At 38.0% G+C, this 288358-nt stretch overlaps 2 protein-coding genes across 6 annotated transcripts; both read left to right on the top strand.

Annotated features, from left to right (window-relative positions):
* The first annotated feature begins 20691 nt into the window (after nucleotides 1-20691).
* Nucleotides 20692-66018, top strand: GPR156 (G protein-coupled receptor 156). The gene is made up of 9 exons (XM_016200150.2): nucleotides 20692-20993; nucleotides 21178-21314; nucleotides 43974-44109; nucleotides 44366-44476; nucleotides 49170-49295; nucleotides 50291-50386; nucleotides 53643-53879; nucleotides 60081-60239; nucleotides 64647-66018. The coding sequence occupies exons 1-9, from the start codon at nucleotides 20898-20900 to the stop codon at nucleotides 65985-65987; spliced, it is 2439 nt and encodes an 812-aa protein (XP_016055636.2). The 5' UTR covers nucleotides 20692-20897; the 3' UTR covers nucleotides 65988-66018.
* Nucleotides 66019-111990: 45972 nt separating this feature from the next.
* GSK3B (glycogen synthase kinase 3 beta) lies at nucleotides 111991-285705 on the top strand. Of its 5 annotated transcripts, none has more exons than XM_016199903.2 (13): nucleotides 111991-112646; nucleotides 140160-140210; nucleotides 166477-166670; nucleotides 192469-192552; nucleotides 215017-215127; nucleotides 221455-221585; nucleotides 225078-225184; nucleotides 227772-227869; nucleotides 246027-246122; nucleotides 254598-254636; nucleotides 257572-257758; nucleotides 268395-268493; nucleotides 280218-285705. In XM_016199903.2, exons 1-13 carry the CDS (start codon nucleotides 112559-112561, stop codon nucleotides 280283-280285), a joined length of 1353 nt encoding a protein of 450 aa, XP_016055389.1. In that variant the 5' UTR covers nucleotides 111991-112558; the 3' UTR covers nucleotides 280286-285705. The 5 variants fall into 5 exon arrangements, with proteins under 5 accessions (XP_016055389.1, XP_016055392.1, XP_016055391.1 ...); XM_016199906.2 differs by lacking the exon at nucleotides 280218-285705 and adding an exon at nucleotides 272596-272711; XM_016199905.2 differs by lacking the exon at nucleotides 140160-140210 and having other exon boundaries at nucleotides 111992-112646.
* The last annotated feature ends 2653 nt before the right edge of the window (nucleotides 285706-288358 follow it).

The raw sequence follows: 288358 nt of genomic DNA, 5'->3' as shown, positions 1-288358 counted from the left end.
GTTAATTTCCTCAAAGGTAGAGGTTCCTTTTGAGTTGAGTTCTGAAGGAGGTGTGGCTCTTTGACTGGCGGCGTAGTGTGGAAGGGCATTTCCTGAAAGACAGAGTAACTTGAGCAGACATTTAAGTCATAGTCAAAATGCTGGTGTGGCTTGAATCAGGTGCAGAGGTGGGGAGGGTCATGGCAGGGCAGGTTAGGTTTGCAGTGAGAGATAAAGCAGGAGAGTTGCAGGCCAGCTTGTCAAGGACACGAGTGTGTGAACTTTAGTCTGTTTGTTGTAGGGAACCATGTAACTTTTGACCAGAGATTGGGTCAGATTTTGGGCAATTCTTGGGAGGTGCATCCAACTCAGGCAAGGCCTTGAGGTCTGTTTATGTCCAAGGCACTTTCAGAATATTCTCCTGTGTCCAGCCTAGTCTGGAAACGTTGTGCAGTCTACTCTAAAGGAAGTAAACAAGAGGAGGGCCATATTCATTCAATGTACTCCTGGGATTGACCAGAAACTGATCTTATCAGCCACCGTCTTGTACCCCACGACAACATATGTGACTCAGAATGCTGCAAGTCAGACTGAATTCATAGGCAGTGTGCTGCCTCCTCTAATCTCTTTCATGGCCACTTTGCCTCAGTGGAGGGAGTTTAGAGGGTCTAAGTATTCCTCTATCACCTGAACCCAAATCTGGGTCAGTATACTTTAGACATGGGTTGCTAAACAGCAGGACTAAGAGATAAGGCTGGCAGATCATCCCTGCAGAACTCAGACCTATTTTGACCAGGTTACTGGGCAGTGATTAAAGAAGGTTAAGTTCATGCAGATTGATAACCCATAGGTCACCTTCCACAGCCACCTTCCACATATGTTCTCCTTTCAGATTGTAGGTTCCTATTCAAAAGTGGCCCCAGGATATTTATTTTTTAACTCAAAATGAGAAGAGGGAGGATGTGGGAGGGGTGTTAAGCCTGTCAGTCATCTGTACTTCATGAAGTTTGTAATATGGAGGAGAACATCGTAGAAGTGGTGGCTCAGGGGAAGTCAGTCTTCAGTGCTGCAGTGAGGAGCTTTGCGTGTGTATAGATTATCCAGAAGGCTCTGGAGTTCTGATGGGGAGAAGGGATTTCTAGGTGTGAGGAGAGGAAAGGGCATGGAAGGGCCTCTACGAGAAACTTCATGATTCTGCCCATGGCTTTGCTAGTTGGAATTACTCTCTTGCTGCCATGGCACCTATTCCATACTGGCAGTGGGCACCCAGGAAAGAATGCTCTGGGCCTCCCCATTGCCATCTGTCCAGGCTGGAATGTCAGACTATCTGTCAACACTGGCAGCTCTCCATCTTGATTGTCCAGGGTACCTGGGGAGACCTGGAGAAGACAGAAGTGAATGCCTTAACTAGGGAAATAGTAAGGGCCTGAAGGTGTGGTGTAGATTGAAGGTGTGGTGAAGGCCTGAAGTGTTGGTCTGGCAAGACTCCAGACCGGCATGGTCCTTCTTGGTTCTAATCTAAGATATTCCTTATTTTCTGTTTGAAGTGGATTCTCCCAGGGGCCACATTAGCCGTAGCATTTCCTCCGAACAGGTGAACAGAGTGCATGCTTCATTGAATGCCTTTTCCAAAGGGACACTTCGATGATTCTGTGATTGTGTCAAGGCTGAGGATGGCTGTCTGCTTTTGGATGTTGTTAAGATAAATCCAGAAGATCAAGTAAAGAGGAAATAGAAAAAACAATAAATAGCATGAGACAGGAAAAGGCAGAAAGTAGTGACCTACTGGGATCCTAGGTACCCATTTATCTGCAAGTGCAAAACTGGATGAAAGAAGAGCAAATAACCACCCATGGGAATCTTTACCTGCAAATATTGCTGACTCCCAAGGCAGCTGTGAGGAGAAAAGAAGGGCTGAGACATAAGGCTACTGTCACTGTCAGTCTGAGGAATATTAACACAGGCTTGACACAGCAGAACATGCAGCCACACCAGAGCCATGCAGATAACAGCAGTAATATGCTGTACAAACCTTTTTCTTCCACACATTTTTTCATATTCATTCGTAATACTAAGTATACATGAGACACTCATCTGTACTTGCAAAGCTACACAAATACAGACCTACTTAAAAAGATAAGTATATGCCCTGGCTGGGTGACTGTTAGAGCGTCGTCCCATACACCAAAATGTCGTGGGTTTGATTCCTGTCAGGGCACATACGCAGGCTGTGGTACGATCCCCATGCACCTGGGAGGCAACCGATCAATACCTCTCTCTCACATCGATGTTTCTCTCTCTCTCTCTCAAATCAATAAGAAAAAAAAAAGGGAAGTATAAAGATAAGAAGGAGATATTTCAAAACATTAACAGCAGTGGGATTAGATGATAAATGATTACCCTTCTTTATTAAACTAATCCATATTTTCCATGATTGCAATAGCAAACATTTCTGTGGTAACCAAGAAAACATTAAGTAAAACATCTATTCAAGAGGTTAAGTAGGGATATAGGAGACACGTGGGTCGTGGAGAGTAGTACAGGAAGAAAAAGGAGATGTTGGAAGATGAATGAATGATCAAAAATGTAAATTCTTCACAAGATCCTAGTTTCTGCATATTATTTTTTATATTAAAACCTACTTATTTTTATTGAATTTATTGGTGTAACTTTGGTTAATAAAATTTTATAGGTTTCAGATATACAATTCTATAATACATCATCTGTATTCACTTGGGTTCACCATCCCAAGTCAAGTCTTCTTCCATCACCATTTCTTCCCCCTTTACCCTCTTCTACCTCCCCACACCCCCTTTTCCCTCTGGTAATCACTGCCGTGTTGTCTGTGTCTATGAGTTTGGGTGTTTTTTTTTCCTTGGCTTAATCCCTTCACCTTTTTCACCTAGTCCCCCAACCTCTCTCCCCTCTGACAATTGTCAGTCTGTTCTCTGTGTCTATGAGTCTGTTTCTGTTTTGTTGGTTAATTTTGTTCATTAGATTCCACATATAAGTGAAATCATATGGTACTTCTCTTTCTCTGACTGGCTTATTTCACTTAGCGTAATACTCTCCAGGTCCACCCATGCTACCTCAAAAGGTAACTTTTCCTTCTTTTTATGGGAGAGTAGTATTCCATTGTGTAAATGTCCCACAGCTTTTTTATCCACTCATCTACTGATGGGCACTTGGGGTGTTTCCAGATCTTAGCTATTGTAAATGACACTGTAATGAACACTGGGGTGAATATGTTCTTGAATTAGTATTTCAGGTTTCTTCGGATATATTCCCAGAAGTGGAATTGCTGGGTCATAAGGCAGTTCCGTTTTTATTTTGTGAGGTAACTCCATACTGCTTTCCACAGTGGCTGCCCCAGTCTGCACTCCCACCAGCAGTGCATGAGGTTCCCTTTTCTTCGCATCCTTGCCAACACTTCTTGTTTGTTGGTTTGTTGATGATAGCTAATCTGATAGGTGTGAGGTGATACCTCCTTGGGGTTTCAATTTGCATTTCTCTGATGATTAATGACGTTGAGCACCTTTTCATATGTCTTTTGGCCATCTGGATGTTCTCTTTGGAGAGGTGTCTGTCTATTCATGTTTTTTGCTCATTTTTTAATTGGATTGTTTGTTTTTTTGCTGTTGAGTTTTCTACGTTCTTTATAAATTTTGGATAATAACCCCTTAACAGATGTATCATTGGCAAATAGGTTGTCTTTTCGTTCTATTGATGGCTCCTTTTGCTGTGCAAAACCTTTTTAGTTTGATGTAGTTGTATTGTTTATTTTATTTTTTTTGTTTGCCTGAGGAGATATATCAGATAAAATATTGCCACGAGAAATGTCCAAGATTTTATTGCCTGTTTTCTTCTAGGATTTTTATGTTTTCGAATCTAACATTTACGTTTTTAATCCATTTTTAGTTTATTCTTGTGTAGGTTAATGGAGCAGAATAGAGAGCCCAGAAATAAACCCACAGCTTAATGGTCAAGTAATATTTGACAAAGGAGGTGAGAACATACAGTGGGGTAAAGGTAGTCTATGCAATAAATGGTGTTGGGAAAATTAGACAGATAGTTTGTGCATATTATTTTTATTATTATTGAATATCATATATCTGTTGCCCTCCAGAAGATCTGGAAACTTTTATAAGCACAAAACCAATTTGAAAAACTGAGCCAAGTAAGTGTCACACCTCCAAGACTTTAATGCCTTCCTGTGGACAACAACTGGAGCGCCCACAGCCGGCTTCCAGTGGTCCTCCAAGTGGTCCTCCAGGAATCTTCCACCAAAGTGCTCACACAAAACACTTCAAACCTGCGGAGCAGCATCTTTTCCACAGAGTTTAACGTTTATGCCTGCAGCAGCTGAGCCTGCCTTGCGCATGTCATCTCTGAAGCACACAGAACAGGAGCCAACAAAGGCCGTCAGTAGTTGGAGCAGTGGGATTTTCCCAGACAAAAGCCTCTTCTAGTCTCATCTGCCGGCTACTCACTGGCTCAGGAGGCCCCTTGGGAAGCTCTGTGGCTGAGGCTTTGGAGAGGCAAGTGTAGTTTCATTTCACAACCACCAACCTTTTCCTGAGGCACTGTCAAGTCTGTGCTTTAATTGGCTTCTGACCTCTCTCCCAGAGCAGAAGTTGCTATTTACCTCTACCCACCAGGATGAATTTAAAGCAAATGTCAGAGAACCGCACACCCCACTGAACTCTGGGGTCTGGCATTACTTGTAACGTTAGTTGTAATTATTAGAGTTTCAAATCCTTTTTGTAGCTTACATTTATTACATTTTTAAATTATAAAAATAATACACACTCATCGTAGCAAGTCTAAAGAAAAATGTCACTAATCTCAACTTCCTGTCCCTTCCATCTTCTTGACAAAACCACTATTAAAAGTTCAGTGTGAATTCCTTCACTCCTTTTCTATGTTCAAAGACACATATGTAGTTATTTTCTATTTCACATGTAGATGGGGTCATATAATACCAATTACTCTATCATTTGTTTCATTTGATATATTATGTACATCATTCTAGATATATACTTATAATTAATTCAATTTATTATTTTTAATAGCTACCAAATATTCCTTTGTAGGAGTTCCGTAATTTCCCTCATTATTTCTGTATTGGTAGATATTCCAGGTTTCCTTCTGATTTTTTTAGAACTACGAATCATGCCACCATAAACATTCTACATTCATCCTCACACTTTGGTTTTTATTTTCATAGGAAGATTTCCAAAATTAGCATTTCTGCTACTCACAAAGGGAATACTCCAACTTTAATTCTCACTGTGGGTCCCCCCAGCAGTTGTCTCCCCCTCTGCTTTGGCCCTTCTCTCCCCCCCTGCGCTGCCTTTCTCCAGGGGAGCCTGCTATTTAGGCAGGAGAGCCCTGCGGTGAGAACTCATCCTCGCCAAGCCTGGATTATATCAGCTCAGTGGGGAACGGGGCCTGCATATCTCGGTTGCATTGTGTCTTTATTGCTTCTGGTTGGCCAGACTGTTTACAGTTCCCCTTGCTCATTTATTCCATGCTGTGGAATTATACATGGTCTTCATCTGTAGCAGGAGCAGTGTGATCATTGCAGGGGCTGGTTGGGGAGGGTCGGGGAGATAGGCTGTGACAGTGCTCTTTCTCACAATGCCGTATCTGCTATGTATTTCCTTATGCCCTTTCTTTAACAGTTGGGTTGAGAAAAATTCTTCAATTCCATCTCAGTGTTCTCCTTGTATTTTGAGGGATTTGGGATTTGGGGACTTTTATGAGTATATAGTCAATCAACTACAACTGATTACTTGACATGAGAATAATTAGTTGAGAAGGTAGGGGTCTTGGCGCTTAAGGATCAGTGCCAAGCAACAGATGGGAACATTTTTAAACAAATGATTTTAACAAACCTGGTATTAGGAGTGAGCTTCCCAGGACTACTTGGCTTTCATTTTTAGTTTTGCTCTTGTTGGAATGTAAAACTTCAGCCTCGTCCACCAGGCTAGAGAGGAGTGGGACTCGCCAGCACTCCAGGGCTGCAGAACATATTAGAGAAGCCTTAAGGGAAGCTGGTGAGTACAAACAAGTGAAATATAAACAGTGAACTGACAAAATAGCAAGAAGTAAATGAGATTTTAAAATCCTCAGCTGAAGGCTGCTGTGTGACCAGTGGGCCTGTGAGCTCATGGGCATTTTATGGAAATCTGTGGTCTCTCAGCCACATTAGAAACGCCATTGTGAGTCTGTTCAGAATGCAGACATTAGCTAAGCAGAGAGAAAGAAATTATGAAGTCCTGTGGCAGACATTTTGCCATTGTTTTCTATAACACATGCTGCAATTTTTACTTGGTAGCTGTGAAACGGATTTCTATGTCCTAGATTGAGAACTGAAGGAAGAAAATAAAACCAGAATAGAAGTTATTGCAATTAATTTCTAAGGAGAAACTATAGTTTGCACATGTGTAAATGTGCAGAATAAGCAGTAACTTTTGTGTTAATACACACTTTTACATAAACTTTTAATTTTCAAATATGCACTGACCAGTAGTAATGATAGTAACCAGTCCCTATAATAGGTTTCTCTTATAACTGAGGGATTCTATAATGTATCTTCATTGGTGTCACAGTTAATAGTAAGGATACTTCTGCCACACTGTTTGCACTATCATTTGTGTCTGTAGATTAAAGATTATCTTTAAAGAGCTTAGTTTGTCAGTAAAAACATTTTAAGATTAAATATATTACAAGACATTAAGCATCTGCTTCTGTCTATAATGGACTACCCATTACTACCTATAATAGCAGTCCCTTACATTTTAAAAAATCTATTTGAAGACATCAAAGACCTACTAAGACAGTTAGGACTTGAGAGCTAAGATCTCAGAAAGAACAGAAACTCGAGTGTCCCACGTTCTAGGTTACTTTTTCCCTTGAGACAGTTAGTTACCATCTTTTAAATAGCACCTAGGAGAAGCTAAGAATCCAAGCAAAAAGCAGTTGCTAAGAGTCAGAAAAACAGAGCAGAACATTATGATAAGGTGTGTGTGTGGGGGGGGGGGGGGCGTGAAGAATTCATGGGTACTAAATGAGCCAGGACATGAGAGGCCATGATCGCGGAAAGAAAGGAGGCACAGAAAAATCAGCCCAATAATCTGAGCAATTTTCCTTCCAAGTCATTCACTAATTTATAAGTGGCACAGATCAAGACGTGAAAAAGCCGAACAGAAAGCGGGTGCTAAATAGCCAAGAAGCTAATCAGAGCTAATTACAATCTTACTGTGATGGAGAGATAGAAATTAGAGTGTAGGTCCACCAAGGTGAAAAGGGCTGAAAAACACTGTGATGGTTAATTTTAGGTGTTAACTTGAGCGCACCATAGGATGCCCAGATATCTGGTTGAACACTATTTGAGCATGTTTCTGTGAGGCTGTTTCTGGAAGAGATTAGCATTTGAATTGGTGAGCTGAGTATAGCAGTTGGCCTTCCCCAACATGGGCATGATCCAATCTGTTGAGGACCTGAATAGAACAAAAAGGCAGTGGAAGGTTGGAATTTCTCTGCCTAACTGTTGAGCTGGGACATTGATTTTTTTTCCTGTCCTTAGGGCTCTTGGTCCTTAGGCCTTCAGACTCGGACCTGCATCTACACCATCAGCTGTTTGATTGTCAGGCCTTTGAACTACACCATCATTTTCTTGGGCCTGCAGCTTGCAGATGGCACATCATGGGACTTCTCAGCATCCAGAATTACATGAGCCAAAACCTTATAATAAATTTATTTACATAAAAAGTATTGGCCCCCTTTGTCTGGAGGATCCTGACTAATAAAGACACCCTAAGCTTTCATTTGGGACTCTGGAAGGACTATGCCTGAAGAGTTAGCTCAGAAATAGACCTGGTCTTATAAAATATTGAAATCCATTCTCTAATCAGATCAGTGACTGATTGGATTAAAGTAATCTGTTTTTATTCTAATACCCTAGCAGAAGTTAAAGAACATATTCATTGGAGAAGAGAAAATGATCCAGAGCCTTTATGTTTTTAACACATGGTTTCTGATATTCAGTGAAGCAAGAGAAAAGTAGGAATACTGGGATACAGTTTCCAGAACATGGTGCAAAAAGAGATAACTCAGACTTCCTGAGTTGAGAAGACAGCTTCATGTCTAGAGAGATCAAGGGGGCTGGAGTTTGTAGGACAGAGTCCTGGGGAGGAGAGAGCTGCACCAGGCATGGTGACTACATGAGAAAATATGTAAGATTTTTCTTATTATTTAAATCTCTTTTAAATATAATTGACAGTTTAAAGAAAAATGAAAACATGTATTGTGGGCTTTATAACATAGATAAAAGGAAATGGGCAGTGATAAACAGTACAAAGGCTAGGAGTGGAGACATGCAAGTATATTGTAAGAAGGTTCTTATGCTACATGTGAAGTTGTATGAAATCACTTGGGGGTAAACTGTGATAACTTAAAGATGTATCTATAAACATGAAAATAACACAACTAAGGATAGCCAGTAAGCCAACAAAAAGATAAAATGGAATCATAAAAATACTTAATTCACCTAAGAGAAGACAGAAAAGAAAGGAAAAGGAAAAATTAAGAGATGAGATAAAATTTTTTTAAAAGCCATATAATACATTTAAACATAAATATACCAATAACTACTTTAGATGTAAATGATCTCAACACCTTAACTGAAAGGCAGAAATTGCCAGTTAGGATTTTTAAAAAGCAAATTCAACTATCTACTATGTAAAAGGAACACACATTACATATTAAGATACGAAATAAATAAATAGGGTATTTCCCAGCCAGGTGGCTCAGTTGGTTGGAGCATCATCCCATGCACCAAAAAGGTTGCAGGTTCGATTCACAGTCAGGGCACATACCTGGGTTGTAGGTTCAATCCCTAGTCAGGGTTCAACCCCCTGTCTCTCACATTGATGATTCTCTCTCCCTCTCTCTCTCTGTTTTTCCTCCACCCCTTACTCTGTCTCTAAAATCAATAAACATACCGTCAGGTGAGGATTTTTAAAAAAGATACAAATTAGATTAAAAGAAGGATGGAAAAGATTTATCATGCTAACACTGGTAATCAAAATATAGCTGAGTAGCAATATCAGATAAAGTAGATTGCAGAGCAAAGAATATTACCATGGATACAGAAGATAATAATGATAAAGTAGTCAACTTATCAGAAAGATAAAACAGTATTAAACATATGTGCACCTAATAACAAAACTTAAAAATACATGAAGTAGAAATGATATAACTTCAGGGAGAAATAGATAAATCCATAATTGTAGTCCAAAATTTTATTAGATTTTTCTCAATAATGAATATAAGAATATAGAAGAGGGAACCAACCCATCAATTCTCTTGACCTCATTGATTTTTAGAGAGCACTATCTCTGTCAGCAGCAAAATATGCATTCCTTTTTATTGCACATGGAGCATTTATTAAGACCATTTTCTGAGCCATAGAACAATTCTCAATACATTTAAAAGGATTTAAGTCATACAAAAAATGTTCTTGACTACAATAGAATTAATGAAGAAATCAATAACAGAAATCTTCAAATATTTGGAATCTAAACTATGTACTTCAAAATAGCTCATGAGTCAAGGATGAAATCAAAAGGGAAATGAGAAATTATTTTGGCCTGAATGAAAATGAAAAGTCATGTATCAAAAACAGTATGCAGGTGGAAATGTATAATGCTAAGGGTTTATGAGAAAAGAAGTCTCAAATCAATATCCTCATCTTCCATCCTAAGAAACTAGAAAAAAGAACAAATGAGACCCAAAATAAACAGAAGACAGGAGTACTGAATCTAGTCTTCAATGTGATGGCGTTTGGGAGGCAGGGCCTTTGGGAGGTAATAGGTCATAAGGGTAAAGCCCTCATTAATGGGGCTAGTGCCCTTATAAGAAGAGCTTGGTAGCACTTTCCATTATGTGAGCACACAACAAGAAGTCAGCCATCTGCAAACTGGAAGAGGGCTCGCACCAGAACTCAACCGTGCTGGTACCATGATCTTGCACTTCCAGCCTCCAGAACTGTGAGAAATAAATTAATTTTTTTATAACCTACCCAGTCTATGGCATTTTGTTATAGCAACTGAGCTCACTAAGACAATGGCTCACAGGATTCAATATTAACATGTCAGTTCTTCCCTAATTGATCTATAGATTCAATGCAATCTCAAAATCCCAGGTGACCATCTAGTAGAAATTGATAACCTCATTCTATAATTCATGGGAAAATGTGTAGTATCTAGAATAGCCAAAACAACTTTTTAAAAAAGGAACAATGTTAGGGGACTATCAATACCTATTCATTATTTTGAATGGAAGAGTGATTTTACAGGTGTATACATATGTTAAAACTTACCATATTGACACTTTAAATATATGCAGGTTATTGTATGTGATTTATACCTCAATAGAGCTGTTTTTAAAAAGCTAATAGATAGGAAAAGGAGAGTAAAAAATACAGGAAAAGGTATATAGAACAGTTTGGAAAAATAAAACAAATAGTAACATACTAATTTTTAACTCGTTTATATCAGTAATTATCTTAATAAAGATACCATTCCAATTAAAAACACCATTGAGCTAAAAATAAACATTAAAAATGATTATTAAAATATTTTTATGCTCTGAAAATCCCTTTATTTTTATTTTTAAATGTTTTTAATTAAAACAAATTTTTTAATTATAGTTTACATTCAATATTATTTTGTATTAGTTTCAGGTGTACAGCATATGAGCTCAACAGTCATATACCTTACAAGGTGTGCCCCTAATGTTTCCAGTACCCAACTGGCACTGGAAACTACCAACTGGGTTTATTTCTGGGCTCTTTATTCTGTTCCATTGATCTGTATGTCTGTTTTTATGCCAGCACTATGCTGTTTTGATTACTATGGCCTTGTAGTATAGTTTGATATCAGGTATGTGATACCTCCAACTTTGTTGTTCTTTCTCATGATTGCTGTGGCTATTCAGGGTCTTTTGTGGTTCCATGTAAGTTTTTGGATTATTTGTTCTAGTTCTGTGAAATACATCATTGGTATCTTGATAGGAATTGAGTTGAATCTATAGATTGCTTTTGGTAGTATGAACATTTTAGCAATGTTAATTCTTCCTATCCATCAGCACGGTATATGATTCCATTTATTTGTATCTTTTTCAATTTCTTTCTTCAGTGTCATAATTTTCTGAGTACAGGACTTCTACCTCCTCAGTTAAATTTATTTCTAGGTATTTTTATTGATGCAATTTTAAATGGGATTGTTTTCTTAGTTTCTCTTTCTGATACTTCATTATTGGTGTATAAAAATGCAACCAATTTCTGGATATTTGTTTTGTATCCTGCTACTTTACTGATTTCATTTACCAGTTGTTTTTTTTATGGAATCTTTAGGTTTCTCTACATACAATATCATGTCATCTACAAGTAATGACAGTTTTACTTTTTTTTTTTTTTTTTACAATTTGGATGCCTTTTATTTCTTTTTGTTTGATTGCTATGGCTAAGACTTTCAGTACTATGTTGAATAAGAGTGGTGAAAATGGACATCTTTATCTTATGCTTTTAGTTTATCCCCATTGAGAATGATGTTAGCTGTGTGTTTATTATATGTGGACCTTATTATCTCCAGATATGTTCCCTCTAGTCCCACTTTTCTGCAAGTTTTTATTATAAATGGGTGCTGGATTTTGTAAATGCTTTTTCTGCATCTATTGATATGATCATATGATTTTTATTCTTCATTTGTTTATGTGATGTATCACATTAATTGATTTGCAGATATTGTACCAACTTTGTATCCCCGTAATAAATCCCACTTGATTATGGTGTATAATCTTTTAAATGTATTGCTGAATTCTGTTTGCTAATATTTTGTTGAGAATTTTTGCATTTATGTTTATCAGGGATATTGGCCTATAATCTTTCTTTGTAGTGTCTTTATCTGGTTTTGGAATTAGGATAATGCTGGCCTCATAAACTGAACTTGGGAGTCTTCCCTTCTCTTGAATGTTTTAGAATAGTTTGAGAAGGATGGGTGTTAGTTCTTCTTTAAAGATTTGGTAAAATTCCTCAGTGAAGCCAGCCAGCCCAGGACTTCTGTTTATTAGATGTTTTTTGATTACCTCTTCCATTTCATTAGTTGTAATAAGAGGGTGCCTTGGAGAGAATCCCTGATGATTTTCGCAGCCAGATATCATTTGGGCACCTCCTCCCAGCTCTGGTGCTTTGGGCCCTAGAGTCCTATGTGGAGCTGAGACCCTTTGCTCCTCAGGGGGAACCTTTGCAGCTGAAATATCCCTCCAGATTTTCAGCCACAGCCCATGGGAGTGGGGCCAGCCCTTTTTGCATCTCCACCCTCCCTACCAGTCTCAGTGTGGCTTCTTCTGTAAATCCTTGGTTATAAGACTTCTGTGCAGCTAGTTTTCAGTTGCTTATTCAGGTTGATTGTTCTATATTTTAGTTGTAATTCCAGTTTGGTCCTGGAAGGAGGTGAGTGTAACTTTCACTTACTCTGCTGCCATCTTGGATCTCTCTGCAAAAATGATTATTAAAATCTTCTAATTGGTAACAGAGTTTGTCATAGCCTTTATCTTCTTAGTTTACCATTCTTTATTAATGGGTAGCCGTGAAGAAATATTTTATTTAAGAGAACAATATAAAGAAAAAATTAACTAAAAATATTTAATTCCCTGGCTTAAGCTGAGTTGTGGTTTGAAATGAGCCTCTTCACTTGGGATTGGGGTTTATAGGGAGTCATCTATGGGTGGCCTGTGATTACCCCCTCTCATTTTCGTATGTAAAATATTACATATTTGTATGTGTTTTTCAGGAGAGGATCTATAACTTTCATCAGTATCTCATGTCCAAGAAAACTCGTATGAATCATGGTTTGAAGAATGAAAAAGTTGAGTGGTTTTAAGTGTTTAATTTCTCAATAATGCTTCTCTGAAATTAATTTCTAATGGATGATTCAAATGACTTGGCCTATCAGTGCCTGTATGAGTCTCATCAGGGCAGCTTGTAGTAACAAGTATTCCAGGTGCTTGTGTGGCTTAAACTTTGATGAAAGCCCTCTATTTCCTTTAGCTGAACTGGGGTTCTCACGATATGATTCCCAGGTCAGCAGCTGCAGCATCACCTGGGAACTTACTAGAAATGCAATTTCTCATGCCCCACTGAATCAGAACTCTGGAGGTGGGGGTCGCCAATCGGTGTGTTTTAAGGAGTTTTCCAGGAGATTCAAATGTGCACTAAAGTTTGATAGCCACTGTGTTAAACTATACTTCCTATTCTGTACCCCTTGCTTTCAGAGCAAGTTTAATACAGTTTGTTAAGGAAGTGGCTGCTGCATGAACAGTCTAATGTTGATAGCTGGTATTTTTCATCTTTATCCTTAAAGAGCCTGAATTACTCTCACACAAGTGTCTTGGGTTGCACAGCAACAGTGAGCAATTGTTTAGAGAAATCCTAAGTCCAAATAAAATTGGAACTTAGAGACACAACATGTAAGTTCACTTACAAAACTTCTGACCAGAAGGCTTTTCAGAGATGAGCCCCAGTAATTCCAAGGGCCTTGAATCTCTCTTCCTTTGAGGAGTAGAACATTCAGTCTCCTGAACAGATGGACCCTCAGGAACTAAGTTTTATTTACCTTTTTCCAGCTGTGTGGCACTCTCACAAATGTCCTTTAAAGGCTTTCTCAGTATCACTATAGATCCATTTGCAAGAGGATATTAATGAATTCACTCAGCCTATGTTCTGAGTACCCCACAGGACAGAGGTCTCAGCCGTAGCAGCATAAAACTTGAGCTGTCCAAACCAGCCTCTCAAACCTCCAAATGATCATTTTCTCTGGTGCTTCTGGTGCTTGATTTGTTGTGATACCTTACTGTTTCACTGAGTAATAGCATAGAGCTCTTCACAGCAGTTCTCATCAAAGGAGGGCAGCCAAGTGGAATTCATTTTTGGCTCTTAATAGTTTTCAAAAGAGAATTTTATTGCATATTAATGAGGACTAATTGACATTTGTGACTGTTTTTTATGGAAATCACGGACATATAATTTGCATAATAGTGCCTAAGTGCTTTTCAGTAACAATGCAACTCTGGGAAGTTGGTAAGGGTTTTGGTATGTTGCTGTTTGGGTTTTTTTAATTCCCAACTCCAGTCCCTGGCAGTAGTGTGGAATACTAACAGGTCTCTAAGATACGTCCATAAGGCAGTAGTAAGTGACAGTCCAGTTTGTGTGATTATGTCAGCTTATACCTGAGAGTACAGAGAGTCAGCAAAACACAGCAGGGTAGGGCTCAGAAAGCAAGAGATGCTCTCACTGTATCAGAGGGAGATGTTCCAGCCCTTCAATCAAACCCCCTGTTTCTCCTGAGTTATAGGAGTATCTAGATGGTCCTGAAGATCATTCCTAGGAGTCTAAGACTCCTATTCTGTTTTCTGAATGTCTCTGAGTCCACTTCAACAAATAGGTATTGATCACCTACTTCGTATCAGGCACTGTGCCAGGTACTAGAGCAAGACCATGTTGGCTTGTTCCCTGCTGCATCTGTAGCTCTTAGCATAGTGACTAGCACATAATAGTTGATCAATCAATACTTATTGAATTAATGAACATTGTCTCTACCATCGGGGATCTATAATTCATTATTCTCGCAAAATCTGAGTTTGAATGTGGTATAAAGAACGTTGTTCTTCATGTTGGAAGATACATTAATGATTCAAAGCTTAGGATTCTGTTAGGAAATTTAAAGAAACAAGATGGATAACCTCAGTTTTGTGCCCCAAGTCTTATGTACAGATGACCCTTCTATAGCACAGAAATGAAAGAAGCTGTGACTTGTTGACGATCTAGTATATGTAGGTTATATTTGCATACATCCTATACATCATATGATTTAATCACAAACAAAACTTATGAGATGTGGGTAGTATTATCCTCATTTCATTGAGGAGGCACCTAAGAAATGAAGTTAAGTAACTAACCAGAGCCACAGAAAATGATGGTGCTGAGACTTAAATTCAGCCTTAGTTTTGTCCATTGCAGTGCCACTCATTACACCCGGTGGTCCTAGGATATTTGAAGTGAAGCCAAATCCCAAGTACTGGGATGGAGGGTTGAGTTAGCCCTATATTCAGGATGTGCCCTGTATTCAGTTGACCTACTGCCTATAGTAAAATTATTATTTACAACACTGTTTCCCAGATTCCAATATGGATTGGGGGAACCAATCCAATAGCCAGTCTGATTCAGTATAATTCTACCAAGCAACCAGAAAAGCTTAAACACTGCATAGCAAAGGGAGAAGCCAGGTTCAGTAGAAGGAAAGTTACAAAGTAATATGAAGCTAAGAGGTTGTGTACAGCCTTGTTGAGCAAAAATGTTCTCCAGATTGTGGGAAGATTACTGACTGTGTGCGGGGAGGCTGGGGAAGGGGGAGGCTTTGGAACATAGAGATTAGGAAAGAATGGAGATATAGTTCAAGAATTCATTCAAAGCCCAAAGATCCCAAAGCTTTGTTTTCTTCGAGATCCATGTAAGACTAAGGGAATGCATGAAGTCCGCTCTTCTTGCCTCCACCCCTGCCAAGGACAACAAGTGATTCCACTGTGCTTCTAAAATTCCCGGAGAGGGATGTTTGGAGCAGCCACCTCTCCTCCTCTGCTCTTCCCTTTGGCGAATCGAGAATCCCTGCAGGAGCCCTGCTTCAGGGTCTTTGAGATGGTTATTTAGAAACCATGGGAAGTGTGTGGAAACCTTAATTAGAGGCACTTCAGAGGCTTTAAAAGGGAACTTTTATCATCTCCCCCTCTTTTATAAGGTAAATCTGAGGTTCTGAGAAGCAGATTAATTCACTCCACTTTACATTGTTGGGGAGAAAACATACAAGTTCCAAAACTTAAACTCTCCCAAGAGAATATTCTTTCCTCTTCCGCTATGTTCCTTGTCTCCCTTGGGCCTCCTCACAGGCTTCTCGCCAAGCCCTCGGCTGTTACCCCTGGGACCCTGCCTGCGTTCCCACGCCCAGCCTCTGCCCCACCTGTCCCCAATGTGTGAAAGGCCAACAGTAACTTCCTTTAAGGTCCTTTAATGAAGTATAGGAAGAGCACTGAACTTGGGAGACCACAGTTCTGGTCCCACACTCACTGTGTGATCCTGAGTCTCTCAACCTGTGGGGCTGTTTTCTGATCCATAAAATGAAGAGATTGGACTTTATGATATTTGAGGTTTCTGCCGGCTCCACCATATCTGTAACGTCACCTGCTTTCTCTGGCCAAACTAGCATTTCCTAGATGTGCAATACTTTCCCGCCCTAATCTCACACCCGTGCTCTCTTAGAAAGTATTTACAACTGTGGGCCACCTTCTGTACTGACAATCTATGTGGCAGGTGGTCTTAGGGAGGCTGAATCCTCTCTGCCCTGCTTGCATCTGCTTGCTGCCCCCATGAAAAGCAGTGTATGCTCAGGGAATAGAAGTGAATTTACTATTAGTATAAGTGACCCATATTCAGGATGTTTGTAAATTTGCTACCAGAACATAACACAGTGCATTCAAAGGTAATTAAAAATGCATTTTACATTCCCTGCTGTTTATAATTATCCGTGTATCTGCTGCCTACATTAGCAAAGTTAACAGAGAGCTAATACCTCAGACAATATTGATGCCAGAAGGAAACTTAGTGAACATCTAGTATGACGGTATTGGTGGTGGTGGTTTGAATAGATACTTCTGATGTATTTGCATGTGGTTCTGTCTTATCTTTCTTAGTGGGTGGCCTGAGGTTGAGGTACTTCAAATAATGTATCTATTTGCTCACATTGTATGGAAACATCCTTATTATTCCAATTGTCCTCCTTTCTCCTGCTTTTAATATAAAATATGTAGTGGGGTGAAAAATAAAGAGGTGAGAAAATCATAACAAAGGAAAAATAGTCATAGGATAATAAAATGAGTCAGAGATGCCTAACACTGCATGGTAGCTATAAGTGAGCCACATATTTGATTCCAAACTTCCCAGAAAGCAAAAAAGAGACAAACAGGCCATGCATGAAATAAAAATGTTCCAGAAAAAAAAGTAAACGTTTCCCGACATTTAAGAGGAAGTGAAATTATACCATGTGTCCTCATGAAGGAGCCACTAAGTCAGTGTTGTAGATCACACCCTCAACAATAGCCTGTCAATACCTACAATGCTAAATTCATTCATTCAGTCAATAGGCATTTATTTAGTGCCTACTATGTGCTAGGTATGTTTCTGATGCTGAGATTATCCTGTCATTGGCTAGTGGGAGCCAGTTGACACCTGTATCACTTTGACATGACTGTAATCTCTGATACCTTTTTATTTTCTCATATGAAAAGATGTGGCAGGTTCATATTATATATTTCCATCTCCATAAATTATCCATTTTACTAAAGAAAACTGATTCCTTTTAGTGAAAAGTGGTTTTAAAGACCACAATCTGGGCACTTGAAATGTTTAGTTACTGGGTTATAATTAGTTCCAAGCCTCAGTTAACAGACTGGAAAATATGAATGTTTTAGAAAAAAAATTCTGAGTTCATACTGATACTTCTCATTGAAATTAAACATTGAAATTTATTTATTTGTTTGTTTGTTTATTTATTTATTTTATATGTGTATCTCTTTTCTCTTACTTTGAAAATCTTAGTTCCCAGTGACATAAATATAATTACTTATTTGCTTTATCTAATAGATACTTGTCTGTGTATGTGTATACGTGTGTATCCATCTATATAAAATAGGAGCAATACTCACTTAATGCAGTTTAAGATTTCTTTGCAGGTTATTTTTGTCCTTAGGATGTATAATCAAGTTAGTTACTTAAAATAATTCTTCTCCATGTGGTTATTCCATCAACTTGATATAGTTTGGTTGATTTATTTCAATTCATTTTTATTTTTTGAAGATGGACTTTCTCCTTTTTGATTTAATTTTTAATTAAAATATTTACATGGTTTCAGAGTCAAAACTATAAACATTGAGAGGCCTCCTTGTCCCCTGTTTCCTCCCCCTTCTTCCTTTCCTCCTTTAGAGACTTTGTGTTTGTGTGTGGGAGGGAGAAGGGGCTTTTGGAGGGGTGGATCTTTTTCTTTGTGCCTTAGATTCTTTATGTTGTGGTCAGATGCCTCACCACTACCCTCAGACACACTGCTCCCCACTCACTTTCCCAATTACTTCACACTGTTGAAATCATTCAGCTCTATCCTCTCAATTACTGAGCCATTCACTGTTTCACCAACTCCTCGTGTGTGGATCTCTGTGAGTGTGTGCAGACACTGGAGTCAAATGTCTGTCCCTGGGAGAGCCCAGTACTATGGTGTGTAAAGTCTCTACACTGGATATCCATGGACTGAAGGGGAGCCTGGAATTCAAAGTTCCATGTCAGTTTTCAAGGAGACCTTTGCAATGTACTCAGAAATTTAGCCCCCAGAGAGTTTATGTTCAGACCGACAACCCCATCGTATTCACAGAATCTTCCAAAGATAATTTGGATTTAAGATTGTCAGCCTTCTAGGACCCACAGTGTTGACCAGGATTTCTCAACCTTAGCATTATTGATATTTGGTGCCAGATAATTCTTTGTTCTTTGAACCATCTTGTGAATTGAAGGATGTTAAGGCCTCTACCTACTAGATGTCAGTAGCATCCTCCTGTCAGTTTTGACAACCACATTGGCCAATGTCCTCCTGGGGTGTAAAATCACTCCAGTTGAAAACTACTGGTATACATAGACTATTGTGTACCACACTCGAGAGAACACATAGTAATGAAGCTCTAGGAACTAAACATGAAAAAAACCACCAGGCCATTTGGTGTCTTCTTGGGAGAAGTCAGTCCAGAGTGTCTGCCCCATGTAGAGTGTATGCTGGGAGGACACTGATTTTGGAATGTAAACTCCCGGATTCAAGTCCTGCCTCTACAGATTTGGAGCAAGGTTCTCCACTTCTCTGCTCTTAAGTTTTCTTATTTGAAAATGAGGGATTGGTGTAGTTTACTTCACATGACACTGTTGTAGTGAGAACAAAATGAGGTTCTATACCCCCCCACACACACACACTGATGTATACTCTAATCTGATTTAAGGATACACAAACATGGACTTGAGAATAGTTCAAATATAAGCATACTTATTTGCCAGTATGATTAAGAGGGAAATGTAGGGAAAATACACCTTCCAATCCATCATGTCTTATAGGCCTCCCAGTGGCTTACAATATTGCTCTTAGGATGGAAGGCACAATAGGAGATGTCTAACTTTAAATAGAGGGAAAAGAATAAAAAAGGTCTTTTCAGCAATTTCAACTAGATTATGATGCAAATAGTCATGTTTTTATGTTTACTTATTAATTTTGCATTCAGTAATCTGACTAGGCTGCACAAGAATGTAAATGTCTTGACAGGAGATAGTGGCTGGTAGTTCTCTTGGGGTTTCATTATAATGAACCTGGTAAATAATTCAGGACCATCTGAGAGGCCAGTAAATGGGCAGCACCTGGTGCTGTATTGTCCACGCCTAAGCACGCAGAATCCAAAGATGGCATTCTACACCTGTCACTATTGTTCTGCTGAAATAATAATTGACACTTTTCCTCTTCCAATTTTTCTTCACAGTAAGAGAAAGCTGTGTTAAGCTGTTTCAAAACCACAAAGCAGAAGTGGTATCCTCTTATAAATTTCCACTGGTAAAATTTCAAATCTGTTTTCTGTATTAAGGGATAGATTCCTTTAAAGAATTAGGCACCTGTCTACCTTTTCTTCCGGGGCTAATTTGAGCCTTTCTGCATTTCTACTTTTGTTCTGCAAGGTGGAGCTCCTCTTTATCCCAGTATTCATATTGTGAGCATCTTCTGAGAGAAATAACGCCGTCCTCTATCTAGTTGCTCACTCTGTGGGCATTCCTAGAGTCCTCAGTTTCTCTTCCGTAACCCGGGTAGCCTAGCCCACTTCTAGCTGTCTAACAGTTTAAAAACAAACAAAAAACTATTGGCAACGGGCTTACGTATTCTCCTGTGACCCCAGCTGGGTGGACATAGAAAGTCCTCCACTCCCTGAGAGAGCAGGAGGCAGACAGTGCCTACAGGCCGCCTCCCAGGGTCAGGCAGAGCTTAAGCCATGAGTTGCATGGAAGGATCTTGGAAGGGCAGGGGATTTCCCAGTAGGGAAAAAAGGAAAAATGCCTCACATGTCTGAACTACAGTTTTTATAGAGCTGGGCCATAAAAAGGATCTGAAGAGAGTCTGTAGGGCTTTGTTTCTGCAAAGCTTTATATCTGATTGTCAGAGGTGCTTTGTCTTTTGTTTTTAAATTACTGCTTATTAAAGAGGTTTAGAATTTATTTAAGTATATATTCTATTTTAGAACTTTGTTATATATAAGAAAGTATATAACTATATAATAAAAACATAACTGTATGATTAAAATATAAAATATTTTAAACCTCTAATAAACCATTTACACATACATATACGTATAATTTGTTTGTTAACAGGTTTAATTGCTTTCCTTTCCTTGGAGACCTGGTGAGAGTACTTGGAGCAGTGACTGCCACCTGGTGGTAGCCAGAATCATCACGTCGTGGTTCCTGAGGTGCCCGCTCCTGACTGACATGGTACGCTGCACCAGGCCACCAGGAGAGCCTGGAGGTGGTTGATGAAGGAGCTTGGTGAAATAACCCTTCGCTTCCACCTGAATGGGTTGTTCATCACAGATTTTGAGCTAGGGGCCAGCTCTAAAATGGTGCCTCTGAAGAAAAGATTTGAGATGCTGTTATGTTTTCATCAAAGATCTGCTGGTTCCCTACCAGCGGGTAACCAAGACTGAATACGTGCACACGAAGAGGGGCATGTGATGACATGGAGCCTGAAATAAACTGCTCTGACTTGTGTGACAGTTTGCCTGGCCAGGAGCTGGATCGGAGACCCATTCATGAACTCTGCAAGACGACTATTGTAAGTAAGCAGCCATGGGGTGTCAGGGCTGCTCAGAAATACATGTTGTTTGGTGGGGGGAGGCGTGGAGGAGGAAGTGTTCATGAAGGACACGTATTTCCAGGCTTTGGTGATGACCGGGCAGTTCACGTTTGAGCTATAGAAGACCTTCGTCCCTAACAGCTTCTCTTTATTCTGTTTTCAGACCTCTTCCCACCACAGCAGTAAGACCATTTCTTCATTATCTCCTGCCCTCTTGGGTATAGTTTGGACTTTTCTCAGCTGTGGACTTCTTCTGATAGTCTTCTTTCTTGGCTTCACAATTCGCTGCAGAAAGAACAGGTAAGAGCCCCACGCCTAGTTTCTCATCTCCCATAGCCTGCGTCATGAAACCCAGAGTGTTAGTACCATTTTGGCACGCTAAGCTGCCAGCTGGTATCAGTAGATCTTGGCTCCTACTGTGGCATTAAGCTGTGTGAGAAGTTCCCCCCCCCAAATGGTCCAGGCTTTGCCGTAGAATTCCCTCTTGAGAAGGAGAAAGATCTAGCTCAGTGTTGTGCCACCTACGATAAAGATGCCCCGCCCCCCCAAAGAACATGAAGATTCTCTCCACATAAAGGATACAACCCTTCTAAGAAGGTGTATTTATATTAAAAACAGAGAGCATGTAGAGAAATCTTCCAAAGCAACACTAAAACTCATGGCAGCACAATTGGAACCAATCTGGGTGAGCTAAGGTTTTTGCAAAAATAGTGAAGGCCTACTACCTGGCTGTTCTGCTAGACAGTTCTGACTGGTTGGAAGATCACTGGCTCATCGGGGTAAGTCTCTGTGGCTCGCAGGGCTGGCAAAAGAAGCAAATGATGACCTTCTTCTGAAGGGACTTGCAGAATCTTGCTTCCCTGCTATTCGATCCTTCCCTCAGGGACCATTCCATCTCTTCCACTCCGGCACTCCTTACCCTCATCCTTCCCCAGCCGTCCCATGCGGCCTCCAGCCCCCTCTCCCAGCCCCACAGCTGCCTTTTTCCTGGGTGGAGCCCACATCAGATTTCAACGGCTCCCTCAGAGAAGCAAAACTTGCCTGGCCCCACCCCAGCCTTATGCTTAGTGGTGATCGAGTGTATTGTGCTCCATTGCCTTGTTTTGGCACTCAGATAAGGATCAGTCAGTTGAATTTGCCTAGCAGGCATTTTGGGGGTGCCATTGGCCATTTGAGGCATGGAGGACATAGAATTGTTAAGTAGCAGTGGTTTGATCTGCTGGGTCAACCTCAACATGGCAGCGATATGTGGCACTCTGTCCTGAGTATACCCCTAATACTGTTCCAGCCACTTTCATTCTGTTCCTCAAGTACACGAAACTTACTCCCATCTCAAGGCCTTTGACTTACTGCTCCCTACTCTTCCCACAGTCTTCTCCAGATCTTTCCATGACTAGTTACTTCTCATCCCACAGGTCCTGGCTCAAATGTCGCCTCTTCAGAGAAGCCTTCTCTGATCATCTTACCTAAAGTAACCTCTCTACCCAGTGACCACCCAGCCCCCACATCTCATTCCATATCCCATCACTGTTTTATTTTCTGATATTACCATATTTATTGATTTACCTTTTTATTGTCTGTATCCTTTAGCAGAATATAAACACTATGAACACAGAGGCCTTGTCTGTTGTCCTCACTACTGTCTCCAACATTTAGAACAGACTCTGGAATATAATAGGTGCTTAGTAAATATGTTTTCAGTGATCCTGGAAGGAAGGAGATTTTAATTCCAGTGGAGGCTGCTGCCAAGAAAATGACTAGGAAAACCACACATTTCAAGGCTAGAGAGCTATGAAGTAGTCTATTTAGCTATAACACATTTCTATAATGCAAATTAATACCTGATTGGTAAATAAGAGAATAATACTATTGGTTCATATGTAACTTTTTCCCCAGAAAATCAATGGTTTAAAGAATTAAGAGGCAAGCTTTCTTGCAGTTAAAGAAGGAAGCATTAAGCTAAGAATGCTAGGGCACTTCCTTCCCTTACAACAAATAGCAGCTGGTTTAATGGCTTCAAGAACTGGTGTCCTTCGTACATGAAGCTCTCTGGTGAAGCTGTAGGAATAGATGAAAAAACAGAACAGACATTTCCCTTGTGTTTAAAAAGAATTGATTGTTGAAGAAAGCTCAGATCCAGAGCAGATTTTGATGATAATGTTATTTATGGGAGGCACGTACCCTTGAGGACCTACATCTTGCAGATTTAAGGCTGCAGAAATCAACTAAGATCCTGGGTACAAATGATAGTGGAAATTTACTGAGTGCTAGTTCTTTAATAGGGATAATTATTATTTTTATTAGTGTTCCGGTTACAAAGTTAAATGTGTTTCAAGTGTTATGGCCCCACACTATTTTTCCCAAAACACATTATTTTTATACATGATTTTGTAGAATGCAAGGCTTTTAAATCATTTATATATCCTGTTAAAACAGGAGCACTTGTAAACAGTGTTGTAGTAAAGCAACTATATTTGCTGCCTGTTTTGCTTGCAGTGGGAGCATGACTAGGCATGAAGAATAAAGCAGTAAGAGTCACTCTAAATAAAAACACATTTTGTCATTAAGCAGCTTACAAGGTCAGATAAAGAAAGATAAGATAGCCCAGTTTCAAAAGTGCTTTCTTAAATAATAAAATTTGTTCAAAGGTGCACCATCACGATTAGATGCTTCATTTCATTACAGTTCTGTGGTCTCTAAATTTGTGATTGTGTGTGTATGCACACGCACACACACGTGCCCACGCACGTGGCAGAGAAAAGGAAAATATTGTAATAAAATAAAATAGTAATGTTCGAGTTCAGTTGCAGATATTGCATTCTTGATAAAATTTTTAAATGTAACCACAATAAAGAGAAATATTAAAAAAAGAAAAAGAAGAGAAATTTAAATGTAGTCTGCAAGAGAAAATCAGTAAAGGGCTAAATGGAGAAAATGAACGTGTCCCCCATCCAGGGGTTAATGGGGCTCTTTTATACAATGTTTGGAGAAGAAAACTGTAAATTGTTTTGAAAGAATTTATGTTGGCTATAGATAACGGGGAGCAGAAAAAGTTAGGAGGGAGTAGCTCTGAGATGGGTGAACAGTCCGTAAGGAAAGAGTACTTGATGCTTTGGGGTTGGATGTGGGCAGCAGCCGGGAAAGTTCATGCATAAGCTGCATGTGGCAGCGCCTGATGGTCTCCTCTTTCTAGATAATCACTGAGATAGCTTCCTGGATGCTGATTCAAAGTTTCAATATACATTCAGGAATGGGAGCAGCCTTTTGTTGCTTTCAGACCCATGGCTGTTAGCTGATTAACCTCTCTTGTCTCTTCCTCTCATCCTCCAGTCTGCTGTAACTTAATTTGGGGCATCTCAGAATTTTTCTCTTGGCAGAGATATACACCAAATGGCTTAGAATGTTAAAGATAATGTTAAAATAAAGATGTAAAGCTATGAAACTCTCATCTACTCACAGTGAGAGTGCACACTGGTACAACCACTTTGAAAAATAATTTGGCATGTCTTCTAAAATAACACATATACCTTGTGAGGCAGCAAATCCACTTCTAAGTTATACCCAGGAGAAGTGTATGCACATTTACACCAAGAGTTGTAGAAAGAATAATCACAGTAGCATTATTTGTAATCATCTCAAATGCCCTCCAGCAGTAGAAGGAATAAGTAAATCATGGTGTAGTCTTACAATGGAATACTATACAGCAATGAAAACAAGCAAGTTACAGTTACATCCAGAAACAGGGAAGGATCTCACAAAAGTCAAATTAAAAAGACAGCCACTAAAGAACATGTACTATATGATTTTCCTTATATAAAGTTCAAAACCAGGCATAACTAAAGTATTGTGTTAAAAGTCAAGAGAGTGGTTTACCTTTAGAGAGGAAGGAAAAAAGGGTAATAATTATGAGTGGAGATTCTGAGGGGCTGTAATGTTTCCTTTCTTGACTCAGATGATAGTTATGTCGATACCTTCTTTGTGATAATTCATTGAGCTAAATATTTATATTTGTGCACTAAAGAATACCTTCCCTAGCCAAGGTTATTTTTTTAAAAAGTCAACCTGTCAGGGATCTACAATTATAGGGGTCATGGAAAGGAACTGGCAGTGTCTTCAGTGGACTGTTGAACATGAAGACAGCGTCAACTTCCAAATACCTTCTTTACGTAATATCAAATGTCCACATGTGTTCAACTGTTTCACCCCAATAGACTTTCTTACTTTGATCAAATTACTGCATCAAGATTTATTCTTAAATTTCCTGTTCCCTTTGCTTTCATAAATGTAGCTGAGCATCAGAATTTTACTTAATTTGGATGCTAACCGCATTAGACAGTAACCTGACATTAACCAGTTTTTGATCCCATTGTACGCCTTCTTTCATCTCCATCCCACTAAAGAGCTTGCTTTTGGGGAGGTAGGTGTCAGATAGTAAACATTTCTCAGGCATTTTGAATTTTGCCATTATCAGTGGTGAAAGATACCATCCTGTGTGTGTGTGTGTGTGTGTGTGTGTGTGTGTGTGTGTGTGCGCGCTGAGAGGCCATGGTGATCAGGATGCTAATCTATGCACAGTGACCTTTGTTTCTATCTGACCGAGCAGATGTAGGAATTAATCATTGTCATTCCTGGATGCTGTGGCTGCAGCTGTCTCCCACTGCCTTTTTGCCCCTGATAGATTTATTTGTGCATTTGGTTTGCTGAAAAACATGCCTCGGCACAGAAAAACTGGCAAATTAGGGAAGCTTATCTGTGAATATCATTTTGTAGAAACGTATTTTTTTCTGCACATCTGTACCTATATGTTCTGAACTCTTTAAAAGGAGAAGAAAAAGAGAAAAGGAAAACAAGCTGGTAATATTGCTTATGTAACATCTAAATCATTATTTCCCATCCTGAGAAATTGCACATTGGACCAGTGAGTATCCTGGGTTGCAAAGAGCTTTCTTCTAAACTCTATACCCTTCTTCTTTTTGTAACCTCTACCCCTCCCCCAAACTTCCGATTATCAGTTTAGCCCCACTCCCAGAATCTGGGCATACTTTGGTTCTAGGCACAAGAAAATAAGTGTTCTAAACTAAAACTAAGTTAATTTTATAGCAGACCTCACCACAACCTTCAGATCATAACTAACACTTTCTGAAACCCAAGCATCCCCATTTCATAGATATCCCTGCAGCCTCAGCAAATCCAGCCCCTGGTGACAGTGATACCAGCCTGGATGGAAATCAAAGCCACACCCCTTAGGATGTTGGGAGTCAGCTCCAAAATCCAGTATAAATTTCCTGGGCCTGGTTTATCCATTTTCATTTCCCTCCCTCACTCTATCAGGTCAGCATGCCCTGGGGCAGAGGCTAAGGCGGAGCAGCCAGTGCCTATTCAGAGTCCGTCCCTTCCTTCCCGGCCGCACTGCCTGCCAGGACCCCAGGCGGTGCCTGTAGATGTCCACGCTCGCCTGGGCCTTTCCGGTACCACCCCTCACTCCCTGGCACCTCTGCTAATTTTCCCCACTCCCTGACCCTGCTTGATTCTCACTCACAGTTTACTCCTTTGTTGACTCTTCCTGCATTTTTCCTCCTCAGAACGATCTCCTGGTTTTAAACACCCTTGTATACTCAATCCCTGTATTACCACTGCTTGTCCATACTTGCCTGCTCCCAGCCTCTGGTTTATGTGTCTTAATTTTATGAGCCTGCCTAGACTCCTGGATTCAAACTCTTTTGGCCTTACCTCTTCAGCCACCGTCTGAGCCCCAACTCTGACAGTCTTCCTGTTTCTGATAGTTCTGCCAAGCACCTTATTAGGAAAAGACAGGTTAGTTCCCTGATGTGAACCTTAGCGATTGGGCCCATCTCCCAGAAAGGGAAGCAAGCAAACCACGTGTCCATTTGACAGATGAATGGATAAATAATAGGTGTTTTACATCCAATGGAATATAATCCAGCCCCCAAAAGATAGGAGGTTCGGTTGCATCCTGCAGCATGGGTGAACCTTGAGGACATTATGTTAAGTGAAATAAGCCAGCCACAAAAAGGCAAATACTGAATGAATCCACTTACATAAAGTATCTATCATAGTCAGGGGCACTGACCTGCTTTTCCCTCAGATTGTCAAATTTTAAAATGACAACAGCCAACACAACAATAGTCATCTGGTGTGAATGAATCAAAATTATATCTTTTTTTTTGTCAGATCAGCAAAAGATATATTTTGTGGTATACTGCAGAATTTTAGTAATTAGTTTATGTGTGCCATGAGAGGAAAAAGGCTGAAAATCACTGCTATATTTTGTTATCTACATGATCTCTTAGGAGATAATGATCATCCTTAAATCACTATCTGTTTTGTGAAGTTGTTACTTTCTTTTTCTTTTTTTAATGAATTTAATGAAGTGAATGAATTTAATGAAGTGACATTGGTTAATAAAATTATATAGGTTTCAGGTGTACAGCTCTATAATCCATCGTTTGTATATTGTGTTGAGTATACACTACCCCAAGTCACATCTCCTTCCACTACCATGTATCCCCCTTTTACCCTCTGGTAATCACCGTGCTGTTATCTATGTCTATGAGTTTTTTTGCGGGGGGCCGTTTGTTTGTTTTTGCTTAATTCTTTGTTACTTTATTTTTCATGTCCTAAATAGCTGAACTATTAAGTGATATCCCCCCTTTCAAGTATTCCAGAATTTCATTCTACCATACTCAAGATCTCTTAATGATTCAATAGGTTTCTATCACATCCCATTGACCTTCCTCTTTCCGGGCTACATAATGGTCTGTCTTCATTAAAGAAAGACCCTGACATTCTAGTTTTCCTGCTCTAGAATTTACATTCTTTCTATAACCAAAGCCAGATGTTTCATCTAGCACACTATGAAACTTTATCCCGGACTTTAGAGTCTCAGAAGAAAAGGGAGGAGGTGGCCTAGTTCTGTGTAAGACATACAACAAACAACAGTGAAACAGAAAGGTTATTGGCAAAGGGAGTCTTTCTCAAATCTCCATGGATAAACCATTTTCAGACACAAAGGATAACAATAGGAACATACTTATTCTTTTTTTTCCTTTTGAGATATAATTCACATACCTTGAAATTAACCTTTTTAGAGTATAAAACTCAGTAGTTTTTAGTATATTCACAAAGTTGGACAATCATCTGCACTGTCTAATTCCAGAACGTTTTATTACCCCAAAAAGAAACCTCATACTCATTTGCAGTCTCTCCCCATTTCTCCTTCCCCTCAGCCTCTGGCAACTACTATTCTACTTTCTGTCTCTATAGATTTGCCTAATCTGGTCAATACACATAAATGGAATCATAAAAACATGTGGCCCTTTGTGTCTGGCTTCTTTCATGTAGCACAATGTTAGCATAATGATTACAGGGTTCAGCCATGTTGTAGCGCAAAGCAGTAGTACTTCATTTCTTTTTATTGATGAATAATGTTCTGTTGTATGCATATTCCACATTTTGTTTTTCCACTCATCAGTTGATAGATGTTTGGTTGTTTCCACTTTTTGACTATTAAAAATAATATGCTGCTACGAACATTCATGTGCAAGTTTTTGTGTGGTCATGTGTTTTTCTTTATCTTGTGTATATACGTAGGAGTGGAATTGTTAGGTCATATGGTGACTCTGTACTTACATAAGTGCTGATCTATTTTCTAAAGCAATTGTACCTTTTTACAGTCTCACCTGCAGTGTATGAGGGTTCCAGTTTCTCCACATCATTGTCAACACTTGTTATCGTCTGTCTCTTATTTTAGCCAACAGAGTGGTTTTGTGGTTTTGATTTCACTCGAATCATTGTGATTCTGATTTACATTTCCCTGGTGGCTAAAAATGTTTACATCTTTTCACATACTTACTGGCCATTTGTATATGTTCTTTGGAGAAATGTCTATTCAAATCCTTTGACGATTTTTTAAAGTAGATTATTTATCTCAGGAATATACCTAAACCAGTGATTGCTCAGATTTGGTTCATATTAAAATCTTCTAGTAAGTTTTTTAAAATCTTGATACCCAGGCTTCACTCTAAACCAGTTAAAGTAGAATATCTGGGGGTAGTACAGTACAGCTTTTTTTTTTTTTAACTCTGAATGCAGGTGATTCCAGTGTTTAAAAACAAGTGTTCTAGACTAGATGATGAAGCTGATGATACCAATCTAGAAACATTAAAGATTTAGAAACTTAGAAATCATGCCAGGTATTAAAAATTGAACTAAATGTGAATTGTAAAAAGCCTGATCAGTTCAAGGGGTAGAGGTGCACTTTTTAATAAGAATGTTTAATTGGATAAACTTCCCCATAACAGGAAGTTTCAAACTGCTTACAGTTAGAGAAAATGTCCTGGCTGTGGTTCTTGCCTAGTGACTAAGGGTTGGTCTTAGGAGGTAACTATGGGTGAGCCAGTAAATGTGAGTAATCATGATACAGTTGAATCCCAGAAAATTTATCTCAATTATTCAGTGTTCAAAAGGAAACTGGCAAAATGTGAATATTGACAAGGAAAAAATTGAAAGGTAGGCATAGGAAGATTGGAGACACAGTAGAGGGGAAAGGACATCTCTCAAAGAATGTAAAAAGCTCCCCAGGGGAGAGCAGGGAACCCACAGTATTTGTTGGGTTAGGTACAAAATAGGAAAAAGGACTTTGAGAAGCAACTTTAAAGAGAGTTTAGAACACATAAAGGGATTATTTAAATCTATTAAAAGGAAAATGCTAGAATAACAGTGGGATCATTTGCTGGAAATAATGGGCACAAAGAATGCTCAGAGGCCAAAAGACAATAAACCTAAAGTAATTATGTGCCTCTGAATTTATTGAGAAAGATACCAGAGTGATAACCACAGTCAAATTTCCCCGTATGGTTAGATCAGTAGTTGTTGATCAAATAGTTTTTTGTGTTTTGCGTATTTTGAGTCAGGTAGACAAACTAACACTGACTAACCACTAGAACCTGTTGGCATTCTTTTTGAGACATTTGAAGGCCTCTGGAAAAAATGTGTCTCTTGGTCATGCCTCTCCCTGAAGCTGTTGCCCCAGTCCTCTGGCTCCTACCAACACCGAGTGTCCTAAAAGAAGGACCTTCACTGGCCCTTTCCACTTCCTGGTCTCTGATTCCTTCTTCAACCCATGCCCTGATTCCACTGAAATGACCCTTTCCAAAGTCATTAAGTCAACTGATCTTTTTAACCTCCATCCTGTTTAGCCTCTAGCCATACAATACTTAACCATCCTCTCTGTTCCTCCTTTCTGAAACCTTCTCATTTCCCTACTTTACCGTACACAAGTTTACCGTTTTTTTTTCAAACACAGATGTGGTTTTTTCAACATAGACTTCTACTGCCTACACAATATCTTTTGTAGTCTAATCTTCATCTACAATTTCTGCTTATTCCCTTTGAATTAAGTTGTCCTCTCATCATACAAGGTAAAGGCCATTCCTCAGGCATGCCATGTACTTGTATCACCATGCCTTTGTTCCCACTCTTTCTAGTTTTACCTCTCTATTTCTTACCAGCTGCTTTCACTGGCTCCCAAACTCCACTTACCCATGTAATGTTGATATCACCCTGGGGTCCAGTCTTGATTCACTTCTTACACTATACCCCTCACCTGGCCGTAATCCCTCCTGCGACCTATCCCCAAGCCCTGCCTCTTTAAAATCCCATTTCCTAACTTCATCGTTGATATTGTCAGATGGATGTTCCTCAGTCGATTCAGATTCAGTGACCAAAACCCAGACTCATACCATACCCTAATCTTTCTCTGCTTCCGTATCTTTCCTATCTCAGTTAATAGCACTATCATCCGTCTATTCCTCATTTGGGATTCTTTTGTCTCCCTACACATTCAGTTAGTCACCAAGCCTTAGATATTAAACCTCTGAAATATCTCCCAAATCTGTCTCCTATTGTCCATCTCCATTGCCAAAGTGTAGCCCTGATCTACTTTTCATCTGAACATTTGCAGCCTTTCCTATTTACCATTTCCAATTTAGCTACTGCCCTCTTGCCAGCATTTTTTTTTTTTTTCCAAACACAGATGTGGTTTTTTCAACATAGACTTCTACTGCCTACACAATATCTTTTGTAGTCTGATCTTCACCTACAATTTCTGCTTATCCCCTTTGAATTAAGTTGTGCTCTCATCATATAAGGTAAAGGTCATTCCTCAGGCATGCCATGTACTTGTATCACCATGCCTTTGTTCTCACTCTTTCTTGTTTCAGGGCTTTTCTCGTTTTTCATCTGACAAACTCATTCATCCTTTAAAACAAACTCTTATTCATCAAAATATGGTCCCTGGACCAGCAGCATCAATATCACCTGGGAACTTGGTAGAAATACAAATTCTTGGAACCCTACCTTAGACCCTACTGAATCTGAAACTTGGGGATGATGGCCAGATCTGTATTTTAACAAGCTCTTTAGGTGATTCTTACCAATTCTGAAATTTAAGCACCACTGTCCTAAGGCACTGTTTTTTTATCAATGTCCATAGCACTTGGCATATACCTATGTTACTTACTACATACTTACCTATATAAGTATAATAAATGTAATTATATTTAATCATATTTAACTATTCACTTACTATTTTCCTCTGCTACATATTGAGTCCTCAATGTCAAATACAATATTTTTGCATATTTCCTAGCACCTGCACAGTGCCTGGCACATAGGAGATGCTTGATAAGAATTTGGAGCCTAAAACATACTCTAGTTCCCTCAAGGATCTGGTCCAATCAAAGTGCATACAAACACACAGAGCTGATATTCAAATGATGTCCAAGGTTTTTACTCCTAAAGACTGACATACATGTGCTACACAAGCCAAAAGCACACATCCTGACAATACCAAGTGTCAGCAAGGATGCAGAGAAACTGGATCTCTCATACATTGCTGGCAGTATGTGAAATGTTACTGCTGCCATGAACAGTTTAGCAGATTGGTACAAAAGTCCAAAATACACTCATTGGCCTAGCTGGTGTGGCTCAGTTGGTTGAGCATCCCATCCCATGCACCGAGAGGTTGCTGGTTCAATTCCTTGTCATGGCACATGCCCAGGTTGAGCCTTGATGCCCAGTAGGGAGCGTGCAGGAAGCAGCCAATCAATGTTTCTCTCTTTCTCATCGATACTTCTCTCTCTCTCTCTCTCCCCCTTCCTCTCTCTTAAAATCAATAAAAACATATTTTAAAAATAATACACTCATGTAATTCAGCAATCACATTCATGGGTATTTGCCCTAGAGAAATGAAAGCTATGTTTACATAAATACCTGAACACAAATGCAGCAGCTTTATTTGTAAAATCAAAAACTAGAAACAACCTAAACCTCCTTCAACAGGTGAATGGATAACAAGCTGTGGTACATCCATACAATGGAATACTACCCAACAATAAAAAGGAACAAGCTTTTAATACATGCAACAACTTGGATTAATCTCAAGGGCATTGCTAAGTGGAAAGAAAAAAGTCAATCTCAACTGGTTACACACTGTATGGTTCTATTTATATTGAATTCTCAAGAGATGAATTTATAGTGATGAAGACTAGCTTAGAAGTTGCCAGGGGTTACAATTGGGGGAAAGGTGTGATTATAAAAGAGTTGTTTGAGGGAGGTCTTGTTTTGTTTGCGTGATGAAACAACTCAGTATCCTGATTATGGTGGTAGTTACATTAATCTATACATGTGATAAGTTTCATAGAACTACACACACACATGCGCACACACATAGAGTACATATAAAAACTGGTGAAAATTTAAGAGGGCCTATAGTTGAGTTAATAGTGTTGTGGCAGTGTCAATTTCCTGGTTTGATAATGTGCTCTAGTTATGTAAGATGTTATCTTTGGAGAAAGCTGGGTGAAGTGTACACAGAAATTCTCTTTTCTGTTTTGCAACCTCTTGGGAGCTTTAAATAATTTCAAAATAAAAGTTTTCAGAGAAAAAGAAAGCACAGGGAGAGGTAGATTAGAAAGCACTACTTGACATACTGCTAAAATGGGGCCCAGGAGGCGGAGGCGAGCTCCCTGCCCCGTGGAGGCAGGAAAGAAGGAGAGAGGAGTAGAGATTCCTGCCTTGGAGACCATTTGGTAAAACTCAGCCCAGGACTGTTAGCCTCTCCATTCCCACTGCTCCTCCTGCTCGCCCGGGGAGAAGAGGGAGGTGAACGCCTCTCCTCAATAGGCCCAAGTGGGGAAACGAAGAGGGGGACAGGGGTCATTCTTAACAGCGTTCACAAAAGGTTGAGTGTGTGAACAGAGAAAGATTAAATGGCACAAGCACTCGGGCTCTGGAATCAAACTCTACCTCAAATCCCAGCTCCTGCATTTACTAGTCGGGTGACTTGATCCCTCTATTGAGCTTTGCCAAATTGCATTTCCCTATTTAAAAACAGGGGGAATGAGCCCTATCCGGTTGCTCAGTGGTTAGAGCATCGGCCCTCGGACTGAAGGGCCCCGGGTTTGATTCCTGATCAAGGGCAGATACCTCGGTTGCAGGCTCGATCCCTGCCTGCGGGAGGCAACCAATTGATGTGTCTCTCTCGCATCGATGTTTCTCTTTATTTCTCTCTTCCTTCCACTCTCTCTGAAAAGCAATGGAAAAAAAAATACCCTCAGGTGAGGAGAAAAATATAAAATAAAAATAAAAATAAGGGTAATGACACTACTTTTCTCAGAATGCCATGAAGACTGCATTAGATAGTATATATAGAGCACCTAGAAACTGCCTATCACATATTAAATACATAATCAATGCTGCCTACTCTTTTTAATATCATTAATATCACTACCAATATTCTAAGAAATAGAAAAAAACAGTCACAATCATCTGTAATATGTAATTTTTTGATGACTCAAAAGTATCTCAGAGAACTCTTAAAATGTCTTTTTATGTTTTATAAAATCAAGCTTTAAATGACAATGATATATAAAGTTAAATGTGTATGTTTAAAAAAAATGTTTCAGGTTCCATCAGTATCTGAACTCTCCATAAAATCTGCACTTAGTTTCTACATGTGTAAATATCAATAATTTAACTTAAAATTGATAGTTGTTACTTCGTATAACAGGCCTCTTACATGCTTTCACTGAAGATACGTATCTCTAACCTTTATAGCACTCAGGAGATAAATATTATTTTCCACATTTTGAGGTGAAAAGACTGCCTCAGCCTGTTTAGGCAGGTCGCCGGCCATACGCAGCCAGTAAGTGTAGTCAGTCTGATTACAGAGCCCATGCTTTTCCCGCTACATCATCTTGCCTCAGTGTGAATCCATGAAAGCTGCTTAAACACGCAGAGAGAGATTGTCTAACAGTCATTCCTTTCACATCAGATTATAGGACAGAACATACAACTCCTATCACAGCCCAGGGCAGACATTGCCAGGCCATTGCTGGGTCCAAAACTTGGAGCCACTAGACAGTGATGGAAACCAAGAGCCCAAAGCCGACTGTAGCAAGAATTTATTCTGAGGTTCTAGCCAGTAGGTAAAGCCAGGAGTCAGAAAGGGAACCCTGCCAAGGTCCGTGGTTCAGGCCAGCAATCAGAATCGGAAGGGGCAGGCAAACCCAGCAGAAGGAGCTCCAGGGTACTCAGGACTTTCTCTCTGTCTCCTTGATGATAAATGCCAGCTAAATGGAGCCTTTGAGGAGGCTCAGTTGAGAGGACAGGTGAAAACCCTTGGCCTACCAGCCGGGAAGTCCCCTCGCAGATGTTCTTTGATCAGGTGGATGGACACTGGGTCCCAGGTGGCTGGGGTAAACTAGGGGGGAACTGAGAGAACACTGGAGGGAACTAGGAGTCAGGACATCTGGATTACAATGGCTGTAAAACTGTATGCAAGTTCCTGGTTTAAGCTACGTTCCTTAGGACCCTAAGACTCAAGTCATGTCCTAGGCAATTCGTGGGGGCAGAGTGGTGGGGAGCAAGCAGGCCCTTCCTTTCTGGCAGCCTCCCTTTTATCTCTTCTAAGTACTGGACCTCTAAGAGCTCTTCCAAGTCTAATGACCTATCCAGGATAGCAAACATTTAATAAGTTTCCACTAGGTTCAGGGCCCTGTAGGAGGTGCTGATGGGGACACAGCCATGTAAAACCCAGTTCCCACATCAGGAATTCCCAGATTCTAGCACCATGGGGAATGATTCCACCTAAGTTGTTCAGGATTCTTCTCAAATTCACCAAGGCCTGAAGTTCTCCTGCCACAAACCTGAGGAAGAGAAAGAATGGAAGAAGGAAGGGAACCTCCCCAGTGCGGCAGGCGAAGCTTTGGTGCTTCAAAGAGATGAATCTACAGAACAACAGTGCCTGGTTCACAGCAGACTCCCTGTGAGCGGGTGTTTCATGTGGCCGACTGTGCTTGTGCTCTGTGCTCCACTTAAAATCAGGGCATCTGCTCTACCCTTCGGGAAGTGCGACAGGTCTCCTGTGGGGAACTAACTGCCCAAGGCCTTCCCCGCAGCTAAGGGAGACAGGAAGTCGAAACCACTGCTTTATAAATGACAGCGCTGCTCACACTCTCGGTCTGAGTTTATATGAGAAAAGCGGATCTTTTTGTTTCTAATGTTTTTCCTCCAGCATTTAAAAACACAATTAAAATACATTACAATTGCATGACACAGAACGAAAATACATTTGGAAGCTAATTTTTTATAAGATTGATGTGGAGTGGGGCCATAATACTCCCAATTAAAGCCATACGAGCTCCTCTCTACTAAGGGTACCATTTGGGGGTTTTTCCCCTCTCCTCATCAGCTGATTTCGAATCAGTAAGCTTCTTCACTGCTGTCCTAGCTGGAGCTGGTGTAATGAAGTAATGGCATTTGTTACTATATCTAAATTTCCACATTTCAGCTTTAAAAATATTTGCAAGAATGCATTTTTAAATTGGTCCTTGGGTCTGTTCATAGTCCAGGAGAGCTATGTATTCTGAAATTTGTACACTGGAAGTTTATATTCACATATAAACATCTATAATAAACAGATATTCACATACATAGGTTTTGTTAAATAGCCCAGTGAACACTGAGAAAACAACTACTTATATTATATTAAAATTTTGTTCTACTTAAAAGATGAAAAGACAGAATAAGAAAATTGTCTTTGCCAAGAAAGGGTTAGATACCAGGGAGGTAGTATCCTAATGAGCTGAGGACAGAAATTAGATCTCGTGTGCTTTGAAACCTCTAGTTGTTCTTACCTTGACCAGCAGATATTTAGGAATTGCTAAATTAATGTTTGGCATAGGAAGATTATTAAAAAGACTGTAACTTATAAAACATGGAGACACTGAGGTCATCTGCTAAATGATAATTTGAGGGGAGGATATTTAGCAAGTTTTGTTTTGTTCTTAATAGCTAAATATTTTGCTCAACTGATAACCGATTGATTGGGAAATAATCCTAATGCATTTCTGGTAACTAGGTCAGCCTGTTGTTCCTGCTTAAAGTAGAGAAGCAGAAATGGAAATAAGCCAGTAACAGGGAAAAGAAATTTGCCTCTGGAGTAAGCTAAAGGAAGAGCTGGAAGGGACCTTAGGCTTCATCAGGTCCAACCACTGCTAACCATTTAGCTGCTGCGCAGGCAGAATGTCTTTGTTCTTTCCCTTCCTTTCCAGCTTTAGCAATTGGAGGCCTGAACTGACAGAATAGTAAGTAGGGAGCTCTCTCTCTCTTCATGTAAACCGAATCTACACCAGTACTTACGACTATGGGAAAGCAGGTGAATTTAGAGAGGCTGGGCCCAGCCAGGACAAGAGGCGGGGCTGAATGGTTTAACTCTTTAAAAAAACATAATTTATTGGCTGCAAAAATGTAAAGAGAAAGCATGCTTCCTAACCAAGCTGCAAGCAGCAAATCAATCCAAGATCAGCACATTTTCTGAAGCCATGAGATGGGATGCGGTTGTTAACCTCTGAGCAGATGTAAGCTGAGAGTCTAATCTGTGTGGTTGTGAAGATGAGGCCTCATCCATCACTTGCTCGACAAGGGCTGTCCTCATATCACTGGGCCTGCATGGCCCTCGACACATGATGTAAGAGACACATTGGACAAAAGCATTGCCTGGGGGAATTCTCCAGGAAGAGTTCAGCCAATAGAAAGGAATCTTTCAAGTGGCCTGATTTCATTGGAGACGAGTAAATACATATGTGGGTGTACATATGTGAATACACCCCCTCTCCAAGATGCTGCACTTTCCTAGAAACAAAGAGGATGGGAGAGCAGAAGTTCCACAAGCATGACGACCCTTTCTCTCATTTATTATTAGACCCTTCAGCATCATGCTGACTGGGAAGCAAAGGAGGGGCTCACCCAGATAAAGAGGCTTTTCAGTGAGGGTTTGGAGTAGGAGGATTTGCCAAGTGGTGAAAACCCAGTGTCTTTGGAAGGCCACGGAACTCAGAGCCTCCAAAATATCTCTGGCCTTTTTGTGTTCAGTAATGCCAGGGAGTTCTCAGCCATTCCAGGAGGGACCAAAGAGATCCCCCTGAAACTCCTACCAGTACCCCTCTTGCCTTAACACGGAAGCACTGAACCAGCTCTTGACTCTCCCTCCGACTATCAGGGATCTCTGCCGCCTTTCAGCCATTAGCCATCCAACAGAGAGCATTGCCAAGGAAAAATCAGATTAAGGAAGAAGATAAAGAAAGGAAGGATCAGCCTTCCACATCCATTAATGAATTCATTTATTCACTAACTAATGGTTATGGAATGCTTGCCATTTTCCAGACTGTGCTGAGGACTGAGATACACATTGATAAGAAACAGCCTGGATTTTAAGGAGTAGAAACTGTCCAGTGGGACAAACATAAAAAGCTGGGAGAATAACATGACAATTGTATTGATGCTCATATACCCTGGGTGTCATAAGAACGTAGAGGAGGGCACCAAACCTAGACTGGGGGCATCAACCAGACAGATAGGTGCTCTTATTTTTTTGAATTCAATGAGGTGAGTCACTTACAAAGAAAATGTTAAGAAATGCCTCAGAGAAAAAAATAAAAAGATTGGTAGCACAGAGAATTTGGCTGATTGATGTTGGAAGCCCTCGATTTTGGTGGCAGCGATCTGCAAGGTTGTATAATTTTCTCCCACACTCAGCTGCCTGGAGGTAAAAGCAGACACTGTAATTTTGATGATAGTTTTGAGGGACAGATGCAGCAAAAGGGTTTGTTTGCAGCCTGAACTGGGTGTTATTTAGAGAGCAGTTCAGATGACCAACCAGAGGCTAGAAATTGGGCAGAGAAAGGAAGAGAGGCTGATAGACTGTGAAAAAGCAAAAGAACCCAGGAACCGGAGGCCTGGAGGCTGTCAGTGAGCAAGGGTGTCAGAAGGAAGCAAATGAGGGGCCTGGGAGACGGAGGTGCTTTCATTCTTCATCAAGCGTTTACTGAGCGTCTTCAGCATTCGAGGCAGAGCTCTAGCCCTCCAGTATATCACGAACAGTTCTAATCAGGAGAAGACCATAAACAACGACAATAAAAAAATATGTAAGTTATGTAATACATTAGAAGTTAATAAGTACTGTGGTGAGGTGGGGATGGAGAGACTAGGACAAGATCAGAAGGATCTGGAATTCTGGGGGGAGGGTGTGATTTTAAATGGGTTGTCATCGTAGCTCTAGGTGCGAGGGTAACGTTGGAAGGAAAACACAAAGGGCGAGAGGGAATAAAGTGTTCCGATGTGTGGATTAAATAGTCCAGGCAGGGGGAATAGCCACTTGAAAGCCCTGAAGTGTGTGAGTGCCTGGAATTCCCAGGAACAATAAGGAGGCCTGTGTGGGGCGCAGTGGGCAGGGGACAGAGTAGGAAATGAGCTAGAGAGATAATGGGGAACAAATGTGCAAGCCTTGCAGACCCAGCGAAGAGGAGCGAGGTGGCGCGCCACTGCAGGGCTTTGAGCAGAGACGTGACATGATCTGATTTGCCTTCGCTCTCACTGCTGTGTTGAAAACAGACATAGGGGAGGCCCCATGGAGAACCAGGGAGACCAGTTAGGAGGCTGTTGCAATCATCCAAACGGCAGATGCAAAGTAAGCCTCTGGTCAGGGAGGTGGCAGCAGAGGCCGTGAGCAGTAGTTGGATCCTGGGCGTATTTCAGGGATGGAGCCGATAGGATTTCATGACGGATTGCATATGGGTGGTGAGCAAGAGTCAGGAATGACTCCAAGATTTCTGGTCCAAGCAGATAGAAAGATGGAGTTGCCATTTTCTAAAGTGGTGTAGAATTTGAGAGGAACAGGTTGAGGAGGAAAACTAGGAGTTAAAAGTTATATGCACCCCTATTCTCATTGAAGCATTATTTACAATAGTCAAGATATGGAAGCAGCCCAAGTGCCATCAGTAGACAAGTGAATAAAAAAGTTGTGATACATATATACAATGGAATATTACTCGGCCACAAAAATAATGAAATCTTACCATTTGTGACAACATGGATGGACCTAGAGGGTATTATGCTAAGTGAAATAAGTCAGATAGAGACATACAAATACCATATGATTTCACGTATATGTGAACCTAAAGAACAAAATAAATGAGCAAACAAAACAGAAACAGAATCATAGATGCAGAGACCAGACTGATGGTTGCCAGGGGGAGGTGGTTGGGGAGCTGGGTGAAAAAGGTAAAAGGATTAAGAAATACAGGTTGGTAGCTACAAAATAGTCACAGGGATGTAAAATACAGCATAAGGAATATAGTTAATAATATTATAGTAACTATGAATGGTACCAAATGGGTACTTGGAATTATTGGAGGATCACTTTGTAAATTATATAATTGTCTAACCACTATGCTGTACACCTGAAACTAATATAAAATAACATTGAATGCCAACTGTAATTGAAAAATAAAATTAAAAAAAGACTAGGAGTTAAGTTTTGGATGGATTATGATTAGAGAGTGGGATATTGATGTTTAAAATTTCTGAAGTGGTACCATTCTGAATAATAATAAGACCCAGGGTATGACCCTGGAGATGAGTATCTGAAAGTGGAATAAAGTGAAGTCATTGTGATTAAATGATACAGAACTCTGGAGGCTGAAAGGTTAATGAAATCTCCTAGGATGGTGGCCCAGGCAGGAGAGGGAAGGAGCAGGACAAGGCTGCTGTTGCTGTTATGAAACGAAGTTTTCATATAAATGGCTAGAAGTGACACAACTATTAGTTTGCAGTGTACAGAATTTGAATTGGATTCAGATTTTGAACCTAATAGATTAGAAATAAGCAAGATAGAAAAATGATCACATTTGCTGAAACACACCAGACAACATTACGGTAAAGCTGTTTGGAACAGATCCAGATGACATAGATGTATAATCCTTCTGTAGCACAGATCAAAAACAATGGATTGAAAAAGAAATTCAATAAATCTTCACGATATATTCATTATTTTATTACAATTTTTTTGGAAAAACATTCATATTTGGTTTTAAGTATGTTTAAAACTCAATGATACCATTTATATCAACTCATGTAGCATTTTTAGAAAGCATGGCCGTGTGACATCTTCGGGAAGTTTTCTAGTAGCCACAGCAAGCCAAGAAGTGCCCTCTGCCCCATTGGCAGGCTGTGCTTCCAAACTCAGCCTTACCCATTGTTAAAAAGAAACAATAGCGTGACCAGTCAGTCCTCCATAACTCTAAATATAATAAACCTCCAAGTTCAGAAACCAATATTTGATAAAAATTTTTAAGACATCATACCTATAAGCTGGTGGGTGTCACTTATGCATCTGAATTTATTATAGACTATTGAGACAGTAATCCAGGTTCATACAAGTTCTGCAGATGCAGATGGATAAGTTTCTCTTATGTACTGAGAAGTTACTTGAGAATAAAAAAATCAAGAAAGTTCTTGCCTTATATTGCCAATCAGTAAATGAAGGGAAAAAATGATGAGATCACTATGTGATCCTTTCAAACAAAACAAAACAAAAAACTCACCTTGTTTTTGACTGCCGGTAACCCAGTCCAAGCTTTTATCTTCTTTGTAAACTCAACACAAGTAACCTAGATGTGACTTGCTCTTCATAATTAAGTATATAATATTTAAATCTTCTTGTTTTGTGGAAATTATGGGTTTGTGCTTGATTAAAACATTCAGCAAATGTAGTTTCATCTTTTAGTTTAATAGAAAAATATAAAAGACATTGCTGGTTGAATTCCTATCAAAGTAGCAAAGACATTCCCCAGACATACATAATTCACCTGCTGAATGGGAGATGATTCACTTTTCAGTGACTTCACAGGTGTTAACTTGGTCAAACAAAATAGGTAAATCATCCTGCATGCATTTTTTTTCTGGGACAAGTTTCCAGTAAAATTGTTTTACTGTGAAGTATCCATATACAAGTCCATATCATGTCCCTTTGAAAAATGAATATGCACCAACTTCTGAGATGTGAAGACTATGTCATATATATTTTGTCAAAAATAACTAAATTGAGTTCCTCCTAACTAAATCAGGAGGGAGGAGTTTTAAATCTGGATTCATGCAGTACTGAATTACATGAAAGGAGATCTGATTGAACAGTGGTAGTTCACATAAAATGGGTCCAGAGAAGAATGAAGAAAGAAATCTACCCATCAGTGATCTAGACAACACAGATGTGTGGCTGTGAAGCCCAGGCTGTTGCTGAGTGAGGTCACCATCAGATATTTATTTCTCATGCCCAGGAGTTTGCGGGTGGCCATGGGGAAGAATGGCCTCGGTTACTGGTCTTGCAGAAGCCCACCCAGTTCTAGTAGCATCACTGCCCAAGCTTCTGACTGCACCAAGTGGCCCGTCCCAGGTCAGTGGTGCTCTCCTCTCTGAACCAGTGTCAGCACTGGTCTCTTGAATGAATTACTCTTCTTAACAAATGCTTTGTGGAGCTGCTGGTTAGCATTGTTTTCATTTCAGTAGTCAATATTCACCATATAATTCCCTTTCTTATGGGAAGAGATAAAGAAACTAGGGAAGATTACTCTCTGTGAGTCCACAGTTTGAAGACGTGATGACTGAGGATGTTAGGGCTGGATCTTAAATTTGGATACAGGAGACTTAAGGCAAACAATAGACAAATGTTCTTTATACATGTAACACTCTTGTTAAGTGATGAGAGTGGTATTTTAAGAAAATAAGTCTGAAAGTAATGTACAGGAAGTATTAGGACAGGGGAAAACGGGTGTTACAGAGAGCTAAAGGTTACACTAAAAGTCTAAAAATTAATATTTTTTGCATGACCTTAGGGTTTTCAAAGAGTTTTGGCACTCGCCTCTCTTGATCTTTGCAATAACCTGTGGGGTGAACCTGAAAGATGATATTATCTTCATTTCACCCATGAGGAAACAGGATCCTAGGAGTAGTTAAATGACTTGCCCTAGTCACACAGCTATGAGGAACAGAGCCAGGATTCCCATTTGTCACACCTGCCTCCAGTTCTATTGCTCCTAATGTAGTTGTATCTTAGATCAACGTGGTAGCAGGAATGGAGAGGGAAGGACAACTCAGAAAGATTTTGAAGTAGCAGGAGAAAGCAGTTGGCCATTGATTGGGTATAGATGATACACAAACAGGAGAAGGAAATGTGATTCCTAGGTTTCTAAAGCCTGGAAGGTGGTAAGATTAATAATATCATCAACTAATATTGGCAGCATTGTTGCTTGCTAGGTGCCAGGTCCTATGCCACACACTTCACCCTATTGCCTCATCGACTCCTCACATCTTGGAGGGGAAGGAGTATTATTACCCCCATTTTATAACTGGAATACCTGAAAGTTGTTTTTACTTTTAGGGGGGAAAAATATAAAGGTTTTTGCTCCAAGACAAGGGAAAGTTCAACAGGACTCTGGTTTATGGTGACTATACTTGGGGCCTGCATCAGGGGCAGTTCTTTGGTGTCCTTTCAGGTGTGGACATAATTATGCTACCAGCTACAAAGTAATCAAGCTGGGCCAGTGGTGGTCATACTGTTTGCAAATCCAGCACTAGCAAACTGTTTAATGCCTCCTAGATATTTTGCTGCCCTTAAAACAGGCTGCACTAAGCAGATGTCTTTGCCTTGGCTCTGGACTTTTAAGGTGGTCAGCCAGGTAATCCAGATATATAGATAACAATGCCCAGTTATTATCAAAAGTAAGAATATAACTAAGTATAATTATCATAGGACTCAGTATAAATATTGCATTTATGTAAAATACTATTTAGACTAAAATTCTTAAATACAATTATACATTCCTCCTTAACTGTTCGTAGTTACCTTTACTTCTTAATTGTTATCCGTAACAAAAACAAACAAAAAAACAGCTTAGGCCTCGTTTTCCCCTAAGGTTAACAATGCACACATTTCTACCTTGTCCTGAGCCTCTGCTGGCACCCAGGGTTTGTCCAAGACCGTGACAGTCCATCCTGCCCTCTAATCTTTGTATTGCTCCGTAACCTAATTTAAAACCCCTCGAGAGGAGACCCCTTGCCATATTTCCTGCTTTCAGTCCTGCATCTTCTTTCTCTCCTGTGGGGTAGAGACAGAAAAACAGTTTACTTATCAAATAAAGTAATAGGGTATGAAAAATTCCCAAACCTCTTTTCCAAATAGCGATTTACTTACAGCTCATTTCTAAAGACTCCTAACTGCATCTCCTTAGGCATCTGCCTGCTAGTTATTTATTCACTGGGCTGCATACAGCAGTCTCTTAGCAACCATCAACGTTATGGGAGACTCCTCTTTTAGAAGTTGACCTTCTCTTAAAAGGCTTGGAGTTCTACAAGCAAGACAAGCCAGAATTTAGTTCCCTTTGAAAATAAATTTAAATAAATCAACAATATTTTACAGGCCTATAAAGTGGTTTCTCCCCAGTGGCCCTTCATTCTGAGGCTGATGCAGCTGGTGGGGAAGCTGTGTCCACCCCCAGGGAAGGGGTCATGACTGTAGCTGCCTTTTTTCCTGACTCCCTCTAGGATTGTGAAGATGTCCAGTCCCAATCTGAACATTGTGACCTTGCTGGGCAGTTGTCTGACTTACAGTAGCGCTTACCTCTTTGGGATTCAAGGTCAAGATGCTTCAGTGGGAAGCTCAATGGAAACTCTCATTCAGGTAGGTGAAGTCTTCACTTTTGTTTTAAATATAATGCCAAAGTTTTGATAATTTTTTAATCAGCTTCCTCCTATGGGTGGTGGTTACCTATGTCCTTGGTGTGGGCACTTTCAGAGGCGATCCCTGGACTGCTTAGTCAACGAGGTCCACTTTCAGTGCCAAGCCCTCTCTGGCCTGAGGCTTTGCAGGTCAGAATGTGTGGAGAATGACAGTTGTTCCTTTCATGCCTTTTGCTTCTGTCCCTTTCCACCCGTAGGTAAGACTGTCCATGCTGTGCATTGGGACCTCCCTTGTGTTTGGACCCATTCTGGGGAAGAGCTGGCGACTCTACAAGGTGTTTACCCAGAGGGTCCCGGACAAGAGAGTGGTGAGTGGGCAGCAAGTCCATAGTGCTTGACTGCAGACGGCTGCTTCACTATTGATTAAAAGCTAGAGAAGCTTTGAGAGATTACTGAGTCTGGCCCTTTTACAATAGTCTGAAGTTCCCGCTCCTCACTTCAAACTTGGAGTCGTGTGGCCTCCTAAGTCCCCAAGCCTAGAAGGCTGTGTGTCACTGCTATTGGAGAGATAGGTGTGTGGACATAGGTTCTGCTTCATATGCACCCAAGGCCCTGGTACTGCTCTGGGGATGTGAGGTGGCCTATAGGTGGCACCAGCGTGAGGTGCCCAGAGAGACTGTTGCTTGGCACAGGTGTGAGCTGAAAACAGAGGGAGGGTGAGTACAGAGAAGCTCTAGCAAGTGTAAGCAGTTGTTTCCCTCAGTGGAGCCCAGTTCTTTTCCATGTAGGAGGCCACTCTCTGCACCAAGGATGGGCCTGGAGCAGTGAACAAGGGAGAGGACACCCCTTCAGCAGATAGAATCAACCCTAGAAGCTATGTGGCAGCAGGTCACCTACATGTTCCTGTTATCAGATGTCATCCTAACCACATCCCCCCACTTTTTTAGCTTCCCTGATGGAGCTGCCCAAACCTCAAAGCTTGATCATGAAACTTTGTCTATAGACTCTGCCCAAATCCAATGTATTTCTCAATGAGCTCCTCTGGAATGGTGCTTTTTATTTTGAGGGAGCTTTTTTTAGTTATTGAATAATGGTGAACATTTATCAAAAGCTCAGCTGTGAGTACCCATGCATATGAAAAACATTGCCTAAAAGGACAAGAAGTTTATCCATCTCTCTAGAATTCTGATTCTTTTTTTAAAAAAATAGCTTTATTGAGGCATAGCTGATAAGCAATGAACTGCACATATTCAAATTGTATGATTTCATGTTTTGACGTGTGTGTACATTCATTAAATATGGTGTATAATCCACACCAAAAAACTTCCTCATACACCTTTATCTCCCTCTCCTGTCCGATCCTTACATCCCCTGTCCCTGTCCCCCAGGCAACCATTGATCTGCTTCCTGTCACTATAGATGAGTTTGCACATCCCAGAATTTTATATAAATGGAATAATACAGTCTGTACTTTTTTTGGTCTGTCTTCTTTTACTTGGAGTAATTATTTTGAAGTTCACCCATGTGTGGTGTGCCTCAGTGGTTCTTTCCTTGTCATTGCTGAGTAGTATTCCATGTGTAGACACGCTTCAGCTTGTTTCTCCATTCACCTGTTGATGGGTGTTTGGGTTTGTTTCCAGTCAGGGCTATTAAAAATAAAACTGCTATGAATATTCATGTACAAGTCTTTACGTAGACATATGCTTTCATTTCTCTTGGATAAAAAACCCAAGAGTAGAACGGTTGGGTCGCGTGGTGGGTGTATGTCTAACTTTTAAGAAATTGCCTGTTTTCCAAGGTGATTGTACCATATTACATTCTCACCGGCAGAGCCTCAGGGTCCCTTTCCTCTACATCCTCTCCAACATTTGACTTAGCCAGCCTTTTTTATTTTAGCCACTCTAATGGGTGTGTGTAATAGTCTCTCGCTGATGATTTAATTTGCATTTCCCTACTTCGATGTTGAGCATCTTTACACATGTATACAGGGTGGGACAAAAGTAGGTTTACAGTTGTTTATGTGGAAAATAACACAGTAATTAATCAATAATAATACAAGAATAAGCTCTGTGAAACACATTCAACTGTAAAACTGCTTTTGCCCCACCCTGTATATCTTCTTTGGTGAAGTCTCTTCTCATGTCTCACACTTAAATTTTGTTGTTTGTTTTTCTTATTATTAAGTTTTGAGAGTTCCTTTTTAAAAATTCAGGATACAAGTCCTTTATCAGATACGTGATTTGCAAAGATTTTCTTCCAGTTTGTGGCTTCTCTTTTTATTTGCTGAAGAGTGTCTTTCAAAAAGAAGATGTTTCTAATTTTGATGAAGTTCAATTTATCTAATTTTTTTAATTGATCAAATTTTTGGTATCAGATCTAAGAAATTTTTGCCTAACCCAAGGCCCCAAGATTTTCTCCTGTGTTTACTTTTAGTAGTTTTTACAGTTAAGCCTATGATCCATGTTTTAGTTAATTTTGAAATATGGCGTACTGCATGGACCAGTGTTCACTTTTTTACATATGGATATGCAATTGTTCCAGAAACATTTGTTGAAAAGACTGTCCTTTCCTCACTGAATTATCTTTGTATATTTGTTGAAAATCAGTTGTCCGTAGATGCATAGATCTATTTCTGAATTTTACTCTGTTTCATTGATGTAGTTTATTTTGATACAAATACCATATTATCTTGGTTACTGTAGCTTTATATTAAGTCTTGAATTGGGGAATGTTAGTTCTTCAACTGCGTTTTTCTTTTTCAATGTTGTTTTTGCTATTCTAGGTGCTTTGGGTTTTCATAGGGATTTTCGAATCAGTTTGCAAATTTCTGCAAAAATCCTCCTGGGATTTTGATTGAGATTGTGTTGAATTTATAGATCAAACTGTAGAGAATCAACTTCTTAACAATGTTGTGTCTTTTAACCCATGAACACAGTATATTTCTCCATTTTTTTAGGCATTCTTTAATTTTTGTCAGCAATTTTTTTTTTGTACTTTTATTGGAAATCTTTCACATCTTTTATTAGATTTATTTCTAAGTATTTTATATTTTTGTGCTACTGTATGTGTTATTGCTTTTTATTTGCCTTTCCAATTTTTTATTGCTAATATATAGAAATACAATTGGTTTTTGTATGCTGATCTCATTTACTGCAAACCTTACTAACTTACTTAGTAATTCTAGTAGCTTTTCAAATAGACTCTATCAGATTTTCTATGTGGATTATCATATCATCTGTGAGTAAAGACAGTTTCTGTCCAATCTCTTGTAGATGGCACTGGCTAGAAACAAGAGTACAGTGTTCAATAGAAGTGCTGAGTGCAGACATTCTTGATTTGTTCTTTATTTTATGGGGAAGGCATTCAGTTTTTCAAAACTAAGTAAGATGTTAGCTGTAATCTCATTGTAGATGCCCTTTCTTTAGCTGAGGAAGCTCCTCTATTTCTATTTTCCTGAGAGTTTTTATAAAGAATTGATGTCTTTGTAAAGAATTGATGGTTTTCGTAAAATGCATTTTCTGTGTTTGTTGGCATGATTATGTTTTTTTCTTTTTTAGTTGTTCAAATGGTGGATTACATTAAATTATTTTAGGATTGCAAACCAACCTTGAATTCCCGAGACAAGCTCCACTTGGTCATGATGTATTATCCTCTTCTTATATTGTTAAATTAATTTTGTTTATAATGTGTGCATTAATGTTTATAAGGGATATTGCTCTGTAATTTTCTTTTCTTGTAAAATCTTCCTCTGACTTTGGTATCAGGGTAATGCCAGCCTTATAGGATGAACTGGGAAGTATTCCCTCCTCTTCAGTTTCTGGAAGAGTTTGTGTATAATTGGCATTCACCTAGTGTAAGTACTTTACAGTAGTAGGCTTCTATTTCTCCCTGTCTCAATCTTTGTGTTATTGTTTTTACTTTTACATATGTTATAAGCTCCACACAATTATTTTTTTGTTTAAAATTAGTTATCTTTTAAAGATATTTTTAAAATAAAAACCAATCACTTATTTTTCCATGAAGTTAACATTTCCAGAGCTCTTAACCTCCTTGTATGGGTATTCTGATATTATTCTCTTTTTTCTTGAAGGATATCTAACATCCTCATGCAAGTGTACTAGTGCTAAATTTTTTCACCTTTTGTTTATCTGAAAAAGTCTTTATTCCACCTTTGTTTTGGAAAGATGTTTTTTGCTGGACGTAGAATTCTAGGTTGAGGTTTTCTTTTTTACTTTTAGTACTTGAAAGATTTTTCTCCATTGTCTTCTCACTTGGCCTTGTATCTGATGAGATATCTGATGTCTTCCTTGTCTTTGTTTCTCTCTGCATAATGTATCTTCGTTTGCTGGCTGCTTTAACGATTTACTCTGTATTACTGGTTTTGAACAGCTTGATTAAGCAATCGATTTGTTTTTATCTTATAAACACCATGACTCATGTACTGGTTGAACTTTCTTTTTTCCATTGGTTGACAAAAACTAAGATCCACATTTCTGCCCCAATTCATGAATGTTATGTAATCTACTCACCTGAACCTTCATCATAATTCTCTTTATTTTCTCTTTTCCTTAATGTTTTTCAATTTTTCATTCTGTTGCAGGGTATATGTTTTCTTAATTTTATTTTTTAGTGACAAAAGTAACACTTTTTAAAAATTCAGTGATTCATACAAGTATAAAAAGTGTTAGCACCACCCTCAGCTCTCAATCCCACCCACCAGGTTAATGGTGGTTAATAGTTTTATGCGAAAACTCCCACATCTCTCTATCTGCTCATATATACATATCTAGAAATAATAGAGTATTTATTTTATAAAACCCTTGAATATTTTGTGGAAAAAGGCAGGATATGGAAAATATAAACAAATAGAAATGTTTAATGGTGCTTATGATATGGACACAGAAATCGTTGTAAATATTTATTATCTGTTTTACATTTGATGGCTGGATTTGAAGCTTTTGGGGAGAGCTAACCCTGGAGTCTATAGTTCAGAATATGTAGGACACTCTAGCCTGTATAGCCAGTGAGATAGGGAAAGTTATAACCTTGACTCTTTTTCAGATAATCAAAGACCTGCAGCTACTGGGGCTGGTGGCAGCCTTGGTGATAGCTGATGTGATCCTGCTCATGACGTGGGTATTGACGGACCCCATCCAATGCCTCCAGATTCTCGGAGTCAGTATGACGGTGAGGGGCCCAATCCCTGAAAATCCACTTCCTGAACTGGAGCGTCTGGCTTCTGTGGGCACACCGGGGTCATTCTCCCAGGAGCACTCACTGGGTGGGCATCCTCACAAGAAGAAGATAAGTGACCCGAAGAAGAGGGAGAGTCGTGAGCTGTGGTTGCTGTGAATCCCTTGTCCCTTGTCTGCAAGATGTGCTACCGCTCCGACTGCTCCTCCTGCCCCAGGTGTCCTCCCCCTGCACCCACTGAGATGTCAGCACACCGGCATCTGCCTGGCAGCTATCTCTGCTCCCACATTACCAATAATGAGAACTTTGAGCAACAGGAGGTTACCTGGTCCCCCAATTCTTGGGAGGTAAAAGTAGTATTTTGAGGTCGTCTTTGGAGTCAGTCAAACCTGGAGCAAATCCCAGCTCTACCACTTTGTAGCCATGTGACCCTGGGAAAGTCATTTAACCTCTCTAAGTCTCTATTTCCTCATATGTCAAATGGAGACAGTAATACTACCTGTTTCTCAGGGCTTTGGTGACAAGTAAAAGAATGCAGGTAAAGAACTCACCTGTGTCTGGTACATAGTGTTCAATTAATAGGAAATACTATGTCTCCAGCCTCACAAGGGGCTGAGGAATACAGTGGAATCTTGGCATGGCAGATTTAATATTTAAAGTTTCAACTGTTAACAAATAGCAAGGCCATCATGTGAAATAATTTGTAGTTTTGCTGATGAATGTGAATCATTGTGGTGACAAAACATACAACAGAGGGTAAGCCCTGCTGCCACCAAGCATCCACATGTCAGCCCAACTTTATCATCTTTTCCTCCAATTAATACCACTTTCATTTACCCAGTGGCGTCAACTAAATTTGATAGCTTTTACACATTAAGGGGGAAAATATATGCTGTAGAGGGGTTCATGCTCCAGGACCTTCACAGGGACCTGCTGTGTGTTCCTGGTCACTGTGGCTGCGCTCGGTCCTGACTCTGTGTCCCTCCTAGGTGGCAGGGAGAGAAGTGGCCTGCTCGCTGACCAGCACGCACTTCTGTGCTTCCCGGTACTCTGATGTCTGGATTGCCCTTGTTTTGGGATGCAAGGTTGGTAACCACATCTCCTTGGGAGACAGTCTGTCTCTCACCAACAAAATGGATATACATGAAGAAGGAATTAGCGAGGTGGTTCCTGCAAAGAATCTTGAAATCATGGCGACCTCGGTTGATACATAAATCTCAAAGCCATGACTCTTATTACTTTTCTATTTTTTTAGGGGGTCACTTTTTCAACTGTTTGGACTCCCTCATTTTGTTCTCCCCAGGTCATGTGGAATTCACCCACTGTGTTTCCCATGTCTTGGCCTGGTGTTTTAAACTGATTTGGCAGTGTCAGTGTTCTTCCCAGACCCCTGCAAGGGAGATTGTGTCAAGGTATCTGCTGCATTCACCCACCTACCTCTCTCATTCTGGTTGGGAGCAGGGCTGGCCCTAAGGCAGATGACAACATCCACAGTGTCCTCTGAGTGACTGCAGCTGCCTCAGGTGTCTCCCGCCCTGAATCTCCCATCATTAGACTCATTTGTCTCTGTTAGATGGCGAAAGTAGGATACTATTTCCAGAGGGTACAGGATACCTACATGGGGCACTAAGGGACCAACTGTCCTGTTGGCTGGTTTTCTGGTTTTCAGCTTGGAGGGACAGAGGATCTGGCTCTGGGGAGCATAGGGCAGGCCCGTTTCAATGAACAGGGCAAGCCCCGTGTGCCAGGAGGCTGCCTGTCGATTATCAGGGCAGAAAGGCCTGATTGACTGATTGCTGGCCAGAGTAGGAGTCTTTCTAGAAATACGTGGTCTCCAAAGGTAAACTTTATTTATGTATTTATTTATTCATTCATTCATTCATTTATCTTCATTGTTGAAAGTATTACAGATGCCCTCTTTTCCCCCCGTTGGCTCCCTCTTCCCCATTCCTGTCCGCACCCCTGCTGCCTCATCCAAAAGTAAACTTTCAAGTGGTTGCTTCAGAGAAACTGGCCTAGGGATGGGCAGGGCTGGCACACGGAAATGTTGCTTTTTAATTATGTGCATATATTACTTTGATTGACGTATTTTAAAAAGAAAACACTAGGAAGTGAACAGCTCTTCTCTAGTTTCTTGCTAATGAGCTTTCAGAATATGACAGAGCAGGGTTTGAATTCTGACGCAGCCCCTTCCTAGCTGACCCTGAGCCTCATTTAACCTCTCTGAGCCTTGGGTCCCTTACATAAAATGGGGGTGATGATAATACCCACTCAACCATTTTGAGTTGCAAAGGAGCTAATGCATCCTAAGAGTTTTCAACCACTCCTGGCCCATAGTGAGAGCTCAGTAAATGTTAGTTATTATTTTTAATCTGCTGCTGTGCCCCTAGACAGTTCTGAAAAATAGCCGCTCTCAAGCCCCTGGAGGAGAGCCCCTGGAGGAGAGCATGTCCCCCCCAGCACAGACGCCGCACGTCCCCCACAGCAACTCACTTTGACACTCAACTTGATGTATTTTCCCCATTGCCTTTTATATAACCCCATTTCTATTTTGTTTCACTGTAATATCTTTCTGAAGGGCAAAGAAAGAAAAGGGGGAGAGAGTGCTGAGCATCAGGAAACTGACTGAGCCAGACCCCAGGGGCTCCCTGGTCAATGAGCAGTCCCCGAGGAAGTCCCAAACCTCCACTTAAAGTCCCAGGAGCCCCCACCTGAGCCTGTCAACTGCCCACTACCCCACACTTCCCAGCAGTGAAGGTCAATGACATACGAATATATGAGATTCACTCAAGCACAAATCATGGATGTATAGGGGCGCATTAATACTAGTTCCCATCGGACAAGGATTTTAATGGAATTGAAATGTTTTAATAGAATCAGATTTCAACATTTCAAAATCACAGAGTTAATTTCATTCACCTTTGATTAGATTATTAATAATACAACTCTGCCAAATGCCTCCTGATGGCATCAGTTACCCAAAAGTCAGGCCCCTCTGGCCTCCTGACTGGTGTATCTTCTAACCATTGAAGGTCCCAGGATAACACCTCAGGCCCCACTGGACACTGGGGGCACCCAGAAGGCATCTTTGCCATGCTGACTCCTTCGCTCTAGGCAGTTAGTCCTCCCAAAAATTATCATTAGGGCCGTACCTACAGGTGGAGCTGGTCAGGTAGTGGGATTTGGGAGTCACTGGCTGGTGCCCTGCTGATACCTGACCCGATATTCATTGTTAGTCTCCCTCTGAATCTCCATCATTCCCACCCCACCTCATCCCCCGTGGCGTCTTCATATGCAGTTATAAAACGGACACTTGTGTCTTGTCTTCAATCTCCCTACCAGACCGAGCTCCTTGAAAGGCAGGACCGTGACTTACTTATTTGTAGCACTTGTTCTTGCCCTACACCTGGCATGACACTTTGCATATAGTCAGGGGAACTTATGTTGAATCTATATGTTATTGATTAGAGCTTTGATTTCTGTTTAATGCAGCTCCTTCCAGAGAGGCAGTGAGTCGTTTTCTGTAGTACAAATGAGAAACCTGAGAGCAGGTTTATACTCATGGGAAAGAGGAAAGAACAGGGCCCTGGGTTTCTGGTGGTGGGGGCCGGGAACGTCACAAAGGGGGCGAAGGGTATGGATGGAGCCTTTGCTGCCTGCCCCTCAGTCTCGTCTAAGTCCCAGCCCGCCTTTGTTCTCCTGTTTCCACTCTTCATCTCCCATAAACGCCCACTGGCACAGAGCCTCTGCCAGCCTGTAGGGATCCTTTGTATAAATTAGAAAACGGCATCCCTTCTAGACAGATGCAGTCTTGCAGGTGCAGAGCTTGGCAAGCAGATGGTGCCTTTGGGAAAATTAGAAAAAAAAAGCCCCTTCCTCAGGGCACTGCCCCTGCCACGGCACATGGCTTGACAACAGACCACAGGGCTATTTCAGCTTCCACGTGGCCCTCAGCTCCACACAGTGCAAAACCACATAGTGGACGTGGCAGCCCTCCCCACCAGCAGCACGATGCGCCCCCTGCCCTTCTAGTGCCCGCAGCCCCTTCTGTAGGGCTCCTGCCCACCTGTGCCACCCTGTCCTGTGCCTTATCTCAGCAGAGTCCTGTCTTGCTGACCTCTGATAAACCAATCCTCAGTGCAGGAGAGGAAAACATTTATTAAGTACCTACTAGGTCTAAGGGGCTGCCCTAAGGGTCCTCTCATGCCCGAGTAAATCCCTACAGCAACCTTTTAAGGTGGGTATTAGTACCCTTATTTTAAATGGCCCCAGCCCTCCTGCTCTTGGACCTGCAGATTGTTCTTCCACTTCCCTGAGCCTCGGGTTCTCCCCCACCTCCAGGGCCTGCTGCTGCTGTATGGTGCCTACCTGGCTGGCCTCACCGACCACGTCAGCTCTCCTCCCGTGAATCAGTCTTTAACCATCATGGTGGGGGTCAACCTTGTGGTGCTGGCTGCCGGGCTGCTTTTTGTGGTCACCAGATACTTGCACTCCTGGCCCAACCTGGTCTTTGGCCTCACATCCGGAGGAATCTTTGTTTGCACAACCACCATCAACTGCTTCATCTTCGTTCCCCAGGTAGGCTCCGGGGAGAGCTGGGCAGGGCCGGCCCTCCGGAGGGAGGGTTGGCTGGGCCCGATGCACTGCTCGCTGTGTTTTCTATCGAGACTTTTGGAGTCAGAAGGAAGGCGGGTTCCTGATGAGCTCGCTCCTTCTGTTCTTCCCTCCTCGCTCTCCTGAAGGAAGACAGCTCTGCTCCCGGTCGGCAAGGAGGGCAGCCAGGGTGGTTGAGAGTGGTGGCCACCCGTTTCCACCCCTGGCAGCTGGCTCGCAGACCTGCTTTTCCACCCATCCTCCAGTCTGCTCATCCTTCCCCCATCCCTTCCTCATCTTGATAACGTCGTTCTTTCACTAGCCTGGGCGTGAGGAGGCTTTCTTTCCTTCTATCTTCCCTCCCTTCCCTCCCCTCCCTTCCCCTTCCCCTTCCCCTTCCCCTTCCCCTTCCCCTTCCCCTTCCCCTTCCCCTTCCCCTTCCCCTTCCCCTTCCCCTTCCCCTTCCCCTCCCCCTTCCCTTCCCCCTCTTCTCCCCCTCCCCCTTCCCCTCTCTTCCCCTCCCTTCCCCTCCCTTCCCCTCCCTTCCCTCCTTCCCTCCTTCCCTCCTTCCGTTCTTTCGTTCTTTTTCTTTCATCTGTCTTTCTGTCTTTCTAAGATTGCAGATTCATTGGGGAAAACTCATTTGGAACTTTATGCAATTTCAAATGCTTTTCCTTTATTTTTATTAGAGGAAAATGTAAAGCATTCCTCTTCTTTTTACAATAAGGAGAAATAAAAACTTGTTTCATATTATGGGGATTAAAGAAAAAAATCAAAGGAGGGAGGAAGATAGAAGCAGAAATGTCCAGACAGCGAAGAGGAAAAAGGGATCTGGAGGGAAGGGCAAAGGAATCCATAGGCTCTGGAAGGAAAGTGATATGAAATCATTCGTGTTGGGCCCGAGGGTACCACGGAGCCACATACATCTGAGTTAATGAACTTGGCATTGGGCACTTTGCCTGTTTCCCTTCTAGTTCCCTTTTTCTTCCCCAAGGCCTCGCTCACCCCACTGCCGCCTCAGCATCCCATTCTGGTTCCCGTTGCCGCTTCTGGTTGACTATGAATGGCTCGGCCATGAGGCCACTGACCGACAAAGTGGCCAGTGGAGGGCTCCAGGGTGTTTATAAAAGGAAGAGTGGACTTTGGGGCATGATGGTGTGACACAGGCATAGGCTTTTTATTCTTCTTTCTTTTCATAAAGTCTCATGAAAATACTCAAAAGAATAAGCAAGTATGGAAATACCTGTAGCAGCACGGAAAACCAGGGGTGGGTATCACCTCTATGCCAGAGGCTAGAGGGAATTTTGCTGAATCTTAATGTTATGAGAACTGAATTTAAGGAAGCCATTGAGAGCTGAGTCTTATTTGTCCGGAATGTAGCAGAAAAGCGTTATGAAAAACAAGGGCTGATCCTCTCTGGGCGGTGGGGAAAAGGGACTGGGGAGGGGCCTTTTGGGAAGCCCTGCCTTTAGGCCCCGCGGCTGGCATTGTTGTTGGTAACCCGCCCACCCATTGCCAAACCCTTTCCTCCTTGCTGACCCCCACTATATAGTCTGAAAGAGCTAAACACTCGCTTTTCCAGCCTCCTTTACAGCTCAGGGTGCCCATGTGACACAGTTTTGAACACTAAAGGTTTCTGGGAGGCTTCTGGGAAAGTTTTTGCTTTGCTGAAAAAGCTGTGGGTGTGGCTGGCTTCACCTCTTCTCCCTTCTTTCTACCTCGAATGTTTGTTATGCCTGGAGCTATGGAAGCCATGTTGTGACCATGAGGGAAAAGCCAAGGGAGTGTATTTACTAAACAAGGAAACTATAGCTCTTCCCATGTAGGACTATAAATCCAGGGGGAAAGGACCTATGAAGAGATTCTGCAGTTCATAAGAAGAGGGGCACAAATTTCCGGAGATTTGGACAAGCTTCCTTCATCTGAAGGAAAACAGAAGTTTTTAGAAGACAGCAAATTTGTCTTGTCCATAGGATTTAAAGAATATTGCCTCTCTTCAACCAAAGCAAACCACCATGAGAAGGACATAATCTTAGATCCTGAAATATTAAATTCAGATGAAGAACATTGTGTTAAATTCAAAACCCCAGTAGAAACCCTGAATAGGCCACCGGGCATGGCAAAATATACTGAATCGGTGAACTAGTTTAAGGAAACAGAACATAAGGAGACAGGTAAAAACTGAGAGACTAAATAAGAAAATATGGAGAACAGATCTAGGGATACAACTTAGAGCTAATAGGAATCTCTGGAAGATAAAAATAATTTGGGACAGAAGTAATCACTGAGGAACTACTGGAGGGAAGCCTCCCTGACCTAAAACAAGGCCTGCATCTGAAAGGTGAGTGCATCAACAGCCTCCAGGACACAGCTCTGCTTCTATCTCCTCTCTGAACACCCGCGCCTGTTCCTTTTGTATCCTCAGCCTCAGACACAAGACTTCCACTCTCTTTGGTGTTTGAAACCTCAACACTGAGGACAGTAGTTATATCTAGATACACTCCCATCTACACAGGCAGAAAAATGCAGGATGAAGTTGAGCTTGAGATCTGACTTCCAGGTTTGAACTAAGCGACAAGCACACGGTTTGTTAAAGTGAGGGTGGAGGTGGGATTATTATGGGATACAGGAACAGGAGGATGGCCAGTGTTGGCCCTTCCCTTGCCTTCTCCCTGGTTCCCATTTTTCCTCCCAGCTGTTTTGAGCCCCTTTCTTATACTCTGTCTTTCCTCTTCTGTTTTCTCTCTCATGCCTTCTCTCCTCTTGAACTGACCATGATCCAAAACTTAAAAATATATATATTTTATAGTCTGTAGTATTTTAAGTTTAGGAAGTAAATTCTTTTTAAAAAATCTAAAAGTAACCATAGGGCTTATCTGTTGTTTTGTGTGCCTTTTAACTGACTTCCCCTCTGGCTCAGTGGCCTTTGGTAAAAGAAAGTCTCCCAGTGAGAGCTGCACTGTGTATTTCCAGGACAGAAAAACAGCTGAGCAAATTTGGAAAAGTATCAGAGGAGAGCTACGTGGGGAGGGAAGAGAGCAAGGAGAGGGTACTTCCTTCTTGCCCTGAGCCTTCAGCCTGGACTGCGTGGGAGGGGTTTATGAAAACAAAGGCACAGATACCTCAGGAGCACTTAGGTTGCGCTAGAGAGCTGAGTGAAATAGCTGAAGGAGCAAGTGGACCAAAGAGCATTCTACACAGGCCCTCAGGAAATGCCTGAGTGTTTATGCCAAACACTGAGGTCATCCCCAGCAATGAGCAAGCCTCTGCTTTTGTTGATAAGCTGCCTGTGAGCCATCTCGACACTGTACACCTTCTCCCCCCCCCCCCCAACCTCTGAGAGGCAGATGGATCCTGAGATAGGGCATTGTTTTCTCCTCTAACCCCCCAAAGTGTTTCATCTGCTTCTCCATGTAAGTACTTAGGACTTTGTACTCTACCTTAGAGTTATCTGCATATGTCTCAGTGCCCCTACTAGCGAGGTGAGCTCTTTAAAGGAATAGTTTCTTCATTTATTCATCCATTCCTTTATTAACTGCTAGGAACATGCAGTTCAACGCATGGCCCCATCTCTGGGTGTAGTTGGGAGCAGGTGTGAAAGGAATTATGATACATGTTTTAAGTGTTTGGGGAAGGCATGTTACATGATGCTGAGGAATGGGCGCCAGAGCCTGTCTGGGAACTCCATGATACCTTCTCAGAAAATGGGCCCAGTCTTGAAGGAGAAGCCAGGGTCCACTGAGGAGGGCGGTGGGTGGCATTCAGGTGGGGGAACATCATAACAAGAGGTAGAGAGATGTGAGAGAGAACAGGCTATCTTTGGAGCACCACAAATCTTTGCACTTTTTGAAGCACAAATCGAAGGAAGGTGAGAGTGGCAGAAGGTTAAAAGGTGAACTTCTCAAGGCCCTAGTGTATCCTGTTAACTACTTGAGATTTAATTCCATTGTATTAGTTTCCTGTGGTTGCTGTAACAAATTAACACAAATTTAGTGGCTTAAGACAATTCAAATGTATTGTCTTCTAGTTCTGGAATTCAGAAATCTGAAATGGGTCTTATTTAGCTAAAATCAAGGTGCCAGTAGGTCTGTGTTACTTCTGGAAGCTCATGGGGAGAATCCATTTCCATTCCTTTCTCAGCTTCCAGAGTCCACCTGCATTCTTCGATTCATGCCTTCTTCCTCTCTCTTTAGAGCCAACAGTGTGACATCTTCAAATCTCTCTTTCTGACCTCTATTTCCATTGTTACTTCTCTTTTTCTGACTCTGACCCCCCTGCCTGCCTCTCATAAGGACTCATGATTACATTGGCCCCACCTATATAATCCAGAATAACCTCCCCACCTCAAAATCTTTAACTTGAGCACATTTACGGAATCCCTTTTGCCACGTAAGGTAACATATTCACAAGTTCCAGGGCTTGGGAGGGGAACATCTTTCAGGGGCCATTGTTTAGCCTACCACCCCTACATAGCCCAGAGGCTGTAAAACCAAGAATGTACCTGTCCTTCTGGAAGAAGGGTCATGGAGAGGTCCTGAAATTGTGACCTGAGGGTCATTTATTGCTATATTTCAGAAACCCCAAAGAGTCAAGTCTGAAGGACCAGGATCTTCACAAGCTGGGAACTAAGGGGGGCAGGGCTTTCATCATGGGGTACCCTGGCTCCACCTGGCCAGCTTAGGGTGAGACAGGTGGAAAGCCCTGGAAATGCCCTTACACCAAGGCTGAACAGTTCCTCTAACAGCCCTGCAGCAAGGGCTTGGCCTGAGTGTGCTGGGAGAGAGAGAGGGAAAGCTGTACTGCTAAGGAAATAAGGGGGGCTGGTACCATGATGCTGCTAGGGTCAATACTAGGAGAATAGCACTAGGCATCTGCTCCATCCCTTCAGGACCATAGAGCAAGCCTGTGGTGCCAGGATCCAGTAACTCCCGAGTAGGGTGATGAGCTGATGGCACCCTAGGCTTCTGAGAAGGGCACCTGAGGGGGAGGTTCCTGACCTGGCCCAGCACAGATCACAGACTCCTGATATCATGACAGGCTCATGCTGAGTCAGCAGAGGACCCAAGAGGACTTAGGTGAGCTGTGGTATTGAAATTGAGGGAAGGGTTTAGAATCCTATCTGATCTTTATCAAATTGGACTTAGTAAATGTTTGATGAGTGAGCAAAGAAGTCCCAGGCTCCCCATGAGGCCCCCCATAGTCACCAGTATCATTTCTAAGGTGCCAGAGTGCCCAGCGTACATCACTAACTAGACTCTCAGTGAAGAGGATTCCTAAGGGAAAAACAGAAGCCTCCAGCACCATGGCCTCTCCTGGCATCCGAGTCACTGGTGTTTGCCAGGTAGAGACAGTGTCCTGAGGGCTCAGGAGGACAGCCGCTATCTGTGAATGTTCCATGCTCACTTCCATCCCTGTTAAAGTAAACCAGCCCATGCTTCCACAGGTTGTTTCTTAAAACCAGTTTCTCCCGAAAAACTGTCCTTAGGACCCCACAGTAAACAGTCTCTGCCTTCGGCAGCTGTGTTGAGGTCGTGGCTGTGGCACAGTGCCCCGGTTACAGCTGTGGCCCTGCTGCTAACCTGCTGCCTGGGCCTAGATCAGTCATGCTCCTTTTGAGCCTTCCCTCATTTGTCTAGGAAAAAAGAGAGTCATTTTTATTGCCATTTGTTGCCATTTGTGGTTTTCTATCTGAGCCTTGATTATTGATTTGGGTTTAGAAGTCCTCCAGCGGGGAACTGGGTTTGCAGTCGCTGTAAGCGCACCATTACTCAACAAATGAGGATAATTAAGAACAGCTACGTATAACTAGAAACAGTTTCACTTGAAACATACAGAGATGCTTAACCCTGTTATAGCTCATAAACTCCGGCTTTAGAATGTGGCCCTGGGAGTGTACTCCAATCTGGTCGTCTTTGACCAGGTCGGCAATGGGTGGGGCAAGCTGAGAGTGTGCTATTTCATCTACCTGTCGTCTTCCTTTGGCATTTTAAAAACTATATAACCTTGACATTCTCTGTACCTTCTGTCATTACTGTCCATGAGCTTGAGAGTAGAGCACATTCCAAAGAGACGATAGTTTGTGCATTTGCATATCACCGTCATTCCTTGGTGTTTTGGAGAACGGGTGAGAGAATGTGTTTCTGGGTGTGTAATTAAATAAATAACATGTGTTCTTTTATTTAACAGCTGAAGCAGTGGAAGGCATTTGAAGAGGAAAACCAAACAATTAGATGCATGGCCAAATATTTCAGCACTCCCAGCAAAGGCTGCCATACCCAGTATGGTGAGGAACAGAACTGCCACGCCAGAGGAGAGAAAACCTCCATGGAAAGACTCCTCACAGAAGTAAGTGGGACCCCTGCCTGGCAGAGTCTCTATAAAGAACTCCAGTCACATACCAGTGGCCCCAGATGTCGCATTGCTAATGTTCTTGCCTCTCCTCCATCCCCTCCTCCACTTTCCCTGGCAGCAGACAAAACCTCGACATTTCCTCAGTGACCCTCCCATTGCTGACCCTCACCCACTTTATTCGTTCACGGAATAGATGTGTGCCAGGCATTGTGCTAATTGCTGATGAATAAAATACAGTCCCTACCCTCATGGCGTTCTCAGTCCAAGGGAGGAAATAGATCTTGATCAAGAGAATAATGAAGGAAAAAATCAGGGTGGTAAGTCAGAATAGTGGGTAGTAAGGGCAAGGGAACCTGGTTTAGAGTTGTCAGACAAGACTCTCTGAGCTGAGAGCTGAAGGTTCAAGCTTGCCAGAAGAGAGTGCGGGGAAAAGCATTCCAGGCCAGGGGAACATCATTGGAAAGGCCCCGAGTTGTAGTAGATGATAGCTGCTTCTGTATGATACATTCTTTCCTTACATAGAGCAATTTCCTTCATGTACAAGATCTTATGGGGCCCCTACTGTATTTTCAGCTTCTAACTAGAGATCTCAGTCATGCCACCAACCCAGAGAGTCAATAAGCGTCTATAGATGGGGAGGAAGGCTGAATAGGGCCTCCGAATTCATAGTAGCACCAACAGGGGACCAGGTAGCCCCCAGCCCTTCCTTCTTCTGTACTTAAGCCGGAGTTGGCACCTCTCCCAGAACTGGGCACGGAGGTGTGGACTAGCAGAAAGCACATGGAGAGGCTTGAGGCTTCACTGCCTCAGAAAGGAGGCATGGGGCCCAGAAGAATTAGTCAGTACTTTCTCACACTAAATTATATTCCATGTTTTCTTCAGTACAGTACATACCTGAGTAGCTGCTATTTGGGAAATGGTATTTTTCTGTAATTAGATTGACACGTGGGTATCAGGAGTTCCTGTGTGAGAGATGGTGAGATGGGAACCTCAGAAACACAGCCAGCGAGGGGATGAACCTCCCCTGCACCCGTCTGTGCCCCTCTGGTCTCCCACACCATACCCTCAGTCTGGACCCTTTTAAAAAATCCGAGTAATACTTCTCTATTTCTGTACTATTTATGAAGCATTCAGGGCCTTTTGCAAAGCCAGATTTCTCCCCACCTGGCAAGGGAGTAGCATTGCCTTTGATACTCTGTGAAGTCTTCAAAGAAGCATTTTTTTTTTTATTTTTTTTTAAAGCTCCACAGAAGGCCAGAAACTTGGCGAGAACAGCCAGGATGGTTTTCATTCACAATCAGCTAATGTTGGAACAGCCAAGTGGCCTGACTGCTTAGCCTGATGGTAATTTATGACGTGCTGTTTGTACCTCTGCCACACTAACTGCCCTGTTTCCCACGCAGTGACTGTGTCTGCTCTGTCCAAAAAGGATGCCTTGAGCCTGCAGAGGAAGGGCCCTAATGGGGAGCAGATGCACAGGCAGTAAAAAGCTGGCCTCCCCCCAACACCTTACCCCTGGTACATCTTTCCCAGAAAAGGCCTGAGACCAGCAGCCGCCCCAGGGCGCTTCGCAGGCCGAGAGAGGTCCCAGGACCTAAACGCCCAGCCCTGGCGTTGCCTGGCGGACAAACACGGTGTCTCTTCTCGACATGTGCACAAATCCTGACTCCAGCTCCCCTCCCAGGCAGCCCCTCTGCCGCCCTTCCCTTGTCTTCCTCGTACCTTCCCAGGGTCTGGGAAGCCCACTCTCTCACTCTCGCCCCCTTCGCCCCTGTGGCCAGGGCTTCCCCGGGGCCGTTCGAGGTGGCGCCGTCACTGACCTTCCAGGCCGTGTGAAGGCCAACAGGGAGAACCTTCCCAGAACTTGAAGCACCTCCCTTCCACACTCGGAGGCTGAGGAAACCCAGTTATTTTCCTTCTTTGAGCCATAGCAGCAAGAGGGCGATTGCATGTCTCCTTATGGCCTGTACCTTGTGAAACGCACCTGTGGATATTTTGCCTCCCCAGATGCACCAAAATAATAATTAATAAGCTCATTTCGACGCAGCTGCCATGGTAGGTCGGTGGCAGTGGCTCACACCACGCCTCTAATTAGTATGCAGCCGTGGTGAAAACAGAGTCCCACTTTTGTCTCTGAAAGAAGAGAAACTTGCTGTTTAGACTGACATTTCTAAATCCATCGCCAGCCAGTTTCAGACATTCGGCCTGCTGGGGGAAGGGGATTCTTCCCAACTCAGCACGGATCCTCTTTTATACGCTCCAAGGAACTTTCGGGCAAGGGCAAGGCACAAAAAGACAGCACTCGGGGTCGACTTGCCGGGCTGACTGGTTGTCCGCAGTTGGTGGCCTCCTCCTAACTCTGTGAGGCAGTAGAGGCCCCCTGAGGCCACCCGAACCCCCCTTCCTGAGGAGGGGTTGCCGAGGGGGAAGAGGGCAGGGGCCCCTCCTGTGCAACCGGCACAGTCACCACTATGAGATGCTCGAGAGCTGCCTGGCGCCACCCGGGTGTCGTGAGGAGCCTGAGTGCCTGTCTCCCAGTTACTCACCCTCTGCTCCCCGAGCCCTCGAGTCACCTACACTCCCCGGCAGCGCCCAGCCCTTGCCACTCTGCGGGCGAGGAAGGAGAGGACGCAGGTCCCTTCCGCTTATTCAGCAGTTGCTCACTGGCCTGGGGCTCTCCTGATGACAAAAGAAGTAGATTAAACCAGGACGAAACTGGGAGTCCCAGTATCAGAGAAATCACCTTCCTGTTTATAAATAGGGAGCAGCAGGTCTGCCGTGGGGTTGCTGCCAGGGACGGTTGCTGGACTGGTTTACTTAAAGTACTGCTTTCTGAAAGCATCACTCCTGGGCAACTCTCCCATCTCAACTTGAGAAGGCACCACAGGTTTGGTCCATAGGTATCAAGTGTCCTAAAGAAGGGAATCAGCCTTTTATTTCTAGAGGGTAATAAATGGATGTCCAGATGCCCATCCTTGGCTTCTAAAGAGGGTGGCAATAAAGAGTCAGCACTTTGGTGTTCGGGCAAGCAGCTCCTGGAACACAATGCTTGTGTTGTAACCTTCCCCAAACCCTTGACCCTGGCTGTCTACCCCAAGACCATCAGTTCCCCATGATGATCTCTTCCCTGCTCCACTGCTTTTTATCATCAGAAATTTCAGAAGGTGGACATAAGGTCTGAGTTAGAGAGTCAGCTGCTGTTACTGCCAGAGGATGCTCGGGGCACACCCACAGCCGGTTCTCTTCCCCCTACTCCATGCCCACAATCTATCTCAGTTAGTACAGGCACACCCCTGCAGCTCGCACCTGCCAGGCTTCTGGGCACAGCCTGTTTATCAACTAAAAGCTATGCAACAGGTGGGCAGCTCAGTAGCAGAACTGCCCCAGCCTCATTCATCTTCTGGGCTCCATTCTAGATCTACTGAATCAAACTATCAGAGACTTAGGCCCAACAATCCTATTTGAAAAAAAAGAGAGAGCCCGTCCGGGCATGGCTCGGCGGTTGTGTGTCGACCTAGGATCCAGGCAATCAGGGTTTGATTCCCAGTCAGGGCACATGCCCGGGTTGCAGGCTCTATCAATGACCCTCTCATCATTGATGTTTTTATCTCTCTCTCTCTCCCTCTCCTTTCCTCTCTCTGAAATCAATAAAGATATATTTTTTTAAAAAAAAGAAAGGAGGAAAAAATTCTCCAATAATTCTGATGCCTGCACTTCTTTAGGAGAACACCAATAACTGATAGTGCCACATGGCAGCTTTCACCTTCCACCCTGAGGTTCAGCCAAGGGAGGAGATAACATCTCATTGGCCCCTGCTGGCTCTAGTCTTACCTCTTTGGCCCAGGAATCTCCACCCTTCTCTCTGCTTTTCCATTTTCTAGTCTGTTTAGCAAAAGGAAAAATACTTGTTTCCCCATTCAGTAATCCCCTTGAGATGTGCCTCAAATTCGTCTGTGTCTTGCAAAGGTGTCATAAACCCAGAGCTGGGCCTTATTCAGACTTGTGTCCTGCAGAACGACCTGGCAGTCTCGGTTCTGAGAAGTGTGTGCAGCAGCCAGCAGCCGGCAGCCAGCAGCCCGCAAGCTGTGTCTACTCCAACCTCCCATCTCACAGACAGTGCCACAGAGTGGGGGCCGAAGGGGGAGATTAAGATCACACAACGATAAATCGTAGTTAACCTTTATTGAGCACCATGTGTCAGTCATTGTACTAAGCACCGTGTGTGCATCTGATTTTTTCACTTTGTGGAGGTATCTCCCCAGAGCCTAAGATCACTAGCTAATACACAGAGCAACTGGGATTTAAACCAAGTCTTCTGGAGCCACATTTTCTCCACCATGGGAGACAGTGCGAAAACCCTCAGAGGCATCTTTCATTGATGGTTTTGTTTTTGTCTTACAGAAAAATGCTGTGATTGAAAGCTTGCAGGAACAAGTCAACAACGCCAAAGAGAAGCTAGTGAGGCTTATGTCAGCTGAGTGTACCTATGACCCCCCAGAGTGGGCTGGCCTCCCTGCCTCTTCCCACAGCAAGGACTGCCAGGCTGCAGCCCCTGTGCACGGCCTAGCAACTCCAAGGCATTCCAAATGCCTCTCTAACCCTCCGAATGACACCAGTGCGGCTGCCCAGGACTCCCAGAGCACCTCAGTGCTCTCCTCAAGTGCACAGAGCCTCGAGGGGCCTGGGAAGGACACTGGCTCTTCCCCGGGGCAGAAGGAGGTGTCTGACTTGAAAGACTCTTCTGATCATTTAAACTTGGGCTGCAGCCAGAAGCAACAGGCTGAGCAAAGCCAGGGGACAGAAAGAAAAGATCAGGTACCTACGGCCCTCCACTGGAGTCTCATACCAGGTGAAGAAGGCTCTGTTCCCCAGAGACAGGGGCAGCTGGAGAACTCAGGGGAGCCCCAAAAGCAGCTGTCAAGGGTCAATTCAGTGATCAGAGAGAAGCTTCAAGAAGTCCTACAAGATCTGGGCCTGGGCACTGAGGCTCCTGTCACCTCTTCCCTGTCTTGTCCCCAGCAGCCCTGGAAGAGCAGTGCTGCCCACAGCCCCCAGAAGATGCCTCTCTCCAAGGAGCTGGGCTTCAGCCCATACATGGTGAGGAGAAGGCGGGCAGTGCAGCGGGCTCGCTCACACTTTCCAGGCTCTGTACCCTCCTATGTGGGGCATCGGGCAAATAGGATTATATCTGGTGCAAAAAGTGGGTTAAATGTGCAGAACAGGGACAGCCTCTGCTTGGACCCTCAAACTGCTGATTCCAATGAACCCTCTTCCAAGAAGCCTTCAGGACTCCCAGATCCTCAAGGCAAGCCAGGCACCCTGGAGGACAGCAAACAACGCCAGGCAGAGCCCCAGGGGGCTGGAAGGAGCCCTGCAGCCTTCCCTCACCAGCCTGCTGACTCTGGCCGGGCACAGTGTCCCGCTGGCCACCGCCTATCCAGAGCCTCACCAGATCTGCCTGAGCAGAGACAGCTGCAGTCCTCGGGGTCCCCAGGCTGTCCCTCCCTTTCTTCTCCATGCAACTACCTTGATACTGAGTCCAGCAGCTCAGACGAGTTTTTCTGCCACTGCCACCGGCCCTACTGTGAAATCTGCTTCCAGAGTTCCTCTGATTCCAGTGACAGTGGCTCATCAGACACTGACCCTGAGCATGCTGGGGGGCTGGCTTCCTGGGAAAAGCTGTGGGCCCGCTCAAAGCCTATCGTGAACTTCAAAGATGACCTGAAACCCACACTGGTGTAAAACTAAGCAGGGCAGGTCTGGATAGAGAAGTTGGTCCAGGACAAGCTGTACCAAGGCCCACAGGAGGAAGGGCAGTTCTGGCCTTTGGGGAACACACCCTCACCCTGCGTTTGACCAGTCCTTACCATGATTCACTTATGCTCAGCTGAGTCCTATGTTACCTTGAGCACTTCTTGGGTATTGCCTGTCTTGTTACTACCTCACAGCATCCTGGTACAAGACTCCAATTGAGTATCATAAAAGATACTCTTTGGATAAAAGGTGCTAAATGAGCACAGAAGCTTTCCTGTCCCGGTCAGCCTTTTACAAAGCTGTTAATATATACCAGATGGATGGGTGGTGGACAGATGGAGAGGTGGGAGGAAAATATCTGCAGAACCAGAGTTGTGGACTATGACCCATCAAACTGGCCTTTTGGTGGCAGACCTGCTACAAAAATGAGTTTCCTACATGCTTCGTGTCCCACGCTTGTCAGGGAGCTCAATCTTGTTTCTGCAAAAGGTTATAAACAGCACCACTCCTGAGTTCCAGCTTCTGGCCAGACTCAGCCCATGGCCACCTCTACGGCACTGTTTGTTCATGTCTTTCTACCATTATGGCACCTCACTGTCATCCCTGAGACAGTCCGTTCTCTATGCGGCCACAGCCTACCCAGACCTCTCTGCCAAGCTCGGATGGCACCTGATGCCCAGACTTTCTTCTGGTGCCGTGGTCCTTCCCTTTGACTCTGCCCATGGTGTCGGTTTGGACTAGGGGGAAGACCACACTGGCAATCTCTTTTGGGGTAGAGGAGGCCTTGTTGGTCAGGAAGTGCTTTGGGTGCCATTGGGGTTACATGACCACCAATGGATACATAAACCTGGAAATACAAACTGGGGAAATAGAAAGGAAGAAATGGGGAAAAAGGCAGGGAAGGAAACAGGTTTTGAAAATATACCTTGAGTCTGGCACAGTACTTGACAATATCAAATTTCAGTAATTCCTTATGATAACCCTGGGAAGTAGACACTCTCGTTCTCATTTTTACAGATAGGGGATATGAGGCTTGGAGAACCGAGGCCACTTTCACAACTTCACACTGCTGGAGAGTGGCTGATGTAGGACTTGCTCACAGCTCATGGGACTCCAAGTTAGTAGATTCTCCTGGGGATATATCTCTTGACTCATACTTCTGGGAGTGGCAAACAGCCAGGCAGTAAAGTAAGGGTAGTGTAGGAAAGTTGAGATGTTCTCACCCTGGAGTCCAGGACACCCGCCCCAAGATAACAAAACTGGATTCCTCACCTTGGGAAGTAGCCCACACTGCCTCGGGGGCCCGCCTGCAGCTCCCAAGGGAGGCAGGGGGTTGGTGAAGGATGAGTGCCAGGAGGTCGTCTCCTGCCAGAGCCACAGGGAGAGCACAGATGGGTCCACTTTGCTTGTCACTGAGCTGGTTGTTTAGAGGCCGTCCTCTGCCCATCCATGTGTGTGTACATGTTCATGCGCAGGAATCTGAACCTCATTAGATCTGCCTGGGGGCGGGGGGGGGGGGGGCCTTGGCTCTAAATATCTCACAGAAGATTTATCATGGACTCACAGGGGCTGCTGACACTCATGAATCTCCAGAAACTGCATTGGGAGGCCCTTCTAGTAGCACAGCTTCTTCTGTCATCTACTTTTACATACAAATGTCATAATTTATTCTGTGTGTGGGTTTGTAGTGTCTGCTTACGCTGTTTGTTTGCTTTCCAAGTGATACCTTAATAAAAGAGATATTACTCTCAAGGCAAGTCTCTTCAGAAATTGTGGTCTCAGGCTGGGGAGTAGAAGCACAGAGTGCACACGCAGCCACCAGAGTTGCCCTTGGTTACCCTGGGTTTCAAGTGCATCTTCTGCCGAACTTCACTTATAACAGAAACACCTGCCCCAGTGGACAGAGGAAACTCTGGAGACCCTGGACTCTTCCCACCCACAGTTCCCTGTGGTTGGGCCTCACCTCCTTCCCTCCCAGTGTGGTGTCACCACTAGCAGCCTACTGCTCATGACTGTGGACTGTGCAGGCTCTAACCCTGGCCATCCTTCTACCTTTCGCACTCTCTCTGCTCCTATATCCTCAGTCTCGCCATCCTAGCCTTTCTGCATCTCCATTCCTCTTCTATCTAGAATTCTTCCTCTTTTTGTGCACCTCGTGAATTACTCATCCTTCAGGGCTCAGGTGGAGCACATATTCTCTCTTCAGCCTTTCTTGAATACCCACAAATAAAATTGACTGACCCCACGGTTAAATAAGAAAGGATGTTTGGGGACCCCTGTTTCAAACTCAGTTATGTAGAGGCTTCTATTATCCGTTTTACCTGGAGTGACTTTGTAACCCTCGATAGACTTAGTTAGAAAAATGGAGAATATATCCCCAATTTTCTCTAACTTTGGTTCAAAAACTATGTTCCAAACACCACAACTGCCTGCCCCAAATACTGTTTCCAGTCCATTATTTACTCCTGCACCACCCCACCCCTACTCCTCACCAGCTCTTTCCCTAGATTTTTTACCCAAGACCAGCTAAGTCAGTGATGAAATTCTCAAAGGGAGGGGTGTGCAGTGGCTTTTGACATGCTCTTGATTGTTATGCTCTTGAAGAAAGGGCAGTAACTTGTACAAAGGAGCCATGGAGAAGTAAACATCACCCCTGCTTCTGTCATCTGGGCTGCACATGTCTGGTTGGCCCTAAGGCCTTGCATGGAGCCAGGCGTGATTCTGACCCAAGCATATGTTGCCTTGCTGATTGAAATCTTGGGGTTGGAAGTGTCCATCCTTGATAGGGCAAGTGGGTCCCTATCTCCTGGCCTGTGTCCAAACTGTCTTTCCCTGAGGGATCAACTTGGCCTTCCTGGAGTTCATAGAGGAGGGGGGAAAAGTATCCAGATGTGGGAGGCATGCTTTTAAAGAACCATACTACTTCTACTATGGTAAATGAAGAGTCAATGCAAGTGCCACAAAATCTCTTCTGTGTCTGTGTTTATTTTATTTAAATAAAATAAACAGGTTTTAAGGTCCTGAAAGCATGAAGTGTGTCTTCTGCATTTTTGTATCCTCTAAAGTAGACATCAGAGAACGTTGCACATAGGATAAACCTAATAAATGCTTGATGGATGGATTTCTGAGCAGATAAATGGATGAAACAAAGGGAGACAAAAAACCTGTTCTGGAGCTAGCAAAGCAGCAGAAAGGGAGGCAGAGCCATTCAGTTTCACTGCCTGCCAATGAGTTAAGAGCAAGAAAAAACATCACCCAGAAGTAACTGAACCCTGAAAATGATGGTATTTGAAGTCTCTTAGGGAGAGGAGGGGCAGGATGATGGAGTTAATGGGAGAGAAACAAAGTTACTGTGATACAGGTTTTTTCTTAAGATGCTTTCCTCACAGGCTTGTAACTAACAAGCAGTATTAGCAGGTAGACAGTCTATTCACTTTTATCACTGTCACCTTCCTGAGTCCCCTTTCTTAAAGCCCTAATCAACGCAGTTCCTGTTCCCTCTGGCTGCTGCACTTTTCCCAGTAACATCATCTGGGCTTTGTTATGAGAGGTCTAATGCAGAGATGACATTTATGGGGCTCGAGGCAGAAGAGAAGCTACTGTTGTCCTCAGACTTTGCTCTTCCTCACCTCTGGTACCTACTCTGATCTCTCTCCCCAAATGTTCCTGATCTTAGTACCCCCAGCCAAACTGCATTTGAATAAGGGAATACCTTGGGATGTTCAGTTCCCTACTGAGGTCACAAGAGACAGGAAATGCCCATGTCATGGGGATGTATAACCTGATTGAGCTTGACAAGATCTGTGTCAATGTCTCCCAGCTCTTTTCATTCTTTGACTTGCCTTTGGATGTTTAATACACTACAAGGACACATAGGTTCAGAGAATAAGTGCTTGGGAGAGGCCCTGGAAAGGTCTTTGGGTAACTAAGAGAAAAGCAAAAGGACAGGTAAAAAGAAGGGAAGGGAGACAAGAAGTCCAAAGAATGGAGAGAGGTGAGGGAAATGTGGCGAAGGAAGAGGCAAAGAGACATCCTGCTTAGCTCTGTCAGTGGACAGATGGTGGCAATTACCTCTTTTGTAAATGAATGTGCTGGCTCTGGTTTTGACTTGAGAGAAAGTAAGGCTCTTTCTTCAATATGCATGTGACTGTAGGTTAATTTCTCAACTTTCCACACTCAGTTGTGAGCTGCTTGAGCCTACAACTTGTTATAATTACCTTAGTGTCCCCAGCACTGTGCCAGGCCCATGGTTGACGTTCAGCAGATGTTTGTTAAAAGAAATAAACCAAGAAAAGAAGAGTGGCCTACCTAGAATTGTCTCAAGAGGGGCCTTAGCGAGGCAACTCATAATAATGGAAGTCACCTGGGAAGCAGGGCTTAGGTACCTCATCACGGCCAGCAGTGTTGTGGATACACACCTATGTTTAAATCCTTTGTGATAATACCTAAGCCCTTCATCAAAAGAAGGCATTTTAGATGTGCTCTCTTCTCCACTCATTTTTGTACAATAATTTTCTACCCCCACTGAAATGCCTGGGCTTAAAATCACCTTCTTCAGGTTGCATAACCTCTTTACAGCTGGCTTAGTTTCCCCAGCTGTAAACTGGGACAACACCACCTACCTCATAAGGATGCTATGAGGGTTAAGTGAATTAATACTTGTACAGTGGTATGAACTATGCCTGACACATAGTAAACATGATGTAATTGTTTATCTTAGGAAGTTGTCTGAGAAACACAGATTTATATTTAAAATCCTCTTTATGTTTTCTTACCTTATACCAAAATCCCCCTTCTTTGTCTTCAACTTATTCCCGAGGGAAGGGCCTTCTAAATAGATCTGGGAAAATGAGGATTGGTTCAACCCACTTCTTGGGCAACAGAATTTTCTCCCTGAACCCCTTCTAAGGTCTGGTTTGCTTACTGTAGGGGACACACCCACCTGCAAGACTCAAATATTAGGGCTGGCCTAGAAGGAAAGGCGCAGTTGAAAAGTCAGGAAATCTGATATTTTTAGAGTGGAGCCAAGATAATTAATTTCCTTTATAGAACCATTATATGCTTTGCAATAGAAAAAATACATGAGATAACTACTAGGTGCCACTTAATACTTATCTCATTTAATACTTATAACCACTCCACAAAGTGGTGGTTATTTCAGTTTTACAGATGAGGAAACTGTAACAGAGAGAGGTTAGGTAACTTGCCTGTGATCACATAACTAGTTAGAGACAGATCCAGAGTTTGAACTGAAATCTGACTTGATTCCAAAGCCCTTTTTGGACTCCCCAATGCTGGTTCCAGATCATGTGCTACAGGCGTGCTACCAGGAGACAGAAAGAATTTCAACCCAGCAGGGCAGGGGCCCAGGCTGAGGTTTTCTTAGGACACCAGGGTTTCCTTAGGAAAAGCAAGCTGGTCTGGTTCTGTAAGCCTATTGCAAAACCCTCTACTGCTGAGTCATTGACCAGCTTCCTAGAAGCTGGAAGGGAGCTTTCTAACGCTACCTGATTACTCCCACCCCCTTCAGGAAGTTCAATGCCAAATACATGTGATACCGAAAACAAGCAAGTACCTTTTAAAAAGAATACGGTCAGTCCCCCAAGTTAAAAGTTTTTCTCAAGTATTGTGCCCTTTAAATGGCACAAAAACATGATGCTGGGCAAGGGTCGCAGACGATCCCATCAGGACTAAAAACAGACCACAGATCTTCTGCTGAGATCAGGGGAAGATCATAGAATCTCTTCAACTCAAGTCTCTACTTTGCTGAAAGCCCTTCATTGCTCCCACTTTCTGCAGGATGAAATCTCACCTTGGTTTGGGGTTCAAGGCCCTCCATTTGGAACTCTGCCCTCTCCATTCTCAACTTACCTAAAACTCTTCACCTTATTCCTGCCAGATGGGTTTACTGTCTGTTACCAGAGCATACCTGGTCCACCTCAGGCTTGGGGAGGAACAAACTTTCCTCTGCCTTCAAGGTTCTTCTGGCTGGTCTAATAATCAAATAGACATGAGACAGATGAGCCAGAGAAAAATAACCAAATTTAATACATGCATATGTGTGGGAACCCCACATACATGAGAGAGTCAGAGAGCCCACCTACAGGAGAGCTAGAGACAGTAGAGGCATCTTGAGCTAGGGAATGAGGCAATGCACCTTGGAGCCTTCAAAGGGTCATTGCAGGATGATACAAAAAGAATAAACATTTTGTAAATGGAAGTTTACCCTGCCCTATGGACAGGTCAAAAGAAGTTACCTCTGATAATAGTGTTTTATGGGCAAGGCCACTAATTCAAGTTCCTCTCGGTAGTGAAAGGGAGGGGCAGAAATTCCCCTTGAGCCTGCAGCTAAAGTTGCCTTTAGTTCAAAGTAATCTGCATACCACTGAGGCACATCTTGGGGTGGCCTGTTCTGAAGCCCCACAGGCTCTACACTTTTGCTCACGCCAGCCCCTCTCTCCCTCAGTTAACCACCCTGCCTGGAGTGACCTCTTTCCTCTTACCATTTCCAACTGGCTTCAGGATTTATTAGCCAATAAATCATACACTCCTGAAATGGGCCCCTGATAACAATTTTATTGTTGTTTTGGTTGTTCCATAAATCCTTTGTTGTTAACTTTTCACATGTTTTTGTTGTTGCTGTTGTTTGGTTTTGCTCCTCCAACTAGATTACCAGAGACTGGAGGGCAAAAGCCAGGATTCTCACTGCATTTTTCCTTTGTCATTGCATTTTCACAATATCTGACACTGCTTGATGCCTCGTAGATCTTACCTTGCTGACAGGTCACGAGCACACACGTGTTTCCGTGTCCAAATGTCGTTGACTTGTCGCGGGATAACTCGTGTCTGCACTTCACTGCTCAGCACTTATTTCGGCTGTCCCTAGTTTTTCTCTTCCTTATGTGTGCCAAATAACGATTCACCATTCAGATTATCAGGAAAATAAAAAGATCGTGTTTTACAAAAAATAGTAACCAGCGGGGGGAAAAAATCCCACTAGGGTGTGTAAGGTATGTTCTTCTAAGGAAAAGCGTAGTGAAACACAATACCTATGTAAAACTTGTTTTGTACCATTGCATGTAGACACATGTTATGTAATATATCACACTCAAGAAAATATTTTAAATAATAAAATACAAAAAGAATAAAGAAAATATTTTAAAATATTACAATAAATGCGACATATTTAATTTTGACATATGGTAATATAAATATGATATGACAAAAATAAAGTACATTTAAATGTATTCAGATGCTTTCATTTAATATTCAAGTGCAGAAAAGTAGCCAGCCACACGGGCAAGTTCTGGCTCGAAATAGCAGGTCAGCAAGGTGTTTAATCAACATTGCTAGGTTTATTTTGAAGACTGGCCAACTCTCTACCTTTCTGTTTGTACCAAGAGTATCTTGAATAAATAAAAAGGAATTTGGCAGTATTTTTCTTTCAGGCTATACTTGAAGTTTAGCATTTCAAAGGATCTCAGCTGTCTCATTAGTTGAGAGTCCACTATATGCCAAACATTAAGACAGGGCCCTGCAGATAATGCTGGAAGAAATTAAGCAAACAGGACACAAATAGTAAGTCCCTGAAACTCTGGACCTAATTCCCCCAACATCCTCAGAACAAACAAACAAAAACCAGCAATGACAAAACCTGCTTCTCCGGATGGTTCCTGTCTATGAACCCCTACAGGAAGCTGAAAGGTCCTGAAAAGAGAAAAACCAAGTTAGTTCTGCTGCTATTGCTACTTCTCCCACCATAAAATATAGTAGAGAACTGGAAACAGGATCTCATCTGTCAACACATTCTTCTGATGTCACAAGTAGGCACTTTTACACTCGGGAAAAGGAGGCCATACCGGTGGAATGTGGCCAGATGTCCTATTTCCAGCAGTTATCCCCATCACTCCCGAACCACAGGAGACTCCACTGGGCCAGAGCGGCCGGAGTTTTGCAGCCAGAAGCCACTGCTGTCGATCCACATCATAAAACAATGACTTCCCTCTGAAGCCCTGCCTGCAGGTTCCAGGACATCCCAGATTAAGGTAGAATTTGTTTTTGTTGTTGTTTTTTACGATTTCAAAGAGAGGAAGGGAGGGAGAGAGAGAGAAAGAGAGAGAGAGAGAGAGAGAGAGAGAAAAATCAATGATGAGAAAGAGTCACTGATCAGCTGCCTCTTGCACGCTCCCCACTGGGGATGGAACCTGCAACCTGGGCATGTGCCCTGACTGGGAATTGAACCATGACCTCCTGGCTCATAGGTCGACACTCAAGCACTGAGCCAAGCCGGCTGGGCAAGGTAGGATTTGTTTTAAAGTTTCCTACATGAAGCCAGAGTTGAGAACCCTTGGGCTTTGGCTCTGACCTCCTGGGAGCCACAATGAATCTTCTGTCTTCTGTCCATTATCTCCATCCCCATGATTTGCCCAACCCCTGGCCTGGAGCAATCCTACTCCTTCCTAAGCATAGGCCCCCAGGTATTAGGGAAGGCAAATGGATTATGAACATTCTGTATCTTACTATACTCTCTCCTGTTCCCTTGTTTCATCTCAAGTGTAGGTTTTTCCTCCTGCATGAGCCTTTCCTACACATCCTCAGCCCCTGTGCCTTCCCTCTGTAGCAGTTATGAACTAAAGCCTGTCCAGCACACACTCACACACTACCTCGTAGTGGAATGCAGCCCCTCAAGTGGGCATGTTTTCTCTCTCCTGAAGTCACAAATTCCAAAGAGCCATTCTTTGAACATTTTTATGTTCTGAAGGGATGAGCATGGAATGCTGTGCACCTAATAGAAATAAGAGATGCTTAAATATTGAATGGCCCAGCCAGTGTGGTTCAGTGGTTGAGCATTGACCCGTGAACCTGGAGGTCATGGTTCAATTCCCAGTCAGGGCACATGCCTAGGTTGCAAGTTCGATCCTCAGAAGAGGATGTGCAAGAGGCGGCCAGTCAGTGATTCTCCCTCATCATTGATGTTTGTATCTCTCTCTCTCTATCTTCCTCTCTCTGAAATCAATAAAAACATTTTTAAAAGATATAAATATATATATATAATGGAGAGAGAAAGGAAAGGGAACAAGGGAGGAAAAAATTCTTACTCAACAAGTGTTTATTGTACATCTAACATGAAGCTAGTGGAGAAATAGTGAAATAGTAAACAAAAGATAAAATAATCCCCCAGACTGTGGTAAGTACAAATGAAAATAAATAAATCAGAGTAAAGAGATGGGGAATGAATAAATAAATAAATAAATAAATAAATAGTCAAATACCTAGCACATGCAAACTATGCAAACACTTTTAAAATAATTTTTTAGGCCCTGGCCAAATGACTTGATGAGTTAGAGTGTCATCCTGATATGCCAAGGTTGTGGGTTCAATCCCCAGTCAGGGCACAAACAAGAGTCAACCAATTAATGCATAAATAAGTGGAACAACAAATAAGATCTCTCTGCCCCCCTAAAAAAAATCAATAAATCAAGAAAATTTATTTAAAATAATTTTTTATTTTTTAATTACAATTGGCATACAATATTATATTCATTTCAGGTATATAACAGTGATTAGACATTTATGTAACTTATGAAGTGATCACCTCAATAAGTGTAGTACCCATCTGACACCATACATATTTTTTACAGTGTTATTGATTATATTACCTATCCTGTACTTTATATCCTCATGATTCTTTTTACAGCTGGCAGTTTGCACACCTTTATCACTTCCCATTTTTCACCTATGCCCCCAAATTCCCTCCCATCTGGCAACTATCAAAATGTTCTCTGTACCTATGAACTTGTTTCTCTTTTGTTTGTTTTTTAGATTCCATATATAAGTGAAATCATATGGTATTTCTCTTTGTCTATCTTATTTCACTTAGCACAATACCTTCTAGGTCCATCCATGTTGTTGAAGATGGCAAGATTTTTTTTTTTTTTTTATGGCTGAGCAAATACTCCATTGTATATATGTACTACCTCTTCTTTATCCATTCCTCTATGAATGGATACTTAGGTTGCTTCCATATCTTCACTATTATAAATAATGCTGCAATGAACATAGGAATGCTTTTCTTTTCATATTAGTGTTTTTGGTTTCTTTGGGTAAACACCCAAAGTGGAATTGCTGGGTTCTTCTTTGTCTCTTGTTATAACCTTTGTTTTAAAGTCTATTTTGTCTAATATAATATTGATACCCCAGCATATTTTCATTTGCTTTAAATATCTTTTTACATTCCTTTACTTTCAGATCTGGAGTGGGTCTCTTGTAGGCAGCATATGTATGGATTTTTTAAATTATTATTCATTCAACCACCACTCAGTTGTAAACTCCTTGAGGGCAGGAATTCTGTTGTTGTTCACACCTATCTCTCAAGACACAAGGCCCACACCTGGTCCATGGAAAAGATTAAATTCACTTTTGTTAAAGAAAACTCAAGGTAAAGGGTAACACTGTTTAACCCAGGAAATAAAGAAAGCTTGCTAGCCTGCAGCAATTCCTGGAACTCTCTGAGTCAAAGGAAATTATGTTTCCATGACACAGAATCTGTCTCTGGATTTCTTAACTAGGGGTATTTGCATGATGAGAGGAGACTTGTTTCTGAATAGTCATTGCTCTTCTCCTGTCGAATCAATGGCTTCTGCTCCAGAATTATCTCTACAGCAACTAAATGAGTCATAGAGAGGTTTGGCTCTCTGGAGGAGAACAAACAGCAGGAAAGAGGGTAAGAATCTTAAGATAGAGACCCCTTACTAGGATGTACAGGAGAAAAGGAGAGCCCATAGCTCAGCCTCTCAGTTACCAAGTGCAATAGAAACAACAAAATAGATTTTAACCAAGTGTCTCCCCACCTTCAGGATATGCTGGTACTTCTCTTCCAGCTGCTCAGTAAAGGTCTCCAAAGCCCCACACCAATTGGGCCCCTTGCCCTCTGTCCCTGGACCAATTGTGAGAAGCTCAACACCCAACAACACAAAAATAAAACACCATGGGTATGGAGAAATGGGCTATTACCACCATCCTGCCTGACTTTTGTTGACTCATTGAGGTCTACTGTGTGCTTGCATTGTCCCCTAGTATCACAATTCAGCCACCACCAGTTTTCTGAATGGGGATATTCCATAAGTGAAGACATGCTTCCCATGTCTTCTTTCATCACTAAAAACATTGAATGAAGGTCTCAGCAAGGCTTTGTCACAGTGGTAGCATTTGTAAGATCTATTTGTTCAAATAATCAATATGGTTAGGCAGGAAATAATTTTCATGCTTTCTCTTCTACCAACTGGCAGCCTGCATCAGGTATCTAGTACTCCAGGTTGGACGCCAAGAAAAATCTTAAGAAAGTCTTTTGAAAGAAAATCCACAAAGCTAAGGCATGTGAACCAGAACTCCAGACAATAATGAAGAGAGAAAAGAACCTTTTTTGCACACTGCTGTGAAGAGGCTGCTGAAGAGCCACAGTGCTGTTGAAAATGGTAAAAAGCAATTAAGGTCTGTTAGCAGTGCTCTGAGGGAAAGATACAGAGATGGCCAAGACCAAGTCCTTGAACTACAGCTTCCCAAGGGAGCTCTGGGGCGAGGACTCTTGCAGCAAATACACACAGCTTCTGATTACAAGATTGTGACCTTCACTTTAGGAAGTTGGAGTGGACCATGTAAGGGCTGGGAGGAATTTGTTTGCCCCTTTGACCTAATGCTGAGATAAGTATTTCTCAAATGCAGAAGATATTTTCAGAGAATGGCAAAACTTCTGAGACTTTTTTAAAATTTGACTTTTTCTTATAATAATATAAAAATAATTCTTAGCTTGTTCTCAATTATCTAGATGATTGTTTTAGAATGCTCCATGAAATTTCAGTACCTAAGGTTGTGTTTGTGAATATTTTCACAACAAATAAAGCACAAATGATGTTAAGGCCTGCTGTATAAGTGAGGATTTTGAAATGGTTCGAATGTAAAAGGTAGTGGGAGAATTGAATCATTACATGGCAGATGGTAAATACGGAAGGTTGTATTGTCTAAAATAGGCTCAGCAATATTCCTGGTTCTACATGCTCTTCCAGAACCTTGTCACTATCTCACCAAGAGGTAGAGTCTATATTTCTTTCCCTTCAACCACAGTGGGCCTTTGCAACTGCTTCTACAAATAGAATGTGGTAGAAGTGAAGCCCCGTGACTTCTCAAGCTGGGTCAGAAAAAAGAGCTTCCTCCTGGCTCTCTCTCTGAACACTTGCCCTTGGAACATAGCTCTATGTAATGAGAAAGCTCAGGTCCCATGAAGAAGCCACATATAGGTATTCTGGCTGGGAGACCCAGATAAGGTCTCAGTCAGTAGCCAATGTCAACTGCCAGACATGTGAGTGAGCAAGCTTTTAAATCAGGGGTGGGCATATTTTGATCGGTGGTCCAAATATCACTTATCGGCTGATTTTATAAATAAAGTTGTATTGGAGTAGGACCATGCCCATTTATTTTTCTGTGACTTTTTTTGCACTACAATGGCCAGTTTTAGTAGTTTCGACAGAAATCATGTGGTCTACAAAGGCAAAAATAATTTACTAACAGGCCTTTTACAGAAAAAGCTTACTGACCTACACATTAGATGATTTCAGCCCCCCGTCTTCAAGCCACCCCAGTTAAGTCCTAGTGGAGCAGAAGCAAGCTGTCCCCACCAAGCCCTGCCCAAATCACAGATTTATGAGCAAATTAAATGTTAATATTTTAAGCCACTAATTTGGGGATGGCTTGTTTCACAGCAATAGATCACTGGAACAGTTTTATAAGCACCCTGGATTCAATAGGGCCTGGCTACAGGGCATAATTTCACATCCAGATTCTATTGATGGGAGCTTGTCTTCGTATGTATCAACTCCTAACGGTTCATTAGCAGCAAGAATAATAGGTAATTATAATAAAGCATTTTTCTGTTCCCAACTCTAATAAGAATTAGATTAGATGCTTCCTTCAATTCAGATTTCAACAACACTAATCTTATCTTCAAGAAAAAATAATTTTGCATTATTTTCTGGTAATACTTCATTGATATTGGCCTTCAAGAATTGTTCGCTGGCATTCTCATGGTTAAGTGTGTGGTCTTGTTATCATGTACTATCTAACCAAGCTTCGATGTTACAAGTGACATTTTCTATAAGTTACTTATGCAAACTGTTATTCTCTGCGTTAAAATGATTCAAGTCAAAAGGCAGGCAAAAATGAAATATATAACTAGAACCTAAACTCTTTCAATTATTAAACAACTGAGGATTTGTTTTAGCAAAATATCTCTCACATTAAATTTAATTATATAGGATTTTGTAGCTTTTTAAGTTTAGTTTGATAATTTATTTTTTAAATTGTCTAATCTGTAAATAGATCTGTAACAAAGGGTTCTATACCAACTTTTACACATATGTGCGTATGCAACATCAGAATAGCCAGTAGAATGAATCTGTACTATATAATTTTTTTCCTTTAAAAGACACAAAAGGACAAATATTGCATGAGTCCACTTCTGTGAAGTACCTAGAATAGTCAAATACATAGAGACAGAAAGTAGAATAGTGTTCCCAGGTTGAAGCATACAACAGACTGACGTATTTCAGAGGGAAAGTGGGGGTTGGGGGTTTGGGGGAAGAGATTAACCAATGAGCTTACATGCACATATGCACAGCCCAGGACAGACAATAGTGCGAGGAAGGCCCGGGGAGGGGGCGGAGTGGGCTGCAGGAGGTCAATAGGGAGAAAAAAGGACACCTGTAATACTTTCAACAACAAAGATAAATTTTTTAAAAAGAATAGTGTTACCAGGGGTTGGAGGAAAGGGGAGTGGCGAGTTATTATGTAACGGGTACAGAGTTTCAGTGTGGGACAATGGAAAGTTCTGGAGATGGATCGTGGTGATGGTTGCACAATAGTATGAATGCATTTACTGCCACTGAATTTTTTGCATTTTAAAATGGTTAAAAGAGTAGATTTTGTTATTTATATTTTACCAAATAAAAAGAGAGAGAGAACTGTGCCTTTCCCAAATATGAGAACTCGGTGCCCAAGCTAAAATCAGCTGAGGGTCTTTCCCCTCAGGCCTAGATGCTTAACCTGGAGGGACTCAGGAGCTTTGTCCTTAACATATCCTCATTGAGGTTTGTTCCCACCAGAGAAGAACTCCTCCTTCTAGAAGAGGGGGATCTTTGAGCAACACAGGAGACCAAAGTAACTTCCAACAAAAAGTGGGGAGGCAAGGCAGAGGAAATGGGTAATTAGAAGGGAGATCTGAGGGTAGGCATTGAAAGGAAATGACTGAACACCTACTAGGGGCCAGACTCTGTGCTTTAGATCTTTATTTCCTTTAAATCCTCACAATAACACTGTTTTTAATCTCCACTGTCTAGAGGAGGAGACTGAGTCCAGCGAGGTGCGCTAACTTATCTGACTTTTGCACAGCTCATGAGAAGCCATGATGAGAACTGGGTCTGTCTATTGGCCAACCTTTGATCCCAGCTCCTGCACCTCCCTGGTGTGCCCACTCTTACCTCATTCTGATCTTCACCTGCTCTGGAATGGCTCCGCCTTCTCATCTGAAAATACCTTTTTCACAGTCTCAACGGAGTCCTTAGGCTCTCTCTGAGAAATGTAAAAAATTGGCAAATAGTAAGAGACCCTGGAGAAGCAGAGTACAGCAGGAAAACAGTAAAACAGACACCCCCCCTCCCCTCCCCGGCACCAGAAGAAGGCCTTGCCAGGGCACTGCATAGTGCCCAAGGAGCCACCGCACACCATTCAGGACGTGCTGACATGGGACTTCTTTCTTTAGAGGGTTTTGTTTAGCATGCTGGTGCACCTAGGAAGAAAGCCCTCTGTAAGAAAGCTAAACATGTTAAACACTCTTCATAGCCAAACAGCACCACAGCCCTGTCTAGTCACAGTGTTTGAAAATAGCTCTAAAAATAATATCATGAGCAGCTTCTATTTGCCCCTTCCCAGGAGAAGGTAAACAAGTAAAATCAAAGGCAGCTGCTGCTCCCGCTGTGTCTTCCTGCATTTGTTTCTCCTCTCAGGGACAGCCCGCTCCCCACCCCACCCAGCCCTGCTCTTCCTGCTCCCCACGGTTCCTCCAACAGTTCCTCTCCTCTATCAAACTAGACACAGGGGCAGCATCAATCACTGACATTTTTTGACTAATTATTTACACTTTAGTATGAATTAATTTTTTGTGTAATACTGCCCATTTGACATTTTCATAGTTGGATCAATATTCTCCAGTGACCAAACTAAGGGGCTAGGACCTGGAAGAAGACAGTGGAGGTTATACTGAATGACTTGTAGAGGCCACGATGACTCCATACCTGAAGAGACTGTAGATGCCTGAAATGGGGCTCATACTTGTGGGTTTGGGCCACTAGATGGCAATTACGCCCCTTTCAATGTTGCAGCGGACCCTAGACAACAGGCTTGTCCCCAGAGCACTGTGGTCTGACTTTGGTGTCTTTCTGGTGCAAAGATCTTTGAGAAGCTCATAAGTACCCCCTTTCGTTATAACAATCAACTCTTTCTTACCCTCCTTTAACTTTTCTAGAAATACTTATAAAATCACTCAGATAAATCTTAAAAGTGAGAAGAGAAAACCCTCATAGCTCAGTGGAAGCTCCATCTGACTAAATATTCATCTAATTTTAAGCAAGAGCCTTTGCTCCCCCTTTCAGCCACCCTCCTACATTGTGTGCTTTGGAAAACCTTGGTCCCGGGGACTCCTCTTTGGAGCTGCTCTCTCTTCCCAGCCTTTTCCTTGAGGAAACCTGTCAGGACACCGGTTTAGACTACCTCTCATGCCTTCTTCTCCACCTAGAGAAGTCCTAGCTCCCATGCCTCTGTTCTGTGAAGCTTTTTCTAAGTTCTTTCCCAAACCTTAGCCCCATCTTCTCACCCGGCATGTTCAAAGCAGGTATTTGTCATCAGACTGCTGTAAAGTTAACACATCGTTCCATTGTTATTTGTCCATGTGTGGCTTCCTCACTAGACAAGAAGTGTCTAGAGAGCACGAATAAAGGTTTTCTTTGTTTATTTCTGATTCCCTAGAGTGCCCAGCCCAGCGAGCTGCCAACTACCACATGGACAGTGGGTAGAGATAAAAAAGAACCCTATTAACTTTTCTGAAAATCCCAGCAGTCCAGAACTAACCATCATCCAGTCCCTGAATAATTTCCCATCATCTCTTCCGCCCTGTCCTAGAGCCGAAAGAGCTGAATCACAGTATCACAAGGTGGGTGGGTGAGAAATGGGTGTGTTTAGGTGAGTATTTGAGGGGAGTGTATGTGGAGTGAGGTAAAAATAGTGACATCTGTCTGGGTTCTTCTAGGACACTAACCAGTTCTGTTATCTCTGCTTGCTCACAAAGAAATGTCATCTTTCTGGGAGAAGATTACAAAGGCCAAGTTGATGAAAGCCATTCTTATTTGTCTTAAAGGTGACTTCCTTTTTAGCTGCAAGAAAGTTAGTCCATAGAAGGACATAATTTGGAATTATGTCCTGGAATGTTTTCCATCTGCCCTGCTTCCTTCAGAGTCTTGCCATTTAAAATGTCGCCCTCTGACCAGCTGTATTAACATCACCTGGGAACTTACTACAAATGAAGAATCTCAGTCCCACCCAGATCTGCTGAATCAGAACCTACATTTTCACAAAATCTCCAGGTGATTCACACACACATTAAAGTGTGAGAAAACTCATCTACAGCATCCCTTGAGGCCAAGTATTTCATAGTGGGTGTGGTGTCTCTGTAAACTCTGGGGTGCTCTGTCTAGTTCCAAAAAGTTGGGGTTACGGTGGGATTAATCAAATTCTGCATGCTTTAGGTGTTTAACAGAAAGCCACTTATTTGGCAGTGTTAGGGCATTCAACAGCCCTGGCACTTCTTCCAGATATTGGAGTTAACCATAAAGTCCCAACTGGCAGGAACCTGGACCCCAGACCAAAGTCTCTATCAGGCTTTCAAATGATCCCTCAACGTTAACTAGGCTGTGATACCTATGGTCGTCTGGAGTAGTGTATAGACCAAGTAAAGACAAAATGAAGGGTTTCTCATAGGCTCTGAGGAACCACTGCAGTCAGGTGAGATTTTCTCAGTAACTACATCAGATAAGTCTGAGAACTAGCAAGACACTTAGGGTGGGACTGAGGGAATCATGTAACCTGTGGAGGGCTACAGCCTGAGCTTAATTAAATGATATTCACAAAGTCTGAAGAGGCTGCTGACTAAACCACAGTAAACCCCAGAAATTCTCCACAGAGCAGTAGGCCCAGCAAGGATGACCTAGACCTGACCTCAACCACGCTCTGCTTTCTGTAATTGGGGCAGGGTACTGTGTGTATATAGATTTGTATGTATATACATATATATTTGTTTGTATGTGTATATATTATATATAAATATACACACATATTGTGTGTGTATGTATACACACACACACACACACGTATATATAGTTTTATGGTAACAGTTTAATAACATTTTTATATTTTAATATTTCATAATTTCATGGTAACAGTTTAATAACTATATGCATTTGTTATTAAACTGTTACCACAAAAATTACCCATAATTCTTTCACCTAAATACAGCTATTTTTATCTCTCTATGGTTCCTGTGTGCCCTAAAGTGACAAATAAACACATCTGAATATAACTCATGTTGTTGTCTCCGGCCACACCTGTCTGAAGTAAAATAAAGTCACAGTAATAGTAAAACTGGCATTTCTCTGGCTATGTTGTCACCTTCAATTCTGGGAAATCTGACGACTCTTAGATTCCACCCAACTATTTCTGGGAGTCCCTAAACAGAGGTGGGGATGAGGGTGGTCTCCTGTGCTTTCCCAAGCAAGGGTTGTTCAGCACAAAGTCATCTCTACCACCCCTCCACTCCCTCCCTGCTCCGGAAGCTTCATCTTCATCATCTGCATGTCTCTATATCCAAACTATAACTATATCCAAACTGTATATCCAAACTGTAACTCCTTCCCCAACATTTCCACCCCTCAGGTAACTGCTGAAGCTTCTAGGTCCATTATAGATTTAGTCATCTCAAAGTTGCTCCCTTTCCCTTTATCCCTGTAGGAAGGCTCTCATTGTCTACAAGCCTCTGGTTCTTCAACATGAACCCTGTGTCTTGGGCTGATGGGTAGACTGAATTAATGATGAGGTGCTGCACTTGAAATCAGGCAGCGAGACCACTCCCAGGCAGACCCACAGTGATGGGTAATTGCCAGTGTTACCTGTAGAGGTAGCACCCCTATCCAGAGAGCCCATTAGGACTCCGGCGATGGATGGTGGTGGTAATGTGGGAGAGAATCTTAAAATTGCTTCAATGGATTAGTTAAAGTTTACAATATCCAGTTTTAATGATTAGGGGTAACAAATGGTGATGCACCTCACAACCTGACATCACCAGTCAGAACAGGAAAGCTGGATTTTTTTTGCTGTAGGAATTCAAAGGATTGACTCAACCGGGCTGAGAGAAGTCTTCCTATAGAACGTGAGATACGGGTAGGAAGAGCTGGTCACCACCTTTGAGGTAGAGAAGATGGTATGAACATAGGCATAGACAAGCACAAGATTGTTCAGTGACCCACTGGCCTTAACTACAGGTTCACATGGTAACAGCGGGAGATGCAGCTGTAGATTCAGGGCTGCCACACTGAAGAGAAATCTTAATGCCTGGCCAGGAGGCTGTATTTTTCCTAAAATCACAGAGAGATATCAAAAGGTTTTGTGCATGTAAATGACATAAAGAAATTAGCAATTTAGAGAAAATCGTTCTGGTGCTTGTATTTAGGAAAAATACAAAAGAAAATGTCAAATATAAACACTAATGTATTTAATTGTACCAGGTCTTTGGAACTTTTTTGAATCTTACTCTAAATTGCTTGTGTAAATATAGTTGCTAATTCTAGTAAAATGTATCATTGAGTACATATTATTCTTGACATTATAAAAAATTCTATTTTTGATGGCACAGAAATATAACTGAGTGGAGAAGTACTCTTTGTTACTCTACTAGCCATGCTTGTAAGAAGCTTAAAACGCCAGACTAGATCTAAGTTACTAGAGTATTAGACTATATCTAATTTACTACATCTAATTTACCTGTTGCTACATAGAAGAAATAGCTTTCAGTGAGAATAAATTTATCAAAAAGATAGAAAAAATGGCAGGTACTTTGAATTAAACTTTTGGTTAGAAAACCAGAAAATGTGGGTTGTATGTTTCAAATGTGAAAGGTACATACATTTAGATAATTTCCTGGAAACTGTTTTTTTCCTCAGATGTGTCTCATATCTGCACATCCATTTTTCCTATTTAAAAAAATAGTGATCTTCCTTAAAGTACTTACATTCATGTTAAGCTTTTTGTTTGGTTTAGAATGGGTTGGGGTTTTTTTGTTTTGTTTTGCTGTATTACTTCTTTAAAATAGTATAAGAATAAAGGAAAATTTTTATTTTTATTTTGACTTTCTAAATTTGGAGAACTTCCTACCTATGACTCTTGATGGGACCAGATCTTGCCTCCCACTATAGAAGCTGGAAGTTCAGATTCCCATTTCTCAACTCCTCTGTCCTTGGGCATGGGAAAATGTCCTAAGCCCGGCCAATCTGATGTGAACTCCCCGGACTTTGAAGCAGGGGTTATTGTCACAAAGCAGCAAGTATCCATTTTGGTGAAGGTAGAAAAGCTTCCAGGTCAGCAGCAGTGATATCCAGCATTTAAGGCTGGGCAGCACTGTGAGCCGTGGTGACCAGGGGTTAATGGCAGCAATGGCAGTGTCCTCACCAGACTGGTTCCTGGTACAGTTTGGGGCTCACTGGTTACTTCGCCTTCCTTCCAACCTGCTTTAGCAGACTGCCAGGTGTTTGTGTGAGTTCCCAATATCCTTTCAATAAGTTCCTCTTCCACTGAAGTCAGCCTTGGTCAGCTTCTATTGCTTGCAAGAACCTTGGCTGATACGACAAATTCATTGTTTAAATTCAAAAATATACAGAGACAAGGAAAACATCACTGATAATCTCTTTTATGGGACTACTATCCTTTAACTTCTTATTTATATAGTAGCCTTTCAGAATTTGTCTTATACATCTGTATACAGCAAGTCCTCAAATAAAGTCATTTTGTTCAACATTGTTTTGTTATAATGTTGATGAGATGCTGCAGGAACTTAACAATTAGCCTATGATAAAATTGGTTTTGGTATACATCACTTTCTGCAGTTCCAAGAGCCTGTCGACAACAGTGACAACTTACTGTTCATGAAAACATAGCGTGCGTGTGTGCGCGCATGCACACACACACAAATGGTTATTTAGGATGTTTTTGGATGCAAGTAATAGAAAATGCAACACAAATTGTTTATAACATATCTGCTGTTCTTGGCATCCTGTCCTTTAACCTTATCTAGGCCTTATAGACCAAAGAGTACAGGCTGACCACCTAGCCAACCTCAATGAGTCTACCAACATCATTTCATAGAGCCAAGAGGTCCTGGACTCTACTAACCAGAGAAACTGCCAGCTGTAGGCACCAGCAGCTGCCTACAAAGTTGCAGGCTTTGTGAACCAGGAGAGGCCCACCCAAAGGTCCTGAGGACCTGTAAATGACTCTGCCATGGCGAACACTTCCTCGACCACATCATCTGGATCCATGGCACCCACCGATTCTCTTCCCTGGTCTCTTTGCAACCCTGCCTGCTCAGCTCTAAGTTTCCCTTGGATTTTTCCTATGCTTGTCTTCTCTTGGGCCTGACATATTCTATGGTTGTCTTGAATTCCAGCCCTGAACCATCTTTAATTCCACCCTCTTCTCGTGGGCTTTCCTACCTTTAATTGCTCCACTGCCTTACCTCAGCCAGTTCCTGATCTGTGATTTGGAGGTTTGGGTCTCAGTGCTGGATCCAGGTCAGGATCCTTGGTCCCTGAGCCTGGTGCCAACAACTAGGCCAAAGTGCCATTTCTCCTTGTACCAATGAGTAGCCTATAGTTCTGGCAAGCCTGAAAGGAAAGTAGCAAAAAAAATAAATAAATAAAAATCATCCAAATCTATATCAACAGAGACAATCTGGGAAGATTATAGGCCAATTTTTGTTTTCCTCTTGCAGTTGTCTTCGCTAAAAATTTACATTTGTTAAACAATGTAATAACCGTGAGTAAATGTAATCCATTGACAACTAAATGGAGTTTGTCTGTATTAATAAATCTGTATGAGTATAATGATTTTTAAAGTATATTCTAAACCCAACTGAACATTTATTTTTCCTTTTAAGGGTTGACATGAATTGCTCTAATCAGTATAGGAAGGATTAAAAAAAACCTGAAAGGTTGAAACATCTACCAGTTATTGGGTGCTACTAACTGCAGAAAGGACCCCTTTGTTCTAGCTTTTAGAGGGCCTTAATGAGTCTAAATAAGCACCGGCATCACCCCTATTCACAGACTGAGATCCCTTGGGTTTGGGTTGGGGAACTAAAGGGAGACGGGAGAGGGGTGCAGAATAAGCAACATCTAATGTCCATCTAAACCTGCATTTTACCACAAGCTGCAGTGGACTCTCCTCTCCACAGCATACTCAGATGTCCCTGAGATCTGGGGAGATGGGAACGGGAAGGAGGATGTCACATACACGCCCAAAGAGCTGAGGTTCAGAACACAGGGAAGAAGAGCTGCCAAGAGTGAGATGCAAATGAGATGGTGGAAACCAGAACTGGAGCCACGTGACTGTATGACAATATGAGCTTCCCGACCCTGCTCTCCCAGGATGGCAGAGGTCGTGCTGCCGGCTCAGATTGCAGTGGGTGAGGGGCCAGGTATTTCTGAAGTCCTGAAAGACAAAGTCACCTCTGCCGACATCTGGGTTCAGGTATCGAGTATTTCACCTCTGACAACCTACTTTACTTTCTCAAGAACTGGTCATTACCTCTACCTCTATTTTGCTGCTCCGCAGGGAGTTACCTACCCAACAGAGAAAAACACAATTAACAAACTTACTTCTAAAGAACTGACTTCTTGAGCACTTTTCATTGGTCATCAGGGGCTCACTGACACTAATGTCAAACAATGTTACCTAAGAAATCTGCATATTTAAGTTGTACAGTTTCCTTAAGCATGTCCATCTGCCTGTGACATCCAAAGAGACAGAAAAAATAGGATAAAGTATGTACATCTGACAACACAGGAGTGGATGAGAAAGCAGTCGTCTATTTAGCAAGTGTGTCCTACGTAATAAATGAATGAATGGGTGGGTGAGTGAATGGGTGAGTGAATAAACCCGCCCTCCTGAAAATCCTTTCCAAGAATAGAACATGTTTCTTTTAAAAAGTGTTCCCTTCTTTTCCTAACTGAGAAAAATCTGCTGACCTGGTCTGATCTGCTCTTCAAATCCTGGTCACATCAATTTGCATTTAAATTATTTACCCAGATCTTCTCATTGGTCCTGAGTCAAATGCTGAGGAGAGGAGTTCTGCTCTCAGCTGGATTTAATATAGGAGTCATAGAACCTTTCTTCTTGATTATTTCCTGGGTCCCAGCCTGCCCCAGCACGCTCAGCTGTAGGCCTAGATACTCCTAATCTACATGAGTAAGGTGACCCTGTTCCTGAGCTGATCTTGACCAATGCTGGAGCCTAGACCTGTCAGCTGGTGGGGCCTAGACACAATCTTGTCATTTGCTGTGAGTCTCAGGTGAACCTTAGCAACCCAAGCGTCACGATGCTACTGCATACCCCAATATGCTATGTTCATCCATCTGTATTTGACCTCCTTCCGCTTTCCCAGAGTTCTGTCTTGAATTATGATCCATTTGGCCAGAGCCCCAACTCTTTACCTGGATCCTAGCAGCACTGTTCCATTCCCCACTGCATCTCTAAACTCAGGCTGGGCAGGGATTTGAAAAAAAGAAAACTTTGAAGCATATGATCCTGTCCCTTCCTGATGTTAAGTGCAAGCATTGCCTGGAAACAGTTCCCATTCTACAGAGTGACTTCCCTTAAGTATCAACATGGAAGTGAGCCAACAGTCTTAAAACGATATCCCTGTTTATCTAGGCAGATGGGGTGTAAGTGGGGTTAATATCAATCTAGTGGACAAGGCAAGGCAGCAGACAGTGACATTCAAAGTCAGGTAGTTGCCTTCTGTAGGAGAAGCTTAGTTTGAGACCATCTGTTCATCCCTGGCAGGTATGATGGCTGGGTCTTAACTCTGGGCCTCAAAAATAGATAAAAGCTAGACCTTACTTAATTGGGCTGGGTTCAAGGGAGATCCCCAGTTCTAGTAGGCTAACAGCTGGCCAAACAGAGAAACACAAGTGAGTGCATGCTTCAATAGACTAGTTCCACGCAGGGTAGGGGAGAAGAGGGCAGAGCTTTTCACACTGTGGGTCTCAATGAACTAGTAACTTTGAAATCAGTTTAGGGGGGTTCTGCAAGCATTTTTAAATGAAGTAAAATCTATAGAATAGAAAAGAACTTAAAGTATCACAGCACAGTGACTATAGTAAAGAGAAGTACATTTCTTGAAAATTATTCTTCAGTTCCATGAGCTTGTGCAGGCACTAATTATCTCTGAGATGAAATTTGAGAAACAAGGGGAACTGGGGATGAAGAGGGAGATTTATTTTCATTTTCAGTTTGAAGTTTTTAACCAAATACAGAAGATGAAAATGGAAGCAATAGAGAAATATTTGCAATAAATATATGAACAAAAGCTGAATACTCAAAGTAAGTAAATCTTACAAGAAAACCACAATTGCACAAAGATAGGCCTCTTGTTTATTACAGCATTGTTTGTGACAGCAAGATATTGAGAAAAAATGTCTCTTAATGAGAAAGGAAATGGTTCATACTGCTTTGAACAACTACACAGTTGTTAGAAAAGAATGAGGAGGGTCTATATATACCTGCCTAAAATGATATCTAAGCTGTATCTTTCAATTAGAAAGGAAGTTTCAGAATGATAGGGATGTCATAATATCAGCTTTGTGCAAATGAGAATTTACTTATTCAATAAACACTTATTGAGCTTTTACTAAGTGCTGGACACTATTTTAACTATCGGAAATCTAACAAACAATAAAATAGACAACACTCCCGACTCTGTGAGTCTTACATTTTAATGGCGGAGACTGAAAATAAACAAAATAAGTTTTCTAGTATAGAGGTGAAATGTACAATAGAGAAAAATAAATCAGGGAAGGAGAGTAGAGAGTGCTGGGCAATGAAGCTCACAATTTTAAATAGGGTCATAAGGAACACCTCCCGCAGAAGGTGACGTTTGAGCATACTTGAAGGAGGAGGAGGAACAAGCTATTTGGATACTGGGAGGAGAGCTTTCCAGGCAGAGGGAACAGCAAACCAGTGGCTCAGAGGAAGGAGTATGCCTGGGTTGTTCAAGGAACACCAGAGGTCAGTGTGGCTGGAACAGGATGAGCATTGCTTTGATAAACTGAAAAATATACATATATACACATGTAATAAATACTTAGACTCTATGGGTAAGTGGACAATGGCTCTGACTAAAAAGTCCACATGAAAAGAAATATAACCTAAAACCAATATTTAGAGCATCTATGTAGCTTCTCTAATGCACAAAATCAAATATTCACGTCAGGCATTCTTTCCAACATGTTCCCTTGTCACACACCTGCCGTAGGGTATTGGAAGTGCCTGTGTCCTGGACCAGTCTGTGAGCTTGGCAGTGTAAGAACCGTTTCTGTGTCTGCTGTGTTTGCCCTTTTATCTCTGGAGTCTAGCACTGTTCTCGGCACTCATGGGCACTCAAGATGGCTCGCTGTTCATCAAACTCCAGGAACAGTTTTAAGCACTTAATTCATCTAATTTTCACAGTGTGCCTTTATGGTAGGTGCCATTATTGTTGCCGTTTTAAACACAGAGTACTGAGGCAGAAAGAAAGGAAGTAACTTACTGGGAGTCATATGTCAGCAAGAATTTGAATCCAGGATGTCCGGTGCCAGAGTCCTTGACTTAAACCATTACGATGCTTTTTAATAAATATGCTCAATAAATCCTTGCGGTATGAGATAAAACTTTATATTTACCAGATTAATTAAAATAAAAGGAATAAAACCCCTCTTTATGCTGAAGAGGCTAAGGGAAAACAGGCAGACTGGCCCATTCCTCAGAACACAGTGACTTAGAATCTTCCTGTAGAGCAGTCAGTCTATACAAGCAAAAGTATTAAATCTGCTTATCTCTTTGATGTACAGCTTCTTTTATTAATGCATAAGGAAATAGTTTAAAACAATAAAAAAAGTTGTTTGAATAATGATATTTATATCTGCACCATTTATAATAGGAAAAAACAGGCACAAACCGAATGTCCTGATTTGAGGACTGGGTTTTGCAAAATATAAGGTAAAACAATGTTAGCATATAAATATTAAAATGAAAACCGAGGGATCCACAGCTGACAGCTAGGCCTCAGGGTCTTGCTCTCAGCGGAAGCCGTGTGGCATGTTCGACTTCCAAGGTGTGTTCGAAAACCGAGGCATTTCCTTCCGTGTTTAAGGCAATTATAAACCAAAATGTTGGTCAACGGAGATGCTCAAACCGAGGTACCACTCTCTGTGTGTGTGTGTGTGTGTGTGTGTGTGTGTGTGAAGACTTAAAAAGAGTTGTATGCTTGCCTTGGAGACTGGGGTAGGGGAATAGGGGAAAGCTGGGAATTAACTCTTAATTCATAAGCTGTCTGGAGGGAGAGGGACCACCGAGAAAGGGCGCTAGCAGTCACTAAATCAGTAGATTGCAAGCCCCGGTGATCATGCTTGAGCTGTGTCTCTCCCTTTGTCTCTCTTCCTTTCTGGCTACACTGCACTAGGTTCGGTACCTTGTGTCTTTGTCCTGGACTGTTGTAACAGCCTCCTAAATGTAAGGCCTTGGGCTAGGTTTTCAAAATCAACCTGTAGAAGTCAAGGCAGGAGCCGTGTGAGCAGGCAGCACAAACCAGCAGGCAGCCGAGGCAGTGGGGAGGAGGCCGGTGAGCTGACAGTTAGAGAAGCGTGAGGCAGTAGTGTGACGTGGGCCTCAACCAACTGCCATCGTGGCCACGCTGTAAGACCCAGACCAAGAGAGGTGATCTGGTCTCTTTAGTGGGAGGGTATCACAAAGTTGGCCTTCCGTTCTTGCAACAACACATTAAAAGAAATAGAGACAAAATGGAGTTTAGATGAGAAAGGATCCTGAATAGTGAAGGGCCCCAAAGTTATGTCCCATGAGAAACTGTTGACCAACAGGAAATATTTAACTTGGAGAACATACAAGGGGGATAGTATAGTTGTCTTCATATATGTAAAAGACTATCTTGTGGGGATCCCCTAAGAATTTTATAAATGTGAGAGTTGTCTTGAGATGGAATACATTCACTTCAACAAACACCTACTGTATGTCGTCGATTCTGTGCTAGGCGCTGAGGATACATGACAGGCGGCACGACCCTTATCCTCATGGAACTTGAGTTCTAGTCTGACTGACCGGCAATAAGCAAATAAACAAATACATAAATGAGTAATTTCAGAAAGTGATGAGCTCAGCTGCTTAGGAGATAATAATGTATCTAGGATTATGTGAGCCTAGCTTTGATGTCCACTTGGCAGGGAGGTTTTAGAAGAGATTTAGGCATCGGATGGGTTATTGGATTAGATGACCTTAGGGAACCCTTCAATTCCAGGATTTTATGATTCTGCCTTTCTACTGTCATCTACCAAATTAGGACTTCCTCACAGACACACAAAGGCTTAGAAACCCCATACTCCTTGCTATTCCAGGAACAAGCCTGCACTGAGGTTAGTGAGTCAACAGTGACTCAGGGTATTTGCCTATGTGGTTCCTTTGCCTGGAATGCCTTTCTCTCACTTCTCTGCCTCTCAGAATCCTTCTTGTCCATCAAGAGTCAACTCCAAGATAAATTTTTAAATCAAGGTTTCTGGATACCACTGAAGTGCGTTGTTTCCCCCACCTGGGCCCAGTGGCATAGCTTGTAGCACTCTTAAAGCACTTACTGTATTTCACATGTATTGGAGTTCATTGTTTCTCTCTTTGCTTCCCTACCAGCCTCTGATTTTCTTGAGAACAGGGACCATATTTTCCTTTCTTTCATAATGCTCTGTAGTGCAAATCTCCTTGTCATTGCTTTGCACCCAGAAGATATTCAACAAATAGAGCAATGTGACCCCAGGCAATACATTCACTCATTATTATCTGTAGTGAATTAGACATGAGCACTGCTTGAAGTAGGAAAAAGAATAACTTACTGGTTTAATGAAGAACTTTCTCTCCCAATCTCTACTCCTATCCTCTTTAAGTAGCCATGTGGCCCTAGGCATATTGCCTAAAGTCTTCATGCTTCAGTTTCTTCATCTATGCAATGGCAATAATAATAGTACCTACTTCATAAGATTGTTGCAATCCATGTCAGGTGCCTAGGTCAATACCTACCCATCATTAGCCCTCACTAAATATTAGCTATTATTATTATTATTAATTAGGCATTCCTGCCCTTTAAGCCTTGATGGCTTAAAGGTATGGTATCAGGGTATGAGAAGGCAAAAATTTTTGAAGACAAATTGGAATGGATCAAGACTCGCCCAAAGGCAAGCAAAAAGGATTTTCAATCTATGTTTGGAGCAAGAAAAAAAAATCAGGAAGGGAAAGCCCTCGGCCCCTTGCTCTTTAAGAAATGGTGTATTGTCAATAAAGAATTGAAAGGAAGCAGAGTTACTTTGATCTCATGAGAGGGGATAGTGTTCACTGCAGAGGTTATACTAAACAGAGAGAAGAAACTGAAGTCCTGAGAGGAGGAGATCATAAAATTACATCTTGCTGCTTATCTTGAGTCTTGGGCTTAAATGAACTATATACCAAGGGACTGATGGCCTAATATTGATCTTTATATCATTAGTACATTATATTTACATATAATATAAATGTTAAAAGTAATATTATATTACATGTAATATAAATATTACTCTTCAGTTACAAAGAGTTCTCATTTCAATAGTCAATGAATTCAATTTAACGAACAATTATTGGTCTTTTGCTTATGCAAAGTGCAATAACTTTTCCCCATTCAAATGGAATGACAGGACCTCTAAAGCCTTACCTAAATAATACAGATCAAGCACATCCTGTTTCTCACCCTGGGTGATGGAGGGCTCTTGGTACATCTCTGCCATGTGCCAGGGGAAAGGGAAGCTATAGAAGAAATGAAGCACCTTCCTGGAAAGTCAGTTACTTGAGGATTTGTGTGTGTGTGCACATGTGTGTATGGAAGGGAGTGCAAGTTTGTATTAACACAAAAAACATTTTCCATTTTGTGGGGCAGAGGCCAAAGTCTGATCCTTTGATCTTTGTTATGAGCAGCTCCTAGTGCAAAAAGAGGAATTATTATTATTTTTTTTTTACTGGTAAAGTCTGAAAAGTACTAAATCTAAATTTATATACTTAGACTAATGCACCTACTTGTTGACATATTAAAGCTTCATTAATTCAGGCTTCATTTTTTTGGAATTTTTAATCATCGGAATAAGTACTATAGTCTATGTGTATGTAAAAGTGATGATGAGAGATATTTTTTAAGTTCCATGGTGATGATTTAAATACCAAAGGAAACATAAAAACACTCTCAAATATTTTATAAGGAATGATTTCTCTTCAAATACTTAATACACAAATAACTATTCTTATCTACTCATCGAAGCAGATGTGGAAAGTTGATCAGTTCCATTTTGAATTACATTATGTATTTGAACATTTACAAAACTTCCTCTAATTTTCTTTAACAATATTCTTGTAATCAAGGCTTTTCCTTCACTTTTTCCCTTTTCCTGCCATTCGTGATAATCAGTAAGGTTTCAGTCACTAACCCCCTCCGTTTTCTACCACATAAACCTTCAAAAGAAGGTGTGGTTTCCTAGCTTCTAGTTGGGCAAGTTATAACAGGGTCATTGTACTGAGGTTCCCCAATAGTTACCCTTGGAATGACCTTGTTAACTTCAATTCAGAGGGAAAAGTTGGCAAATAGTAATAACTCCATGGGCCATTCCCCAGAGAAACCCTGACATATCTGTTAATCATTTCTTGCCCTGAACCATTCATTCTATTTAGATAAATGACAATTGTCGCACAATTCCCTTCCACAGCCAGTAGAACAAAAGTTTGCAGATTAATTCCCAGCTTTAGAAAATCCCCTATTAAGAGGGTGGCAAATTCTACATAAAGGTCATTTGTTGCAAACACAGTATGTTGCAAGCACATTGAGTTTTAAATTCTTATTATTGCTTCATGCAACATTTATCCCATGCCATGCTGTCCCGTAGGTACCAGTTCTATTTATCCTATCCCAGTGCTTAGGACGAGAGGAACAAGTTGTGTGGGTAATGAAAAGCATTGTCTTGGCCACAGTGGAAGGAATGACTACGTGTGGCCTTGGAAGTGTCACCTCACCTCTCTGGGCTTTAGGTTTCCCAACTATGAGATGCAAGGATGGGATGAGCACCATCTTTTTGATGACTACCAGCTCCAACAGTACCTGCTTCCATAATGTGAAGCAGGAAACGATGAGATTGGAAAGGTGGTGGAGGCTGGTGGGTGAGTGGCAGGGGTGGGTTGTTGAAGGAGGACTTTGAATGAAAGACTGAAAAGCTTAGATTTCCTTCAATAGACAGGGCAATCAATTTAGGTTACTGAGCAGCTGGGCTAAGTGATGACAGTGGTGTGAGAGTTAGATCATCTGACAAGTGTGTAGGATGCGCTGGAGTGGATTTAGGGATGTCACACATACACAATAATAGCAAAATCAAGGCAAACATCTCACTATTTTTGCCTCCCAGAAGGTGAAAGATTCCACTTCTGTCATATTGAAAAGAGCCAATTAAATAAGAAATTGTAAGCCTAAGGGAAAATTCAGGGCTTAACTTTTTGTTGCTGTTGTTAATCCTCACTAGAGGATATTTTTTTCCATTGCTTTTTAGAGAGAATAGAAGAGCCCAACCGGCGTGGCTCAGTGGTTGAGCATCAACCTATGGTCCAGGAGACTGCAGTTCAGTTCCCAGTCAGGGCACATGCCCAGGTTGCAGGCTTGATCCCTGGTGGGGGGCGTGCAGGAAGCAGCTGATCAATGACTCTCTCTCTTCATTGATGTTTCTATCTCTCCCTCTCCCTTCCTCTCTGAAATCAATAAAGATATATAAATAAATAAATAAATAAATAAATAAATAAATAAATAAATAAATAAATAAATAAATAAAACATGCAGTACCTGAAAAAAAAATAGAGTGGAAGGGAAGGAGGGAGGGAGGGGGAGAGAGAGAGAGAAACATCAATGTGAGAGAGATACACTGATTGGCTGCCTACCACACATTCCCTGACAGGGGCCTGGGACTGAACCTGCAACCCAGGTACATGCTCTTGACCAGGAATTGAACCCTCAACCTTTCGGTGTGCGGGCTGATGTTCTAACCATTGAGCAATGCCAGCCACTGTATGGCTTAACTTTTTTTTCTTCTCTCTTTTTAAATTTATCTTTATTGTTGAAAGTATTACAGGTGTCCCATTTTCCCCCCCAACTGACCCCCTCCACCTCGCACCCAACTCCTCCCTAGGCCTTCACCCCGTTATTGACTGTGTCCATGGGTTATGCATATATGCATATAACTTCTTTGGTTAATCTCTTCCCACCCTCCACCCCCCTTCCCTCTTTCCTCTGAAATATGATCGTCTGTTGCATGCGTCAATGTCTCTGGATCTATTTAGTTCATCAGATTCTTTTGTTCATTAGCTTCTTCTTAGAGAAGACCCTTCAACATTTCCTGTAGTGCTGGTCTGGTGGTGACGAACTCCTTTAGCTTTTCCTTGTCTGAGAAGCTCTTTATCTGACCTTCTATTCTAAATGATAGCTTTTCTGGGTAGAGCAATCTTGGTTGTAGTTCCATGTTTTCCATCACTTTGCATATTTCTTGCCACTCCCTTCTGGCCTGCAAAGTTTCTGTTGAGAAATCAGCTGGCAGTCGTATGTGTGCTCCCTTGTAGGTAACTAACAGCTTTTCTCTTGCTGCTTTTAAGATTCTCTCTTTGTCTTTGACCTTTGGAGTTTAATTATGATGTGTCTTGCTGTGGGCCTCTTTGGGTTTCTCTTGTTTGGAACCCTTTGTGCTTCCTGGACTTGTAAGTCTATTTCTTTCCCCAAGTAGGGGAAGTTTTCTGTAATTCTTTTTTCAAATAGGTTTTCAATTTCTTGCTTTCTTCCTTCCCCTTCTGGCACCCCAATAATATGAATGTTGGGCTGCTTGAAGTTGTCTCAGAGTCTCCTTATAGTATCTTCATATTTCTGGATTCTTTTTCTTTTTGCTCTTCTAGTTGGGTGCTTTTTGTTTCCTCATGTTCCAAATTGCTGATTTGATTCTCAGCGTCCTCTGCTCTACTGTTGATTCCCTGTAAATTATTCTTCATTTCAGTTCCTGTAGCCTTCATTTCAAATTGGTATTTTATTATGTCATCGATGGTCTCAGTTGTTTTCGTCATACTCTTACTAATATCCTTGAGCATCCTTATAAACAAAATTCTGAACTCTGTATCTGTTAGCTTGCTTGGATCTATTTCATTTAGTTCCTCTTCTAGAGATTTCTTCTGTTCTTTCCTTTGTGACATGTTTCTTTGCCTCCACATTTTGGCTGCCTCCAGGTGTTTGTTTCTATGTATTACGTAGAGCTGCTATGTCTCCTGGAATTTGTAGAGTGGCTTTGTGTAGTAGGTGTCCTGTAGGGTCCAGTGGCTCAGCCTCCCCAGTCACCTGAGCTGAGCCTTCCAGGTGCTCCCCTGTGTGGGCGGTGTGCACTGTCCTGTCCTAGTTGAGACTTGGTTGCTGTTGGCATCACTGGGAGAAATTGACCCCCAGGCCAAGCAGCTGTGAGGACCAGCTGCAACTACAGCCAAAGAGCTGCTGTGCTGGGGACACCCCGGCCTCAATGCTTCTTTAGTTCCCTGGTAGTAGGGCTTCTGTTCAGCTAGATCTCTGGAGGTTCTGCGTGATGGTGGTTCTGTATTTTAGTTGTAATTTTGATGTGGTGTGGGAGGCGGCGGGTACAGCTGTTACCTATGCAGCCATCTTGTTTCCTCCCAGGCTTAACTTTTTATTTCCCATTAATTAGCCACACCCATATCCCTTATCTGATTACAGGCTTTAAAGTTTTCAAACAATTTTCACAGGTGCTGCCTCATTTCATCCCTTCAAACACCAAGTATTTTCCAACAACAGAAATAGTCCTAACCCAAGACCAAGAAACAACTGATCACAGACTCTTTTAGGTGACTGGCCACATTAGCATTTTATTATGGAAAGTTTCAATCAACTGATGGGAACTCAGAGAAGGTACTCTTGGGCAATAGGCCATGAATAATGAATGAAACATGGAAGTCCACCTCCTGGGGTTAGCTGAGTGGCAAGTGGATCCCTGACCTCCTGGTCAGAATCATGAATGTACACTGACTCAGTTTTGCTTCCTAACCTTTTGGGAAATGAGAGCCTCTCCCACAGCCAACTGCTTTTTAGAACCATTGTCCTCTCATCTGAAGGTAGACTAGGCATCTGTCACATAGGAGCAATCCACAGGCAAGGAATAGGTTTTATGTGACAGCATGGATGGACCTGGAGAGCCTTATGCTAAGTGAAATAAGCCTATCACAGAAAGACAAATACCATATGGTTTCATTTCTATGTGGAATCTAATGAACAAAACAAACAAACAAAACAGAAACAGACTCATGGATACAGAGAACAGAATGACAGCTGTCAGAGGGAAAGGGGGTTGAGGGGCTGGGTGAAAAAGGTAAAGGGGTTAAACAAAAAATAACTCCAAAACACCTCACAACAGTATGGTGATTACCAGAGGGAAAGGGTTGTGGAGAGAGATAGAAGAAGGTAAAGGGGGGATAAATGAAAATGGGAGGAGGCTTGACTTGGGGTGGTGAACACACAATACAATATACAGATGATGTACTATAGAATTGTACACCTGAAACCTATGTAATTTTGTTAACCAATGTCACCCCAATAATTCAATAAAAAATTAAAAATAATACGTTTTAAATGACCTGATAATTTCAATTGATAGGTAGTGTCTACTTAAAGTTCTCTGTTGACTGAGAAGGACCCTGAGACTGAGTTATCTATTATCCATATATGCCATGGATAAAGAAATGAAATAAATGGTGTCACAGGTCTTCATTTTTGCTATGCCTGCCCTAGGCCTTAACAGTTAGGGCTTAAAACCCCCATTCAAGGATTTACCTTTTCCAAGGTGGTTTCTGATTTGACAGGTCATTAAGTTAGTGCAATGCCATTACTACTATTTTGCCTTCAGCACAGCCTTCAGCAGGTCCCTGAGGCATCAACTGCCTGGAAGGCCATCTCCCTTCTGGATTATGAGGTTTCTTTGCTATCCACGATGGAATCTGATATTCTTGGCAAATCATCATTTGGTTGTCAGCATAGTATACATCTTCTTCCTAAAGCCAGGTAATCCTAATTTTGGCAGGGAAAAAAATTGTTTCTTCACGGAGCATCATGAGGCCTCCTTCATAAGTTGTCATTTGGACGCCAATAAGTTATGGCCTCAACATTAAAGTTCAAGGCGAAGGACGAGTCCTCTAAATGGGCACCTGGCAAAAGCACTGAAGTTTGTTCCCAGGTTCACTGGGTCCTAGGCCAATTTCCAAAGGGGGGGGGAAAGTCTACTAGAGTGCTTGATGAGGTTTCAGCCAGTCTCTAAAATCTGCAACTTTTGACTCACTCACCTTGGAGATACATTTTAGTATGTCTTTGCCAAAATTCTATAGATTACCAATGTTCCTACAAAAGTACAAAATATCAATATGAATGATCTAAATTTAATTTGTACTTTTCCCATAAGGGATATTCCAAACTATTATATTAGGAATATCCATTTTTCCCATTATATTAGGAAGTAATGCAAATCTTCGCTTAGAGAGAAGGATACCTGTCTTTATCCCAAGTCTTGGCTTCCATCATACTGACCTGAAGTTGTTCCTCCAAGACCCTACAAGGGTCAGGACAATTTCTGGGTTTTGCCTCCCCCCAAAACATTAGTATCCCCCATACCTTCTTAGTGTACTCTTCCCTACTTCTAACCCTTAATGTCCTTAATTTTTCTTTTATTCAAAGTTGCTCCACAACCTGAACTCACCTTCATAACTCTGACTCTACATAATTATAGAGGACTTTAATAACTTCCTAATGCTAAATATAATATCAGTTTGCAATCTTTTAAAAAAAATTGATATAATGGTCTACTGCTTACCCTCTGGAACCGTTCTTTCTACTATTTCCACATTTTCACAATCTTTAGAAGTGAGAAGGAGTCAGTATCTCAACTCTCTGTTCTGTAACCCCACCGTTTCTCATATGCTTCACTCATCCTTACAGTTAGTGATCAATCACTTGTGGATAATCCTTGCTCTCTTGATACGGCTCCAGATTTCCTTTTAGGCACTGGCCTTGCACCTTCTGCTGCTGTCAGGGTGTGACAAATATGTCATTAGAATTTATTAACTAAATAGACCTAGGGTGACTGTAGTTCTGGTCTTCCCAGTGTGCTGTCCCAGCACTTCACCTTTTTTCTTTTTCTTTCCTAATCTTTGCAATGGAATTCCTCTTGTGGGGACATTATTCTATCCACAGAAGTAGGTGTGCAAGATGGGTATGTGCAGTAGAGCATTCCATTCTCCACTTTAGCTATATTCTGAATTTATTTACATACACATATATGTGTGTGTTATGGTATTTATCATATGCTACCTTAGACCAATAATGATCTCTTATAGTCACCCATCCATTCATTCATTCAACAAATATTCGTTGAGGACTTTCAACATACCTAGTCTATATTCTGTCCCTTCCTAGCCAGGTTACAAATTATTAAGGTCAGTGATCGTGTCTTGTGTTCTTTTTTGATCTGCTCTCATGAAGAACAATACTTTGCACATAATAGGTATTCAGTGTTTGTTCACTAATTACATTCCGATGGCGACCATACTTCAGATCTGGTGGGACTCTCTATGTACATCTTTCCTTTAAAAAAAATCTCTGATTCATATATCAGATGCCACAGACATTGTTCTGTATGCCGAGTATTGTTTTCTGAGGCATCTATTTATTTTTATACAATTATTAAACACCAACCACTATAACACATACAGGGAGTAAATAAACTGAGAAAAAGAAGGCTCATGAAAATTTTATTAAAAAAAGGGTGTCATGTTATAAACTCTCATTTTATGAGACTTCTCTTGCCTGCTTAGCTCATGCCTCCATGCACTTTAGAAAATATTATTCCAAGGACATAGTGAAATGCCATATACCTGTGGCTGCTCAATGAATATATTTGATCAGTGTGGTAAGGTTGCGTCAGAAAAGCTAATTACAGTTCTTTTTGCCTCCAATTAAAATTTTATAAAATGGGAGTAATATTACTTGTCTTGTCTACCTCAGAGGTTTCAGTACATGTTCAATATTATAATGTTCATTATAAACTATTAAGCATTATAGGAAGATAAAACTCTGAAATTGCCTGACCAGATTTAGGTTCCCAAAACAGCATTTTAGGTGCAAATCACATACATTCAAAATTATCCTTCAAAGGACCTAAAATATCAATACATGCAGTTCAGCTAGTTTTTCTCCCAGTATTGGAACATACCAGTTTCTTTGGTTGAACACCAGATGAAGAATTGTATTTAACTCGCATTAATGGGTCATGTTATAAAATATATGCCCTGTATTTTAAAACAACTATCAGAGTACCCTCAGTTTTGTGAAATGCTCACACAAATAAGAAAGAGGCGGAAATGGAGACCACTGAAGTGAAGGAACAGCAGGTTCACTTCTCACATCTTATTCTTTATGAACTAAGAACCATATTTATGAATTTATTACTAATAGTTTTATAATCCACGTTTCAAGGCCTCCTGCCTTTGCCTGCTGATGTAGGACCTCCAGCTCCTTGCAAAGTCCCATAATTTCTAAGAGTCTTTAGACAGTGTTTTACATGGGCTCAAGACCGAGTCTTACCTGCGGCCACGTGGATGTCAGCTGCTGAGGTTTCTGTTGTCTTTGAATAGTTCTGGTACTCATTCTTGAGCCAGCCCCAGTAAGTCAGGTCACCACTACCTTCTACTGGAAATTTTCATGATCTCTATCATGGCCTTCAAGGAATCAAAATGCTTCTGTGTTTTCTGGAGTCTCTAATACTGCAAAATTACATCATATTTCCTGCAGAAGTTGAAACGAACCCTAATCATCCATCTTTGGATTATATTTTGTAATGTAATAAAAATTTTAGGGACTCCTATTTCTGCTTATGGTGCTTTCCAAGAAGAGTCCATTAGAGTATGAATCTTTAAGACAGGTAAGGCAATGTCCCTTCAATGCAAGAGTAACATCCAAAATAGGTTAATAGCTGGCATGGCATGGGCACTGACAAATCGGGAACACTGGCTGGTGCATTGTAACAGTGCAAATTGACTGAAAAGTAGCCTAGCCAATCCCCCTCCTCCATGTAGTCATACTTCTTGGCAGTCTTTCTGCCAAATCCCTTATGTAAATCATCTCTTGGAAGTCCAAACCCACCAATTTGCAGATATGCCAAGACATGTTTGAACCCCAGTGGTGGACAGAGAGATTCACCCCAAGTTACAATTGTGTTATATTTGAATGCATCTAATTTTTAAAATCTGACACCCAAATTACATTGTAGCAATAATGGAAACATTTTAAATGTAAGAAAAGACAATCAGAAAACCAAAAAAAGAATGAAACAAATGTTTTTATTTTTGGACATTTCCTCTGAGTCCTTGTCCATATGCAAATATTTTATAAAGTTCTAATCGTACTGGTTATAATTAGGTCTTTACTCTTTCAGTTGCAATCATATTGCTCATTTTGCCAACATTCACTGAGTTCCTACTATGTGCTGAGCATCAACTGAGATCATGAAAAACACTTTACATCTCCATGTAATTCCATTTAAGCAGGAAGAAAATTAGATATAAAGACAAACCTTGTGTATGTCCTCTTTTGGCAACTTCTGTTGATTTTTCCCCCCCACTCAGTGGTTTCTCTGGTGCTTAGAAGTACTTCACCTTAACTCTTCTCATGTTAGATTAAAAGCTTAACCTCCCTAGAATAGTTTACTTACTTAGAGTTCCAGCTGACTTGGCTCTGTAAGAGATTTGTTTTTAATTCAAAAACAAATTACCCATTACCCTTTGACCTTGAAAATATTTTAAAATGCAGTTGAATAGACCATAGTTAAGTTTTAAAACACATACAGGTTTCTCAGTTTGCTATAAGCAAATATGTTTCCCACCATATCTGGCACATATCTGGGCACATAGTAGATACGCAATAAACATTTCCTAGTGGAATTAGGATTATGTCTTTTCATGTGTTTTCCAACACAGACCTATAAAACTTATGAAATTTATAAAATCACAGCCAAAGCATTTAATGATTTAAAAAACCCCACTAGAATAAATGAATCACTTTTGATAAGAAGACTAAATGTGAAAACTGTATTCAAATTGTCAAGAAATGGTTAAAGAAAGAAGAGTATATACAGACAGGACTATGTGCTCAACTGTCTCAGATATGTTGATTCCAAGGGGGAAAAAAAAATCTGAGTTAGTATTTTCCTGAGACTCTTGAATGCTCCTAAAATAGTAACAGTTATTCAGAGAAATGATGGTTTCCCTAAATTATTATTTTTATCTTCAAGTACTGGACATTACTAATGCATATGCAACATAAATTATAAAAATAATGAACAGATGTGGTGAAATATTAATGGGTTTATAAAACTGAGCTCCCACAAGAATCCTCTGTGGTCTGATATCTGGCACTTCCTACAACTGTCTGATCTGGATGCTACACAAGAACACACATTCCTCGGGGCTTTGTGTGTTCTCTCCCATTCCCTTTCAGAATGCCATGTACAGGGCATAGAATGGAAGTCAGAGCAATCGCGCATCTTGGTGACCACAATCCAAATGAAACTGTGGCCTGCCTGAGGGAGACAGGCCCTCTGCATTCTGGAATTCTTCTTGAATAATCCATGGGAGATCTGAAATTTTTTTCAAGTCTTTTTCCTCCAAATCAAGACATTCAAGAGTCAAGAAACAGAATGCCAGTTTTCTTTCATGTTCATATTCACCATAACATGATACAGATTAAAGACCTAAAGACTTTTGCTCTATTCTGAGAGATGTGAGTCCTCCTTCGATGTGAGGAAGAAAATATGACTGTTTCTGATTAAAATAAGACTATTTCTGATTTACTGATGGCTAATGAGTTCCTAAACTGCTTGTTTAAATTGGAAATTTCTCAGGACTATATTACTTTTTAACCCACATAAAACAAGGCCGAATGACCTAGAATTTGTTACAAAGTACGCTTGTCAAAGTATATTGACTTGTTTTCAACACATACTTGTTTTCCATTCATGTGAATTCATTTATTCAATTCAATGTAAACACATTTACACTCGTCTAAAAAAGCTCTTTTCAAAGATGTGAATAGAAACAGTAAAAGGAATGAAATAGAGTTTGAAATAATCTAATCAGTGATAATACTATGTTAACCTCATCTTTATACTCTCTTAGGAGCAAATATATGTATGATAAGCATAAAAAAAACAGGCTTTATCAAGGGTTTGTTTTCCTTTTATCTTAGGTAATATGTTCCTTTAAATTAGAGTAATTAAATGACCTGTCAAAGGCTTGATATGAAAGTTGTAATACAACCAAAGTCCGCTTTACAGTGGCAATGTTTCCAGTGCTGTTCCTCCTCTTCTTTTTGGGTAGTCATCCATTACTTTCCCATTTGGGCACACCTTGTTGGTTATAAGAAGCATGACCAAGTATGCTGTGTCTTGTTACCCTGGACACATTTTCACCAATAGGAAAAAACACATAGTGTATGTTATATGTGTATGTTACGTCAGAGGCTTTTCTAGGGGTTCAGAATGAGTCACCCCAAGAAGTGCTTCTGCCGTATGCAGTTTTGAGCTAAAGGCAATTTTAGCTTCAGGCTCAAGAGAAACTTCTGCCATTCCGTTTAACTATCTAGGACTTGAATTAGGGGCCTTGCCCATAATAAGAGATTATCAGCAATAACCTTTTTGACCTACCTATATGGCAGGGCGATCTTTTATTTACTGAACATCTGTGTTTATCATCCTGCATTGACCCTTTGAAGGCCCCAATACCTCCAACACTTCATCCCTAGCTCAGAATGTCATATATAGCTAGACCCTCCTGCATGTGGAGTCTCTCCTTATGTATGCTGGAGTCCCATACATATATATATATATATGTATTAAATTTGATAGTTTCCTCTTGCTAATCTGTCTTATGTCTATTTGATTATTAGACCTGCCAGAAAAACCTGAGGGCAGAGGAAAGTTCATTTCTCCTCCACACTTTCCTACAGTGACAATGCCTTACATCTACTAAAATACGTCCCATAATTCTCAACCATTTCTTGGTGAAAGAAACCCAGGTTTCTTGGTGAAACATTCAAAGCTCTGTCAAATCTGGCCCCACATTACTTTTTAAACCTTATATTCCATTAGTCTCCACTATCAAGTTTTGTTCTAGCCAAACTGGTTTTCCTAAAGTTAGATGAATAGACTCACACTGTTCTCAATTGCTCTGACAGCTCCACTTACCTAAGAGTTTATGAAGAATTGGGGGTCTGATGGGTTAGAAGTAGTGGAAAAGAATTTACCTCCTCCCTCCTTCCTTCATCTCCAAATCTACTTCTCCTTTAAGTCCCACTTTAGATTCAAGTGTCCTCCACCCACCTATTATAAATAGGACAGCATGAGCAGTTCATTTGAGTATGAGTCCAATCATATTATGTTCTGCCTCACAACTTGTTTATGGATTCAAAATGTGATTTTTTAAATAGTCATTTAACTTTTCATGTGGTTATTTCCCCAAAAGGATAAGCTCCCCAAGTGCACAGAGCCACTCATGTTGCTCATGCACTTTATATCAGATAGATGTCTTGCATATAGCGTACTCAATAAATATTGGCTAACTTTATTAATTTAACTAATATTACAAATGATTATCAATAAAAATATTAGTGTTGAGCCCTAGCCAGTTTTGCTCAGTGGTTAGAGCATCCACCTATGGACTGAAGGGTCCCAGGTTCGATTCTGACCAAGCCTGCTTGCAGGCTTGATCTTGGGCCCCGTTCTGGGTGCATTCGAGAGGCAACCAATCAATGTGTCACTCTCACATCGTTTCCCTCTCTCTCCCTCCCACTCTCTCTGAAAAGCAATGGAAAAAATATCCTCAGGTGAGGATTTAAAAAAAATGTGTTGAAAAGCTTTGCTGAGAAATTTTTTGTTAAGAATTACATGTAACCAGAGGCTTTCTGAGTAATATGTTAACCACAGTCTAAAAATGAATTATTTTGGGGGTCAATTTCCTTTATAATCAAAAAAATTCATTGTAGAAATATTAACATTTAAAGTGAATATTTTATTTATAATATGGTAATATATTAACAAAATTATTCTAATTTCTGTCTTCCTTTTTAATCTTGATCCAAATGTACATATATTTTAAAGATTTGGAAACATATAATCTGAGGTTCTATACTATTAAATTAGTATTATTTCTGAGTTGCTATTAGTCTTTGGTTACATAATATGGACTTAATATAACACAATTTACTTAACTACATGTCATCCAATACGTTTTTCTTTATTTTTCTAGGTCCAGATCTTATGCTACATAATTTCACATTACGTCCAGCACTCTGAACACCGTGTTACACTCATTTTTCCCATTGAATAACCTCTTCTCTTTGCCAGGAATGTTCTTTCCTTCATTCACCTGGAAAATTAATTTTTGTTTAAAATAGTGGTCTATGAAATATTTTTATCTCACACCCTACTAGTAAAATTTTTTCAATATCCAGCTCCAACATAATCTGTGTATTTATTTACAAAACATCTACTCTTGAACAAATATGATACGCACACATGAGACATACACAGGAATAAAAATGAATGAGAGGTGTAGCATTTTAAAAATAATTTTTAATAAGGCCCCAAACTTTTTTTCCTTGCCACCCTTGCCCCATTAGTCACGGATGCATAGTCACATTATGGTGCTATCTCTTTACATGTCTCCACTCTATGAGAGCTCCTCTAAGACTGGAGCATGACAGTAGTTATCTCTGTATAGCTTTTATTCATCTTTGCTCTTCTGTATTCCTGGCTTGGCACACTGTCCTACAGAGAGATCAGGAGATGAATAAATGCTCACTAAGTGGATTTGAGTGTTTTCTCTTGGATGATTTTTGAAGGAGAAATTTCAACAGTTAGGGTATAAGAGTTAAGCTACAGGTTTGAACACCACATCCTAGCTGTGTAAACTTGAGCAACTTACCTCTGTCCCTCAATTTACCCATCAGTAAAATAGAGAAAAATTGTACCTATCATACAAGGGGGTTCCATGCCCCCAAACACCAAGCACAGTGCCTGGGTGAGTTAACTTTTATTACTTATCAACAGGTACAATTTTTAAAACTGCCAAATTAAAAATTAAGCTCCTGCTGATGATTTCCAGTATAGTCAATGGGTCATTTCATCTCCCTTACTTTGATGGAATTTGACCCCTTTATACGGTATACTGAGGGTCGTAAGAGCCAATCTCTTTTTGGCATCAAAGCCTACCTAGGGAGGAGGAAATTGCTGCTGCTGCTGCTTCAGAGGTTTTAAAGATGCCCCGTTTTTCTATTCTCCCTTCTGATCAGCCCTGAAATTGCCTCTTTGAATTCCTCTAAAAGTGCCTGTCTAGCTTCAAGTTATTGACAAACGGGTGCCTGTGTAAGTTTTAGTTAACTCCAATCAAATTGAGCAATTTTATAATGCTACCTCTTTTCTTTGTTTTTTTCTGCAGTCTTTTTTTTCCTTTTTAAGTGTTTTTGTTTTTTATTGATTTTAGAGAGGGAGAAAGAGAGGGAAGCATTAATGTGAGAGATACATTGATATGTTGCCTCCCATATGCTCTCTGACCAGGGATGAAACCTGCAACCTACGTGTGTGCCCTCCCCCACAAACAAAAAGATTAGGACTCACTTTATTGTGATGGTCAGGTACCAAACCCCCAATATCTCTGAGGTATGCCTGTACTTGTTATTACTACATAAGCCAGTTCATTGTCCATTTTAATTTCTAACTATTATCTGTGGACAGGCTCATAAACCTCTTATTTTTCCCTACTACACTACTTACCTGTTCTGCACCACCCAGCTTTCCTACATTTATCTTTTCCTGATCCTTTGGTTTATTGTTACTGTGGCTCAGAATCACTGATCTCCGCTAGAGATCATCTGATAAGCCCTGAGGGAAACCAAACTAGGGGATATGTTTAAAACCAGGCACACAGTTCAAGACATAAGGCTTAGACTTTAAGATAAACTAAGGTATACCAGACGAGGTGGGGACTGTGTTTGTGAGAGAATTATGGAGTAGAGGCTAAGACCAGACTATTTGAATCCTGGTTCTTTCTGCTCCTTTAGCTCTGTGGACCTAAGTTAAGTTTGTAAGCAAAGCTTCCTGGCCCTCAGTTTCATCCGAAAAGCAGAGGTGATAACAGTATTTGCGTCATAAGATTATTATCAATTTGAGAGAGCATGTGTGAAGCACTTAAGAACAGTGTCTAGCACATTTGTAAACACTCAGTAAATATTGACTATTGAAATTATTATAAACGGATAAGTGGTTGACAGCAGGTGGGAAGAGAGTAAGAATCTGGAAGATCAGAGAAACAATCATTGAATGTTAATTTCATTACTTCTGTATTTTCTCATAAACGTCTCCCTCCTTAAGTCCTAATTCTAGACTGAAATACTTTTTTCTTCCTATAAAATTTTTCTATCTTGGGAAGATTTTTTTTTTTAAAGCAGCGGCAATTCAAAATATTTGAAGGCAGCAACAGTAAAGCTACTAATCATAGCCTTAAGGTACACTATTTTTGTACTTTATTATATACAAAATACCCATGCTTCCAATTTGTATAACCTAAACATTTGTTATTGTTTCCTGCAGGTATAACTGGGAGTAAGGATGGGGAGTAAAGAGGAAGGCAGGATTTAAAGCTTTGCCTCACAAGCATTTTAAAGACTAGTGACAAAGGTCCTTCATAATAATAGTTTGCATGGAGAGGCAACATTCATCTGATAAAAGTTGCCATGCACTGTTTGCTTTTAAACATTCTTTACTCTCCTCCATGACATCCAGAGACCTCATGTTCTCTCTTAATTGCAAAGAACAAGAGCCTCTGCTGCTCTTGGGCTATAAAACCCATGTTCAGGTTTGAGATTACAAATTGATTGCACGTTGGCCACCTTTACCCCCAGGATGTTTTTAGTTTGGCCTTCAGGGTTTTCAAACACTGGTTGCCAACTTTAAAAAAATCGAGAGATTTCACACAAAAATCCAGCTTTAGGGTTTTTCTTGGGAGACACAAAAACATACAATATCTCAGAACACTAGACCCACATTCCTGAGGGCAACATCCTGCTAGAGCTGAACAGCTGCTCCCTTCAGTTACAACATGGACACTCCAATTTGCCACATTCCTTATCATTCCCCATTGTCTTCCACCAGGCCAGTTTCACTCATGTTGTACTCTCTCGCCCCTGTAGACCTTTGTCTGCAAACCCTAGCTAGACCTTTCCTGCCTCCCACCAAAGCTTCCTTTGCTCTGTCCCTCATGAAATTTTCCAACCAATAGCTAGGTGATCTGAACTGCTATACGTATTCTTACTTGTGCTTTCTGGAGATAGTATCCTAAATAGAAAGAGATGACTGTGCAGATGGGAATTACAGGCACCACAGGATTACAACCAGGATGGCAACTGTCCATTCTACTTTAAATGTTACCCTGATGTAACCATACCTCACCGTTCCCAGGGAAACCAAAGGAGTTGGTTTTCCGTAGAACAATGAGCACCGGCCTATGTGTGAAACCTACTGAAATAATACTTTTATAGATCACCCTAGTTCCAAAGGATCAACACCTATCAAGGGATATCCTGAATCCCCGTTTCCTCGGAGGCTTCAGGATATCCGGCCTGCTAGAATTTCCCCTCACCTGGTTTCGGGGACCGTTTTTGCGCCGGGCAGGGGTGCCCAAGGAGCACTCGCATCCAGCATGAGCTCATTTCTCAGGGGCGTTTCCAGAAGGCCGGCGCGCTGCGGGGGCCAGGCGCGGTCGGCCTCAGGCAAACCCACGGCCCCCGCGGCTGGGCGGAGCCCGGCCGCCCAGGGGCGCTGCAGCCTCTCTGAAAGCTTTGTTCCCAGTTCAGAGTCTGAGAACTCACTCGCTCCGGACCCGGGAGGCGCCTCGCATTCATCGGGCCCTTTCAGGGGTAGACGCTGGCACTCGGGACGCGTTATCCCGGGCGGAGGGGACTCCTGGGCGCGCAGAATTAGCCGCACCCCGCCGGGAGCCTCCAGTGAGTGCGGAGCGCCCCTCAACCCTCTGCTCGCCTGAGCGCTCCGACCCAGCCCCGCCGACCGCAGCAGTTTCGGACCGACTGTGTGGACAGCTCGCGCTCCCTGGCTGTGGTTTCCATGTGGCCAGGGAGCAGCGGCAGGCGAGCCCGTCACACTGTCGGTCGCGATCCCAGTCAGCTTCTCCAGGCTCCTGGGACCGCCGCCGGAGGCCGAAGGCCAATCACACTGCAGCTAGGTCTTGCGATTGGATGGCAGTGAGTGCCAATTGGCTACCGCCAGGGGTGTCGGCCTCCCTCCCTTTCCTTTTGGCCCCCAACTCCAGCTCCAAAGCTTCAGGCCAATGAGAAGGCGCTTTATAGACGCCCTCCCTCTGCTTTCTTCTTTTCCCCACCCTGGCGAGGGAGGAGACATTCTGACTGGCCAGACGCGCCTCGGAAGCCCCCTTCCGTTCACCAATCACCGAGGGAGGTACACTCCCAGCGGAGTTTTCGGCCAATTACAAAGCAGCCACGGAGCCCAGCCGTGCCGTTTCACCAGCGACCCCGGGTTTCGCCGTCCGTAACTCTTCAAGCGTTTTTCTTGAGGGCCAGCGGGCTCTGATTGGCCACCGTCGCCATTCTCCAATTTCTCCTCAGAAGAAGGCGAACCCACCTTCTTCCCGTTCGGGTATCTTCGGTACTTTTCGCTCTTTGGGCGTGGATTTCCAGCGACACATTCTAATTGGCTTTTTAGGTCGATCGGCTTTTTCCGGATAAGCAGCTAACAAACGACGTCCGTGATTGGCTCTGCTGGGGCTTCGGCTCCCCAACCGACGCGGGCGGGCGCGGGGCTCGGCCGCCGATTCCCAGACGCCAGTTACGCTGGCGGCGGGACGCTGGGCGGTGTAAGACTGGGTGGGGGAGGAAGGAGGCGGAGAACGAGTAGGAGGGGGGAGGGGTAGTGGGGAAGAGCTAGGCGGCTGCGCAGACGGCGCTCCTCACACAGAGCAGCTCCTGACCCGGGCGAATGCGGGCTTGTGCTGCTGCCGCCGCTGCCGTCCGGGCCGAGTGACAAAGGAAGGAAGGAAGCAAGGAGGAGCCGGCCGCACAGCCGCTGACAGGGCTCCGGATTGGGGGCAAAGCGCGGACACTTCCTGAGCAGGCACAGAGCAGAGACGAGGGGCGGGAGGGCGGCCGCGCTGGTGCCGTGGACGGGGGAGGGGGCCCCGAGGGACGGAAGCGGTTGCTGGGTTCCCATGTCCCCGGCGTATGGGGAGCAGTCGAGGAGCCGCTGCCTGGGGTCTGAAGGGAGCTGCCTCCGCCACCGCCGCCGCCATGGCCGCTGGATCCAGCCGCCGCCTGCAGCTGCTCCTGGCGCAATGAGGAGAGGAGCCGCCGACACCGCCCGCCTCTGACTGACTCGCGACTCCGCCGCCCTCCAGTTCGCCAGGCCCTTGCCGTCAGCCCGCCGGATCCCGCCGCTGTCGGAGCCGCTGCGTTTCCCGTCGCATCTCGGAGCCACCCCCTCCTCCCTCCCTCCTCCCCATCCCCCTTCTTTTCAAGCGTGAGACTCGTGATCCTTCCGCCGCTTCCCTTCTTTGACTCGGAAAAAAAATCCCCGAGGAAAATATTATATTCAAAGTACTTATTTTCAATCAAGTATTTGCCCCCGTTTCGCGTGATATATATATATTTTTTAGAATTTCTCCCCTTTTCCCCCCCTCCGAAGAAAGGGAGGGGAATGAATTGTATTTTTTCCCCCCCGTCTCCAAATCATCTATGTTAAATACCCATACTGAGCTGTCTTGAAGGAGAAATACATCGCTCGTTTTTTTAATAGCTATACAAAAGGAGTGAGAAAGCCAAGAGGGCGAAGCCTTTCTTTTTCTTGTGGGAGAACTTAATGCTGCATTTGTCATTAACCTAACGCCCCAACATAAAACAAAAGGAAGAAAAAAGAAGGTGATTCTGGAAGAGAGTGATCATGTCAGGGCGGCCCAGAACCACCTCCTTTGCGGAGAGCTGCAAGCCAGTGCAGCAGCCTTCAGCTTTTGGCAGCCTGAAAGTTAGCAGTGAGTATTGATTTTATTTTACACCCTTCTCCACTTCATCCTTAAAATAAGAAACCTTGAAATACCAGGGTCTTAAAATCTTAGACTTCTGATACAACAGTCAGATGTAATGGAAATAGGCAAAAACCTGTCTTCAGTCAAGGATGAGGTAGCTCCTTTTCTCCTCCCATACCCCCTCTCCCGGTCTCATTAACCTTGAATTGAGAGAATATGATTTTTATTTGGATGACTTGATTGGAAACTTTTAACTTCCCTTGCTGTTGGTAGTTAGCTTTCTTAAGAGTTTGAGTATTTTCACGTTAAAATAGTGATGAAAGTGTTTACTTGCTCATCTTTTTGGATAAAGTGGACAAGACTTGATTCATAAACCATCATGTATGTTCAGTGTATGTCTTTTGGAATGAGGGGTATTTTGGCTAGCTCAGGCCTCGGGTTATCATAGTCTTGTATACTTAATAGAGAGATTGAGTGTTACAGTTGGCTAACATTTCTTTCTTGCTTGTTTGACTATACAAAGTATTTATTCTTAATCCTGAGATGAGCTTGCTCAGTAACCAGCGTTCAGGTTGGTAGTATTGATTCCTTCATTTACAAGGGGCTGGTGGGAGCTGCTGATACCCAGTAGCAGTAGTATCTGCGTGCATTGTTTTAAATTGGATAAGTGGTTTAATATGTTATATATGAACCTTCCCGTTTTGACATGACCTGCCTACCACTATATATGTTTAATCAAAAGGTAACTTGGGAGTAGGTCCAATTTTTAATTGAGGTTTGTATTGTCATTTTGCCAAATACTAAGTTGAATGTTAATTGTTACTGACTTGTCATTTAAGTTCATTTTTGGATGTATTGCATTCTGTACTTGTTAAATGATCTAGAGGTCAGAGGTCCCCTTTTTAGGATTATTTAAAATACTCTTGCATTGGTTTCCTGTCACATTTAGATAAAACTATGGATTTAGTGTGAGAATATGGATTTAGACCTTTCCGTCATAGGTTTTGCAGAAAGCTGTGGTCCTGCATATAAGGGATATTTGGGCTGTGTTTAGGGTTGTTGTTAGAGTGTACTCTTGTCCCAGATTTGTGCTAAAAGTCTGTGCTCTTGAGGTGTATGGTATACTACGTATCTCATGTTCCGATGTATCTATATTTGTGGATCTGCTAATGTGCTATTTAATGACAGCTTATTTAAACATACTTCCAGAACTTGGCAAAAATTAGTTTCTTATTCCACGAGGGCAAAGAAAAACTATGTTGTTGCCTAGAAAAAAGAGAGAACTGAAGAACTGAGATTTTTTTTTTTAAAGCATATGCTGTTATGTGAAATTGATTATATCCTTGAGCAACATAAAATTATTTTAGTTGAATTCAGGATTTCAGTTCATGTTGGCTTTTGGAACTTGCCTGAAACAGGGTAGCCTAAGGGAATAGCAGAATGAGAGATTATTTTTGAAAGTTAAATTTTTGGGTAGGTGGGGTGACTAGCTAGTACAGAATGCAGTGTATGTGAAGAGGGAAGCTGATGATGCATCTTTCAGGGAAGGGTCACGCTTTCTAAGCACTTAATGGGGTCATTTGAAAGGAGTATTTTAAAATTCTGGGGTAGTTTTCAGCTATGATGAAGCAAATCTTATAATAGCTACTTAAGAGCCTCTTGTACTGGAGTGTTTTTTCATCTTGGTAATATAGTTTAAAAACCACTCAAAATCAATTTTAGGTAATTAGTTTATTAGATCTATTTCAGAGAGCAAAATAGAATCGCTTCTAATGTTAAATTTTTGGACTTCTGATTTCCCCCCCCAGGATGTTCTTTGAAAATGACTCCTTAATTCTTGATAGTGTGGATGTTGACTGATGGGGTACTCTTGTAAAGTGTAGGTTAAAATGTTTAATTTTCTCTTACCATATAGGTCAACTTAACATTTAAGAAATTGGAGTTCACTGCTAATTGTTTTTGACAGCCTTGACTTTAAGGAATTTTAGAAGAAAGGGGAATCATTAAATATTTGTTAGAGTGCTAGTGTTCAAAAGAGAAATTGTAGTCCTTGTCCTCAAAAGCTTGTCATTTAGTAGTAGAGGCAGGTTATGGGACAAAATATGAAGACAATACCAAGATGACTGTAAGATTATAAGTACAAATAGAATGCTTTGTTCAGAGGGACAAAGAATAAAGGGGTGAGGTAGATGGGTTAGAGAGAGAAGACTTCCTGCAGAGGTGTGTTTTAAGATAGGTATTAAAGGAGGCAATAACTTTAATTGATAGAGAAGCATAAAGGATTCTAGATGGAAAGAATGGACAGAGGCACAGAGATGGTGATTTTTGTACAACAGGTAAATGAATTTTGTATTCGCCAAAAGGAGTTAAAAGAGCCTAAATAGGAAAATGAGAGGTGGAATTTGAAAAATATGTTAACATCAGCTGATGGAGGGGAGAGGTTGCCTGTAAGAGTTTGGTTGAGATTCACGAGAAATTGGAATTTATTGCAGATGGCTGAACCAAGATATTTGAAGATGATTTGGGCAGCTGAGCTGATGAATTAGAGTAGAGCCATTAGAGTCCTTTTAGGGAGATAGTAGGGTGAATTGTGAATCATGAGGGGGAATATAAAGTAAAATGTGAAAATAGGATGAAAACTCATTTGAGAGAACAGTGTGAATGAAGAACTGGCAGGACTTTGTATTGGATTGAAGGGGAATATTTGGGAAGGAGTCAGGAGTTAAAAATAAATTCTGATGTTATTGGTCTGGAAGACTTGACTGCGAGTTAAATTGTTGATTGTAATGGGAAAGTTGAGAAAGTTCTGAGATGAGAGGGTAGATGAGTTCACTTTTTAAGAACTTAATATACAATAGGTTCCCTTGAAATTCAGCAGACAGAAGTTGATTACTGGCAATGATATTTAACTTTCCAGCCTGTTAACTGCACAGTTTCTAATTTTTCTACACCTAAAAATGTCGGATTTATTTTTGAAAGTAATAAACTAAGGGTTTTTCAATTAAATGCTTTCCATTAAATTTCTAAAAAAGAAATTTCTTTATGTAGGGTCCAGAGATTCACACTTGAAACCCAGTTATAATAGGTCCATGGTTATTTATTGGAAAACAATGAAAATATTTTTTGCACTAAACTGTGATTTAAAAAATTCAGATATTTTATATAGCCTTTAATCTTTGGTAGAACTTAAAAAGTTGTGTTTTTTTTTTTTTCATAAATATTATTATTCTCAGGTAAACCTCACGTTTAAAATAGAGGTAATAATAATTATAATCCTCACTTGGTTTCTGAAGGGTCCAGCAGAAATTAAAAGCTGATTTTACAACAAGTAGTTTTTGACTTTTTTGTTGAGTTCAGCATTCATTGCAAGTTTAAATCAGTATATTTAAAATATTTCTTTTTATTTACTATGGTGAAGCCAACATTTCTTTTTTGTTTACATCCAGATTCAAATGTTATTAAGTATTAATAGCTATTCAGTCAGTTCCTTCCGTAGAATGACTTGATACTGTACTCAAAATAGAGAAAATAAGGGACCTGTCTATGGTGGTTTTGGTTAAAATATTAGAAATTAATCTCTTTGGTGAATATTTAGCTAATTGCCTAGGCTTAAATATCAGGTTTGGAAAGAGGAAAATAAGTTGAATATTATTCATTTCCTTATATAAAACTTTTTTAGATCAAAATTGTTTTTAGTAAGGAGAGAATGATTAATAATAATTGTGTATTTAGTTGTATGGTGATTAAAACCAAAGAGTAGGTGGCAATTTAGAGTTCTTCTTTTCCAAGGGAGTATATCCATGTTGCTGTGCAAGAGAGCTCATGTGTGAGACTGAAAACTAGAACTTTATTTTCATTTCTTTTCCATTCAGACCTTTCCTGAGTTCTTAAAACACTAAAACCTTCATATGAGAATTGAAGGTTCTTGTGTTCTCACGTTGCATGCACCTATGGAAGGCTAATTGTGAAATGAGGTACAGGTACTGGGGAAAAACTTCAAGGGAATCCAGAGATTCACAAATCAACTTATGACTGATTGGGAATTGCATTTAGAAAATGAGGTGACATCTCATTTCACTGGCATGGTTCAGCTGAAAATTAGTACTGTGCTGTCTGCCCCTTGTTTTGGACTTGAGTTGCAGGTGTGAGGTACTGTTTTGGAGAACTTTGCAGAGTTTTTGGAAGTGTCAGCAGATTCTGAGACTGGGGGAGGGGAGCTCTATTTTTGCATGCACTTAATATATAGAGAAGGCTGTGAAACATGCATGTGCTGACACTATTGCCACAGTTCCATACTTTTTAAATAAGAATTTGTTAGAGTACTATTGTGTTTATTTTTTAATAAGCCTCATGGGATTGTGAGACAGGGATGGGGACAGGCAGATTGTGAGATTGTAGTATCTCTTATGCTCCACCCTACAATGGAGAATGGAGGAGCCGAGCACGTGGGTGTGACCTGAGTAGATGCTAGTACTAACAGGACCAACCTGATTTCCCGGACACTGTACTACTAAGAACATAATCACCACGAGTAAATGAATTTGTTGGAATGTTTAGCATCATTTTCTGGTATTTTTTTTTTTTTTGAGGGTGTGCGTGAAAAGGGAATCTTTCAAGATTTCAAGTATAGAAGAATTTTCATGGTTCATTGTTTTTAAAATAGAGGTTGCAATCTTTGTTCCTATCCTGGGTCGTACAAATCTTCCTTGATTATATAAATGTCTTTGAAATTGGTTGAATGTCATGTAGAAATGTATATTTATATAAAGGCCTGTGTGAGTAGAACAGCAAAGAAAAACTGGCAGTAGAGTTGAAGAACAATTTAATTGTTTTCCCAAGTTTCCTACCATTAAGTTGATATAATAAAACATTTATTCTGTTTTATTTATTATTGAGTTTTCTTGTTTTAAAAAAATGAGTTAATATTCAGCAAATAATGGACATTCAGTAAATTATGTCAATATATACTTGTGTCTGTAATGTATTTGTTGATTTGGAGTCTAGTTTACAGTTCCCCTTCCCACTTTGCTTATGTTTTGGGGAGAAAGGTTCTTTCAAAGGGTATGCAAGTTAAAAATTAGTAAATGGTTGAATCTTACATTCTATTAGTATTTATAATGTTAGTCATCTTGTTATAGTTTTCTCAGAAGCATTTTGGTTTGATCAGATTGAGGCAAAATGATTATTATTATTTTTTTAAACCAATTCTGTCAAATCAGCTTTTCCTTTTTAAAAAAATCCTCACCCAAGGATATGTTTTTCATTGACGGGATCAAACCCAAAACCTGAGGTATGTGCCCTGATCAGAATCGAACCTGGGGCCCTTTTTTGGTGCATGGGATGACACTAACCATTGAGCAACACCGGCCAGGGCCCAGCTTTTCCTTTTGTCTCCAGGGTATCATGCCCAACAGTGGCCCAGACATGAATCCTTAATATATTCCCATATTAACTTAGTCTAGAGTTGTTAATTTCTTGATTGTCCTTTCAAATAAATTTAATAATAAAAAAGTGAACATTTCTGACAAAGGAGTAACTATTTTTCTAGTAACTTGTATTTCAGATGATGGTATAGTTTAGATAAATTTACAGGTTTAGGATTGGCTAGGCATGCCCTTAAACCAGAGAGGTGGTAGATAGGCAAAAATACTAGTAACATTGGGGTAAAGCAGTAACATTAGTACTGCGTTTTTTCATTATCATTAATTGTATCATGTTGAAATCTTTGGCTTAGAAAGCTAAAGATAAATAGGTCACTTTAATAGAAAGTATTAATTAAAGTACATTAATAATAATGTCATTGATATGCTTGCTGAATGTTTACTATGTGCTAAGTACTATGTCAAATTCTTCACTTGCAGTATCTCCTTTTAATCATTACAACAGTTCCACAAAGTAGCTAATACAGTGGTACCTTGGTTTTCGAATGTAATCCGTAGTACAGTGGTACCTTGGTTTTCGAATGTAATCCGTTCTGGAAGACTGTTAGAATTCTGAAATGTTCGAAAACCAAGGTACCATTGTACTATTATCCCCATTTTATAGAGAGGTGAAGCAACTTGTCTGTGATTATCTGGCCAGGAAGTTGTTCTGTTAGAATTTAGACCTAGGCATTCTGATTCTAGATCCCTTCCTTTATATTTGGTATGTTACAGGGAATGGATTGCTGATATCTTAACACTTCAATTCCAGGGATAAGCTGAAATGCCTTTTGCTTTTAGGGATAGTCTTTCATTGGTAATTTGGCAATGACTTTCATTATTAGTACTGCTTTTGAAATTAGTTTCAGGCATTCCTGTTAGCAGATATAGTACTTAAATATTTACGGTTATATTGGGGGGAAAAAAACTCAATTATTTTAAGATTTCAGGGAAAACTTCATAAGACAGACATTGAAAATGAAAATATTAGGGCTTATGGCAGCACAAAAAGAAAAATAAGTAACATGCTATTTTTTTGTTTGTTTGTTTATTGTTCATTCAGAGGACTGGTTTTTATTGAAAATTCCTGATTGTTCATAAATAAATCTGGTGTATTTATGTATTTATATTTCCAGGTAATCCTAGGATGCGATCTTCCAAATTAGCCATTATTAAGAGTTATTATTTTCTCTCCCATCTCTTCTTGTAGGTTGTATGGTGTTCTAAGTGTTTTTTCTCAGCAAACTTCATGAAAGTTTTTTCTTTTTTTCTTTTTGCTCATATGTACACAGCCAGTGAATTTTAGTCAAGTATTTTTTGGATATATGTTAGGTCTGGGACTGTGAGCCTTCAGGTTTCTTTTGTTTTCATTTGTTTTTTGTGTTTTAAAAAGAATAACATCTATGCATCAATACAGAATTGGAATTAAGTTATTTGGAATATCACCTTTTGGGAATCAGGAAATAAATCTTGAACAAGGCTCCTGAGCAGCTGAAATCCCCAGAGAAATAAATGGTGCATACAGTTTGCTCATCGGTTGGTTTTTAGGCTTTTATTTAAACTTTATTATTATTTAACACAGTTCTAATTTACTCAGTTGTCTGATTTTCTAAAACTGCAAATTAGAAAGGAATGGATGGGTACTGATTTTAAGAATCACACCTGCTAAAAAGAATAGACAATTCAGGAAAACAAGTGTATCGTGATTACTTAGTATAGGCTCACACAGCTCCAGGGGAAATCACTATAATAATTGTTAAAAGTGTTGACCTAGGTTTAACGTATACTAACTTCACTCTCTTTTAAAAGGGTAGGTATTAGGAAAGTCTCTGCTGGATAGCTAGGGTTCTGTAATAATTTCTCATTACATCAAACATTCTCTAAATTTGTTGGTCACTGAAGTGATGAGGAAGAGAACTGGGTCATCTCATCTCTGTCTGGTTGACCAACTTCAGTTGAATTTCAGTGATATCAATAAAGGTACTGAAGTCTTCAGTATGCTAGCCCACAATATTATTTCCAACTCTTCCATTGTCCCATATACATTTATTACTCAGATACAGCATTTTATCTGATTTAAGGTTATTGTCTTATTTTTTTCTTCTGTGGCATATATGGAGTTGCTGTTTGGATATTGACTTGTCCATATCCTCTGTTTGTGGATGCTTGAAGGCACTGCATGGAATTATTTAAGCTTTCTTATGAATTATAATTGGCTACTAGAGTGTAACTTTACTAAATACACGTATGGCCTATGTAATGAGAATTGGAAAAGTGGGTATCTTTTTTTTTAAGTTGATATTGAGAGAGAGAGAGAGAGAGAGAGGGGAAGAGGAGAGAAGAGAGAGAAACATTGATTGGCTGCCTCCTGTACCCGCCCCCACAGGAGATTGAAACCTGGGTATGTGCCTGACCAGGAATTGAACTGCCACCTTTTGGTATATGGGATGAAGCTCTAACCAGCTGAGCCACACTGGCTAGGGTGAAAAGGTAGGTATCTTAATTTTTGACCTGAAGAAGGACAGTCTTGGTAAAGTACTTTTTTCTCTTCTGGAGGTCTTAGAAATTCTTAGGGACTTAATTGGCTAATTTAACTAAAAAGGTTGTTTTTTCAATTTCTTTCTAAAGGCTAACCTGTTTTTTAAAAAATGTGACTCCGTCTACTTCCCATTATTCCTCAAAATCAGTTAATTAAATTGATTAGCCACTTTCTTCATGACTTGTGTTGAAGTTACTGAGCCAAGTCAAATTATTACTTAGACTTTTGAGTTTGTAGAGGCAGCGCTTGGATATTTGGCGGTACTAAAGTTATGCTTGTCATCAGACTGATAATATTACACCTCATTTGCTGTTCTATTGGAATTTCAGGGCTTTGACCCTGTACACATAATTTCAACTCTGAAAGGAAGAGGGATGCTTTGACTTGGTAGGGTTTCAATATTAATATATAATTGTATGTATATACGTATATCATGTTTACAAAATATATAGTAATCACCACAGTATTATTAATTGAATGCTGTATGATAAACAGTTAGATGCTTATTTATGTATTTTGCTTTAAGAAATAGAATTTACATGATTCAGAATTTAAAAAGTATTCAGTGACATCTTCGTTCTGCTCCTCCTCTGTAATTACCAGTTTCTTTTCCTGGAGACAGCCAGCGTTCCAGTTTCTTATATATCATAGATAATATGAATGTTTATAGGTTACTTCTAATATGGAATTATGTTTTATGCATACATTCCTAAACTGACACTGGCTTTAGCATAAGAGTGTTAGAATTAAAACAAAATTTAAATCAGTTACTCCAGAGAACTGCTGTTGTTTTTCATCACTAAACCTAAATGTTTTAGATTATTAAATCCTTATTTTCTGAATGTGCATTAGATGTGGGGGAGGACGGGGAGTAAAAGCGAAGTTGAGAGGATGCTTCTTATGGCAATAAGAGGGAAAATGCTAGTAGTCATAACCAATGAACACTTAGCACATTTAAAATACTTCTATGTTTGAAAAATTATCTATAGTGTCAATTAGGTATCTGTATTTTTGCTAGAAATAGTTGCTTATTTTATGGTAAAGAAAAAGATAAAGGGTGATTTCCCTCTAACTTTACATTTTTCTAACACCTTAGATGAAAAAAACCTGTTCTCTTGAGAGATCGGGGCACAGAGTACGTCAGTGTCAATGAAGCCTGTGCCTTTTACCTCTTTAAGAGTGCAGTTTCATTCTGCAGGTAAACCAAGCACTCCTTTGTCATTTTTTTGAAAATATATTTTTTATTTGTATAAGGTAATACATTCATATTATTTAAAGAAATCAAATAGTGCAAAAAGTGTTATTGTGGAAACCAATCTTCTGTCCCTCATTTCTATTTTTCAGAAGCTGTTTCCTGTAGTAGTTTTTGTAACATTTTTAATTAGTATATTCTTCGTCTATTTCTTAAAATTATTTTTAGATATTTATTGTCTTATGGTAGATACTATTTATTGGCATTCTCATTTCCCTTTTGCTATCATGCTAATATAATTTACCACTACTTTTAGTTGAATCACTATTTTATTTATGTAAATTATAATTTAAATGATTAATACTCAGTATCTAGATAATAAGCAGTATTCTTAGCAGAAGCAAGTAGTGTACAATGATTACATTTCCTTTTAAAAATGGCTTTATTGAAATTCAATTCACATATTGTAAAATTCATCCAAAAAAATTGTGGCTTTTAGTATATTTCACAGTCATCAACCATTACAACAATTTATTTTTTATTTTTTAAATTTGTCTTTATTGTTGAAAGTATTACAGGTGTCCCATTCCCCTCCCCCAATTGACCCCTCCACTTCGCTCCCACCCCTTCCCCAGACCTTCCCCCCATTATTGTTTGTGTCCATGGTTTATGCATATAACTTCTTTGGTTAATCTCTTCCCACCCTCCACCCCCCTTCTCTCTTTCCTCTGAAATATGATCGTCTCTTACATGCGTCAGTGTCTCTGGATCTATTTAGTTCATCAGGTTCTTTTGTTTATTAGCTTCTTCTTAAAGAAGACCCTTCAACATTTCCTGTAGTGCTGGTCTGGTGGTGATGAACTCTTTTAGCTTTTCCTTGTCTGAGAAGCTCTTTATCTGACCTTCAGTTCTAAATGATAGCTTTTCCGGGTAGAGCAATCTTGGTTGTAGTTCCATGTTTTTCATCACTTTGAGTATTTCTTGCCACTCCCTTCTGGCCTGCAAAGTTTCTGTTGAGAAATCAGCTGACAGTCGTATGGGTGCTCCCTTGTAGGTAACTAACTGCTTTTCTCTTGCTGCTTTTAAGATTCTCTCTTTGTGTTTGACCTTTGGCATTTTAATTATGATGTATCTTGTTGTGGGCCTCTTTGGGTTCCTCTTGTTTGGGACCCTCTGTGCTTCCTGGACTTGTAAGTCTATTTCTTTCCCAGGTAGGGGAAGTTTTCTGTAATTCTTTTTTCAAATAGGTTTTCAATTTCTTGCTTTCTTTCTTCCCTTTCTGGCACCCCAATAATATGAATGTTGGGCTGCTTTAAGTTGTCCCAGAGTCTCCTTATAGTATCTTCATATTTCTGGATTCTTTTTTCTTTTTGCTCTTCTGGTTGGGTGTTTTTTGTTTCCTCATTTTCTAAATTGCTGATTTGATTCTCAGCGTCCTCTACTCTACTGTTGATTCCCTGTAAATTATTCTTCATTTCAGTTTGTGTAGCCTTCATTTCAAATTGGTACTTTATTATGTCATCGATTTTCTCAGTTATTTTTGTAATAGTATGCTTAAACATCCTTATAAACAAAATTCTGAACTCTGTATCTGTTAGCTTGCTTGGATCTATTTCATTTAGAAATCTTCTCGAGATTTCTTCTGTTCTTTCCTTTATGACATGTTTCTTTGCCTCCACATTTAGCTGCTTCCAGGTGTTTGTTTCTGTGTATTAGGTAGAGCTGCTATGTCTCCTGGAATTTGTAGAGTGGCTTTGTGTAGTAGATGTCCTGTAGGGTCCAGTGGCTCAGCCTCCCCAGTCACCTGAGCTGGACCTTCTAGGTGCTCCCCTGTGTGGGCTGTGTGCACTGTCCTGTTGTAGTTGAGACTTGGTTGCTGTTGGCATCACTGGGAGGAATTGACCCCCAGGCCAATCTGCTGTGAGGACCAGCTGCAACTATAGGCAAAGAGCTGCTGTGCTAGAGACACCCCTATGGACCAGGATTTACTTCAGTGGAGCTTTGGTGTTCACCAAGTGCGCCCCTTGAGTGTTTCACTCATGGGTATGGTAGGGTTGTAATCCAGCGTGGTCGAGTGTTACCCCAAGTGCACTGTCTCGGGGGCCTCCCAGGAGGTGCAAAGTCAGCCTGTGCCAGTGCCTTGCCCAGGGCCACCCAACATGAGCTACACAGCAAACCGTGGTTGTCTGTTCTTTGTGCTGGACTTGGAGGTGTCCAGGAGAGGCCAAGCTATGAACCAATGCAGGCTGCTGCTAGTGTGAGGCCCGGGGCCACTTATCAAGAGGTATGGGGCACGCTGCTGCTTGTTTGAGAGATTTTAGGAAAGTCCTAAGTATAAGGCTTGAGAGACCACTTGCACAGAAAAGCCCCTGGAAATGGCTTGGATGAGCTTGCAGGTAGGGAGAGGCGGGGCCTCCGGGAATCACCGGGTTGTGGCTGAAGGTGTAAGTCAAGTGCTGGAGATTCAAATATGGCGCCTGCCTGCTGGCTATGTGCGGGGAGGGCTCTCCAAAGGAGCAGTGGCCTCTGTCAGCTCTTCTGCCTGGGAGAAAGCTGTCCCTCCAGCTCTCACCCTGATTTCAGGCAGGTTAGTTCCTCCCCAAGTGTCCCAGGTTCCTTTCAAGCGGCTGCCTGGTGCTGGGGCTCAGAGGGAGCGCATCTGAGTGAGTCCGTGCGTGGGCCCTTTTAGAGGAGCTGCTGGGGCTCTCGCACCCTCTGCGTTCCTCAGTGACAGTCCCTGCTGGTTTTCACAGCCCGGAGTTGTGAGGACTTCTCTTACCGGCCCTAGAACCCTGGGCTGGGAGCCTGATGTGGGTCTGGGAACCCTTGCTACTCTGGGAAACCTCCACCGCCAAGATATTCCTCTGGGTTTCAAACCGTGGCACCGTGTGTGGGCCCACGGCTGTGTCTCCACGATTCAGCCCTGAGCCACCCGCTTCTCCACCCTTCCTACTGGTCTCGATGCTTCTTCAGTTCCCTGGTTGTAGGGCTTCTGTTCAGCTAGATTTCTGGAGGTTCTGAGTGATGATTGTTCTGTATTTTAGTTGTAATTTTGATGTGGTTGTGGGAGGCGGCTGGTACAGCTGTTACCGACGCTGCCATCTTCTAAACGTCTCCACAGCAATTTAATTTTAGAACATTTTTTTATTACCCCTAAAAGAAACCCAGTATCCATTAGCAGTCATTCCCTACATTCCCCTTCCTCCCAGCTCTAGGCAGCCACTAATTCTCTCTCTTATGGATTTTCCTATTCTTGACATTTTATATAAATAGAATCATACAATATGTGACCTTTTGTGACTGGCTTCTTTTACTTCCCATAATGCCTCCTAGGTTCATTCATTATATAGCATATATCAGTACTTTGTTCCTTTTTATTGCTGAATAATATTTCATTGTATGGAAATGCCATCATTTGTTTATCCATTTATCAGTTGGTAGGCATTTGGATTGCTGTCTCCTTTTGGCTAGTATGAATGTTGAACATTTGTGAACATGTTTTTATGTGGACATATTTTCACATCTTTTGGATATATACCTAGTAGTGGAATTGCTAGGTTGTATAGTAATTCTGCTTAATATTTTAAGGAACATAACTACTTTCAAAGTAACAGGCACATTTTCTTTGCTTTTATTTTTTTAATTTTTTTTTGCTTTTATTTTTTTAAAAATACTTTATTGTTACCATTTATCTTTTCTTACACTGTGTGCAATTATCATAATCTTGCTCCCCCCCCCTCAAATTTTATCAGACATTCTCTAGATTCTGCCCCACCCTTCTTTTTCTGGAGCATCCTTTTTCCTAAAGTCCTTGTCCTACTATTGGGATCCAGCCCGTTTGTTCTCCAGGTTTCGCTGTACAGCTGTCATCTTCTGATTTCTTTCATTGCGCTTTAGTACCCACTCTCATATTTCCTAGATCCCATGTCTTTGTATCACTGAGTAGTTCTTATCTAACATAGTCTCATGACATCAGCCAGCAGTGCCCAGAGTATTAACTGCTTGGTAAATGTATCTGGAAAAGTTGTTAATTGGTTGATTTTTCTACATTTGCTCCAAAAGGGTAGTTATGAAACTGACAAACTCGCTCGGCTGGCGTGGCTCAGCGGTAGGGCATCGACCTAGGATCCAGGAGATTGCAGTTCAGCTTCCGGTCAGGACACATGCCTGGGTTGCAAGCTCGATCCCCAGTAGGGAGTGTGCAGGAGGCAGCCGATCACTGATGTTTCTCTCTTTGCCTCCTCCTCTCCCCTCCTCTCTCTGAAATCAATAAAGACATATTTAAAGAAAAAAAAGCTGACAAACTTTCTGGGTTGGTGTCTCACCTTTTTGTATCTAGACACTGAGACAGAGATGTTTTGAGATGTCACTTTGTATCACTATGATCAAGTGATTACCATGCCAACATGAAGCAACAGTATGAAGCAAGTACATTTTATGTTACATGTTAAGCAATTGTTTAAACCCGAGCTATTCAATAGAAATAAAATGCAAGCCACAAATGTAAGTCATATATGTAATTTTAAATTTCCCAGGAGCCACATTAACAAGAGTAAAAAGACACAGGTGAACTTAATTTTAATACATTTTATTTAATCCAGTGTATTCAAAATATTTCAATATGTAATCATTTTTGAAATTTACTGAGATATTTTACTTTTTTGGTACTAACTCTTTACAATGTAGTGGGTATTTTACACTTAAGTCCCATCCTAATTTGTGTCCACATTTTAAGTGCTCAGTAGTCTCATGTTGCTAGTGGTTATTGTATTGGATAGTGCAGGTTTAAAATATTTTCCAGGAATTATGTTATTTTGTAATGTTGTCAGTCTATCTAATCATATACTGTATTTATTTTCAAGTGTATGTGGTTTAGAAACACTTCATTGATTTGTCTCATTGCTTTGTTTTGAGTTGCGTGCTTGCTATAGGAGATAATGATTTTTCTCCCATATTTTGTCACAACTGTTAAAATGTATATTGAAATTCTTATTAGTATACTTACTAGTTGTTGTCATTGTCATGATTGTCTTGGTCCCGATGGAATTTTATTAGTCTATTCTTTGTCATATTTTCTCTCCCCTTGCTGTTTCAAAGACATACCCAGCTTTCAGAGTCCCAAAGGTGACCTCATTCACTTCCACGTCTTACCCCAAGACATGAAATTTACTTGCATGTAACTCCTGTAGTACCCTCTATGCTCCTTCGGTTCTGCCATGTATTCTAGTTAACTTTTTTTGCTTCTCTCTAGGAGATTATAAATCCCGGTATGGCAAAAAAGTATTTTACTCAGGTTTGTATTTTTTGCAGTGTGGAGCACAGTGCTTTTTATATTGAGTCATTTAGTACATATTTAAGTTGAAGGCAATTTGTCATGGTAGTTAAATGAATACTATATACATCGTGGTTACACGATATAGAGTTGCTAGGTCACCAAACTATCACTACTGTTTCTTGGAACATTTGAGTTTTGATACAAGAATTTATAAAGTTAAACAGGGGTTTTGTTTAAACATGAAGGAATAATAGTAGGAAAAGGAAACAGACAGAGGTTATAGACACTTATTATACTATGTGCTTAGTACCGAGTAGTTCTGAACTCTTTGGATGTATAGCTGAATGAATGAAAGAACTTGGGTACTAGGTTGCACTAGTTGGTAAGCATAGTACCTTTGAAACATTGAACCTGTCTACCCCCAAGCCTTCCAGGATTTTATTTGGAGAGTATAGAAGAGTGATTTAGAACAATGAAACCTGACAAATCAGTTTCTTTATTTTCAAGTAGCTTATCCTGTAAGAGATAATGTAAACTGATAATATTTAAGTATGAACAGATTGGCTCCATCATCATGGATGTACTTAGACTTGTAATTGTATTGTGGGGACTTATGAAAACTTTAATTTTTACAGGACCTTTTTCTGCGTCTCTAAGATAATATTTATTTGATGTACAAATGCATTTAAGTATATCAATTTAAGAGCTTTCCCAGAGAGTTAGAAATATTAATAAACAATATGGGTTCTTTTGCTAAATAATCCAACTTCTTAAATAGCTATTTAATTTTGCTGTTTATATTTGGATTTGAGAAATCATGTTAGGATAATAATTGATTTTTACTGATAAACACAGTATCTGCCTCTGTGACTAATTTTGTACATTGAGAGATGTTTGGCTGGTCTAGGGCATGCTACTTAGACACAAGATATTTTTTAATTTTCTCTGTAAGTAGCAAATGCTTGCTTTGCCCTTTTTGAAATCCAAGAGGAGGTATTGAAGAACAAAGCATAGTTCTATTATTCAGTTGAACATCAGGGATAATCTTTATTGAGACCTTAATATTACATATATATTTACCTCCTGTCAGTTTCTAGAAAATTAAAGAATGGCTGTGCATTTTCAAAGGATAGAGGAAATGTTCTAGTATTATATTTCTGCTATAGTGGAGAATGAATACTTAGTAAGAAACAAAGCGGGGGGGTGTATGTCATGATTTCTAAAATAGGAGCAGGTGGGCCAGTTTCTGAGGTCCTTATAAAACAAAGATCCTAGAGGCAGAAGATTCCCTGACTCTTACACAGTTCACCCTTGAACCACACGGTTTGAACTGTGTGGGTCCATTTATATGTTTTTTTTCAATAAATATACAGTCTGCCCTTCATATCTCTGGGTTTCACATCCACAGATTCAGCCAGCCACGGATCAAAAACAGTATTTCTGATTTGCATCTGGGAATCTGTGGATGTAGAGGGCTCACTGTATGCATTGTTCAGTGCCATTTTATATAAGGGTCTTGATATCTGCAAGGGATCCTGGAACCAATCCCCCTTGAATACCAAGGGACAACTGTAGTTAAGTTTTTGGTGAGCCAAGTTTGGCGCCTCTAGCCCCCTGTTGTTCAAGGGTCAGCTGTATATGGCATTAATATAAATTGTACAGCTTGACAGCCATCAGTACATATTTAGAAGTAAGATATTGTTTAAAATGTGGCTTTACTTTATGTCCCAATTTAAAATAAACCAAAAAACTCTGTTTTTCACATATACCTGAGAAATCCTGTGTACATTCTCAAGTTTAGGGAAGAGGTGAAAAATGCTGCTGTAGACCAGAGGTGTAAGGGTTGGGGAAGAAGTTAATTAGAAAAAAGTTTGTGGATCTGGTGGGTGTACCCAGGTAATTTAGTTTAGAGCTCTTATTCTTAATTACTTTATTGTCCTAAGAGAATGTGAATGATTGTACAGAAATGGAGCCTTGCCAGCTCTGGTAACTTGAAGGTACCAATTTTGAGCCTAGTTATCTACACATCATATCTTGACTCAGGCAAGTGTTAGATGTCATCAGCTTCCATACTTCTTGTTAACTGTGGTCGCTTGTCTCAACTTTTTTTGTTGTTCCTTTATATTATTCTTGTACATGAAGATCTTTCTTTGGTTGGCACTTAAAAAATACTGACTGTTGAAAAATCAGAAATATAAAAGGTTGAATCTTAAGTATAGAGACCAACTTTTTTTTTTGTTTAATATATCTTCATTGAGTTCAGAGTGAGGAAGGGAGAGGGAGAGAGAGAGAAAAACATCAATGATGAGAGAGTTGTCATTGATCGACTGCCTCCTGCAGGCCCCTGAGTGAGGATGGAGCCCGCAACCCAGGCATGTGCCCAGACCGGGAATCAAACCTCAATCTCCTGGATCCTAGGTCGATGTTCAACCGCTGAGCGACGCCTGGCTGGGGCCAACTTTTTTTTTAAAATCTTCACCTGAGGATATATATATTTTTATTTTTAGAGAGGAGAGGGGAGAGAGAGAGAGAAGGGAACATCTATCAGTTGCCTCCCATTCTCTCCCCGACCATACTTGAACCCACAGCCTAGGTATATGCCCTGACGGGGAATTGAACCCTTCATTCTTTTGGTGTATCTGACAACACTCCAACAATCATGCCAGGGCTGAGGTCAACTTTTAATACATCAGTTCATAATCATGTTTTTCTTTTTAAGTATTTTTATAATTTTTGAAAAGTTAAATATTAATTTAAAATGTTGATTTATAATTCTCATGATTTAGAGGAAATTTTCTGTTTCACTGAGGAACTTTTCTTAGTTGATGAATGTTTTAAGTGTCAGATTACAATAAAATTCTGTGATATAAAATTCAGATTCAGTATAATTGGCTCCTACCCTCTACCCTGACTTAATGTTTGAAGATGAGGCCAGATACACATTTTGTTTGTAATAATTGGTTTGTTTCATGCAATTCTAGTAAATGGAAACAGAAACATGAACTTATCCTTTGCAGTCTCCTCTACTGTGTAACTGGAACAGTACTGTTTTCTGTTAACTTTGCAATAACAAGCCCTGTTTTTCATGCAGTTGGATTTTTTGGACCACACTTACAAGAGGATGTTTGAATTTTAATGTACAATTATTAATAAAAGGAATATTCTTATGTCTAGTAGGCTCATTGCTTTGCCAGCTCAACTATGCAGAATGAAGGCAGGAACTAGATAGTGGATAAAAATGAAGGGCCAAAAACACTGTCATCGAATCTGAAGCAAGGTTTTTTTTTTAACCTATATGAAAGTCCTTTGGTCAGTGTTTCCTAAACAATGGTATGCTGTAATAGGTGTTCTGTGGCTAGTGAAGTTTAGGAAATGCTGCTTTTAGAACCCCTTGAAGGATTGGTATTCCTTGGGTCACGCTTTGGAAGCTCTGCCTTAGGTATTTGGACCTTGCTTTTATTTTAGAAGAGAAGGGAAGGGAGCCCGCATTTAAAGAGCATTACTCCACGGGGCCTAAGTGATACGTCCATTTTACAGACAAGGAACCTGAGGTCCTTCTGGAGGGTAAAAGATAGAAAACTAGTAACATGGCAGAACTGGAAATGGATCCCTAACCCCTCTGATTCTTAAATCTTTGTTCTTTAGACCTTACTATGCTGCTATGTGATTGTAATGAACTGCCAATTGAGGTTTTACTTGTTAGTAACACTAATTTAGCAGAGTACTGGGGAAGAGACTAAGCTGCCCTATTTAGGGAAAAAGGAAAGGATGATAAATTGACTGGTTGACACATGTTCCTCATCCTTTCCTTTGCATAGATGAACATCTGTTCTAGAAAGGAAGGTTTCAGAAAATACTCTGTAAATAAAAGGGTTTTTTGAGTGAGATTTTATGTATCTTTAGGTATGTATAGCTTTATATCTATTTTTGACATCATAAGCCCAGAACAAACCCCTCCCCCCCCCTTTGGTCAGGTATAGTGAGCTTAGACAATTTACTTTTTATACCTTCAGTTTCATTATTTGGAAGTGGTGATAATACTTAACCTTTCTGGGTGATTGTAAAGCTTAAAGGAGGTAATTATGCATGTAAGGTGCTTGGTACAGTGTCTGGCACATAATAATTTTAGCTGCTATTATTATTATTAGTAATAAATATCACAAAGGCTTCAGTATAGGATGATACCTCTCTATCGTGTGTGTGTGTGTGTGTGTGTGTGTGTGTGTGTGTGTGTAGGCTGGGCATAAGGAGACCCTCGAAATCTTTTTTTTAAAAATTATTTGAGGAAAAATCACTACCACATGCCATTTTCTAAAATTGTGGTAAAACTGACATAACATTAAATTGTATTATGCTGCAAAGTTATACATCTGCCACTATTTGTGTGTGTGTGTGTGTGTGTGCGCGCGTGTGTGCGATGAGAACTTTTAAGATCTACTCTCTCTCGGCAACTTTCTGATATGCAATACAATATTAATGACGATAGTTGCCATGCTGTACATTACATTCTCATGACTTATTTTATATTTGAAGTTTGTACTTCTTGACCCCCTTTACCCATTTTGCCCACCCTCCTTCCCCCTGCTAACCACCAGTCTGTTCTGTGTCTGTGAGTTTTATTTGTTCCTTTGTGATTTTTTTTTAGATTCCATATATAAGTGAAATCATATGGTATTTGTCTTTCTCTGATTTACTCAGCTTAGCATAATGCCCTTGAGGTCCATCTGTGCTATCACAAATGGCACGATTTTATTCTTTTTTTATGATTGAATAATATTCTATTGTATATATATACACACCACAATTTTTTTATCCATTCATCTGTTCATGGACACTTAGGTTGGTTGTATATCTTGGCTATTGTAAATAATGCTGCAATGAACATAGGGGTACATATATCTTTCAGATTAGGGGTTTAAGATTTTCCCTTTAATTTTTTAAGCTTTACATTTATAATTCTTTTATGCTGAAAATCTTGAGAGTAGTGAATGTCTTGCTTTATTATTTTTATATATATCCGTGTACATATTAATAGTATTATTATTTTGAAATTGTAGAAAATGCTGAAAACAATTTAAGAATTCTTGCAATTACTTTAAATTCTAGGGATTTATAGTCAAATTACTGTCTTAAAATCATTTTAAATGATTTCTCTGAGGTTAAGTCACTCAGTTGACACATAGTTTATTTTGCTGTCAATTTTTGGTAGTAACGTATTTTCATTTTGATTTAATTTTGTTTTATAATTATGTAAAAAATTTACATGGTTCCAAAACCAAAACTATGATATGAGGTAATCAATTATATTAGTTTTTGATTATTAAAAAAATAATATATGTATACTTTTTCATATTTCTCTCTCCTTCTTAGATAAAACTTATACTTTTTTTTTTTTTAAATATATCTTTATTGATTTCAGAGAGAGGAAGGGAGAGGGAGAGAAAGAGATAGAAACATCAGTGATGAGAGAGCCATTGATCGGCTGCAGCCCACAACCCAGGCATGTGCCCTGACCGGGAATCGAACCCTGATCGCCTGGATCCTAGGTCGACGCTCAACCACTGAGCCACGCCCAGCTGGGCAAAACTTATACTTTGTTTTTCACTTTGGGTTTTTTTACTTAACAAAAATTCTGGAAATCACTCGTATATGGAGCTCTTCCTTATTGCTTTTTATATCTGCATAGCACCGACTTTTTTATTCAAACAGTTTCATATTGATGGACATTAAGGTGCTACATAGGGAAATTTTGATGGGCCCAATGCCTGGTTCTTCTGGTACTGAAACTTTAAAGTATTTTATTTCTCATTTTTATCATAAAAATATTATTTTACCACAAATACTCAAACAGTATAGAAGCATACACAATAAAAAGTGTAAAGTTTTCTCTGATTCTTATCTGCCCACTTTCCGCTTATGCCTATCTCCAGAAATTACTACTGATAAGTTAGTTCAAGACATTTGTAGGAGTGTACAGCATTTATATATACTACTATAATTTTTTTAAACATTGAGATCATATTATTAATATTCTGCAACTTAATATTATAATGAAATATCAATTAAACTTTAGATTGGATAATGAAGCATTTCTTGAGTATAAATAAGACAAAAATCATTTTGATACTTTTTTCTCTTCCTTCATTAATACTAGGAAATATATTTTATGTGTGTGTGTATAACTTCCTAAATTTTCTGTATCATAATTACTGCTCTAAAATCCAGAAAGTAGTGTGTTAGCTATATTCCTCTTTCTTTAGATTCAAACTTATATTGGAAAGCAATTGAGAAAAATTTCAACATTGTAATGTATTATGGCTTAATATTAAAAGTAAATCCAAATAAAGTCAGAATGCCTATTAACAACCAGAGTTCAATGTAAGCTCTATGAGAACAGGAAAAATCCTTGCCTATCACGTTCACCACTGGGTTCCTAGCACCTAGGACAGCGACTGGTTCCCTCTTCTTCCCAACTCTGTTTGTTTAATATTTGCCATATAAATTATAAGTGGATCATACTATACAAACTGTTCTGTGTTCTTTTTTCACTTGTTAATATATTATGAACTTTTTTCATGTCAATACTCTATTCTTTGAAATAAATGTATTAATGGAGATACTGTGGTGTTTGATAATTCAGTAGTTTTAAAGACTTTAATTTGAATCCCCACCTTAGACTTTGGCACTAGCTTTTGTTTTTAAAATATTAGTGGAAGATACTAACTTGAGGGTTATGGAATGAGTGCATTTTTACTTCACAAAAATCCTGGAAATCACCCATAATATATGGAGCTCTTCTTTATTGCTTTTTATACCTGAATAACTCTTTTTTTTTTAAAGTGTATTACATAAGCAAATGTGTTTATGTAGAATAGTAGTGCATGTGCCTTAATCAAATTTAATATATGACTATTCCTACCAGGAGTATTGGAGTAATTCACTTTAAAATATTTTGACAAACAATTCACATAAGGAGAAATAAAGCTAGTCAGCCTGTGAAAAGAGTGTTCAATTTAGATAAACGATGAAACACAAAAATAAAATGAGAAAAAACGCCCTTGCTCTTTAATCACATTTGCAAAAATTTAAAAATATACTGTAATAGTTGGTGACAGGGTTTTGGGAGATGTGTTGCCGAAGGAAAATAAATTTGTATATTCTTGAGGGCTGTTTGGCAGAGTTGAAGTTCTTCTGGGACTTTATTTTAAGAAAAAAAAATTAGGATAGGCTCATAAATTTAGATATCATGAATATGAAAATTTTAATCCTGGGACTAATAATAATAAAACTACTTAAATGGTGCTTCCACCATGGCATACAGTATACACTTATTTAATTTTTTAAATAATTCTGTGGTATTTATGCTATAGTATTAAAAAGGATGTTGTGGAAGAATATTTAACATGGGAATAAATTCATAATAAGAATGAATTAAAACAGCACATTGTTAAGAAGTATGTGCATTGTGATTGCATTGACTGCAACAATATAGGGAGATAAAACAATTTCTTCAAAATATTTATACTTATAATCCAGTTATAACACTGTTATTCAAATATAGATTAGTTTTATTTGTTTCACTAAATATATGTTGTCTATCAGGAAACCTAAGTTATTTTTTAAAATGTCCTTTGGTTTTGCAAAAGGATTTGTTTCTGGATTTCTGAACAGTAAATCCCCTAAGAACTTTTAAAATGAAACCCCATTAGTGACAATTTAAATCTAAAAGTAACTTTTGGTGAACAAATAAAGATTAGCTCTGGCCGGTGTGGTTCAGTTGGTTGGGACATTGTCCGGTGCACTGGAAGGTAGCAGGTTTGATTGTGATCAGGACACATGCCTAGGTTGCAGGTTTGATCCCCAGTCAGGGCATGTGCTGGAGGCAGCTGATCAGTGGAGCTCTCTCACATTCATGTTTCTTTCTCTCCCCTCTTCTCTCCTCCCCCTCCCTCCCTAAAATAAATAATATAGGGATTAAAATGAAGCATGGTGTTTGATTATTGCTAATTTGATGGAGTTTTCTGGGTGTTAGAACTGGAAAAGAGTAGAAAGTTAAGCTTAGGTATCTAAAGTTGGAAGCCTGGCAATGGTAAAATAACAAAAAATTTTAAATGTTAATTTTGCGGTTGCTGGTAATGAAATTTTATCATAAATGAAAGAGAGAGCGAGGGAGGTGGGGGACGAGAGAGGGGGGGAGGGAGAAAGGGATTAAAAAAAGAGCTATATTTTCATGATATTAAAATAATTAGGTATTTTTACTCTTCCAGTATGAATTTAGTAAAGTAACTCTTATAATTATTGTTACACCTTCTTGAGAATTGGTTTTTCTCCAGTCATTTTGAGTCTTTCTTGCTCTCTTACCCTTTTCAGGAATTGAGAAAATCAGTTCACCAGGTTGCTGCTATACTAATAAGTCTGATCTATATAGGACGAGAATGGGTGCTAGTTTTATGTAGTTTCATCTTTCAGACCTTGTTAAAATGTTTTTCTCAGTGAAGCCTTCTTTGACCCCTTATTTTATTTATTTTTTTAAATGTATCTTAATTGATTTCAGAGAGGAAAGGAGAGGGATAGAGAGATAGAAACATCAATGATAAGAGAGTCATTGATCGGCTGCCTCCTGCATGCCCCCCCACTGGGGATATCGAGCCTGCAACCCAGGCATATGCCCTGACCGGGAATCAAACCGTGATCTCCTGGATCCTAGGTCGATGCTAAACTGCTGAGCCACGCCTGGCCGTGTGACCCCTTATTTTAAAAACCACAGCTGCTCTCCCTGACCCTGCACTTTTTATTCCCCTTTTCTGCATTTTTTAAACATTTAGCACCTTGTAATGTGTAATTTACTTATTTTGTTTGTTCTCCCTGCTTCCCCCTTTAAGATACAAGCTCCAGTGAGTGCAGGGATTTTTGTTTCCGTAGTACATTGTGTGTTGCCAGAGCTTAAAGCAATGCCTGGCACATTGTGGGATTATTTGAATAATCAAGTTGTGGGCACTCAGTATTTGTAGTATGATTAAATGCTTTATTTAGTTGATGGAGGTCAAATGTAAGTGTTTACAGAAGATTAGGGTTTATTTCCTAGTTTATAGTATGGCTGTTTCATTTAGGTTCTAGTAATAAAATTAAATTTATAGACAAGTAGAATTTCTGATTTTTTTCTGAATAATCAATCCCAGAACAGGGATTATTTAATTATTAACCTAACTTTATGATATTGCCTATTGACTATTGCTAAATGAATACCAAAAAAAAGACTAATAAGTACAGGAAAAACCTTTTAGCTTGCTGTGAGATTCTGGCCTTTTTGATTTTTGTGAGGGAGCTAAGTTTTAATACCTCTCTTGTTCTCCGACTTTTAGATTCATCCCAGGGACTTTGTGTTTTAAGGTATGTTTCTTTGGAAATAAGAAATTGTGAGGGAATGAGTTAGATGAAACTTGTTATATGATTGCTTTGTTGAAATCAAAACTGTTGTTGAATGTTAATTAGCACCACAGCTTTGTGTGAAGTCTTTTAGATTGGAGTGGTAATGGGACTCATTAGACATTGTGTTAGGTGTTCCAAGGTCTCCACATTTATTCATCCAACACTTTAGGCCAGCTATACTCTCAGCACTCTGTTAGACTTCTGAGGATACAAAAGTCAAGTAGGATAGATTCACTAATGAAGAGACAATAAAAATGTTTGTTTCACAGTGCTCCTCCTAGGCTTGGGATCTCCCAAAGGGCAGGAAAATTAATTTTCTTGGGTATTTTTGACTTTGCATTTAAATTGAAAGTGAGAATGATCTATTTACTATTGAAAAGATGTATAATCACAGCATAAATTTAATATCAATTTGCTATTGAGCTAGAGTTTGTATGTATGTATATTTTTTTGAAGGAATTATCATTTATTATATCTTACGCTTTTATTTTTTTTACATAGTGCTTATAATCCTGAGAGGTAGGAATTATTATAGTATCAATATATTATAAATAAGAAAGTTGAGTTTCAGAGAGGTTAAATAATTTTTGCTTAAGGTTCATAGTTTATTGTGGATTTTAAACCAGATATTGATGCTAAAGTCCATAAACTTTTTGTGAAACTTCCCAAAGGAAGCTGATATTCGTTTCTTTTGTTTTTTTGTGTGTTTGTTTTTTTTTTTTTTAAATATATCTTTATTGATTTCAGAGAGAGGAGAGGGAGAGAGAGATAGAAACATCAATGATGAGAGAGTCATTGATCGATCCTGCAACCCGGGCATGTGCCCTGACTGGGAATCGAACCCCGATGGCCTGGATCCTAGGTTGACGCTCAACCGCTGAGTCACGCCTGGCCTGGCTGTTTGTTTGTTTTTAATTTGTCTGTAGATAATGTTAAGTAACAAGATGTCTTGAATTTGGAAGTTGTGCTGCAAAGTTTTGTTTTTTTAATCTTCACCTGAGGGTATTTTTTTCCATTGCTTTTCGGAGAGAGTGGAAGAGGCAGGGGAGGGGGAGAGACTGAAATAGAGAGAAACATTGATGTGAGAGAGACACATTTATTGGTTGCCTCCCACACCCACCTCTACTGGGGCCTGGGATTGAGCCTGCAACCCTGAGACACCTGCCCTTGACCAGAATTGAACCTGAGACCCTTCAGTCCGAGGGCTCACACTCTCTAACCACTGAGCCAAACTGGCTAGCGCTGTGCTGCAAAGTTTCCCCCTACAAAGTTGAATCTTTGGCTTTTGAGCTACAGTATTTCAAAATAAAACTACTCTTATTTTAAGAAAAGATATGTTCGTTGTAGAAAGAAATAAAAGATTAAAGGGAAGAGAAAAGAAAAAAGAGAAGACAGGCAGCAGGGGTGAGGAGATAGTTGTATTGATTTACTGTTAACCTTTCAGTGTACAGGTGGTATTTAACAATATATAGTTTGAATGTGAAACCTGGAGTCAAATCTGTTCTCAGTATCTAATGGTTTTGTGAGTTGAAGTTTTCATGGTTTTGGGGCAAATTACTTACTTCAGTTTTGCAGATGAGAGAACTGAGATTTATAGAGGGCAGCCTGTTACATCATAGAGTTTTGAAGATTAAGTGTGATAAGGCGTATAAAATGCTTGGCATATAACTAAAATTCCTGGCACATTCTAGTTCTTAGCACATAGGTGTGTTGTCTTTTACTGAGATCAGTCATCAAAAATTTTAACTGCCTTTTTAAAACCTTAATAAATCAAAGATATCTTTCCATATACAACATTTTAAATCATCAGATAATAAGAAGATCCATGTTTCTAGGTTGCTTTCTAAAGAGGTTGTAACTATTTATGTTCCTAATAGATATTTATATGGGCACTTGTTTCCCTGCATTCTTACTGAATTTGGCATAATTTTTAAACACCATTGCTGATTTAATCAGTTTTAATTTACATTGCTTTGATTACTAATAAATTTGAGGGTTATCTTTCTACATGTGTATTGGTCTTTGTGTATTGTACTGTTTTCCCATTAGTTTTCATGTCTTCATGCCTACTTTGGAGGGTGTTTGTCTTTTCTTTAGTGATGTGAAAGAGCTCTTTATATGTAAATACTATGAACCTGTTGTTGTATGTTGTATTCTCCCCAACTTGTCAATTTTTGTTGTAATTTTGCTTATGTTTATTTTTCAATGTGTAGAAGTTTAAAATATTTATAACAACATATCTTTTGGTTGGTCTTCTTGCTTTGGGGTCATGCTTGGAGAAACTTGCCCCTCCTCAAACTATATAAATTGGCAGACCTTGAACTTTTGGTTTCAGGACCCCTTTTACTCTTAAAAACTAATGAGGACCCTGAAGAGCTCTTTTTCATGTGGATTACACCTGTAGACATTTGCCACATTAGAAATTAAAAGGGAGAAATTTATAAATATTTATTAATTTACTAAGAAACAATAAGTCCTTTACATGTTAACATAAGCATTTTTAATGAAAGAGAAACAAAAACGTATTTTCCCAAATAAAAATATTATTGAGAATTTTTGCAATTTTGCAGCTCTCTTTGGCTTAATGGAAGATAGCTGGATTCTCATGTCTGCCTCTGCATTTAAACTCTTCCAGTATTTACCAAACAGGACATGTTCCTCTGGAAAACTCCATTGTATACTCCAGAGAATGATAATGAAAAAACTAGTGTCATCTTATTATTGTTATGAAAATAGTTTTGGCTTCATGGGCCCCCTGAAAGAAATTCAGACTACATCTTGAAATGGTTGATGCGAATATTCACTTAAATTTTCCTCTTGTATTTTTATGACCGAATTTAAATCTGGAAAATGAATGATACAAATTTTCATATATTCCCTGCCCCCCATTAGCCAACATCTTTTGTTGAAAGATCCATTGTCATGTAAATCATTAACTGGCTAGGATGAAGTTGTACACCTATTTACAGTTACTGGGTGAGCTTAACTGTTCATTGAAAGCAGCATCTCTTTTTTGGTGTATTCTCTTAGATTCCTGATGCATCCACTCCACCCCAACTTCCAGTTTCACAACATATTGTCCTTAAAAGATTTTTCATTCATGTTGATTGTGGCATTTTGCTCTAAAAACATTGTTTTCTCACCAATTATGAAAGTGATATGTAATCATTGTAGAAAATTTAAAATGTACATAGAAACATAAGAAAGAAAGGAATATCTTGTCACTTTGAATATGCAGAGTTCTGCGGAGACTCTGTTATTGCTGTACTAGGATGGCACTTCAGTATTGAAAAATGCTGGCAAAGCCATAGCCAATTTGGCTCAGTGGTTAAAGCATCTGCCCAAGTTCAATTCCAGCTGAGGGCCACGTGCCTTGGTTGCAGGCTCGATCCCGGCTCTGGTCAGTGCATGTGCTGAGGCAATCAATTGATGTGTCTCTCTCATATCGATGTTTCTCCCCCTCCATTCCACTCTCTCTGAAAAGCAATGGAAAAATATCCTCAGATGAGGATTAAAAAAAAGAAAAGGAAAATGCTGGCAAGATAAACTACAGATAAATTCCTTCTTTACTGTTAATAAATTTTATAACTTTTGAGGTGTTATTTAGCTTCTTGGAATCATTCATTCACCAGACTTATGTTCATTACTCTTTATGTGTTCCTAGGTTCATTGGATAAAAAGAACAAGACACGGTTTCCTGTCACTAAGTTTGCAGGTCAATGAAGAAATATACTTGTTATATGATAAGTATAATAGCCACAAGCAATTACGAATATTATGGGAAAGCCTAAACAAGCTATTGTTGAGAAATGATGAGGGAGTAAAGAGAAGGGAGGGGATTTGAAAATACTAACATTTTACAGTCTTCCTTTAGTATTTGATGATATATTTGGCTGTTTGGGTCAAGAGAAGGAAGGAGTCAGGAATGATCCCCAGCTTTTTGTCATGAAAGACTGGGTGGATATTGATTTTAGGATAACAAAATCATCCACCCAGTGGACAATAGGGAATATCCTCTACTCCTAACAAAATAAAACTCCCTGTACATGTACACTTTCCAAGGCTCTATTCTTTGGCTTTCCAAGATCAGTTCAGTAGTGGCATGTTGAGTGAGGGGCCTGAAATATTCTAGTGGAGATGTGTGGGATGTGGGAGGCTTTGGAAAGATGTCAGGGGGGTTGTATGGGCTAGAGAGTTAGAAGTATATAGTATATGGCATGGTTGAGTGGAGGTTAAGATCATCTTTTGAGAATTCTTAAGAGAAGAAGGTCAGGAACCATCCAACACTTGAGAGACAGGAGGAGGAAAATGAGTCCTGCAAAAAGTAGTAAGAAGAGGGAAACAGAAGATTGGAAGTGTAAAAGACAGCTGACCAGAATTTAAAAGATGAGGGTAGGAGAGAAAGGGATCTGAAATGTTAAATCCTGCTTAAAAGGACAAGTAAGACCTGAAAATTGTTTGTAAGATTTAGGAATAGAGAGGCATTCATGACTTTAGAAAAAACAACTTAACTGGGAAGCTGGGTACAGAAACTATAGCAAAGAGAACAGAGGTGAGAAAGTCAAAGATAATGAGTGTTGGGTACTCTTTGAGAGGCTTGCCTTTATTAAACTGGGGTGTGCAAGTTAGAAGTAGAGAGAAAACAGGGATTTGAAAATGTTTATCTTCTAAGGAAGAAGAGAGGAGAAAATAAGAGATTGAACTGAGAGATGGGGAAATACCATCTTCTTGAACTTTCTAGAAAAATGATTTCAAACTGTAGGTATTATCCTAAAATCTATATTTTAGATAATACTGAATATGATTTTTTTATTCCATTTTATGATACTGTGAGTTCTCAATGTTGATAGGTTCTATGATTTTAAGCAAAATTACGTATAAGAAAACCAGTTTTACTATAGGACAATTGATATAAACAACAGTTGAGTTCCTGTCATCTTGTTAATGTTATAACGGGATGGTCATGTTTTTGGAGGAACTGCTCTACTTCAGTTGTCATGAATATGTTACTTTACTGTTCTACTGAAGGATATAGAAACAGCTGTGTTCTAAAATATTACAGTTTAGGACTATTTCATATGATCGTGTAGTAGCTTTTTAATAAGCAATTTCATCTTTTCCTTGTGTGCACGTGTCTCCTTTCCCACCCTGCTAACTCATTATTGTGGTTGGTCCTAGCAGTAATACCACCTCTTCCTAAAAATATGCCCGTACCTAAGTATCTGTGAACGTGGAAATCTATATCACCAAATTGTTAAACTTGTGCTCTGAATGAGATTACTAATTTTAATCAGTACTATATATCGTAAGGAAAAACTGGGGGGTTGCTTCTATAAAGCTTAGTCTGTAATATATATGGTTTTCTACTGCTGTTTCACTTAAAGAATGCAAAGATCTGTATAGTTAGATTGCATTAGAGTCCCAATTTCAACAGTTACTAACTCTGAACCTGAGTAAATGACTTACTTTCAGAGCTTGACTTTCTTCTAATGATACTAGTACTTACATCACAGGGCTGTTGTGGAGGTTAATGGTGTAATGCGTGAAAAACACAGCTTGGCACAGAGTAGGTAGGTTCTATACATGTTAGCTGTTAATAATTATTTTCTGGCCCAGCTGGCATGGCTCACTGGTTGAGCCTCAACCTATGAACCAGGAGGTCACAGTTCTATTCCTGGTCAGAGCACATGCCTGGGTTGCGGGCTTGATCCCCAGTGGGGAGAGTGCAGGAGGCAGCCGATCAGTGACTCTCTCTCATCATTGATGTTTCTGTCTCTCTTCCCCTCTCCCTTCCTCTCTCTGTCTCTGAAATCAGTAAAAATATATTTAAAAAAAATAGTCATACTGTAAATTTTGTGTGTCTGGGAGGGCAGTGAGAATTTTCAGCATATACAGGGTGGGGAAAAAGTAGGTTTACAGTTGTGAGTACACGGAACAGAGTTTATTATTTTATTTATTGTATTATTTTCCATACAAACAACTGTAAACCTATCTTTGCCAAGCCCTGTATAAACAAGGAGATTTATTTTCTGAGGTAAGTTAGTTGGTTCTTATAGCTCTGTAGGATAGGTTTTTCATAGAGGTTTTAGAAAACACTTTATTTCTTGAGGTGGTTCTGTAATCCCTTTATTTTTGGATTGAATGCTAAAAAATATTTTTAAATGAGAGAGGGGTAAAAAATGACCTAGAATTATGGTATAAGATATTTTACTTGTGGGGAGAGAGAGAGAAAAAGAGAGTAGGAGGGGTAGCTGTTGTAGACCTGCTATTTTAGGCCAGGAAATTAATGTAACCTGGTGAGGCTCATGAATATTGTAGGCTTAGTATCAAAACTAGTGGGTTACCTGTAATTTAACCCAGGGCAGTACTTGGAGGTTAGGAAGTTAGGTTTTGTGCCATGGTCTGAGAAAGCCTATATTCACCTTTTTATATATAAAACTAGTGCTCTTAAAAAGAGAGAGAGTGAAATTATCTAGGATTTTTAATAACTGTCAGTTTAGTCATTCTTTTCTTCTTTCTGTAAAATACATTATGCTATTTTAAATATTTTAGAGAACAATTGAAAATCTGTACCTTTTTGATGTAGTAAAGCGTTAATATATGGAAAATCCTTCTTTGGTAGCTGTTGTTAATGTACCAGTACATTTGTAAGGTAGTCGTGGACATTGGACTTCTCTGACACTCACAGACCTCCTTTATAAAAAAGAGCATTTAGTATGTTTAAATGTAGTCGATTAAATTTTTCCTTCTGAGAATTTCTCTGGATGTGTTAAATGTATTTAAAGTTTAATGCTATTCAACCCACACAGGAATTTTCATTTGTTTTACATGCCTTAAAAATGGATTTTACTTTTATTGGTAACTGGTTTAGTAAAAAGATCATGTGAAATTCAGAAATGACTTTAAAAATTATCAAAGCCTTCATCGCCTTTTTTTAAAAAAGTACCTCCTATTTATGTCTGCAGTCATGAGTGCCTTGGTTCTTACCTTGCATACAAAATTACCCTCTCAGCAATAGGTAGAACTTCTTGACATTGGCAGTGATAGATCAGTGACTTGATCATTAAAACAGTGCTAGTTTTTCATTGAGGAGAAGAGAGGAGATCTCTGTTGTATATTAAAATATGTTAGATGCCTGTCAGTTGAGAAAACGTGTACTATTTATGGGAGATATTGAATTAGTATGGTTTAGAATTTTTGACTTTTTGAAGTAAGGTTTGATTGCCTTGTATTAATGGTCAAGTGCTTCTGAAAATTAAGCCTGCATAGTAACACCTGAAAAATACAGAAACTCCTGGAGAATTTACTTACCTAAAAGGAAAAAAACCCTAATAACTTCAGTTTCAGCCATAAAAATACCTCGCCTCTATGTATAGTCAGTTACTGTCATGTAATAGTTATTCTCCAGAGACACGTCATGTTATCAAAAATTGCATTTGTGTTTATGATGGCTTTAAGTTGCTATAATTTTAGTAAAAGGGTGGTGGTGGCTTAATACATTAGTTTTCAGATTCCCAATCACAGAGTAATTGTAGAAATTTAAAAGTTAAGTTTTATTTTTCTCTTTAAGTTAGAGGGTGTATATCTATAAAACCTAAACCACACTAACAAATTAGTCTTTGATGACCTAACTCTAGTTTTCATGCCAGATTAATGCTCCTTTTTTGTTATCAGTGCTATCATTAGTATATGTTGGCTGTTGATATATAACAAACCACTCTAAAACTTCATTTGTTTGCTACTGCTGTTGAGTCTTTGGATCAGCCAAGTAGTTCAACCATCTCTGCCAGGCTTAAGTGATTGTATATGGGCTTGCTCATATTTCTCATGGCTTAGTTAGTAAATAGTCTAAGGCTAGCTTGTCTTGGGTGGTCTTACTCTCAAGTCTGGTGGTTGGCTGGGTATCAGCTAGATAACAGGGTGACTGGGCCACGTGTCTCTGGATATACAGCAGGCTGACTTGAGCTTGTTTCAGTGTGGCAGAGCATATTTCCAAGAGAGGTATGGACACATGCAGAAGTTGTTGAGGCCTAGGCTCAAAACTGGCAAACTCATTTTCAGTCTTTCTGTTGGCCAAAGCATGTTATATCAGTCCAGTGCAGATTCAAGAGGTGGGGAAAGACTGACTACAAAGTGACATTGCAAAGGGTGCAAATGTAGGGAGACCAGAAAAGTTGGGAGAACTTCTGCAATTTCCCACATCTAGCATTGTGCTTTTAAAATTACCCATTTATATACTTTTTTAAAAACCCACACTTTATTGGTGATAAAGCACATATCCACTCCACTGAGTAGTTGTGCTTATACTTGCAACAGCTTTTATCCTATTTCTTTCACAGTTAGTTTCCTCACATGATACAAATTGGGTTCCCTAATTGAACAGTTGAGTTATGTCCCATTTAATTAAGAAACCTGGAAGAGATGCCTAAAAGAGTCCTCTGTTATCTGTTTAAATCTGATTAAATTTTCTGCCCTTTTTGAAGGCTTTTAGTAATCTGATTTCTCATAGTCTATACAGGTTTATTTCCCAGTGTTCTCTTTCCTGACTTGCCCACTGATTTTCTTCCTGTCATATGTTTTTTGAAAATTGAGATGAAATTGATGTAACAAAAAATTAACCACTTTAAACTGTACAATTCAGTGGCATGTTTGTATTCACAATGTGCAGACACTACCTTTATCAAGTTCCAAAATATTTTCATCACCTCAAAAGAAAAAATCTGTACACGTCAGCTGTTAACTCCCAATTCCCTCCTCCCACAAGCCCCTAGCAGCTACCAATCAGCTTGCTGTCTCTATGGATTTAGCTGTTCTGGCTGTCATATGTTTTTAACTACTGTGCTTCTTTTTATGTTCATTCTGCCTAGAGTATCCTAAGTCCTATTAGACCTTTTCAGTGTTTGGCCCACTAATTTTCTTCTTCCTCACAAAGATTGTATCCTCTAGTTTAATTTAGCTGCAGTAACCCTTAGCACTCCACTCCACTGAAATGACTCTTCTGGCTCTCAGATTATTTCCTCTGACTCTTTACTGCAGGGTGTTTCTTCCTGGTAGGGAGTGATGGACTGTTGGTCACTATGCTGGACTTGCTCTTAATGGATCACTGAGTGGTTTGAGTGCACAGTTCTTGCGTTCCTCTCTAAAACAGAAACTCTGTCTGGCATTTCGGGTCAGTGGGGAAAGGAAGCACTAAATAGTTTAATAAGGGTTTTTGTTTTTTTTTAAATGTGCTTTTTATTGGTTTTAGAGAGAAAAGAAGGGAGAGGGAGAGAGAGGGAAACATCAATGAGAGAGAAACAATGATCTGCTGCCTCCTGCACGTCCCTTACTGGGGATCGAGCCCACAACCTGGGCATGTGCCCTGACCTGGAATGACACTGGTGACCTCTTGGTGCATGGGACGATGCTCAACCAGCTGATCCACACTGGCCAGGCTATAGATTTTTTTTTAAAAAAGACATATATATTCCTTTAAATATTTATCATTCATGATTAATTATACAACTCCTTTTTAAAACCATTCTGTTTTTATCTTTGTGTCAGTAGAGGCAAGAGTTTGGTTTTCATTTGCCCTAGCTTGTATGTTAGGTACAGTAGGTGCTTATTAAATGATTGGCTTTAAGAGTAGAACTGTGGGATAATAGAGGTAAACATATTGTAAAGTTAAATATATATAATGAAACATAAAATAATGCATGTGGTTCTAGAAGGTGTAATTTTATTTAGCTATGAGGATTTAGCCCCTAAACCTGAGAATATATTAATAGTTGTGGTAATCAAGAGGAAATCGTCTTTGGAGTGGGGTGAGGTAGTCTTTTTTTTAAAATTCTTTTTGCTTCTTTAATTTTTCAATTACAGTTTACTTTCATTATTATTTTGCATTGGTTTCAGGTGTACAGCATAGTGGTTAGACAGTTCTATACTTTACAAAGTATATTCCCCCGATATTTCCAGTATCCACCTGGTACCATTCATAGTTATCAAAATATTATTGACTGTATATAGTCCCTATGCTGTACTCTACATCCCCATGACTGTTTTGTAACTGCCAATTTTTCTTAATCTCTTCACCTCTTTCACCCAGTCCCCTAATCCCCCTTCCCCTCTGGCAAACACCAGTTTGCTCTCTGTGTCTGTGAGTGTGTTTCAGTTTTGTTTGTTCATTTATTTTGTTCTTTATATTCTAAGTGAAATCATACTGTATTTGTCTTTCTCTGACTGACTTATTTCACTGAGCATAATGCTTTCTAGGTTCATCCATGCTGTCACAAATGGTGAGATTTCATTATTTTTTACGGCCAAGTAATATTCCAGTGTGTGTGTGTGTGTGCGCGCGCGGGCGCACTGTCACAAATGGTGAGATTTCATTATTTTTTACAGCCAAGTAATATTCCAGTGTGTGTGTGTGTGTGTGTGTGTGTGTGTGTGTGTGTGTGTGTGTGTGTGTATCACAGCTTTTTTTACCCTGTTTATTGATGGACACTTGGGTTGCTTCCATATGTTGGCTACTATATATAACACTGCAGTGAACATAAGAGTGCAGGGGTCAGTCTTTTAGTCAGCTGAAAAAACACTTAGAAGTATAATTTATATACAGCAGGTTTCATAAAGCCTAAGTCCAAAATTCAGTGAATACACTACCACTCACTCATATCACGCTAAGTATAGAACATTTTTATCATCATTTCAGAAGGCTCTCTTGTGGCTCCTCCCAGTCAATAAATACCCTACCCCTTACCTTGCTTTATTTTAAAAAATTGCATATATTACCATGTGGCATATATTAGTTTATCTTCCTTACTAGAGTCTGAACTTCATGAGAAGAGGGACTTGGTTTTGTTCACTATTCTATTCCATTGTTCAGTATATTACCTGACATATAGTAAATGCTCAACAACTATTAGATAACTATAAGTGGAAAAATACTTGATTGTCTATTATATACAATGCTATGTGGTACACGGGTGCTCTTTTTTGTACTAAGTGCTGAGGATAGATGATAATTTTTAGTTTTCTAGGATGAGACTTTTCACATTCAGCATGATGCTTAGACCAATGTTCAGACATGGAAATTGAACCATGCTGGCATTGGATTTAGTGTGTGCTGGTCCTTTGCTCACGTGAATGTTAGGAAATATGGGAAATTTGCTACCAGTAAGAGATAATGGCATCCTATCTATTGGATTGCCTTCTTGAATGTATCTGATTTCTTACAGTTATCTCAGATTCTTATCTTACAGTCTTGATGATCTTTTTGAAAGCCTCAAACAGCTGCAAAAGACTAAATTACTCTTGTACTTGTGGGGATAGAATTGTGGTAGGAAAAGCATTGGTTTATTTGATCAGGTAAGACAGTTTGGCTGTCGTTTGTATCTCCTTAGTTAAAACAATGAAAGTTCTGTTTGTCTATCTTCATTAGGTTTAAGATAAGTAAAGGAGTTTGTGGTTTAGAAATTACTTTAGTTCAAAGTTATATTCATATAGTTGAGAAAGAAATTTTGAGCTGAAAGTGACTGTAGTATTTGGTTCATGCTCTTTTCTGTCAAGTTGTCAAGTTTAACCCTCTCATTTTACATTTGAGGGAACTGGGGCACAAAGAAGTTATGCTATGTTCTAGTTAATACAAAGCAGCAGTCAGACCCATCTGTTTAACTCACAAGTTCTGGCTCTTTTGCATCATGTTGACAGTAGACCCCGGAACTTTTATAAACGTATACATGTTAGGGTCCTACCAAAGGTTTTTATTTTTATTAGATTTGGGGGTAGGGACCAGGCATCTATAAGAAGATAACAAAAGCAAAGCAGAATAAAAACTCAAACTATTCTGTTCCCTCGTATTTTTCCTAGTGATTACACTCAATTGGCTTAGAATCATTGTGCTGTAATGCCTTTCTTTTTTATTTAATGCATTTATTTCTTAAACAGTTTCAGAGTTACAGAAAAATTGAACAGAAAGTACACAGAATTTTCACACACTCCCTCTTGCATTGTGTGGTACATTTGTTAAAATTGATGAATCAATATTGATACATTGTCATTAATTAAAGTCCCTCTTTTATTATTTATAATTGGTATTAAGGCCTGCTCTTTGTGTTGGATAGTTCTATGGCTTTTGACAAATGTGAAATGTTATGTATCCGTCATTATAATATTATCCAGGATAGTTTCACTGCCCTAAAAATTATCTGTGCTCCACCTGTTAATTCCTACTCCCCTCCTATCCCTGGCAACCGCAAATATTTTTACTGTGTATCTCTATAGTTTTGTTTTTCCCAGAGTGTTGTATAATTTGAATCATACAGTTTGTAAAGCCTTTTTTAGACTTTATTCTTTGACTTACCAATATGGATGTAAGGTTCCTTCACATCTTTTTGTGGCTTGATAGTTATTTCTCTATTTTGCTGAATAATATTCCATTGTATGAATATACCAAGGCTTGATTTATCTTTACACTTATTGAAGGACATCTGGGTTGCTTCCACATTTTGTCAAATAGCAGCAAAGCTACTACTATAAACATTTGTGTGCAGGTTTTTGAGTGGACATATTTCAACTCATTTGAGTAAATATCCATGAGTGCCATTGCTGGATTGTACGCTGAGTGTTTAGTTTTGTAAGAAACTGCCAAACTATCCTTCAAAGTGACTGTACAATTTTGCATTTCCACCTGCAATTAGTGAGAGTTCCTATTGCTCCCCATCCTCGTCAGCCTTGGGTATTGTCATTGTTTTGGATTTTAGCCATCCTAATAGGGTTGTAGTGGTATCTCATTGTTTTAATTTGCAGTTTTCTAGTGACAAAAGATGTTGAGCATCTTTTCATACACTTATTTGCCATCTGTATGTATTCTTTGGTGAATTGTCCAAGTCTTTTGCCTGTTTTAAATGGGGTGGTTTTTTTATTGTTGAGTTTTGCATTCTTTGTGTATTTTGAGTACAAGTCACTTATGAGATAGGTATTGAAGTCCAACTTATGAATTTTTCTTTCATGGATTTGTGATTTGGTGTTGTATCTAAAAACTCACCACCAAACTCAATTCACCTAAATCTTCTCCTGTTACCTTTTAGAAGTTCCGTAGTTTTGCGTTTTACTTTAGGTCTCTGATCCATTTTGAGTTAATTTGTTGTGAAAGGTATAAGCTCAGTTTCTATTCATTTTTGCATGTAGGTGTCTAGTTGATCTAGCACAATTTTTAAAAAATGCTCTTTTGATGTCTTCTTTTAATGGAGCATGTTCAAGTGTGAATTATGATTATTAAAATGAAATAAGAAACCTGAGATTGTTATTATACTAAGTCTTCAAAATCTTTATGTATTACAGCAAATCTCAATCCAGATTAACCATTTTCAAGTGTTCAGTAGCCTCATGTAGTGACTGTTCTATTGGACACCACAGGTAGAGACAGTCAGTGTGACTCCAGAAGGAGGAATAGTCATTGTAGTTTAGAATGGTTAGGAAAGGTCACAGAGGAGATGGTACTTGAGTTTATTTTCCTTGCTCATTCATTCATTCACCCAAGAAATTTTGAGCTCTTACTCTACAAAAACTGATGAAAAATAAACAGTGCATTTAATGGTTACTTATACAATTATTTAATTAGAATAGGTTGCTTTAGAAGAAGTTAGTGGAAAAGTATAGACTTAGAGTTAAATATTCTCTGTGAAACAAGGGATGATGATAACTGCATTGTGGGATTGGTAGGAGTAAGTGAAATATATATCTAACACTGTACTTATTGTCAAGTGTTTAATAAATACTATTTTCCCATCTCTCCTCCCACTTCAGCCCCTGTCCCTTGTTGAATGCATGAGTCTGGCATGGGGAAAGAGGCACAGGATATGGCAGCGTCAGAAAACAAACTGGCTACCCAGGGACTCAAATGAGCTCCTTATTATTTTTTACCCTCAACCTTTTTTCACTAGAGAGTCCTACTTCCTGGACTCAGAACTCAGGTTTGTACCGTTAGTACTAAGGCCCATTTAACCAATGTTAACTATATTTTTGTGGGCTGCTTTAAAAATTCAAATTGTTACCTTTTCTGGAAATTTTTGTTTCATTTCAGACAATTGTTCTTTTAGTGAAAATTTGAAACTGCTAAATTAGTTATGGTCTGTCTTTTGTTTGTTAGATAACAAAGTGTTTTAGAAATATTTTGAGAAGTGTTGAAATAAAATTATTTCATAACTTTTTTGCACACTCAGACCTCCCATTATACTTTTGAACACTCTGGTCCCTAACCCTACACTCATACCCCTCATCCATGCCACCTTCCCCATAAGTTAGTTACTACTTTTTTTTTTTTTGGATGCCTGATAGAATGTTTTTTATCCTTGAGTTTCACCAGGATATTTGGATCATTCTGAGTCAGTTTTTTCTGGTATATATACACTGTATCATTTTGTCCTGCCGATATAGTTGCTGAGTATCAGGGAAATTTGATTCTTTGAATATTTTTTCTATTCATGTGTTGGAATCTACTCTTAGAGCAATAATTATCCTTATGTTGAATTGTCTTTGTTCTCTTTGTCTTTGTTCTCTACGTTTATTATTTTGTCCACAATTACTTTAATCTCTTCATTGTTTCTTTCTGAATTACTGTGATTTCCTTCTGTGCATTAATTTTTCACCAAGTCTCTTCTGTTCTTTGCTGTTTCTAGTTTATTTATTAGAGCTATGGTTGTTTTGCTAAGCTAAGGAACAAATAGTGAATTGTTGTAGGCCAAAAAATGCTCCCCCAAAAGATATCCATGTCAAATTCCAGCAACCTGAGTGTATTACCTTATTTGGAAAAAGGGTTTTTGCAGATTGCAGTTAAATTAAGGATCTTGAAATGAGATCGTTTTAGATTACCTGGGTGGGATCTGAATCCAACGGAAAGGCTTCCTTGAAAAAAAAGAAGAGATACACAGAAGAGATCAGGCACAGAGGAGGCGGCTTTGTGTGACCATGGAGGCAGAGATTGGAAGATGTATCTTTGAGACGTCATAAATCAACTAATGTGGATTCTACCAAAGCTAGAAGAGGCAAGAAATAGATTCTCTCCTACAGCCTGCAGAGGGAGTGCAGCCCTGACAACGTCTTGATTTCAGATTCTGGTCTCCAGGACTGAGAGAATAATTTTTGTTGTTTTAAGCAACTCAGTTTGTGGTATTTGTTACTGCAGCCATAGGAAACCAATACAGGGACCAAAACAATTTTCCTTTTTTATCTTTCTGTTGTTTTTTGATCTTATCTTCGGACTCTTGTATTTATATTGTGTTCTTATTAAGTTCTTCTGTAGCACTAAACTTTTGGAAGTAATTTTTTCTGGATTTTTAGATTGCTTTCTTCCAAATACAGTTCTTGGTTTGACTTTTGCATGTTTTTCTAATAGTGTGTTTGTGCTATTTTTTTCAACTTTCTTATGGTTAAATTGAGCAGCTCTTTCCAGGTGTTTGTTTTGATATAACTTCAATCTCTGAATTCTTTCTCTTTTTCACCTTATTTTGGAGATCCTTGTCTTCTGAGAAATTGGCTGTTGTTTTTAATTCATTTGTCTGTAGCCTTGAGGGGTGTGGCACTGGGGTAGAGAATTCCCCTAGCTAGTGCAGTTCTTTCTGAACATCTTTTCTACTACCAGAGTCTTGCATACATTCCACTTTTGTGGGCTGCTTTTTCTTCCTTCAACTTAGTACACTATCCTGGAAGATGGTGGCTTTTCTGCCTTTGCTGAGGTTCACAGGTGATGCAGAGGGGACTTTGTAGGGAAAAAGCATTAGCTGTAGATTTTCCTGGACCTTCCCTCCCTTACTTTGCCACCCTCCATAGCAACCTATGGCATTTTTATATTTCAATTTTTACCATCTCAAGGACTGTCATAGAGAATTCTCAGTATTTTGTCTGTTCACCATTTTCCTTCAGAATTGCTTCTGGGAGTGTTAGGAGCCATGCCATGCCGCTTGTGGCTTTAGTGTTTTCAATTTTTCCCTCTTCACTTCCCTCTTTCGTAGTTATAGCAAAAACTGTTTATTTGTTGTTTAGTTGCTGACGCTCAGTTTTTGGTAACTAAAAAACTATTATCTTTTTCTTTCGTAGTTACTAGGGGAAAAATAGTGGTGATACTGATTCATTTCACTTTTTCCATTTTTTTTCTCACTGTGCTTTAACCACCCCCTCCTCCTGGAATCTTTTTAGGGAGGATATATTTTTATATTATTTTTAACAGCTTTATTGAAATACAATTTACATACCATAAAGTTCACTCATCAAAAATGCACACTTCAGTTGTTTCTAGTATATTTTCAGGGTTGTACAACCATCACCATAATCTACTTTCAGGACATTTTTGTCATCCCCAAAAGAAGTCTTTTACCCATTAGCAGTCACTTCCCATTTGCTCCCCACCAATCCCACCCCCACAGCCATAGACAATCACTAATTTACCTTCTGTCTCCATAGATTTGTTTATTTTGGACATCTCATATAAACAGGATCATGCAATATGTAGTCTTTTGTGACTTATTACCCTTATTTTATTCCCATATTTTTTTAAACTCCTTCACCGTTTTTCTTTTTTCATGCCTTTATTATCTTTACCCACCCCCTTATCCCCTCCTCCCCTATACACTTTGAAATTTCAACTGAAATATCACTTTCTGAGAGGAATCAACCCTCATCAGATTCTAGATTCTACATTATGGGCTCCATTGCATTCTATAATCCTCTTTTATATACTCTTACCTCAATTATACCAATGTAGTTCACATATTTATGTATCTATGTATTTATGTATAAATATATTTATATAGCTATATATTTATATAAAATGGCAAAACTGAAGCTGTTGTACTAAGGGCATATCATGAAAAGACAGGGTTTTTTGGAAAAGACAATAATAGTAGGAAAGAGAAAGCAGAAGAGGAAGGCCAAATATTAGATGTATTGACTCCTTAAAAGAAGCCATAGGCATGAGTCTGCAGGACCTGAGCAGAGCTGTTTAGGACAGGACATGGTGTATATCATTCATTCATAAGGTTGTCAGGAGTCAGAGCTGCTGACTCAATGGCATATAACAATAACAATTTAATCTATGAAGCATGAATGTACATTGAATGGAGGGCTGTATTAGATGGAGTATTGGAGGGACACAGAAAAGTCTTCATTGGAATTTTGGTCCTGTTATTTGCATATATTCACGCCAGAAGCATTTTAAAGGTTTTTGGAATTTTATTTCTACACGTGAGTTAATTTCATAATCTGGGCATCCAGTAGTACCTTTTCTTGTTTGGCCTTTTCTTAGAAGCAGATTGATTGATATATTAGTATTGGAATTACACTTGGAGTTAAAACAGCTCTTTCAAATGTGGCCCTCTTATTAATTCCTGATCTCTAATAAGTCTCTCAACTTCCTGGATCCTCAGTCTCCTGATCTGTGAAATGTAGGTAATCTTATGCATTTTACAGGATTGTTAAAATTACGTGAAGTATTTTATGTGAAAATAATTAGTAAGGCACCTGGCTCTATTAAGTTATAGGAGATACTAAACCCAGATTTTGAATAAATAATGAATGCAGATTTCATTAGTGCATTTTCTTTGAACAGAAAGCTCTATGAAGGAAGGGGCCTTGTTTGTCGTATTCATTTAACTGTGGCCTCAGTTTCTAGCATAGTACCTGTCTGTTTCACACATAGTGCTTATTCAGCATGTGATGAATTAATAATGACAGTACACGTGTATTTGAACCAAAAATTGTACTGTTATATTTTTTCTTTTTCTATTCTCAAGATATTTGAAAATTTTCTATCACTGAGCCTATTGTGTGACATTGATATGAGAGAATACTTACAAAATAGAAAGGGTGTGTATAGCATAAACACATGAGAATTAATATTTTAATAAAGCCACATAGAGATGATTTATTAAAGTCCAAGTACTAAAAGTATAGAAGTGACTCTCCTCTCCCATTTTTAAATGGCACTTTTCACTCATTTTCTTTTAAAAAAGAGTATGTTCTAGTGCTTTTGCAGATTCTGGAGATAATTGTATATAAAAAAAAAAATTTAGCCTGCAGTTGCTCTTGGCAGCCTTATGCTGGTCCTGTCCTGATTTTTCATTTGCTCAAATAAGAAACAGTAGGAGATGACAAAGACCATCTGCAGAGGGCAAAGTTTGACATGTAGGTGTTTCCCAAGGATAAAGTTCTTTTTCAAAAAAAGGTATTCTACCTTTAAATCCTCTAGGCTTCTGATACTGTAAGTAATGAGTCAGGAGTGTCAGAAGTACTCTGCCCTGCCATTGGGTGTCCCAGTGTGCTCTTCTGTGACTCACTAGGCAAGAAGATCAGCAATATCTCTTAAGCAGTGGTAGTTGGAGCCAATTCTTATTATAGTCCCACTGTGAGTGTAGGAATGTGTCATTCCAGTGGCCATTATTTAACAGAGCCCAGTTAGCATCTCTTCTAGCAGAGCTTTGTTGGGAGAAATACTAAGTGGACTCTGCTTTGTGAATTGACCCAGTTGTTCTGTCAATACTGTTCCTCTGTGAAGAGATGGGCCTGGGATTTGCCCTATTTGAATGGCATTGCTAGGATCTATAAAGTTTGTTTTCGTGGAGTGAGTGTCGGGGACTGTTAAGCTAGGAGTAGGAAGAGGGGCAAATATGAAAACCAGCATGGATTTGATTCTAATTAAATCAGTTGGAACAATGTTATTTTATATATTTTTCTCTTAGGCATATTTCTTATTAACTATAAAGTTGTAAATGTAAACTAAAAATTAATCACTATTTGAAAATGTGTGGTGTCCTTTGCAGAAATGGAATTAATGACAGAACTCTTACTTATTACCTGGCTGTTTTATTTTTCACAATTAAAACGAATCTTGTAAAGCTTATAGAGGAGGTACCCTATCTCATTTCTACTTCAACAGTTTAACTAGTTAATCCATAATAATTGAGGTGTATTTCCCCCCCCAGATTATGCAGAAAGGCCTTATCCTGTAAAAGGGTTCTATTCTAAAAGTTCATCAGTTGTTTTGGAACTTAGGACATATTTTCCATTGAAAGTTTTGAAAATATGTAAAATAAAGATGGTTAAGTTCCTAGACTACCTTACAAAAGCCTAACTAAGTCAGATGAACTCAGATACCTACATATTTACAGTGAAAAAAATAATAGAAAATAATAATATTGCAGGAATAGTAATTAAACAAAACTAGAAACCCCTGAAGAGTTTTGAAAAATTCTTCTGAGCCCGGCTGGCATGGCTCAATGGTTGAGCATCGACCTATGATCCAAGAGATCACAGTTCAGTTCCCGGTCAGGGCACATGCCCTGGTTGCCGACTAGATCCCCCATAGCAGGGGGTGTGCAGGAGGCAGCTGATCAATGACTCTCTCATCGTTGATGTTTCTGTCTCTCTCCCTCTCCCTCCCTCTCTCTGAAATCAATAAAGATATATTAAAATGAGAGAGAGAGAGGAAAGAAGAAAAAGAGGAAGGGGAGGGGAAGGGAGGGGAGGGAGGGAGGGAGGGAGGGAGGAAGGAAGGAAGGAAGGAAGGAAGGAAGGAAGGAAGGAAGGAAGGAAGGAAGGAAGGAAGGAAGAGGGGAGGGGAGGGGAGGGAAAGGAAAGGAAAGGAAAGGAAAAGAAAAAAAAGGAAAAGAAAAGAAAAGAAAAGAGAAAAGAAAAGAAAAGAAGAGAAAAGAGTTAAGATTCTCCTGGATGTTGATACTTGATGGATAAAGGGATTTAATCTGAGGGAGATAAGGAATAGATACTTTCGGGAGGCTGACAGATCTGAGTATTTTTCAATAGCTTTGTAGGTTGATGGCATTGGCTTTTCAACTCAAGCTGTTCTTTTGCTTACCAGCTAATGTTACAGTTGTGTGTGTGATTTTTTGTTTGTTTGCTTGTTTTTTTAACTTTTGAGCGGGATGAAGAGAGTAGGGAAGGAAAAGGGAGAGAAAGTTTCCTTAGGTAACCAAGATTTAGAAGAGAAAGAAAAAGGAGAAGTAACCTAGGGTATTACCTGAGGTGGATGTAATTGGTATAATAATTCAGGTTTAAGGAAGTGGGGGGAGAGGATAACAATGTGATTCCTGTTGGGGGTGAGAGAAGGAGATAAGAAAGTGTATTGGATTAAACATCCCTGTGTTGGTCAGTAACTGATGCTGGATATCTTTAGAAGTTGTTAACTGGGAATGAGGAACAGTGTGGTATCTTGGTATTTATATATGCACAGACATCAGAGTTGTTTTTTTGTGATGTGGGACAGCAACCGCCACCCAAATATTATACATTAGGGGTGCTTTTTAAAAATAAATTTTATTCTTACTATAAGCAAACATGCTCTGTCATCTTTAAACTTATAGAAAGTAAAGTATTGTAGTTTAGCCGGATCAACAAGAGATTCCTAAAACTGTGATTAGAAATTTAGTTTTCATGTTCTTTTTTCTTTATTGATTAGAAAAAATCACTCTTCCCTGCTTTTCAGTCCCCAATCAGTATGTTTCTTATTTAGAATAAACCAGTCCAGAAAAAAAGAAAAGAAAAGAAAAGGAAAAGAAAAGAAAAGAAAAGAAAAGAGAAGAGAAGAAAAAAAGGCAGTGCTGCTTCTGTGCCTGCAAAAGTAGCAGCTGTGGTTAACCAGTGGATTATTACTTTGTATTCTGATAAATCTGTTCAAGTGCTTAAGTGTTTGTTATCAGTTCACTGATTTGATTTTCCTCGGGAATTTTGACTCTCCTTTTACTCATTTTAGATGATTTGTTCCTCTGGAGCCTTATTTCTCAGGCTGAATGAAGTAGTTTATATTAAAAGGTATTTTGTCTTTATATTAAAAGGTTTGAGGACATTACTTAAAATGTGTGATTATACTGGACTGAATTATTTTTACAGATTTATTTTGGAATAGAAATAAATGGCTTGATTCACTTCCATTTTTATAGGCATTAGAAAGTGTATTAAACTTGGGAATTGGATGACCTGAGTTGTAGTTTTCACTATTACTGACCTTGAGCAATTTTACTTAATTCTTGAGCTTCAGTTCTCTCCTTGGTTTAGTATTGACTCTGCCTCCTTCACAGGACTCTTTCCTATGTCTAAACATGTTTGTAAACATATTAAGTGCTCCATAGATATGTTACTTGTGATGATGATGGGTGATGATGGTGTGTGGTGTGCTCTCTTTGCAGGTGGTTACGCCTTCTAGAGGTATTCTAGCATTTCAAAGGTGTGTTAACCTAGACGCAAAAAACGATGGACAGGGCTTGCTTGAAAACCTTTCATTAAAGAAGTTATAGCCCTGGGGCATGACTACCCACCATGACATGCCCAGTTAGGAATTTATGATTTATTGTAGCACCCTTTTTTCATCCACATTGTTAAATTTTAATTAGTAAAGCAATAGAACCAACCTAGAGTAAGCAAGTCTTCTGGGAGAAAACAAATCCCCTCTTGCCCTTTTCCCACTACCTCTACTTGCAGTTTACCTGAACATTTTAGGTTTGTAACCATCACTTTAAAATGCATGTAAAAAATGTATGTAAGTTTGTATAGGAAAATCATTTTGGATTTAGGTGTGGGGATAATTTAAGTGCATAGTTCAGGGAAAAGACTGAGTGAGCTGTTACATTGCAGGAATTTGGGTTGTCAGAAGGCAGACCTAACAGACCTAATCCATTAAATTTTGCTTTTAATATTATGCTTACTAAAGACTGGAATAAAATATATCAGCTTTGTAAAGGCTATTTTCTGGCTTTCTTCTGGATTCATGGCTTCTCAGGATGGAAGTTGCCAGAAGTATGACCACTGGATCAGTAAATCATTGTGTTTTTTAAAGTATTAGTCTAAGTTTACCATTTACTCTTTCTGTCTATGTATAGTGTACTGTTTCTTTGGTAATAGCCTCATTAAGAAAAATTTCAATGTACAGTTACTCTCCCTTCATCTGAAATGTAAATCAAGCAGATAAACCTATTTAAGACTTAAAGATTCTGATATAAATTCCTAAAAGATGAAGCTCTTTACACATATGCTGTAAGCCTTTTAGACTTTCATGGGAAATAAACCTGTTTCTAAAATACATCTTGATATTATTTATTTCAAGTGAGGGCTTAAGACCAAGTGAAATATTTATTCATTTTGAGCTTGGTTTGATTTTATTCCAGTTCACTGGTATTAGAAAAAAGGAAGATATGTTTGATTCCAGTTCATGGATTATAAGTAAAATATAGCATGGTTTATTCTGGTTTTTGGTTTGTTTGGTTTAAAGTAAAATTTGGGTTTTAAGAAAAGATAAAAAAATGAGTAAATTAAAATTAGTTCAAAAGGAGTATGGATATTTTGAAGTAAAAATTTGGGTATCTAATCGATACTTGCATCATAACCTTGTATAAAATATTTGAAATTTTCAGTTTTGCCGAAAATACAAAGTTCATTGTAGGACCTCAGCCCCTGTATGTTATTTTTGTGGCGTGATCTTAAACAATGTAGTAGGGTACAGGTTTTATAATTAATGGATGGATCTGAATCCTGCGGGTGCACTTTATTGAAGGGGTTACCTTTTTGTACACCTCAGTTTCTCTCATTTGTTAAATGATTAACTTGAGTACATCACGCAAGGTTGTTGGTAGGGATTAAATGGTGTTCTGGTTTTTCTTAAAGTATGGAACTTTAAGAAAAGTTAGCTGGAACTGCCTTTTGAATCGTTTGAGGGGGAGTGCTTATTAAAAATACAGTTTCCTGAACCCTACGGCATACCTACCTAGGCTCTCTACGGGTAAATTTCTAGAATCTTCCAATTTTAGTAAACTATACCAGGTTATTCTTATGTCTGCTCTGAGGGTGCTTGCAAACTGTAAATAGTACTTAAGAAATATACTCACATATATGTTATATAAATTGAATTTCAGACCTCCAAGGTGTCCCTTGCCCAGTTCTTATCCAGTGCTGCATATTGAAGCTCCATAAAAACCAGAATTATTTGTAACAGGATTATAAAACAGAGTAATTTTCCTCCCTGTAGTAAATCCACATGTGGCAAATTGGCTTTGGCTGCTTGTTGTTGCCATATTTTCAGTAGGCCTTCTGTTCTCTTTTACTGGTTGGAAGGCCTTTCTATATGCCTTATCCGTAGAGATCTGTATCTGATCAATACAGGCATAAGAAGAAGCAAAAGCATTCCTTATTGTTTAGCATGAAGTAGCCAGTTCCCAAATCCTAACAATTCTGCTTGAATGATTCTTACATAAATTCAGCAGTAAACATTTTTGAGTACCTGCGTTGTACTGAACCCTGTGCACAATGTAAATGATTCATATAATGTCTGGCTTTCCTAAGAGCTCTTAGTCAAGTGAGGGCTGACTCTTAATTATTTTAAAACGTGATAAGCACTATAGTAGGACACATTAAAAGAGCATAGCAGAGCAGAAGAATGTTTTTCTGTTTCCACTGCCAGTAATTCAGAGTTCAGAGAAACTATAATTTATTGAGCACCAGCTGTGTGGCATACACTTAAAAAACAACAACAAAACCTATTTAACCTGTTGCTTAATCATCACAGCACCCCTATATAGTAGTAGCTATCTCCACATTATAGATGTTAAGTGGTAGAATATGTGATTCAAACCTTGGTATGACTTCAGAGCCCATATTACACCATTATGCCTCTCTTAGGACAAAAACTTTACTGAATTTTTTTTTAAGGGGAATTTTTTGGTTCTTCAGAATTGATGCTTGTTAATTTCTTGGCATGGTGATTGAAAATGTGGTATTATTGTGCTGTCAAGGACTCTGGAGTCTTTTCTGTTTCATCTTTATCCTCTGCCATTCTGCGTTTTCCTATTTCTAGAAGCGATATACAAGGAAACATCTCCAAAAGCCAGCTCATGTATCACATCTGTTCACTTTGTTTTCCCTGTCTCTGCTTTTGTTTACTCTAAGGGAAAAAGGTCTAAGGGGAAAAGGTCCTGCTATAGGGATTTTTATCACATCAAGGTTACACAGAAATTGCCCTAAATTATTTTTATTTTATATAATGCTATTGATCATCAGGATCGATATGACTTGTTCCAGCTGCTTGGTTGGCATTCCCCTTTTTCTTGATAGTTTTGCACCAAGTGGCTAGAACTTCCACATCACAGAATAGAGCCCCTATTTCATGACAAGAATACATTTATTTTAGAATTTGTATAACCAATTCTGTGAACCTCAGTTCCTTTTTTATTTCTTTTGCTTGTTAATTTTTATGTTATTCCACGTTTCTAAGCTGTTTTGTTTATTTTGGGGAAAGTATTTCATTTTAATAGAAGTTCCTTAGCCAGTTACTTAGGATAAAGACTTGTTTGAACTTTGATTTAAAAGGCTGAGAATTTGACAGTGTTTACCCTTCAGTCTTTTCTTTTTTAAAAAAAATATGTTTTTATTGACTTCAGAGAGAGAGAGAAATAGAAACATCAATGATGAGAGAGTCATTGATGGGCTGCCTCCTGCACTCCCCTTTCTGGGGATCGAGCAGGCAACCTGGGCATGTGCCCTGACCAGGAATTGAACCACCATCTCCTGGATCATAGGTCGATGCTCAACTGCTGAGCCACGCTGACTGGGCCTTCAGACAGTCTTAATCATGCCTAAAAATAGTTTTTTTCTTGGTTCTTTTGAATAATTTACAGGATACTTTTCAATAGAGTGTTTGTGATACTGTTAAATGTGTTTAGAAAGAGCTATCTTGTATTTCTCTTCCTGCTAGAGAAACAAAAGGCAATGCTATTTTCTCTGCTAATACTATTGTTATGTCAAAAATCTCATAAAAATACTTTGTATCTTTCTTATAGTCACAGATGGTGGTATGTGGTTTCTCTGGGCTTTTGTGACAGACTTTAAACTCTCTTATTTCTTCATGAGACTTTATTCTTGAGTTAAAGGAAGATTTTATAGGGACAGTCATCATTGACTTCTTTAAGTTTGCATTAAGAGTATGGCTTATTAACATCTCTAAAAGCCTCTCAGTTAAAAAGTGTTACAGATGTTGCCTTTTCACACCTCATGATCTTAAGAAACATTAAATGACTAAAGTCTGTTCAACTTTGAGATTTATCACTCATATAAAATGAGAATGTCATTGTCAGGTAATTCCTAAATAATTAAACATGCTGGAAGTGGCCTTTGGTTTTTGGGTGCTTACTCCACACTTTGGATGTGGACCTTGTGTGTTATGTTGTAACATTTGTTCTTCTCTGGGTGGATTGATTTGAGGAGTGACTTCAGAAGACTTAAAAAATGTAACCACAAGGTGTTGCTTACAGGCACAAACCTGTATTTGAGAGATTAAGAGCTAGGCTGCACATATCGTTTAGGGATATGCCTAAGACTATTGTAAAAATTGTATTCTATATTTAACAACCTTCAATAGAAAGTGGTTGTTGTGTTACAGGCCATCTTTTCATTGCCTCATGAGGAGCCTGTTGTGATTTATATATTTAAGGTTTATCTATTGTGGTAAACAGTAGGGGATTTAATTCTGTGTTCTAGTTATAATAGGGAATTAATACCACCTAAGTGAATTTTAATTGAAATAGAGGATCCCAGGAGTCCTCTGACCAGAGAGAGGGCCTGGAGCCTAGCTGTTCCCACTGTTCTGCTATTGTTGCTCCTTGGAGACAATGGCATTTTGGGGAGACCAATTTTGTTTTAATTGGTTTTGAGACTCACTATACCATGTATTCTGGGAAGTTATAGTATTGAGCAAAGTGGTAACTTCTTTTAAAAAATGAGGCAGATTTGTTGTGATTTCTAGCTTTTGATGAGTATTTTGGTCTCATGGTAACAGAGTTTAAAATGCTGCTCTATTGCTAAGACCCAAAACTATCCCTTTTCTAGTAGCAAGTGTTAAATGATTGAACATCACAGAATCAATTGTTTTACATTTTTGTTTTCCATACACTTTTTGGGAGGATACGTTTCAAAATCTAGTGCTTCCAGAGTATCTTTAGAAAGAACTTTCTAGCCCTGGCTGGTGTGGCTTAGCTGGTTGGGGCATCGTCCTGTACACTGAAAGGTCTCGGGTTCAATTTCAGTTAAGGGCACATACCCAGGTTTCAGGTTCAATCCCTGGTTGTTGGAGTATGTGCAGGAGGCAACCAATTGATGTTTCTCTCTCACTTCACTATTTCTCTCTCCTTTTATCTCTCTCTAAAATCAGTTAAAAAACATATACTCAGGTGAGGATTAAGAAAAAGTCTGCCCTGGAGGTACAGTCTAAAAAGGAAAGAGAACTTTAGCTATTAATAACTGGATAATTGAGGCCTGAAAACTGTAAAAGATTATTTACTTATTCTTACTAATTTTTTTACATCATATTTTCAGGAACATCTGCTGCTTTGGAGGAGTAATAGTATATGAAGTTAGTCTTTCAGCTGTAGTAGAAAAGTTGTAAAATGTAGCAGAGGCAGCATGAGGCAAGTAAAGAGTTCTGCTAAAGCTTTATGTTGTTGAACAAGTTACTCTCTCTTAGTCTTACTTTTCTTATTTGCATAGTAAACATAATAGTATACCTCTACATTTATTATAAATATTAGAGTGGGTGAAACAATGAATTGGAAAGTTCTTTGTACAGTGAAATTTTATACAGCTGTTACTTACTTGCTAACTCAGCAAATTATAATGCCAAGTGATGACACGCTTTTCCTTGGCACACTAGCTGCTGACTGTCCCATGTGCTACTAATGCTCATGCCAAGTCATCCACAGTGATATCTTGCCATTCTTTATAGCTCTGCTATTTCAGATCTCTGATGGAGTAGTTTGATGGAGGAGTCTGATGGATTAGCTTGATGATTTCTGAATAAAAATTCCAGGATGCTTGAGGTAGAAAGCCTGAGAACGATTGTTCCTAGTATACCTAGGGATTTTATAGCAGTAGAGTATAGCCCATAAGAGTTCTCAGCAGTTTGTCTAACTGCTTGAAAGGGAGTAAATCTCTTAATTTTTTTTAAGATAGTAATTTTTTTACTAAATGTACAGTAAGGTGAAAGGATTAGTTCTTGTCCACATCCAATCAATTTCAAATTGAGAGGCCTCAAGAGTCTCTTTCAGTAATAGCTCTATAGGACTTGCCTGTTTACCTTTCTACTTTGCTTTTAATATTTTTGCAGAATTATCTTATTTGTATATTTTCTTAATATGGAAATCATGATGCTGGAATAGCCATTCCCAAGTATAGTTGAGGTTGAAGAGATAATAAATCCCAGGGTTATAATGGATAGCTTTCATGGCTGATTCTTGAGACTCTGAAACCATATCTCTGAAATGTGAATTTTTTTTTAGAAACACAACCTCAGAGGAGACAAGAGGGGAAGTCATTACACAGTCTTACATTGCTTAAATTCTCTTATCGGAGCAAGAACAAAGCTGTTACTACTATTTTTATTGAAATATGGTTATACAGTGGAAAAGTATAAGTTTTGATTATATCCCAGGCAGCTTTTGTTTTCAATTAAAATTGTGGAGTACAACAGTCATTCTTAAAGTCCATTAATTTATCTTAATTAAAAAATAGTGATGCTTTGTTTTGTGAATTAGGCCTGTGAAGTTTTGCAGTCAACTTGTTCGGTGGAATTATTAATTCATAGTTCTTGATTGTTTTAAATTTTATTTTTGCAATCTGATTTTCACAGACTGTTTGAAATCACTTCTGTTTTTTATTTTCTTTGGGACAATTGGATTATAAGAAAATATACTCACTATCTTGAATTTTAATCTTTCTGAATCTAACCTTTCTAGATCTCTTTATGAAGAGTTTAATTTCAAAAGACTGTGATTCTGTCTTTAAGAGTGCTATAATACAAGCTTATTTTCAAATAAAGAAGAAAATAACTTATAGTAAGGTTTATAGTCAACCTGAAAAATTGAGTTAAGGTTAACAAGGTCAGAAACAAAAGTAATATAGACTATTTTGGGGGGATGGAGCATAATGATTTAGACTCAGCTTAGATTAAACTTTAATATTTTTATCAAGTATATTTAAGATTTATTTTACTCGGAAGTGAGATGTGAAGGGAGCATTTGAAAACTTTGAGAACTACTATATATGTTTTGGCTTGTGCTGGGGTTTGTATACAGTTAAAGCAATGACGCTGTTGTAAATAAAAATGATGGTATTGACAAGATTTGAGTTATTCTTTTTGCAAGAGGTGTTGGATTTGTGCTCACTAAATCACACCCGTTGGGGTGTTTCACCTTGGAACTAAGGACATATGTTCAAGATAGCTGGCCATAATATAATATAGACTACCTATTAGTCACTTTTGTGTATATTAATACCTCTGTGAACTTAAATGGCTATAAATATTGGTTATAACATACCACTGATATTTGGATATTCATTTATCCTGCAGTTTTATATTTGGTAGGAGAAAAGCACTCAAACCATTGGAAAACTAGGTTATATTTTTTATCTTTTCATATGTGAGGTTCATTTGTACTTGACTTGCTATCTAGAGTTAAATATTACATTATTTTTCTTTTATTGAGTTAGTATGAATTCAGTTAGCATCTTAAAAATAAAATTGATAAAGTAGTAGAGGATAAACAGGAAAATGTGTAGTTTAGTCATTGAGCCTATTGACTTATATTGTACTGAGAACTGGTTTTAGATTTGTCAGGAAAGAGAAGAAGCACAAATCATAATTGCTACTTCAAATGATTGTGGTCACAAGAATCTGTGTGTATTCTGAAATCAATAAAAGAATAATTTAAAGCTCTAAAATTAGGTACAAGGTAGCATAGAATGGTTTAGAATAGTTTAAGAATTCGGAGAAAAAGGTGATAGTGAACTATGCCAAGTAGGAAGTGGCTTTTGAGCTTGAATTGCAGTCTTTGGATTGTTCCTGGGTTAGGGGAGGGAAGGTATCTGCCCATGATACCCCAGAACCAGTGAGCTACTTATGAATGAGGCTAAGTTCAGAATAGGTTTGCTTTTTCTTTTAAGTTTTGCATTTCTTATCCCCAAATTAACATTATTTCCCTGTTACTTTTTCCCATCTGACCTTTCTCTGAGAGGTATTCCACTATTTCCCACCCCTCCAGCTTTATTGAGGTATAGTTGACAAAATTGTAAAAATTTAGAGTATACAGTGTGATGATTTTTTTTTTTTAATCTTTATTGTTGAGACTATTATAGATGTCCCCTTTTGAACTCCACTGATCCCTTCCACCCCCACATCCATCCTATCCCCAGGCTTTCCCCATACCAATGTCTGTCCATGGGTTATGCTTATAAACATATAAATTCTTCGATTAATCTCTCCCCACCCTCTTCTCCCTCCCCACCTTCCCTCTGAGATCCCTCATTCTGTTCCATGCTTCTATGTCTCTGGATCCACTTTGTTCATCAGTTTATTTTATTATATTTCACATATAAGTGAGGTCATGTGGTACTTGTCTTTCTCTGACTGGCTTATTTTACTTAGCATAATACTTTCTATTTCCTTCCATGCTGTGCCACTATTTTCTTTAAAAGAAGTAAGATATGGAGAAGCAAAGAACTCAAAGCCTTACCTTCCTAAAGGCAGAGTGGTGTGAATAGAATTAGTATATTTAGACATTTGCAGCTTCAGATATTTTATTTTCAAGTAAAATAAGGAAGTCTTGAGGAAATAACTAGGGCTTTTAGAATTGGATAGACAGGGATTCAAACCCTGGTGGTTCCACCTTTCTTCCCATTATGTTTAATATGCGAACAGTACTATCAAAATCATGGTGGTGTTTCCATTAAATATAGAATCACATGTATAAAGCATGGTGCGTGGTCTATAGAATGACTGAATAAATGGAGGTTAAAAAAATACTTAAATTGAAACAAATAGTTGAGGTAATTCTATATGGTAAACTAAGATAAACATTTAAAAATAGTTTGTGGCAAAGAATATAGTTTAATTTGTATACTTTGGCAATTTTCTCTGTTTAATTCTTTACATTTCTCATTTTTCTATACCTTTTTTCTTTTAGGAGACAAGGATGGCAGTAAGGTGACCACAGTGGTGGCAACTCCGGGGCAGGGTCCAGACAGGCCACAAGAAGTCAGCTATACAGACACTAAAGTGATTGGAAATGGGTCATTTGGTGTGGTATATCAAGCCAAACTTTGTGATTCAGGAGAATTAGTTGCCATCAAGAAAGTATTGCAGGACAAGAGATTTAAGGTAAGATGTTCAGTATTTCATGTATTTTGTTGCTATCAGTACATGTAAATGATTCTTTTTTTCAGTTTCTTTTTGCTTCAAATTTCATTTATTGTGCATATTTTTGTTCAACTCAACTACTTACTATAGTGATTTTATTTTCCGTTATGTATTTCGAAGAGATAAAGTATCCTGAAGATTGCATTATTATTTTTGAACCACTGCTATGAGCGATTCATGTATTTAAAATACTGTGAAAGATAGATTAAAGCATCTTCCTTTCTACTTTTAAAAAGTTATCTCTCCCTGCCTTAGGTCTCACTGGTGTAGGAGACCTGAGAAACACTGCCTCTAGCAGAAGATCATTTGATATTTTTGACTATGCTTCCTTTCTTAAAAAATTTCCTTTGAATTTGTGATTCAACACTAACATTACCCCCCACCCCCATAACTAGGACCTTTCTTTATTGTCTTCTTATGTCTCTCTTCCATCTGCCCCTAGAAACCAGCAATCCCCACAGTTCATTTTATTTTAATTTCTTACATCATTTCTTTAGGGGATCCTGTACATGGATGCTTGGAGGTCATCTCTGTTATAGTATAGTGGAGAGAGTCAGGAGACCTGGGCTGTAGTCAAGGCTTTGCCATTAGTAAGCCATGCAGTTCTGTTTCTTTCTCGACGACTCCTACCTCTGCAACATTTTACTGAGAGTTTCCCATTTATTAGGAACTTTGCTAAACATTAAGGGATATAAAAATAAATAAGGGGTGATTACTGCTCTGAAATAGCACACATTCTAGTGTCTGTATGCTCTAGAATGTCTCGAACATTCTAAAGGTAATTTTAATCTTTTTAGAAAAAAAATCTACAGTTTTTGCCATCAGTTCTCATTCTCTCTCCCAATTGCTAGTTCCATGTTTCCAAATGCCCTCTGGATCTTGGTATCTCAGTGTTGCACTGTTATCTCAAATTGGCAAGACTTCTTATACAACCCTGACTTTTAAGACCCAATGGAAATCATTTCTGTTGGTTCACATTCCTTTTTTTCTTTTTCTGTCTAATGGCATTACCATTCACCTTGTCATTCAGACTTTTCCATTTTCTAAAACCTCCCATTCTCTCATACCTCATATCCAATCATTATTGAACTTGGTTGATTCTCCCCCCCCCACTGCCTTGTTGATCTATCCCTTCTTTCCTTTTCTCATCACTACTGTTCTGATCAGGCTCTTGTCACTATTTGGCTTAACCACTTTGTAAGACTCTACCTCCGGATCTTCTCACTTCTAATCCCTTCTACATACCAACACTAGAATAATCCCACAGTTCAGTTCGGTCATATTGTTTCTCCTACATACAAATCTTCTATTGTTCCCCATAGTCTAGAAAAGAAAGCCTGCTCACTTCAGTTGTACTTTCAGGCGCTTCCATAATCTTGCTGTATCTCCAAATACTCAGTTTTCCAACTTTCTGTGTCACTGTCCTGGACCTATATTGGTCTTTATGGCCTCTTTGCTTTTATTAAGATTCCCATTGTCTTCCCATATCACTTCCATTCTTCTACTATCTAAATCTAAGACCCATGTCAGATTCTTTATGAAATTTCTCAGATGATTCCAGCCATCCATATGGATTTTCCTATTCTAAATTTCTTGAACACTAGAAAATTCCAAATTTTTTTATGATAAGGACTTCATTTTTATTTATGTGTGTCTCTTGGATACCCACCTACTCAATGTTTTTTGGATTAGTAGTTGATGATAGCAAATACTTATCAAATACTATATGCTCAATAATCTACTAAGATTTTTACATGAGTAGTTTTATTTGAGACTTACATTAGTATTGTGAGATTGGTACTGTTCTTATTTGGGTTAGGCAAACTATGCACAAAGAAATCATAAATTAACTTGTCCAGCAAGTCCACACTTAGCACATGGATAAATGGGCGAGTATTTGAATCCAAGCAGTGTGACTCCAGAGTACTTTATTACATTTTATCATTGCTGTGTCAAACTGATATATTCTGTTTAGAGATATTTGAATTAGTTCTTTGTCTTGTTTCTGCTTGTTTTTAGTTTAAATTTCCCCCTCTAGCATAGTTAGGTTATTCATTTGAAATAGTTTGGTTCATTTGTTTCTGTCTGTATCTATCCATTCTTAGAACTTTATCTTCACTCTTTTTGATTTTTTTAAAAAAATCTGTGAAACACTAACCTGGTTCCAAAAGCCAGAAATATACAAGTGGCTTTCCCTCATTCCCTCTTGCTTGTTTCTACTCACTCCCTGAAGATGGCCAATCTCATTATGTGTTAGTTTATTTTTTTCTGGGTTTCTTTTGCACAAATGAGCAGTTAAGTGTAGTTTTCTTGGTTTCTTTCTTACAGGAAAGGTAGGTAACACATTAGAGATACTCTTTTGTACTATGTTTTTTCTCTTAACTATAGTTACTGGGAATCATTGTGTATCCTTTTTACAGCTTTATGGCATTGTAGCGTGGATTTAGTCATTCTTCTATGTGTGGATATTTAATTTCCTTTCAGTATTTTGTAAATCTCCAAGAGTGCTATTATGACAAACCTTTTACATATGTAACTTTTTAAATTAGATGTATATCCTCAGTGTAGATTAAGAGAAGTAGGGCTGCTGAATCAAAACATAAACACATATGCAGTTTTGTATGATATTGTTAAATTCTTCTCCACAAGCATTGTACCAATTTGCATTCTGCCTGGTAATATGAGTGCCTTTTTCCCCACAGCTTTAACAACATGCATTGCTTTGCTTTTTTTTCTTTCTTCTTCTTCTTCTTTTTTTTTCTTGGTTAATCCTTACCCAAGGATATTTAGAAACAGTGGAAGGGAGAGAAGCAGGGGGTGGAGAAGAGAGAGAGAGAGAGAGAGGGCGGGGAGGAAGGGGAGAGAGAGAGAGAAACATTGATGTAAGAGAGACACATTGATGGGTTGCCTCCCACACAAGCCTCGACTGGGATCCAACCTGCAACCCAGGTACCTGCGTGCCCTTGACCAGAATTGAACCCAAGACCCTTCAGTACACAGGTCAATTCTCTGACCACCGAGTCACACCAGCTAGGGTGCATTGCTTTACTTTTACATTTTTGACAATCTGATAGGAGAGAAATGGTATCTCATTGTAGTTTTAATTTACAATTTTATTGTGAATATAGTGTATCATCTTTTCATCTGTTCACTGTCCATTTTATTATTGTGTGTGAATTGTCCTTTTTTGGGGCCCATTTTTAAAATGGATTTTTGGTCTTTTCCTCTTAACTCTGAAGAGTTTATTATGGATATAGTCTTTATCTGATATATGTAATATTTTTAATTTATGTATTCTATTTTTTTGCCTTCTAAAAGTCCCTCCTCCCTAATGTAGTCAGGCTTATTATTCTCTTACCGTATCTGGATTTTCAGTTATGGTTAGAAAGCCTTTTCACTAAAAAGCCTTTCCTTACAGAAAAGCCTTTTCCTTAGGTAAAAATAAGTTCACCCTTATTTTCTTCTAGTAGTTATAAGATGTCACATTTTATATTTAGATCCCTGATTCATTTGAAGTTTATTCCTTTGTATGGGGTTTATTCCTGTGTATGGTCTGAGTTATTGATCTAATTTTTATCTTTCTTAATCATTAACCAGTTATCTCACTGCAGTTTATTAAAAGGTCTATCTTTATTGCACTGATTTTAAGATGCTGTTGTTATATGCTAAATTTCCACTGTACTTGGTCTATTTCTGTACTTTCCATTCTATTCCAGTAGGTCATTTGCATATTCATATGTCAGTACTACACTGTTTAAATTATAGAGCTTTATAGTATGTTTTTTTGTCTGGTAGGGCTAATTTTCCCTTGTAGCTGCCCCCCCCCCCCATGTTTTTCTAGCTATTCTTGGTTGTTTGTTTTTCCATATGAACTTTGGTATCATTTTGGCTAACTCCATAAAAAAGCTTCTTGATATTTTTAATTGGAATTTCATTAACTTTATAAATTGGTGAGAACTAATCTATTTGTGATATTTAATTATCCAGGAATAAGAGGTACCTTTCCATTTGTTGAGGTTAACTTTTGTATCTCTCAGGAATTTTACTTATACAAACTTTTGACATTTTTTTGTTAAGTTTATTTCTAAGTATTTTATTGCTTTTGTTGCTGTTGTTGTATAGTTCTGTTTTTTTCTCCTACATGCTAAAAAGGAGCAAGCTGCCTTACACAAGCTCAGTTCTCTCTACTGTATCATCTTTCCTTTGTGGAATTTAGGTATTCTTTGTTCTCTTTGCTAAATGTTAACTGTTCCAAAACATTTTTTTGATATAGTGACCAATTTATTTCTCTTGATTATCATAAAATAGTAGGAATTTTTTGACTAACAATTCTGTAGGTTTATATCTATGATACACATAGCTGCTGGCTAGGATTGCATTAAATAATTATGCATTTCCAGAAAAAGTTTGGAATAGAGTCTCCTCCTTGCTCAATTAAATAAGCCAACCCGCTGAACCTGCTAGTGTCAGTGAGAGGCCGTTTATTTTGGTGTAAAAGCAAGGAGAGAGAGAGAAAGGCCATAGATAAAAAGAAAACCAAGAGTAATTATCCCTACATCAGTAGTCAGTAAACTTTATATCTAAGATGGCGATGTGTGTGTTATTTTAAGGAATTTCTATGACAAGCTTAATTTCATTAGTGTTTTACTTACAGTTTGAATGTGTGTGTGTTTTTTCCCCTGTGTGACCCATCATACTGTGGCAAATTAGTTCAAGTAAAGTTAAATTACTTCACTTGACCAGTTTGGAAATGCTTGTGATAGAAAACGCTATTATGGTATTGTAGGGATAAAGTCCAGTTAGGTACCTTATGTAGGAGACCTTTGATATTAGAGCAGGGAGAAGGTTAATCAGTCCCCAAAACTACTGATGGTTGTTGAGGCTGGCTTTCCCATTTTGAAGATCAGTAAGTTGCATTTTTAATTAATTAGTGATCTTAGCTTCATTAACTATTAATGTCACTTCTCCTTTGAATTAAGTATAGGTTTCAGGTCTCCTGCTTGGTTTCACTTGTGTGATTGGGATGTGGGGGTGGAGATGTGAAGTGTCACTGTTCTATTGTGAATGGAGAGTGAATAGAGTTCTACATTTAGTCTGTACCATTTGAAGAGTGAAGACAGATAACGTTTGATTTCAATCCTTAGGGATAGGATTATTCTCTGAATTGTATTCAGGAGACAGCATAGGAGAAAAAAGACCTTCGTCCAGTGTTAGTAGTTTTGTGTGCTTGAACATTCTTAGTAACTTTATAAGCCTCAGTTTCATCATCTGTAAAATGGAGATGCCACTATTACAGCAGTGCCCCAGACCAATGTTTGGTGCATAAAGGAATTCAATAAGTATTATTCTGCTATCTTTTTTCCTCCAATGTTGTGTGTGTCAAATGAAGCAGTGTATTATGAGAACATTTTCTAAATTTTAAAGCTTCTTATAACTAAGTTTTATGTTTATTTTCAGGCATCTGAATTACTACAAACTGCTATTCACTTTGGATTTTTTTTCTTGCTTATTTCTCTTAAATTTGGTAACCCTATTTTTAGGCACATAATTATTTGTATTTATATAGCTATTTTAAGTCATTTGTGGAAAATCTGTTTCCTAAAAACTCACAGACACCTTGAAAGAAATAATCTTTAGTTATGCCATATGGAGCTTTGTTTGGATCATAAAAACTTGGAGTTATCAAGCGGAAGGACAAACGCAGGTTGGATAGGAAAAGCCTTATACTGCAGTACAGTTCTAAGAAAACCACAGTAAAACCAAAGGGGAATTCTCAACCCAAGGTTTAACTATCAAAGAAATCCAGTATCACTTGGGAAAAGGCTTCCATTAAATATGTCTGCTGTGCTCAGTCATTGACTGAGGACAGCCCATGGGAAGCTTGGCTTGTCCCCATTGAGAGAATGGCTTTGAGAGTTCACCATCTGGGACCATTGGTCAATGATGTTCCTTGCATTGAGAGATCTGTGAAGTACATTTTCATAATTGCCATATCAAGCATCTTGAGGATGCAGACTGTTTTATGCTATTTTCCCAAGTGCCTATGTAGAATGACAGGTAAGATATTTTTAGAGACTGTACAGAAGTTGGTGTGGAAGGGTTCTAATGATTTTGCTCTTAAAATTACATATAATTTAATTGCCTCTATTATTCCAGAGAGGAAAAAAATGGATCCATTGTATTTGTGGTCCTGAATGACCTCTTTCTGGCTTTCAGTGGCTTGAGTAGCTTGAGAGAAAAAAAAGAAGTAAGGCTGCTGAGGCAATTAGGCAAGAAAAAGTAATAAATGGCATTCTGGTTGGAAAGGAAGAGGTAAAGCTGTCACTATTTGCAGATGACATATTATATATAGAAAACCCTAAAGACTCCACAAATTAACCTCTGTTGAGGAGAAAGGGAAGGACAAGGACAGGTTAGATAGGAAAAGCCTGAAACTGTAGTGCAGTCCTAATTTGTTAGAACCAATAAAAAAATTCAGTGAAGTTTCAAGATACAAAATCAGTACACACAAATCTGTTGCATTTCTATACATTAATGACTAGCTGTCAGAAAAGAAAGAAAACTCATTTAAAATTGCATTAAAAAGAATAAAATACCTAGGAATAAATTTAACCAAGGAGGTGAAAGATCTGTATGTTGAAAACTACAAGACAATGAGAGAAATTGAAGACGACACAAATAAATGGAAAGCTCTTTCATGCTCATGAATTGGAAGGATTGGTATTATTAAAATGTCCATACTACCCCAAACAATCTACAGATTCAGTACAATCCCTATCAAAATTTCAATGGCATTTTTCAAGGAAATAGAACCAATAATTCTAAAATTTGTGTGGAGTTATAAAATTCCTGAATAGCCAAAGCAGCCTCGAGAATGAAGGACAAAGCTGGAGGCATCACAACTCTGATTTCAAACTATATTACAAAGCTATAGTAATTACAACAGTATAGTATTGGAATAAAAAACAGACACATAAGTCAATGGAACAGAACAGAGAGTCCAGAAATAACCCACACATATTTGGTCAGTTAATTAACAACAAAGGAAGGAAAAAATACAATGGGGAAAGTGCAGTCTCAATAAATGGTACTGGGAAAGCTAGACAGCCACATGCAAAAGAATGAAACTGGACCACTACTTTAGACCGTACACAAGTGGATTAAACTCAAAGTGGATTAAAGACTTGAATGTAAGACCTGAAACCATAAAACTCATGGAAGAAAACATAGGTGTTAAGTTCCTTGATATAAGTTTTACAAATGAATTTTTGAATCTGAAACCAAAAGCAGCAAAAGCAAACATAAATAAGTTGGACTACATCATAAAAAGCTTCTGTACAGCAAAGGCAGCTATCAACAAAATGAAAAGACAACCTACTGAATGGGAGAAAATATTTGCAAATCATCTAACTGATAAAGGGGCTTAAATCCAAAATATATAAAGATCTCATACAACTCAATAGCAAAAGAACAAACAATCCAATTAAGAAATGGGCAGAAGATCTAAATAGACATTTTCTAAAGAAGACATATAAATGCACAACAATTACATGAAAAGATGCTCAGCATCATCAACCATCAGGTAAATGCAAATCAACTACAAGATAACACCTCTCATATGTTACAATGGCTATTCTATATTAAAAGAAATTGTTGGCAAGGATGTGGAGAAAAGGGAACCCTGTGTACTGTTGGTGGGAATGTGGATTGGTGCAGCCACTACAGAAGACAGTATGGAGGTTTCTCAAAAAATTAAAAATAGAACTACCATATGATCCAACAGTTCCACTTTGTTATTTATTCAAATAAAACAAAAACACTAATTTGAAAAATCTATGCACCCTCCTTCCATGTTCATTGCAGCATTATTTACATTAGCGAAGATATGGAAACAGCCTTAAGTGTCCATCAGTGAACAAATGGATAAAGAAATTGTGGTGTGTGCACAATGGGATATTATTCAGCCATAAAAAGGAATGAAATTATGCCACTTGTGACAGCATAGGTGGACCATGATGGTATTATGCCAAGTGAAATAAGTCAGACAAGGAAAGACATACACCATATTATCTCTCTTCTATGTAGAATCTAAACAACAACAACAAATGCAAGCTTATGGGTAAAGAGAGTAGATTGGTGGTGGTTGTCAGAGGTGAGGTGTGCGGGGTAGAATAAATGGGTGAGAAACAAGGCATAATGTGCTTTAAGTTTTCTCACTTTTTTATAACTTTACTATTCTTTAGTGTTTACACCTTTTCAAATTACTATGTAGCTGTGGTAAATTCCAAAGAAGTGTTTAGCATCAGGAATTAGATTTTCCTTTTGACTAGTTTCACTAAAGTTTTTTAAATTTTAAAAATTTAAAATTGATTGCTTGATTCTTTTTTTATAATATATTGAGAAATAAAGACTGTACCACAAATTTCACCATTTTGTACTCTACAATTTATTGGTTTGACTATAGTCACGGAGTTGTACAATAAATTTAACCTTGTTATAGTCTACAATTCACTGGTTTTTCTTTCTTTATTTAAATTTTTTTTTTCTTTCTATTGTTCAGAATATTATAGATGTCCCCTTTTTTCTCCATTGACTCCTTCCACCCTGCACCCACTCCCCTCCTCAGGCCTTCACCACACTGTTGTCTGTGTCCATGGGTTATACATAAATGTATATAAATTCTTTGGTTAATCTCTCCCCACCCACCCACCCACTCCCACCTTCCCCTTTGAGATTCATCAGTCTGTTCCATGCTTCTGTGTCACTGAATCTATTTTGTTCATCAGATTATTGTGTTTAGAGTCCACATGTAAGTGAGATCATGTGATATTTGTCTTTCTCTGCCTGGCTTATTTCACTAAGCATAATATTCTCCAGGTCCATCCATACTGTCCCAAACAGTACAAGATCCTTCTTCTTTACAGCTGTGTAATATTCTATAGTGTAAATGTCCCACAGCTTTTTCATCCACTCATCCACTTATGGGCACTTGGGCTGTTTCCAGATCTTAGCTATTGTAAATTGCGCTGCTGTGAACATAGGGGTGCATATATTCTTTCTGATTAGTGTTTTAGGATTCTTAGGATATGTTCCTAGAATTGAGATCACTGGGTCAAAAGGCAGTTCATTTTTAATTTTTTGAGGAACCTCTGTACTGTTTTCCATAGTGGCTGCGCCAGCCTGCATTCCCACCAGTAGTGTACCAGAGTTCCCCTTTCTCCACATCCTCGCCAGCATGTGTCATTTGTTGATTTGTTGATGGTAGTCATTCTGACAGGTGTGAAGTGATAGCTCATTGTGTTTTAATTTGCATCTCTGATGATTAGCAACGTTGAGCATTTTTTCACGTGTTCATCTCTATGTCCTTTGGAGAAGTGTCTATTCAGGTCCTTTGCCCATTTTTTAATTGAACTGTTTATCTTCATCTTCTTGAGTTGTATGAGTTCTTTTGCACTTTGGAAATTAGTCTGTTATTAGATGCATCCTTGGCAAATGTGTTCTGTCATACCATGGGTTTCCTCTGTATTTTGAGGCTGATTTCTTTTGCTCTGCAGAAGCTTTTTAGTTTGATGTAGTCCCATTTGTTTATTTTTTTCTTTTGTTTCTTTTACCCTAGGAGATGTATCAGTGAAAAATTCTGCTACATGAGATGCCTGTGACTTTACTGCCTATGTTTTCTTCCAGGATCTTTATGGTTTTGCACTTATATTTAAGTCTTTCATCCATTTTGAATTTATTCTTGTGTATGGAGTAAGTTGGTGATCTATTTTCATTTTTTTGCATGTACCTGTCCAATTTTCTCAACACCATTTGTTGAAGAGACTGCCTTTACTCCATTGTATGCTCTTGCCTCCTTCATCAAATATCAACTGACCATAATGGTGTGGGTCTATTTCTGGGGTCTCTGTTCTGTTCCATTGATCTATGTGTCTGTTGTTGTACCAATACCAGGTTGTTTTGATTAGAGTGGCTTTGTAATATAGTTTGATTTACTACAGTACAGTTACCCTTCCAACTCTGTTCTTTCTCAAGGTTCCTGTGGCTATTTGGGGTCTTTTTTAGTTCCATATAAATTTTTGGAGTATTTGTTCTAGCTTTGTGAAATATGCTGTTAGTATTTTAATAGAAATTGCATTGAATCTATAGCTTGCTTTGGGCAGTATGGACATTTTAATGATATTAATTCTTCCAATCCATGAACATGGTATATTCTTCCACTTGTTTATATCTTCCTCTGTTTCTTTTTTCAGTGTCCTGTAGTTTTCCAAGTACAGGTCTTTTACATTCTTGGTTAAGTTTATTCCAAGGCATCTTTTGTTTTTAGTTGCAGTGGTAAATGGGATTGTTTTTTTAGTTTCTCCTACTGAGAGTTCATTGTTGGTGTATAAAAATGCCGTCAATTTTCGGATGTTAATTTTGTTTCCAGCTACCTTTCCAAATTCATTTATCAAATCTAGTAACACTTTGGTGAAGTCTTTAGGGTTTTCTATTCATTGGTTTTTCTGTATTCACAGAATTTTAGTTGTATACAGAGTATCGTTACTCTCTCATTACAGAATATTTCATCCCGCAGAAAGAAACTTTATACTTATTATTAGTCACTCCCTTTCCTCTTTTCCCCCAGGCCCTGGCAACTGCTAATCTGGTTTCTCTCTCTGGATTTGCCCATTCTGGACATTTTATATAATTGGAATCATAATATTTAACTGTTTTGTATCTGGCTTCTTTCACTTAGAATAATGTTTTCTGGGTTCATTCATGTTGTACTGTGTCACAGTACTTAAGTCCTTATTATGGACAAATAATATTTCATTGTTTGGATATGCATCATTTTGTTTATCCATTCATCAGTTGATGAATATTTGAGTTGTTTCCTTTTTTGGACTATTTTGAATGATGCTGCTCTGAACATTTGAATACAAGTTTTCATGGGGGACTTTTTTTTTTCTCTTCAGTTTTCTTGTGTATATACCTATAGATATAGTAGGACATTTGGTGACTCTGATTTACATTTTGAGGAAGTGCAAATCTCTGCACCATTTTATAAACCCACAAGCAGTGTATCAGCATTATCATTTCTCCACATCATTGCTAGTACTTGTTATTGTCTGTCTGTTGTTTTTTTAATTATTCCCAACTTAGAATGAACTGGTATCTCCTTGTCTTGATTTGCATTTCTTGATGGCTAATGCAATTGAGCATCTTTTTATGTGTTTATTGGCCATTTGAGTGTGTTCTTTGGAAAAATGTCTGTTGATTCCTTTGAGTTTTTGAGCAGTTTTAGTTTTATAGAAAAATGAGTGAAAAGTACAATATTCCCATATATATTCCTCTCCTCTTCAGTTTTTCTTATTATTATCGATGTTGATTTGTTACAATCAAACCAATATTGATCCATTATTAGTCATTATAGTCCATAGTTTGATTTATGTTTCAATTTTTGTGCTGTCTAGTCTGGGATTTGACAACTGTATAGTGACATGTATCCATCATTACAGTGTCATACAGGATAGTTTCACTGCCCTAAAAATTCCCTGAGTTCCACCTATTCATCCTTCCCTCCCTCTCCTCAACCATTGGCCATCATTTTTTTTTTTTTTTAACTGTTTTCATAGCTTTACCTCTTCTAGAATGTAGTTTGAATTATATAGTACATAGTCTTTTCATATTGGTCTTTTTCACTTAGCAATATGCATTTAACATGCCTGCATAGTTTTTCATAGCATAATAGCTAATTTCTTTTTAGCACTGAATAATATTCCGTTGTATGCATGTACCGTAGTTTGTTTATCCATTAACTATTGAAGGACATCTTGGATGCTTCCAAGTTTTTGTAGTTAGGAATAATGCTGCTCTAAACATTCATGTGCACATATTTGTGTGGATATGAGTTTTCAAGTCTTTGGGTAAATACCAGGTAGCATAATTGCTAGATTGTGTGGTAAGAGTATATGTTAGTTTTGCAAGAAACTGCCAAACTATTTTCCAAAGTGGCTGTTCAAAATAATTTTGTATTCCCGCCTGTTGCTTCATATCCTCATCAGCCTTTGGTATTGTCAGTGTTTTGGATTTCAGCCATCCGAATAGGAGTGTAGTAGCATCTCATTATTTTAATTTGTAATTTTCTGTTGATAGTTTTCTTGTTGTGTCTGCCCTTTTACTTTAAATATGTCTTTGAATTTAAATGAGTTTCTTATAGATTATACACAGGGGTAGGCAAAAATAGGTTTACAGTTGTGGTGACATTCTTTTGAGTTAGTAAAGCTGTTGTAATAATCATAATCATGTCTTTTTCCATGCAAACATACTTTTGCCCACCTCTGTATAGTTGTGTTTTTCCCAACTTATTGTAAAAATTATTTTTTTTATTTTTCAAATTGAGATGTAATTTACATATTATATAAGTTTAATTTATTTTCATCCACCAACAGTCCTGTCTCTTGTGTGACATATTTAGCCCATTGATGTCTAAAAAGATCATTGATATAAATGGACCATATTTTTACCATATTTGTTACTATTTCTATTCATTACCCTTGTTCTTTGTTTTTCTTTTGTCTTTTTCTGCGTTCTCTGTTTTTAATTGAACATTTTACATAATTCTGTTTTTTCTTCTGTCTTGTCATATCTATTAAACTTTTTTATAACTTTTTTTAGTGGTTGCACTTGAGTCTACAAATATACATTTAAAACTTTTTGAAGTCTGCTTTCAAATAACACTACACTACTTTGTGCAAGTATCTTATGACAGAGAATTCCCAATTCTTTGTTTCATATAAGATTTCTGTCATTAACTTCATTAATTCATAAGCCATAATCACTGAATACATTGTTGCTATTATTTTGAACAAACTTATCTGTTAAATCAATTAAGAATAAGAAAAAAAATGTATATTGCTTTCATTATTTTTCTGTAATGCTTTTCCTTTTTTTTTTTACATATATCTGAGTTGCTTTTTTTAACCTATGTCATTTCCTTCTTTCTGATGAATTTTTTTTGTTTTTTATATCTTTATTGATTTCAGAGAGAGGGAAGCAGAAGGAGAGAGAGAGAGACAGAAACATCAATGATGAGAGAGTCATTGATCAAGCCCACAACCTGGGCATGTGCCCTGACCAGGAATCGAACCCTGATCACCTGGATCCCAGGTTGACTCTCAACCGCTGAGCCATTCCTGGCCGGGCTCTGATGAATTTTTTATTTTAACATTTCTTGGATGGATGGCAGAACCACTCTTCACAAGTTTTTTCAATTTTTGTTTTTTTGAGAAATTATTTCTTTTTCACACCTGAAGGATAATTTTGTTGAATACAGAATTCTAGATTGGTGGGGTTTTTGTTCTTTGAACATTTTAAATATTTTATTTCACTGTTTTCTTGCTTGCATGACTTTTGAAAAGTTCAATGTTGTTCTTATCTTTGCTTGTCTATAAGTGAGCTCCCCTCCCCCCTTCACGATTTCTTTTAAGATTTCCTTTTTGTCTTTGATCTTTTGTGGTTTGAATATTACAGTTTAGATGTAGTTTTTTAGGTATTTTTCCTTTTTTATGTTCTCTGTATCTGTGGTTTGGTGTCTGACATTAATTTTGGGAAATTCTCAGTAACTGCTTCAAATGCTTCTTAGGTTTTTTTCTTTCTCCTCTCCTTGTGGTATACCCACTATGCATGTCATACCTTTTGTAATTGTCCCACAGTTCTAGGATATTCTGTTTTGTCTTTTTCATTTTTTCTCTCTGAATTTTAGTTTTGGAAATTTCTATTGACATTTCTTCAAGCTCGCTGATTCTTCCTTTGGCCATGTCCAGTGTATTGATGAGCCCGTCAAAGGCATTGTTAATTTTTGTTATGGTGTTTTGATTTCTAGCATTTCCTTTTGAATCTTTCTTAGCGTTTCCATCTCTCTCTTCTTATATTACCCACCTAGTCTTGTATGTCACCACCTTTTCCATTAGAGCCCTTAGCATAGTAATCATAGTTTTTTAAAATTCCTGGTTTGGTAATTCCAACATCTCTGCTATATTTGAGTGGCTTCAATGTCTGTCCTGTGCATTCATGCTCTGATTTCTATTTATTTATTTATTTATTATTTTTTGTAATTTTTGTTGAAAGCTGGACATGATCTATACTGAGTAAAATTTACTTATGTAAATAGGTCTTTAGTGTGTGGTTTTATGTTTATCTGACAGGATGTAAACTATGTTTATTTGTTTGCCTACAGAGGTGTCAGAAGCTAAAATTTCCTCTGCTATCTTTTTATTTTGTCTGTCCTGTTGTCTTTAGGTTTCTTGAGAGAATTCTTTTTAAATAAAGTCTGAGACATTAATTTCTTTCCATTGTATTTCCATGTCATTATAGAGGAGCCCTATTTATGTGGTGGTAAGGTATGGATGGAGGGGAAATGTTGTTCTTTGTTGTTGTTGTTCCTGTTTTTAAATCTTTACTGTTGAGAGTATTACAGATGTCCCTCCTTTTTCCCCCCTATTCCCCCCCTCCTCCTGGTTCCCGCCCACCGTGTTGTATGTGCACAGGGGCAATGCATATATACATATAAGTTATCTGGTTAATTTCTTCTCTCTCTCTCCCACTCCCCACCCTCCTTTGGAAGTGTTGTTTTAAAATTAGATCTCAATCTCTTAGTGAGCTTGAGCTTGACCTTTTATAAGTGCTTCTCAGTTTTTTCTCCTCCACCCTACTCCCGCCCCCCCAATAGGTGAGACAAAGGCTAGAGGAGGGCTAGAGTTTTATAGTTCCTTACTTCCACATGGAAAGCTAGATGAGGTTGGCGTTGAGTATTTCCTCCCATTTGGAAGTCTAGAGAAAGCTGGTGTTTCCTTTCCCTCATTTCAGTTAGCTCTGGTAGAATAGTTTTCCTTGAGGCAGATCTTACCATGAACAGAAAGCTCTGGGCCTATTTTAAAATGGATACTTTTTCTCTCATCAGGCTTCCAGCAGATTTTTAGATCTTCACTGTGAAAATTTAGTACAGGTTTTTGAGGTAAAACTGAGAAAATTGTGGGTCCCCCACTGGAGTTAACTCTTCAACTTCTTCACATTGCACCTTCATCAGTTACAGTTCAAGTTTTCCTATACTGGTACTGGCTCCACAGGCAAAAAGCTTCCGGGCTTTTGTTTTAGTAAGCTGTGATTCAGTGTATCTGTCAATCTGTCTCTTGTTGTTAGGGCAGTGGTTTGCCCTGTGACCTCACTTCTCTGGATTTAAGAAGAGTTGTTGATTTTCAGTTTGTTCAGCTCTTTGCTTGTTATGAAGATGGGAGGGATGACTTGGATACAAACTCCTTACATGCTGGATTAAAGACCAGAACTTGTTTCATTTATCATTTTTAAATTAATTTGTCTTTTTATTGTTTATTCGAGTTATTTATTCTGGATACAAATCCCATTAGATATATCATGTATTATGTTTTCTCCAGTCTGTGGGTTGTCTTTCCACTTTGTTGATAGTGCCTTTTGAAGCACAAATGTTTTTCATTTTGATGTCCAGTTTATTTTTTTCTTTTGTTGTTTGTGCTTTTAGTGTTATATCTAAAAATCTTTGTCTAACCCATTGTACAAAGATTTACTCTTATGATTTCTTTCAAGAGTTTTATACTGTAAGCTTTTACATTTCAGTCTATGATCCCTGTGGAATTAATTTGTGTATCTGGCGTAAAGGGTACAAGGGGCTTTTGCAGGTGGATATCCATATTTCTAAGCTCAATTTGTTGAAAAGATTACTTCTTTCTTATTGAATTTTCTCAGCACCCTCATCAAAAATATATAGTTATACTACCTGACCAGTTTCTTTTTAAAGTCCTTTATAGGTTTTTCTGCTGCTGGAGCATCTGGCCACTTCTTTTCTTATTTTACAGGCAATTTTACCAACTCCTGTGGCTTCAAGAACCTTTCAGACCTCTTGCTAGAGGATAAGATTAACATTATCAGATTGCTTTCTGGACCTTTTCACTTCCTTCTCCCTCAGTCATTTAAAATTGAATGTGTCCCAAACTGAACTCGACCCTTCCTGCTTCCAAAACAGTTTTCCTAGGCCAGTGAACTCTACTGCCATGTTAATAATCACATGAGTTAGAAGCTTGATAGTCATCACTCTCCTCCTTGCAGTTACCAAACCATTAGCAGTAGGTGATCAAAGAACTGTTTTTCTGCCTCTCGGAGCCATTTTCTTCCTTTCATTTTTACTGCTTCTTCTTCCCCCTCCTTAGTAACTTTTTAAATTCATACTCAAAAACAAATCTCTTACTTAGAATAACACATCAGTGGTTTTTATGGCTTGTAATATTCAAACTTTTTAGCACTGTATTTAAAAGTTTTTACCTGACCTCTATCCAGAATTTTTCAAAGTAAAAAAAAGAAAAAAATTTTTTTAAGCTCTTGTTTCCATTTATCTATAGCAGTTTTTGAGTGAGCTGGACTTCTCACATTGTATTGTAATTTTGGGGTTTGCTTACCCATTAAAATATGAAACTCTTAAGGACTATGAATTTTTGTATACTCATAGCCGTGGCAAAATATTTTTTGTACACATCGAGTTATTTTGAGGTAATATTCTATCCAATTGTAGGATTTGTAGGGGGTGTCTGAATTTACTGTGGAATCAAATATTTAGAGATGGATGAAACACTTTCAATCCTAGTGTGATTATTAAGGATAGATGGTGGAATTTTGGATAATCTCAAAAATGTATTTTGGGAAAATAGTCCTTGAAGCAAAGGTTGTAAAGTGACTCCTATGTTGCTAGATTTTATGAAAATGGAGCTTTCTGTAGTGGGGGAAAAGATCTCTTGGTAGAGTGAAATTAGGTGAAGAAGAAAAGATGATCCATGTGCTGCCTACCCATACGCCTACAGTATTAAGCTTGCCGGTTGCTACTTCACCTAAAAGTTCACTTTTCCTTTATTAGACTTTACATAAGGGTACATTGAAGTACCCTTCTGGGAATCCCTTGAATCCAGGCTTCTAGCTTCTAGAAGGATTTTTCCCTCCTTCTCTTTTTTTTTCTTTTTTTTTTTTTTAAGTATGAGTTGTCAAATGATGTAACAATGAACAAAAGCCTCCATGTCTGGTTTAGAGGGGGATATATGTTAATGGTTATTGGTTAAGCCCTGGCTGGTTTTTCTCAGTGGTTAGAGCGTCGGCCTGCGGACAAGGATCCTGGGTTCGATTTCAGCCAGGGGCATATACCTCAGTTTCAGGCTCGAACCCAGCCCAGGCCAGGGTGCATGCAGGAGGCAACCAATTGATATGTCTCTCTCACATTGATGTTTTTCTCTCTCCCTCCCCCCACCTCCCTTCCACTGTCTAAAAAGCAATGCAAGAAAAAATCCTCAGGTGAGGATTAAAAAAAAAGGTTATTGGTTAAAACAAAAGGATAATTTTTTTTTTTAAATGTGCCTCTCAGATTTTCTTGTACTGGTGTGATATTTATTACATCTTGAGTAGTCATTTTGTTTTTTTAGATCAGAATGATTAATAAGAATCTAGTTTACTTGTACTTTTCTATATTGGAAAAAAATTGCCTTTATAGATAAGTTGTTTACTGCAATTGATTTCAGATTGTTAACCATAATCCTATAGTAAAAGAAATACATTTTACATTGCAGCCCAGTGCATGGAAAAATAAAACACATTTAATAAAAAAAATCCTTGCTTTTACTGTTTAAATTTCTGTTATTCTGTTCTGTTCTTTTTTCCTTCCCCACTGGCTTCTCATTGCTGATTGGCTGGGACCCACAGTTTGGAAAACACTGATTTACAAGTTTTAAGGTAGAAACAATTACAGAAATGGAATTTACTTTGTGAAAGACAAAGTAACCCACTTTGAGGGCTCTGTGGGTTATATAGAAAGATACAAATTCAGCTTTTACTCTTAAGGCATTTATGGTAAACTAGTTGGACGTGTGTGTGTGTGTGTGTGTGTGTCTCTCTACAATGACTATAATGTAGTACTTAATTTCTATAAGCTACTTTTTGAAAGGCATTCTTTTATATAACACCATTGACTTATAGTTGTAAAAATAAAACAATACGAAGAAAGTATATATTAAATTCCAAAACATTTGTAGGTACTATAGGAATATGGAGATCAGAAAAGATTAGTGTGAGTTTGAGCAGCTGGGGATGGTCTGGTGAAAGAGGTGGGAGTTAAATAGGAACTTAAAGGATGGGTAGAATGTGTGTAGGTGGGAGGGAGCATGGAGATATTCCAGTGATGGTAAGTATGATCAGTGGCTTAGGATTTGACATTAAATAATATATTCAGAAAGAATTAGAAGTGAGATCTAGTTATGATCACATTGGTCACAAATGAAGATAGATTAAGTTGATGAGGAAGGACTAGATTATGAAGTGATTAGCCTTTATCCTATAGGAAAATGGTTCCCTCGCTCCCGTCCTCTCTCTCTTTTTCTCTCTCTCTGTTTACTTTGCTGATAATATTGCCACTCCACATCTCTTGGTTGCTCTTTGTGTGTTATATCCTTGTCAATTTGTCTTTGAATCTAAAGTATGCCTACTATAGAGAGTACAGTGGAGCTTGCTTTCTTATTTAGTCTGACAATTTCTGCCTTTGATTGTATGCTTAATTAATCACGTTTGTATAGTTTTTGAAATGGTTGGAATTACCTGTGCCATGTTGCTCCTTGTGTTCTCTCTCATTGTTTTTGCTCCTCTGTTCTCATTTATTGCCTTCTTTTGTGTTGAACAAATTTTTTTTTTTTAATTTTTAAATTTTAAATTTTTGTTCAAAATATTACAGATGTCCCTTTTTCTCTCCAATGACCCATTTTACCCTGTCCCACTCCCCTCCCCAGTCCCTCTCCGCACCATTGTCCTTGGGTTGTGCATATATGCATATAAGTTCTTTGGTTAATCTCTCCCCCTCCACCCACCTGCCCTCCTCCATCCCTCTGAGATTCGTCAGTCTGACTTATTTCACTTAGCATAATATTCTCCAGGTCCCTCCATACTGTCCCAAATGGTACGAGATCCTCCTTTACAGCTGCACTTCTTTATAATACTTCTTTACAGCTGTGTTGAACAAATCTTTTTTAGTGTACCATTTTAGGTCCAGTGTTGATTTTTAACATTAAAAATTTCTTAGTGGCTGCTTTAGGAATTACATTATGCATTTCAGTTTATCAAAGCCTGCTTTAAATTATACTGATTTAATTCCAGTAAAATATAGCACCTTTTCTCCTTCATCTTTCCAGCTATTATTGTTATATGTATTACATCTATTCGTGTTATAAACCTAATAATGTACTATTATCATAATTGCTTATATAATTTATGTTTTTCATGAAACTAAGAAGGAAAGAAAAATATTGACATTCTCTTATATTTTCTCATTTCTATTTACTGTTTCTGGTCCTCTCATTTCTCCTCATGGATTTGAATTACCTTCTGGTGTCATTTCCTTTTAGCCTGAGAGACTTGCTTTAGTATTTCTTAAAGACAGGCATTCTACTGTAGAATAGTCTCCATCTTTTTTAAAATCTGGGAATGTCTTCATATTTCTTTTCATGTTCAGAGAATAATTTTTCTATATCATTCTTGGTTGACAGGTTTGTTTGTTTTTCTTTCAGCATTTTGAATATTTTTTGTTGCCTTTTGACCTCAATTAGTCTGATAATTAATTGTATTGTTTTTCTCATGTATGTAATGAATCATTTTTTTATTGTTGCTTTCATGATTTTTTTCTTTGTGGCTTCAATTCAAATGTGATATACCTAGATGTGAATCTCTGTGTTTATCCTTTTGGGGATTCATTAAACTGTATGGTTCAGTAGATTAGTATTCTTCATCAAATTTTGGAAGTTTTCAGCAATTATTTTTCCAAAAATTTTTTCTCCTTTTTCCTCTTTTTGTCTGATACTGCCTTTATACATATGTTGGTAAATGTGATGTTATCCTACAGCAGGTCTCTTCAGGCTCTGTTCATTTTTCTGCAGCCTTCCCCCCCCCCCCTTTGTTCTTTCAGTTGGATAATTTGTGTTTCTCTATTTTCAAGTTCAGAGATTTCTTTTTAATTCCATCTTAAACTTATCTTAAGCTCATAGTGAATCTTTTACTTCTGTTACTGTATTTCTCAACTCTAGTATTTCCAGGTCTTAAAAATTAGTATTTCTTTATTGAAATTTCCTGTTTGTTGTGTAATTGTCATCATATTTTTCTTTTAATTTTTAACAGGATTTCTTTTAAGTCTTTGAACATAATTATGTTTATATTTATTCTATATTTTTTAAAAAATAGTAATTTAACTGGCATATAATATTGTATAAGTTTAACATATACATCATATTGATTTTATGTGCTTGTATATTGCAAAATGATTACCACCATAGCATTAGCTAACATGTCATATCTTACAATTACCCTTTCTTTTTTGTGGTGAAAACATTTAAAACCCATTCTTTTAGCAATTTTAAATATACAATACAGCATACTGTATATGAGATCCTCAGAATTTATTCATGTTATAACTAGAAGTGTGTCCTCTGTCACCACCGTCTTCCCTTCCCTCCCACCCTCAGCCCCTGGTAACAGTCCTTCTTGTTTGTTTGTATGAGTTCAGCTTTCTTAGATTCAACAGAGAAGTGATATCATAAATATTTGTCTTTCTTTGTCTGACTTATTTTACTTAGTGTAATGCCTTCAAGTTCCATCCATATTGTTGCAAATGGCAGGATGTCCTTTATTCTCATGGCTGAATAATATTCATACACACACACATACACACATGTACATAATGTTACATGCCATATAATGACTTTCTGGTCAGTGAGGTACCATATATATATATATATATATGGTAGATCTATCTATCTGTCTGTCTGTCTATCTATCTATCTATCTATCTATCTATCTATCATCATCATCTAATCTATCTAATCTATCTATCTATCTATCTAATCTATCTATCTAATCGTGGTACCAAACCATAAAATTACAATGGAGCTGAAAAATTTCTAGTGATGTTGCAGCACAGTGCATTACTCAAGTGCTTGTGGTATAAACAAACTTATTGCTTTGCCATTCATGTAAAAGTACAGTATAGTACATACAATTACAGTAGTGGGCACTATCATCTAGGTTTATGTAAGTAAACTTTATGATCATAGTTTCCACAATGACAAAAGCACCTAACTATATTTCTCAGAATGTATTCCTGTCATTAAGCAGCACAGCACATTACACCACACATACATCACATCACATCACAGGTGGTTCATCCATTCATCTGTCAGTGGGCACTTAGTTGTTTTCATGTCTTGGCGATTGTGAATAATGCTGCAGTGAATATGAGAGTACAAAAGTACCTCTTCAAGAAAGTGATTTCATTTCTTCTATATATACATCCAGAAGTGTCATTGCTAGATCATTTGGTAGTTCTGGTTTTAATATTTTGTGGAATCTTCATACTGTTTTCTATAATAGCAGCTACAATTTACATTCCTGCTAACAATGCACAAGGATTCTCCTTTCTCTACATCCTTGCCAACATGTTATCTCTTGTCTTTTTGATGATAGCCATTGTAACAGGTATGATGTGCTCTCTCATTGTGATTTTTATTGGCAGTTCACTGATCATTAGTGATGTTCAGCACTTTTTCATGTACATGTTGGACATTTGTATGTGTTCTTTGGAAAAGTGTTCAGTGCCCTTTCCCATTTTTTTAAGTGGCTTGTTTTTGGGTTTGGGGATTTTTTTTTTCTATTAAAGTTTTACAAATTCTTTATATGTTTTGTATATTAACCCCTTATCATACATGATTTGCAAATATTTTCTCTCATTCAGTAGGTTGCTTTTTCACTTTGTTGATGGTTTTCTTTGATATGCAAAAGCTTTTAAATTTGATGGTGCCTCACTTTATTTTTGCTTTTGACACCTTTGCTTTTGGTATCAAATCTAAAAAGTCATTGTCAAGACTATTCAAGAAACTTACCTCTTATGTTTTCTGTAGGAGTTTTGCAGTTTTTATGTACTTTGAACCTAATGTCTGCTTTGTATTCTTGTCTGCCAAGTCCAACAGTTGTGTCTGCCAGAGTCAGTTACTATTGACTTCTTTAAAGAAATAAAACAAAACAACCTGCTTATAGGTCTTTTCCTGCTGTTTGCATGTCTCACCATTCTTTTTTTTTTTTTTTTTTTTGTCAGTTGGACCTTTTAAATAATGTAGCAATTCTGGATTCTGATTTTTTTTTTTTTAATCCTCCTGGAGGTTATTGTTTTGGGGTTTTACTTTATTTTTGTTATTTACCTGTATCTAATCTATAGAATCTTTCTCCTCCATAGTTCAAAGACCCTGAATTCTGTGTTAAATTTTTTATTCTAATTTTCATTTCTTGGCCTGATTTCTTAGGGTTGACTCTTTTTTTTTTAAATATATCTTTAGTGATTTTTTTCAGAGAGAGGAAAGGACAGGTAGAGAGAGAGATAGAAACATCAATGAGAGTCATCGATCGGCTGCCTCCTGCACAACCCCTGCTGGGGACCGAGCCCGAAACCTGGGCACGTGCCCTAACCAGAATCGAATGGCGATCCCCTGGATCCCAGGTTGATGCTCAACCGCTGAGCCACGCCCGACTGGGCCCTTAGGGTTGACTCTTTAGTCTGCATAGCTTAGCGGTCAGCCAAGTAGTGGTTAGAGATTGTGTTTGAACATCTTGAGTTTATAAAGCTTCCATCTTTTTTTGGTGATTCTGTACATGCATTGCAGAATACCTTCAAAATTCCAGTAGTTTTTAAGTTGGCCTTTGCTTTCTTTGAGGCCCTCTTAGGTCTTCTCTGCATGTGTGTATAGCCTCTGAGCCAGGGATATGTGGAGAGTTTATGCCTCTCTTATTTCCAGGATCTCCCTGTTAAATTTCTTAATGTTCTGCCAGTCTGTCATTTTCCCCAGCTGAGACTCTCTCCTCAGGGTAGCAAAGCTGTGGACTTTTTTCACTTTGTTTCCTGTCAGATTTGCTATTTTTACTACCATTGCCACTATAAATGGGTTTTTGCTTTCTGTTTTAAATAATGGTAGCCCCCTCCAGAAGCATAATTCCTGGTTTTCATGGCAACCCTGCCCTGGTAAAACTACTACCTGACTGAACTGGGTGGTGATAGTGGGGGATGCTAATATTTCTTGGCAAGAAGGCCACTGGTGCCCACTGTCCTAACTCCAGTATCTAGCAACTTTTCATGCATAAATGCTTCTCGACTCATTGCATTGGGACGATTTCCAGAGCTCTGAAATGGTTGCTTTCTACACTGTAGTCCTTTTTATAGGTGTTTGGGGGGACATCTCTTCATTCCACTATAGCTGGAAATCTCTCCTCTTTTTGAACTTTGTAACTTCTTAGTCCTTCTGCCTGTCTCCCAGTCACACTTTAAATCACTCTAGTCAGGCTTTTGTTACAACCATTCTACCGAAATCACTTACAAGATACACTAGCATCCTGCATTTGCCATATCCAAATCAGTTTTCTGCTTTCACCTTAAACTTTAAGCAGCTTTTGACATAGTAAATGGTTACTCTCCTTTTCTGAAAACTTTTTTTTTACTTGGCTTCTAAGATAACATGTTCTGTTTTTCATTCTACTTCATTGACTACCATGTGATACACTCCTTTTTATACCTATGAATTCTTTTTTATGTGTGTATGTGTCTAACTTATTTCCTAGGTGATAGATATACCCTTGCTTTAAAGTCCCCAAAGTACAGATGGCCCCCCGATGCCTATTTCCAGCCCCAACTTCTACTATTGGTTCTCAGTATTTTTCTCTTGGATACCTAATCAGGATTTCAAACTTAATAGGTAGAAAATAGAACTCATGATTCATTCTCTTCCTCAAATTTATTCTCTTCAATTTTTAGAATGATCTTTTAAAAAGATATATCAGATTATGTTATTTTCCTGATCAAAACGTCATTGGCCTTTTTTTACATTTAGTGTGAAATTTAATTTCTTACCATGATTTACAGGTTTATATGACATACCCCCGGCCTACTTTTCTGAACTTGTCTCCCACCTCTCTCCCTTTACTTAGCTTGCTCCATTGTCCTTCAAGCTACTTTTTGAATATGCTAAACCCACCTCTAGGCATTTACATTAGGAGTTTCCTATTATTGCAGTGCTTCCATTTGGAATGGAAATGGACACAATTTTGAAATTGGTAAAGTTTTCCATGTCCTATGAAACAGTCAAAAGAGTCTCACTTTAGTTATTATCTTTGTTAAAGCAATTATACTGTACTAAGTTTGTTTATTGCTTCAGCCATAGTCATTTTATAACAGGTAATGGAATGAATGATTGATGTCTTATAAATGAGTTTTAAATATCACTGTATACATAAGCCCAGCTCTCATGGTCAGTTTAAAGGGACAAGAGTCCTCTTGAGTTTCCTGTTTCCCTGAGAGACCATTCAGAATACAGTTTACTAGATGTTTCTAGAGGAGGAAGACATTCATTTCTTTCCACTACCACCTTCTAAGTTAGAACTGGAGCCCACTCTCCTCTAGGACAGTTCTGCTTATTTGGCTCGTCATCTATGCAACCCCCACTCCACTTTTTTTGACTTTTTTTTCTAACCATAATAGCATTTTCCTTCCAGATTCCCAGGCATATATTTTATGTTTTCTAGCCCTTCTAAATCTTTATTTTAACTGAAATTATATATTTTCTGTCTACATCGCTGGTACTTTGGTGCTCTTTTTCTGTTATGTAATTTAGCCTTTATTAACTGGTTTCTGACAGCCCAAGTATATTGTTGGACTTTATCTTCTTTGTTAATATATACTCTTCAAATTTATTACAGCAAAATTTATGATGTTAGGAGGTCATCATATTATTTAATGTTTTCTTTCCATGAAGAATGATCATACCCTTGAAACCTCCCAAAGGGAAAATTATTTGTGTGGTCTATAAATTTATCAGTACTGTTCAGTTTCTAGAATACTATATTTTAACTCCCTAAAACTTAGCAACTAAGCCCTTTTAATGGGGTTAATTCTCAGATTTTTCACTGTATCTTAGAAAATAGTAGGGGTTGTAAGAATTTTCTTTGCACACAAATTTATTTGATGTGATGTTTGATTCTTATTATAGTTTTAAAAATTATAGCAGTAATAGCTCATTTCAGATATCTCTTATATACTCTAGACCAGTGCCTCTAAAGCTTTTTGTGATAAAGTAGTTTTAAAAATTTCCAATTCATTGAGGGCTGATATTTTTGTAAAATACTACACAAATGAATTACTACAAAAGTGAAATTTTAAGAAATACAAAATATAGGCCCCACCTTTTTTTTTTCCCCCAAATATATCTTTATTGATTTCAGAGAAAGGAAAGGAGAGGGAGAGAGAGAGATAGAAACATCAGTGATGAGAGAGTCATTGATTGGCTGCAACCCGCAACCCGGGCATGTGCCCTGACCAGGAATCGAACCCTGATTGCCTGGATCCTAGGTCGATGCTCAACTGCTGAGCCACACCCGGCCAGGCTAGGCCCCACTTTTTATTATGATTCATTGATATAAAGTTATTCTGTCAAATTGCTATCAAATATTCTAAACACTTAATTTCAATTTGATTTGCAGAGCAGTAGTAAATAGTTCATGGACAGCACTGATCTATAGACCATACTTTTTAGTAACATATAGCCTGCTGTTTGAATATTTAATGTTATTTCAGAAACATTAGTCAATATGATGAATAGCAGTTATCCTTTAAAAAATATTTTTTGTGTTTCCTTTTCAGAACCGAGAGCTCCAAATCATGAGAAAGCTAGATCACTGTAACATAGTCCGATTGCGTTATTTCTTCTACTCAAGTGGTGAGAAGGTAGGTCTTGCAGAAAATGTGTACTGAATATTGTGATAGACTTGTTATTCTTCTAGAAATAATCCCCCTTACCCAAGTAAACCAGTTTTGCTGATTGAGTGGAAGAATTTCAAAACACAAGCACTAGTGATTCTGAGCTCAAGATATGATCATTGATTCTTATGATCAGGAAATGTTAATGAAAGGAATGAATTTTTTTGAATTTCGTTCTTTTTTTTAAACCTCTATCTTCAGTTCTAAAGCAAATATATTTTTGAACCTTTTATGATCTTTGTGTGCTTCTGGAGCCCCATGTTAGTTCACCTGTTTATTGGAGGGAGGAAGATGATGTCATTTTGTTACACTGATGTATTGGAGGGGAAGGGAGGAAGGAGGAGGACTTTGGTAGGACCAGAATGATACTTAAACATTGGGAGGCAAGTTTAGCCTATCCTTGGCTAGAAAAAAATTGAAAAATATATAATATTTCAGAGCTTGTTGTAAGTGGTCAGAGTTTATGATCACACTTAATTCTGTGAAAACAAAGGATAATTAGGAAGACTTTGTACTGCGAATCCTCTTCTTCCCCTTCCCCTTGGTCTTTCTCTTCAGAAGATATAATAACTAATGTCATTGTACTCACTGGAGTTTGCAGCGTAGAAAATCAGTTTCTTCTATTTTACTTTGGTTGTTTTCTTTCTATTCACTGTCCCTTATTTCCAGATTCAATGTTTTCTTACATTTTTTTTCTTCTCTGGTTTGTGGTGAGGGAGCAGGACAAGTAACAAATCACTTAATCTTTTTGGCCAAATAAATATGACTTTGGATAAGTTCATTTGATATTTTGGACCTTGGATACCATGCATATACTATCTAAAGTCCTTAGATCCATAATGCGTCTTGATTTCTAGCCCAGTGTTCTTTTTATTTCACATACCTATTTCCCAATGTACCTGTGTTTAATTATTTTCCATTAAATTTTATTTCAGTTATTTCCTTAGAAAAATTTTTTTTTTCTTCATGATAGAGCCTGTAGTATGGCAAGGTACCTATATCTTAAGCCAGAATTGTGATATACATGTCTACAGATATGTAATTGGTGTATGAGAGAGAGATTGAGATCGTGCTCGCTAGTATTTTAACAACCAAATTGGTTCTTTAGTGACTTGTTTTTCAGGTGCACTTCTGCCTTTAAATTTAAATGATTGCCTCTGCTTGTATTAGGGACTATAAATCCTCATTAGTATTTGAGCTCTTTTTTTTTCTTTTTTTTTTTTTTAAAGCCATTTACTTTATTCATGCTTTTTTTTACAGCAAACTGCCTGTTACTTCTTTAATTTTATTTGTTTTGGCATGTCTTCACTTTTTCCTGTCCCTTCCCAAATAAAATTATGGAGCATCTGTTATGTTCACAGTATTCACAATGGAATTTTGCATCCTCATGGTTTTTTGATATTAGATGCTAGACATTATAATACCCCAGAGGGGAAAGTAAATGTCAGAATTATTTGTTCCATGAACCACTGGATTGCATGCAGATTCATTTGCAAAGGTCACCTTACAAAGCCCCTAAACATTTTCTCTTGACTACTTAATTTATATTGCTTTCCTTATGTGACAGGTACTGCTTTAGTGCTTTACAAATATTACCTCATTTAACTCTTATAAAGATAAAGGGAAGAATATAAAACTTTTGAATGTAAGGCTGTATTTGTGATGGTACCTAAAGCTTATCTGTCTGGTTTTGGTTTGGTGGAAGGCCCCATCACAATCTGCCCTCGCTGTCTGTCACTTAATCCTGCCTTGGGAGTGACAGTGGCTGACCGTTATCTGTATCCCAGAGGATGATTTTCCTCCCTGCTGCTATGAGAGCTCCTTATTTATCTTAAGTAGTCTTGTAGATAAAGAGCAATTGAGAAGTGATTAAGGGAGATTAACCAGAGGACAAAGAACCTTTGACTATTATAAAAAAGAAATATACTTTCCAATATTTTATTTATCTCAGAACTTTCTCTTGAGCACTGTAAATTTTCCAAAGTGAAAAAAACCCCTCTTAATTTTGGATAGCTCCATTAAAAAACCAGAAAGAAAGAAAAGTTGTGATTATTGCTGAAAATAATGATCCTTGTCAAAGAAAAGAAGATTTTCTGAAGATATGCAGAAATACACAGATTCAGGGACCTCTCATATTATTCCAGCTACCAAAAGGATAATTTCTTCTTGGCCTACTCATGCTCTCCACTTCCTTTCTTCTGAATTGTTCTTGCAGGACCACCAGCATGTCACTCAAGAGACCAGCTAGTAAACTAACATGAAATGGTTTCTGCTCTAGGGTTGAGGGCTCAGGTTTGTTATTATTAGGTCTAACTCTCCAAGAGTAGGTTACTGAGGGCGAACTCAGAACTGCTATTTAGAAAGGGATCTAATTTCTTATGAAATTCTTACAAATCCTTAAAGATAATTTTTCTCTGAATGTGGCAGTCCTGTATTAGGGAGGCATTTTACTAACAGAAGCATTATGTATTGTCTGTGTATATATATTAGAAGAGTTTTTGGGGAGGAAATAATAGTTTGAGATGCCTCTGAGACATGCAAATATAGATGCCCAGTAGGCAGGTGCATGTATGACTATATGGAGGGACGACATATAGGTTGGGTAGATAGGATGTGTAGCCATGTGGTAGAGCTCTTAGAAGTTTGGGAAGGAAAGAGAAGGAGATACTTCTCTTTGAGGCCAGCGAAGAGCCAGCAGTTTGCCAGTATTGCCTTCTGGTCCTAGAATATGTCAAAGGTGAGAACAATCTTCATTTGAGAGTGCTGCAAGGAAGCCAGTGCCTTTGGGTGGGATCCAGGTTTTGTCAATGGCAAGGCAGTAAAAAGAACCCTCTATGAAGAGACTGGGGTTTGAAACTCCATGAAGAGTTTCTTTTGGGGGTTTCAGAAAGCTCAGGGGAATCTCTGGGCAGGAGATTAATGGTAAGAACATGAGCCTAAAGGGGGCTTGAGAATGCGATTAGGGGATTGAGCTGAGGGCATTGTGAGGACAAGAAAGAAAAGAAGGATTTCAGTATTTCAGGATTATAGGGATGATAGACTTGTTTAGGTTCCATGGATGAGTTCAAATGTATATGGGTATATTTTTTAATCCTGTCGTCGTCGTCGTCGTCGTCGTCGTCGTCGTCGTCACCACCACCACCACCACCACCACTCTTTCTTTCTGTCATTTTCTACCTCTTTTTCTAAGCCTTGTCTCTCCTTTCTCTTCTGTCTCTGTGTACTTTCTGGTTTTCTGCCTCTTTCGCTTTTGGCTCTGGATCTCTATCTTTCTGTCTCTGGGTGCCTGTCACTCTCTCTTCATCTATGTCACCCCTCAGATTTTTCCCCTCCCTGTTAACTCTGGTGTATGGCTGCCTGGCTGTGTTTCTGTCTCTCTCACTCTCTCCCCTACTCCATCCCCCTCTCTGTTGGCTATTTCTTGTATGGATCTTTCAACCTTTTTCTCTGGGTTTCTATACCCCTCTTTTGTTGGGATTCTACCCATTTCACTTTCTTTGAATATCTAATCCTTTCTAAATCTTTGTGTGGGTTCTCATCTGTCCTGAGCCTTCCTCATTCTCTTCCTTGGTATCTCTTCTCTCTGAGCCTCTACTACTACCTTTTTTTAAAAAAAATTTAAGGAAGAAAAATTTGCACTCACTATCCTGACTTTTCACTTCAGTTCTACGCATTTCGTATGTACATGTTTTACATAGTTCTAGGAATAATTATTTATAAACTTATTAAAGACCCATGATCTCAAAATCTTTCCCTTGTTGCCTCATAGTATTTGTAGTTATTGGTTATCTTATATTACATTGAGTAGTTGTACTACATAATACTCTTAACGGTTCTCCCATTGCTATTTTTAATTTTAGAATTGTAGCTAAACTATCCCAGGGCCTCATCATAATTTTTGTCCATAAGTACATTGTAGCCTTGGATGAAATTAAAGTAGGATTGCTCTAATATTTGGAAAATATTTCCACTGACCATAATTTGAATGGTTATATCTATTTCGGCTACCTTCCACCCTGCCATTTTAAAGACTTTTTCTTTAGGGATTATAAATAATCAGCTTTTAGCCTATACTTGGGGGAAGGGGAGTAGACAGTAAAACTAGAAGGAGGAGGAATTAAGTCAGGACAGAGACTAAAGTGTGACCTAATTAGCCTTAGTCTGCTGGTTGGAATCATTTCTGTTTGCTATAGTAACTAAGGCACCATGTAGTCGATTAGTATACTCTAGGTTACCCAATAGATTTTACTAACTGATTAGTACATACAGAGTAGTAACATTCTTTCTCCTTAATCAGAGAAAAATTGGATTTTTCAATGTTTTGAAAGACTGGGCTTATAATACTTTTATGAATTCTAAGTATCGTATAGAATAGTTTCCCCCCCACTATTGATATTTGGCAGTAGAAGCCCCATTCCCCTTAATGAAATTTTATAAAGAACCCCCTGTTCTATAGATAGAAAAGATAAAAAGCAAAGTTGCTCAAGTTGAAACTGGGGCGCGGCACCAGCTGACTTTGCCTTTCTTGAGTTGCTCACCTCTGTAGAACCCCAGGCCTCTGAAGGATGTACGTAGTATCTAAACCACATTGTGCCTTTACAGGATTCTTAAATTTTATGTAAACCAATTAATAGTCTTCTTTAAGAAAATTTTCTTTAGGTCACCTTATGTAGTAATATTTTTCCTATGGTTCATCATAGGTTGATTACTTGAATAATAAAGAGGTAGCCTTCCTTAAATAAAGCTCTCCCTGTACCTATATTAGACAGTTTAAATAGCAAGGATGGCAAATTGATTTGATTCCTCCTATCAGCTTTATTTTATTGGTGGTAATTGTGGGGAGGGCTGTGTGCAAAGGGGAAGATTATACCACTGCTCTGGGATCAGGGATAAGAATGCAGTATTTATGCCTGTTTGCCAGCTAGTCCTGGAAAGGAAAGGGTAGGAGTGAATCTGTTCTGGAAAGTAAAGAGCACTGGCTTTGTAGCTAGAAATATTTGGGTTTACATCCCAGTTCTGCCACTTGATAGCAGTATGTCTGGGCAGGATATTTACCTTTGTAAGCCTTTTCCCCTTCTCATCTGTACAGTAGGGATTTTATAAGGAAAAAATGTAATAATAGCACCTGGCATATAAGTTTTTACATGTAAAAAATGTTTATCATAGCACCTGGCATATAATTAACACTTAAACATTCATTTACTACATACTTTGCAGATTGTTATTTAGTAATAGCAAATATATCTTGCTCTTGGTATGTGACAAATACTACTCTAAGCCCTGTACATGTACTTTATAACTCACTTAAATCTCACAGCAACCCAGTGAAGAATGGGTACTGTTATTATCCCCATTTTATAGAAGAAACTGAGGCAATCACAGTTAAATAAGTTACCTCAGAGTCATGCAGCTTCTGAGTGGCAAAGTTAGGAGTCATCTCTAGGCACACTGTTTCGAGTCTAAATAGTATGCTATCTATTTGGCCTAGAATATAAATTTCTCCGGAAGCAGTGTGTTAGAAATGTAATATTAAAAAAATCTTAGTAATGATTGCCAAACAAGGAGAGGTTGTACAGTTCTTTGGAGAACTTTAAGAGAGTAAATAGCCTTTTGCTGTATGATAATAGTAGTAGCAGTAATAATCATAGCCAAAATTTATATGGTGCTTACTATATGCCAGGCCATAATCAAAATACTTTACTCATACTCTTCTCTTCTCTCTTTTTTTTTTTTTTTTTTAAGAGGATTGTTGTTAATTCTTTTTTAAGTGTTAGAATTTATGCCCCCCCAGCGTGGCTCAGCAATTGAGCATTGACCTGTGATCCAGCAGATTGAGGTTCAGTTCCCAGTCAGGGCACATGCCCGGGTTGCAGGGTTGATCCTCAGTGGAGGACGTGCGGGAGGCAGCTGATGAATGACCCTCATCATTGCTGTTTCTCTCTCTCTCTCTCTCTCTCTCTCTCTCTCTCTCTCAATCTCTCTCTCTTTCTCCCTCTCCCTTCCTTTCTCTGAAATCAAAAAAGATGTATTTTTTAAAATTTTTAGGGGAAAAAATCTTAGAATTTATAATTGAAACCTTCTAGTCCTGGATTTTACTTTCTGGGAAGTTTTTGATTACTGATATAATCTCTACTTGTTATATAGGTTTGTTGAGATTTTGTATTTCATTTTAAGTCAGTATAGTAATTAGTATATTTCTAGGAATGTATAGATTTCTTTTAGGTTATCTGATTTGTTGACACACAGTTGTTTATGGTATTGTTAACCTTGTTTTTATTTCTGTAATGAAAATATCCTCATTTTCATTTGTGATTTTAGTTATTTATGTCTTCTTTTTTTTCTTTGCCAGTCTAGTAAAAAGTTTATGGATTTGTTTATCTTTTCAAAGAACCAGCTTTTGATTTTTCCTAAATCTATTGTTTTTTTCCTGTTTTCCATTTTCTTTATCCCTGGTCTAATCTTTATTATTTCCTTCCTCTGCTAACTTTGTTTCCTCTATTTCTAGTTTTTCAGGGTGTAAAGTTAGGATATTGATTTGAGATCTTTTAATGTAGGCATTACAGCAGTGGTTTCCATCTGAGTGTTGCCTCCACTGCCTCCCATAAGTTTTGGTATATTGAATTTTGTTTTCATTTATCTCAAGTATTTTCTAAAATTTTTTTTTGTTCAAGAGTATGTTGTTTAATTTCCTCTTTGACCTGTTGGTTACTTATGGTGTGTTGTTTAATTTCTAAACATGTGATTATTATATTTTTTGTTTTGTTTTCTTTTTGTTATTGATTTCTGATTTCTATTGTGGTTGGAGAAGATAATTCATGTGATTTCAGACTTTTCAAATATATTGAAATTTGTTTTGTGGACTAAATATGGACTACCCAGATAAGATGCCATGTGCTTTTGAGAAAAATGTGTATTCTGTTTTGGAATAGAGTGTTCTGTATATATCTGTTACGTCTAACTGGTTTATAATGTTGTTCAATTCCTCTGTTTCTTTATTGTTCTGTCTAGCTATTCTCTCTATTATTGAAAATGTTGTTCTCAAGTCTCCAGCTATTATTGTAATATTGTCTATTTCTTCCTTCAGTCCTATCATTTTCTCCATATATTTGGGACTGTGTAGTTTGATGTATATATATGTATGTAATAGCTGTGTCTTGACAAATTGAATGTTTTATCAAAATACAATGTCTTGGATTCCTTTTATTTGTTTTGCTACTACCTTGGCTAGAACGTTCAGTACAATGTTGAGAAGAGATTAAAGCAGACATCCTTGTCTTTTTCTTATTGGGGGGGGTATTTAATTTTTTATTTCTAAGTATTATGTTGTGGATATTATCTATCATTGATGGGTTCTTTTGCTGTGCAGAAGCTTTTTATTTTGATACAGTCCCATTTGTTTATTTTCTCCTTAGTTTCTCTTGCCCTAGGAGATGTATAAGCAAACATATTGCTACCAGAGATGTCTGAGATTTTGCTGCCTATGTTTTCCTCTAGGATTTTTATGGTTTCATGTCTTACATTTAAGTCTTTTATCCATTTTGAATTTACTTTTGCGTATGGTGTAAGTTGGTAGATATTATCTATCAATGTCATCTATCAATAGAAGAGAAGTTCCCTTTGTACTTCTAGTTTGTTGAGCATTTTCATCATGAAAGGTTTGTTGGATTTTTGTCAAATGCTTTTTTTCATCTGTTGAAATGATCGTGTTTATTCTGTTAAGGTGTTTTACATTAATTTTTTGAATGCTAAGCTTACTTTGCATTTCTGGAATTAATGTCTTTTGGTCATGGTATATAATCATTTTTATATGTTGCTGTACTGTATTTTCTTAGAGGATTTTTGCTTCTGTATTCATAAGGAATATTGATTCGTCATGTTTCCCACTCCCAACCCATTTCCCAATAGCTGTCTGATTTTAGTACCAGGGTAATACTGGCCTCATAGAATGAGTTGGAAAGTATTTTCCTCTTCAGTGTTTTTAAGGTTTTGTGAAGAATTGGTATTCATACTTCTTTGAAAGTTTGGTAGATTTCGCCATAGCTGGGCACTCTTTATGGGAGGTTTTCAAATTACTAATTCAGTTTCTTTACTTCTACTAGGTGTATTTAGATGTTCTAGTTCTTTTGTCCATTTTGGTCATTTGTTCATTTCATCTAAATTATCTTATTAGTATAAGGTTATTCATATTTTTCCCCTTAAAATTCTTTTTATTCTTGTAAGGCGAGTGGTGATGTTCTCTCATTACTGGTTTTGATAATGTGAGTCTTCTTTTTCTCTTTATTTCTCTCTTCTTTCTTTTTTGGTCTAATTAAAGGTTTGTTAGTTTGGTTGATCTCCCCCCCTCAGTGAACCAAATTTTGGTTTTATTGACCCCCCAATTGCTTTTCTATTCTTTAATTAATTTATTTCTGTTCTAGTCTTTATTATTTCCTTCTTGCAGCTTGCTATGGGTTTATTTTGTTCTTTTTCTCCTCCCGTCTAATTATTAACCTTTAAAAGACAGCATTTAAAAGACAGCATCATACAAACTCCATATATTTTCCAGGATCAACTGTACAAATAATGGTTTCTTTCCTTTTGCCTGTAAAAAAGAACGTATATGCTTAGGTTTCTGAATATTTAAGATAGAAGTTAAAGTTATTGATTTAAGGATTTTTTCCTATTGATTTGTAGAGAGAGTAGAAGGGAAAGAGGAAGGGATAGGAGAAGAGAGACAGACAGAGAGACAGAGACATTGATTGGTTGCCTCCCGAACTCAACCCTACCAGGACTGGGAAGCAAACCTATAACCCATGTAGGTACCCTTGACCAGAAATCGGACCCATGCACAGGCGCCAACTCTCTAATCACTGAGCCACACTGGCCAGGGCTCGGATCTTTTTAATGTCACTTACTGTTCACAGGTTGTACTTAAAGTTCCCTTAGCTAGTTATCTTCTTATCCTTTACCACTGGATGTGCGTGGCTTAGATGATGCTGTCATAGTTGAGAGAGTTCATATTTATTTGCCACATGTTGAACAAGGGACTCTAGTACCTTAGAATTTCCCATCGTATTGCTCCTGAGAGGGTGTAGCTTTGGGCATTCACAGTCTTTCTGACTGTCAGGGATAAATGTGATTTTATTTTCTGGGAGCTACTCATGGGTCAGAGTAGCTTATTGTTCAGTTTCTGTAGGTCAGAGGTGGCTTGTAAGCCCTTTTTGCCAGAGACGCTTCTGCTGTTCGTCGATGTATCAATTTAGGGAATGATAGAAGTCTCTCCCACATTCTGCTCAGCCTAGCTAGCATCTGTGCACATCTTTATTAACCTTCAGAGATTACCTTGATCCCAGGTAGGCTCTTTTTGGCTCTTTCCTTGGTTCTCTGTATTAAACTTCTGGTGCCTTGCCTGTTTGCTTGTGTAATACACCTACCTGCCTTCTCTTAAATTGCTCTCCACAAAGTTCCCCATTGTTTTTAGACAATGCCCAGAGGTATGAATTTCTCCCTACTGTGGGTCAATCTCTTTTAGCAGAGCACATAGCCTGCCTTTCCCTCTGGACAGAAACCCTGTTTCCCTATACTAGAACTGAGAGTGACTGACTTTTCCCAGAGTAACACCCCCAGTTTATGAGTGGGCAATGGAGGAGAGGCAGTGACAGACCTGGTCTCCTATGAGCAAGTTGAGAATGAGGCTTACAGGGCCTCAGCCTTCTATACCTGGAGTAGAGCTTCCCTGACTTAATAGTGGGGATTGGGTAGGGAAAGGAAGACACAATCCTCTTGACTGTGCCCAACTGGACTATATCTTTTGCAACATGGAATACAACCTGTCCTTTCTGGGATGAAAACAGCGCCAGACTGGGAGTTGAGGGGAGAGGGAGCTGTAGTCCTCCTTCTTGGCTACACTTGTCTGGAACAGAGTGCCCTGTAGAGCTTCCCAAACATGGAGGTAGGATGGTAGGGTAAGGGAGTGGGTCTTAGCTAAAATGCCACAGACTCTTACTGTTCTTACTGAGATTTGTTTCTTCATTTGCTGTATGCCCTTAGAGCAATTTCCAGTTACTTTTTACCCGTTAAATCATTTCACCAAATTTTTGCTTTGCTGAGGAAGTGTCCTGAGTTCCTTACTCTGCCCTTCCAGTCCTGCTCCCCCCTTACTATTTTCTACACTTCGTTCATGGACTGCTTATTGAAGTTGTTATGCTAGGTAGAAAAGAATAAAATAGAGACTTCCAGCTATAGTGGGTGCATACTGAGGTATAAAAGAATAGACTCAATAGTAATGATTGAGCATATGCTGATTTTCTTCTGTCTTTTGATTGTATATTTTATCAGTAAAAGATTTCAAGCAAGCACAATAAATTAGTGCCATTTTACTAATACATCTTAAAACAAAATAAATATATTCCCTGTATGTGATAATTTTTATCAGATTCAAATTCTTAGAGATTTTCTTTTGATTAACTGTAGAGATTATTACACGTCTTAAATCATGAATAAAAATAATTTTCTTTTAAAATCTTGTGATTTATAAAGTGCTTTTTCTGTGTATGCATTTTTCTCATTTAATCATCAGTGCTACGAGATAGATAACAGTATTATTTTGTGAGTTTCATCATTGAGAAAATCAAAGTTTGATGTGATTTAAGAATTTGCTCAATGTTGTATAACTAGTAACCATGGGAGCCACTTTCAGATGTAGATTCATCAACTATAAAGTCTACATTCTTTCCAATCACCTATTCTCTCAATTTTTAAAGTTCACTTCATTTCAGTATAGTGTTTTAGGTACAAAAACAAAGTATAAGGTCTGTCTAAATGGGTTTGAGAAGGACAAGAAAAGAAATATACTACAAATTGATACATGGAATAACTGTTTCATGTATTATAAACAGAAGTAATATAGAGGAAAGTAATAAATTACTCAGAGGGTCAACAAAGGAATTACATAAAGGTGATGCATATACAGAGTTTAGAATGCTAAATAGGGGTTATTTAGATACATAGGGCAGAGTAGGTGTATATCAAGTTCAAAGTACAGTATGTTTGAAAGGTTTGGTGGAGTTAAACAGAATGATCTGTGTAGAGGAGTTACAAGTATTTTGAAACTTCTGGTATATAAAGTATGAGAGTGGGGGTAGTAGTGGGACTGGAGGATGGGCAAGTAGAAGTGGGTTTATAAGTGATTCTTTGGGTGAAGGTCAGCCTCCCTATATGAAAAGGACTTAATGTTGTTTTTTTAAAAATATGCTTTTATTGATTTTTAGAGAGAGAGGAAGGGAGAGGGATGGATAGAGAGATAGAAACATTGATAAGAGAGAAACATCATCCATCAAACGGCTGCCTCCTGCATGCCCCCTGCTGGTGCCCTGACTGGGAATCGAACCAGTGATCTCTTGGTTCAAGGGTCGACACTCAACCCACCAGCTGGGCAGGACTTAATGATTTTAGTTAAATTAAACCCCAAACTGTAGAAATGGTGTGTGTAAGTGCTGTGCAAAATTATAGCTAAATATACACAGTAGTTCGCCATTATCTGCAGGGGGAATATGTTCCAAGACCCCCAGTGGATGCCTGAAATTGCAGGTACTACTGAAACCTCTATATACTCTACTATATTTTTCCCTATACATACATGTGTTTTCACTTAAGTGAAGCACTTTACTGCTTCTCTTTGGCATATCCAAATTGCCAGCACCATTACTGTTGTGCTTTGGGCCATCATTAAGTAAAATAAGGGTTACTTTAACACAAGCACTGGGATACTTCGACAGTGGATCAAATGATCAAATAACCAAGACAGTTACTAAGTGACTAACAGGCAGGTAGCCTATACAGCATGGATGCACTGGACAAAGGGATGATTTTCACGTTCTGGGCAGGAAGGAGTTGGGACAGCACAAGATTTCATCATGGTACTCAAAACGGCATGCAGTTTACAACTTAAAATGGTTTATTTTTGAAATTTTCTACTTAATATTTTTTTTTGGACCACAGTTGGGCCTGAGTAACTGAAACTTCAGAAAGTGGAACCATGGATAAGGGGGGACTACTGTACCTGGTCACATTTACAACATACAACTCTCTTGCCCCCCTTTTCCTTTTCTCTCATCTTCCTTACTGTGTGAAAATCACTGATAGGGAATTTTATTCACTGAAATAATGAGGCTGCCTAAATAAACCCAGTTTTGTATCATTCTTAAAATTTTATGTTGATTTTTGTTAAAGTGGTATATTTATAATCTGTATGAAACTTTTATTGATGAAATGCTAACATTCTTCATTGGCATGTGACGTTGGGAATGAATGTATAGGTAATGTAAAACTCTTGAGGTGGATGAATTGTCAAGACTTCTTCATAAATTATCACTGTTACAGCAAATAATATGATAACTATCATCTTGAAAATGTGAATTTAGGAGTTTCTTTTGAATATCAGTTACCAACTTTGTTTTTATATCATTTTAATATTTTGTGAAACTAAAATACTATTACATGCATATTGTAAAAAAAATAGAAATAACAGCAGGACAATAGATAAATATAAGATCTTCTTTATTGTCAAAATGCCCACATTCCTCTCCGTAGAGGTAAATTTCCTGTGTGCATATATGAGCACGTATATCAGATGTTAATGTTATAACATACATATTATTTTGGAACATGATTATCTTCTTTCCCAACCATGTAACGGTATGGCTTTTTATGTTTATATGCATGGACATGCACCTAGTTTCCTGTATTGTTAGTATCATATACTAACAGTAGTATTTTTAGTATATTTATATATTAGTTTGGTACATTTTTTACAATTAATGAACCAATAGTGATACAGTATTGTTAACTAAAATCCATAGGGACACATTATTATTAACTGAAGTTCATAGTTTATTCAGATTTTCTTAGTTTTTACCTAACATCTTTTTTCTCTTTCACGATCCAATTTGGCTGCCACATTATTATGTTATGTCTCTTAGGCTCATCATGGCTATGGCAATTTTTCAGACTTTCCTTGTTTTTGATGACCTTGGTAGTTTTTTAAGAGTGATAGGTAGATATTTTGTAGGATGCCTCACTGTTGGAATTTGTCTGATGCTTATCTCATAATAAACCGGGCTTCTAGATTATTTGGAAAAAGACCAGAGTGCCATTTTCATCATATCATATCAAGGTACATACTAATATCAACACAATTTGTGACTGTTATATTAATCTTTTTTATTTTTTATTTTTATCTTTATTGATTTCAGAGAGAGGAAAGGAGAGGGAGAGAGAGATAGAAACATCAATGATGAGAGAGTCATTGATAGAGCCCGCAACCCGGGCATGTGCCCTGACTGGGAATCGAACCCCGATCGCCTGGATCCTAGGTCGATGCTCAACTGCTGAGCCACGCCCGGCTGGGCTGTTATATTAATCTTGATCACCTGGCAGACCTAGTATTTTTAAATTTTCTCCACTGTAAAGTGACTTTTTTTTTACACCCCCTTTTCATGCTGTGTTCTTTAGGAGGCAGTCACTATGCACAGTCCACACCTGAGGAGGAGAGAGTGTGTTTCTTCTTAAGGGCAGGGGCTACATAAATTATTTGTTTTTCTTTTGCATGAAAGATTGTCTTTTCTCCCCCATTTATTCATCTATTTAATCATTTATATCAGTGTGGACTTCTGTATGTTTATTTTATACTTTGGGTTATAATCTAATACTATTTTATTTTACAGATTAAATTATTACAGGTTTGGCCATTGGGAGCTCTTTTCAGTTAGCTTCTGTGTCCCTTTGACCCCCATTAATGTGGGCGTTTTGTTTTGTTTTCGCATATGTCTTTGCTTTCTGGCATGTAGATTACTTTTAATTTCTTGCCCTTCACAAATCTTCAATCATCTTTGTGTGTACATATGCACATACACATATAGATAATTGTTTCCATAGACTTAATTCCTAGAAATGGCATTGCTGAGTTGAATTGGGTGTCTGTATGTCTTCACTTTGGGATGAATATATTAGCTCACTGACTTCCCGTATGATTGTAGGACTTTGGGCTTTTACCAGAAGTATGTTATGGTATATATTAGATCATGACCCCATCTAGTACTTAGTTTTCTTAGATTTTTTTCTTTTCCAATTTGGTAGGTGAAAAATTGTAGCTCATTGTTATTTTTTTTTTACACTTTAATTATGAGTAAGGTTGAGCGTCTTTCTACATTTTTGTTGGCCATTTGTATGACCATCTGTTCATGCCCCTTTTCATTTTTTAAATTGGAATGTTAGTCTTTTTTTAATGACTTTTAAGAGCTATTTGTATTTTAAACAAAAACAAATTAGCCCTTTGTCATGTAAGCAAAATTTATTTTGGCCAAATTGTCATTTTTTAAAAATTTGGTTCTATTTTTTTAGGTAGTATAAAAGTTTTACATTTTTATGTAATCAAATTGGCATTATTTTTCTTAATAGCTTACAGATATTTTGTCCAGTATTTGCAAGCACACACAAGTTTTTTTCTGGTACATTTATAGTTTTTTTTTAAACATTAGTGATTTTGGTATTTATTTTGTTTGAAGGTGTGAGATTGTGAGATAGGATGGAGCTTGCTATAATCATTGTTGTATACTAGGTGCTCACCCCCCCCCCCCCAGTCCGTCCTCCAGTTTCCCAAGCAAAAAATATTTCTCTCTTTTTAAATTCAGACCCACTTTACTGTTAGTATTATTCCTAGCTCTAGCCAACCTGGCACACTCATCAAAGAAAAGTCATTTATTTTGAAGGGTTTTTTTGCTAGGCCAAGTTCCCTAACCCAATTCTGAGGAGAATCCTGGGCTACCATGATACTTTATTGTTTTATTACTGGGTTCTCTGATATGCTGCTTTGTATGACATCAGATTTTTAGAATTAGAGTTTGGTTCTATTTAAAACTGCAACCTCAAGCAATTTTGTTTCCTAGTCCTCAAAAATCACCTTGGGATGAAAGCATCACAGTAGTATCTGTTTTTCAAATGTAGGATGAAGTTATCCATTGAGTTGTTAGGTGTGATCAGAATTTTGTCATTTAAATTTCTTTCTCAGTAAATGGTTTTACAGTGGAGTTAATAAAGGAGTGGTTCTTAGCAGTTAGAAAGTTGTTTATTAATAAAAGTGATAACTAGAAAAATTGAACCATTGAGAGAAATCCTCCCTAAGTTGTACATCATGTAATTTTTTGGAAGATTTCTGAATAAGGTACTGTTTGTATGCTATAGATTCCTTTTAAAGGATTTGTAGCAGTGACTCCTTAGCAAATTTATTAGAAGACTAATAATTTTTCTTTGAAATTAGTACTTCCTCATTATGTTAATGGACTGTTGTCAGCATGTCTATTTAAACTATATGTTGAATTTTCATACTTGGTTTTTAAAATCTATAGCTAATCTGTGAGTATTTAGGCATTCTGTTGATAACCCAAAAAGAGATTACATTAAGAAAACAGCAGACCTGAGATATTTCAGATAATTGTGATAGAAATTAATCCTGGTCCTTTTATCATCTTGAAATATTAGCATTCCCAGTCTCTTGTATTATCTTTTGCACAAATCTCCAAACAAAACTACTTTAGGAAGGTACAGATGTTAGTGTTTCCTCTACTGTGATGATGCTTCCTAAAGATACGCACTCTCCACTCTGGATTCCTCGTGTGGCTATTTAATTTACAGCAGAACATCTATAAGTTTAACAAGAGCATTTAAAAAGAGCAAGGTGATGTTGAGCCCATTCATTTCAAATCAGGATTGATGGTGGTATTATTGGTTGGTTTTGGATTTGGTTTTCAGTCTTAGGACCCAATTAAATTTTTTTTTTTTTTTAATGGATTTGATTTGAATACAAGCACAGAGCTATAAAGGGAAAGGTAGTTCACAGTGCCTTTACGTATAATGAAACACCTCCAGTGTCTCTGAATATTAAGACATGCAAAATGACAGCTTTTAAATGTCAAAGGGATATTTACACCATACCTACAAAATGCACAGACCTCTTCTAGGATTCTAAGGAAAATTACAAGTTTTTGATAAATAGTGGTGTGAATAACCATAATTTATTTGAGCAAAAGGATAAGTTTATGTTAATTTGCGAAATACTGGTTCAAATATAATTTGAAGCACCATATTTCTCATAGTGTAGTAAATTAGAACATTCAGCCTATAGCAGACATGTTTTATTAACTTTTTTTGATGTGATCTGCTTTCTTAATATTATGAATAAAATATACTGCCTAAAAATGAATGTCAAATGAAGCCTGAACTGTACAAAGTAGAGTGGAATTATCTTTATTGATATGAACACAGTAATTCTACTATAACCTAATATTGCATTGTTTTTCACTAACTGAAAATCAGTGTTGATTCCTTTTGAGTTCTGTTCAGTTATGACTATCATTTATTTTCCAAATGAAATACTGTCAAGTCTTACCTGTCATTCTACCTAATAAATTGATACTTTGATTTTAATCATAGGGCTTTATATTTATCTTTGTTAAATTTTATATTGTGTGTTTGATTTAGTGTTCCAGACTCTTAGAGTTCTTTAAATTTCTAATTTGGACTTCCATTTTAAGCTGTTTTTCCTAGGTTTGTGTCAATCTTAGGTAGTTGTATTAAAGTCAGAAATTGTAAACTGACTGCGAAATTCCCTCATGTGTTTTATTTGGCTAGCATATTCTGTTAGTATTTTTTTAAATTAGAATGCTTTTAGTTAAGTCTTGTACTTTCTGATTTACCAACCACTGTTCCTTACTGCATTACACATTTTGGCTTCACACATTTACGTTTATTGCTTAGCCATTAAAGGCATTTACTTTTGCAACCCCTAATAAATGAAATTGTTTATGAAAATATTGATTGGGACAAGTGAAGGGCAGAGCTTGTAGCCCTACAACTAGAAACCTTTTTCACTGTGGCATTCATTTTTAAATCTTTTTATTCTTGATTTTTGTTAGGATTGTTTAGCAAATGAATTAAATTGTAATACAGTTTTACACATCTCTAGGTCATTCATAAATATATCATGATTAACTTTGTCAAATGCTTTGTTAAAATCAAGAAACTTTTTTTTTTAAAATATATCTTTATTGATTTCAGAGAGAGGAAGGGAGAGGGAGAGAGAGAGGGAGACAGAAGCATCAGTGATGAGAGAGTTGTCATTGATTTGCTGCCTCCAACTGGGGACCAAGGCTGCAACCCAGACACGTGCCCTGACCATAAAAAACCTTGTAATCGAGTAAGAGTTAAAAAAAAAATAGCTTCGACATCTGTGTTAATGACCTTTCTAAAACCTGAGATTTCATTTCTTGAATTCTACTTAACACAGCAATCCCTCTGACACCAGTTTAGCTTTCTATTTACTTTATTTCTTTATTGGACCTCCCCTTTGCTTGGAACTGATCCTTGTCTAAATTTTGATCTCTGAAATTTTAAGAGAAGTCTTCAGCATTACTCTTGCTACTCTCAGTTTTACATATGACCTTATCTCTTTACAAAAAAGAGGGTCATCAGACATTCATTCATTTTACTAACAATTCTCTCTAGCACCTAATCACTTATTTTATATGTACGGGAAGGGGAGAAATGTTATTGTTCATTTCTAAAGATGATAATAGTTAAAATTTGAGTCTTTTTAATGTGACAGGTAGTGTGCTTAAACAATTATATATATATATATATTATTTCTTATAATCTTAAGACTGTCATTAGCATTATTTTATTGGAAACTGAGGTCTAGAGAAGTTAAGTTTAACTTGCTTGTGGTCACATAACTTGTAGTAGCAGAGTTGAGACTTTTGTTGGTTTTGCGTGACTCATACTAACCTTGCTTCTTCATTACTACACTGTATAGCTTCTCTGTATTCTTGTTTCCCTCTTCCTTTAATGTTGTAGAATCTTGCTTTCTCCGTTATCCCTTTTTTTATGACTTTATCCTATCTATTCAACCTACATATAAATCTGGGTCTCTTTTAGCCATCAAAAAATACAAACAAAAGCACATAAACTTTTTTTTTTTTTTACTTTGCTTCCCCTCAAGATACCAGCTCTTAGCTCTCTCCGTACTTTCACAAGGCATTTTGTAAGAACAAACTAAATTAACTGCCTCCTGTTTCTCACCTGCCATGTGATGAACCTTGATATGCACACCAGATCCACCAATCTTTCCAGTCCTTATCCCCCACTGCCATTGAAATTTCAGCTTTGGATCTGTTGATACTAGTCTTTTGTTGCTTTTTTATGCCTCTTAGTTCTCTCTTTCTTAGTCTTTGCTAAGTTATCCTCTAATGCCATCTGCTGCTTAAGTTTATTGTGTGTTTTAGGATTCTATACTCAGTCCTTTCCCCAATCTCTTATTGTACGCACAATTCTTAGGTAACTGAGTCTGTTCTCACAGTTTTGGCTATTGCCTAAATCTCTATCTGTACTCTACTCTTATTTTCTGAGTTTTGTCTTAACCTGTGTTTTCAACCACCTATGGAACATAGCAGCCTAAAATATTCTGAGATTCATTATGTAGAAGTCTAAACTTTTCCCCTCACACCTTTTTGTTCTTCATGCTTTCCCTGTCTCATTACCAGCCTAGTTGGCTAAGTTTAGAAACTGTTAATTTAAACTTCTTTGTTTCTCAGATTCTCTGTTTTTTAAATATATCTTTATTGATTTCAAAGAGAGGAAAGGAGAGGGAGAGACAGAGATAGAAACATCAATGATGAGAGAGTCATTGATCGTCTGCCTCCTGCACGCCCCCTACTGGAGATTGAGCCTGCAACCCTGGCATGTTCAATTCCTGACTGGGAATCGAACCTCGATCACCTGGATCCTAGGTCTATGCTCAACCGCTGAGCCACGCCTGGCCGGGCTCTCAGATTCTCTATTACTCTCATGTTTAGCTAGCCAATATACGTGCCCACCCACCTCCCTTTTTAAAAAATCCTTTTGCCTATGCCCTGGTCTAGGCCTTGAATTCCTATAGGTTTCTAGATGTTCAGTTTTCAGTCTCATCTTCCCAACTTCCTCCCTCTCCATACCTATTTTTCCAGTGCTGTTTGAGTTATAACAGACCTTTCAGTGTCATCCTAATTTTCAAATAATATCCATTGCCTCTGAACTAAAATTTATTGAACAAATATTTACTCAGTATCTATTATATGCTGGGCACTATTCTGAATGGGGATAGAGCAGTGAACAAACAGACAAAAATCTTTTCTTTCATGGAGCTTAGTCTAGTGAGGAGAATCAGACAATAAAAAGTAAACTATGTAGTTAGGAAGTGCTACATATCATGGGGAAAAATTAAGTGGAGAAGGCAGGTGGGAGTGGGGGGTGGAGAAATGGGTTGCAATTTTAAATGGTGTGATTAGGGAAAGGGACACCTGAGCAAAGATTTGAGGGCGTTGAGGCAAGTGAGCTGTGTGTGTATCTGGGGGTAGAATATTCCAGGCTGAAGAACTAATCAGTACAGGGACCCTGAATGTGAAAGCCTGCCAGATGTGTTCAAAAACAGCAGGAAGCTGTTGTTGCTAAAGGTGAGTGAGAAATGGGGAGAGCAGTGAAGTAAAGAAGTAGACAGGGAAATAAGGAAGTGCATGTATAGGACCTTGTAGATAATTTATAAGAATAAATCTTAATGAAGTGGAGCGGAGGAGATCCAATAATGTAACTTATATTTTGATACTAGACTGTGAAGGCTAAAGGTGGAAGCAGGAAAACTATTTAGGAATATATTGCAGTAATTTAGGTGAGATGCAATAGTGACTAAGACCAGGGTTGAGCATTGAAGATGCTAAGAAGTAGTTGGATCCTGGATAAACTTTAAAGGTGGAATCATTAACACACACACAGAGATACGGGGAATGTGTGTATATGTGTGAGAGGTAGAGGTGAGTGGGGAGTTAATGATGATTTTAAGGTTTTTAGCCTAGGCAAGATCAAGTAGACAGTTGGATATACTAGTCTGGAGCTAAAAGCAGAGATCCAAGATATATATGAATTTGGGAATCATCAGTATATTGTAGTATTGAGCCATTAGACTGGATGAGATCATCAGGGGAGTGAGCTTACATTAAAACACATACACACAGAGATCTGATGACTAAGCCCTGGGATCCTCCATTTCTCAGGAAATAAAAGATAATAGGAGGAACCAGAAATGGAGAGCAAGAAGAGTCGTCTTTAACGTAGGATGAAACCAAAAGAGTATAGTGTTCTAGAACCTAAGTGAAGCAGGTGTTTCAAAGAAGGAAACATGATGAAAGCTGAGTAGAAGGGAGGGGTTAGATGATGACTAAAAATTGACATGGGATTCAGCAACAAGGAGATTATTGATCTCTATGAACAATTCTAGTGGAGTAGTGGTGGTGAAATTCAGTGGAGTAAGTTTTAGAGAGAATGAGATGAGACAGGTATTGGAGAAAGTAACTGTAGACACCTCTTATGAGGCATTTTGCTCTTAAAGGGGGCCTGAAAATATGGTGGTGATTAGTGCAGTTAGAGTTTTTTTAGTGATGGGAGAAATAGCAGCAATTTTGTGTGCTGATTATAATGCTCCCACAGAGAAAGACAGGAAAATTACTGAAGCAATGACTGAATAGGAAAAACAGAACAGTATCTTTTGTATGTTTTTTTATTTGTTTTTTAACAAGTAGCAGGGTTTGTCTTAGAAAGGTACTTGGTCAGTTTATTTCTAGAGAAGGGAAAGAGGAGCATATGGGGAAAGATGCTGGTAGGTAAGCACATGCAGTGGTGCAAGCAAGGTCATCAGCTGAAGGTAAGAATGGGAGATGAGGTATTGGACTTTGAAGAGAAGAAATCAAATAGTTTGGAAAAGTGAATAGACTAGGCAGATATAGTATTACTGGGCTGATTGAATTTCTTCAAGATGAATTTAATGTGAGACCAATCAGCACAATTTTAGGTTTGCAGTCATGTTCAGTTCTTGGGTGCAGGTAGGGAATGTGTGGAAAGCTGGATTTAACCAGAGTTGTGGTTTATCAAACACGTATGACATAAGAGAAGGGTATGTACTAGAGTGGACTAGGCAAACTTTTTCATAAAGGGCCATTTAGTAAATATTTTTGGTTTTGCAGGCTATGTGGTCTCTGTCACAACTACTCAAGTCTGCCATTAACGCTCAAAAGTAGCCATAGAAAATACTTAAGTAAATGAGCATCACTGTGTTCCTATAAAACTTTATTTATAAAAACAGGCAGCACACATTTGCTATTGTTCACTGACCCCTGTGATAGACCCTGGAATTTAAGCTGGATATGAAAGGGAAGGAGAGGAGAACATGAGAGTGAAGGATAGTGAAAAGGTGGTAGGGTCATTGGTATGCTGTCTCACTAAACTGTTTTTTGAGCTCTGCTGTACTCTTTGACCCCACATCTTGCATATGTTTTTTTTCTCTGCCTGAAATGGTCCTTTTGTACTCAGTTTAGATGTCATCTCTTTTATACCTATGCCCTTACTTCCTCTGCAGTGGCTACTGACATATAAAAAATAATCAATTAATGCTGAAAATTGAAATTCTTCACTTCATTTTGGTAGGTAAGATGATTTCAAATTGGGAAGACTGAAAGTTTGCTTACCTGCAGATTTTCCCACTCAGTAGCCAATTCTAGACTTGAACACAGTGATTCTCAACTTTGTTTTCTGCTTCAGTTTATTTATCTGATATTGTTCACATGTTCAGGGTAAGGGTAGCACTCTGTTCCTCTTTCCTACTTGGTACTTAGTTGGAATTCCCTTCTTTCTCTCCAATGATCTTGGATTGGTGTCTTTATGCTGCTGAGAATGGATGTTTAAACATGTGACCTGCAGTAAACTTGTGAGTATGGTAACTTGCTGCCTTATTAGTTTACTCTTTTTCTTTCAGTTAATTGTAGAAGACATGTGTTGGTTCTACTAAGTATAGACTGTCAAGTACCCATAGAATCTTTTTGTAGAGGTCAGAGAAATTTTGAAGAACATCAAGTCCAACTTTTTATATTATAGTTGAAGAAACTGAAGCCTTGGGAGATTTAAGTGACTTACGTACATCAGTTAGCAGCAGAGCAAGGGCTAGAAATGTACTGTTTTAGCTCTCAATTCAATATTCACTTTACTACTATGGCACATTTCCTGATGGGATAAGAGGGCATTGATTCTCAAACTAGAAAATATGAAACTCTGTGATAGGTGTTATCCTTTAAAATCATATAACCTAAATAATAGTTTAAATATGATTAGGAATCTTAACAGTATTGAAAAGATGTGGTAGATTGTTTTTCTTATTATGTTTATATTCTGATTTAATTTTGTATAATTAAAATTGAACACATGAATGTCTTAATTTCTTAATCTGTATAAGTGAATGTATAGAGCATTTACTGTAATTTGAATATTTAAAGACTAGTTTCTAATTTTGTTATTTTGTTTGTTTTGAATAAACTTTTTCAGAAAGATGAGGTCTATCTCAATCTGGTGCTGGACTATGTTCCGGAAACAGTATACAGAGTTGCCAGACACTATAGTCGAGCCAAACAGACGCTTCCTGTGATCTATGTCAAGGTATGTAAAAATGGAGCAATTTTCCATTTTATAAAGTACTTACCATGAGCTGGGAAGAGGGCTAGGTGTATTTTAACTATATTAGCACATCTAATACTAAGAAGAAAAAGCTGCAAAGTAGGTATTGCTAGAGCTTCGTTAAATTCTTTTACAGTTTTAAATAGTGAAGCTTTTACTGTTTAAACTTTAATGAGTCCAATATTGAAGATATTTGTCATCTTTCTTATACGTGAATTTTTCAGACAATTATGGACTTTAATTTTGCTAGGCATAGCATCTTTTTATTTAATTTCTGATATACTTATTTTGCCACAGATTGAAATAAGAGCAGTCATATCATAAAATTATAAAATACAGCTATAAGTATGATCAAATTCAATGTTTTTTTGCCCTTTACATATACATTGTGTCTGTAGCTGAAGTTTCAACTTTTAATAATTTTAAATAATGTATAGATTCTTTCAAGGTGTCATTTAGCTTATGGTACCTATTACCAGGATCATCTTTTTTATTTGGTGGAACTCATGACAGAGTGGCTAGGAATTTATCCAGCATAATTCTGATTAAATATCCAGTTACTATTTATATTTCCAATATATCTTATACGTATTTTTAAAATTTCTTTGTTAGAATTGGGATCCAAGTAAGGTTCCTATTTCAACTGGCAGATGTGCAGCAGCAGCTGCTGCTGCTGCTTCTGCTTCTTTTTAAATTGATTTTAGAGTGAGAGAGGGAGAAGCATTGATTTGTTGTCCCACTTATTTATGCACTCATTGGTTACTTCTTGTATGCGCCCTGACTGTAGATCTAACTGAGACTTTGGCATATTGGGACCACGCTCTAACCAACTGAGCTACCTGGCCAGGGCCAGATGTGTTTCTTAATGTTTCTTTTCATCTCTAATTTATTTATTTCTCTCTCAACTTAGTTATTAAAGAAACTGGGTCATTTGATCTTCAGTTTTTTGGTCTCAATTTTGTGCTTGAATTGCTGCAGTACAGTGTAGTGTATTACTCTTCTCTGTATTTCATGTAAATTGGACATTAGATAAAATTTTTGTAGGAATCAAGATTACTTCATATATAGTATTAGTGCTTTTCTAAGGAATAGCAATGTCTTTTTGTGATGCTTGTAGCCATTGATGCTAATTGCCTAAGTTCATTAATTCATTAACAGTTGTAAAATGATATTTTAATATTATTATTCCTTCTTAATTTATAAGCTAGAATAGTTCCATAAATAGAAACTTTCCTATGTCAACTATTTCATTTCCCTGAGGTACAGTTTATATAAGACAGGATATATATTTGATTATTTCTCTTTATTTACCAAAATTTATAATAATTTATTGGTTCCATAGCATCCTCCAAAGATTACCAAGGAGGTATTTTTTGTTGTTGTGTTTGTTTTAAAGCTTCTTAGACAAGTCTTAGTAATCTTGGATAGCTTCCTTGCTTTCTAGCATGACAGTACTCTAGGTTCATCTTTATACATTTCTTCTGCTGACTTGAAATGAGCCTTATCTTCAAGGGGAACTTATTCTTTTAGTGCGAAATAGTATTTAGAAACCACAGTCTGGATATTAGGGGTGCTACTTGCAATAGAATTGGTTATTGTTTTTAGGTCTTTTTAGTGGACAGAGCTAGGAAATATGTGTATAATTTCTTCAAAGATAAAATGCATCTTTTTCCATCCCAAAGATAAATACACTATGTGTTTATGTTGCTATTTTTAATTAAATATTGGGGAGCTTAACAATCTTCCATCTCTATTTCCTTTCCTTTAAACTAAAAATTCTATTTTTCAAAGACATTATAATTACTTATGTGTTCTGTCCCATACTATGCATGCAATAGTCTTAGGATAGCAATACCAATACTACCAGTACCAGCTGAAAATAATTTAAGATCTTCTGCAGCTCTTTTTATTCCTGTGGTACGTCCCATTAGGATGAACAGTCAAATTTCTCTATTTTAAAGAAACAATGAATAATTTCTTTCTGTGATTATGCCTTACTAAGCTTTGTTTATTTAATTTTACTTTTATTATAGATTGTGTTTTAAACTTTTAAAAGTTAATTTTACTTTAAATTTTCCATCAAAATTGAAAATACTTACATTGTTCCAAAGTAAAATCTACAAAACAAGGTATATGCAGTTAAAGAAGATTTTTTTTGTTTGTTTTTAAATATATCTTTATTGATTTCAGAGAGAAAGGGAGAGGGAGAGAGAGAGATAGAAACATCAATGATGAGAGAGTCATTGATCGGCTGCAGCCTGCAACCCGGGCATGTGCCCTGACAGGGAAGCGAACCCCGATCACCTGGATCCTAGGTTGATGCTCAACCGCTGAGCCATGCCTGGCCGGGCTAAAGAAGTTTTTAAAGTAATTATTTTATCGCCCCATCTCCCTTTTATGTAAATGGTTACATGATGGGTATATATTTTTTCTACCTTGCTTTTTTAATTAAAAATGTATTCTGGAAATTACTCTGTAGATAGGTGGATGGATAGATATAGAGTTATTTTGCCTTTCTTTTTACAGCTGTATATATTAGTCTGTTGCATGGCTGTATCCTAATTTATTTAGTTGGTCACCTATTAATGGACATATCCTTCAGTAGCCTTCATGGACGTCACCATCTAATATAAACTTATTTGGCATACATGTTACCAAAATGGCAACTGCAGTCTTTTGTTACTCTTTGACTTTCATATTTTCTGGGGGAGTTGAGTATGTTTTATGAGTTTACCCCTTCAAACCTCTTTCTTTACCCCTTTTATAGTGCTGGTCACTTAGTACTTGATGATAGTTATATATAAGTTAAATTTTTGAGTACCTTTTTTGATGAACAGCTTTCATAATTAAGTGGTGTTTAAATACAATTCTAAAACAGATGCCTGGCAAATCATTGATCTTGAAATTTTTTTAATTGAAAAGATGTGGTTAAGGACAGGGTCTGGGTACACAAGAGAGCTAGATGCATTTTTGTGAATCATGAACAAAATTGCTATTCTATTATTTGTTTTAAACAGGTTTAGTAGCGTAGAGAAGAGAGGACATTGGACTTGAAGTTAGATTTGATAATTTTGTAACTGAGTTCAAATGGTGTTCAAACTGCTAATTGGGCCTCAATTATCTCTTGTGAAAATTAGGATAAATGTGTATCTCACAGAGTGATTGTAATAATTAAATAAACAAATGGTGAAACACACTTGTTTTGACAGTACATTTTAAATAAGTCTCGAATTTCAAAATGTACTAAATATCTGAGTTTCTAAGAGTTTATCATTCTAGTCTTTTACTTAGTGATCAAGCTATTTAATAATTGTGTTTTTGCACTTTTAGTTAATAGAATAAGAATATGGCAAAATAAAGAAATAATAATTAAAATAGGCATGCTTAAATACCCAAGACACTGCAGAATATTAAGTATGTGATACTGGACAAATCGCTTAACCTTTGTGCCTCAGTTACTTTATATGTAAAATAGAAATAATAGTAGCACCTATTACATAAGGGTTAAATGAAATAATACATGCAAAGCTCTCAGAATAATGCCTGGCACATGATCAGTTGTTTTCTTGTTATTGTTTTTGCTGTCTTTCTAGTGTAGTAAGCCTCTTCGTTATCCTATAAACATACTTTTACAGAGTCAAACAAAAAAAAAAAAGATATAAAATTGCATATTTCATTCTTTAATCTTGACCTTTCAAAAGATAAAATGAAGAGGATGGAGATAGGGTAGATCTTTCAGATGAATGAATATAGTAAAAAAACACCTTAACCTCATTTAAACTCTTAAGCATTTTTAGCAAAGAAAACATTTTTTCCCACTGATTCTTGCTGACCTAGACATCAGTGTCTCAACAGAGTTAATAAAGTCTCTCCTTTAGTAAGTTAATGTCTATGAAGTCAATATCTTGTGGGGACTAATTTTCTTAGTGGCAGTGAATTAATTCTTAGAACTCTGAGAGTAAGCTTTAGGACTTGGAGATTGATTCTGTGAACAGTGATGCAGTATTAGAATTATGAAGCTTTTAAAAAGTTATATGGATGCCCTGGCTGGCATGGCTCAGTTGGTTGGAGTGACATCCTGAGCACTGAAGTGTTGCGAGTTCAATTTATGGTCAGGGCACATACCAGGTTGTGGGTTTGATCCCCAGTCTGGTGCCTGGTATGAGAGGCACCAGATCAATCTTTTTCTCTCCTCCCTCTCTTTTCTTCTCTCTCTAAAAATCAGTGGAAAACATATCCTTGGATGAGGATTAAAAAAAAGTTATATAGATATCTAAATTCCGTAATTCTAACTTTGGTGGCAAAATGCTGACCTAGTTGAAGATCTTACCTATACATTTTACATCATGCTTCATTTTAAAGAAGACTTAAACTTTTCCAGCTTTAGTTCAAATAATGTTAAGGATGTACTGAGATTACCTGTCTGCTGTTTCATCGTGACTGTTTGAAAGAAAGTAGGTCTCATGTTTAACTTGAATTAACTAAGTCTTAACAGTAACCTCTAAATATTGGTGCCTTATGACAATGCTTTCGTCTGACGTTTGTCTTTTTTTGTTTTGTTTTTTACCAAGTCACTGGTATCTTTGGTTTGAATCATTTAAAAAAGTGCAGTGGTACCTCAGTTTTCGAACGTCTCCATTGATGAACATTTCAGTTTACAAATGCCATAAACCCAGAAGTAAATGCTTCAGTTTTTGAACACACCTCAGAAATCAAATTGCCACACAGCTTCCCCTGAGTGCAAGATCCTGAGGCTGTCGGCTGTTAATCCCTCAGTTTTCAAACATTTCAGAACTCTTAACGGTCTTCCAGAATGGATTACATTCGAAAACCGAGGTACCACTGTATTTCCATGGTACTGGTAACTTTGGGTTAAAGGTCAGAAGATGAGTAGTCAGAAAAATTTTGAAGTGAACCAGAACATAGACCTTGGGATAGAAAAAGGTTTAAGATACACAGTTGACCTTTTAATGCAGGCATTAGGGTTAGGGCACCCTCCACCCCCAGTAAAAAATTCACCTCTATTTTTTGACTCCCCCAAAACTTTACTAATAGCCTACCATTGACTAGAAGCCTTACTGATAACATAATCAATTAGTACATATTTTGTATGTTATATGTATTATATATTGTATTCTTACAATAAAGGAAGCTAGAAAAAAGAAAATCATAAGGAAAGGATATTTATAGTACTGTACTGTATTATTGTTACTGTAAGTTTACATCATCTATGTAAGGTTTATCATCTGGTAAATGGTCTTTCAGTACATGTATGATCCAAAACACTGTATGTATTATATGTATTACTAACACTAGACATAAATATTGAAAAGATAATGTGAAAAATATTCAGTTTATTTACAGTTATAACAATTCATGCATTGATAACGAAACAATATGATAGCTTTATGGTAGCCTAGTGCAATCGATGTGATTGCTTCACAGTAGTAAGGAAATCTCCAAAATATTGTTCCATATATTTGTTGGAAAAAATTCACATATAAGTGGACTCATGCAGTTGAAACCCATGTTGTTAAGGGTCTGCTGTATTCTCTTTCTTCATAAAGTCCCTCTCTTCCCCAGTGTAAAGGCTGATTCTTTCTTCCATGCAGACACAGTTTCTTGATGCCTTTTTCCTAATAAAATCTAAATAAATGTTCTTTGAATCTGATGTCAGTAGTCAGCTAGGATCTGTTTTTAACTGGTATTTTAAAGTCTACTTATTTTTGAAGGATATTAATGGGAAGCATAGTGATGCTGTTAATGGGGTTACTGATACCTTGATAGATAATTGATTATAGATTTCCTCAGTTCACACGTGAATTTTTCCAGGCCTCTGTTGATAACCCCTGGGGCTGACATCTCAGAATATTATTCTGAAGATAAAATTGCAAATACTCTTAAAGAATGATGAACTTAAAAAACTAAAGACTTGTCTTTTGTTCTAAACTTTTTTACTTGTTAGTTACACAATTTGGAATACTTCTCTGAGCTTTTTATCTGTTTGGTGGGGGGAACTGTCTTAGGTTTGTTGAGCAATGTTAGTAAAATAAAAAATTACAAGGCACATTGCAGAATTTCCTTTTTAAGTTATTAAATGATGGTATTAATATCATATATGGTTAACAAAACTTTAATTAGCTAATTAATATAGAAATGGCATGAGACTTGTTAAAGGAAGATTGTGTGCTAATAATCTCCAGCATTTCACCTGTTCTGTTTTGAAAATCTGGTACTTTATTTACTGCTTAAAGATTCTAATTGTTTGAGATAGAAAGTATTCAATTAATTTTTTGCTATTTATTCCAGTTGTATATGTATCAGCTATTCCGAAGTTTAGCCTATATTCATTCCTTTGGAATCTGCCATCGGGATATTAAACCACAGAACCTCTTGTTGGACCCTGATACAGCTGTATTAAAACTCTGTGACTTTGGAAGGTAAGCTAACTCTCTTTCCTTCTCCTTTCCCTCCTTTCCCACCTCACTCTTACACTCCATATACTTTTTTTTAAGGTATAATCTCTTCTATTATGTCAGTCTAAAATTAATGTAATGCTTATTCAGGGAATATAAACCAGTGCAGCTTCATGTTACGGTTTTTTGGTAAATTCTGTCAGAATTATAAATGCATGTGGTCTTTCATCCAGCTGTTTAACTGCTAGGAATCATTCCCTTAGAAAAACACATTTATAAAATGGTATATGTACATGGATTTTTATCATAGCATTGTTTATCAGTGTCTGTCAGTAAGAAAATTATCAGGTAAATAATGGCATAAGGTGGCTGTCTATATATTGAAAAGGAATGATTTCTAAGAAATTATAATTTTGAAAAGCAAGGTCAAGCTTTGGCCGGTGTGGCTCAGTTGGTTGGAGTGTTGCCCTGGTTCCCCAAAAGGTGGCAAGTTCTATTCCTGGTCAAGGTTCTATTTCCATCATGGTACATGCCTAGGTTGCGGGTTTGATCCCGGTCAGGGCGTGTACGGGAGGCAACCGATTGATGTTTGCCCTCATTCTTTTCTCTCTCAAATCAATAAACATATCCTCAGGTGGGAATTTTTTTTTTTTTTAAAAAAGCAAGGTCAAGACTGTTTATGTGTATATATTCTTTTTTCAGTAAAGAACTAATTTTTAAAAAATATTATTACACATTACTATGTATCTTTTTAACTTCATAGTTAACCCCCATTTAGAGATGAAGTAAAAGGTCTAGTAGCTATATTTTCTTTCTTTTCCTCTATAATTTAGTCTCTTAGTCTTCCTTCTTTTCTGCAGATTTTAATGCACTTTCTGTTTTCTTAAACTCATTCCTTGGTGTAATATAATATACTGTGTAATAAAACTTCATCTTTTCCATCTCCATAATATTCAGCATCTTGTGCCTCCCCGATTTACCCTTTCAACATGAACTCAACCCTATATCCCCATGTAACTCAGGCAGTTAACTGTCTGCCTCCTCTCTAGAGTAATCACCTAGAGTAGCACATTTCTCTCCATCCCTAAGACATCTCCACATAACTGGGAACCTCTCCAATTTTTTCATTCTCACAGATTTTACTTTTTAACTCAACTCTTTATAGATATTGACCCACACCTGCTAATACCTGTATTCCTACCTCTTTGTAATACTTTTTATATCAATCGACAGCTTAAAGTTTAGGTTTAATACAGGATATATTTTCCACAGGCTATCCCTTCAGAGAGTCATAACAAAACACATCTGCTCTGCTGTGAGTTAATCCTTCTTAGTCTCACAGGGTGTCCTCTTCCAGGCCATTCCCTTTTTACAGTTTCCTAATTTCAGACACCTATTACAGGATCCAACTCATTTTGCAGGCTATAACTCTGTCCCTTCAACTATCAGAAAGGGTGAAGGATATTAATCATTTGATGCTTCAAACAAAGCACTACTGTTATTTATAGGACAAACTGCCCAAATCATGAGTTTTATTTTTATGTGGTTTCTACCCCCTGAGAGTGACTTATTGGTATGGACTGTAAAAAGACTATGAGACATCAAGTTTAGAAGAGTTTCTCTTTTTACTGCGATGTCAACACTATTGCTATGGTTCATTCCATTGGGACATAGAAATCACTTTGTTCTAATATATTTAGAATATATTAGAATACTTGTATGGTAATAGTTCATTTTTAATAGCTCTGATAATGAAGCTGGCTTTTTTGTTTTGTTAGTTGGTTTGGGCAAGTAGAGTCTGGGATATACTTTAGATCCTTAGTGCCAGGTTGATGGTGACTTGAACAAAACAGTATGACACTCTTGTTAGTAATTCTAACAAAATGAAATGGGGACTGGAAGTAGGTGAAGGTCTAGGCTAGTTGAGACTGAGACATGGATATATGACCACTATATTAGATGCTCAACCCTCAAAGGGCTGGAAGTTATAGCCAGCCTTACCTAAAGAGAAAGAAGGTAACTCCATCAAGTAGTGAAGAAATCTATAGGCTATGGAGTTTCCAATATTACCTTCTTTATCTTATAGTAGATTTCTAACTATATAATTAGAATCTGCCTTGTTAATCTAAAAAATTCTTCGTAAGGTAGAAAGGTCTTATCAGTTAATGCTGAGAAGTGTCGCAATTTTTATGCAGCCTAAAATGAATTATTATATTAATTTATAGGATGGTTTCTGTGTGTCAGTACTTGTGGAGAATGTAAAAAAATAAACTGCCTCCCATCTTCAAAACTTGTGATGAAGGAAGAATAGGTTAAGGTCAAAGTTATCATGGATCAGAAATAAATGAAAGAAAAGAAAGCACAAACTTTGAAACCCTTCTGACCACTTTCATTTATCTCTACTCTGATTTTTCTATACCTCAAAATTTTCTTACCTTTCCTTGTTACATTTAAAATTTTTATTTTGTTTGTATTCATTTCTTATATTTACTTTGTTATTATTTATGTTAAAATAGCTTCTACAGCGGCTTATTCCAGTGTATATTCAAATTATCTTGGGAGAAATCTCAAAAGAAACTAATTTTAATTTATTATAGTGTTTAAAATACATGCCACAAAGTTTTGGAAGGAAAGTTGGATTAAGAGAACATGTAATTGCCTGGCCGAGCATGGCTCAGCAGTTGAGCATCAACCTAGGATCCAGGAGATGGAGGTGTGATTCCCGGTCAAGGCACATGACCAGGTTTCAGGCTCTATCCCCAGTCGGGGGCATGCAGGAGGCAGCCAATTAGTGATGACTCATCATTGTTTCTGTCTATCTCTCCCTCTCCCTTTCTCTCTCTCTGAAATCAGGAAAGATGTATTTTTTTGAAAAAAAGAGAGAACATATAATTAAACTCAAGACAACAGAGTTAGAATTCATAGGCTGTGAATAATCTCTGCCCTTAAGAAGTGAGCCTGTCTTTTTTTTATTGGGTATTGGATGTTTAGACAGTTAATAAATTGATTAAGATGGTAGAAAAATAGATTGGTCTGTAAGTCTTATGATATTCACTCCTAAATCAGAAGTCAAATTATAAAAGAGTGGCCAATTTCTTACCCTTAAAAAAACATTGGGTAAAAAGGTATTCATTCTTACATTATAATCTATTACTATGGTTTTTGGTGGGGACAGGTACCTCTTACTTTTTTGCCCTTTCTTTGTATTTTAGAGGCGGAATTTAGGGAACAGAGGATCAGAAGAAATTAAGCATTTATCTTTCTGTGATTTTTTTATCTCCTTTTCCTTAGGTTACAGTTGGCAAACGTAGTCTTTAAAAATTACTGTTATTTTTTAAATTAATCCCATGTAAAACTTATGTTTCTTTTGTCAGAGATAGTTATGGTTTATATTTTCTTTTTCATGTGTGACATGATTGGAGTTACATGAATCTTAGATAAACATTTAGTTTTGTGCATGATAACAGTTTTAAAGTTTAGATTGTTTTAAATTTTTCTGCTTTTTATTTTTGTTAGTGCAAAGCAGCTGGTCCGAGGAGAACCCAATGTTTCGTATATCTGTTCTCGGTACTATAGGGCACCAGAGTTGATCTTTGGAGCCACTGATTATACCTCTAGTATAGGTAAGTACTGAATCTGAATATAATGGCTTGTAACTATTAATTGAATCTTGTTTTTACTAATTTAGTGTTACTAATGTATACTTTCACTTAAATATAAAGATGGGTATGCACTAAAATATCTTTTTTCTTAAAGATTGATCTGCAAAAAAGTGTACAGTATTTAAAACTTTACCTTTAAGAATTTAAAATATATTTACTATCTACTTTGAGGTTTCTTGGATTTTTCAAATAAATAATGAAGTTATTCCTTTATAATTGCATGATTTCTTTATGATTACCTGTTTTTAACTTAAACTTGCAAATAAATCTTAAGTATACCTTTTCCTTCCTTCCTCTTTTTTTTTTTTTTAATTCCCCTGAAATACTCACTTCTGAGCTTGATCAACAGTTGGAGAATTTGCATTCATTAAGTTTATGATGAAAGTAATGGAATGACCATATTGTTGACATTCCTACTCTGCTGTCTCAATTAGTTATTTAATTTCAGTTTAGATTAAAAAAAAATCTGACTTTTTCATTAGTAGTTTGGCTAAACCCACTAATTCTGTAGAAGGTTTCACAAAAAATCTTTAGTATCAGAAGAAATTGAATAGAGACAATTGAACTGAATAGAGATAATTTACTCCAATCTTTATGGACCTCCTCTTCTACCCCATTTTTGCACAGTAGTAGGAGTGAACATGGAGAGTATGATCAGCTGGACATAAAGAGGAAGCTAAGGAAGGAGGTACAACCTTGCGCTAGGTGCAAGTGGAGGTCAAAACTATTGTTATATATTTTTTCTGAAGAGCATTCCTTAGTCAGAAAAAGAAACAGAAACAGAAGCATACAGATAGCAAGCAAATAAACAATAACAACAACAAAAACCCAAATCTCAGTAACAGAAAACTAGAAAAAAAACAGAACTTGGACAATTTTTGTCTTTTGAACAAGTAGAAATGCTCTGATATAAACAAAGACCACTAAACGGAAATACACTACCAATTTTAAAATGCTAAAGGGCAAAATGCCAGTGGACCAGCAGTTTTCACCAGCAGTTTTACCCACTAGTTTTACTCTTTGTCTTCCATATTTGTAGCTTGAATCATGCCTAAGAAAGTATTTCCTGTTGTTGGTTCTTTTTTTTTGGTTTTTGGGGTTTTTTTGGTTTGTTTTTTAATGAAAGTATAATTATTTCCCTGCAATTTTTCTAGCATTGTTTTCTGAGATGAATTATTCTGTATTATAGAGGAAAGGAGTGAGTGTACCACCTTTCATCTAGTTGGCTAGGTAAAGGGATATGTTTGAACCTAGATCAAAATAAGTCATTTACCTAATAAGGAGGTACATTTTTTTCACTTGATTTTAAGAGTTACTTTAGGCTTTGAGTAAAGATTTTCTAGCAGGTTTTCATATTTGCTTCATTTAACGCTAACCTAATATATCAAGGAGGGCTTTTTTGGTCTCTGTTTGCAAAATAGGGGTCTTGGTTGTCATTACTTGGAACTAGACAAAATCAACTTGAATATCTTAAATGAAATTTTTGTCATTTTTCTAGGTTAGTTAAAAGTAGTCACTGGAGTAGAGATTTTCAGTTCTCTCTCCATAGTGCATCTTATCACACCAGACCTCTTAAATTTGTTGTCCCATGCCATTTCACTATTCTTCCTCCCTGCTGATAGATGGGAAGGCCCAGCAGTGATTTATGTTCATCTGTTTAAAGTACTTGTTGGTTTATACAAAACCCAGCAATCTCAGGCATTCCAGAAACTGTGAAAATGAGCTTTTCCTTGCAGGAAGGCTTAATAGTGGGCTATAAATAGAGTGACCATATAACTTATCTTCCCATTTAGTAATACTTTTAAAAGAGAAAGTAGATTCTATTAGTAATAGCAAAGTAATAGATTTATACCTGGCCTCTTTTGGGTAAGCCAGAATATATGCTTTAAATTATTTTTTAATTTATTAATTAAGTTTTTAACAGCTTTTTCCCACAGGGATTAAGGTTTCCACTTTGACTTAAAAGTGAATTTTCTTATTTGTGAAATAAAGTATATTTTTCTGTCTTCACATTTAAAAATGGTAATATATTTAAACACATTTTTTTCTGTCAGTATTACAACATAAAAGTCAACTGTTTAAAGTCCTAAAATTTTTTCTCAGAATTTGCATTGGCTTAAAACTGTGTACAGGATATTGAACCCTAGGTTGTTGCTACTCTGTAAGCACCTGCTAATGTGCAGAGATTGTGTCACTTTGCCTTATTTTTAAGTGTTATAAATAGGTAGTCATGTCCTATGTTTTGTTACTGTAATTCCCTGTCTTGGTTGTTGAAGACTTGAACATCTGATATTTGATAATAAATAGACTTTACCTTTTTTTGGAATATTATTATTGGCTTTCATTCCTCTTTAGTAAGTTTAACTCTTAATTTTAAAATGCATTAGGGATAGTTTGATGACTTTTTTCCTTTGTTTAGATTGTGCAATCTTTTGTTTGTGATATTTATCCTGTAATCAAAGTACAATTAGAAAATGTATACAAATAGTTTCCAACTCAACCTAGGCTACACAGTATTAATAAGACTTTTGTTTGTTTTTCTCTTCAGATGTATGGTCTGCAGGCTGTGTGCTGGCTGAGCTGTTGCTAGGACAACCAATATTTCCAGGGGACAGTGGTGTGGATCAATTGGTGGAAATAATCAAGGTGAGGAGGTTGAATTGGAATTTTGAACTGGAAGTAATTTTGTTACTAGTCTAAGAATGCATATCTCTCTCTCTCTCTCCCTCTCTTCCTCCCTCTCTTCCTCTCTCCCTCTCCCTCTCCCTCCCTCTCTCTCTCTCTCTCTCTCTCTCTCTCTCACACACACACACACACACACACACACACACACACACACACAAAAAAAAAAACAGTTAGATGGAGAAAGTGATTCAGGATCACATAACATAGCAAGTTCTGCCGTAGAGGAAGTGGAAGAACACCACCTTCCGGGCTCCAGTCGAGTTATTCTGTCATTGGATCCTGGTAAAGCCATTTTGCTTATCTGATGCCAAGAAGGGATATGTCTGTTATTTAAAGTATTTAAACACTCTAAAATCACTAATATATATATAAAGAATAAAAACAGAAAATATGTTTTTTCTAACCATCTACTTACTCTCTGTTCCTCATACTTGGCTGAATACATAGGAGATGCTTGTATCTATTCAATACATAAATATTCATGAAATGGAAGACTGAATATTTACATGTATGAGTAGACCGTGATAGAAGCAGAATTTTGACTCATAGGTTTAATATAATTTTATTTAGTACATCTATAAACACTTTTATTAACAATACCAGATTCAAAATATTATTTTGAAATTAATATTGTCTCTTAAGAACAGTTGGGGTGAGATAATAATTGAGTTTTTATGTGTAATTTTTAAAAGCTTTTAATATTTGAGCTCTTAAAGAATTTCCCACCCCCTTTTAAAAAAAAAAATCTAAAATGTATATATTTAGGCCACTTGATTGGTTCATTCTAAGGTTACAATTTGGCTAAGCCAGAAACACCTGTTGTCTTTTGGACTTTATTCTTGATTTTCCAAATGTTTCATAGAAGTGAAAAATTGAAAATCTCCTTAGAGGTCATAGTCCAAGCCTCCATCCAATCCAAGAACTTTCTTAGTTACATTACTGACATATTTTCCAGTGTTTTCTTGAACACTTCCAGTCATCAGATCACTATTTTGGGATGCAGCCTGTTTTGTTTCTACACAGCTTGAATTTAGTTTTATTGTGTTGAGTTGACTCCTTGGCAGCTTTTACCAGTTGTACATAGGACAGTGATTAAGTTATTTTAAAATTCTTGCACTTCATTCTGTAAAAATGTTACTTTTGATTAGGTGATTTTGTTAGATGTCAGTGCATGCAGGTGTGGCAAAAAGATGAGTGTGTATTAAATCTTCCTTGCTGTCCATATAATTTCTTATGGTTTGCAACTGCAACCACTATGGTATTTGCAGTTTTTTCTTTTTTGAGTAACTGTCTTTTAGTTTCCACTTGAACCTTTAACCTTTGTTTAACAGATATATTTCCTTCCTGATTCCTACACTACACAAATCTAAATTCAAATATTTTTACTTTTTCCTAAAAACCTATGTATTCCCCGTTATTCAAATTAGTATTCTTATGCAGGGGCTGGCAAACTTTTTCTGTAAAGGGCTAGATAAAATATTTTGGGCTTTGTGGGCTAAAATGCAAATCATAAAGATATATAACAAGAAAGTAGTTTTCCACAAATTTTTTATTGATGAAATTAAAAATATAATAACTAAGTACAATTTTTGTGTGAAACAGTCTACTAATTAGTAGAATGGAATTCTTTTGGCGAGGGTGCTATAACATTTAATTGGGATTAAAGTTATTGTTCACTACCATCAAATTGATTGCAAATGATTATCCAGAACCCATTAAGTCGTATTTATTAAATGTTAGTGTTTTTAAAAAGTGGCCACAAACTAAAGGAAATAGCCCCTAAATCTTATTGTAATGAGTATACAGGAGGTTGGCAAAAGTAGATTTACAGTTGTAATACAAATAGAAAATACAAAAATGAACTGTTTCATGTACTCATAACTGTAAAGCTCCTTTTGCCCACCCCTGTACAAATCAGTTTGACCTGTCTTTGTACTTCATCTAAAGCAATCTAAAGTTATTATGATGAATTTCTTTACTTTGAAGTACAGCTCAACCTTATTTTCACATATTTTTTAACAAACATTTTAGGTTTTCAGTTATCTCCATATTATGGTTTGTTCATCACCTATGTGCTTACATTCTCCTTTTCCAACTTAACATTTTCACTATCAAGTAATCTCAAAGAGAAGTCAAAGATATTAATTAAATCAGAGCTTAATAAGTACAAAATACCTTTTTCCTAAGTTTTTTGTAGATCAGTGATATATCTTTGCTAACATGCATTTGAAGCTTTAATTATATCTTACTTGGTGACATTCCTAGTGCTGTCATATTATAGAGCCCTTGTGTTATTAACAGACTGCAAGGACAACATATTAAACTTCTATCTTTTCACTCCCCAGAATGTGTATGTACACACCATTACACATTGTGGTACTGATTTTTACTTGTAATATATATCATATGTAATATATAACAAAATATTTGATTGCTTAATTCATTCTCATATTATTTAAAATTTTCTGTGTTTATTACTGACTACAGAAGCAACTTTTAATAGCTTTTGGATCATAGGCCACTTTGATAATCTGTTCATAGCATGCACTCTCATCCAGAAAAATGATACATGCCTGAATTTTGCATATAATGTGAGGTGATCCTTAGGCTTTCTGAAGCTCGTCCTGAAACCCTAGGTTAAGGGTTAAATTAAAGGCTGCATGCAGCTGTATTGCTGAAGTTTGGCGACCTCTTGTGTTGACCTATTGAAAAACAGGAATGTGAAAGAAATACTTGTATTTATTTTATAGCTACTATCAGACTATTGGCTTTGTTTTCTTTCCTTGAAGAAATAAGTCATAATTCCTGATTTGATATTATTTAGTGTCTTGATAAATTTGTAACTAAATGAATGAAAAAAATATTAAAACAAGCATGGATGGGACCGGGTACAAATGAACTGATTTAGTCATAAGGAATGAGCAGCACCCCCAAAAGGATGTGCAGGCTGATCTCTTGATTCTTTGGGTTTTTCCAACCCTCTAACCCCCAGTGATCCAGGGTGATGGACCAAAGAATAGGTGCTTTTTTTTTTTTTTTTTGCGATAAATAGAAAGGCCTTATTCTAATTCTAGATGATTGAGAATACATACTTTTCCCAGTGGTATAATTTTAACATCTGCCCTTCCCTTTTTTTAATTGTGTGAGATATCATACTTATAGAAAAGTACATAAAATATTTGTGCCATTTCGTTTCCTGTAAGTCATGGAGGAACTCAGTTTTTAGGAAATCCAGAAATGTTTATTGATTTTTTAATTATTTTTATTTTTGAGAGAGGAGGAGAGAGTGAGAGAGAGATGAAAGAGAAACATCTATTGGTTGCCTCTTGTACACAGCCCAACTGGAGACCAAACCCCAAACCCAAGACCTTTCATTGTATGGGATGATGCTATAGCCAACTGAGCCACAGTTTAAAAGTTTTGAAAAAATTGGTTTTCCATCTCTTAGAAAACTTAATGTAAAACCTAAAGGTATACTCAAAAGTAAAAATAGGGTAGCCTGTTTGTTTAAATGTCTTATGTTTGTGGTATTGATGCATTCAGAATCTTTGCTCTTTATAATCCTTTTAAGTTTGCCATCCATCTATTTCTCCAGTCTTTATTCTCTGTTACTGTGCAGCTCTTACAGTTATCCAAATCATGCTGTTTTCTACTTCCTACCTATCCTACAGAATGTGCTTCTAACTCATTTGCTTCCTGGATTCCTTAAATAAAGTCAACTCTTGGCTCTCCTTCCAGAGCCCCTTCCTGAATCCCTTCCACACTCCAGTGCAGTGTAGCATTTTCACTTCACACATAATCTGTGCTTATTTTGTTGTATTGGTTTTGGCTGATTATAGCCTCTCTGCTGTAGAGGTCCTTGAAGATAGGAACTCAATAAATGTTTTGAATGAGCGAGTTAAGAGGCTGGAAAATGTTTTAAATGCCTCTCAATTATGTCTTACCTTTGCATTCTTACATTCTTTTGCGCGTTAGATCATATCTTTGCTTCTCAAAGACTATATATTGTATATCAAATAATTCTGATTTTCGGGTTTGATAGACTGATACATTTAATGCTAGCCTTAAAATAAGGATAGACAACTGGTTGTATTTAGTGTAGTAAAGGCATCACAAATTACATAATGGTCTATTGTTTTCCTTTTTAAATTAACTTCATAGAGATGTAATTTACATGAAATAAAATGTAGCCACTTTAAGTGTACAGTTTAACGAGTTTTGACTAACACATATAGCCACTATCCTGGTCAAGATTGAAGACATTTCCATCACACCCAAAATACTTGTGTTGAGCCTAGGTGACCAAACAACCCATTATGCCCAGAACTTATGGATTTGCAAGGGTAGTCCTAGGTAAACAGGAATAGTTTGATTACCCTTTTCATTTCCCTTTAGAGTCAAGTCTCCCATCTTCTGTCTCAGGTGACCTTTGGTCTGCTTTCTGTCACTATAGATTAGTTTTCCTATTCTAGAGTTTCTTATGAATGGAATCATATAATATGTTTCTTTGGTTCAAGATCGTGTGTTTTTTGAAATTTTCATTCATGTTGCTTTTATCACCTATTTATTCCATTTTATGCTGAGTTGTATTCCATTATATAAATATATCACACTTTGTTTATCCATTTACCTGTGGGTGGACATTTGACTTGTTTTATAAGAAATTACCAGATTGTTCTCCAAAGCAGTTTTCCTATTTTTCACTCCCACCAACAACATACGAGAGTTCCAGTGTTCTACATTCTTATCAACACATGGTTTTCACAATAATTTTAAGTTTAGTCTTAAAATTACTTTTATCTCTAGGAAATGTCCCTCTTTGTTTTTGTTTAATTCCCTTGTCCTGAAGTCTGTATTTTTTTATAGTAATGTAGGTACTCCATCTTTCTTATTAGTGTTTGTATGGTATATCTTTATGCATCCTTACTTACAAGTCTTTATATTTAAAGTTTATTTCTATGGCAGTATATACTTAGGTCTTTTTTTAAAATTGAGTCTGTCAATTTGTGCCATTTAATTGGACCACTTAGACCATTTATATTCAGTGTAATTATCAATATGGTTGGGTTTAAATATTCCATCTTGACCTTTTCTTTGTTATTCCACACACACACACATATACACACACACACACACCCATTTAATGCCTCCTTATGGATATAATGAGTACTTCTTAAAAAATTTTCTCTATTCACCTTTTAAAGCTATACCTCCTTGTATTTATTATAGGTTGTTCTAGGATTAAAACTTGGCATCTTTACTTTATCATAGTCTACAAATAATATTATATCACTTCACATAGAGAGTAAGAAACTATAGAGGATATTTCCCTTCCTGTCCTTTGTGCTACTGTTGTCATATTTTACTTCTACAATACTTTTACAATGCTTTAAACACTTCTAAGAAATTTAAAAGCAAGGGGGATATATGACACATTTACCCACATATTTACCATTTTTAGTGGTCTTTATTCCTTTGTGTAGATATGAATGTCTATTTGGGATTTTTTTCTTTCATCCTGAAGTACTTTGTTGCAGTGTAAATCTCCTGGTAACAAACTCTCTTAGCTTTTCTTTGCCTAATATCTTTTGAAGGACATTTTCACTGGATGTAGGATTTCTTAGTTTCCAGATTTTCTTTTATTTAGAAAGATGTCTGTTTTCTTTTGGTTTGCATTGTTTCTCATGAGAAGTCAGCTGTCATTTTTATTGTTATAAGATACCTGTATATAATGTCTCCTTTTGTTTCGGGAAAGATTTTCCTTTATTGGTGACTTTCATTGGTTGATTGTGATTTGGTGTGGTATTTTTAAAATTTATACTACTTGGGGTTCATTGAGCCTTTCATTGAATTTTCACCAGATTGTTTTTATGTATCTGTTCCCCCAGGCCTCCACCCCCATTTTCAGACTTTAATCACATGTACATATGTTTTTCTAGCTTTTTTTTTTTAACCTCCATGCTTCAGTTTTAATAGTTTTTCTTGCTTTTTTTTTTTTGGTTCACTAATTGTCTTTTTTCTGTGGTGCCCATCTGCTGTTAGACTTCCAGTGAAGCATTTCACATACAGTATTTTTCAACTGCACAGTTACTATTTGGTTCTTTTCATTATCATTGTTTTAAAGTCCTTATTTTCTAATTCTGTCACCTTTGTCATTTTGAGATCTGTGTCAGTTGACTGATTTTTTTTTTTTTCCTCCTCTTGCTTCTGAATCATACTTTTCTTCTTCTTTAAAGAGTATTTTGTTTGTCAGTTTTCTTGTTTACACCTAGAGGGCAATTCTAATATCCATTATTTCACAATGACTGCAAGTAGAAGTCCATATTAGTCTCTTTTTTTTCCCAGTAATGCAAGCCTTACATGGCATTTTAAATTTATTGAACTACTGATGCAAAGTTATACAAAATTGCACTACTTTATATAAGGCTTATAGTTTACAGTTGAGACATGAAAGCAGTTATGGCTCCCTATTAGGTATGCACTGTATTTATACCCAAAGCAATTCAGTAACAACAATAGTTTCTGCAACTTAGGCCTTGCTATTAAAATGTTCTGTAATAACATTACTTATTATATGCACATTCATAGTATTTGCCCACCATTTACATTCCAACCAAAATTCCACACATGTGAAACAATCACTAACAGACAAGAACACTAAACTTGTATGTTTGGTATTGCAAATATACTTAAGCATGAGTAAGTATGGAATTTCCCTTTTTTTTTTTACTTTTAATTATAGCCTCATAATCTTATGTATATATAATATATCTTGTACAACTCAGAAGGATTCATGTTTCATTTTATGGTGTAATCAGTGGAGTTTAAGAAAGTGATTTTTTAAAAAATTTTTGTTTCTGCCCTAATACTGGGGAGACCATTTTAGGGAGTCCACTACACATGTATTTGAATCCCATATTTACCACTGACAAACTGTAACTTTGAGAAATCGGTTTTCCTCAGTCAACCTTAGGTTTCTTTTCAATGTAAAATGGGGTAATAGAGTGTCTATAAAGTTCAAATGAGAGAAAAAAATTGATATACATAGCGCAGAACTTACTGAATGCTCAAATAAATATTTCTTCTCATTGTCCTCTCCTTTCCCTCACTGATGTACCTTTTGAAAGGAGAGCTTAATACACTGTTTCCACTTACTCATTTCAGTTGATTATGGTCTGCGTGTTCTTACGATTGATCTCCCCAAGGTCAGAAAGAAAGGCTTCATTGCCAGCTGCAGTGAATAACTTTTGGGCTTCATTTTACCTGGGCTCATTGTGTCATAAGATACCCATCTCTCTGTCCTTTAAATGTTCTCTTTTCTTGTTCTCTATAGTATCATTATCTGTGGGGCCTCTTCAAATTTCTTAGACATCTGCCTCCACCTTCTTTTTAAATTTTCTTTTTTCCATATATTTGTGTCTCACTTGTCTCCATCTTTAGCACTCTTCTCCTTCAGTGTGCTTTGCCTGTTATACACTGTCATAGCCACCTAGCACCTGTACATCAGGAACTATCAAAGCTGTTTTTTCTAGCCTCAAGCTCTATTCTACATGATATACCTAATATCCACCACTTGGTGGAGAACTCCTCCAGGCTGTTCTTGAGTGTCTTAAGTACTATTTTCTCTTCCAACTCTATTCCTTCATGCTGAATAGTATCAACATTTTCCACAACTACCAAAATTAGAAACTGAAATTGTTTGTCCTTCAACAAAAGTTCAATAAACAGATACTTTGATATTATCTCCTAAAATTGGTTTATCACAAATGAGACTTAAATTATATCCCAGCTCTCCCTCTAGTTAGTTCTGGTCTCTGAAAAGTTGCTGCTTCTAGGCCTCAGTTTTTCTGATCTCTGAAAATGTTTGGAGTGGGTCAGAGGTCGGCACCTAAGGCCCAGGGGCCAAATACAGTCTTTTGCCTATTTTTGTAAGGAAATGTATGTTTATGGCTGCTTTGTGCTACAGGGGCAGAGTTGAGTAATGACAGAGGCTCTGGCCCACAAAGCCTAAAGTAATTACTTGAGAGCACTTTACAGAAAAAGTTTACAGACCCCGAGGGACCAGAGTGTCTCCCCTTTAGTTTCCATCTCTTTTAGCCAGCCTAGGGAGAACCTGGTTTTAAAATTAAAAAATAAGAAGAAAAAAAATAGAAAAATTGATTACAGCAGTTGAATATTTGGCAAGAGAAATTAAACATAGAACAAATTATAATGTTAGAATCTCTGTTTTCTCATCTAATAGCCTTAGTAATTCAAAAACAAGAATAAAAACCTCCATTGCCACTTTGTAGAGACAGGATAATTAATTTTGGTAGATTACTTTTAAGTAATTGATAGTGAATGAATCAGTGATTTCATTTATTAACTAGTAATTAGCTTCTTAAGTCACAAATATTCATATTTTAAAAGGGAAGAACACGGTTAGTTAAACTCTGGCCACTATTTAGAAGTACAATTACGAGTCTTTTTTAGATCATCACTACTCATCAAAGCAGATTATTTCCCATTGTGATAAAAGATTTTCCGCATGTATGCACTGGTGTATATTGAAGGGGGATTATAAGTGTGTAAAAAAATGCTTAGATAAAAAATTAAATCCAGCACCTATTTATGATTTAAACCCCCCCAAAAAAAACAGCAAAGCAGGAATAGAGGGAATATACCTCGATATAATAAAGGCCATATACGAGAAACTCACAGCCAACAGCATACTCGTTGGGCAAAAACTGCAAGCATGCAAGTGTTTTTCTTAAAGTCAGGAACAAGACAGAGGTGTCCACCTTCATCACTCTTACTGAACATAATATAGGAGGTCCTAGCCACAGCAATCAAACAAGAAGAAACAAAAGGCATCCATACTGGAAAGGAAGAAGTAAAACTCATTATTTGCAGATGGCATGATATTGTATATAGAAAACCCTAAAGATTCCACCAAAAAACTACGAGAACTGATGAATGAAGTCAGTAGCAGGATACAAAATAAATATCCAGAAATCAGTTGCATTTTTATACACCAGTGAACTACCAGAAAGGGAAACTAAGAAAACAATCCCATTTACAGTTGCATAAAAAATAAATAAAATATCTAGGAATAAATTTGGCTAAGAATGTAAAAGACCTGTACACAGAAAATTATAAGACACCAAAGGAAGAAACTGAAGAAGATACATATGAGTGGAAGCACATACCGTGTTCATGGATAGGAGGAATTAACATAATTAAAATTTCCATACTACCCAAAGCAATCTATAGGTTCAATGCAATCCCTATCAAGATATCAGTGGGATATTTCACTGAACTAGAACAAATATTTCAAAAATTTGGATGAAACCACAAAAGACCCACAATAGCCATAGCAATATTGAGAAAGAACAACAAAGTTGGATGAATCATGCTACCTAATATCAGCTATCCTATTGGCCACAATAAGCAAAACAGCATGGTGCTGGCATAAAAACAGACATATGGTCAATGGAACAGAATAGAGAGCCCAGGAAAAAACCATGCCTTTATGGTCAATTGATACTTGACAAAGGAGGCAAGAACATACAGTGGGGTAAAGATAGTCTAGTTAATAAATAGTGTTGGGAAAATTGGACCAATATATGTAAAAAAAGTTAAACTAGACCACCTTCTTACATCATACACAAGAATAAATTCAAAGTGGATTAAAGATTTACATGTTGGACTCAAAATTCAAAAATCCTAGAGGAAAGCATAGGCAGTAAAATCTCGGACATTTCTCGTACCAGTGCTTTTTTCTGATATATCTCCTCAGGAAAGAGAAACAAAAGAAAAAATAAACAAATGGGACTACATCAAACTAAAAAGATTTTCCACAGTAAAGGAAACCAGCAACAAAATGAAAAGATAACCCACTGAATGGGAGAACATATTTGCCAATGATACATCTAATAAGGGGTTAATATCCAAAATTTATAAAAAGTTTATACAACGGAACAGCAAAAACAAAACAAAACAGTCCAATTAAAAAATAGGCAAAGGACCTGAATAGACACTTCTCCAAAGAGGACATACAGATGGCCAATAGACATGAAAAGATGCTGTCAACATCACTAATCATCAGAGAAATGCAAATTAAAATCACAATGAGCTATATCACCTCACACCTGTCAGATTGTCTGCTGTCAATAAATGGACAAACCATGGAGAAAAGGGAACCCTCAGGCACTGTTGGTGGGAGTGCAGATTGGTGCAACCACTTGGAAAGCAGTATGGAGTTACCTCAAAAAATTAAAAATGGAACTGTCCTACGACCCAGCGATTCCAATTCTGGGAATATATCCGAAGAAAACTGAAAAACTAATTTGAAAGAATATACACACCCCTTTGTTCATTGCAGCATTATTTACAATAGCCAAGATTTAAAAGCAGCCCAGGTACCCATCAGTAGATGAATGGTTAAAAAAAAACCTGGTACATTTACACAGTGGAATACTACTCAGCCATAAAAAAGAAGGAAATCTTACCTTTTGCCACAGCATGGATGGACCTGGAGAGTATTATGCTAAGTGAAATAAGCCAGGCAGAGAAAGACAAATACCACATGATCTCACTTATATGTGGATTCTAATGAACAAAATAAACAAACAAAATAAAAACGAACTCAGATACAGAGAACAGACTGACAGTTGTTAGAGGGGAGGTGGATTGGAGTGCTTTGTGAAGAAGGTGACGGGGTTAAGCAGAAAAACAAAAAACTTAGACACAGGCAACAGTAAGGCGTTAACCTGAGGGAAAGGGTAGGAGGTAGAAGCTGGTAAAGGGATATTTGTACTAGTTCTGTGAACTACATCCATTGATATCTTGATGGGAATTGAGTTGAATTTATAGACTGCTTTGGGTAGTATGGGCATTTTTTTTTTTTTAATCCTCACCTGAGGATATTTTTTCCATTGCTTTTCAGAGAGAGTGAAAGAAAGAGAGACAGAGAGAGAGAGAGAGAGAGAGAGAAAGAAACATCGAGTGAGAGAGACATTGATTGGTTGCCTCCTGCGCACGCCCCAACCAGGGCCAGGGACTGAGCTGCAACTGAGGTATGTGCTCTTGGCCAGAATCCAGCCCAGGACCCTTCAGTCTATGAGCTGACACTAACCACTGAGCAAAACTGGCCAGAGCTGGACATTTTAATGATGTTAATTCCTCCTATCCATGGACACAGTGTGTGCTTCCACTTATTTGTATCTTTTTCAGTTTCTTTCTTCGGTGTCTTACAATTTTCTGAGAATATGTCTTTTATATCCTTGGTTAAATTTATTCCTAGGTATGTGTTTTTTAATGCAATTGTGAATGGGATTGTTTCCTTCTTTCTTTTAATGATAGTTTATTGTTGGTGTATAAAAATGATTTCTGGATATTTATTTTGTATCCTGCTATTGAATTCATTTATCAGTTCTCAAAGTTTTTTGGTGGAATCTTTAGGGTTCTGTATATACAGTATTATGTCATCTGTAAATAATGACTTATTTTACTTCTTCCTTTCCAATTTGGATGCCTTTTATTTCTTCTTCCTGTCTGATTGATGTGGATAGGACTTTCAGTACTATGTTGAATAAGAGTGGCGAAGCAGACATCCCTGTCTTGTTCCTCATCTTAAGGGCTTGGAGTTTTTGCCCATTGAGCATGCTTTTGGCTGTGGGTTTGTCATACATGGCCTTTATTATGTTGAGGTATGTTCCCTCTATTCCCACATTGCTGAGAGTTTTTATCATAAATGAGTGCTACATTTTAGCAAATGCTTTTTCTGCATTATTGATATGATAATGTGGTTTTTATCCTTCATTTTGTTTATGTGGTGTATCATGTTTATTGATTTGCAAATACGGTACCAGTCTTGCATCCCCAGAATAAATTCCACTTGCACATGTAGTATAATCTTTTTAATGTTTTGCTGGATTCAGTACCAATATTTTGCTGAGGATTTTAGCGTCTCTGTTCATCAGGGATATTGGCCTATAATATTTTTTCTTTCTAAGTGTTTTTATCTAGCTTTGGAATTAGGATAATGCCGGATTTGTAAAATGAGTATGGGAATCTTCCCTCCTCTTGAATTTTTGGAGTAGCTTGAGAATAGGTGTTAGTTCTCTTTGGGTGTTTGGTAAAATTCACCTGTGAAGCCGTCCAGTTCAGGATTTTTGGTTTTGGGGGAGTTTTTTAAATTACTTTCTTTAATGTCACTAGTTGTACTCTGTCCATTCAGATTCTCCGATACTTCCTGATTCAGTTTTAAAGATTTTATATTTCTAGGAATTTATCTATTTTGTCCAGATTGTCCAATAGGTTGGCATATAGTTGTTTCGTAAAATTTTCTTACAATTCTTTGGTGTCAGTTGTTACTTCTCTTTCATTCCTGATTTTATTTATTTGGGTTTTCTCTCTTTTATTCTGTTTTTTGTGGGGTTTTTTAATATATCTTTATTGATTTCATAGAGAGGAAAGGAGAGGGAGAGAGATAGAAACATCAATGATGAGAGAGTCATTGATTGGCTGCCTCCTGCATGCCCCCAACTGGGGATCGAGCCCGCAGCCCGAGCATGTGCCCTTACTGGGAATCAAACCCCGATCACCTAGGATCCTGGGTTGACACTTAACCACCAAGCCACGCCCTGCCGGGCTCTCTTTTATTCTTGAGTAGTCCTGTTAAAGGTTTTTCAATCTAGTTTATCTTTTTAAAGAACCAGCTCTTGGTTTTATTGATATTTTGTATTGTATACTTTTCATTTGTTTTTGCTATGATCTTTATTATTTCCTTTCTTCTACTCATTTGGGGCTTTGTTTGTGCTTTTTCTACTTCCTTTATGTGAAAAGTTAGATTGTTTGTTTGAGCTTTCTCTTGTTCCTTGACGTAGGCCTGTAATGCTATGAATTTCCCTTAGAACTGCCTTTGCTGTGTCCCATCGATTTGGGGTTGTTGTGTTCTCATTTTTATTGGTTTCAAGTTACCTTTTGATTTCTTTCATCATCTCATTGTTAACACATTCATTGCTTAGTAATATGTTATTTAGCCTCCATGTCTTTGTATGTTTTTCGGGGGGGGGGGTTGTTGTTGTTTTGTGTGTGATTGATTTCTAGTTTCATACCATTATGGTCAGAGAAGATGCTTGATATGATTTCAGTCTTCTTAAATTTATTGAGATTTCTTTTGTGTCCTAACATGTGGTCTATCCTAGAAAATGTTCCAGGTGTACTTGAAAAGGATGTATATTTTGCTGCATTGGGGTAAAATGCTCTAAAGATATTAAATTCATCTGATATAGTATGTCATTTAAGGCCACTGTTCCTTTGTTGATTTTCTGTCTGAAAGATCTATCCATTGATTGCAATGGGATGTTAAATCCCCTACTATAACTGTATTACTGTCAACTTTTCCCTTTATGTCTATCAAGATTTGCATTACATATTTAGGTGTTCCTATGTTGGGCACATAAATGGTTACAAGGGTTATATCCTCTTGTTGGATTGCTCTTTTTATCATTATGTAGTGTCCTCCTTTGTCTCTTACTTTGTTTTAAAGCTATTTTGTCAGGTATAAGTATAGCTTTTTTTTCTTTTTCTCTTTTTTTGCATTTGCATGAAATACCGTTTTCTATTGCTTTACTTTTAGTCTATGTTTCTTTTGTTCTGAGATGGGTCTCTTATAGACAGTGTATGTATGGGTCTTGTTTTCTTTTTCTTTTCTTTTTTTATCCTCACCTGAGGGTATGTTTTTTTCATTGCTTTTTCAGAGAGAGTGGAAGGGAGAGGGAGAGACAGACAGAGATCCATGTGAGAGAGACAGATCAATTGATTGCTTCCCGAATGTGCCCTGAATAGGGCCAGGGATCGAGCCTGCAACCAAGGTATGTGCCCTTGGCCAGAATAGAACCCGGGGACCCTTTAGTCCTTGGGCTGACGCTCTAACCACTGAGCCACACTGGCTGGGGTGTGTCTTGTTTTTTTATCCAAAGTGATTATTGGTAGGTAGGTATTTATTGCCATTTTATTCTTTATAACTGTTCCTCTGTTGTTGTTTAGTTTTGGTTTTTTTGTCTTTGAGAAGACCCTTTACCATTTCTTGTCATACTGGTTTGGTGGTAACAAATTTTTTTAGTTTTTTTCTTGTCTGGGAAGCTCCCTATTTCTCCCCATTTTGAATGATAGCCTTGCTGGATAAAGTAGCCTTGATTGTATGTCCTTGTTTTTCATCACTTTAATTTATGCCAATCCCTTCTGTCCTGAAATGTTTCTGTTGAGATATCATCTGTCAGTCTTATGGGAATTTCTTGTAGGTAGCTGGTTTTCTCTTACTGCTTTCAAGATTCTCTCTTTCTCTTTAACCTTTGCCATTTTAATTATGATGTGTCTTGGTGTGGGTCCCTTTGGACTCATCTGGTTTGGAACTCTGCACTTCCTAGGCCTGTGTGTCTTTTTCCTTCACTAGGTTAGGGAAGTTTTTGGTCATTATTTCTTCAAATAGGTTCTCAATCCTTTGCTCTTGCTCTTCTCCTTATTGTACCCCTATGATGTGGATGTCGTTACTGTTCATGTTGTCCCAAAGTTTCCTTAAACTATCCTCTTTTTTTTTTAAATTCTTTTTTTTCTTTGTGCTTCTCTGATTGGGTGTTCTCTGCTACCTTGTCTTCCAAATCACTTATTTGATCCTCTGCTTCATCCAATCTACTGTTTATTTCTTTCAGTGTATTTTTCATTTCAGATTTTTTTTCTTCACTTTTGACTGGTTCTTTTTTATGGTTTCTATGCTATTGTAGTTTTCACTGAGTTTCTTGTCGTTCTCACTAAGTTTCTTGAGCATCCTTATACCCATTTTTCTGAACCCTATCTGATAAATTGCTTACCTTCATTTCATTTAACTCTTTTTCTGGAGATTTCTCCTGTTCTTTCATATTGGGCATGTTTTTTGTTTCCCCATTTTGGCTGCATTTTTGTGTTTGTTTCTATGTATTTGGTATATCTGCTATGACTCCCAGTCTTGGTACGGTGGCCTTATATAGTAGGTGTCCTCTGGGACCCAGTGGCATAAACTCCTTGATCACCTGAGCTGGGTGCTCTAGGACTGATCCTTGTGAGAGTTATGTTGGCTACCCTGTTGTAATTGAGTCTTAATTGCTATTGGCCTTTTCGTGCGTGGTATTGACCCTTAGGCTGGTTGACTGTGATCATAGTTTACGAGCTGCTTTACAGGTGCTTATCACACAAAGCAGAACTCCCCTCATCAGGATCTTGTGCCTTCTAAGACCTCCCTTCATATATACCCCTTGTGAAGCTAATTGGATCCCACTCTGATGTTTTCTGAAACTGGCCACTGGATGTATTGGTTCTGGGGCCTCTTGGGAGGGACTCTGGTGCGGCCAATGTCAAACACTGCCTGTGACAAACCTTGGGCTACCAGTTTAGAGCTACAAATTGATCTAGTTTGCGGTTGCTTCTGTTTGGCTTAGGTGTGCAGGAGAAGGACCAAAGCTGCGCACCAAGCCTTGGTTTTACCAGCACCAGGCCCATGGGCAGGTCAGCAAAAGTCTCAAGGCACCCTAAGATCCACCTTCACCTGCTTCCATTTGCCACTGCCTATTAGGGTCAGTCACTGAAAGAGCCTCTGGCAATACTTGAATTGCATGAGGTAGTTTCTCAGGAGTTACCAGGTAGAGGTGAGTGGTGTTTAGCAGATCAATACAGGTTCAGTCTGGGTGCCATTACTGAGTCTGAGGCTACTCAGCAAATGTCCCAGGGTATACCAAGTCTGCCTGCCACCTTTTGGGTGCTCGTACACCTTTGTGGTGGGGCAGGGTCCAAGCAGTCGTCACAGTGAGTCCAGCAGAGTTACATCCAGCCCCAAACACACCAAGATTTGGCCACGTGATGAGAGGCCTCTGCTCTGGTCGTACATGTGAGAGGAAGAATGTCCCTCATCCTAGAGCCACACCACTCAGTCTATCCCAGAATCTGCCCATAGCCCAATCTCAGCAAGAGGGGGCAAGGACACCAGGAATTGGGAACGTGAGACTAGTGGATCTCCCAGGATGCAGTGGTGCTCCTCAGGCTTAGGAGAAGGTGGGGAGAATGGCCCCCACCCCAGAGCCATACAAATCAGTCTGTCCTAGATTCTGCCTCGCCCTTGGCATAGTAGAGCCACTAGGAGTTAAGAAGGTGGGGCCTCTAGGAGCCCGGAGAGTGGGGCTAGTGAATCTCCCATGAGCAGGAGACACCAGTCAGGTTCACTGGAAAGTGAAGGAATGGCCCGCGCCCCAGAGCCACACAACTCAGTCACTGACACCCCCAAGTCTGCCCAGACCTCTACAAACGCCCAAGTAGCTGACTCCTCAGCAGGATGCAAGCTTTTCAGGGTGGGGTGACAGGGAGTCCAGAGGGTAGGACTATTACATTTCCCCAGGCTGATGCAGTATGAAGGGGAGTACTCTACCCAAAAAAGATGGTATCTGCAGTGTGGAAGGAGAACTCAGCTCAGGGATCTTGGCAGTTGTCCCTTCAGCTCTCTCCTCAGATTAACCAACCCCAGTCTCTCCTCATGAGACTCTAGTCTGCTCCACCAGAGCCCAGGATGAGTGGCTGTGAATGAGATTTTGTGTGTTGATCCCTTAAGAAGGTGCCTGTGTCTCTAGCAGACTCCCGCTTCTCCTTGGTAGACAGAATCCAGGCTGAGTTTCACAGCCAGATGTTATGTAGGCACCACTTTCTGGCTCTGGTTCTCTGAGCTGGGGAGCTCAGCTTGAGGTTTAGACCTCACGCTTCTCGGGGAATCCCCCACAGCTGAGCTATCCCTCCAAAATCTCAGTTGCCTCCCATGGAGGCAGGGCCAGCCCTTTTCGTGTCTCCTCTCTTCGTGCCAGTCTCAATGTGGCTTCTTCTGTTAATCCTTGGTTATAAGACTTCTTTTCAACTAGTCTCCAGTCAGTTATTCAAGATGATTGCTCCATAATTTTATCGTTTATTTTATTATAGGTTAGTTGTAATTCAGTTTGACTCTGGAGGAGGTGAGCGTACGTCCCCTTACCCCGCCGCCATCTTGGATCATCTTCTTGTTTTTTAATAAGAATCCTTTGTGTATTCTAGACACAAATCCTTGCAGAATATATGTTTTACAGACTTCTCTCAATCTGTAGCTTGGCTTTTGACTTCTTAAGAGTGTCTTTTGAAGAACAACACTTTTAAGATTTTGATAAAGGCCTAAAAGTTTTAAAGAAGTCTAGAGATAGAGAATTAGAAGCAACAACAACAACAAAATACTAAACTTCTTACTTTGCTGTGATTATTCACGGGTTATCACCACAAATCAAGTATGTATCATCACATTTCACTGTGCAGCTATCCTTGAATTGTAAGTGGTTTAATATTTTACTTCAACAAACTTGTTTTATACTAGGCCCTAGAATTATAAAGATGAGTTATAGATGTCATTTTTCTTGAGAGTGCTCATTTTTAGTATTTAGTGTGTCTTCCCTTGCCAGCCAGGTCCATGTATTTCCCTTGTTTGGTCCCCAATGCAGCTCTGGAGGCAGTGAAATGCTCACTATATTTTTATCTTGTGTTGTAGTTATACTTTTTCCACACACAAATACATAATAATTTCTTCATTCAGGAAATGTTTTGGTTTTTTGTATCTTCCATATATCATACGTAGTTCCTTGTACATGTCACTAAATATTCAATGATTGCATGGAATTATTGATGACCATGTTTAAGTGTGGTTCTCCTTATTATTGATAATAAAACCTTGGACTATGCTTTTTTAAGTGAGTAAAAGCTGTTCTCATTTTAGATGCCATCATTGCAATAGGTTGTTTTTTAGTTAAAGATGCCTGATTATGACTTGAATATTTTTTAGTGATTTTTTTTTTACAACCCTGATATAACATTATTATTATTGTTATTTTATTATTGTAAAAGTCTGTGTAGGGTAGAATAGCATGAGTCTGTAGTTCGTTAAAAATTAAACATCTTTCACAAAGTCTGCTCTATTGAATGAGTTATGTGTTTTATAACTTTGGAATTCCTTTTCCAATGCAACCAATACATTGAAACATAAATACTATATTTGTAAGTGTATAGAAAAATATGGTAATCACTTATTTTCTCTGTCTAGGTCCTGGGGACACCAACAAGGGAGCAAATTAGAGAAATGAACCCAAACTACACAGAATTCAAATTTCCTCAAATTAAGGCACATCCTTGGACTAAGGTGAGTCAAATAGAGTTTTTAATTAAAGCACATTAACCAATAGTTAACTAAAACTTGGGTTTTTCATTGTTCTTAAACTAAACTATTTTGAGACTAAATAGCTGCCCGAGTACAAAGTACTCAGTTCTGCATGTAAATCTAGTTGAGTAGTTGTACTTTGGTGTTTCACAAACTTCATATAGTTTTGTCTCCATTGATTTCCAGTCAATTGTTTCCATTCTGCGTTTTTATTTGTAAGGTAAAGAACAGTGTAGCTGTATCATTAGAATATGTAATTTTTTTAGGAGCAAAATTCATATATAAATTTTGACTACTTAAAACTCAGAAGTTAATTTCTTTACATAGTTAGAGGTGCTGATTAGTTGAGTATCATACAGCATATGAAAACATATTTCATGTATTTATTCTTCTTATAAACTAGTAGTATATAGACCTTATTATAGATGATAATAGTGTGTGTTTTCTCCTTTTGTTTACTTTCCTATTGATGTTTTGGAAGCAGGAATAAAAAGCAAATTTGATCTTGCTAGGAGTATACATTGAAAGCAGTTGATAATAACAGGATGTCACTAGCCATTGGAAAGTCCAACCTCTACATTAGATGGAACCAATTCTAAGAGCATAAGTACTAATCTAGCAGAAAACTATTTTTGGCTTTGACACTTAATAGAAATGATTTTGAGAGATTTTATTAAAAGGGTTTTTCCCACTTCAGTTTGATCTATGAGATTAAGTGTGCAGAGGGGGAAAAAATGTCTCAATAGGATTTATAGCTAGCATGAATCTCTAGCTTCCTCATTTTACAGATTCAGAAACTCTGGCCAAAGATACTAAATGAGTTATCCAAGATTAAATGGGTGGCTGTCACAAAGCCAGTAAACTTCTTATTCATGTGCACGCACATGTGTTTATGCCAGGTCTCTTAAACTTCTAGTTACATGCTCTGCATCCCCCTGTTCCCATTTACTTGTATTTCGTTATATATATTTTTGGGTTAGAAATGTTCAACTTTTTAATGTGTATTTAAAGTAGAGAGGCCCTATATTTAAAAGTGTACATAAAACAATTTGTTTTGAATGTTGGTAAGTTCATTTAATTGGTTCTAGATTTTATAATGAGATGAAGTAATTTAGGGCTATAGTTGAAATAATTTACATTCCCAGATTGAAAGTATATGTCTTTTTCTCTCTCTAAATTGTATAATAATTTCCTTCAAGTTCTCATAATCACATTACCTCTCTTCACTTAAAAAACACACACCTCCTATTACTAATTATTTATATGTTATTTAGAATCAAAGACCTCAGTAGTGTTTTAGTGCCAAAATTATAGGCAGTAGCTTTCACTGAACAAGATGTTGCCCTCTCCCCCCTTATTAAATTTATAACAAACACTAAATATTCTGAGATAAACTGTTCTTTTGTCTTTGTATTTAAAGTTTATTTTGAATCTGGGTCAGAAGATATTTAGGGTCTCTCACCTGACTCTAAAGAGAATCCCAGGTGGTCTATTTGGATTTAGAGGCTGAGTTGAATCCAGTAAAGTTATTCCAAGTTAAAGTGCTTGTAAGTGGTTTGTAGTGTACTATGATTTCAACTATATTGAAGAAAAACAAAAAACAAAGAGAATTCTATCTATTGAGTAAATGTAGGGACATATTAAAAACTGTTAATAGTTCAGGTGAGAAGAATGTGGGTGATTTTTTTCTTTCTTTTGCATTTCCACATTTTCTGTAATAAGCAAGTTATTTTTATGAAGAAAGTAAAGCTCTAATTTAAGTATTCATCACATTAATCTTAATATAGGTTTTCCAAGCAATAAAATGCTGAAATTGAGGTTATGAAATCTTATTTATCAGTCCTGTCCTCGTTTTTTGTTGTTGTTTTTTTTTAAATCAAGACTGCCACTAATATTAGTATGTGTCGCATTCTGCACTTTTTTCCATGGATTGTATCTTTTCAATTCAAATATTAGCCAGGATGGAATATGAGGAATGTTTGATTATAATTAAAATGCAGCCCACAGAAGACTTGTGGTAAATTTGTATGCTTTACCCCTTTCTTTACCCTTATGGGTTCCTGATGTTTCTATATCTTACACTAATGTTTTTCAAATTTGATTAATCTATATAAAGCCCTTGTATTTGTTTTATTTAGATTTCCATTCCTATACCTTGGGTAGAGTAATAACTCAATTCTCCTACCTATTTTGTCTGTTCAAACTACTGTGAACTCTTCATTCATATAGTGTGCCTTGACATAATTTGGTTTCACCTGGTACAAATGCATTTATTACGTAATAAGGGTACTTATGTTAATTTCTTTTTAGTGCACACAACTAAGTTGGTGTTACCATGGTTGTAAATAGAAAACCAAATTCAGACACAGAAATTTCATGACACTACTCTGTCATCTAGATGAATCTAGATGGTCCAAGATATGCTTATATTGATTTTTAAAAATAGGTTTTATGAATATGAAAATACAAAATTTTCAATTTCTAGAGGGAAGTCAGTCTCCATGATAGCGGACACCAACTTGAGAAATGTTCTCTTATACTAGTCAGCCAATGGAGTTATTTTTTTAAAATACATTAATGTGGTTTTCTGAAGAGGAGCTTCTTGTCCTTAGAGGGCATGTAAACAGTCTGGAAACAAAAGCTGCTTTGCCTTTATTGCATTCTTCTGTTAGAATGCTCTTTAGCCCCGTTTCCTGAAGCTGTGGGCATCCTGGTTTTCTGTGCTGCAGTGTAGGACAGCTATACCACCAGGATTTGGAGCTGGTGTTCTCAAAAAAATAGGTAGATATAAAGATCAAGCGAGAAAATGGAAACATTGAGGTGAGGGATTCAGATATGTAGGAAAGATAACAAACAGAAGAATAAGACCACAAGATGATCGAAGTGTGGAATGTGACAGGATTCTTGAGAATTCAGAAATCGAGTAAGTAGCCTTTGACTATTACTTAATAGCCAGAGCAACCTAATTCATTGATAAAGCACTTGTGGTTTAAGTAGGAAATAGGGAAGGAAATAGGTGCTAATGTTTTGAAAGAGGGGCATTCTTGGGAGTGGGGATGAGAAAGATAAAGACCTCTGCATTGGTGTGTGCTGTACACTTCAAAGAATAAAAGCCAGATGGGAAACAAAAGGAATTGATGCAAAAGTTGATTGAGAATTAAGTAGAGATGGCAATTGGTTGGAAGAAGAGAGGAAGCTTAAATTCTGCATTTAGAAAATGGAGTTATGAGTTAAGTGATAGTCTTTTAGGTATGAAGTGAGAATCTAGTTTAAGCACTGTCCCTATTCTTTGTGCCTCAAGTTTTTTGTTTGTTTTTTGTTAAGATAACAATTAGCTGTTGTGTTTTTTCTCTGGATTCTTTTGAAAATATTGTTAAAATATGGATATAAAGGATTACTTTACTTTAGTTCTGAATAAATGTAAAGATTCTACCTCCACTATAGTTCTTTGATTTGTCCTATCTCTACTGCCCCGACTTTAATTTAGGCCATCATAGTATTGTTAAAACAACTTCCTACCTCCTAACCAATTTCCCTCCTTCAGTTTCACATACTTCACATTTTCCTTGCTGTGAAAGTTAGCTTTCTTAAAAGCCCATGTGATACTGTCACTCCTATTTAAAATTCTTCTGATTCCTCATTGCCTTTAGGAAAATTTGACATAATATACATAAATGACGAGTGATCATATGGCCCATTTTATGCTTGTCCAGTGTAATTATTAATTGCATGCCCCTTTACTCTCAAGTGTCCCAGTTTGGATGACAAGTATACATTTACTATGTTCCTAATTATTTCTACCTTTCCTGTCCAAAAAAGCAACATATTTAGTTCTTGTCCTGCTCTTAACCTTCCCTGAAGCATCTAGTTGATAGAACCCAGATTCTTTCCCAAGTTCTCCAGCTCCTCCACCTTTAAATACATACAGTTAGGTAATAAATTTAAAAGTTAATATTTCATTATGGTAGGCTAGGGATTTCTAATAAGGTTATAGTGTAATAATTGATATGAGTTTTCCCCACCATCTTCAGTACCCAGTTCTGCTAACCTTTTGTCTTAAGTTATTTACGAAAAGTGTTTCCCCTTTATCCCAGTAGTAAATAAGCCTATGAAATCAGTTAGGTAACACAGATGTCTGTATGTTCTTTCAGAGTAATGAAATGCATAAGTTGTACAACTGTTTAGTGGAAGTAGATTAGAATCCCAAAGGTCCTGATGTCTTTCAATTGAATTAGTGCTGTTTAACACGTTAGCTTGTAGCTGACTTTGAAGGAACCATACAGTTACGCTGAATTTTTGGTTCTAATCAAACTGGTCTCCTAACTGGACCTCAGAGAAGCCACATTCCTTTCTGCCTCCTGCCAGTGCCCTTTTTTTCACACTTAGAATGTTTTTCTTCTCTGTTTACTAACTTTTAACCTTTTCTCAAGACCTGAAATTTCACTTCTCCCATGAAATATTTTCTTGTTATCCAAGCTCTCCATGATTATTCCAACCACATAACTCCTGTAAATACCCACCAAGTAATACCATATAGCAGTTCCTAATTTCTCTTTTATAATGGTAATAACAAAATGGATACCAGTTACCTAAAAATGTTTGTTGTTAAGTTTTTGGCATACATGATAGTTTACTCAATAGTTAAGTGTCTGTAGGATATGTGGGACCATAGATCATTTTTGTTAAGTATTCCAGAATGCATTATCCACAAAAATCAGCCCTTGCATGCTTGATTTCTTAGAACAATATCCACATGTTTCAAAGTGAATGAATACTGGCATTTCCAACTAGCTATAACAGAGTAAACAGAAAGTTGAGTTCTGAGGTCATTTCAAAGGAATCAGACTAGACTGAACAATTATATTTATTATTCTCTATGCTTAAAGCTAAACAATTATACTTATTTTTAAAGACTTTATAACCTTAAAATTTTTGAGCCTTTCAATACAAGATTTCCTTAGTAAGCCTACCTGTTCCAAATATAGTTTAACACGTTTTCAAAAATACCTTCAGGCAGGGCATGCTCTTCTGGTCTCTCTGCCCTAATCATTTTTGCTCATATGTATTCCAGAAAGCATAAAACTGTGTTGGGGATTTCTGTTGGTTTCTAAGATTGCCACTTGTTTGTTTTGTTCTATTGATTAGGTGAATGATTTTTATATTATTACTTAACCCCCTCTGCCCTGAACATTCTACTATCCATTATCACTTTTCTCATAAATACAGTGTTCTCTATTGAATTTTCTACCTACATCTTTATTAGTTCTAGAATAATCACTTTTCATTTCCTAACATTGTTTCCTATGTGACTAGACTTCCTCACTTTTCTATTTATACTGGCTGTATTGCCATTTCTTTGCTGGAAACTAGGCTTACTAGGGTAGCTAATCCATATGTGAGAGGAATAATGTAAAAACGAAAGAATATTTTTTAATTTATCATTTGTTCTTTAAAACCCATATATCCTATGTAACCAGTGCTGGATACCATAAAGGATGCAAAAGAAGTAAAATATATAGGCCTTGAAAAGCTTACAGGTGACACAGCTGACTCAGTTGAAGCAAGTATTGAATAATATACACTAATATGTAACCATATACTTGATTGTATGTTCTAGGTGTTCAAAAGTGTTTCACATGCTATAGGTATTATAAGACATCTCCATTGAAAGTGGTGGAGGGAAAAGGTAATGGAAGGACTCTGAAAGGTGGGCTCTTCAAGGAGGATTTGGATTTCCTTAGGTGTACATAGGTTAGAATTGTTGTAGCCTAGGGGACTATCCCTTAAGATGAAGAGGTGTAAATGAAAAGGATATTCCTGTATTCTTAGGAAGGTCAGCCTGACTACAATATTTCATAAACAATGAGCGATTAAGTTGGATAGGTGGATATTTGGTAAATCACAGTTCTGTGTAAGCCTATAGTACTATTTTATCAGTGAATGATGTTAGATGGAGAAATTACATTGCATAGTTAAATGCTGATATCAAAACAAACATATTATTTCTTACATGTAGTAGAGCGCAGGAAAACTCAGTAAGTCTTTTAATTAGTACAGGTGAAATTTATTGAATGCTAGCTCTGCCATGCCTAAGGAAAGGATGTTTGTGTTTCTTATGAAATATGTACTATAAATGAGCACTTAAGTAGATTTAAGTTTTCTTAGTTAATTAGCTTGGTTAATCATCATCATAAACTGTTCCAAAAAAATCCATGGCATTCTCTCACTTTTAATCCTATATTTACATTTACAAATTGCAAATTATTTTAAATGATTAATAAATTACTTGAGAACCAACACTGGGGTTGCTCTTTAGGAATATTCAGAGTTTATCAATTTTTAACATTGGGTGTTAGTGTATTTTGTGTATAACCAGAGAACTGTGTCTGTGTCGTACGTTTATCACAATGAAAGCTAGGGAGGAATAGCTGTTCGGAATAGGCATGGCTCTTGTCCTTTGTTCTGCTTAGATTAATTATCATTGCCCATAGGCATTTTTACATTGCTCCGGTTGGCAGTTTAATGCAGTAGAATTATTGAGAGCTATGCTCTGAGAGTCAACCATCGGCTTTGGTATGGTATATATTACTGCTTATAAGTGGTCATTTTAAAGGGCTCAAGATTCAGTCATAACAGTTAGCTCCAGGTTGAAATTTGATATTTGATGGCAAAAGTCTATTCTAGGGCATGTAAGGGAAAATTGCCTCTATCATTTTTTGAGTTATCCAAATGCAAATTTATTTTGAGTAGTTCTTTATTTAAGGACTCATTTGCATTTGTTCAATATCACAGAGACTTTCTTTTTGAAAAACTTAATTTTTTCTGTTACTTTCTTCTATGGACTAGTATTTGTGATGAGAGTTTGTTTCAATTTAAGAAAATTTGTTGCTGCACAGGTGAGGTAGTATTTGAATCACTTGAAAGTTCATGTCAGTGTTTTGATTGTTTTCAATTTTTTCTTTTTCTTTTCTTTCTTTCAATTATTTATCTATTTGCTTTCTGTTTTGTTTTATTTATTTACTTCTGTTTTTAGTTATTACAGGGGTGTTTGGGGCTCTTTGTGGCCTTGCTAACGTACTTGGCTGGCCATATTTAGTCTGCGCACTAATTGTTAGTTGGCCCAGTTGAGTCTTACTTTGTGCTCTCAGTTTTTTTAGTCTGGTTTTCTACTCTTGTCCACCTGGCTGTGTTTTAGTTCATGAGAGATTTCTATTCTGATGGGCCGGATTTTAATCTGTGTACTAAATTTTAGTCTGCAGACTAAAAGTAATCCGCGGATTATTTATTTTTGCAAAATATTTAAATTCCCCCACTGGAAACTATCCTAAAAGAATGTTAAATTCTCTTAGAATAGCCAAGGGAATTCACAGCTACTGGTGAGTTCTGCCATTGTTTGTTCTCAATACCTAGACATAATAGACCCTACCACCTCCCTTGCACATTTGGCTCCTTTGTGCCTAGGTGTTGGTGTACATTACTATGCATGTCACCTATAACTGTGACTATCCCTTAGTTGTATTGTTTATTGTATCTATTATTGTTTAGCTTTTGGTGGGTGAATTGGGCATATTTGCAGATGGAACTGTGTTGAATTTGTAGTGCTCAAAGATGTAGGCTTTTTTTTAAGTGAGTTTTTCCAAAAAAGGAAAGAATGTTCTATATTTATTTTTCCTAAGTAGTGGGTGCAAGGGTATGAGGGGGCAAAGCCCACAATAGAAAATGTAAGTTTATACCCGCACTCCTGAGGTGATATGTCTATTTCCTGAAGACTCCTAAGATAATGAGAATGTCAGCAAATATCTTTTAGCAGGGAAGTCAATCCAAAATGGAGAATAATCCGCGGTGGCCTGATTCTTCTTAGCTCACACAAATTGAAAATATTTGGCTTGAAATCTGTAGTAATATAAATTAAATATATTAATTACTTTCCTCTCATCACTACTAATTTAGCAAAAAAAAATGTTTATACTGTGTCACTGGAATATGTTAATAGAGGAAAATTAGCATATTGGGAACTTACCTTTAAAAGCAGTCTTAAATGCCCCATCCCAGCCATGTCAATGGACGATGAATCCAGGTCATAGAAGACCAAACACTTTACTTTGGGAACTTTACTTCTAGATTTCATTTTGATTTTAACTTTTTTTGGTTTTGTATTTTTTTAATAAATGCACTGGCATTGGAACATAATAAACTAAAATTAAAATGTTTCTTTACTATGCCTCACCATTGCACAATCAAAAAATTTTTTTGCATACACTGTGGTGAAATAATTTTTAAAACTTGGACTTGCTACTGTGGAGACTGATGTTTAAAGTTTATAACTGTATAAACATTTTCTATGTCCCTCCCACACCATGGATTTCTTATAACATTGGATATATTTTTCCTTGCTGGACTATTCTCTTTTGGATTGACTTCCCTGTTTGGATTATTTCACTGCATTATCATCTTTAGGATTCGTCAGGAACAGGACATTTCAACTCAGGAGTGCGGGTATGTACTTAATTTTTTTTTTCCCCAAAATTTCAGGGCAGGTCTATAAAACTAGGGGGAAAACTTTCTGAAAGGCTAAACAGTTACTCATTCTTGAAATGTTACAGTAAAAACAATGTAGGTAGCTCTGATTTCTGTTTTCATTCACTGTATGATACAGGTTTTGCTTATGGACTAGATATCAGTCTTCTGAGTGATTTATTGACATTTAGACTGAAGTTTAGGAATTGTGGGGTTTGAAAATTGTTTTTACAAGAATGAATATTGACGAAGGTCCATGAAACCAAAGGTTCTGAATTCTAGGCTATTAAAATAAGTACAGAATGAAACGGCAGCAGGAACTTCTTTATTAAAAGTCAAATTTCAGTAGTCATTGGTTTCCTTTTCTTTAGACACAAAGATAATTCAGAAGAGCTGTTTTCTAGTTTGGCCTGTAATTTTTGGAAGTTGCATACTACCACACCCTGTATTATGGTCAGACATCTGGACTTTAGGAGACACTGGTTTTTGACCTCACATAGTGTTCACTTAATCTTTATCTATAAAGTACTAAACCAGAGCTTTTCTCATCAGGAATCGTTCAGAGGGCTTAAAGTAATAATAGATACTTTTTTAAAAGGCAGGTTAAGTCTTGAATTTAACGTAGAATTTTTTTTATTTTTTTTTTTTACTGTTTTAAATCTGATTCCATGAGTTGGGATTCCCTGGCAAAATAGGCTAATATGTGTTTTAGTATTAGCATGGATGTTCACTTACAGCCTGTAAGATACCAAAAAGGTATGGATGTTCTTTTTTAATAATCAGAGATAAGCTTACAATACTGGTTTATTAATAGCTTTACAAAATCTTCATTAATAAAACATGAAATTTTTAAATTTAAAATAAACTCACTATCCAGCTACCCTACATTTGAATGTTAGTGGGAGATATTTATTTCTGCTTTAAATTCTACTTATGCCTTCTGTATTGATGCAGAAGCATTTTTTATTATACTAAAAAATAAATCCATTTGTTGTCAAATAAGTACAAACTGTACTCAGGCTAAAATATGTCAGTAGTGCTTAATATTTTTATAAAACCTTTTCTGAGTTTTCCTACTGACTTTTTTCTTTTACATGTGAGTTTGATTATGGACCTGGCTAGGGAGCATGTGGGGAAAAAATGACCAAGAACAGAAGATCTCAGCATTTCAAATAATACAGTAACGTTAGATTTTCTTGACTGAGACAAGTCAGGTCACTCAAAAGAATAAAAGATAAAGCAGTTTTGACCTTACAGAGGGTGTTCTAACATAGCTAAATAAATTCACAAGGCCTTCAGTATTCTAAAATAAATTCATGAGATCCTGCTTAAATCAGTTTCTCATTTTCCACGGAAAATATCTTTAATAATAACAAACTTTGCATAAAAACAAAAGATAAAAAAGGTTTTCTCTGCACAAAGTATTCTTATAAATAGTCTTTTGAAGTCTAATGAGCCCGGTAGTAGTAACTAGTCCTCCTGCCTTTAGTCTAAGTGAATACCCAGATTTACATGAACCATTCTCATTAGGAAACCTTAGCTTCCCAGGCTCCTCCATGCCTTGTCTCACAGTCTGTATGCCCTTTCCTCACTTATAGGTCTATTCCCTCCATTTATACACTTCTGCTTCTTTTTATATGTCTGTTTACCTCCACCACTACCACTACCACACCTTCTATTTGATTCTGTGTTCTTCGTATCAAGAGATATATGTTTCATTTTTTTAAGCACACTTTTTGTTACCGATTGATCTAGAGAGAAACATCAATCTGATGTTCCACTTATTGATGCATTCATTGGTTGTTTCTTGTATTTTCCCTGAGTAGGGAATTGAACCCGCAACGTTGGCACACTGGGACAACACTCTAGCCAACTGAGCTACCCGCCCAGGGCCAGTGTTTCATTTTTTTGTGTGTTTCAAAGTTTTGCCCTGGCCAGAGATTCACAGTGGTTAGAGTGTCGGCCCTCACACCAAAGGGTCATGGATTCAATTCCCGGTCAAAGTCTTTCTGTCCATTTGCTTATGTTTAGTTTTATTTTCCCCTTCTGCTTATATTCTTTAACTGTCCACAATTTAAAACAAAATATATTTTCATAGTTTTATGTATTAATTAGAAGTTTTAATAGATAAGTAGAAAGTTTTCTATTCCTTTAAGCAAATTAATGTATTTGCATTTTACTTCAATATAGCCTTCAGTTGACTTTTTCTGAATTAATGACTCTTAATGAAAACTACATTTCTCTCTTCCTGATTAAAAAAACCCTAGAGTATTCATACAAATGAGAGTAATCTGGCCATGTTCATGATAAACAGCTACTTGAGAAAACTTAATTTTGGACATTTTGTCAAATTATGGGAATTCAAGAATTTCTTCAAGTAATGATAAGTTCTGTTTATTGAAGAGGTAATACAAAATTATTAGCATTTATAGACTTGGAGTAAATAGCTTTCCTTTTTAAAAAGATGTTGATTGCCAAATTTGAACAGTGCTATCCATTATCAACAGTTCTACTAAAAATCACACAAAAGAGGCAAACTTTTATCTACTGCCACTGCAGCCAAAACTGTAAATTTTTTTATATTCTTCTTGTTTTTGCCTCTAGAACGCACCCTTTCTCTTGTGCCTGTCATATTTTGTGTGCATGTTAGATTGTTCTGCTTTATGACTAGGATATATAGATTTTTTTCCCACTTCTCCAATTTTTTCTCTGAGCTTTTCTCGTATAGTCTTTAATTAGCAGTTCACCACAGTGTGGTGAATCATATGCAGTTAACTCTTTTCATTCTAGAAGGTTCCTTTCACAAATGCAACCATGTTTTTGTACGCGGTGGGAATTAACTCAGTATTCGGAGGATAAATTGCTAATATTCTTAAAAAACATTAATTGTTCTTTCCCCTTTTTTGTACTGCAGGTCTTTCGACCCCGAACTCCACCAGAGGCAATTGCACTGTGTAGCCGTCTGCTGGAGTATACACCAACTGCCCGATTGACACCACTGGAAGCTTGTGCACATTCATTTTTTGATGAATTACGGGACCCAAATGTCAAACTACCAAATGGGCGAGACACACCTGCACTCTTCAACTTTACCACTCAAGGTAATTTGAAACACTTAGTTCTTTCACCATTTCTGAGAAAGCTACACATGGGTGTGAAGTGACACTCTTGATTAAAATCTGTAGGACAAAAATGAACATATTAAGTACATAAGCGGGTGGGAAAGATCCTTTCTAACCATTTATTACGCCACTACTTGAGAATGATTTTGAGCAAAATAGTGATAGATGAAATTTTTCAAATAGGCGTAGCTTCTCTAATTTTCAGCAGATTATAATAAATCTTGGCATGTGAGAAGTTATAGAGATTTCACTAATATGACTAATGTACAATTTAACCTTCAGGTTTGTATCTGAAACTTAGAATGTAGCATTTGTTGCTTCCCAAGGATTTATATCAAGTTTTTTAAACCTAGAAATAAATTGGTGGCTGTATTTGTATAAATTCAGATGTCTTAAAAACGGGGAGAACTGGAGTGCTATAACTCTTTCTTAAAACTTATATAAGTGCTATAGATAGATAAATTCCCATCCTCTCTGGAGTTTGGCACCATTGCTGCTGCTGAGAAGACATTAAAGGAAAACGGAGTTTGTGCATTGCTGGTTTCTAAAAGATCCAGGGATAGTTAATATTTCTTCACCACTTCTGTGTTCACTCTTCTCCCTGATTAAGACCTTAAGTGGTTTGTTTAATCAGCCACACTGCCTCTAATGATGTGATTTTCTTCAAAACTGAACATTAAAAGAATACAGTTTCCCATAGATAAAATAAGCAATAAATAGTTGTTTGATTGATTAGTCAGCTTAGTCAAGCTAACAATATAGAAGGGAGACAGAGCTTTCTATTGACCAGGAAATAGATATATTTTCTTTATTCTGAGGTGGATTTTTAGACCGTATTTAAATTGTGGACAAATGCATCACTTAAACTATAGATTTGGAAGACCTGAGTTGTTGGTAAAATAGAGTTGGATGACTGTGTTTTCTATAATCTCAAGCCATCAATATTATGTAACTACTAACAATGCTGATATAGTCTTAAACTACATTCATAAAAGAAAAATGTTCAGATGTTCTGGGACTATTAATTTTGACTATTTAGGGCTGATTAGAAATCATTTGGAATGTTGTTTTAGGTCCTGGCTATGCCATTTTTAAAATTTTAGTGAATGGCAGAATTGAATATAGAGCCTGGAAAAGTGAAGACTTTTAAGGGACTCCAAAAACTGTCTAAAATTACCTCAAAGACTGTTTTCTAAAGAAAGGAGTAGACATATATTTTTCTCCAGATTGCAAAATTGAAAATAGTAGCAGAAAATTAGAGAGCAATACCCATTTGGGCTTACTATAAAGACTTCAGCCCCTGGCATGAATAGAGACTGAGTAAAGCTATTAAAGAATCAATGACGTTTTCAGTTGTTTAACAGTAGAGTAAGTTGTTTTCAAAATACTGATCTCTGTATCAGGAAAAACCTGGATAGTGTCAAATAATGTAGCTAACACTACTTCAGTTTGGTAGAGGGTCAGATTGGGAGACTCTTCTTGGCCTCTTGTAGACCAAAGATTCTATTTCATGTCATACAAGTTTTAGAACTATTAAAATAAATTTTATTTTTAATTCTTATTGCTTTTGTTTTCAAGAATAATACATGTAGATTGAAGAAAATATTGAAAATACAAAAAAATATAGAGAAAATTAAAATACTTCCAAAGTATCACTTTTTTAACATTCAAAGGAATCACTGTAGAATTTTATGGTGGAGCTGTTTTCTATCTTTTTTCTAATGCATATACTCGTAATCCTTGAATATAAAGTGATCCTCTATTTTCCGATTAAGAAGACTTCAAAAGGGTTGTGTTTAAAATTGTATGTTATATAAAGTTAATATTAATTTAGAAATTTTACTTTTTTTACATCTCAAATGTCAGGAAACAATTTTATTCAAACTCTATATGTATCTTTTTTTAATTTTTTAAAAAATATATCTTTATTGATTTCAGAGAGAGGAAAGGAGAGGGAGAGACAGAGATAGAAACATCAATGATGAGAGAGTCATTGATCGAGCCCACAACCCGGGTATGTGCCCTGACCGGGAATCGAACCCTGATCGTCTGGATCCCAGGTCGATGCTCAACCGCTGAGCCATGCCTAGCCGGGCTATAAGCATCTTTTACATAGGTGTCTTTATAATCAACAGAGCTACTTTTTGAACCATCTATCATAGATTTTTAGGTTGCATTATCTCAATTGTTTGATATGAAACATTTTTTGAATTTATATTAGGCCACCATTGGAAAGTCTACAAGTACCCTTTTACATAAGTTTTTTTTTTCTTTTGTAGTGTAGGTGTATGTTTATTATCTGCACAATATAACTATTAATTGGATTGCTTTCTAAAGTGATCTCTCTTAACCAATGTCACCCCAATAAATATAATAAAATTAAATTAAAAATAAATAAAGTGGTCTCTAAAAGGCTTTTGTATATAGTGACATTCACTTACAGCTTGGAGTCTTGGCATCAGAAACTAAGTTAATGTTAAATTTATTTGCCTCCTGTTTTACTTTTGTCAGGTGACCTTAAAGCTCCCCAAACCATCATTGATTGAGGGTTTTTTTCACACTAAGTGTTTCCTCCATTGAGTACTTTGTTTCTCAGAATATATGACTCAAGAAAACCCCTTGTCAAATGAGCAGCAACTTGATAGAAACCCAAATACAACATGATATTTATGATGGATATATTTGGAGAATAATTCTCCTTACATTCAGACACATATGATACATACTCTTTAGTGTGTGTGTGTACTTATATGTGTTGTTCAAAACTGAGATATTACTTAAACCTTTTGATCAGATTTAAAAATTCAGAATTCATTTTCACTATTCACATACACTATTTTTGAACTACAGTGTTGCCCCTTTTTCCACTGTTTAGCTTTCCATGGTTTCAGTTATCCACAGTCAACCTCAGTCTGAAAATATCTACATCATTCACCTCCCTTCCTCTCATCACATAAGCATTGTATCTTATCACAAGAAGGATAAGGTACAGTACAGTGAGCTGTTTTGAGAGAGAGCACATTCACATAACTTTTATTACAGTATATTTTTTTTATTGTTCTTAATCTCTTAATTGCACCTAATTTACAAATTAAACCTTATCATAGGTATGTATATATGTATAGGGGAAAAACATAATATATGTAGGGTTTGGTACTATCAGTTTCAGGCATCCACTGGGGAGCGTGTCTTAGAACATATCCCCTGTGGATAAGGGGGGAACTACTGTAATTACATTTAATTCATTAGTCACTTTCATGTAAGTAGAGTCATGTAATATGTTACCTTTTGTGTCTAGCTTCTTTTAGTTAGTGAGGTAAACCTACCTCACATATGAACAGAACTATGAAGAGCAAGTACTTGAGAAAAAATATAGTATTGTATTAAAGTAAAGCTTAGAACAACGCTAACTGCAATTAGCTGTTTGTTACTGTGCCACAAGTAATTAGCCATAAATGGTAATTAGTATTACTTTCACGTAATCAAAAGAAGTATTTCTGTGATCAGCTAGAGGAAGAAGAGAGATGAACAGATAAGAGACAGAAAACTTTGAGAACATTCTGACACCCTGGATCCACAACACAGGAGACTGTCAGACCTTTCATTTTTCTGGCCCTGGGCTTCAGTGTTCTAGGACCCTTGGATTGATAGTATTATCTGTAGCCAGACATTGGAAACCAGGCCTTACCTTTGGCACACCTCCGATCATTGGGTTTCAAAGGTGAACATAACTGAATCAAGCCTTAGGAAGCAGGTGATCAGGAAATCCCAACAGGGATCAATATTTCTTCTTGTTCACCAATTCCTTGCCTATTTCAAGTCTGGAATATATTGGGAAATATATTTTGTATGTTTAAAGGTGAGTCTCCAGTTAACCCCACCACAAACATACCTGATCCCAATTTTCTACCTAATTGGTATGAAGTTTTACCAACTGAAATTATTTTAACAAGCATGGTGGGCACAGGACAGGACAAGGCTTGAGCAGGGGTAAGTAAAAATTATCAACCGTTTATATTAGTATGATTTAGTTTGAAGAGTTGACTGTTCTGCCATTTAGCTGGGTTATCTGAGAGAAAGGTAGCTTTGTGGGGAGATACCCACAAAGGAGTGGATTATTGGCTAAACCAGGAGAAGGGAGAACTGAAATTAGAGTAAAAATAGGATATTTGGGGCAGACAGAGAGCAACAAGCAAACTCATGCAGATTTGGATGTCTTGGAGTACAGGAGCAAGAGTATCTGGATGTGAGGAAAGCAGATGGTAAAATAGAAAAGGGGATCCAGAAAGTTAAGTTTAAAAAAGGAAAGTAAAAGGAAGAGTAAGAAACACAAAAAGATCAGAGAAAGATTTTTAACAGTGTAGGAATGTGTCACAGAATAGAAAGTGGTGCAAACAGGATTGAGAACAAGTTGGGCATAGGCAAGTGTTCTAGAAGGCCAGCTCATCAAAAGGTTATACTTTTTCATTTGAAAGCAGTAGACTACTTATTTATAAAACTTACAGAACTCATTATTTATGATAATTAGCAGGTTCTATGATCTTTGTAACAATTAGTTGTAAACCAATTTTCCTGTTATAAAATAGTGATTCACATAAATATAGTCAGTCCACCTGCTTACTTTTCTTTCTGTGTCCTGGGCATTTTCTTCTAGCCTGCCTTACCTTGAGCCACGTAGTAGGCACAGTATTTCAACCACCTGAAGTGATGAAGTATCTTCCAATATTATTCTCAAATTACTATAAACCTTGATTTGTGACTTTACAGTTTTTAGCCTATCTTATTATAATTTACAGTAGCAGGGATAAATTTACATAAGATAGGAACTCTTTTAATCCTCACTGGAGGACATGTTCATTGATTTTTAGAGAGAGGAAGGGAGAGAGAGAAACATCGGTGTGAGAGAGAAACATTGATTGGTTGCCTCTCATATGCTCCCCAACCAGGAATCAAACCCGCAACCTTTTGGTGATGCTCCATCCGCCTGAGCCACACCAGCCAGGGCAAGATAGGAACTCTTTATTTACATGTAGGATATGAATCAAATCATAAAGTGCAACTCATAAAGTGCTCTAATTTGCAGTGCCCCTTCATTTTTTTAAAACTAAAGTGTAAACCTTTTCCATGACTATTCCTGTTTTCTGTTGTGTTCTTCTGAGTGAAGATGGCTATGAAAAATCTTTTTATAATACAATGGACTTGAGGAAATTTGGGTATAAATAAGTGGATTATTGGTAAATAAGTGAGAGGTGAAGCTGTTCATACTTAAGTTGGTGTCAGAATTATTTATTAATTTTTTCTAAATAATCTAGAAGAGTAAATTTTCTAGGTAAGCAAGTCGTACTCTTGTAGGTATTGAAATGCTAAACCAGTGGAAATGCACTGCAGGAGGAGCTTGAGAAAATCCATGAGTGCACTAAAAGGGAGCAGGTAAGTTTTAGTTCAGGCAACTAGAGTACTAATTACAAATAATATTGACTGTATTACAGATTTTAAGATCTAAATGATCAATTATTTATGAGAATTATTGTCATTTTTCACGAGATTATTTGGTCCACTCTGCAGCTGTGGCCATGCTGAGAAGAATGTGGAAGGATACAGGAATAAACAGTCAGAAACTAATGTCTTGACTTAAAGTTCTGTGTGTAGTGTTGTTTGGACAGATACAGTTCTAAGAAGACCAGAACACTGGTGGTATATGATAAAGAAGCAAGGCAATAAAAATATGCAGTTTTTCTTGGGTTGCAACCTCTTCAGGAGTTTCCCAGATGTAATCTGAAACCAGCTCCCATATTTTAGAGAGCAGGAAGAGACCTAAAGAAAAAGGCAGACTACTCCAGATTGGTAGGTGGCAGGTCAAATAAGCAAGGCATCTGGCCAGGCTTGTCTTGGGTGGCCTCCAGGTTGGTAGGTGGCAGGTTAAACAAGCAAGGCAACTGACCAGGGTTGTCTTGGGTGGCAAACAAGTAGATCTCAGCACCCGTTTGCCAAATCTTAAAAGGTTTTATAGAGGCCTTCACTAGGTTTAGTCACGTGCCAAGGGGGCCTTAATTGGGGTCAGTCACATACTCAGTCCAGATAGTCTCAACACCACATTTCTGTCTCAAGGCTGTATCTTTAGAGCAACTTCTGGGAGCCGGGAAAGCAAACATAGCACACATTACAAAACATAAGGGAGTGGGTGAGGAGCCTTCAGTTACTTGGGTCCAGCTCAAGGGCCCAACCTGTGGTTCTGTCTTCTTGATGACCTTCATGTTTCATATGAAAAGAAGTCAGTCAGACCTAGCATTAGTTCCCAGTCTCTAACTAGTTGTAGACCTTGGACAAGGCATTAGTTCTGAGTTTCCTCATTTTAAAAAATAAGATAGTAGGGGTAAAGAATATTCAGAGACACTTCCAGCTCCAAAATTCTGATTACAAAAATGAATTGACTCCAGAAAGACAAGGAAAATAAGAAATAAAGCTAAAAACATAGACCATGCCAGGGTGAGATATGTGAAACCATGGTATAAATTGATCCAGGCTGATTCCCCCAGAATTGAGCATATTAGTTTTATTTTTAAATGCTCAAAATATTCTTATTTGGATAAAAGAACTCATAGTAATGCTACATTTATTCAACTTCATCAAGAATGGAATTCTGAGTATAAGATTTTTAGTTTATAAAGCTTTTTTTTTAATCACTAGAATTTTAAAAATATTAACATTTTGCCAGCTATAACTTCTAAAATATATCACCACTGTAAATGTAGTGCACTAAACACATTCATACATTTTTGGGTGACTGTTGTAAGTTGTGATGCTCCCTCTTGGGCAGTTCCAAGGCAAAGTAGTTATGGGTTTTACAGATATCATGTTCTCACATGAAATGTCACCAGTATCACCAAGCAGCCAGGAGTAAGCCTTGTAATATTTGTTTATTCTTTGCCTGATCTTCTAATTAGTTTTTAATTTTCTGAATGAGTATGGAATATTTAGTCAGCATTTGGAACTTGTTCAGGGATTTCCTAGGCACTTTGAAATTGTTAGGAGAGGAGAGAAGCAGTTATGAGGTTTTTTGCATATCTAAAAAAAATTTCAGTAATGAATGATGATCCAGGTGCATCATTCTAGCATTTGAAATACTGCTCAAAAAAGTACACAAATGAAATGAACACACCATTGTTAAATCGTCTAAGCCTTTTTTACCTGAGAAAAATAACAGTTTAACTATGTAGACAACCACTGGCAATTTTCATATACACACACACACAAAAAGGCTGCCTCTTTTAGTGTCTCCTTTCTGGGGATCTGCAGGTTGAGCCCCCTCAAAGCTAACAAAGGAAGAAGAGTCTCTTCTACCTGATGACTGGTATTTTATTACATCACTGTAAGAGTAGGTCTAGTCAACAGAGGGGTTATTTTTTTTTTCCTCTGGTTAAGACATCTATTGTTGCTCTCAAATTTTATCTTCGGCTTTCAAACTACACAGTTTGAACAAACATATACCACCCCCTACATCCCCAAAAAACTAGGAAAGTTTCTGACCTGATTCTTTTTTATCATTAATTTTGGAACTCATATATATTTGGAAGAATAGAGATTTTAGGTTAAGGGAAACTTTAGCTTTTGTCAGATGATTAGGTGTGGTTGAATTTATCCACTTTCTCTTTTCGTGGGAATTTTTATTATGTAGCTTGCAGTGTAAACAACAGTGCAGCAAAATTTAGTTAAATAAATTTGGTTAACCTTTTGGTTGATTGGTATCTATGTTGGTTGGTTTTTATTGATACCTATTTTAAAATTTATTTTGCTTTTCTTTACATTGTGCATGTATTAAATGTTTGATTATGGGGCATGTAATGACTGATATGCTATCAAAACATTCTTAATATTTCCCAGTAAACCACTAAGTGGTTTTTTTTTTAATTTATCTTTATTGTTGAAAGTATTACAGATGTCCTCTTCTGTTGAGCCCCTCTTTTCCCTCTGTTGATCCCCTCTACCCCACATCTGCACTGCTGCCCCCCCACCCAAGGCCTTCTCCACACTCTAAGTGGTTTTTAGATGAATAGCTTCAAGGTACGTGCATTTGGTTGAAGAAATCCTTATCATACATTAACTTTTCTACAACCTTCTGGAACCTGTTGCCGTGTTGTTTTGAATTACGTTTCTGAGGTAACTGTCTCTTATTCCCAAGAATTCTGCCTCTTCTCCAAAGCTAGCCCCACTTCAGTATTATGGACCTCCTCATTCTCTTAATTATCTTCCTACTCTCAAGCTAGCACACATACTTAGTAAATAAATACTAGGTACGGTCTCTTCTTCACTCCTTATTCTATTTAAGAATACACCTACTCTCCTGATCTTGAAAAGTTCAATTACTCTGATGTTTCTGACCTCCAAACTGTCATCTTTTTTGCATTTTTTCATTGCTGTTTGTGTCCACACTCATTGTCTCAATTTTCTTACTACTCATGGCCATAAATAGAAAGGGAGATTGGGATTTGGGAGTAGGTAGTAATTATGGCGAGCAAAAAACAAATATAAATATATTGGAATAGTTGTGACAGCCCCATAGGAGGGCCCACAAAAGGGACAGACTTGTAGTGTAGAGAACAGGACTATGTAACAAGAGTACAAGGAGGCTTCTTCATTCACACAAAGGCTATGCCAGTTAGCAAGCTCTCTGAAGTAGAGAAGAGCTAATAGATGGAAAGTGATAGGCCTTACGGGATGCCTATAGTTAAGGAAGAGAAGAGGACAGTGAGATAGAGTTTGGAGGGATATAGAACTGTAAGTGATTGACCAGTTTAGAATTCTTACTATTTAGGATGTTTGACTCAAAAAAGTTTGTAGATGTGCCCCCTCCCTAAAAAAAAAGACCATTTACTGGCAACTCTAGTAAATTTACAATGATGGTAAATCTGACTTTATTTTAGGTTACTGAGAATAATTATCACATCCCATATTCATTTTTATTTCTGGAACCATAAAGTCATCAGCTGTGGCAACTGGGATGCCTTACTAGGTGTAATATTGTGGTTAAAATTTAACCGACTTGAAATAAACCAGCACAGGATTTTCCTGTTTCTTAGTAAGAACCAAACAGCTACTAAAGCTGATTATGAGAAAACAGCATCTCTTTGAACCCGATCATTAGGGCAGTAGTTTTCAACTGTCTTGCAGGGGAAGACAGTTATTTGATGAGCTGACCTAAGTCTTCTCATTTAAGGGGGGGGGGGAGGATAATTTTCTCTCAGTTTTAAGCTTTTCCACCCATTTATTTTTATAAATCTTGGCATAAGCTTGTTGTTCCTTGTTGAATCAGGTATCATTTTCTATCTAATTTAGTGCAAAATTTAGATACTTAGGTACCAAGTTGAGAAAGTCAATATTAACACGGGCTTTGCACCAGAAGATATTTTTAAACTGCTGCATTAAAACATTATTTCCCTTATTACTGTGTGGAGGGAGTGACAAATGGGGACTACTTAGAGGTTTCCTTTGGGGTGATGAAAATGCTTTAAAACTAGGTGGTTGTACAAGATTGTGAATGTACTAAATGCAACTAAATTATACACTTTAAAATGATTAATTTTATGTGAATTTTATTTTAATTAAAAAAAACCTATTTCTTAACTTTTAAAATGTCACACTATATCTGTGAATTGTCCAAGTGTATGCGGTAGCTCAGGGTATAGTGTCCTTCTGTACCTAGTATTGTCCTGTAATTATTCCTTTAAATTGCAACATTTATTAAAGTGAAAATGAACACTCACTGGTTAAATGCTGGGAGAACAGTCACATTACCTAAAGCTAACACCGGGTGCTTATATGTACAAGCTCCCCACCACGCCTTGCTATCTGTCTACATTGTTAGATCCAATATCATCTTTAAATTACTTCTTAAGGCTCATATACACAACTTGATTCTTTAAAGAAAGCAGTCTATATACAGTAGACACACGAAAACTTTCCACAAGCAGGTAAAAAGCCTATTTCAAACTTTTAAAAAACAACAGTCTTACTGAGTTCAAAGCAAAATATAATTGAATAAAGATATTTTTAGTAAAAGCAGTGAGGCTTTAAAGAAATGCTTGTTAAATCCTGTTTCCACTAGCATTTGGATAACTAGATCTTATCTGCCCTTGGCTTATAAACAATCTGGTAGCTTGTTCTGTGCGTGCAGTTGTGTGTGCAGACACACAAACTATAGTCATGTTCTTTTTTCTCTGGCATCATCACTCTCAATTCCTGTAGTCAAATGTCAGAGTAGTTTGAGAAAACCTAGTATATTTAAGTTTTTGAAAGATGGAAATAGATCTTATTAATATGCTTATTCTCAAACTTTTTCGCAGTATCTGTCTCCCAGATAGCTTGAGTTCTCAGACATATTTTAATTTTAGCAGATGGTGCCTTGGCTTGGTTGTGTATCACAACATTTCTTTGTGCTTTCTCTGTAGCTCATTGATTTAGTTTCAGATGTAGGTTTGTCACACCTTTTTTCTTTTTTTTCTTTTTTCTGTTAAACCAGTGTTTTATTGTAGTATCTTATATTTATTGTTACCAATAAAGTAGTTTCACATACAGTTAAAAATGAGCTCTAACCTATGTCTTCTTACCTTTTCTCCAGAACTGTCAAGTAATCCACCTCTAGCTACCATCCTTATTCCTCCTCATGCTCGGATTCAAGCAGCTGCTTCAACCCCGACAAATTCCACAGCAGCCTCAGGTGAGAACACATAAGTCTTGTCTATAAATATATATATATATATATATATATATATATATATATATATATTTTAAAAGACATGATTACCTCCATTTTATTTCTTTTGGAATATTTAATACCTTCCAAGTATCAGTAACAGCATAGCCAAATGAATAAGTATGAATAAAATAGTGCTTTATTTTCCAAAAGCACAAAAGGACTCCATAAATAACTTTTTATATAATGTATAAATATCTTATTATGATGTCAAATTTTTTTTATTTTAAAAGTCATACTTTCCATTAATTTCTTGATTAATATATATCAAGTGAGATTCCAATAGCAGAAAGCAATGTGATGTTATTGAAGATAATTCACTTTAGTTCCAATACTCTGAATGTAAATTATATTAGTATACGGAGAGGCAAATTTTTAAGAAGTATAAAATATAGATTGGTGAGTTTAATCATTCAACAGGACTAAAACTACAATGCAGATACATATAACTAAGATTTTGATCAGAATGAGACTAGATCTTGTTTGTCAAAAAAAACCCCAAAAGCCCTTACGGTCTCCCAGAGTATAGCTTAGTGTATTGCTGGTCCTTTAGCCAATCAGTGATGTGGCCTGATTTAGTACAAATCACTGTCATTACAGATATTCTGAAAATACCCAACCCTTGAGTGAATTGAAGGTCTTCCAGAGACTGTCTGGATGCTGTTTAAAATGAAGTTAAAAATATTCTAGGTAGCATAATCAGGCTCAGAATTTGGTATCCCCTCTTTTCTTAAAAAAAGCAAATGTCAGAAGCTGACTTTATTTTCATTAAATCATCTATTACATTGAACTAAGTTGGATCAGACATTTTTGCCTAAGGGTATTTATGCTGGAGGAGATAAAATCTTTTGTTATCAGTTCCCTACATTCAGTAAAGTCAAAATCCATGCGTTGTCTGACACAAAGTTGTTTGTTTCTGTCCAATCTTAATCTTTTGGGATGTTGCTAGTGAAGATTAAAAACATTTCGTGCTAGTCCATGTCCTACCTTCATTCCAGAAGAAGTCTGGAAAGAAAGGTCTCTTTTCTACTTCTAGTTTTATCAGCACATTCTACTTGAGAAAGTCACTTGAACTTTATTAGTTTTAGTATGCCTTCCTAGTTGTCTCATTTTTGTAAAATGAGTGGCAATGCTCTGAGAGTAATTTTGTAAAAACCAAATATGTACTGAAATGTGCTTTACATTTTTTTAATGTAAAATATAGTTTTTAAAATATATATGTGACCTATTTATTTAGAAGGAAGACAGATTACTTTGATCAGCTATTAATAAACTTATTAAATCACAGGTTAGATTATATTGATCAAAACATGAAATAGGCCCTAACCCTGAACTAAATGCGTCTGCTTGTTGAGCCAGTTTCCAGAGTTTTATTAGAATTGCTTTAGACTCTGAATAAAAATAAGAATTATGATTGGTAAGTTTTGAGTAATTTTAAATTACTTTCTTAATGTGAGATACTAAACTAGTTAAACTAAACTAAGGCTTTTAAGCAGTTTGCCTATTAGGAGCCTAGCATAAGCTTATTTTTATGAGGCTTTGATTCAGGTTATAGTAGTACCAAAAAAATATTTTCATTGTGTGAAATCAGATTTCCATATAAATATGGAAACTGGCATTGGACTGTGATCCTGAGAGTTTACTTCAAAGTTGAAATAAATCAGGATAAGGGGAATTTAATATAGTCTGAGAGCAGAGCTAAAATTAGTTTAGAGAAATGCATGCCTTGAATATCTTAATAGTTACCAAAGAGGATTTCAGATATTGCTCTGAGCTTCCTAGCAGCTAATGTAAATAAATGTTATCTGTTAAAATTTTCCACTGTTCATTAGATAAAAAGTACACTGGTGGCTTAGGAAAAGCAAAGTGTTTCTGGCCCTGCTGTTTGAGAAGTATTTCTCCCTGAGGGCTTTGGATTTGGTATTGTAAGAGATATAGTCAATAAAGTTCTCATCACCATTTCAACAATAAATGTAATGGTGAGTTTTATATAGATACTTTTAAGTATTCCTCTGTGTAAGCTAAAGGTATAACACCACAGTATAGTTAAAAGATAACAGTTTCTTGGCCAAAATAGTGAGCCAATTATGTCATCGAACATAGCTCAGGAAATGCTGATCTAGATGAATGGATGGCTGTATGACATGAACAGCCTCCTGTATTTAAATAAATATATTTGTATATGTATATATTTTTTAAATAAGAATTTGGCAGTGTAAATTATATATTTTAATAAGACCTTAAAATATACATGCTCTCTGTTGCCTCCCTTAACTTCATTTTCTTTAGCCATAAAACAGAAATAGTAACTACCCGCTGCATAGAGTTCTGAGAAATAAGGTATAGAATGTACAGAGTGCTCAGCTAGTGTTTTGTTCAAAGTTCAAGTTGTGACTACAGGTGAATTGATTAAGACCCCTTGGAAGGCATTACTGTGTATAGCAATAACCATTGAAGTTCATACTTTTTAGTTCACTAATCCTACTTTAGGGATCTTCAGGATACATCTAATAGAAGGAAAAAAGCTACACAATTACATAACAAAAACGAGAGCCAGTCTGATTTGAATGGTCAACAGAAATTGTTTTAATACATTATGAATTTCCATTTTTATGGAACCATAAAATTATTATGAAGCTTATAGACATTTTTGGAAATAATTTATGTGGAGAAAATCTAAAAAAATCTTATGTACCATGTTGATAACTCACAAAATGTGTGTTTGCATGTGGATAGGGATTAGGTAGGAATACACAAAAATTAAAATAATTATGTTAAATTAGTGGGTGTGGATGTTGATTTTTTTTTTCCCCCCCTCTCAAAAACTTTTGCATTCTTTTAAAAGCGTTGTTAAAATACCTCGGTTTCTGGGAGCATTATAGTTGCTCATGGCTCTGACATGACAAACTCTTGAAAATTGCAGGTACTGCTACTCTCAACCCATAAAGTATAATTCCTTATTTCGATTTATATATATATGTATATGTTCTGATTTTCACCACACCCCCAACAGATTCTCTCATTCACTCCATTTGAGAGACCATCTAAACCATCTAGGGTAATAAATCTTGAGAAATTAATAGTTTTATTAATCAAATATGAACCACTTAAGAGATCACCTGATCTGATTCCAGAATAGTTAAGCATGAGATATAATAGGGAATTTCATCTTGAGCTGTTTTTTTCTCTTTATTTGTTTCGTATATAAGTCTTCAGGGTAAGGTTTTTTTCAGTGCAGTGCTTCTTTTATTAAAACTAATTTGAAAACTACTGATTTCAGTTCACCTCTCATACCTCCTGAGAACTAGTTGTCTGTCCCATGCTTAGAAAGTTTATCCTTTTTTCAGCCTGAAATTTGTTCCTGTATATCTTCTATTCAGTGATTCTACTTTGGGGTTACGTAGAACCCACCAACCCATTCATACACACACGTCCTTCAAATTTCAATAATGGCTAACATGCCCTCCATACTAATGAGGCTTTTAAAACCTAACCCCGTGCTAAAGTGTCAGGGTGTTAGGTTTTCTATACAATTGTATATCATCTGCACATTTTCATAAACATATCAATTTTTTGTCTCTATCCAAGCAGCTAATAAAATCTATCAAACAGGGCAGGGCCTACTAGAGATTTTTCCCCCTCTTTTTTGAAATTACTGATAAAGTAAGTTAAATGGGACCGGCAAGACCTACTAGAGGTTATTCTTCTGGTGGTCTCCAAGTGATTAGTTACCCCTCTTGTTGTTTGCTTAGCTGCAGACCAACCTTACAATATATATAATAATGTTGTTAAAACTTTGTAAAATGCTTTGCTATTGTCAAGAAAACTTTCAGATTTTTTTTCCTATCAAAAAGGTATAACTATTGAAGATGAAAATAAAACTTTTTTTAAGACTTATGGAAATTTCTAGTGCCTAAATGTTTATAAACTGCATTTCTGTAGTCCATGTTAGAATTTGTTTCTTGGACTATAGTTCCTATGTTTAATAGCATTTACATGTATAGATTGCCCTCACCTTCCTTGGGCTGCATTTTGTTTATTAGGATTTTTGTTATATCCTTTCCAGGTTGAAAACCCTTCTAACAGAAAAGGGAATCATGATAGGAGTTGGACAAGGTCTGTCTTCTCTGTCTTTTTACATGGTCAGGGTGCTTAACTTTTCTTGATCTTGCTTTGAAAACCTTTTGCTGTTACCTTGTTTAAACCAAACCTGGCCTGTTCTTACAGGTTCACACTGTTATTTTCTATTCTTCCTTGAATATGTGCCCTTAAAGTTATGTATTTTTAATATGAGCTCATATGAGAAAACACTTTAAACTGATTTCTTTGGTTCTTCTCCCTCTACTCAGCATTGACATTATTTGCAATTGATCAGAATTTCGGTTTTTATAATTTTCTATTTCTTGTCAGTTATTAGCCTCTTTTGAAGACTCTAGCCACAAAATCGTACCTATTAGTTCTCTGAACTTTTGAAAGTAATTTTGCTAAAGTCATGGTTCAGATTTAGCCAGAGCCAGTGATCCGCTTTCCCTTAATTGTTACAGTTACTTTTACCCCAGAATTCCTGTCCCCTTCTTTATCACCAGCTAGTTCTTCCTAGTTAGGTAGCATTAAACCCAGAACAATTTCTCACGTTGTTTCCACTGATTTTGAGAGATGAAATATTAAATTTTTGGTCAGTGTATCAAATTCCCACATTAATAAAATGATAGTTGCCATCCATTCTCCCACTCCCCAAGTAGTGTTTTTCTATGCCACTTTCACGTGTACACTGGGAAATCTGTATCCATATCCTGTCTAGTTGTAGAATCTGCAGTGTGTGCCCTCAAGTCTTCCTCTTCCTAACCCTGTCCTTTCTGTTCTCTTTACCTTAACCTAAATATATTGGAATTTCATTAAAGTATACAGCTTAAAAAACAACAACAGGGATTTTCTTTTTCTTCTTAAATCCTCACCCAAGGACACTTTTTCCATTGCTTTTCAAAGAGAATGGGAGAGAGAGAGGGAGGGGAGGAACATCCGATGTGAGAGAGACACATCCATTGGTTGCCTCCCACACGCTCCCCACTAGGGCCAAGGATCACACCTGCAACCAAGGTACAGACCCTTGGCCAAAATCCAACCTGGGACCCTTTAGTCCACAGGCTGATGCTCTAACCACTGAGCCAAACCTGCTAGGGCAGGATTTTTCTCTTTTAATTGTAAAATATATAGTTATTTTAGGGAATAAAATCTCCCATGTTCTCACTTCCACAGATAATCAAAGGTAACATTATTTTATATTTTAGTCTGTATATGAATGGACAGAGAGACATGCTTTCTTTAAATGGACTTATGCTATTTGGGGTATGGGATTACATGACTGCATAGTATTCAACTGGTATTCTAAACCTGTATCATTATTTAACTTAATTCCTTATTCTTGGGCATTTGGGTTGTGTCCCAGTTTTTAGAAGTAGAATTGCTGAGTCAAAAGATATGAAGAATTTGATATATATTGTCAAACTTCCTTCCAGAAAGCTTGTACCAGTTTACACTGCCCACTGGCAGTGCACATTTTTTCCATTTCTCCATTACCTTAACATTAGCCAGCTCAGAGTTGGGGTGAGGGTACAGGGTGCACATGCTTATTTTTAGGTGTTACTAACTTGGTTGCCAAAGAACACTGTTTTCTTTTTTAGGTACAGTATTTTCCCCATCTCCTCCTGCTGGCTCTGTTTGAAATAATACCTCCATGCACATTATGCCGGTTTGACCAAGTCACTGACACCAGTGAGATTGTATCTATCCCATGTTTGGGTTTCAGGCTCATTTGGTGAGTTATTGTACAGGATGGGGGCAAAAGTAGATTTATAGTTGTGAGTATGCAAAACACAGAGTTTATTCTTGTACTATTACTTATTATTGTATTATTTTCCATATGAACAACTGTAAACCTACTTTTGCCCCCACCCTGTATAAATAACTAAAAAGTCAAGCCAGCTTAGTCATTATTTCACCAGAGCTTTGCTAACTATCACTTCTAGGAAATTGCTGGTTTTTAATGTAAAACATGTTCTCTCCTATTAAGTCAAAAATTTTATCTGGGTTTTTTCCCACCTGCAAAAGTAATGTAAAATCTTTTTAAGTTGGTGGTTTCCTCTCATACCTTTGGTGTTCTTCAAGTGTTCCTTGGTTCCTTGCCTGAAGCCACCTGCTTGTGTTCATATGCCTTTTCTTATTCTTTATTCCTAAATTGGGTTTTTTTTACTTAAAAGATGAAAATGTTTCCTGTGTCCTCATGGCCTTCAGTTCCCTACCCCGAACAACCAAGTCTCTTAATTAAAATGTGCTCTGCCCCTGAGCTCAGAGCAACTAAGACCTCTCTGCTGCAGATCAAATATAAACAGTCTTTCTGACAGGCCCTCCAGGTTTGCTGGTGGATGGTTTGGCTCACTGGTGTCTGAATTTCAGTTCTATTTTTGAAATGACTGAAGCATCTTGGTGTCTTATGCAACACCTTTTCCTTGGAATAATATGAAAAGAGAAGTGATGATGCTTTGCTGAGGAGGACCTCCCTCCCTCTCCCCCATTGTTACACAGGCAAAATTGTCACAATTATAGTAGACATTATAAAATGAAAATGAGTTCTCCTTATAGGTGATACTTCGATTTCATTAGTGTACAATATGATTTCAATTTAAATGTAAGCTTAGGATACCTTTTGGAACCCAGCTCCTCTGTTTATTTTCTGTCCTTTCCTCCCAGCCTGTTTCCTTGGGTTTTTTACCTTTTTTATTTAACCCTTTAGCTATAATTTATAAGTGAGGGCCTTTCATTTACTTTTCTTTCCCTCCCAATTTGCACATTTGATCAGACACACTTGGAGGGATGGGACTTGCTGATGCTTTAGATGGGGGAGCGGGTAGGGAATGAAGAATGGAACTTTTGGTTTATGACCTGGGCAACAGGTGGGGCAGTTTCCTCAGTATTGAGACAACTGCCCATCAGATCCAGGGACTCTTACAGATCTCTGAGAATCTGGGGGAAAACTGGATCCTCTCCTAGAAAAATGTTTATGTATCGTGTATGGAATTTTGCATGTAAAATTTTTTCTCTATAACAAAATCACAGCCTTATGGACTCTGTTGGAAACCTGATACCTTAGGGCTTCACCCTTGGCTTTACTGTGGCATTGCCCAACTTGTCATTTTTACCTCTGAACTTACACAGAATAAAATTGTTTTAGTAAATGCATGCACAAATTCCCCTTGTCACATCTAGTACAAAAGTCGTGGAACCATTGCTTCTCTTAGGATTAGGGAAAAACTCGATCATATGAAGCAGTCTTTCTTACGTTGTACAGTTTATTAGGAGTATACCTAGTTTTGTAGAGGGAGTTGGTCAGTGGTGCTCTTATGGGCTTGTGAGCATAAACCCAAACTGGCATTTAAATTCTTTGACATATATGTATGTGTTGGTTATCTATTGCTACATATCAAGATACTCTAAAAGTTAGCAGCTTCAAACACGAGTAAACATTTATCATCTCACATAGTTTCTGTGGGTCAGGTATTCAGAAGCAGCCTAGCTGATTATTCTCTCCATTCCCCCTCAAGGCCATCCTTGGTTGGTTTGTACCATGGCAGCATAAGAAGGGTGGTAATGGTCATTGGTTTCTAGACATCTAGGAAGTCAGTGAACTCTCAGCTCTGTAGTTCTTTCTAAAACACTTGTATTTGTGTATATCCCATATAGACTGTTTGAAAATTGGAAAATAAAATAACTATGCCTTTACTTCTTAACATAAATTCACTGATCTGTTTTAGTGTAGTAACCCTTTTAGATAATAAAAGTAGGCTTCTAGAAATCACAGTGAATTATGTAGGGGCTAGATCTGAGTGAAATTAAATTCTTTTCTCCCTTTGCTAGGAAATCTTTTCTGCTGCTCCCTACCGCCCATAAAAGTCATCATTCTCTTCCTCTGCTCAGCTCTCCCACTTGTTAGCCCTACGATGTTAGGCATATTACTTAATCTTTTTGTGCTTTCATTTTGCCATTTGCAAAATGGGGGCAATAATTGTACCTGTTTCTTGGAGTTGCTGTGTGTGCTAAATGACATGCCCACAATGTGTACTTACTATGATGTCCAGCACATTGATAATCACTCAGATGCTAATTGCTGCCGCTGTTATTTATTATGGCGGTGATGGTGGTTATTGAAGTTACACTAAACTATTTTTAGATGTCTCTTTTACCTTTCCATTTATTAATCAAGTACTGTAAGCCAGGCACTATGCTAAGCACTTCATAGGCCTTATTTTATAAATAGATGGTAGTATTGCCATTTTACAGATGAGGAAATTGAGGGGTAGAGAGATTAAGTAACTTGTTCCAAGACCACACAGCTGTTAAGTTGTACGACTAGATCTCATACTCAATAAATGTTTATGGAATTGGATTAGATTTAAGAAAGATTGTCAGTGTGAATATCAGAAGAATATTTCTCAAGACTAAAAACAAGAAACTGTACGTACACTCAGTCTTCAGTGATTCATAGTTGGATTGAATGTTTTGTAATGAAAAATCTTAGCCCATCCTGTAATCATAATGCCCAGCGGTTTGACTTTTACCAGTAAGAATGTAAAGGGAGGAGAATGTGGAAGAAGCAAAATAAGCTTTGCTGCTTTTAGAGTTACTGTTTAAATGCTTGAGAAGAAAAGTTTAAAGAAGTTAACATAAACATCCATATCAAGTGACAATTTATCAGAATTTTAAATTAATGAGCATTGTTTTTATAGAAGAGACCCATATTAATTCAATTATGTAAAATAAGGTTACAGAATTGACAGTGGGGACACAATAAGCTTGTACCAAGAACTTACAAAATGCAGTTTTGTTCAGCTAAGTGGTCTGTTGGAGCTACCATTGAATTTGTAAACCTTCGCTTTTTTTTTTTTTTTTTTTGGTTTTGCTTTTCTCCTCCCTGTATTTTGTCTCTCTGAGAAAGAAAAAGAAAAAAAAAAAAAAAGAAGTCTGTTCTTTTTCTCAACAAAGACATGTATAATTAGATTTTAAGTGTAGTTCATTGCATTAGGCAAAGGGCTTTTGGTTTTGTTTTTTAATGAATGAGTACAGTGTTGTGACTTTAGGTATCCAGTATATTTGTAATCAAAATAAGTAGCTGTTAAAATTTCACTCATCAAATGATTTGGAAATAATTCAGAGAAAAAATGAGAGATCATTAAACTACGAATGTGAGGAGCATGAGTGTGTTTTCAAATTTTATTGTTCATAAGGTGAATTCATTGTTAGTTGTATGCCCGCTTACAGGCTTGTGCTTTTTATTATGCTCATACACGCAGCCTCTGACTATCCAAGGAGGATGAGACTAGTTTTATGAAGATCTTAAGCTCACAGGTAGTAGTCAGTGAAAGGACGTTTTCGGATTAGTAACTAAATAGGATTTTGCCGAAGAGCCAATTAACATAATGGAATGGATGACCTGTAGTTAAGCCTTCACAGGTGTTGGCTGATGTCTCAGATGGCTGCTGTGGCCAGAGCTGCCTACTGTGCTGATACCACATCAAGCAGATAAATTTCTGATGATTAGCGAATCTCTTAAGTCCTTGGGGAAATCAGAATGTGACAGTTTTACCTGTCATGTTCACAAACTGAAAAGGGGGGAAAGAAGTGCTGATCATGATCCTGCTTAGTTACTAAGTGACATCCAAAGCACAAGAAATGTATAAGCTTGGATTTGTGAGGAACATTATTAATTCTGAAATAGCTCTGTGGCCTTTCGGGCTTTCTCTGGACTTTTGTTTAATGCAGCCTGTGCCCAAATTATGAAAATGGATGTTTTTCCTGGGAAAGACTTACAGGAACCTGTGGCCTGGCAGGAATTGTTTTTAGGTTATTATTGATGTACAGAATTTGTGTGGTCATTGAGAATGAAAGTCCTGCTAAGCAAGGCATATCCAAGAAAGACCAGAAGTCATGAATGAAGCATTAGACATAGATACTAACTGACTCTTAGAAAAAAGGCTGTTTACCTGCCTTTGGAGAATAGGTTCTATGCCATATGCCCTCCCCTACCACCTGTCCATGTGCCATACCGATGAGTTAATGAAAATCCATGCTGTGGCAGTAAGCTATTGCATGGACCCTGATGCCATAATGTCTGCACTTATTTGCATGAATACAGGATGGAGAAGCATTTCTTCCCCAAAGTCTGATTTAAATGTATATAACGGCAGATTGTTTTGAGGGCAGGAAAATCAGGAATTTAGAAGCAAAGTATAGTTTTTTGTTTTGTTTTTAAATATATCTTTATTGATTTTAAAGAGAGGAAGGGATAGGGAGAGAGAGAGAAACATCAATGATGAGAGCAAGTCATTGATTGACTGCCTCCTGCACACCCCCTACTGGGGATTGAGCCCACAACTTGGGCATGTGCCCTGACTGGGAATCAAACCATGATTTCCTGGATCCTAGGTCGATGCTCAACTGGCTGAGCCATGCCCGCCAGGCAAGAAGTATAGTTTTTATAGAGTGGCCACTGAAATAAATGGAACAGCTAATTTTTAAGAGTTTCTATGTGTCCTTGGGATCTTTTATTTCTCACTCTAATTTAAAAATTCAGAGTAGAAAAATCAAAGGACCAAATGTTGCATTCAACCATGACCTTGTTTACTCTATTCATCATATGACGTAGGAGAACTACAGTCTCTAAAGAAAGAAAACTTCTGTGTCTCCTTTTTGGTGTCACCAGCTTTCATGGCCAAGGGTGGTATGACTTCTAGGGAGATGGCTCTTGAAAGTTGTCCATCCCAGTCAAACCATTCTCTTGTTGCTCAGGGCTTAGCATGAAGTGTTTGGGAGAAAATTTGTCCAGTTGGATATTCCCAGTCATGTGTGAGATGACAGGGATGCAACTTAAATTAAACTAGTCACTGAAATAGTCTGTTGCCTACTGGAGATGGAGAACCAGTCTGGATACAAATTCCTACTCAAATGTTAATGGATATTGTGAAATAATAGTGGATCTTTAAAGGAGGGAAGGGGGTTAAAGTTACTTATAAAGTTAACACATGTTTCCAAAGCATTAGGCAAAGTAAGCTCAGTGCCAAGATATTTGACTACCAGATACTTTATTGAATTAAGTGAATTGGCACTACAATGACTATTTCTATTTTACTGGTGGTCTTTCTTCCATTTTTATGAATAATGAACATGAACCATACTTAGAAAGCAAGCAGTTGAGCTTGATTTATACACAGCACTTCAGCCTATCACGCTGGCCCATACCACTTTCACTGCCTCCATCCATTTTACCCACTTAGGCAGATAGCATGGTTCTGGGCTTTTAACAAGTTTCCCAGCTATGCATTTTCAAGTGAGCTAGACTCCAGCTGGGTATCATACACTGTTGATCCCAGCCGGAACAAGAGCGTTGACAGAAATGGCCTCTGGCTACACTGAGTCTATAACTTACTCAAAGACAGTCTTGTCCAGGACCAGGCCAAGGCATGGACTTAGCTCTAAGCAGAATGAAATTCAGATTTCGTAGTATTGGCCATATTTAAAACAACATTTCAGATACAACTTGGAAGGCACACAGCTCACAGTCTGCAGTGGAGGCAGTGTGCTTTTCTTTTTGAGGTCTTACAGCATTACTCATGCTCTTTTGGGACTTTTGATTTGCAGATGCTAATGTTGGAGACCGTGGACAGACCAATAGCGCCGCTTCTGCATCAGCTTCCAACTCCACCTGAACAGTCCCGAGCAGCCAGCTGCACAGGAAAAACCACCAGTTACTTGAGTGTCACTCAGCAACACTGGTCACGTTTGGAAAGAAAATTAAAGAGAAAAAAACCTGTTCATTTTAGTGTTCAAATTTTTTTATTGTTATTATTTAACCTTGTAAAATATCTATAAATACAAACCAATTTCATTGTCTTCTCACTCTGAGGGAGATCCATGGGGTGGGAGGGGTTGTGGGGAGGGAAAGCGGAGCACTAGAACATACAATCTCTCCCCCACGACAATCTTTTTATCAAAAGTCTGCTGTTGTATACTTTAAAAACAGGACTCCTGCTTCATGCCCCTTCCACAAAAGAAAAAAAACTTAGTTCTGTGCTGAAGTTTTTTTGAACTTTGTTTTCTTTTAAAGTCAAGTGTAAGACTTTGGTATAGTGCACAGCTTGAAATTGGTTGGGAGCTCAGCAGATGTAACTCCATGGGGACTTAAATGTCACTTGTAAAATTAATCCATATCCTTGGGTGTTTGGAGACTTGCCTTTGGCATGTTGGTGGCAGGTGTGGCAGACAAAAATGAAAGGAAATGTGTATCGCTTATAACCCAGGGAGGTCAATAAAGTTAGAAACTCTAAGAAGATTCTTAGTTGATTTGTTAAAGTTTCCTATTTTGCTCTTAATCAGTGATAGTGGTGGAGAAACTTGTGTAGGAGGCTGTCAGGGGAGGAGCATGCCTGCTCTACAAGTGGATCTTTGTTTGCCTGGCCAAAAGTTCTCTGCAAATCTTAGTACGGTTTTAAACTAGTAACCTAGGAGAAGGCTAAAAGGGCGTTGAGCCGGCTACTCTGGCTGCAGAGGTCAAAAACCGATGGACCTGGAGAAAGGGGACCGGCCAGGGCAGATCTCACCACTGTGAATGAATTAGTCCAGATTTTTTTCTAAAGTTGCTTCCCTTGGAAAGATACACTTGAGAGGACATTATAGTTAAATAATGTGAACTGTAACAGTCTACTGGTTTATTTTTCGTATTTTTTAATTATAAATTGAGCTTGCAGAAATTGCCATGTTCTGCACATTGTTCTAATTTTAAATCCAAATCTAGAATCTGTATTTAATTTCAGCTTTTTTTAACCTCATGCTTTTAAAATTTTATTTATTGATGCATGTCAGATAGGCCATTATGATTCTAGATGGTAGGAATATTAAAAACTACACATCCAAATGATATAGTCACTTGTACCTGCTGACTTTATAGGAAAGTGGATTATATAAATGTGTGTGTATATGTGTTATATATACATAGGTTCGATACTGCCTTCTGTTTTTGTTTTTATTTTGTCCACAGCATCAAAATTGACTGCTTGAAGAGTGAGAAGAAGGTTTCCCCCACACCCAGTTAAAAGTTTTTGTTTCTGTTTTCTTTGTGTATCAGTGAATGGTGTAAGAACCAGTCTCTGTTTTTGAAGAAAAAGCAATATTCCTTGGAAAGCAAGGAGGATTGAAGGATTACGTTTGCAGTGAGGAAATAGATTTTCACTAGTTTGTTTTATACATTTAAGGTTGACATCCGTGTGGGCCTTATATACTCTAAAATGAACCTTAGTCACCTTGGTGCTTATGGGCCATTACTTGACCTATGAATCTTTAAGGCACAATCAGTTGTACTTTATATTTAAAGATCACTTCAGTGATGGCCTCCTTCCCCCCTCCCCACTCCTTCCCCACACACCTTCCAGGGTTTGCTGAAACCTGTAGGGCTGCAGAGCTGAGCCCTAGATTGTGTGGAACCTGCCTTCACCCTTCACATTGCCACCTTAGGTCATGTTAGGGGTCTCGCCCCCCAGGTGATTTGGAAGTAGTCTCTTGACAGCCCTCATGCAGTTTCCCACAGCCTGTACTGCTTCTTACTCAAGTGTGTGACTCCCAGAGAGTCCAACTGCCTGCTGAAGTGAACATTGCCCAGAAAGGTGATTGTGAGCCATCTTAGTTTTCACTCTTGTTTAAACTCTTAGACCACAAAAGGGGGTTTCTCAAACCTCTGGTTATAATCAGAGTTCATGAGAAAGAAAACACTCAGTCAAACCAAATCAAGCAGATTGAATTTTACTTTTCATTATAAGCCTTTGAGGGCTAATTGAAGTTTGAAAGGCGTCTGAATCAAAGTATTTGGCAATATGATTCCTGAAGAAATGACTTTGATAGACCATTTTCAGAAAAGGTTTATAAAGAGGCTGAACAGCAGGTCTGTGATGGAAGCAGATCTACTTTCAGACCAATGACCAGCCAAACATTGGACACCGACACTACTCTGGATCTGGTATAATTGCTAGAGCCCATAAAAATCTGTGCTTGTATTTATGAAATACTTTCCCCCCAATGAATGGGGTGAGAGAAGAAAGTCAGATGCTTCCCTCTCATTTGTTGTGTGTGCGTGTGTGAGGGCTGAGGTGTGTGATTTTTTCTTTCTCAAGGATCATGGCGGGATCACAGAGCTCTTTTATACAAGTGAGATCCAGGTCTCTGAATATCTTTTTGTAAATAATAATAATAATAATAATAAAAAGCTCCTCACCAAATTCAAGCTTGTACATTATATTTTCTTTCAGTGTTTTTAAATTTAAGTTTTATTGTTTTGTATGTAAATATGTGGACCCAGGAACTGTTATTAATGAGCAAAAAGTTACTGTTCAGGGCAGTGATTCTGTTTAATAATCAGACAAAATGTAGACGAGCTTTTTAAAGCCATATAGTTTTAACTCTGTACAGTAGGTACCGGCCTGTATTATTGTAACAATAACTCTAGCAATGTATAGTGTATCTATATAGTTTGGAGTGCCTTCGCTTCCATGTGTTTGTTTTTTTGCTTTCCATTTTTAAAATTTTAATTGGTTTCTCTATCCATGTCCCCCTGTCCCCACCCTTTTTCCTTTGAAATAATAGCTCTCTCATAACACACTGTCTGCCCCTTCTCGGTGAATTTCAGTGATGCCATGCTCCGGAGTGGAAAGAGGAAACTGTTCATAATCTGCTCATTCAAGCCCTGCCTTTGTTTTGGTTCTGAACGTGTTTCTTCCTCAGCGGTGAGCGGTTTCGTTTCATCCTTTGTCACCCAGGGACTCCTTGCAGTGCCAGGGAGCCCCAGAGCTGGAGGGTAGCAGTAGATTAGATTCTGCTCGTGTCTTCCCCAGACCCTAAACATGGTTCTTACAAACAGCAGATTCCATGCTCACTCTCTCATCTTCCCTCACAAAAGAGAGAGGTGGTTTTTGTAAGAGTTCCTTCATAGCGCCCGGTTTTGCTAATCGGTGGTCCGGAACGCGCTGCGCTGTGACAGCGGCTAGTGCGCGGGGCGCCGCCAGCGGGCAGAGGACTGCGGGTAACAGGGGACTCGGCCTTCCCACCTCCGCCACCTCCACCCCTTTCAGCAAAATGTCATTTTAATTTTTTTTCAAAAATCAGTTTAATTCTTACTGTGTGCCTATCATGAAGGCCTTTTTTGAAAGAAAGGAAAGAAAGAAAAAAGGAAAGAAAGATCATTATTAGCTTTGCCTCCAGGTACTCCATATAAGATGTCTTGAGTAGAAGAAAAAACAAACTTTACCAAACCAAAGGTTCCTATTTTTGAAACATCCTGTGTTCATTCCGCAAGGCAGAAGACTGCACCTTCTTTCCAGTGATGTCATATTTTTTTAAAGTCCTCTTGATTTTTAGATACATATTTTTGGTTTGTGTTTTAACAAAGCCTGCCTAACCAGTCACCTGATCTGCACCAATGCAAAGGTTTCTGAGAGGACCGTTGTATTCTCTATCCCTGTGGATATAAAGACACTGGCATTTTCTTTCATTTTCCCTTTCCTTTTTAAGGGATTTAACTTTGGAAGCTTCCAAAGGAAGTTTGGCCAATGCCAGATCCCCAGGAGTTTGGGGTTTTTTTCGTTTTAAACCAAAATTGTATCTGATTCCTGTTGTTCTTGTTGGTGATCATCTAATCACAGAGCCAAACACTTTCTCCCCTCTGTAGGAAAATAAACTAAGCATGCTTTACAATAAAATCTGTCTTCTCTGATAGAAACCTGAGCCACTGAAAATAAGAGAGGCAACTAGAAGCAGAGTAGAGTCCCAGACTAAGGTCTGTTTGAGAGGCTTTGAAAGTAATCCCTGGGGTTTGGATTATTTTCACAAGGGTTATGACTTTTTATTCAAGTTTGTTGCTCCGTTTTGCACCTCTGCAATAAAAGCAAAATGACAACCAGTACATAAGGGGTTAGCTTGACAAAGTAGACTTCCTTGTGTTAATTTTTAAGTTCTTTTTCTTACTATATCTGTCTACAGGCAGATTCAGATAGATGTTTGAAATGTGCTTGCCTGTAAAATTTGCATTTATAAATGTGTTGCCGATGGATCACTTGGGCCTGTACACATACCAATTAGCGTGACCACTTCCATCTTAAAAACAAATCTAAAAAACAAAATTTATTATATATACATATATATATATATATATATATAAGGACTGTGGGTTGTATACAAACTATTGCAAACACTTGTGCAAATCTGTCTTGATATAAAGGAAAAAGCAAAATCTGTATAACATTATTACTACTTGAATGCCTCTGTGACTGATTTTTTTTTTTCATTTTAAATATAAACTTTTTTGTGAAAAGTATGCTCAATGTTTTTTTTCCCTTTCCCCATTCCCTTGTAAATACATTTCGTTCTATGTGACTTGGTTTGGAAATAGTTAACTGGTACTGTAATTTGCATTAAATAAAAAGTAGGTTAGCCTGGAAATGAAATTAAAATTCACAAGTGTGTGGTCTTTATTTCAGTACCCAGCCCTCCTCTTCACCCTGCCTATTTTGCCACTGCAGGATGTAGTCACATCGCCATCTCCTTTCCTCCAATTAGAGAAACATGGATCTTTGTTACAAAAATCAAGATATGAACATTAGCTCTTCGTTCTTTCAAATGACCTTATTCCATTTTGTAGCCCCAAGAGGTGCAGCTTCCGTCTTGGAAACCTTTGGATTTGATGCCGAGGAAGCTTTGCAGACACTGCTTTGAAAAGAAAGAAAACATCCCTGAAAGGGACAAATTTAAAAAACGTGTATAAGCTGCTGTCTTCAGTTACTGTGTTCATGGTTTGGTGTAGCTGTATTTCCTTTTAAGTTTCATCCATTAGTAATGGTCTTTGGGAGTATCTGTAAAATAAATGAACACCACAAACAGTGGGGCTGTACCTCCCAGGTAACCAACACATGTTGTGTTTGAGTCTGATCATTTCCAATACTGGATGATGTATGTAAACATGTAATGTCTCTTAGTGCAAAAAGAAACTTTTTTTTTTAGGCCTGGCTCACTGTCAGGCCTAATCTAAAGGCTAGATATAAAGTCATGTGACTGCTGCTTCAATAAAAACAAATTTATATTGGATAAAGTCTGGTCCTCTTTATTTTCTTATTTTTGTTGTGGTGGTGGTGAGACGTGTAAACAGTTGCAGGGAGTGAGGGGGGGGGAGGCTAGGATGTCACTGGGATGGGCGGGATGTCCTTTTAACTTGCAGTCCTGGAAGTCTGCACCTCCAGCCCTTTGGGAGCACATTCTGGGGGAGCAGTGGCAGTGGGTGCCATTTCAGGTGTTCTGAAAGGGTGGTTGGTGAGGAAAGGGAGTGGTCAGGCTGCAGATCCCCTTCAAGAAGTTGGTGAAAGGAGGTAACCACAGTGATGGGTGGCCACCCGGTCCTCAGGTGTAGGAATACATGACTTACCCACGAGCACCTTCAGATTCAGGAGAGCCGTGGGGATGTTACGGGAGCATGTCCAGGGACAAACAAGCTGTTGTGGAAGATGGGATGAGGCCCGTGAGTTATCAGAACTGAGCAGAGACGTCGGTCAAAGGTGTATCCCTACACCCTCTTTCCTCTGGGAAGAAGCCACCCTGGGCCTTCCACAGGACTTGTTGACGTCGAGGCTTGAACTGGATCTTTAAAGTCTGGACCAGATAGGGATTGGCTGCTTAGTGGCTCCGGCCAGTGGGGAGCCAGGAGGTGACTCCCTTAGAAGGTCTTTTCTCCTGAGCTTTGGAGACTGACTTCACCCTCACCTGTCTGAGGCAAGACCTTATGCCTGGAAACTGACAGTGCTGCACACTCAAAGCTCAGGGGAGGGAGTAATAAGGAAATCCAAATGTTTGCAAGTAGAAACTTTGAATCCGGCTCCTCACCCTATAGACCCGAGATCCATAAAGCTACTGAAAGGACATATCCTGTGTGAGCTTTGGTGCATCTAACCTTGAATCTTTACCCTGGGACTACACGTATGTTTGTGTAACATTTATGTCATATGTACATATCAGTTAAATGTTTGGGGAACTGTCCAGGTATTTTTTAAATCAGGAGTTTATATCCCATCTTTTGTTTTTTTTAATTTAAATTTTTTATTGTTGACGCTATTGCAAATGTCCCTCATTTTCCCTATTTGCCCACCTCCACCAACCCTTGCCTCCGCTCCCTGGGCCCTCACTACACTATTGTCTGTGTCCATGGGCTATGCATATTTGTTCTTCAGCTAATCCTTTCACCTTCTTTTACCCAGTCCGCTCCACACCCCCTCCCCTCTGACATTTGTCAGACTGTTCCATGTATCCATGCCTCTGTCTCTATTTTATCAGTCTATTTTGTTCATTAGATTCCACATATTAGTGAGATCATGTGGTATTTGTCTTTCTCTGGCGTATTTCACTTAGCGTAATCATCTCCAGGTTCATCCATTCTATCACAAAGGGTAAGAGATCCTTCCTTTTTACAGCTGCGTACTATTCCACTGTGTAAATGTACAGCAGCTTTTTTGTTCACTTATCTACAGTTACATCCCATCTTAATCTCACCTTGCCCTCACTTTATTGTAGCCTACATCTGAATGAATAGCACACTCAAAATTATTATAATGGGGAAGGGGAGATGTATGTGATTTATGGATGCAGTTGAATGAAATTTATATTTCTGAAAGACAAATTCCTGGAGGCAAAAGCTGTATTCATCATATTTGCAGAGAGAAGTTTTTCCCCCCTTCAGTTTATTTTCTAAAAATGAGTGTGTTCTCTATCTTCTTGATGCAGAAGAGGCTGGTAAGTCTGGAAGGAATGCAGAGACTAGGTTTGCTTGCTTTGATGTATAGTGTCTACCGCTTATGTCTCAAAGTTTGGCCAACTTCTCGTAAAATGATAAGAGCTGAGCAAGTATCTGTTCCTTAAAATTCAGTTAACTTGTAGCTTCATTTGCATCAATATATTAGACTTTTAAAATTTGTTCAATTATTACATTTTAAATTATGGTATAAATATATTAAATTTTTATATGGAACCATTTCATGAGAAAACCAAGTTAATGTATTTTTATGTTCTTGCAACTATTGTCTTCAGATATGTAAAGAGCAATAGTAAAATAAGTAGTAAAAAAATAGAAATGTATATATTATATACATGACATTTCTATTTTCTCACTCCCACATGTCGTTTTTCCCCCCAGAAAAGAAGGCAGGGGGAAAAAGATAAGTATCTAGCCACAGGTTAATTATTTAAGCCATCTTGCCTTGACTTGACATTAGACTTGGGGTTATATTTGCTAGCTAAGCCTTAGGTGTGGAATGCCTTATGTAAAATTAGTTAAAATGTAATTGGCAAAAAAGCAAAAATGTTTTTACTCGAAATGGCTAGAAACAAAGCAGACACTTTCCTACTCTTTAGCTTTAAAGGGAACATGTGGTGCATGCATATCTAGCACATTTATTCACTGCCTGTCAACTTAGCCCGTCACAACACCCCAATGTTCCAGCCTCGGGAGCAAACCCAAGCCCCAGTTCAGCTGTGGAAGAGACCTACACCGAGGAGTCACACATATGTGCACACACATGTTCCAGGGACCCCTTAACTTGGGTCGCCGGGTGCACCCAGAACCCCAGCAAAGCTTAGCATCCACACAAAGAAATTTCTTCTTATGTCACTCCTGCTTTTGATCAAAGTTATCTGTGTTTCTGCCTTGTTTTCTTTACTGAACTATGATCTCCTCGCGGTCAGGATCCACGTTTGGTTCA

This window comes from Miniopterus natalensis, chromosome 6 (assembly GCF_054644295.1).
Source record: "Miniopterus natalensis isolate mMinNat1 chromosome 6, mMinNat1.hap1, whole genome shotgun sequence".
Classification (NCBI taxonomy): Eukaryota; Metazoa; Chordata; class Mammalia; order Chiroptera; family Miniopteridae; genus Miniopterus; species Miniopterus natalensis.
Note: the sequence above shows the minus strand (reverse complement) of the source record. Positions and strands in the feature narration are given on the sequence as shown.

Bases quoted from the DNA above. Each gene is read 5' to 3' on its own strand.
- GPR156 (XM_016200150.2), top strand. From the start codon at position 20,898: ATGGAGCCTGAAATAAACTGCTCTGACTTGTGTGACAGTTTGCCTGGC. The intron at 44,477-49,169 runs GTGAGTGGGCAG...ACTCTTTTTCAG, and splicing joins GGGTCCCGGACAAGAGAGTG to ATAATCAAAGACCTGCAGCT. The intron at 50,387-53,642 runs GTTGGTAACCAC...CCCCACCTCCAG, and splicing joins CCCTTGTTTTGGGATGCAAG to GGCCTGCTGCTGCTGTATGG.
- GSK3B (XM_016199903.2), top strand. From the start codon at position 112,559: ATGTCAGGGCGGCCCAGAACCACCTCCTTTGCGGAGAGCTGCAAGCCA. The intron at 221,586-225,077 runs GTAAGCTAACTC...TATTTTTGTTAG, and splicing joins AAACTCTGTGACTTTGGAAG to TGCAAAGCAGCTGGTCCGAG. The intron at 268,494-280,217 runs GTGAGAACACAT...TTTGATTTGCAG, and splicing joins AAATTCCACAGCAGCCTCAG to ATGCTAATGTTGGAGACCGT.